Below are 231,391 nucleotides of genomic sequence, written 5' to 3'. Positions count from 1 at the left end.
GGTTGTCAATGTTCTGTAGCCAGTAGACTCCTGAAGATCTGCTTTGATTAAATTGGTACAGGAAAAAGCAACAGAATGGAGTCTGGATTGATGGCTCAGGGGCTAAGAGCAATGGCTGTTCTTCCAGGAGTCTCATTGTTGATTCTCAGCACCTTCAAGGTCTGCTCAAAACCATTTGTAATGCTGGTTCCAGAGAATCCTATGTGCCCTCTTCTGGTCCCCACTGGCATTGCACACATGTGATCTGAAAGCATACTTATCAAATAAACCAACACATCTAACAGCTTGACACCCACCAGAAGAACTAAAATATTTCCAGTGAGCTGTTCATCACTTTGTAAATGGTCCCAATCCAATACTGTTTTCTTCACCTTAGTAGTAACTCCCATCATGAATTTGCATTTACACAGCTACTACATTGCTTTCATTTCTCTTTGCATGTTATTAGTAAGCAACACATTTTTATTAATTGTACGTATATTTCCTGGGACTTTTATTTTCAGAAACTTGTTAAGTTCATCTCTTATGATGCAACTTGAGTAAATTGCATATTGTACAATTTCACTGCTAGAGAATAACTCATTATGTATGTTAATTTATGCATCCCTTCTCTAACTATTTAAACATAATTTCACTCTTCTATTTCCAGGTGTGATTATAATTATTATCTAATGGTGCCACTGTATAAAATTTTCTTGGGTATTTTTATCTAGATGCAAGGCTGATGGGTCTTTGGTATGGTAATGGTCCATTTTGTAGCATAGCATTGTTTTTTTTAATGGAAAGTGTTTATATCATAATGTGTAGCAATTTTGTCCTCTTATAAAGACTCAGGGAGTAAACCCAGTGTGGTGAGGTGCATCTTTAAACTGGGCACTCAGAAGGCAGAGGCAGGAAGATCTCTGAGTTCAAGGCTATCTTGGTCTATAGAGTGAGTCCCAGGAAAGCCAGGGCTACACAAAGAAACCCTGTCTCAGAAAAAAAAATGGGAAAAAAAGGACTCAGGTAAGGCTCAAGAAGCTCCTGAAACTTACAAGATTCATAAGGCCCTTCCTACAGTTACATAGGTAGTAAAAGATTGCTTAGGAAAAAGGAGAGACACAACTAGCTGCTCTGATTTGTTGCCTGTGCTGGATGAGCTTTTGAGTGACTTGTTACTCCTATAAGTAACCCCAGCAAAGTCACTGGTTTGTCAAGTTGGACTTTGGTAGAGTCATTACTTTAGCCTGCCACTTACCCCCTATCTGGAGTGAGTAGATTTTTGTTTAAGTCTCCATTAAAAACCATCACAGAACACATGCCAACTGCTGTTTGTGTCTTCTCTAATATCTCAGATCTTAACTTTTGTTAGTGAAATAGTAAGGTGGTGGAGAACATCTCCCATTTCCAACCAGGTTATTTTCACATCCTCCTCCAAAAATGCAGTGGACAGATAGGAGGTACTTTACTGTTGATTTGGGATCAACAACCTTAAGAGGAATAAAAGAGCTTTAACATTGCCACATGGACTTGACAAGTAAAATGAAAATGTTTAGCCTCTCAGACCAGTGGGGTTCTGGTAGAGAATCATTATAGCCCCAAGAAGGCTATCAGAGGGCTTTACGGTCCCAACCAAGAGCTGTGCCTTGTAGAACAAGTGTTCAGATCACCAATAGGAGAACTGGAACAGCAGGCACAGCTCCTGTCTCAAGCAGCAGTGGCAAACTCCCCCATTTGGAGCTGAAGTGCAGAGTGTTGCAGTCTGAGGCAGGAATGAATGAGGCTGGCTTAAGCAAGCACCCAGCTTGAAGTGGAAGGCCCAGGTGGCAGAAGCCGTCTGCACATGGAGTCTCTAGCAAGTCCCTCCCGGGAGTCTTTTAGTCTTCCTTCTCTGATACCCTGAAGTCTTTGCCCTCTGAAAAGAGCAAGAGTACCTGGGGCCAGCCTGCAGCCTGAGCCAGAAGCTGGACCCTGAACCCTCCCTTGCCTTCTTCCTTCAACAAGTCTGTGTCGGTTCTGGCTGTGCATGTAATTTATAAGGTGCCAACGGAGCCCTGATCAATTGAGTGTGGGTATGCAAATAAAGTAAAAAAAAGGGGGACCAACCAAGGAAGCACTGTCAACCATGGTGGAGAAGAATCACAAGCCTGCTGAGAGATGCCAAAAGTTAACAGGAATGTGGGCAGACCTCTACCTCTATAGCTGTGTGAAGACTCTTATAAGAAAGCGTTCCTTTTCCTGGTTGCTATGGTGACCGTGCAGGTTATCTATCACCCGCTTTTCTTTTGCATCCACTTCAACAGCTGCTGGCATTGCCGGCTGTCAGAAAATTTCATGATGGGGTTCAGGGAGAGCACCCATAGGTGTTGGTTGGAACCCCATCCTGACCTTACTGGTCTTCCCTTAACTATCTTTTCCACCTAGGGTAGGTCGCTGGCAATCTTCTTCTGTGAAGTGGATTCCAGGGCTGAGCAAGAAGATAGGATGAGATGGCTATAGCACAGAAAGCTTTATTTGGGCCAATTTTGCATGTAGAGGAGGCCCCTTCCTCCCAACATGAGATCCAGACAGAAGAGAACCATCTAAAAGTTAAGGAAATCAGAAAAACTTCCAGAAGAGAGAGACATTACCTTCATAGTATTCAGCAATCTATGGGTGAAGTGTTTTGGTTTTTTTGTTTTTGTTTTTGTTTTTTTGTTTGTTTTTTTTTGTTTTTTTTTTGAGGCAGGTAAAAGATTAATTGGAAGAGTTATTAATGTTGTGGAGATCTGATGAGAGTTCGGGATCCCATGGCAGAGTTGGGGATTGCTTCCTGTAGGTCTCAAAGGAAGGCAGAAGTATGTTTTATAGTGTGAAGCTGTCTCTGATGCCTGGGCATCAGGAGGAAGGGAGGAACTTCCTGGGTAGTGTACCACCCTGAGGGTATAGGGTAGGGGCATATTTAGTTAAGACATACCCATTATACAGGTAGAATATATGTTTCCACTAGCTGCCCTCTGATGTCCTAGAAGTCTGAAAAAAAAAAAGTTTTCTCCTGGAATCCAGACACCCGGAGGGTCAGATTATAGACTCAGATAGGCTCTCTGCAGGGTGTCTGTCTCTCCCTGGAGCAGCAGGGATCCTGGAGTCAGCCAGGAGGTTGGAGAGGGCTGCATATGAGCACAACTTGAGCAGCGTCTGGCCTGGGATTTAGCTTTTCTTTCCTTGAGTCCTGGTACTGGGGAGCAGGTTACAGGTTCTGAGAGACTCCAGCAGATAGCTTGACTTGCTGTGAAGCCTGACAGAGGGAGAGTGGGTGTGGCTCGATCAGTCAGTAGCCCAGAATCTAGTAGTGGAGAGTTAGTCAGCCAGGAATTGCACAGCTGCAGGACTTACGAGTTCTATAAGTAGCAGGCTTTGTGGCGAGTTCATAAGCTCCAGACAAACCCGGCTAAGTGGCTAAAGATCTGCTTACTTGAGTAACATTTAAAACACTGGGGCTGGAGGTAGGGCTCCGTGTTGCAGAAGCAAGGAGCTCCCTTTAACCTAGGAACTCCCCATCTCCATCTGTAGCAAAACAAAACCCTTCTTGAATATGCAAACGTTTGGGCCTAGTGCCTCTAACAGACTTGTGAGTTGATCTCTTCTGGTCTACTGTGATGAGATAAGCAACTGAGGGGCCAATCCGCTAGTTCATGCTTGTTCCGGTTATACAGTGGCTGGCTAGTCTTTGTAGCTTTGTGTTTTGCCCATTGTTTTAGTGAGTTGTCAGTCAGTCTTCTTATGTAATGTGCACGTGTTCTTTGTTGATTTTATTGCAATTTTTTACTTCCATTTGTGTCTTTTCACTTTCTCCTTAAAAACTGGTATTCCTTTAATCTTTGGCCTTTTTTGAGGCTTCTTTTTGGGCTCATAGCTTATTTAAACAATATGCTCAGGAATAGGGGTGTCATTCAGTGCAACCCAGGTATACACAAGGCTTTGACTTCAGTTTCCAATACCACACATTAAAAAAAAAAAAGAAAGCAGATTTATTTTAACTGTGGAGATTTAAAATTAACCTTTCCTGTAATGTCTTGTTATCACAGAATACTTTTTATAATTACTTTTCATTTAAATGTGTTATTCGCTTGATAAAATTTCGTATATCCTCATGGGATGCAAAATTGTTATCTGTCCATTATTGAAAATGTGGTGATTTTGATGTTCAAAATATCCTGTATCCTTAATGATTTATGCTTCGTCAATCAACAGTCACAGAGAAAGGCATGTGAAAAAAAATCTGTCAAAATCATAGTAGATTTGTCAGCCTTAGATATGTGTTTGTTTATTTATTAGGGGCAGAATGTTATGTATCTCAGGCTGGCTTCCTGTAGCCAAGGATAACCTTGTACTTTGATCCTTCTGCCTCCACCTCCAGAGACTAGGAATACAGGCGTGTGGCAATAGGCCTGACTATGTCTGTAGTCTGAATATGGTTAGAACTGTGTTACTATTTTTAGAAAATTAAAAAATATTTTAAACATAGTTCTAGGGGTTGGACCTCAGGTCTTGTGCTTTCTTTCTTTCTTTTTAAATTTTCTTTTTCTTTATTTTATTTTTATTGGATATTTAATGTATTTATATTTTAAATGTTCTCCTCTTCCCCCCTCTCCCATATCACCTCCCCCTGCTTCTATGAGGATGCTCCCACACACACCCACCCACTTACACCTCAACACCCTGGCATTACCTTACACTGGGGAAATGAGCCTTCACAGGACCAAGGGCTTTACCTCCTATCAATGCTAGACAATGCCATCCTCTGCTACATATGCTGCTGGAGTCATGGGTCTCTCCATGTGTACTCATTGGTGGGTGAGACCCTGGGAACTCTGGGAGGAGGTTTCTGGTTGGTTGATATTGTTGTTCTTCTCATGGGGTTGCAAGCCCCTTCAGCTCCTTCAGTCTTTTCTCTAACACCTTCATTGGGTCCCCATGCTCAGTCTGATGGTTAGCTGCAAGCATCCTCATCTTTATCAGTAAGGTTCTGGCAGAGCCTCTGAGGAGACATCCATATCAGGCTTCTGTCAGCAAGTCCTTCTTGGCATCAGCAATAGTGACTGGGTTTGGTGGCTGCATATGGGATAGATTCCCAGATGGAGCAGTCTCTGGATGACATTTGCTTCAGCCCCTGCTCCTGGTACTATTTGCTTGGAATTTTTTTTTCTAGCCTTTTACTCTTGGGTAGTGTCTGTCTTTGTCACTGAGGTGAGTTTCCTGTATGCAGCAAAATGCTGGGTCCTGTTTACGTATCCAGTCTGTTAGTCTATGTCTTTTTATTAGGGAATTGAGTTCATTGATGTTAAAAGATATTAAGGAATAGTGATTGTTGTTTCCTGTTATTTTTGTTGTTAGAGGTGGAGTTATGCTTGTGTGGCTATCTTCTTTTGGGTTTGTTGAAAGATTATTATCTTGCTTTTTCTAGAGTGTAATTTTCCTCCTTGTGTTGGAGTTTTCCATTTATTATCCTTTGTAGGGCTGGATTTGTGGAAAGATATTGTGTAAATTTGGTTTTGTTTGAAATATTTTGGTTTCTCTGTCTGTGGTAATTTAGAATTTTTCTGGGCTGGCATTTGTGTTCTCTTAGGGTCTGTATGACATCTGCCCAGGAACTTCTGGCTTTCATAGTCTCTGGTGAGAAGTCTGGTGTAATTCTGATAGGTCTGCCTTTATATGTTACTCGACCTTTTTCCCTTACTGTTTTTAATATTCTTTCTTTGTTTTGTGCATTTGGTGTTTTGACTATTATGTGACAGGAGGAATTTCTTTTCTGGTCCAATCTATTTGGAGTTCTGTAGGCTTTCTGTATGTTTATGGGCATCTTTTTCTTTAGGTTAGGGAAGTTTTCTTCTAATGATTTTGTTGAAGATATTTACTGGCCCTTTAAGTTGGGAGTCTTCAATCTCTTCTATACCTTTATCCTTAGATTTAGTCTTCTCACTGTGTCCTGGATTTCCTGGATGTTTTGGGCTAGGAGCTTTTTGCATTTTCTATGACTATTGTGTCAGTGTTTTCTATGGTATCTTCTGCCTGAGATTCTCTCTTCAATCTCTTGTATTCTGTTCGTGATTCTTGCTTCATCTATGACTTCTGACTTCTTTCCCAGGTTTTCTATTCCCAGGGTTGTCTCACATTGTGATTTCTTTATTGTTTCTATTTCCATTTTTAGATCCTGGATGGTTTTGTTCAATTCCATCACCTGTTTGGTTGTGTTTTCCTGTAACTCTTTAAGGGATTTTTGTGTTTCCTCTTTAAGGACTTCTACTTGTTTTGCTGTGTTGTCCTGAATTTCTTTAAGGGAGTTATTTATGTCCTTCTTAAAATCCTCTAGCATCATCATGAGATGTGATTTTTAAATCCGAATCTTGCTTTTCCAGTGTGTTGGGGTATCTAGTATTAGCTGTGGTGGGAGAACTGGACTCTGATGATGCCAAGTAGTCTCGGTTTCTGTTGCTTAGGTTCTTGCCTCTCACCATGTGGTTATCTCTGATGTTAGTGGGCCTTGCCCTCTCTGACTGGAGCTTGTCCCTCCTATGGACCTGTGAGCCTGTGATCTTAGGAGTGAGAGTGCTCCTGGGAGACCAGCTCTCTCCAGGCAGGTTTTGGATCTGGAGGGCTGTAGGACAGACAGCCTTAGCTTAGCTCTGGGCACAAATGGAGACTGGAAGGGTCCTGTCCCAGGCTGTCCCCTTGGCTCCCGAAGCTCCTGTGCTCCTTGAACAGTCAGTGGAGCAAAAGTGGGGTCCTACCTGTAGGCGTAGGTGTAGGATGATGTCATCATGCAGGTGAAGGCAGGTACAAGATAGAATGAGGCCTGTCATTGGACGAGAAGGCAGGATGGGCAGGAGAAAAGTTTTAGAGGAAGGAGGAGACTGGAACATGAGACAAGAGAAGCAGCAGGGAGAACATGGAGGCAGATGTTAAGATTCCTCTCTGCACATTTACAGGTTGTTATGAATATTCTTTTTTTTTTTTTTCGGAGCTGGGGACTGAACCCAGGGCCTTGCACTTGCTAGGCAAGCGCTCTACCACTGAGCTAAATCCCCAACCTGTTATGAATATTCTTAAGGTATGGATATGTACCGGACTTTGTATGTCTAGGTGGGCAATTATATCTTATCAATTGGATCAGAGGTTATTGTTTTGTGTGTTCTTTCTTGTGTTGATTTAATTGAATTAAGAGAATTTGTGGTGGTGGAGACACTAGGCCGCCACGGAATTGAGATGTGTGTGTTTGACATGGTGGCAACCTGCCTTGGGAACTAGATGGGTAGAGAGATTGTTGCCAGGCTCAGAGAGAAGCCATCAGCAGTGTGTTATGGGAGGGAGCAAAGCGGGTAAGAGGCTTTGCTGACTGAGATGAAGATATCTACCAGATATCTTGGGGCACTAGGGTGCCTGACTTAGTGGGGGTTAAAAGACAGCATTTTTTATAATTTTACAGCAACACTTAGGAGTGAGAGCGCTCCTGGGTGACTAGCTCTCTGTGGGCAGGTTTTGGGTCTGGAGGGCTGTGGCATAGGGCACAGATGGAGACTGAAAGGGTCCTGTCCCAGGCTGCTCCTCAGTTCCTGTGCCCTGTACACTCTGACGAGTCTCTCTTAGGACAGTCAGTGGAGAGAAAGTGGGGTCCCACCTGTGGACTTAGGAGGGAGAGCACTCCTGGTGACCAGCTCTCTGTGGGCAAGTTTTGGGTGAGGAGGGCTGTGGGACAGCCTTAGCTCTGGGAGCAGATGGAGACTGGAAAGCAAATTTTATTTTTCAAGACAGGCTTTTTCTGTGTAGCCCTGGCTGTCCTGGAACTCAATCTCAGATGAGACAGAACTGGGAGAGATTCACCTGCCTCTGCTCCCTAGTGCCTGATCAAAGACATCACCACCACCACCACCACCACCACACCACCACCACCACCACCACCACACCACCACCACCACCACCACCACCACCACCACCAACACCACCACCACCACCACACCACCACAAACACCACCACCACCACCACCACCACCACCACCACCACCACCACACCACCACCACCACCACCACCACCACCACCACCAACACCACCAACACCACCAACACCACCACCAACACCACCACCAACACCACCACCAACACCACACCACCACCAACACCACACCACCACCACCACCAACACCAACACCACCAACAACAACAACACCACCACCAACACCACCAACACCACCAACACCACCACCAACACCACCACCAACACCAACACCAACACCACACCACCACCACCACCAACACCACACCACCACCACCACCACCACCACCACCGTACTCAACTGCTGGACTATGACCCAGCTCAGTTTTTACGTTGTATTTCTAGTCAGGTTCTGTCTTAGTTGCCCAGACTGCCCTTGACCTCACTCTTTAGTCCCAGCAGGCCTTAAACTTTTGATCTTCCTGCCTCAGCTTCTGCGGAGTAGCTGGGATTCCAGGCCTAGATCAGTGAATTAATTTTATATCCCAATAACTATTTTTTAATTAAAACTTATCCCTTTCTGTCTCTATAGTGCCTTTTGCCTTAGTCTGTTTTGTCCTTATTAACATAGCCAAAGCATCTTTTTAAAGTTAGATTTTGCTTGTAATTCCCACCTTTTGGAGGTCTTTTCTGTATATACACTCATGCATGCAGCTGATTAAAAACCCTCACTGCCTGAAAGGGGACATCCACATTGTGGGAACTGAGCAGGGGAAGAGAGCTGAGGGGTCTTAATAGGTAAATATTCCTTTTGTGTGTTTGTTTGTTTGTTTCAGAACAATTGCTTTTAGCCTCAGCAGTCTCTGATGACCCTAGACATCTTTGGTGTTGCTCGGTACGATAGCCCAAGCCTGTAATCTCAACCCTAGGTAGCTTGAGGTAGCTTGAGGTAGCTTGAGGTAGCTTGAGGTAGCTTGAGGTAGCTTGAGGTAGCTTGAGGTAGGCTGAGGTAGGCTGAGGTAGGCTGAGGTAGGCTGAGGTAGACTGAGGTAGGCTGAGGTAGGCTGAGGTAGGCAGGTTGGTCCAAGTTGCAGGCCAGCCTAGATTTCAGGCCAGCCAGAGCTGCATAGCAAACAGGCTAACAGCAAACACCTTCAGTCCCAGCTCTAGGGAGGCAGAAGTGCTTTAATCTCAGTGATTTCTAGGTCAGTCAGGTCTATAGTGGGGGTTCCCAGCTACCTGGAACTATGGAGTAAGACCCTATCTCAAAAGCAGACAAATAACAGAAAGTAAAATGAACTGGGAGTGATGCGTGCTTTTGACTGTAGCAGTCAGGAAGCAGATCTCTGTGAGGTCCAGGCCAGCCAGGGCCACACTGTGAGACTCTGTCTCAGAACAAACAAACAAGCAAGCAATAACATGGAAGAATGGTCAAGAAAGGTTCCTGTTGTCACTTTCAAGTCCCCACATATTCTCTCTCTCTCTCTCTCTCTCTCTCTCTCTCTCTCTCTCTCACACACACACACACACACACACACACACACACACACGGATCCATACTTGAATATGAACATGCGTGCACTCATACCCCATGTACACACCCCAAACTCCAAAATAAAATATAAGAACAAAGGTGGTGAGGTGGTGCACGTCTGTAATCCTAGCACTTGGGAGAGGAAAGAGGGAAGACTAGGAATTAAAAGTCATCCTAGACTACAGAGTAAGTTCAGGACTAGCCTAGGACATATGAGACCTTGTCTTTAAACGAATATGAGTGCTGGAGAGATTACTCAGCTCTCAAGAACAATAGCTGCTCCTTCAGAGGACCAGGGTTTGATTCCCAGCACTCACATGGTAGCTTACAAACATCTGAAACTTCAGGGAATCTGGCTTCCTCTTATGGCCCCCGTGGGCACTGCATGCATATGATACAGAGATACACATGTAGGAAGCTACTCATACACATAAAGTAAACATAAAAGAGAGGATTGCTAGATAAATAGGTGAGCAGACAGACAGCAAGCTACGTTTGCTCCCCCCACCCCATAAAATAGAGCTGAGGTATTCTCTGCAGTGGGAGAGGAGGCACAGTGTGGAGATAGGCCCAGGCCTTCGCCGTTTTACACTGACTTTTAATTGATCTTCCCATTTCTACCTCTGACTTTATCTTCACTCTGGAGTCATGAGGTGTCAAGACATTGAACTTGGAGCTCCTTCAATCAGTTTGCTTCTCCCATGGGAATGTCCCCACTTCTCCTGTGATGTCACTGATCGCTCAGTTTCTGATGAAAATGAGATCAAGCCTTCAGTCTTTTCTTTCTCTTTTGGGATGTCCCAATCTCAGCTTTTTGAATGAGTCATCGTTTTTCTCATGCATTACAATGGTCGCATTTAACTGCCATAACAAATAACCATTATAAACTAAACTAAATGCCCATTTGTAAGTGGTGCTCTTCCTGGATTTCATTAGATATCATTGTTCATTTACTTAGGGCTGAGCATTCAACAGTCTGTTCGTCTCAGAATCTATATATCTTCTTTGGTGAGATCTCTGTTCAAGACTTTGATCTTTTTTTTCTTCTTCCCAATTTAGAAGTTGAGGTGGAAACTTCTGGTTTCTTTGAAAGTTAAGTCAAATGATGTTTTGCTGGGGCAGACAGGTGAAAGAATGTTTTGGTGAATCAGACTGTCTTAGTTAGGGTTTTACTGCTGTGAGCAGACACCCTGACCAAGGCAACTCTTAGAAGGACAACATTTCATTGGGGCTGACTTACAGGATCAGAGGTTCAGTCCGTCATCATCAAGGTGAGAGCATGGCAATGGTGCAGACAGAGCTGAGAGTTCTACATCTTCATCTGAAGGCTTAGCGGAAGACTGACTTCCAGGCAGCTAGGAGGGTCTTAAACCCCACGCCCACAGTAACACGCCTATTCCGACAAGGCCACACCTACTCTAAAAAGGCTACACCTCCAAATAGTGCCTCTCTCTGGGCCAAACATTTTCAAACCATCACACAGACACAGGTGAAAGACAGCAGACGTGAGAAAGGATGCATGATGTAGAAGGAATATAAATGGTTCCACAGACAGTGGGAGCTGGAACTGATGGCACATATGTATTGGTTCGCCTTACATCATTGCTGAGCTTCTCTTGTGGTGACTTTATAGAGAGAAACTCACCAAAGAATTTCTCAGGAGGTTCCTGTGACTTCTTGCCACTTTTGTGGACTTGGGCCCATTGGCGAGCCTTTCTTTCAGTTTCTTCTGTATTGAACTGCCCTTGATGATTTGCATGTGGTGTCCCCCGTGTGGACTGGGCTGCAGTTGCTGCTTCATGTTTGGTGTTTGCTAGTGGACTGGGCTGAGGACAGTGAAGATTGGAATCACCCCAAAGAACTATTTCTAAACAGATTCACTTTTCCAGTACCTCTGGTGGGTGGTGGGCTGGGGAGGGGGGAGGTTGAACCCTTATTAAAGTAGGCTGCAAAAACATATACTTACAAATTTTATTTTACTGTGTGTATGAATATTTTGCTTCCATGTAAGTTTCCCTACTACATGCATGCCTGTTGCCTGTGGAGACCAGAAGAGGGCACAGATCCTCTGGAACTATAGTTACAGACAGTTGTGAGCCACCATGTGGGTGCTGGGAATTGAACCCAGGTCCTCTGGAAGAGTAGGGAGTGCTCTTAACCACTGAGCCATCTCTCCAGCCCTTGTTAGCTTTCTTATTGCTGCTTAAAATTCCTGTGTATGTTTTTGATGATGTTTTTTCACCAGTCATATCTTTACAAATATTGTCTCTATTACATTTTAAAAGATTCTCACAACAATGGCTTTCACAATTCTAATGATAATAATGTCCATCTTATCAATTCTACCTTTCACTGGTCTCACATCTAAAATGTCATCATCAGACCCTATCATATCTGAATCTTAACCTGTATTATCTTCTATGGGTTTTGTGGCTTTTTTCATTATACAGTTTTTGAAACAAGGTCTAGCCCAGGCTAGGCTTACAATAGCAAACTGTAGTATCCGTATCCTAGTTATAGTTACTACTGCTGTGATGAAACACCATAGCCAAAGCAAGTGGGGAGGAAAGGGTTTATTTGGCTTTTACTCCACATTGCTGTTTGTTGCGGTAAATATTAAAGAAGATTGTTTGCTATCAGTTCCCGCAGGCCGGATCCGCTCACTCAGGGGGCTACTCTGCCATGTAGTCGGCAAGCTGCCCTCTCCCGGCTGTCTCCCTTTTAGCCACCCTTTCCACGTGGTCCCCTAGGTGGTGGTTACCACGCCTGGCGCGCGCGCGTGCACACACACACACACACACACACACACACACACACACACACACAGAACCAGATCTGCACACTCTGCTTCTCTGCCATTTCTTTCACACACTGTCCTCTTTAGCCTGGTAATATCAAAGTTCTAGAAACTTGTAATTTAACAATTAGATTTATGCGTTAAATTCTCAATCCACAATTCATCCACACAATAAATTCACTGCCAACTGACAAAGATAAACCTCGCACCTAGACAAGATAAAATCGCTCTAGCTCACCTAAATCTGAACCATGCTCCTCCATAGTCTCCATCTTGATCTCACTCCTCCACCTCCCTCCTTCCTAGACTTTTCCCTCCTCATCCAATGAGAGGCTACCCCTTATCCTGGACCCGCCTTGCTGCATAATAACAACATCCTACAGCTGTTCCATCCCTGAAGAGAGTCAAGACATGAACTCAAACAAGGCACGAACCTGGAGGTGGGAGCTGATGCGGAGGCCGTGGAGGGTGCTGCTTACTGGCTTGCTCAGCCGGCTTTCCTATAGAACCCAGGACCACCAGCCTAGGGACAGCCTCACTCACAATGGACTGAGATGTCTGCCATCAATCACTAAGAAACAAGCTTCAGGCTTGCCTGCAGCCCTTTCTCAATTGAGGATTCCTCCGCTTAGATGATTCCAGCTGTGTCAAGCTGACATTAAAACTAGCCGAGACAGTTAAATAGTCTAATGAATTGAGCTTCGTGGCAAGGGCTCCTGGGGAATCTGAGGGAGAAGTGTTCAAAGATGGACTGAGCTACAGAGGCACCAGAGGAAGCACCATGAAGGAAAATAAAGAAGAGGAAATGTGTCTATCAGCTTAAAAAACAAAAAACAAAACAAAACAACAACAACCCAAGCCAAACAGCATCTTATGGGCGTGATGGACATGCCTGTCATCCCAGCACCTGGGAGCTGGGGAAGAAGTGTCAGAATCTCAAGGTCATATTAATGAGTATGAATACTCTATGTCCACTGTACTAATACATAGCAACTAACACATGCCAACGTGTACTTTCTGAGGACAGCTTAGGCTGCAGGAAATCCTGCCAAAAACAAACAACAAAACAAACAAAACCAACCCAAATAAAGTGAAATAGATAACCCAAACAAACCCCCGACTTGATTTTTCCATGCTAACATCCATTAGTTTAACATCTACAGTTCAGGGATTACCTTATGCATGTACACAGATGTGCAGCCAGCACCCACAATCTGATTCCAGATCATTTTTTGTCAAAACAAACTCCAGATTCACCATCCCCCCAAGCCAACCTTCCTCGGTCTTTTTAAAGAATCAACTATAGCTGTCTTTTTTAGAAAGCAGAGCCTTATTATGTAGATATGAGTGTTTTAGCCATATGTGTGTCTGTGCACTGTGTTTGCCTGGTGCTCAAGCTGGCCAGAAGACGATGTTGGGAGTTGAACTCTGGACCTTTGGAAGAGCAACCAGTGCTCTTAACCACTGAGCCATGTCCTTAACCCCCTCCTCAGTCTTATGCCACCACTAATATAGTTTCTATTTCTATAGATTTGCCTATTCTAGCTCTTTTAAATTAGTGGAATCGTATGTGTTTCGCTTTTTGGACTTATCAGTCTTGCTAAGTGCCCAGGATAGCCTGAAACTAGCCATCCTCCTGCCTTAGCATCCTCAGTGTTGGGGTTATAGTTATAGACTGCCACACCTGGGGTCAATACAAGATCTTTTATTATGGTTTCTTTGCCATAACAGGGCATTTTTGAGGGTCACCTATGCTGATTTCTTCCCAGAGTTCCACACGCTAATGCAGCCAATTTGTTTGTCTGTTTCTAAAGTGCTTTATCATCTCTCAGGGATTCCAGATAGCACCACTATGAATGTTTGTGTGTTTTTGCACGGAAATGCTTTTGTACTGTTGTGTGCATATTTTCATCTTTCTTGGGAGAGGGAACTAGGGGGAGAATTTCCGAGTTAGATGATAATCCTATGTTTAACATTTTGAGGGGCTGCCAAAGTATTTCCCGAGTGTTGGGAACACTACCTCTCCCATCTGCAGTGTGTATGGGGACTAGTTTCTCCACATCCCTTCCAACACTTGTTAATGTCTTTTTTAAGATAACCACCTGGTCCAGGCAAAGCCACTGCAGATGGGTGATAACTGATCATAAGATACTGTGACACCAAAGGGGCAGACTGATCCAGGACCACGCTGAGCACGATTGGACTAGACACTTGATCACAACACCCTGTGATTTGGGCCAGAGAGACGAATACCGAGGCCAGAGCGAAAGCAACTTTTGCTCACACTAGAATGTGCCTGGCTTATTTTGATCTCATATGAAAGGCATCAGGCAAGTTCCTGACCTTCACAGTACCAGAGTCTGGTCTGAAAAACTCGACTGGCTGTGGTTTCAGTTCCTCCTGGGTCCCTGCACTGTTGTAGTGAGTGCGTTCTGTGATTTCAGTCTGCCTTTGACTGGCTCTTAACCTCCCTAAGAAGGGTTGTGTAGCTGTTCACTACAAATTGACAAACTCCCTCCTGGACGGAGGGAAGACTCGGGTAAGGGTAACCAAGCCAATTTACCTCACAAGGCTTGAGTTGCTTAGGAAGTCACACTGTTCACAGAGCTCCTCCCCAAGGCTACGTAGCTGTGAGCTTGGACTGTGGAGACTCCTCTGTGGAGCTGCTTGTTGCTCAGAGCTCCAGGGAACAGCTTTTGTCAGTCATTGCTGTGCTGACCTGGGCTTTTACTCTCCGGTGCTCTGGTAAGCAACCCTAGTAAACTCACCAGTGCATCGTGCTGCCCTTTGGTGGGACTGCTATTTTTAAGGCTCCCATTGGGTGCTCTGTCTGAGTGAACAGAAACCTGTCCATAGTTCCTCAGAAAAAGTCACGCCACTACCGAGAGGCGTTTGTGCATCTCCTTGAGGGGAATCTTCAAACCTCTGTCCATAGTGTAAATGGCTGGTGATTTCCTTATTAAACATGAGTTTTTAAATATTACATGTATACTTGCCGGACACAGGATTTGCAAATGTTTCCTCCAGCGTAAGTTCCACCCCCCCCACTTCCTTTCTAGATGGAGTCTTCCTAAGTAGCACAGGCTAGTCTCAGACACGTGGGAATCCTCCTGCCTCAGCTTGTAGGGATGAATAGACTCAGCTCTCCACTTTCGTAAGGTTCACTAGAGTGTGAGCATGCCGCACAGCGCTCTAACACTCAGCTGTCCTCCAAGCCCCCAGATGCATTCGTCCTGCCCTTTTATTTTGGGCATGGGTGCATGGTGTGAGTACTCTAGTGTGCATACAGGTGAAGGCCAGGTAAGACATTTGGCATCTTCCTCTCTCGCTGCCTGCACAGTGACATGAAGTAGGGTCTCTTGGTAAACTAGGGGCTTGTCTTTATGACTAAGTTGGCAGGCCAGCGATCACTCAAGAGCCACCTGTCTCCCATCCCTTCTTCAGTGCTGGGCTTGCAGGCATGTGAAGCCATGGGGGTCGGGGGTCTTCATGTGGGTGCTGGGTCCTCATACTTACAGAGTAGGGGGTCTGATCCAGTGTTTTGTGAGACAAAGTCCAGACTGACCTGGAAGTCACTTGAACTTGCTAGAAGACCTTGTACTTGCTGGAATCCTCCTGCTTCAGCCTCCAGAGTACTGGGATCATAGCACCTACACCATCAGGAATAACTAGCCAAAGACTTCTTGGCTCTATAATTTATTCTATGTTTTCTTTCTTTTCTTTTCAATATAGTTAACTCTTCTGTTGGGCCTGTGATAGTTTCTGCACTGGGTATGAAAAAACAGATCTAACTTCATTGCTTTGCATGTTGTTATCCAGTTGAGTCAGCACCATGTGTTGAAATGTTATTTCTTTATTCACTTCTATTGGACCCCTTGTCAAAAACCAGCCATAAATGTAAAGGGTTGTTAGTGGACTCACAGTTATTTTCTATTGACCATTCTTATGCCAGCACCACATTTAATTGTAATATTTCCATTTTAAAAAAAAAATAAGAAGTGGGAAGTGGGGTTTACCAAAATTATTTTTAGATGCTTTGGGTCCCTTGGATTTTCACAGGAATTTTACAGTTAACTTGATAATTCCTACCAAGAATGTATAGGCCAATTTAGGATGTCTTGCTATTTTAATATTGTCTTTTATTTATAAACATGAGGCATATTTCCATTCATGTTGACATTCTTTAATTTCCTAAAATTATTTTTCAGTCTTCAGTTATGTTTTATATAGTTTTGTTAACCTGCCCCCTGAGCTTGTTTCCTTTTGAGTGTGTGGTGGTTTGAACATGCTTGGCCCAGGGAGCGGCACTATTAGGTGTGGCCCTGTTGGTGGACCTGTGTCACTATGGAGATGGGCAATAAGACCCTCCTCCTAACCATATAGGAGTCTCAGTCTTCTCCTGTCTGCCTTTGGATGAAGGTGTAGAACTCTCAGCTCCTCCTGCACCATGCCTGCCTGGATGCTGCCATGTTCCCACCTTGATGATGATGGACTGAACCTCTGAACCTGTAAGCCAGCCCCAGTTAAATGTTGTCCTTTTAAGAGTTGCCTTGGTCATGGTGTCTGTTCACCCTGACCTAAAACCCTAACCAAGACAGAGTGCAACTGTAAATGCTATGTGCTCTCTTCTTTTCCCACGTATGTATTTATTGGAGTACACATGTCATGGAGCACGTGCAGGGTCAGAGGACGACTTGCAGGTGGGTCCTGGGGACCCAGTTCAGGTCATCAGCTGGGGCAGCAAGTGCCCTTGCTCACTGGGCCTTCTTGTGCTCTTTATTTCCTTGCTCACTCCTTTTTCTTTTTCTTTTTTCTTTCTTTCGGAGCTGGGAACCGAACCCAGGGCTTGCGCTTGCTAGGCAAGCGCTCTACCACTGAGCTAAATCCCCAACCCCGCTCACTCCTTTTTTTTTTTTTTTTTTTTTTTTTGCAATCAGCAAGAGGGTTTATTGGAAAACACAGGTACCTGCGGGCACACAGTCTCTTCGGAGGACTTGCGCGCCCAGCAGCTCCAGCATGGGCCTTTTATAGGGTTTGGGGAAGCAGAAGCAGGCGTACAGAAGCAGATGCATAGTTACGGGGATTGGTGGATTTAAACGAGGCATATAGACATGTTCACATATGATTGGTTATTTCACATGATGAGGTAATAAGGTATAGCTACACACATTGGCAGGTTTGAATCGTAACATGGTAAAAGAGTATGTGCGGGCTGGGACGTCCTGAATGTCGGGGGCTAGGGGCTTATCCCTTCCTGCCAGATCCGGTACTCCTAGTCTGTTCTGTATTCCTTTCCTTTTATGGTCTGTTAGTTTTAACGGTGACTCGGCCCTAGGTATCTGGGCGTGCCTGGGCTCGTTCAAGCCTGTTGCAGCTCTGAGTTAAGACTCATGGGGTGGTCTTTCATTTTCCCCCATTTTCTTTTAGACTTGAGTAAAATCCTTTACTCAAATCGAATTCTAAGGAATCTCTTCCTGTTGTCTTACCCTCTGGTATTGTTGGGTGAGAACAAGCGTCTGAATGACTGAGAGTCTGTTCTTTATGAACTGCATCAATCTGTTTAGAATGCAGGGGCCAAAGAGGAGGATTAGGAGGAGGATGATTAAGGGTCCCATCAAGGTGGACACCAGGGTAGCAAACCAAAGGGATCAGTTAAACCACCTCTCGAACCAGCCTTGTTGGGAATCAAACAGCTTCTGTCTCTGGGCCAAGCAATCTCGGAGCTTAGCCATGTTATCTCTCACTAATCCTGTATGGTCTGCATAGAAACAACATTCTTCTTTTAGAGCAGCACATAGCCCTCCTTTGCGAAGGAACAGCATGTCTAGCCCTCTCCTAATTTGTAAGACTACTTCAGACAAAGATGTTAAGGACTTTTCTAATGCACTCACGGATTCCTCGATAGCTTTTAGATCTGCATTCATGGCTGCTTGTAGCTGACGAAAGTGACCCGTCTCCATGAGGGCGGTGGTCCCCGTCCCTATACCTGCAGCCATTCCTCCTAAGCGCTCACTCCTTTTTAAAAACTCATTTATTTTTATTTTTTGTGCACCAGTGTTTTACCTACATGGGTGTCTGTGTGAAGGTGTCAGATCTTGGAGTTACAGACATCTATGAGCTACCATGTGGGTGCTGGGAATCGAACTTGCGTCCTTTGGAAGAGCAGTCTGTGCTCTTAACCGCTGAGCCATCTCCAGCCCTCTTGTTCGCTCTTTGAGTGCAGGAGAAGAATTATTTTTGTAGGTGATCTTACACTCTGTGTCCTTAGGGAAGCTGTTAGTTCTAATAGTTTTAAAGGATTCCTTAAGACCATTTGCGGGTGAGACCGTCCTAACATGTTGCTCTCCCTGCTCTCGGCTGAACTCGTTCACTTTCCTTTCCTTGCCTAATTATCCGGACAGGGAGTTCCATTACAGTGTTGACTAGTGGCAGGAGCAGAGATCCTATGTGGCCCTTGATTTTAGGGGGCTGAGGATGAGGGTGGCCGTGAATTTTTCACAGATTACCTTTGGTAGGCAGAGGAAAGTCATTGCCATAACCAGGCTTGAGACTTGTTATCACGAAGGAGTTTAGATTCTTCAGGTTACTTTCCTTCCTTTCTGTTGACATGAACCCGTGTTCTATCTTCATTCTACGGGAGCTAGGGCTGGGGCTCAGTGGTGGCTCACACCTTTTCTCGGTCTTTTGGCCAAGGTCAAACACATGCAGGGTGCTTGGCTGGCATGTGCGGGCCTGTGTTTGCTGCCCAGCTCTGGAAAGGGCATCTCTATCGGTGAGGTACATCATACTTTTTTGTTTTCTTTTCTTTTTCTTCTTGAGTCAAGGTTTTGAAAACCTAACTTAGCCTTGAGCTCACAGACTGGCCTTTGAATCCACAAACTGACCTTAAACTTTTGACGATTCTCCTACCCCTGCTGCTTCAATTCTGGGGTTACAGGTGGGCTACCTTGCCTAACTTTGATTTTTTTTTATAGTGCGAAAGCAGTTACTATTGGAGACCCCATATCTGCCTATCTCTCTTTCAGTCATTTTCCCACTGCTCTCATTTATAATTTTTGCTTCAAATGTTTTGATAACCAATCAATAGATACATAAGTGCTTATAATCTATTTTGTTGTGTTTTAAAACTTTTGCCAGCATGTAATATATATATATATGTATATATATATATATATATATATATATATACACACACACACTTTAAATCAAGTTGGGACAGGCAGGATGGCTCAGTGGGTAAAGGCACTCACCACCCAGGTTGATGATCCCAGTTCCGTTCCCAGGACCCACATGGTGGAAGGAGAGAGGTGACTCCTGCAGACTGTGCTCTGATCGCCATGTGTGTGCCTACATGAGCGGAGAGATGTACTGGAGATTTGTTTTATGGATATGTGTTTTGCCTGCTTGTATATCAGTGTACTACATGCCTACCATGTTCACAGAGGCCAAAAGAGCATTGGAATTTCAAGACTGGAGTTACAGACAGGTGTGAGCTGCCCTGTGGGTGCCAGGAACCAAATCTGAGCGCTCTAGAAGGGAAGTCAATGCTCTTAATGCTGAGCCATCTCTCCATCCCTGAAAAAGATATTTTTTCTCTAGACAGGGTCTCTCTATGTAGTCCTGCTGTCCTGGAACTCGATCTGTAGACCAGGCTAGCCTTGATCTCAGAGATCCACCTTCCTCTGCCTCCTGAGTGCTGGGATTAAAGGCCAGCACTACCACTACCCAGCTTAAATATTTATTTTTATTTTCTGTGTGTTTGCCTGAATGTATATATGTGTAACACGTGAGTACCTGGTACTCAGGAAGGCAGAAGAATGCATCTCATGCCCTAGATCTAGAGCTATACACAGTTGCGAATCACCATTAGGTGCTGGGAACTGAACCTAGGTCCTCTAGCAAGAGCAGCCAGTAGGCTTATCTGCTGAGCCATCTCTCCAGCACTGAAAAAAAATTAAAATGTAAAGCCCGTTTTGTTTTTTTTTTACATGATGTTTCTGTAACCATTCTTTGTTTTAGTTGGAGTTCGTATGAGATACTGTTTCCTGAAATACTTGTTTCTCAGGTGTCTGGATCTGCAGCACTACAGTCATGGCTACAGAATAACATTTGGCTGCATATTTGGTGGTGAGCTCCTAATGGAGCTGGAGAATTCCCGTTGCACAGTGACACTGTTGCCCTTGTCACATTGTCATGAAATCCTCCTCTGTGTTTGCGGTGATGCTAATAAAAGCAAACCTGTAGCATTTGTATAAAGGCCCCAACATCTCCCAGTGTGTTTAGCATCTAACACTCAGTAGTGTTAGTAAACAGCTCTGCTGCTGGCTTATGCACTTACTGCACCATACTGCCATTGCTGTTTGAGCCGTACTCCTATGACTATGGAGAAGTCTGCTGTAAACAGCGAGCCGTGCTTGCGCAGGCAGCAGCCTCATGCACAGGATGCTTTCACTGTGTTCAGAGACGCATCATCTGGGTTTGTTTAAGTACATTCTGTGTGTTTCAGACATCACGGAAGTGCCTAAAGATGCTCTTCTCAGAATGCGTCCCCAGCATTAGTGACGCACGCCTGTGTTTGACTCTTGTGTCTTTAACTGCTGCGAAGTCTCTGTCCTTCACACAAAGGGTTTAATCCATTTATATCTAAAGAAATCACTAACATAAAGGGACTTATTACTTCTATCCTAGCTATTTGTTCTCTATTTGTCTTACAACTTGTTTGTTCCTCATTTCCTATGTCGGTGTCTTTTAAAACACATATTCTTTTGTTCATTTTATTTTTTTGGAGTGAGATGTCTGAACTCTGTCCTCACTTGGTATTCCATCCTTTAACTAATCTACTTTTTATGTGCGTGTGTGCTCTGCCTGCATCTGTGTCTGTCCAGCTATGTGTGCATGGTGTTAGAAGAAGGAGTTGCGTTCCCTGGAACTGGAGTTATAGACATTGTGAGTCACCATGTGGGGATCAAACCTGTGTCCACTGGAAGAGCAGTCAGTGATCTTGACCATTGATGCATCTCTGTTTAGAACTTTCTATTATCAAGGTAATCTTTATACTGTTTTTCCTTCTCATGTTTGTCTTTTAGAAAAATGATGCATATCAGATGCTCCAGCAGTACACTTGGTCAGCCTGTGGTACATATCTGTCACACACACACACACACACACACACACACACACACACACACACACACACACACACCCCGAGACAGAGTCTCGGGTATCCCAGGCGAGGCAGGAAATTCTAAGGCTAGCTTAGCGGCCTGGAACTCTACTTGGTTTAGCTTGTGCATACACTGCTCTCCTAACAGGAACCAGGAACCCTTACCTTAATCTAGCTGCACATACACCAAACTTTAAACAATGGAGATCTCTCTTCCTCTAGCAACCTTTAGCAAGTCCTCTTTGTGGTAAGTTTCCACTCAAGTGTTATTGGGTTCATACCTGGGTGCAAGAAGCAGGAAGCTAACTCACCTGAACTAGTGTTGGGTGTAAGTGTAATAAGGCAAAATATGTCCTCAAACTAAACTTTTAGGGGGAAGCTTGTATTTACCTTCTTACGCCCTAGATAGGCACATGCATGGTTAAATCGGTTACACTGTAGGAAAGGATGCCCACACTAAACAAAGGCTTACATAACCCAGCCTGTCATTCAAAACAAAACCCACCCATGCCTTGCCTGTTACCAAGCAACGCCTTTCCCTGAACCCCATGAGGGCTCCAGGTCGTGCTCTAACTCAAGACCCCTGGCTGCTTGCTGCATGTGTTTAATCTGTATGATCTCTTTGCTTTAATGTTCCCCCACCATTTATCAATCTATATGCACACTCTCAATTATTTTGTGCTGTAGTGGTTTGAATAGGAATGGCCTCCGTAGACTCAAGTGTTTGAATGCTTGTCCTGTGGGGAGTGGCACTGTTAGGAGGTGTAGTCTTTTAGAATAGGTGTGGCCTTGTTAGAGGAAGTGTGTCCATGTGGGGGTGGCTTTGCAGTCTCCTATGCTCATGCTACACCCAGAGTGGCACACAGTCTCCTTCTGCTACCTGTGGATCTAGATGTAGGACTCTCAGTTCTTCCAGCACCATGGCTGCCTGCATGCTGCCATGCTTCCTTCCATGATGGTAATGGACTAAACCTCTGAAACTGTCAGCCAGCCCCCAGTTAAATGTTTTCCTTTGCAAGAGTCGCCTTGGTTATGGTGTCTCTTCACAGCAATAAAACCCCATCTGAGACATATGCCAAAAGAACCTGGAAATACCCTATCCAGACAGCAATCATTGGAAACAGGCTGTCTTCAACTCCCTGGGTAGCAGAGGGTGCCCTTGAACTCCACATCTTCCTTCCTCCCTCCTGGGATTACAATAGCAGGCATGCACTGACACACCCAGTGTATGGGGTGCTGGAATTTGGAGCTCCATGCATGCCCTAAGCACACCACATCCACAGTCCTTACAGTGTCAGTTTGGTGTGGAATTTTTTGTGAATCTGGTTTTGCTTCTTTCTCTCTCTGTCTGTTTCCCCACCTTCCCTTGTAGTCCAGGCTGGCCTTGAACTCCACCATCTTCCTTCCTCCATCCCAAAGTGCTGGAATTAGATGGGCAACACTGCATCTAGCTTCTTTTTTACATCCTGACATTTTTATTGTGGTAGCGTGTTTGTCGGCACTGTCCTTGTAAGTCCTGAAGCTACAGTGAAGGTCTGATCTTTTAGAAAAAACGCATATCCACCCGAAGAAAATGAAAGTAGATCTGTTCCTTCTTACTCTACACACACACACACACACACACACACACACACACACACACCCCACACACACACACACACCACACACACACACCACACACACACACACCACACACACACACACGCACACACACCACACACACACACCACACAGACACACACACACCACACACACACGCACACACACCACACACACACACACCACACACACACACCACACACACACACCACACAGACACACACACCACACACACACACACACCACACACACACACCACACACACACATACCACACACACACACCACACACACACCACACACACACCACACACACACACACACACCACACACACACACCACACAGACACACACACACACCACACACACCACACACACACACACACCACACACACACCACACACACACACACACACACACACACAACTCAAAGCACATCTTAATTTAAAACCTGAAACATCTAACAGCAAACACTTCAGAATAAATGAGTAGGCAAGAACTTTCTGAAGAGAACCCCAGAAGCACAGGAGGTAGCCCAAGAAATGACAAAAGCAGTTACAGAAATTTTTTTCCGGAGATGGGGGGAGGGGGTTCTCTCTGTGTATCCCTGTCTGCCCTGGAACTCTCTCTGTAGACTAGGCTGGTCTTGAACTCAGAGATCTGCCTGCCTCTGCCTCTCAAGTGCTGGGATTAAAAGCATGCACTGCCAGTGCCAGCCCAGCTGCACTTAAGGGAAATTATGGAGTGCACAGCAGAGAAACTGAGCAGAGTGAGTGGACCGCCCACAGAAGGGCAGAGAACTTTTGCTGGCTATGCTTTACACAGGGCTAACATGCAGAATATATAAATAACTGTGAAAATTGAACACCAAACCCAAGATTCTCAATGTGGTAAATGGGTCAATGAACTGAACGGACCTTAAGAGAAGAAGCACAAATGGTCAATAAATATTTTAAAAGGTGCTCCACAGCCATATCCACCAGGAAAATATAAGTGAAAATTAGCCTGACCTTCCATGTCCAAACCTCAGGCAGAGCTGCTCTCATCAATAAACGAATGATAACGAATGCTGGAGGCCGTGCGGAGGAGGGGTGGGTGCTCGCTGATGATGATGGGGTGCTCACCGATACAATCATATGGGTTCTACCATATGATTCAGCCGCACCGCTAGCTCCCTGGACCTGTACTCAAAGGACTCTAAGTCATTCAAGCCACCGAGACACCTGCACACCCATGTTTCGCTTCTCTGTTGAAACAGCCAGGAGAAAGAACCACCATAGATATCCTTCAACAGGAGGATGTATGTATGTATGTATGTATGTATGTATGTATGTATGTATGTATGTACAGATGGATGGATGGAAGGAAGGAAGGAAGGAAGGAAAGATGTATGGAGAAAAAGTAGCACATACACCCCCCTGCAATTTTATTTAGACATAAAGAAAGAATTGATTTTTAGTGCATCAGGATACTTCAAGCTCAAAATCACTTTGTTGGGTGTGGTGGTACATACCTGTAATCCCAGCACCTAAGAGACTGAGGCAGGAGGAAAATGACTTTGAGGCTAGCTGCAAGTTCTAGACTAGTCTGAGCCACAGAGGGAGGGAAGCCTTGTCTCAAATGCTAAAACAAAACCAAAAATTTAACCAACCAAGTCAAAGCTCAAGGCTACTCTACGTTCTTGACTTTAGTTTTTTGGACCACACAGCAGGTGGGAGTCTCAGCACCGGTGCCTCGAGAGGCCGACTTGCCGGGGGGGGGGGGGGGGCTGTTTCAAGAAGTTTTATCCCATTTTTCAAAGCTACGTTCCTCTTTCACGAGACAGCTTTTCTCTCTAGTTCATTCTTTCACCAAGCCCAGGGCAGGGGTCAAGGCTAATGGATGGCTGAATAGCCACTTCTGCAGCTGAAAGGGGCTAAGCCTGGCCTCAGTGTTGGTCTGACAAGAAAGCTAAGAAAGCCACAGGGTTCACCTGCTACGTCTGTACTTTCCCCCTTTAAATTGTGTGTGTGTGTATTTGTGTTTGTGCATATTATGTTAGTGTGTGTGTTTGCTTATGTTGTGTGTTTGTGTCTGTGTTTTGTGTTTACTTGTGTGTATGGGTATTTGTATGGGTGTGTGTGTGTGTGTGTGTGTGTGTGTGTGTGTGTGTGTGTGTTTGGGGGAGGTGGTGTTGCTGTATGTGTGTGGAGGTTCGAGGACAGCCTTGGTCTTTGCCTGGCACCTTGCTTGAGTCAGGGTCTCATTATTAGTAAGTACTGTGTACACCAGCCTAGCTGACCTGAAAACTTCCTACAACTTTCCTGTCTCCACCTCCCACTTCCTCACAGGAGCACTGAGATTGCAAATACACACTGTGTGGGGACCTGAGGTTGGCTCATGACACCCCAAGACCAATTTCTTAGCACAAAGAGATTTATTTGCTGCAGAAGGACAGAAGCAGGAATAAGAGACAAAGACAGGAGATGGAGGACTAAGGAGAAGAGGGAGGGAACTGGGGAGAGGGGAAAGGATACTTGTCCAGCAGGGACGGGCTGGGGACAAAGGACTGTCCCTGGATAGAGAGGAGACAGACAGGACGCATAGGAAAATGGTGGTTTGTAAAATTACAAAGGGAAAGCCAGTGTTAGGATGAGGAGTTTAATTTTGATTGGACAGATTCATTGGATGAGCCAAATGGGGATTTTCATTGCTGGACCTTGGTAGTCAGCCTCAGGAGGAGGAAGTGGCCAGATAAGGGAATGGACCTTGGTGACTAGCTTTAGGAATATAATCTAACAGTTTTCAACACAGCAAAGGGAAGAGGGGAAGGGCAAGGACTTCCAGAGCCCTTTTTCGAGCTAGCTAGAGTTCCTAACCACTGCAGTGTCCAATTTTTCCATGGGTTCTGGGGATTTGAACTAAGATCCTCACACTTGCCCAACCAGTGCTCTTCCCACACTCATCCCCCCACACTCTGAATTTGTGGCTTTGGTTTATTTTTGGCCTTGGAGAAATGTCCTTTCTTTCTTGGCAGGTCAACTATTATTCAGTAATTAAAGAAATTTCTTACTGCTAGTTTTTTTATTATGTTTTGCTATCTTTTATTGATAATTTATGTGGCCTGTTGCCAGAACGAAGCCCCATTCATTCTTCGACCCCGGCCAGTTTCTACCTCTAAGGCGGCAGTAGCCAGAGCTTGCTCCGTGGCTTCCACTGCAGAGGGTCACTCAGCCTGCTGTACTCTGCACGCCTTACCTGGGCCCTTCCCTGAAACGGTCAAACAGAAGACTCACGCCGAGCCTCACCTGCAACCCCAGCTAGGGAGGCACAAGAATGAGGCTCCTGTCTCCTACCCGAGGAAGCCCGAGGGCTTGAGACCAAAACCTGTTTGATTCAGAACCCGTGCTTCTAAACTTTCTCCCTGGGTGGCAAAAGAAGCAACGAATTAAAAATAATCTCGGCATTTGTGGAATTTCCAACTAAAACATGTATGGTTTTTATACAGGAGAAATGGCCATTAATGTCATTTTCCTCTTTGCAGAAGACATTTGACATACTTAGAGTTCTGTGAACTTAGAAAAGGTTCGTCCCAACTCGAGTGTCGTTCCCGGCTTTGGAAGGCAAGCCTTGCTCAGTGAATACTTAGACGATCAGAAATGAGGTGAGGAAACCTTCCCCCTGCCCACTCAACTAGGGAGACTGGCTATTCTGAGAACCTGCCCTGTCATTTGTTCCAGTGGATAAAACACTTGTTCTACAAACATAAACATGATTGTTACATGTCTGCTTGTCTTTGGCTTGGTTCTTATCCTCCCCTAATTTGTCCTACCCTGACAATTATACCCAATCTTTTTCTGATGCAGGGTCCCATGTTGACCGGGTTGGCCTTGGTACATATCAGACATTGGTCTTGAACTGCCTCCGTATCCCCAGTCCTGGGGTTACAGGTGTGTGCACCACAACATCCCGCTTCACATTTAGTTTGTGGGCTGACAAGAGACCAGGAAGCATTGAGAACAGATGTCTAAAATGGTGAGCAAACCAAAAGGAGCAGCATGGTGCTGCCGAGGGCGGGGTGGCTCCTGGGTGGCAGCTCCACGATCTTCCTTCAACAAGTTCCTAAAGCATGCAAGCATCAACTTCTACATTTATAAAACTACACCAATAGTATCTCCTTGCTCACTTCATAGAACATTGAATGACCAAAAGAAACTGAGGCAGGTTAGAAAGACAGGAAAATTATGGGGGCATAGTGTTATCACTGATCGATGTCTGGGCCAAGTATTTTCAGATCCTTAGCATCTTATTCAAGAATGAAATAAAGGCTTACGTAGATGTAAGAGCAGCAAGGCAGCTTCAGTCAAAGCAAAGCGATAGCGCTGATCACAAAGAAAAGAGCTGTCAGGGGAGACTGTGGGCCACATGAGTGGGAACGAGCCTGGGCTTCTTTTATGTGGTCTGAAGGAAGAAGGGGCTGGTTACTAAGGGGCGTACTGTGGGCAGTTCACGGTTTTGATTGACAGGTTTAAGTTACAAAGCCTTTTCTCTACTGCGCATGCTCCTTCCCATAATGCATCTGACTTTAATCATACGTACTCTCAAATTACATGGTTATAAGAAGGCAAGCGTGGGTTTCTTTCTAACACATAGAAGAAACTACTCTTTTTTTTCTTTTCTTTTTTTTTTTTTTTTTTTTTTTTTTTTTTTTTTTGCAGGTCCTATAAACTATCTGAGGCTAGATCAACTCCCTTTCCCTTGGACCTGTGTATAACAGGTGTGATTGAGTGAAAGCTATCCAAACTTGATAGTTATTAGGAGAGGAGAAAATTACTCCATTGTTTGGAGTATGGGAAGGGTGCGGCTCAATGTAGGTGGAGTTCTACTCTGCTCACGGGTTGCTAGGGTTATTATTTGGAGAGGGGTCTGTGTTCATAATATGTGCAGGTGAGACGCTTGAGGTGCCAGATGGTTTATTAGAAACGGAGTTTGCACACAGCCCAGACTCAGTAGAGTCGCAGGCTGCTAAAATATCCCCTATGTTTTCCTGCTCCGATAATAAAGGATAGAAGTCTGGAATCTGCCTGGGAATCAAATATTTTCTATCTCTGGATCTAAACAGTGCACTATCTGGCTTTACCAGATGGTAAAGACGGCGGTTACTGAAGGGGACTCTTCAGGATACTAGCGGCAACGCTGGGCAGTACTGCCCCTCCGATAACGACAAGGCAGATAGGAAAGACTGTAATTGGAGAGTTTAGGGAGAAAGTCTGGGTCCTGGTAACCCTAACCTGTGACGCTCAGCTACCCCTATCCAATGTACTAATTAAAGAGATAGGAGCGAGTGGGCAGCGGGAGAAAGGAGAGGTCTTCAATGTAGCCATATTGGGAAGGGGTGGGAACAAAATAAAGTGGCCCAGTGAGCCTCAACCCAATGTTGGGGCACTGGCATGGGGTTTAGGTTTAAATAGCGGGTCATTAATATGAATAATTAAACACCAACATGTGGTGTTTGCTGTTGTCTCAACATCATTATTTACACTCAAGCCTGTACAGTGCTTTTCTAAGCTAATGAGTGTCCTTCCTGGGTCAGAAGGGTGCAAAGGCAGAGCCTTCCCGAAGGTTGCTGCAGACCTCCCAGGCTTGTTTTCCCCTCCTCAGTCAGCCTTGGAAGGTGTGATCGGGGCTCCCCCTGCAGTCAGTCACAACTCTCACAACTTTGGGACTCCAGTGGCCCTGTCTTTGAAGAAAGGCACCCCTGCTGGGTTAGTTTGCTGTTCACACATTTACATAGTCAACTGCTGCCCTGAATGGTAAGCTTTAAAAAAAAATCTCTGGAGCATTTGGGTCAAGGATAAAATGGCATCTTGCTAATAGCTGTCTTTTAGCCCAACAGCTCTGGGAGGAAAATCAACACTTTAAGATGCCAAGGCTTTAAGATGATGGTAAATCATTATTACCTGTATACAGGAATAAATAAACCTCAGCCCTCTTCAAAGAACATTAGGAAACTTTATTGGGTGACAAAAACAAAAAAGAACAAACAACAACAACAACAACAACAAAAACAAAAATCAAACAAACCAAAAACAAAAAAGAACGAAGAACTAGCAAATCAAAAACAAAAAACTAGACCGAACAAAGGAAAAATGGTCTGTTCACAGATGGGACACTAACTCCCAAGTCAGTTGTCACTCCAGTAAAAGTCCTTCTCCCTCTCTGTGGTGGTTAATCTTGATTTCAACTTGACTAAATCACATCACATGGCCTGCCTCTGAGTGGGAGGTATCTGAGAGGTCCTCTCCAGCAAGGATGATGAAGAGACCTTCCTCCAGGGTGGGCTGCACCTTTCGATGGTTGTCTCAGACATACAGAGGTCTGAGGAAATGGAGTGTGGCTTGCCTGTCTACCTTTACTTCTTGCAGGTAAGTGCATCTGCTGTTGCTGCTGGTGCTTCATTTACCACCACAGATGCCAATACCAACGCTGTGGCTGCCAACATCCTTCACCAACAGGCTCAAGAGTTTTCAACCTGAATGGATAAGCAGAGGCTTCCGAGAATCTCTTAAGGCTTCAGGACAAGGCCAGGATTGTAGAGACATCCATTCTGAGGACTGAGGCAAGTTCTCGGCCTCTTCAGGGAGTAGAGGACCACTATTGAAGTACATGGACTCTATTGCATAAGTCAGTCTCGTAAGCTCCCTTACACACACACACACACACACACACACACACGCACGCACGCACATATGCACACGCACACTATCACATGTATTTATACATGTCCCATTAGTTCTGTTCATCTAGATAATCCTGCTTGACCCCTGTGGTAGTTTAAATGACAATGACTCTCATGGGCTCATATGTTTGAATGCTTGGTCCCTAGTTGGTGGAACTGTTTGGGAAGGATTAGGAGGTGTGGCTTTGTTGGAGAAGTATGTTGCTGGGGGTGAGCTCTGATGTTTCAAAAGTCCATGCCATTCCCAGTTAACTAGTCCCCTTCTCCCCCTCCCTCTCCCTATCCCTCTCCCTCTCTCTCCCTGGTTGTTGTATTTCAAGGTGTTAGTCCTCTGCTACTGCTCCAGTGCCATGCTTGTCTGCCTGCTGCCATGCTCTCCACCATGATGGTCAGGGACTCACCCTCTAGAACTGTAAGCCCCAATAAACTCTTTCTTCCATATGTTGCCTCCATCATGGTGTCTTCACAGCAATAGAGAAGTAACTGACAGAGCCCTGTACTTCCTATTTGAGCCCTAGGTTTTGCTTTGTCTTTTCCCAATTAACAAATGGATGTTTACTCCTTAAGGCAGGCTTCAAAACCCTAACCTCCCTGTATCTACATCCTAAACTACATACTATATTATAATTTGTTTTTTTCCAGACGGGGGTTTGCAATGTAGCCCTGGCTAGCCTCGAATTTATGTCAATCCTCCTGGCAGTCCCTCAAGTGGTAGAATTACAAGCATGTCTGGTCTCAGCAGATATTTGGCACAATCCTAATCCCCAGATGGCTACATCAAAAACCCAACCTAAAACAGACTTTCAAGACCTTGTTCATGTCCTCGAGACCTTGACACATGACTACAACTTTGAAAACAAGGCTTTCAAAGTGGCAGTCTTCCTTCCCATCCCCTAGGGTGATCCTAATTCCAAAGAGAGCCTTGGAATAGTTTCTGTCTGGAGTGTTCTATTCTTTAATAACCATCTTTGATCCACAGAGTTGTTGCTATGCGCCACCTGACCTTCTTCATAGAAGGGGGAGTGGAGAAGTGGCTTTACGGTCCGAGTACTGACTGTTCTTGCAGAAGACCCAGGTTTGGTTCCCAGCATCTACATGGTGGCTCACAACCACCTATAATTCCAGTTCCAAAGGATCACACACTTGTGGCTCATGCACACACATGGTGCACAGAAACTCTTGCAGACGCATACATACAAACACATAAATAAGAATAAATCTTTCCAGGTAGTGGTGGTGTTTGCCTTTAATGTAAACACTTGGAAGGCAGAGGCAGGTGGATCTCAGAGTTTGAGGCCACTCTGGTCTACAAAGCGAGTTCTAGAACATACAGGACTATATAGAGAAACCCAATCTTGAAAAATAAGACAAAACAAAAAATATTTAAAGTTAAAAAGGAATAAATGCAATCATTTTCAAAGGGAGAATACTATCCTGGGTGATATTGGGCTCGTGAGTGGTCATACGCCCGTGACTTTTTTCTCTCCTTTGATATTTTAGCGTATACCTCTCTTATTTAATCTGTTGATGGTCAGTTGATTTCAGCAAACCTTCAGTGGATAGATGGAAAATTCACTTTGTCCTATGCTACCATATGTACAGATTTGCACAGAGAAATCGAACAAACAGCCCAAGACTACACAACTACTCTTAGGATGTTCTTTAAGGGAAGGCACTGGGTTCTAATCCAAGGGTGATACTTGTGTGTGGTGCTAGGGAGCAGGCCTAGGGCTTTTCACATCTGAGGCAAGCAAGCTGCCAAGGAGCTGTGGCCTTCATGCTTCCTCAGTCTCAGGATGCAGATGTAAGATCAATGGGGACATACATGTCTTGATGGCATGCTCTGAGTTGCCTGGACTCACAGGCCATCCCTTCCCCATCAAGACCCCAGCCTTGGACACCAGAGATCTTATCTCTAGGATGTGGCTCCTGAGAAGGGGGCTGCAGACAGGTACTTGCTATTCACCTGCTCCCATCCAAGCTGTGTTATAGCTTCTCTGGGAAGCCACCTGTGCCATGCACCTTTGCCTTCCCTGGGAACTGAGGGCTTGGTGACCTTCATGCAGCAGCCAGAGCTCTGGGGGTTGGGGGAAAGCACCTTCCACACAGCATCTTTGTGTCAGCCTCTCTGAAACCTTGTGGGTGAGTGTTAGCCAACTACCTCATGGGTGGGGAGCCTGAGGCTAAAAGTGCCATTGTGCCAGGAGTGAGTGGCATCTCACGGGAGCCAGTGATCTTGCACAGTCACACCATGCTAGAAAACACAGACCCTCAACAATGTTCTGGAAGGTAACTTGCGAGGTTACAAGGGCACTGTGGCCTAAACATTATGACTTGGTCTTCTGGGTGAGATACCTGGGACAATAACCAGCTTTTCTTGGCTCACACAGGGGCAAGAGCTGCAGATAATGGTGACTTCATATACTGTGGTGGCAAAAGTTTCTTTGGAAATACCCCGGATGCTGGCAGGATGGAGTTTTGTCAGCCCCTCCTCTGCTGTTTGTTTCCTGTGCTCCTCTGGGGTCTGTACCTAGCACCTGACCAACCAGGCTAGAGCCTCTCCAACCAGGTTCTGCTCAAGGCCTTGAGCTAGACATGAAATATGAGCCCTCATTGTCTCTTGGTGCTTTCTTCCAGATTTCACCAGGATAGGAGACTCCTGCCACACAGTTCGAGTGTCTGAGGTCAAGGGTGGGAAATGTGAGCAAGTTCCTCCTTCCCACTCCTCCTCCTACTTGCAGCTTGAGTTTGTGTCTCCATTATAGCAAAGCAGGTAGCCGAATTTCTGGCCTCCCAAGCTTACACTTTTGGTGCCAAGCAAATAAAACACAAGTGATTCTGTTAACCAAGTAGCTGATGCAAAGAAGACTTTATCAGTCAGGGTTGCCCAGCTGGAGGCTTGGGCATCACAGTCAAAGCAGGCATCAGGAATGGTCATCAAGCAGAGGCGTCTAACCATGGTCACCAGAGAGTGAAAGTAAAGTAGTTCCTGCCAGGTTAACTAGGAGAGAAGGCCTAAAAGAAGCCTCTATGCCCTGTGGGAGACATACCCTATAGGTCAGACAGGCAGCATGTGACAGTAGGCTCTGCCTATCCAAACACACACACACACACACACACACACACACACACACATACACCCTATTGTGAGAGTCTCCTGGAAAGTCTCCACTCATCATTGATGTATACTATTCCCCTCTCCTCCCCTTTCTCCCTCCTCTTTTACATCCCTCCTCCCCATTCTTGTTTCTGGCTTTGTGGCTCACGCTGTCCTAACACTGTGATCATCTGGCCCCAGTTCTTCAAATGTTGGAGTACTAGTATCCCCTACCAAACAACATTGTTGTCCTTTTCTTTAAAAAAAATTAGTGTGTGTGTGTGTGTGTGTTTGTGTGTGTGTGTGTGTGTGTGTGTGTAGATAGATGTGCATATCCAGACCAGAAGAGAACATTGGATCTCCTGGAGCTGGAATTAGGGGTGCTTGTAAGCTGCTTAATGTGGGTCCTCTGCAAGAACGTTAAATACTGAGAACCTCTCAGAGCCATCTCTCCAACATGGACTGTCTTTTTTCACATTCATGGGGTGTGTGTGTGTTTATGCCCACTGTACTCTAATCTTTTTCCCTCATGGTAGAGTGCTTGCTTATCATGCATAAAGTCCTAGGTTTTATCTCCAACACTGTATAGTCTGGGTGTGGTGGCACTCACCTATACCTACCACTCTGAAAATGAAAGCAAGAAAGAAGGTCAACGTTCAGGGCCAGGTCCAAAGGACAGCTCAGTGGACAAAGAGGTTTGCCACCAAGCTCGATGACCTGAATTCAATCCCTGAGACCCATAGGAGCGCACTGATTCTTACTGCATGTGTGAGCACTGATAATTTAAATGAGAATGGCCCCCATAGGCCACTTAGTTCTCAGTTAATGAAACTGTTTGGAAAGGATTAGGAGGTGTGGCCTTATTAGAGAAATTGCATCCCTGGAGGTGGCTTTAAGGTTCCCAGTACTCTTAGTAGATCAAGATGTGAGCTCTCAGCTGCTCCTTGTTCTGCTCTCAGGGACTTTAACCTTCTGAAGTTGCAAGCCAAACTAAAGAGTTCCTTTATAAGTTGCCTTGGTCATGATGTTTTATCACAGCAATAGAAAAGTAACCAAGACACACACACATGCAAAGTACATACATTGAAAACAGCAACAGGCATATGCCAGCATGCCCAGCTATGTATTTATTGTGTCTATGTGCAGTGTGTGTGTGTGTGTGTGTGTGTGTGTGTGTGTGTGTGTAGGTAAATGTCACACGTGTAGACAGGCATGCTCACATGTAATGTCCAGAGGTTGACATATGGATATTTTCTCCAAACACTTCTGGCCCCTTTTATTTATTTCGGGGCAGTCTCTCACGGAGCTTTGCCATTTCGGATAGAATGGCTTGCTATCAGATCCCCAGGATCTGCCTATCTCTAACTCCCAGCTCTACATTACAGGCTTGGCTTTTATTTGGATGCCGGGGATTTGAACTCAAGCTTGTACAACAAGCACTTTATCCGTTGAGCCGTCTCCATGACTCCTGAAGAATATTCTGTTCTTCATCAAGATTTCTATTTGATCTGCATCCATTTAGATTCACATTCCTTACTTTATCCAGTGAGTTTTATTATGCTACTGCATTATTTGCTTTGATGTTTTAATCAAAGATTTGGCCCTGAGAAAGCCTCCACACCAGTCTCTCTCTCTCTCTCTCTCTCTCTCTCTCTCTCTCTCTCTCTCTCTCTCTCTCTCACACACACACACACACACACACACACACACACACACACACCCCTTCAGTTCTACAAAAGGATATTTTATTCTGCAAGCTAGGAGCATTCCCTATATCTTTCTGACATGCTCCACTTATTAGCCAATGTCTAAAATCCTTTATGAAAGACTGAATTAGCTGTATATAGAATTTGGCTAATTGCATTTGCTCAGAGTGGTGTTTTCTGTTAAGGTGAAGTATCCCGATAGAATGTTAAATTACACGGCAGGAAAGGATATAAAGGAAAACGCTGATTTATCAATGGGAGCTCTTGGAGTGTCTGGTCTACCAGGAGAAATGAAGCCATCTCATGTTTTCTCCTCTAGGAGATTATAATTAGAAGCTGAGCCTTTGCACAGCATTTTAAAGTTACTCTTAATCTTCAGCTTCTCATTAAAATGTATATTTGTTGTCTGGAAAGACTTATTAATAGTTCTGCAAATTCTCTGCCGCTTGTTAGGAACAGATTGTATATGTAGATAGGCTTTTCAGGCGCTTGAGAGCAAGCCCCACCCTCCTTGGGGCTGTACACTTGAGAATACTAACCAGGGGGCATCGTGCAACGCTGGTTGCTCCAGTTCCTTGCCAGCACCTGGAGGCAGCACCTTCAGCAGCAGCACCTCTGAATCAGCCTGCACCCATCAGGGGACTATGGCTCCTAGAAATCCAGGAACTGCTAGCTTGGGTGGAGTCCGTGGTCGCTCAGGCACCTCCCTTCTGTCCACAGGATGGCAGCATTGAGTCAGAGCTGCAGCCTGGTAGGGCCTGGCTCTGGGAACCAGAAAGACCAGGTTTCTTCCTGAGAAGGAATGGTTCCTGTCTTCTCCCAGGCAAGCCTCTAAAGCCATGCTGAGTGCAGTCTGCCCACCCCACCTTCACTGCACCCAGTGAACAATGACAACATTGTGGTGTATTCCGTGACGTTTTGCTTTGAGAATACGAGGATACATCTTGGATAGGCCTTCAAAGTCCAGACTTGGAAGGTGCGATTGAGCAAGCAGGCTGAGCTCCCCAGCTCGGTTCAGTGTAAAGGATTATGGGTGTTATTTAATGAGAGGCCAGGGTGCTTCTCAGGTAGAGAGGGCTTGCCAAGCATTGCAAAAACAAGACATACCTTACAAACATGTAAAGAGAAACAGAAGGAAAAACTGGTGTCTGTTTTGCCTTCACCTTAGCATCAGAACTTCATGGAGGGACTCGTTAAAGCACAGATTGCTGGCTCCTTCCCCAAAGCTCTTCGCTCAGTAGACTTAGGCTAGGGTCAGCTTATTAGCATTTTAACAAGTTTTCTGGGGATGTTGATGCAGCTGGACCAGGGAATTGGTGCTTTAAACACATTTAATCCTTAGCAGCCCTTTGATATGAGCATTGTCCTCCTTTTGCAGATAAGAAAACCTGGGTTCAGAAACATAAATACTTGAGGCTAGGGATGTAGTCTAATGGAAGAGCTTAGGCAAATTCCCTAGCAGGCTGTGGTATGTGCTTTGTTGGTCTGACTCCCTCTGTGCACTGTACCTGTACTTTGGTGGTTCCTCTGAGTGCCATGGCTTCCAAACACATGAACATGGGACTGATGTGGGTATGACATTTGGAGACACTAAGAGCTTAGCACTTCATCTTTGCAGTTACTCAGGGTGAAAGCTAAGAAGGAGCTGAGATGGCACGGCAGGGGAGCTTCTGTGTGCAGGACGAGGCTGTTTGCACTGTCTGTTGAAATGTCTTTGGAAATGAAGTGTTGATGCTATTAGGTATTTCAAGCCCCAAACCTTAACCATGGATCTGGAAGACAGTGTGAAAACCAGGCAGAAGGGAGGAACTACAGAATCTGTGAACTTGCCCATGGAGGGGAAACAGTTTGTCTATGGAAATGAGCAACTGAAATTGGGTGGCCTTTCCCCAGCCATGACTTGACACAATAATGACTCTTCCACAGATCCCCGTGTCACTTGGGCCGGACTGAGCAGAGGCTCTGTTTGGGGTTTACTCTTCAGGTGACTGATGCTTCCCTCCGACTCTAGATCCATGTTCAAACCTGAGCTCTCAGAGGCAGTAAGGATTTGGAGGAAGCATTTGTAAAGAAGGGGGAGAAGACAAGGAAAAGAGAATGGAGGGGGAGGTGGAAAGAGGGATGGAGGGAAGGAGGAAAGGAAAGAAGGAAGGAGAGAGGACAGAGAAGGAGGAAAGGAGGGAAGGCAGGCAGGCAAAGGCAACTCAAAGAAGGGCTTATTTTGGCTCAAGGTTCCAAGAGGACACAGTCCATTGTGGAAGGAGAGTGTAGCAGAAGGAGCATGAGACAGTGGTCACATTGCATCCATAGCCAGTAGGATTCAGGGATGCCTGTTCACCCCAGGGTGAACTTGTTCTTCCTTGGTCAGGGTAAGCATGCTCAGCTCAATTTGTCCTTCTTTGGGACCCTACCCATGGGATGACGCCACCCACATTTAAGGCGAGACTTCCCACCTCAGTGAACCGGAATCTAAATATTCCCTCGCAGACACACCCAGGGATCGGTTTTCGTGGTGGTCCTAAATCCTACCAAGTTGACAAGACTGACACCACATTGTCCAAACACCTGAAAGAGAGAAGCGTCTACCTGGCAGGGGCTGAGAAAAAAGCTGGTGGAGACTGAGCTCCCGGGAGCCTGGACCTGAGGGGCAGCACTTAGCCCCGCCTCCTCCAGCCCCGCCCCAATCCTGCTCCATCTCATTCGGAGGTCGAGGCCAAAGACTGGGATTTCTAGTCCCTTTACCCTCATACTGTGTACTTGCTACTTCATTGCGGCCAGAGCTTGCAGGAGGGAAGGGGGTAGGACTTTTGAGGGGAAAATATAATAAGAGAAGGATGAGAATCTGTAAAGATTGCATCAGGTGTGTGTGGCTGGTTTCGCTTTAACCTTCAGAATAGCGGAGATGACTCAGACAATGCGAAGAGTTGTTGGCTCGCAGTCTCAGAGGTTTCCCTTCAGACTGCTTGCTCCTGGTGTTCCTGTCTTGCTGTGTGGAAGGTCTGCTCACCTCAGGGGAGCCGGGGAAACAAAGAAAGACAGCCAGGGCTGGGGTCCCAGTGTTTGTTTTGATGGCCTGCCTATGGTTTTACTTTCTATTACTAGACCACATGTTCGGAAGATCCCACTGCCTCTCCTCAGTGCCACAGGTGCAGACAGGGCCTTCAAACTTACGGATCTTTGGGGGACACTCCAGAACGTCTAGACCCAAAGTAGTACACTAGAAAGCAAAACCAACACTTAGAGATGAGACTGATCTAGAGGCTGGGCCAGTGCGCCTACGTTGTCATTCTTCCCAGCAGCTCAGCTCATACCAGGTCTCTGAAGTAGAGCACACTGGGGCTGCTTGGGACAAGGTTTTAGGGCTCCAGTTCCAGTCCAGGGGAGGCCAGCCCTATTCTCACAGTTAGAGGAGCTTCCTTCTGCCCCCCCCCCCAGAGAGCGTGTCCCCTTCATTAATTCCATTCTCCTGATGTTGGTGCTTAACCTCCTCTAGTCACCCACATCCACAAAGTAAGCATTCAAACGTCTCTCAAAGGCAGACTCCAGAGACACAGTATAACCCTTGATCAAGTAGAAAGCCCCGGGCAGGAATTCCAATGTCCACTAAAGAGGGACCTGCAAATAAAACATCAACAATGGCACTTTCTTGACTGATCTCTGTTTACTGTCTGCTACATACTAAGTGTCTCCCGGCTCCTGTGTTGGTGCTCCAATCCTGTTTGATGGCGTTTGGAGATGGGCTGTCTCTTGGACCTCCCAGACTCCCGAGCTCTGAGAAAAGAAATGTCTGTTAAGTCACCCAGTCTACAGTATGTCTGTTTTAGCACCATTTCATAGCTACTTAGGAAGTAAATACTATATTAAAACACATGTGGTGTGTGTGTGTGTGTGTGTGTGTGTGTGTGTGTGTGTGTGTGTGTGCATGTGTGTGTGTGTGTGTGTGTGTGTGTGTGTGTATGAATCTAGAGAATGAGTGCCTAGCCATCTTATTCTTCTTAATGAGGATAGTAAGGGGCTGCAGAGCTGGCTCAGTGGTTAAGAGTGCACACTACTCTTGCAGAGGATCCAAGCTCAGTTCCCAGCACCCACAGGGTGGCTCACAACTGACTCTGACTCCAGCTGCAGGGATCCAACACCTCTGGCCTCCGAAGGCACCTGGCACATGCGTACGCATTCTAAGACACAGCACAAATAATAATTAAAAAAGGTGTAAAAGAATAAGTTTGCCAATAGTCTCTTCATAGGACTCTCTGGGAGCAGGGGCATTAGTGTGGTTCATGGGACAGGTGTAGGCCTCAGGAATAAGAAACAAGAGAAGAAAGGCAGAGGACTCATCAAGTAACAGCCAAGGTTCTGTAAGCTGGTCCCAGTTCAGCCAATGTCTACCAAGGGCCTACTAGAGCATGCTTATTGGTGTCTAGGGTACAAAGACATGGGTCCTACCTTCCACGGGGTACTAACTGGCTCACCCAAAAGATCAGTTTATTATGACTCAACACGGGTGGAAATGGCATGGTTTATTAGAATGGGCATAGGCTGAGGGGTTGGGTTACCATCAACCCCAGTTTGCTATGTTCCTTGTGTGAAATATGATTAATTGTGACATGCTTATGCCACATGCTTATACTGTCTGCTGCTCGGGAGGTGAGAGAGGACATTTGCTTTAGCCCAGGAATTCAAAGCCAGCCTGACCAGAATAGTAAGACCCTGGCTCAAATAATAAAGGAACTATTAGGGTTATAAAGCCTCCTGATCCCTCTGTGTGTGTGTGTGTGTGTGTGTGTGTGTGTGTGTGTGTGTGTTATCTGTGTGTGTGTGTATGTATCTGTGTGTATGGTGTGCGTGCGTGTGTGTGTGTGTGTGTGTGTATCTATCTGTGTGTGTGTGTGTCTGTGTGTGTGTGTTACTATGGATTGAACCTGGGACCTCACACATGATAGCCAAGTACTATACCACATTCCCAGTCCTTTGTAACTTAAATTTTTGAGTTAGGGCCTTACTAGTCCAGGCTAGCCTTGAACTAGTTCTCTCTCTCTCTCTCTCTCTCTCTCTCTCTCTCTCTCTCTCTCTCTGTGTGTGTGTGTGTGTGTGTGTGTGTGTGTGTCTGTGTCTGTGTCTGTGTGTATGTCTGTGGAGGCATGTGTGCTTGGGTGTGTGTACATATTCACGAGAGTGTGAAAGCCAAGATCACTTCAGATGCTGTTTCTAGGAGAGATGTCTACCTGGTTTTTTGAAACAGGGTTTCACTGGCTAAGCCAGGCTGCCCGGACACTGAGCCAGGGATCCTCCTGTCTCTACTTCCCCTGTGCTGGGATTATAGACTAACAGCACCATAGCCTGCTTTACGTGATTACTGAGGCTTGAACTGTAGTCCGAAGGCTTGCGTGACATGTACCTTACCAACTGAGGCAGCTCCCCAGCCCTGTTCTGTTCCCAAACAGCTGGGGTTACAGACCTGTACCCCAGGTCTAGGCAGTACATTTGAAAAGGATATTGGGCTGGAGAGATGGCTCAGCGGTTAAGAGCACTGACTGCTCTTCCAGAGATCCTCATCTCATGATGGCTCACAATCTGTAATGGGATCTGATGCCCTCTTCTGGTGTGTCTGAAGACAGCTACAGTGTGTTCATATACATAAAATAAATAAATCTTAAAGAGAAAAGGAGACTTAATACACAGTAATGGCGTTATTGGTCACTTATTTTACCTATACTAACTCACATACCCAGCAGCCCTAGGATATCAACGTGCTCGATTCTTCCTCTTCCTCATTGTTTTTTAGGTCAGACCAGCAGGCTGTGGGTAGTAGAGCTGGGTTTCAGACCCAAGCTGTCTAGACCCAATGCTTGTGGTCTCAGTGCCAAGCCCAGCATAGCCCCTCAGCTGCAGCCATGTGTAAGAGTCACCTACGAGTCTTTGGAATTAATTAATTGTTCCCCCTTGTCCTGGGAGGCTCCGAAGACTTGGGCAGGACTCTCTAGACTTGGGTTTTGAAAGACAAAGTAGAACTTTCTAGGCAAATGTGGATAGATAAATGTTTTCTAGATAAAAGTGGAAGAGCGAACGCACTCACAAACTGTAGCTCAATAGTTCTTAACCCTCCTAGCCCTGCGGCCCTTTAATGCAGTTCCTCATGGTGTGGTGACACCACCCCCCAGCCATAAAATTATTTTCATTTTTATTTCGTAACTCTAATTTTGCTACTGTTATGAGCTGTAGTGTAAATATCTGAAATGCAACCACTGTGAAAGGGGTCGTGACCCACATGCTGAGAATCTCTGCCTTATTAAAAGCACAGGAAACAGGTTTAGAAAATCCAGTTGATTGTGCACCTGTGGCTCCAGGATGGCGCAAGGGTAGGGGTGGGGAGTGGGGGGCAGGATGAGGGGAGCAGGCATAAGAACAGGAAAATTGGAAGGAAGACCCGTTGGAGCCCGGGCTGGTGGTTTGGGACCACACCCTGTGTTGGGCTTAGACCCCCAACAGGGTAGCCTCTGAAGAATTCAAGGTTAAATAGTCAGGTCGTTTTCTTTATTCTAAGACTGTAGACATGTTGAAGGAAAATTAACATAAGCAGGAAAACAGGAAGATGACAATTTATAATTAATCTAGCCAGAAGCACTGTACAGACAAGGGCTGACTGCTGGAAATTGGATGTATTGTGAAGTGGTTCTTATGCCTCCCACTTACCTTGGGCTAATTGAGAAGAAAGGCATTTAAGTCCCAGCCATGGATGGAAAAGACCCACTGGGAGAGTAGGTCTTTGTGCTGCCCGACAGCCTGGTCACCGGTTGACCGAGGAATCCAGCTGCAAGAGCTGAGCGGCTGCCTAGGGGGAGGATGCCCGCAGTTCCCGGAGACGCCACCCCTCAGGCCGCCTTCTCTGTTGGTGGCAGGGGCCCTTCCGGCTAAGGTTTCCCCAGTGCCCCGCCTTCCCTTTTAAATGTTCTTTGAGGAACTCAGATCTCTGTGAAATTAGATGAGGAGAAAACATTTGTCAGTCCTAACGACTTTTTGATTACTGGGAAGATTGTCAGGACGGAGCTCTGGAGGCTGGGAAGCCTTTTTAATCAGCTCGCGATGTGCTAGACCCCTGGGGCGCAGTGTGAGCCTAGCCAGCCGCCAGCTTGCTGCGCAGCCCCTGGGATGCCATGGGGACTTCCGGCTTCCTGACAATCTATGCTGACAATCAGTAGCAGCAGGTGTGGCAAGTACTAGACACACCAGTAAAAGCAAAAGAGGCAGGTGTTGAGAAAGCAAGCTCTCTTTGGATATAATATGAATACCAACAGGCACAAGCCAGGGGACCCTGGGGACATGACCTCAGCTGCTGCGTTTAATCTTCATAGCCGTCCCTCCGGCAAAAGAGCCAAGATTATTTTTTGTTTTGCAGGTGGGGAGACTGAGTTTGGAGATGGTGTCAGCTATTGCCTACCCATGTCAGATCAAGCAAATTTAACATTGTTTCGACCCGGTACACTTAACAGGAGGACGCCCTTTCTGTGTGCCATTTTCTCCCGAGTCCCCTGTGACCAGTTTCCAGGACTTTGCAAAATACTCAAGGTCAAGGTTCTCAGGGATAAAACTCTGCACTTACCTCAAAATGCTTGGCTGTCATTTAGGGAGATGTTTTGTTTGTTTGTCTGTTTGTTTCTAAGGCCCAAATGGCATCAAGGGACCCCCAAGAGTGGTCTTTCACCCTGGTTCCCTGCTTCTTGTCCCGACTCCCTGCCCTTCAGATGTCCCATGTCCTCTGATGCCTTGCTGCACTAGACCTAAGGTCGTTAAAACACTAAATATAGCAGACATAGAAAAGAGTGCCAAAGAACAGCCTATGGTTGGATGTGAAGTGCTCCCTGAACGCTCATGAGTTGAAGGCTTCATTTCCAGTCCTGCGGCATTCAGAGACCAGTGGATTATGGGAGGCTTGACCTAGTCAAGGAAGTCACCGATTGCTGGACTTGGTGGGGTGCACCGACAGGCACAGTAGATTGCAGGGATCCAGGAAGTGAGATGCAGGCAGGCCTATACTCAAAGTGTAGTTTCCTTTTGGTTTTATTTTGCTTGTTTTAGCTTTTTAAAGCCAGAGTTTCATTTATGTCAAACTGGTCCCAAGGTTACTGTAGCCAAGGCTGACAGTGAACTCCTGATCTTCCTTTCTCAGCCTCCCAAGTGCTGAGAAGATAGGCGTGAGCCAGCACACCTGGCCTGAAGGATACTTTGTTCCCAGAACCCTTCCCCCATTCTATACTCGATTTTTTTCTTGTTCAAATCTGCCAGAGGTCTTTCGAAAGAATCAACATCAGGGTTTAAAATATAATATACAACATATAATACTATATATAGTATATACTATATATATACTACATACATATAAATGATATAATCTTATACAGTATATATAACATTATACATTATATTCTTATAGTTATATATTATAGTTTAATATTAATTATTAAATTTAATATGATTATTTAATTATCTATAAGATAGAAAATATCTTGTATATACAAGTATTTGAAATATATTACTATAAAACTAAATATTAACATTTAATATTTTAATAATATATTATATTATTTTTTAAAAATTAACTATCTTTGCACTGTCTCTGTTTGTTCGTTTTGCTTTTTGCCCACATTGGCCTTGAGCTTGTTTTGTAACCCAGGTTGTTTTCAAAATCACAGGATAGCTGCGAGCCATCTGTTTAGCTCCACTCACGTATTTGGAGTTATTATGTTATTCTTTTAATTCCTTAAGTTGTACTAAACTCATTTTGAAATACAGTGTCTCATTAATGTTTTGTTTTTCATGTTTAAAAATCTCCATTATGGTCTATTCTTTGATCCCAGAATCATTTATAGTTCTTAATTCTGGAGAGAATTCTTTTAGTTGTAATTTTTGTTTTACTCAGCTTGAGTATCTGTCACATTGTGATCAGAAATGTTTGTTTGCCTGGTCCCATTCCTTTAAGATGGACTGAACTCTCTTTAGGACTCACTCATTGGTTGGTCTCCATTGATAGCCCATGTAGGACAGAGTGGACTACAGATTTGGTGATTATTGCACACTTGGGTGTCCTATCCTTTCACAGTTTTTGTGTGTTTGATCTACTACATACTCAGAGATGTTAACATTTCATGCTGCGGTCGTAGGGTCATCTGGGCTTTGTAATGATTCTACACCTTTGTCCTGCAGGCTTTGCGTTCATTATTAAATGCTCGTATACTTGGTGGCTGAGGATTTATTTAGATCGGTAAATTACAGGCATGCAGACCTCAGTCTGATACCCATGTCAGATCAAGCAAATTTAACATTGTTTTGACCTGGTACACTTAACAGGAGGACGCCCTTTCTGTGTGCCATTTTTTCCCGGTCCCCTGTGACCAGTTTCCAGGACTTTGCAAAATGCTCAAGGTCAAAGTTGTTGTGGTAATATCAGCCCTCCGAGAAGCAGAAACAAATGATCCTTGGAGCCTGTTTGGTGAGTTCCTATGAGAGACCCTGTCCCAAAACCAAGCAGGTCAGCACGAGAGGAATAACAGCCACATTTGTCTTTTGGCCTCACCAGCTTGTGCACGTGCGCACGCACGCGCATGCACACACACGCACACACACACACACACCCTACCACATACACTACTCATAGACATACATATAACACACACACACACACACACACACACACACCACACCACACCACACACCACACCACACACCACACCACACACACATTAGATCATAAAGCAGACCCCAAAATGGTGGAGCTGCTGACAGTGTCCTATGTGGCCTATGTGCAGCCTGGCCCAACCCAGACCAGATTATTGGGTAAATAGAAACCTAATTTACTATTCCTCAGAAAACTCATAATGTGGGTTTTTGTTTATCAGGAAACCTACTTCTTCCCTTCTTTACCCCTAATGGTCCACTGCCATGGGCAAAGTGTATCTTGCTCCCTTAACCCAAACAGCCTGCATAGCTCAAAGACCCCTTCCTGCTATCTTATGAAACCCACTGGCTTTCCCACAGAGCTGTTATGCTCTCTCCCCTCTTGTGGGAGTCTGGCAGTGTGTCCCCCTAATAAACTGTTTTTCTACTGAGGTCTAATTTGATGGTTTTACTGTGCTTACTTACAATGTGTGCATGGACACACACACTCACACAACTGCACAGACACAAACACTCACACATATATGTGTACACACAGTGCATTTAGAATCGTTATATTTTGGTTGTGAACCCAGTGCTTTTTACATTAATATTAATATTTTCCCCACCTGCTATTTATGTAACTGTGCTCACTTTCTTTGGATTAACATATTATTAGCATCTTTTAAAAGTACTTTACGGGGCTAGAGAGATGGCTCAGCAATTAAGAGAACTGGTTTCTCTTCCTGAGGACCTGGGTCTCCCAAAACCCAAATGGCAGCTCACAACCACCCATAACCTCAGTCACATGTGACCTGATGCTCTCTTCTGGCCTCTGATGACCTATATATCTGATGACCTAGGTGTACAGGCCATGTATAGACATGCATGCAGGCAAAACACACACATAAAATAAAAACAAAAATTACAGTGCTTCCTCATTCTGTGTTTTAGAAACACCCCCTTCTTCCCTCCCTCTCTCCTCTCTCCCTTCCTTCCTTCTTTCCTTCCTCCTTCCCTCCTTCCTTCCTTCCTCCTTCCCTTCCTTCCCTTTTGAGACATCAACAGTGTAGCCAAGGCTTCCCTAGAGTGTGAGAAGCTCCTAGCTCAGCCCCTCCTGTACCTATAATGTTGTAATTATAGACACACACCACCACACCCACCTTATTCTCATTCATTCCTTTTTCTCTTCCTTCTTCCTCCTTCCTCCCTTCCTCCTCAGTCTCTCTCTCCTTCCTCTTCTCCTTCCTCCCTCTCCTTTCCCTTGCTCTCTACTTTCTCATCTCATTTCATATACAGGCTGGCTTCGACCCCTCCATCCTGCTCAGCCTCCTGAGTGCTGGGATTGCAGATATGCTGCTCCATGGTTAGCTGTGCTGTCCACACTCATCTTCAGTTTCTCTGGTCATGGAAGCCACCATGGCTCAGCCTGCTGAATAGCCCGGGCACAGTACCACTCCTGGCTGTAAGTATGCTTCCAGAATAGCTTGGGTTTATTGTGAGGGATACCATGGAGGATGCATGTGGATATATAGGTGCATACACTTAAGCCCTGGGTTGTTCTGAGTGAGGGGCTTTCTATCTACCAGGCTAGAGTACAATACATTCCCAGCATGTGGGGGCTTTCGCCAGTCAGGAAGCTTCCCACAGAAGGTTCATCATGTAGGCACGATGAGTTACTAATGCAGTCTCCAGAGTGGGAGTAGGTTGCTAATTAAGGCCTGGCCTTTCTGAAGCTATCCAGGTGCTCAGCAAGACACACCTTGTTGAGAGTGAAGGACGCTCTTGCTGTCCTGGAAACTCTGGAATTTAGGGGCCTTGAGTCAGGAAGCAGAGTCAAAAACAAAATAGCAGAAAAGAAGGCTGCTAAGGGGAGAGTGCAGCATTGAGGAACTAGAGACAGGGGCCCAACAGGTATTTCTTCTTGTGCTACCTAGGGTCCCCTTGTACCCTGCACTCCTTTGGTCTATGATGGTTTAAGCTTCTTCCTCATGTTCCACAGAGCACCTCTTCCTCATGTCAGGTCTTCCTGAGTCCAAGGGACTTTTCTAAAAGTTCCAGTGTAAGCCTTGGGTCTGGGATTGGTTCACTTGGCTAGTTGATGAGGTGCCCTCATGGTCTTAAGTTGGCCGTGCCCACCACAGATCAGGGAGCACCGTATAGTGGGAGAAGGGAGGGAGGTGACTTCACCAAAGAAATCAGTGTAGATTGCCACCCAGAGGGTTTGGGGTATGGGCTGTGGTGGCAACATGTAAGTGTCCTCTAACGTTCTCATCCATACGCTCGAAACAAAACTAAAGATGCGGATCCCTCTTTTCTTTGTTCTGATCATGGGTGGTGAGTGTTTTCTTATTTGGACCGAAACCAAACAGAGTCTTCTGGTGTCAAATTTGTGAGCCAAGTAAACATTGCATTAGTATTCTTAGGAAACAATCACTAAGAAATCAATTAAGAGCCAATCTGCTGGGACTTCTAAACGTTGAAGTTCAGACCATGCTGTGGACGTACCTTCTCATTCCAAAAGGTGGGAGTGAGGAGAGTGTCTTTAGAAGGGACACTAGAACCACAGCTCGCAGGCACCTACCATGGACTGCAGATGAGTGACTGGGGCGTGGGTACCCCAGTGTTCTCTAATATAAACTTGACTGCTTTTAGGTGATACCTGGGTCCTGGAAGCTGGAGGCAGCTTTAACTCAGTAAGAAGGAAACTGCCTGTCACCATGATAACATCTCGTGTGCAGCTTTTCCTTTTCATCTTCGGGCTTCTGGGAGACAGAGCTGCATTTTAAGAGATGTGAATACGTGTAAATTGTTTCTAGAAAAAAAAATAAAGTGTAAATTTCAAATTCAAGCTGCAAAAAGATGAAGCCAATTTGTGCTAATTTTCTCATGCTCTTCGCAGCAGTAGTGGCTACAATGAGGGCTAATAACCTTGTCTACCATTAGCCTAATCCACTGTGCTGCTGAATATAAATTTGCATCATTTTGGTAATCTAATTTGGTATATCCTAACTGGTAGGGGTTCTTTTAGCTTTGTGAGTATTAATTCTAAATTCCTTTAATGATCTAAACTCCGAAAGTGATGAACACCTTTGGAATACAAAATACATGGCAAATGGATCGAATACGCACACTGAAGTGCTCTGAGGGAGATCGAGTGCTTGAACTTGCATATGTGTGTTGGGAAGTAGGTCCTCTTCCATTTAACAATATCAATAGCCAACTACTGAATGAGGGCGAAGTGAAAGAGAACTTGGTAAGGCTGTAGTGGGGTCTGGGTTTACTGTAGCGGCACAGAAAGCATCCTCAGAGCCAGATGAGCTCTCTCTCTCTCTCTCTCTCTCTCTCTCTCTCTCTCTCTCTCACACACACACACACACACACACACACACACACACACACTCCTATAATCCCAGAATTCTCAAAGTAGAGGCAGGTGAATCGTGAACTAAGGCCAAAGCCTGCTATGTGGCCAAGCCTCACTCCCCTCAGTCTCAGGATGATAAGACACGGCTTCTGTCTTGTTTTTTCAATGTCTCAATGATTCTAGGAAAGTTGTTCCTCCTGAACTTTCACTTCCTATGTGAGAGGTGATGTGATGTGAATTTTTATTGTCAGTTTGATGGGATTCAGAATTACACAGGCCATACACTTATGTCTATTGATGGGGGTCTTAAAGAGGCATCACGGAGTGGTGGGGTTGGGGAGAGACATCCCAAATGTCCATCATCCCATGGGCTGGGCTTCTGGACTGCAGAGAAGGAAGGGGGAACATGAACTGAGCACCAGCATTCATTGCTCTCTGCTTCCTGACTGTGGGTGCAGTGCGACCAGATGCCTCAAGGCCCTGCCTTTCCTACCTTGATGGGCTGTGCTCCCAAACCATGAGCCAAAACAAACCTTTTCGTCATAGCAAAAAACCAAGAAACTAATATAGGCCGCAGGGGCTGTGAGCTAGATGGATGGAGAGCCTGCTCTTCTCACCAGCACCTGGGTTTCAGGGCCAGCGCCTCGTTACTTATTTTAGTTATGAGTATAAATGGTTTGCTGTGTCTGTGTATGTGCGTCATGTGTGCACCTGGTACCCATGGAGCAGAGAAGGGTGTCAGATGCCCTGGAACCGGAGTTACAGGTGGATGGTTATGAGCTGCCATGTGGATCCTGGTACCTGACGCGGGGTCTTCTGCAAGAGCAGCCAGTGCTCTCTGCAGCTGAGCCACCTCTCCAGCCCGCGCTCCCTCTGTTGACAGACATGAGCAACATGACACGAGCCTTTTCCTGGAAACGGAAGCCATGCGTGGTGGTTTTAATATGCTTGGCCCGTGGGAAGTGGCACTATTAGGAGGTGTGACCTTGTTAGAGGAAGGGTGTCACTGTGGAGGTGGGACTTTGAGGTCTCAAGTCTGGCCAGTGGAATCAGAGCTTCAGCCTGGCTGCCTCTGGAAGACAGTCTCCTGCTACATGTAGAACCCTTGGCTCTTCCACCACCATGTCTGGCTGGATGCTGCCATGCTTCCAGCCATGATGATAATGGACTGAACCTCTGAAACTGTAAGCCAGCCCCAATTAAATGTTGTCCTTTGTAAGAGTTACCTTGATCATATTGTCCCCTGACAGCAATGAAAGCCTAACTAAGATACCATGGTTCTCCTCTCTGAACTATTCTATTCCCATTGACCTGCAGGAGTCATTTTACCTACGACCCCTTGTGTTCTGCCGTTAGTCAAATGGTCCATTTTGAAGAACTGGGGCCACCTTTGCACCCTAATGCTCTGTTTTCTACACTCAATCATGTGTAATGTAATAACGGTTCCATTTTTTTTTAACATAAGAGACAGAATTTTATTCTGATTGGGTGTAATTTTGAAAAGATAAATGGGTTTAACAGCCGATCACTTTTTCTGTTAAATTCAGTGACATACCTGCTAGCAAGGATAGTGTGTTATTTTAAATTTTAACTTTTTTTCCCCTAATAAAAGATGCCAGGCTGGGTAATTTTGGAGCATGCCTTTAGTCCCAGCACTTGGGATCTCTATGAGTTCAAGGCCAGTTTGGTCTATAGAGTGAGTTCTGGGACAGCCAGGGCTACACAGAGAAATCCTGTCCTCAAAAAAGAAAAAGGAAAGGAAAAAAAAAAGATGATCCTCCCCCATCATCTTTTTGGGGTAAGGCCAAAGAAAGACATGATGTCCAGACTGGCAGTGCCTACAGAAGCTGGAGGAGCTAGACAGAGAGGGCTGAGCCAGGGTACTGGGTGGCTTTGTTTGCTTTTATAAACAGCATTTGAATGCAAATTAGTTCAGGTTCATGGACCTAGGATTGAAAAGAAAGGGATCAGGCGTGATCACCCCCAACACTGTCTTCTTCCATAACTTTCTTCTTCCAGCCTCTCAGCTGGATGAAAGCCAAGTTCCCCGGAACCTGGGGCCAGGCATGGCCTTCACTAGCATCCATTCTCACACAGACAACCCTGCTAACCCTTAGAAGTACCCTCAGGACCCAAGCACCATCCTAGACATCTTGTTGACTCGACAGGACTAAGTGGACCAGTGAGAGTGTTTTCTAAAGCTCCCCAGGGAGTTGTACTGTGCAGCAAAGCCATTAGTATGGGCTCAGGTGGTTGGAGTCGTTGCCTAGGGTGTCAGAATAGGGGGTGGGTTTGTCTCTGGCTGGCCTAAAACTCACAGAGATCCACCTGCCTCTGCCTCCTAAATGCTAAGATTAAAGGCCTGAGACACCATTGCTCGGCTAAAAACTCCTCCTTTTGAAAGTGCCTGTTTAAGAAGCTGAGGAGATTGTTCAGTGGTTAGAGTGCTTGCCACACAAGCTGACTAGCAGACTTTAGATGCCCAGCACATACACAAATGCTGGACGGGCTTGGCAACCACCAATAATTCCAGTTCTCTCGGAAGGTGCCAACCGAGGATCCCTTAAGGAAGCTGGCTAGTCAGAGAAGGAAACAGAAAGTTCTGGGTTCAGCGGAGACTCTGCCTCAGTGAGAAGACAGTGTGGAGAGAGAGACTAAGTAAGTCTGTAGACATCACTCTCAACCTCCATGCCCACATGCACACGTGTGCCCAAACACTTATCAACATGTATGTGTACGTGCACATACATCACACACACACATGTAAAATGATTTTAAAATATCCTGTTTAATGCTGAACATGTAACTCCACACTCTGGAGGCTGAGGAGCTTAAGTTTGGATGATCTATCTCCAAAAAAAAAAAAAAAAAGAGTAGGAAAGGAAAGAGATGGGAGGAAACAGTTGCTTGCTTTTTCGTGGGTTGCGTGTGTTCTCCTCTTGTTTATTTAATGCTCTCATATCATATCAGCATATGCTACAGCACGTGTACACACCCGTTCCTTAGTATCCATTCAGGAGTGAAGAAGGCCACAGACTGAGACCTTTCCATGCCACACTCCCGTCTTTAGCACAGAGGAAAAAAATGTAGTCTCTCTCAGATCTTTCAACCTACTAACTACCCCCCACCCCGCCCCCAACACACATACATATACTCTGATGCCCTAGGCCAGTTAATTGACTGACTTCACCCTGGGAGAGAGGACGTCAAATAGTGCACCCATTCTCCCAGTGGAAAAAATGAGACCACAGAAAATTGGGCAGCAAGTGTTTCATGGAGGCGAGGAGTTAAATGGAATGGGGAACTTGGGGGTTCACAGATGAGAAGCTGAGTGATGGGTCGGGTGGGCCCCAGGATTCCTGATAACCAGGAAATGTCACTGATTAGAAGAAACATAAGTAATGATTGGTTTGTAATTGTGGAGTCAGAAAATACATTTGTTTTTGGAGACTTTTCAGGACAGACCTCTCAGGAATGAGCAGCAATAGAAATGGAGAGAGATGAGCTTTTGAGAAAAAAAAATTTGGTCTAAAACCTAGAAAAATTTCCAAATATTAAGTCCTCTACAGGAAAGCACCTCAGTCATGTGATAGCGACAAGTTTCTGTCCAGAGCTCTGAAAATTTCATGGAAAGAAAAATAAGGGTCCAGGGTATCAGGTCAGGAGCTCTGTTTCCTATGTATCTCCTGTTCTCCTGCATTCAGACCTATCAAGTGACAATCCTCCATATGTGCCTGCAGCCTGAGCGGCCGGACCTGGTTGTCTTTCTGGTTCCCGGACGCACACAGGGTCTCCTGTTCACACCATGCACACATGACGGCCTGTGACCACAGATGGCATTTCAAAGAGGCATTTTACCCTTGTGCGTACAGGATCTGGCCTCCGACTTGATCCCGGCTGTCGCCCGACTGTCACCTTAGGCTGCTAGACAGAGTTAACCGGTTTGAAGAAGTACATGATGAATCCTCAGCTGCTGAGCAGGGCCCTGGGAACCAGAAAACCCCTCTGGAGCTCTTGATCCTAGCATTTAAGTTGGAGGGTGGGGGTGGGGGTCTGCGACTCAGGCAGAGGGGCTGGGCGCATCACTATAGAAAGGCAGGGCCCAGAGAGCTCCAGGGCTGTGCTAGAGGCCTTTTATCACCTGCTCAAATCAGAGGTGTCTACCCGGGCCAGGAGGAGGGGCTTCCCCATTGAACTTCCAGCGGCAATGTCAGAACTATATCCGTAGGTCTGAGCTCCGCCCCCTATAAAAGAGTCTGCCTTTTCTCAGTACCGGACACAAAAAAGTCCTCTGCCAAACTATGCTGCCTCGCAAGTACGATGCCCAACACTAGCCAAACCATGCTGCCACGCGAGGATGAGGTCCTTCTGACGCAGATGTGTGCAAAGGTAGGCACCCAACTGAATAAAGATCTTAGAGTTATCTTGTGGAGACAACAGATATGGATTCTAATGGACGGCACAAAGTCACTTCGCTCGTTCTTATTTGTGCACTTCTCTCACAGAAAACGAAGTCACAGGAACAGAAAAATATTTCTCAAGTGGAAATTAGTTTCTTCTTTGGTGACTTGTGAAAGTTTATCACAACCCCATTCAAAACTTTCAGGCACTTTGCTTTTTTTTTTTTATCTTTTAATATCCTTTACCTTTTTAATAAAAAGTAAAAAACAAACAAAAAATACATCCATGTCCTGAATAGAACCTTTCTATGTAAAGATCTCACTAAACAAATAAACATAGAACCAAACAAAATAAGAAGCTGTGATTAGCAATATGATATATTATGAAGCATTTATATATGTATGTATATATTATATATGAATGTGCAGGTATATGTGTATGCACCTGTGTATGTATATATGTAAATATTTGCCTACATACACATCACACACACATACATATTTATACTGACCTCTTTAGATTGAAGTCCAAGGCACTTTTTACAATGAACAGGTTAAAGCCATTAATTTAGAACATAACTGTTTCTGGGTACATATCAATTTAGGGTGCCAATATCAGAATTCACATCTCTCCTTGTCCACCTTGCTTGACACAACAAAAAGGAGAACCCTCAGGAGATTAGGAATGTGTCGGAATGGCTGAACTGAGTTTTTTTTTTTCTAGTCCCCAAGAGGAGAGTCCTCACTGGGAGATGCTGGCTTTCTCCTGGAGGGACAGAGGACCAGAAATGTCCCATTTCTGCAGTATGCTAAGGAGGAACTTCTATCCAGGGACTTGTCATGGCTCCACCTTATAGTCTGAAGGCTTCGAGGTGGCTCAAAGCTGTGACTTGAGCAGTTTTTCACATCAGACTAGAGAAAGGCCACCTCCAATTGACATTCTAGTTCATGTATATCATGTAAACTGTGCAATACCACGTGGAATTTTATGATACACCCATCTTTATCCTTGAAATCCTGTCAGAGCTGTCTATCATCCAACAGTTTGGTAACTTGAGATTGGAGGAAGAAATAGCTGAATTATTGGTTACCACTGCAGTGTGGTGAGGTCAGCGTGTCTCAGTATTGGTTGCTTACAGATCACCAGGAGCTCTAGTTAAAATGCCAATTGTGATTGAGTGGGCTTGGCACGGAGCCTGCTTCTAACAGGTGTGTGGGGGATGTGAATGCTGCCGGCTTTTGGCTCTCACCTGGAGTAGCAAGGATTAGCATATGGCTACACACCACACATGAATTATTGCCCAGAGCTTGCTTCCGCCAAATCAGGGATCTGGCTCAGTTTCTTTGATTGTGGATGAGTTACATTTTAAATGGGAAAGGCCAGAATATATGTCTTCTCTATACCTGTAAACATCTTAGCCAGTCTATAGATCACTAGAAGAAACAGCCAAAATAGCTCCATTTGGAGTAGGAGATGTATAAAGAAACAAATCAATGTCTCTCAGTCAATTACCAAATTGAGAGTTAGCTCATTTCCATTGCTCAGTGAGTAAGTAATGTGTTAAAAACAGGTGCCCTGGAGTTCTGATGGCTTTAATGGAGCTCAGCCTAGCACATAACTGAGGAGTAATTCAGATGCTGAGAGAAGCAGACGCGATTTGTTCACACAGACAGCCCTGGATACTCCAGCTGATTGAATGTTTAGAAACGTTGTCTGTCATTGGTATGACTAACAGGCATTATGGGCTGAAGTTTAGGGAACTTAGAGGCTTCTAGTCTCTTTCCCAGAGCAGCACCTACGGTTTTGCATGGTCTGTGGATCTGTGTGCATCTCCAGGGTTTGTGAAGGGAAGAGGCAGGCAGGTAACTCTCCCCTGATGCTACTTGGTCTGCGCCTGTCCTGTGCTGTGCAGAAGTGATGCCGGGAAGTAAGGTCCTCATCGGAGATGCGCAGATTTAGGGAAGACATCCTTCATCCACTTTAATATAGAATAGGACCCTGGCAATTCAGAGGAAGGAACTCTGTAACTCTACACGTATATCTCAGGTACTGTAGCGAGAAGGAGGGAGTGGGTTTCATGAGCTGTTTATTCTTGCCATAAGAGGAAATGTGATATTCAGAACCATCTTCCCCTCGCTACAGTGAATAGCAAACAAGGAAACTGGCTCTTTACTGAGTCTTGCTGTGCACATCCTGCCTCCTCCTCCAGCACCAATGACAAACTGGAGAAGCCTTGATCTTCCCCTTCCTGAACCATGCCCCCCTCCAAGAGATCGCCAACTCAGAGAAGCACACCTCCACCTCCACCTCCAGTTCTCACTGGGCCCGGAGAGAACTCTAATCTTGGTTGCCCTCTTATATAGAGAAACTTGATGCTTAGAATTTTGAGTATTTTGAGGCAAAGTAAACAAGACTCTTTTTAATGCCCAATTCTGATATTGCCAGAGGAGAGCTGGTCGGCTATGCCTGAGGCTAACTTACAGAATGGGCCGTTTGCATTTAGATAGAAAGAGTCTAGCATTTACTAAACTGTCAGCGGCTACTCAAGGAGGGACAGCTTTACAAATCGCTTCTGAAATGGCTTGATAGAATTTAGGGTGGAATTATTCTTCCATGCTCACCTCAGGGCTATTTTTGTCCCTACTGCTCAGACTTAGGGAATGAGAATATGGCCGTCTGGCGTGCTGCAGAACCAGGACCCTGGGTTTGGGGATCAGGCAACCGCTAACAATGATGTGTACTCAGAAACAGTCATTAGGAAGGCAGGCTGTCACCCAACCTGCTAAAGACTAGCTCAATACAAAATGTTAATCGAAAGTTACAATATATTTTATAATATAGCAATATATTTCATATTTAAAATAAACTGTTATGCTTTCTCCTATCATTAAAAAATAGCAAGCAGTACAGAGGCAAGATGCAAATTCATACTGAAGCCCATCTGGTTTGGAATATAAACACCTCCATTTCTGAGTTTGCTATGAAAACGGTTCCTCCATCAACATCCTATCTCTCAGGTTTCTTGTTCTCTTGTGGCCAGCACAGAATGGAGAGTCTGGGACTAAATTGATTGCACTCTTGCGCCATTAAACACCATGTATGACGAAGGTGGATCAGCTCTGGTTGGGATCCGAAAAGTAACACAGCTGGAGAATGTCACTTAGCCCCGTCCTCCCTCTGGGAAGCTGGATGTCAGCTGTTCCAATCAGATTCACTTTTTTATTTGTCACTGTTCCTATTTATATATTATTTATTATTTATTTATTTATTTATTTATTTTTGCCAGAAATGTCAGCATCTCTTTGGGATCTTAACTAGAGGTTGGTATTGAATTTGTGCTTTTCCTCCACCAGCTTGATTGGTTACAGGTCTCTTGTCAGTCCAGGCCCAAGGTTGCAGCTTCCAGAATATGGTTCTCAGTGTGTAAACAGCTGTTGCAGGGCTCGTGGCACCTGGTTCGGAGGTCGTCTGTTGAAGATTTGACAATGTTGTTCCGAGGGAACTCCAGTTCATGTGTGGGCGTTTCCAGTAATGGTGTAAGACAAAAAGATCACAGTTACATCCCCCTCTGTGGTTGTCTACAGACCACTGCACAGAACACATGTTTATAAGCTGTGGCCTATTTCAACGGAAGTCTACACATTCCTTGTCTGGCAGAAGTTTACCGTTGGTGACTATTCATACAGCCTGGTGCAAGTTTCCTATTACTATAGGCAGACACTATCACTACCCTCCATCCCCCCTGCCCCCGTCTTAGGGCTAGCTATAATCCCATTCCCCAAATGTTTGCTTTGGCAGTAGTGGAGAAGGAAGAGATACTGTCCAAGGCGTGAACAAGCCAGCTGGCTACAGGGGAGAGAACGAACTGTTCATGTCTGCCAGGAAGCCTCCAGATAGCCATCTAAAGGACTGAAACCAAAGACCATGAAGTCAACGGGGACAGCGAAATGACCACTAATGGATCCTTAATCTGCTTCTAGTAGCTTTGGGGGAAGTAGAGTGACTGGATGAAGTGGGAACCTATTTGAGCATTTAAAAGCAGTAGTTTGGAAAGTTCTGACCTGCTGGCAGTACAATGGTATCACAGTGTCTCAGCGGGGGTTTCTCTAGCAGTAGCCAGGGTGTCTATTTGGAGATGAAACACTGACTCTTAATTTGAGATACACTGTTTATCATCCTCCGGAGGAGGGGGGCTTCCTGAACTGTGCACAGACCCCATGGTTCTCCCTGCAAATCGCTACCTATCCCCTGTGCAGTAATTACCTTTTGGTAACTATCACTACATTCAAATGTAACATCTAAGTGCGGGTTAGCTAGTCAGTCAAGCAATAGCGTCTCCTTTTGTCTTCTACTGAATACTTTGAACTTAATATTAACTCATCTTCACTTTTAAATACAGGCAAACTGAGACATATTGGTGGGATATGTGACTCCAGTCTCAGGCTTTTACCTATTCTGATTTTTGTGTCACTAGTTTTCTTCTTTCCATGACTTCTTTGCAAGGAAGTTACTGCAAAGCGAAGGGGAAACTCTGGATACATTGAAATCATTATTTGTCAAGGCTGTGCTGTCCCCTCTTGGCCTTTAATAACTTTCCCAGCACTTGGGGGCTAACTTTCACGTACAGTTTCTACATCTTCTAATTTACAAGGTTGCTGTCTCAGTGTAGGACCCTGCCGGGGTCACAGTCCCTGCTGATGCATGGCTATAGCCCCTCTCATTCATTCGGGTCATATCTCGAGGCATGATGTCATGGAGTTCTACATTATGCAGGTGGTAAGAATGGCTCACAAACACTTCATGATGGTTTATTGATGGTGATCACACACGTGGCCTTTGAGCCAAAGGTGCAGATTCTTATTTGGATGTCAATCTAAGGAGAAATGAGCTTCTAGTCAGGCGTAAATTACCAACTGATGCTATGTCCTGAAATCCCACTGAGCTCAGTGGCCTTGGAGTATCACAGTGCATCCCTGACTCCACAGTACCTGAAGCAGTAATATGGCTTAAGCAATGACACGGTGGCTCTACAGTTTTCATTCAAGTGTCCAGATATTTGGGGATATGTTGGAGTGCTTCTGTCTGCTACTGCATTCCTGGGAAGATGCCAGGAGGGCCTCTGTCACTGGTCAGCCTTCTAGGAGTGAGCAGAACTGGACCAGTTCAGGCCTAGAGCGAAATTACAGTAATTCATGGTTTTAAATTGCAGCCCAGTCCTGAGACTCAGCCCTCTCCCACTACCACATAGCCTGAGCACCCACTAGCCTCCTTCCTAGCTCAACTGAGATGCTTAGGTGACATGGGATCATCTAAAAGATGCAAGGATACATCTGGGCGAGCTAGCCAGGGTCCTCAATACCTAGGTCATCAAGGGTCAATATATTTGCAAGAGAATTATCACTTCCCTCATATTAGGGAAATAGTAGGGCGAAGAAGCAGCACTTCATTTACCCTCACAGAGCCAGCCTTCTGATCCTGTCACGTTTCTCGAGGTAGATTCTTTTGCTAACAATAAGACCACCCAGACCTATTGCAATACCAGTGGGCCAAGCCACCCTACAAAGGCCCATGTGTCTCTCTAATGCTAGTGGTACCCTCCTGAAACAGTTCTAGCCATCCTCTTGAAGCATCGCTAGCTTGGCCTTCAGGGTTTACTAAGCAAGAATAACAACAAAAGGACAGATTTTAGACTATGTCCGGGATTGATACATGGCAGGAGAAGTGGTGGGATCTTGCCTGTCACTTGTGTGAAATGGGAACTAAATCCTAGAGGTGCCATGCTATGGCCACACAGCACAGGATCAGAGCAAGCGGCAACAGAGAGCAGAGGAAACACTTGAGGGCTGTAGGTCAAATGACGAGGAGGTGGGCCCATCAGCAGCCCTCATTTTGTCAAATGCAAACAGTGACACAAAGAAGGTACATGCCTATTTCCTCTGTCTGCACGTCTGCCTGTAGGTACGGTCAAACTGAAAACAGGGATACCATTCTCGGGATAAAAATAATCTTTCAGATAATTAATAATTAAAAGAACAAGTAAAAAGAATTAAATGCTAACGACAAATGTGGCCTCTCTGGTGTGCAAAACAGCTAATGAAAATGCTCGAGGGAGCGATCAGGATAGACCATTAAGAGGATAGGCCATTAAGACAACAGCAGTAGGCTGGGGTGTGGTTGAGTGGAACAGCACTTGTCTAACATGCAGGAAGCCGCGAGCCTGCTCTCCAGCACTGCAGAAACAAGGTACAGACAGCAGCAGCAAGGCGGAAAGACAAACAAGAGACTTAGCAACAAACAAACAAAAAACCAAGGCATGTCCTCCAGGCCACAGTTGTCTGCCTTGATGTCCAGCAATTTCCCTGTCCTGAAAGGACCAGGCCCAGCAGTGCACAAGAGAAACGCACAGAGTAAGGCGATACCTCCAGGGGGCTGTGGTAACCTGCCACAGGACTACTCTCCGGACAGCAACTATACACAGACAACGTCCTTTGGGCCTACCAAAAGATAGATGAAATGTTCCACATATAATTTCTTATAAGCAGAAATCGAAGACCTCTGGATGGAGAAATGAGAGGTGACTCAATAGCTCTCCCGCACGGCTGTGTGTGCGGTCAGATCACGGAGCAATGGGGGGTGGGGGTGGGGAGTGCCTGTCCTTATACTGGGTCTGCTTCTCTCTGGAGTCTCTTGGAGTCTGAGATTCAGTGGAGTAGGTTTTACCCCAAGATGAATGTGGCACAATAGGACAGGCTTCTAACAAATGTGTCCTCTCACTTTACACACAAGTGTCCCTAGGGCGCCTTGTGTTCTCACAGTGTTTCATTTTTGAGATGATGTCAGGTAAGGTAGAAGGGGCCACAGGAGCCACTCCCCACCCTTCTCCTCCCAACCTAGCAGGGTTAGGCACTGATCCTTCCGTACTCTTACATGTCTGGCCGGAGCCTGCTGCCGGGTGAAGATGCTTTGACAGCGCCCCAGACATCAGTCCTGTTCACTATGGGGGCACTGAGCATACTTGTCTCCTCCTCTCCTACACACAGACACCTGGGAACGTGGGTTCCAAGGGCACACAGATTATCTGGCTGGGAGAAAATTCTTCAAAAGCTGTCTTTTTTTTGTTTTTGTTTGTTTTTAGAAGGCTGCTTATCTCTCCACAATGCCAACAGTGCGGGCTTGGCCTACACTTGAATCAGGCAGCATGGGTAACCAGGACACTGTCAGGGAGGGACCTGCATCTTCAGTGAAGCTCAGAATATGGCCAATCCCCGCTAACTTCCTCAACAAAACACACCCCACACATCATCTCAATGCGGAATTAGAGCTTGCTTACTGTGTGCAAGGCGAAGTACCAGGTCCCTTTCATTTGGGCTCAATTCAAACAGAAAAGGACCTGGATTGAACATCTGTGTGTATATATGTTGGATCGTATCATTGGATGGAAATTCTGGCTTTTTATTTGTCTCCATCACCCTCCTCCCCAGTCTAATTTGGGTATGTCCATTTTGGAAAGTTCTGGGTAGCTCTGTTTTATTTTTACCACCCAGAGGCTTCCTTAGACAAAAGGATAGGTGTGCTGTGGTCCCAAGGCAACCAGGAACCCATTCCCCAAACCTCATACCACCCTTGCCCAGCACACCCCTCTTTGGCTGGCTTCCCTCTCCTCTGCTTCAGAGTGGCTGCCCCTCCCCCACCTCCCTGTGAAAACCTGAGATTGAGCAGGGATTTCTGTTCTCCGCCAACTCTGCAGCAAGGGCCCTGACAGAGGCGTTGCTTCCCGTCACCTCCTCTTCCAGCTCCCAAGTAGAGGCACCTAAACAGAGATTAGATTTCTGGTTTCAAGGCATATCGAACAAAGCACGCTGAAAGAACATGAGTCGGCTCATCGCTCCATCTCTCTTCGTTCTGTTCCCTGGTCTGAAACTTCCTTGACAGCAAAGCGACCAGGAGAGAGTTGATTTGCATCTTAAGACCTATGGGTAATGCTTCTGGAGTGGGGAGTTTTATTTAGCAACTGCTTGAACTTGTGTATGGGGTTGGGAAAGAGGTGGAGCTGATCCCGATAGGGCTGTCAGAGGGAGGGGCGTGGCTAGTTCCCACAGCCACACTGATGCCCCGGGCCTCCACGAAGGCAGTGAGCAGCTGCTGCTGCTGTTGGCGCAGGGTGTCTGCGATGAGCAGGGGCAGGGAATTGAAGCTGGCTGTGAGGTGCTCCAGCTTGGATTCCAGGCTGCCAATCTGCTTTTCCAGGTCTTCACTCCGGTCGTTGAGCTCCGTGATCAAGTCATACATGACGTTCTGCATCTGGGAGAGACAGAGGGAAGACAGGAAGACCATCACCCCAGAGGAACCCATCATGAGAAGGTGAAATGCCCTCCACCTTGCAGCAGGAGTCACCTCCACCCAGCTGCCTCTCATGTCACCAAAGGAGAATTCCAGAACCTTCCAGGTGATAGACAGGCTGGGGTGGGCACTTTTTTCTTTTTCTAAAAGGAATGGATATCAATCATCAATTTTATAATTTGTTTTGTTCTTTTCCTACAGGGTTTTACTATGTACTCCTGGGTGTCCTAGAACTCAGTATGTAGACCCAGATAGCCTTGAACTCACAGTGATCTGCCTGTTTCTGCTTCCTGAGTGCTGGGATTAAAGATATGCACCACCACGGCCAACTTAGTTATCAATTTAAATAGCAAATATGCATGGAAGAAAAGAAACATTTCTCCTTTCTTAAATTGAATATGTCTCTAAATGGATCTCAGATTCATACAGAGTGCTGCCATCTAATGAATCAGGAGGAGACTCGGAGGTGAGGCTGGCCAATGCTGTAGACTCATAATTAACAAGTCAAGGTTCAAGTGCAAGTCTTCAACTCACTGGCAGGCCACTTAACCTCTCCTACCCCGGCTCCTTCTACAGTTGGAGTTAATAACTACACAGTTATGAGATCGCATCCTCACCCCACTCCCTTTCTATCCAGCAGCCAGGATATAAAATGCAATTAATGCCTCAGGCCTGATCCTGGACCACAAAGGGCTGCCCTGCTGAGGAGCCACCTGTCTGTTCCTTGGCTCAAGAGGAGGTAGAAAGACCTGGAAGAGGTTGCTTCTTCTAAGGGCTGTCTGACCTGGCTGAGGTCTTGGTTGAGTAGATGACACTTGCCTCCTCAGAGCAGGGATGCCTCCCATGCTGCCTGGCAAAGGCTGCACGGAGGGTACTTCTGATGGCCTCCTGCTCCCAACACAGTCACACAACGTTCTTGGGTCCTACTTGTCATCAGCACTCCCTGCACAGACACCCCATGATCCCTGTGGCAGTTGCAGAACTCTAGACTATATACAACAGCCAATCAGCACAGGGAATGCTGGCTTGCAAGTCTCATACCCAGAGAGAGGAAAAGGGGTTCGGATGCCTGTGCCCCTGTGAGGTATGGGGTGTGTGTGTGTGTGTGTGTGTGTGTGTGTGTGTCTCATTCTACCTGCCATTTTTCTAGGACAGGGGTTCTCAACCTATGGGTCAAGACCCCTTTGGGGATGGCATATCAGATACCCTGCGTATCAGATATTTACATTGTGATTCATAACAGCAAAATTACAGCTTCTAGGTTGCAATGAAGTAATTTTGTGGTTGGGGGTCACTGCAACATGAGGAACTGGGTTCAGGGGTCGCAGCATTAAGAAGGTTGAGAACCACTTCCCTAGGAGGAAGATGTGGAAGCCACAGTGACCAGAGGAGCAGGAAACAGGATGGGAGAGAAACAGGAGAAGGGGAGAGGGGAGGCGAGCAGAACACAAGGTAGCAGCAGAGGGAAGGGCCGTGGTGAGATTACAAGAGAGCCCCCTGCAGTTGGAATTTCAGAGAAGCAGGTCTGAAGATAGCTCCTCTCTGGTCAGCTCTGCCCTCCCACTGAGAGGGCAACTTGGTGGTGGAGATGGGCATGGGGGGGGTCAAGTGTCTCCTCACAGGGCACGGTCCTTCCTGAAAGGACGAACCACGGATTGCATGCTGGGCCACAAGTGCACTCTGAGGAACTCCAGTATGGAGTGTGGGTGACAGTTGTCTTATTTCTTTGGGTTCTGGTTTCTTATCTGTGCTCATAATCAGAACTGCCATTTTGAAACCTCTATAGCTCACAAAGCAGGCTCACAGCTCCTATCTTACCTGACCACCCAAGCTTCAGATGGCAGGAAATGTTTTTATATCCCAGTTGAAGAGACTGAAGGAATTGGGTTAGGGGTCCAAGCCCTCCCAGTTCTGACACCATACCCAACATGGGGCCTGTCTGACACAGAAAATCTCAATCTAGGGAGGAGCAAAGAGCAGAGGTGGGGAGGTGAGGAGTCAGGAGGTGACTCAGGAAGGAAAGGAGCAAGCGTGGCATCACGATGCGTTCTTTCCCTTGGCAGTGCTGCAAACAGGATGCTAAGGGAATGGAGACCAGCACGAAGCATACGTGACTGCAGCTCGAACCCGGGCTGGTCTCCTGGGAGGAAAACACAAAGATGGATGGATGGATGGATGGACGGATGGACGGATGGATGGATGGATGGATGGACAGACGGACAGATGGACGGATGGATGGACGGATGGACAGATGGACAGACGGATGGATGGATGGATGGATGGATGGATGGATGGATGGATGGACAGATGGACGGACGGACAGACGGATGGACGGATGGACGGATGGACGGATGGACAGATGGATGGACGGACAGACGGATGGACGGATGGATGGATGGATGGACGGATGGACAGACAGACGGATGGATGGACGGATGGACGGACAGACGGACGGACGGATGGATGGCAGGGGCTGCCTCCGTCTCTGGTTTCATGCTGTTCTTTACAATGGCTCTGCACACTCTTTCTTCCACAGACTTCATTCCTCGGTGATATATGGCTTTATTTCCCAACCCAATGCAGGAGAGTATTTTCTAACTCCCTCCCCCTCCTCCTCTCCCCTTCCCCTCCCCTTCCCCCCTCTGTGTGTGTGTGTGTGTGTGTGTGTGTGTGTGTGTGTGTACGCACGTGTGTGTTTTGCATGCATGTGAGTCTCTGGGTGCCAGTTCATAGGTACAAGCATGTGAAAGCCCAGAGAATATGGAGTCACTTTCTCTATGACTCTCTGCCTTATTCATTTGAAGCGGGGCCTCTCACTGAGCTAGAAACTGCTGTCTTGGTCAAGCTCACTGGCCATCAAACTTCATTTTTTCTGCCCACCAAGGCTGAAGGCACACACAGCTCCTCCCGGCTCTCAGTGTGGCTGGTGGGCATTCAAACTCAGATCCTCGTTCTCTCCCAGCAAGTCTACCAAGCCAGCTCTTTCACCCCATCACTGAGAGACTGTGGACAGCCCTACAGGAAGATGAACTCAAAACCTGGATTAACCTGATAGGGCTGGGGAGCCTCAGCCACAGTGTCCTGATGGTGAGCAGCGAGATGGGAAACATTGCTTGGGGCGTCTCATTGAGCCCCTGCTGAGACTTACAGAGTCAGTCCTAGCAGTTTCCTTCTTCCTAGTCATAAGTGATTTGCCTAAAGGCAGACACGTGACTAAAACTGGCCAATCAAATCACCTCTCTCTCGAATTTAGCATTAAGAAAAAAAGAAAGTCAGCTAAGCCCCAAGGTGACCTGGACTGGGTTGGGGGTTTGGGTGGGGGAACAAGCACCTGAGCAGGAGAGAGGAGGTGGTATGGAAGTGTCTTTGGACACCCCCACTTCTCCTGGGAATAAGTGGCCCCAACATATGGGGAATACTTCCAGTTTTGATACTGGAACTCTAGTGTATTAACCAACATGCCAAGACTCCGAGGGTCCTTTCACCCACCCCCACACTGGGCTCTGGGAAACCCCACATTCCACCTGAATGCCCCTTCCAATGGCACCTGTGTCTGTGGGTGTCTCCCCAGCTGTGACCGAGGACCTCACTGGCATAGGAGGCTCTTTCTTTGCCTTGATCCCTCTATTGAACGAGGAGCCTGCACACGGCCCAGCAACCAGTAATTTCTGCTTGCAGGCTCTTTTCAAAGGGGGCCTAATTGGCCCGAGGGAGTTTCCTTTGCTTTCCCAGGGAATAAGGTTCTGTTGCAATTGACATCTGCCGGAATGTTCTGCCAGCCCAGCCCTGGGCTATGCATTTGCTATATAATTTCTATCAAAAGGTAGTAGGGGGCAGGGAGCCCTCCTGGTCTGAATGCCCACGCTCAGTTCTGCCTGTGGTGCTGATTTTCAAGAAGAGAGACTGTTTATGACGTTTATGGCAGTAAAGGCAAGAAACACTGAATGGCAATGTCATACTGGGCCTTAAGATCTTAGGCTCTCGGGAACTCCATGTTCACTGTCAGCTGTCTGCCTACTATTACACACACACACACACACACACACACACACACACACACACACACCACTAACAGCATGTATTTGAGGTCGGGAAATCCTGGGCTGTAAAGATTAGAAGACACAGGTAAATGGGCTTCCTAGTATACCAACAAATTGTAAGAACTGTGTCATGTACAACCCAAGTCGTCGGCATGGCCCTCGCCCCATTTGGTCCTCACTACGATACTTCCTTGTGTGACTTCCGCTCATCTTTAGAAGCCCCTCCATACACAGATAATGACACACCAACAAGAACCGGTTAGCTAATTAGTTATGAGCAAAGACAAATCTGAGCTATTTCACTTTAGAAACAAATGCCAAGTATTAAAAGACGGGACACACTGGTAGATTACAAATGTCAAAAAAAAAAAAAAAAACCCGCAAACCTAGACGTTTAACTAAAGGCTGCCTTTGTCCTCCTGGTCCTACACCGTGTCTGTGAATGTGGGCCAGGCCTGCCCTGGATGACACTCACCTTGGAAAGGTCCACCAGGGTGTTGGCTTGGTCACTCAGCTTCCTTTGTTCCATCTTGACACCCCTCAGTCTGTGGGGAAGAGTTGGAACAGGGAGTTCAAGTTCACACTAAAGTGTCAGCCCGTCAGTGCACCTGAGCTTGGAACTCAGCATTCGGACCGTGAACGCAGGGGTGGCTGGCAGAATTAGACTTGCCAGGACCCCAAGAAAGCAAACCGTTGTCTCCGTGCACACTTCCCTTGTTCTTTTCGGTGCCTGGCTAGCCTCAAGTCACTCCACTGCTGCCCTGCCTTCGCTTGAGATGTCCTCTCTCCTCAATTGTCTGCTTCCTGACTGTCCAGGCTCCTCGAACCTTTGGGTCAAAACAACTGTCTTTCCTTTGTTTCTCTGTCCTATTTATTTATTTATTTGCTTATGTATTTATTTCAGGGTGGGCAGGGTCTCACCTACCCTCAACCTGAGTTTGTAGTCCAGGGTGGCTTTCAGCTCAGTGATGCTCTTGCTTCAGCCTCTTGAATTTGAGGGTTTCAATAATGAACCACCATACCCAGCTCTGTACTACACTTAAAAAATCATATTCCTCTATCACAGAAAGGAACTAGTGATATTACATATGTGTGCACACACACATGTGTGAAGGCATGTGGGTCTGTATGTATGCGTTTGTTTCTATGAATATAAATGTGTTTATGCATGGGCATATGTGTCTGTATATGTGTGTCTGTGTCTTTAAGTATGTGTTCTATGTATGTCTATGTGTTTGTCTATGCATCTCTCTGTGTGTCTGTGTGTGTATGTGTCTGTGCATGAGTCTGTGTCTCTCTGTGTGTCCATGCATGTGTGTATTTCTGTGTATGTGTCCATGTATATCTGTGCATGTATCTGTGTCTCTGTGTGTCATTGTGTGTATGTGCATATGTGTGTCTCTGTGTATATCCATGCGTGTCTCTGCCTGTTGTGCATATGTGTGTATGTGACACTCTGCGTGTCCCTGTGTGTCTGTGCACATGTGTGTGTATGTGCAACTGGGTTGCATGAATGCCTTTAGGTCTTTGCTGTGCTCTCTCCCTCCCACAGCAGCCTGCCCGCTGCCTCACAGGGAGTCCAAGGCTAGCCCAGACTGGGTACTTTTTGAGTAGAGCAGAGTGGATTTCTCCTGTGTCTCCCTGGTCTGAGAAGACGCAACGGAACCATTGTATCCTGCCTTGGGCTTGGTCACATGGTCCGCTGCTGTGGTGCTCTGGTACTCACTGGTGAATAGCTTGGAGGAACTTCCTCTGGTGTTTCCTGACTTTGGCGTGGTCAATCTTCTTTAGCAGCTTTGTGTGTTTGTAGATCAGCCATGTTTCCCGGAGGACATTGGCGGCAGCGTTCTTGATCTGAAGAAAAGGTAACAAGTTGCTGTCCGGTTAATTCCTAGGTTCAGGCAATATTTTTTTTTTCTTACATGTGTGGCTGCCATCTACCTCCTGAGAAAATGGCTCTTCAGAGACATACTTTCTTAATCAAGATCATGAAACTCTTAGAAAAGATGATTAAAACACATCTTTTATTAATCTTGTATCTGAGGCCTAGACTGGAGCTTAGAGCCAAGAGGCATGTCTCCTCCTTAATGGCTTCATCGCTGCCTCTCGGCTGCCGTTGCTGATGCTATATTTAGACGGGCTGCTTAGCAAGCCCTTGAAGTCTGGGGTACAGTTTGGATCAGTAAATACATGCCATAAATGCCCTCATAGTCAGGGTACCACACCCCACTTGGAAGTAGCAGGCTCCATACCGAGTGGAGATGTTAAAAGGTGTCTTTGAGAAAAGGCCTTTCTTACAAACTGCAATGACAGGTACCAACAAGGCCACTGTTCCTTTCCTAACTGGCTAAAGATTATGCATTGTGATTTCACTTGTAAATGTAATTGGCACAAAACTGAAATCATTTCTGTGTTATCTGAGAATCAGGAGAGATGTTTAGGTGCGACAGCACAGCTGCCTCCTTCCTGGGGCCAGCTTCCCCAGGCACTGCAGTCACACGGTTCCATATACAACTCTGTCTTCTGTTGACATGGAAACCACTGATATCATCCAGCTCATGACTGAGCTGAGACATATCAATGGCATCCAGATGGCAGGGGACAAAGTTTTAATCCAAACACAGACATCTCCAGCAATTACTAGCAAGAACAAGAGAAAACACTCCTTATTAAGCACAAGCTAAGCATATTTTTGATTAACGATCTCCATTTCTGTCAGCTATGCACACTGGCACAGGCCCACAGGCCCAGGGCCTGGAAGTGAGGAGACCAGCCTAGATGAGATCAGGTGACTTGCCAGATAGGATTTGGATAAAATCAGAGCATACAGACCGGCTTCTGAGATTGACACCAACAGATGGGGCATTGCTAACATGCTGAGACATGTGGGAAGGCCTAGAAAACATTGCTTCGCAGGCTGGTAACTTGTATATGTTTCAAAAATCTATTACTAAAGCTGGGCCGTATTCTTCATTGGTGTCAATGTGATGTTTTTAAAAGAACATCTAAGTATTTTCAGAAATGTCTAAGTGACATAAATATTACTTTTTTTGGTTGTTCAGGAAAAACCTACTGTGAAATGGTTTTAAATGGTTACATTGGCTACTCTGCCACTTTCTTGTTTGACAGGGAGCAGGTGGTAGTAAGACAAGGCTGGAGGTGGCCAGTGTCTGGCTACCAAGGCAGGGCAAGCAGATGATGGCTCTGGGCCTTGGCTCTGGTTGGCTAAATAGGTGGTGGGGAAGGGAGAGCTTTTGTCCCAGCACAGAAGATGCTACTGTTGTCCCTTCAAGGAATGGGCAGTTTATATAGGATATCTTCAGTTTCTGTGATGCTTAGCCTCCAAGGAAAGCCTTACAGATAAGGGGGAGAGGAAAAATCTGCCCAAGATGTAACAAGGATGGGCAGGACCCTAGTTATACAGTGTCTTCTTAGAAATGTGGATAGAACCACAGAATAGCAGAACTGATAGCCTTTGACAATGGTGTCTCGGTGTCTTGCTAACAAACATTTGAAATGAGAAAACCTATAGGCTGTATGCGTCATTAAGCAGTTAAGAAGCAAATGCTTAATTCTCTATAACAGGAAGGGAAGACATCTTAGGCTAACACACGCACACACACATATGCAAACACACACATGTATGCACACACATATGCAAACACACACATGTATGCACACACAGATATACACATGCTCAGGCATACAAACATACACATACACATACATGCTCAGGAACACACACGCGCACACACTCAGGTACACACTCAGGCACACACATACATACATGCTCAGGCATGCACACATGCACGTGCACACATGCACACACACATACTCCCACACACATACACACAAATACATACATGGACACACACTCAGGCACACACACACACAAGTATACACATGCATATGGGCATACTCAGGTACACTCATACACGCATACACATGCTCGGGTACACACACATACACACATACACACATGTACATGTTTGGGCACACACACATAGACACACACATTTGTGAGGCACTGCTGATGTGTGGAGGGAATAGCTGGCTTTAGCAAGGCTCCCCCATCCAGGTCTGGCTGACATCCTCAAAAAGCCCACTATCACATAGGGCTAACAAACACCTTGATTTTACATAGCCTCAGCCCATCAGCTTGCCAATGGCAAACAGTGTGGATTTGAGCACTATATAAATTTTAAAGTATCAGACAGATATCGGTTATTATTATCCCCGCTTAAAATAGAAGGAAACAGTTTTAGAGATGGGATGAAAGGCCAGACTCACACAGGGAGCTAATGGCTAAGCCTGAGCAATAGTCAAGTCCAAGAGGTGCACACAATTCCCACATGGTCTGAAGGAAGACAGGTCTGGATCGTATCTGAATTCAAACAGAACCCTTTCCCCTTTCCCAGGATCAAGGAATTGAGAAGGACATCGTTTGGTTTTTGTCTTTCTTTCTTTCTTTCTTTCTTTCTTTCTTTCTTTCTTTCTTTCTTTCTTTCTTTCTTTTTTTTAAGGCATCTGGCCCTCTTTCGGCAACATGACAGAACACAGATTTCAAGTCTTGCCTCCAACTCCAGCCTAAATGAAAGATCCTGAAGTCATGGTGTGGCCGGGCGGCAGAGGACTCATGTCATCTTTATGGGTTTGAGAGGGAGCCCCCTGAGCATTCGGGAAAGTAATGGTAAGCATTACTTTCAGCCCCTGCTCTGACTGAAATTAATTGCTAGCAAACAGCCTTGCACAAAGCTAAGTAGATCGATATCTGTGACAGAAAAAGCAATAGACTTTTAACAGCACTTGGCTCTCCCGAGCCTCCCTCCATTACACCTGGTGCCTGGCTCTGAGACAGCACCATTTCAGCCCCTCTTGGGGCCTGCCCAGCCTCCACGGTGTGAGACACCTTCCCCTGACGAAGGCTTAGGTACTTTCTGAGCTCTCCTGAGGAACAAGGGTACCACACCTAGAAGATATTCCCAGGATGCAGAGTTGGGAGGGTCAGGGCTTGAGAGGGAAGCAGTGAACTAGAAAGGACTGTTCAAGCTTGGCTCTGATTGGGTTGAGGTGCCACTGAAGATGGCTGGGTGGGATCCTTTATGTGTAAATGGTTAGCACTCCAGCTTCCAGACGCATAAGCACACAGGCTGATTGTGTTCACTGAGTCTATAAACCCTCTAACACTACACTGCTCTTTTCATTCTGATTAAGTTCTAAGTACCATATACCATATACCATATACCATACCATATGCCATATACCATATACCATACCATATACCATATACCATATACCATACCATATACCATATTCTATGGGACTGTTTTGTTTTGAGACAGACTCTTACCACACAGTCATGAAAGTCCTGGAACTTGCTATGTAGACTAGGCTGACCTCAAACTCACAGAGATCCACCTGCCTCTGCCTTCTGAGTGCCGGGATTAAACAAGCCACTACCATTCCTGGCTAGGAAGGACAGATTCTTCACATTAGTGGGACTGGGGAAGAAACCGCTCCATGAAAATCTCCCAAACAACTGAGTTAATTTCTGTGCCGGGCCTTGCAGAGCACCGCGGTCGGCATTATTTCGTGTGTTAACCTCCAGATAAATGTGGTAAGTGGATGGGTTGTTTGCTCCGCCGCGGATCTATTGCTGAGCTCTCTGACACTCACTTTCTCTAACCATTTGAAGGACGGTTAACAAATATTAGCGAGAGCCTGTGATGAACCAAACCAGACACTGTTCTAGAAAAGGAGAGGATAAAGGTCAACAAGTCAATAGCATTCTCTCTCTCTCTCTCTCTCCCTCCCTCCCTCCCTCTCTCTCTCTCTCTCTCTCTCCCTCTCTCTCTCCCTCTCCCCCCCCCTCTCTCTCTTTTAAACTGGGTCTCACTCTGTAGCCTAAACCAACCTTGAACTCATTATTAGCCCAGACTGACTTCAAACTCAAAGTCTTCTGCCTCAGCTTCCTAGAACTGCAGTGTGTACTACCACTCCTGGTGAACCGACAGCATTCTTGCTGTCGTGGAATTTATAATCTTTGGGTGAAGCAGTTAAAAACCCATAGTATCAGATCCTGAGTGCTTCAAAGAGAATTAAAGCATGGCTGAGGGCTAGAGTTTCATGAGTGTCCTTCATCTTTGAGATGGCCTTCTGTGTGGCTCAGCCGAGAACACGGGTAGAATACTCAGCAGAAAGCCTGCCCGTGGTGTTTCAAGTCACAGTTCCTTTGGTGTTGCTTTTTAAAATGTATGTTTCTCATTACATTTATCTGTTTATTATGGGGTGGTATATGCATCCCTGTGTATGTGTAGAGGTCAGAGGACAACTTCCTTCTACCGTGTGGGTCCCAGGGATCAACCTTAGGTCAACAGGCTTGGCAGAAAGTGTCTTTTCCCACTGAGCCATCTTATAGACCTGCTGTCCCGTAATTGATATCACTTTCCCAATACGTGTCAGCTTCTTCTCATGGCCCTAGCCCCCAAGGGAAGAAAATATACAAGAGGACACGTGTCTATTCCCTGCAGTCTTGATCACGGCATCCCACGTGACAGGCTGCTCTGGCCAGCTCTCTGCCAAGGGAGCAGTGTCCCTCTTGTTTGGAGAGGGCAGAGGGGGATCCAGAGCAGCCTGGCAGCCACGAGCTACCATCTCAGCAGTCAGGTTGGAGTCTGACTAGCAGAGCTGAGGAACAGCATGTTGAGAGACTGGGAGCCAGCCTGTCTCCAGAGCTTGATTGGAGAAGCCTATTATAAACAGCACTGCTCCCTTCCCTCCTGCCCACCCCAGACGCTTTCCTCATCTCCCTCCAGTGACGACTGAACCTCTCTCTCATCACCCTGCTTTACTTCCTCTTCCTCTTCTCCTTCCTTCCTCCATTGTTTTCCACAGTGGCTTCCTCACCTGGAAGGGGCTTCATCAACATTTTTGTCAGGACTTTGGAATGGGGAGAGAAGCAGAGAGCAGATGTATTCTGTGGCTCCGTGTTGGAGTTTGAGCTCTACCCATAGCAACTTAGCAATGAATGGCGGGTTACTCGAAGTGCTGTTAATGTGACACTGGGCTAGTGGAGTCAAGCTGGCCCCTTCATCTCACAGGCCTGGAACCTTAACCACCCTGCAAAGCTCAAGGGACCAACCACGTTATGTTGGGTAGTGGCTGGAGGGCTACTGCTTCCTGTGGGCAAACCAGATCCTTGGCAGGTAACAACTAGCTGCACGCTGGGCACCCACCCCCCACCTCTCTGGACCTCAGTATTCACATCTGGTTTGAACCAGCTCATCTCCCCCAATCTTTCCTATTTTAGCACCCCAAGTTTCTATTGTTGCTAGGAAAGAAACGCCATGCCCAGTCTCCCTGGGTCACAGCCTTTGTGGGAATGTCATTTTCAATCTTCTTCCAGGAGGATTAGCATTTCTGGTAATGGTATGATTGATTACCTAATGAATTGCTTCTGCTGGGCACCTGCTCATGAGCCATGCCAGCCATGGCCATACACCTAGAGGTCCTTAGCCAGCCTTCCATGTCAGTATAACAGTGACAGCCATTATGTTCCCCTACAAAACACCCCTGCTAAGAGTAAGTCTTTGAATAAGCCTGCTGGAAACATTTTCCTCCCCAAGCCTTTGCCATTTTCTCAGAGTTCAAGTTTTATTTAGGACCGATCAGTAGGTTCTGGGGCTGCCAGAGGTTTTTTGAGTGTTTTAGTGATTTGCTCAGGGTGAAATCAGGTCTAAGGGGATGCAAGGTGAAGCACAGTGCAGAATGACTGGGAAGACCATGATCTGATGCAAGATAATTAGGTCTTGTGGCAAGAAAAACCAGGAAGAGAGTGCTTTATGGATGGGACAAGGGGAGCCTTGGGGATCATCACCTGTAAACAGCTAAGATAAGTGAGGGGCAGGGCCCTGAGGGGGTACAAAGTACAGACCAGCCTGAACTGGTCTGACAGTGGAGGGACCCATCCAGAGCTTGATTGGAGATGTCTATTATAAACAGCTGGACAGTGATGTTTGTAAGCAGACCTGGGGAGTCAGGAACCGGAAGTAGTTCAGAGCTGCTGGGTTTGACTTTATGCACTGATCTCATGGGAAATGTAGTTTGATGAGACTTTGGGGCCAAGGAATTCTTCTGCAAGAAGAAGGAGTCCACCCTAAGCCAGCAACACACACTTATCAAGTCGATTGGAGAGCCTACCACAGGTCTGACTGGAGAGTTGGCGAGGTCCACGGGTCATCTCCCAACCACACACAGCGTGTTATGTGTCACTTCCTTGGACATTGTTGAGTAGCCCGGGGCTGGCAATAAGTTACAGTTATAGGTTAACAGTGGCCGTGACTGTGAAGTCAGTGTGGGAAGCTGTGATCCCACTAAGTACAGACGTGACGTTGCCACCAAAGTTGACAAGTTATTCAGGTGAATAACGCCACAGGGTTTGGGAAGTCAGAGGCGAGTCCCTCTTCTATGCCTCCATTCCCCATGAGTAAACTCATGCCAACAGCCAGGTGCTACCTAGAAGGGCTGAGTGGAAGCTAGACCAGCTGAACTAACATTAGAATGACTCCCATTGGTATGAGTCACGGGCTACAATTCATGTTTGCTTTCTGCTTAGATATTCAAGGGATTAACATTGCATGTACTTGCAGGGTTTTATCAGGGAAGCCACTAATTTTCCAACAGCAGCTCCTTCCACACTGGACCTTGCTCAGAGAATTCACTGGAGCCTTGGGAACAGACTGGAGTTGTTACATCTCTTTGACCCGTGAGTCACTCTAAGTGGTCACACGGGCTGTTTGGAAAGGGCAGCGTTCAGGTCAGGGACGCTCTAGGCTTCTGTAGTGGTCCGAGGTCAGGGCCAGCTTCAGTTCAGACAAGGCTGTGTATCAGGGCCTTTGTAATGCCGTGCCAGCTTTCAGTCTCCCTCTGAGAATTGTCCCTTTTGTGTTCATTTCTCTGGGAAAAGATCTAGGATATTAAAGGGACATTTCAGCAGATTTAAGTGTTCTGGGAAAAGTGAGATGTTATTGAATTAGGAAGGCACCTTGCACTCACTGGCAAGCAATAAATATCTGCGGGTTTGATTTTCAGCCCTATTTCTCCAAAAGTAAGTGGACTCGAAGAGGATTTTAGTGAATTATTTTTGAAAGATTGAAATTAGCAGCCATAACCTCATCTCCCTCTACAATTATAGTGCGGGGGGGGGGGATGTGCTTATTCTCCCAGCCCATGAGAGAGCTGGGAGTCGGCTTTCCTTGGCTTTATTTCCCTCCAGTGTCTGATTTACTGGGTGAAAAAGGGAAAAGACAAAGGAATAGAAAGAAAACACAGAGTATACGCTAGGCTTTAAAAAGCCACCAGAGCAAACAGGGAATGTTAATGCTTCTGTTCTTGGCAAACAGCCTCGGAGAAGATCTGGGAGACAAAACTCCTCTCCCCTCGCCTGCCTGCGGGGTTTCAAAGCAGGGAGTTGAGTTGACTGGGGATGACACTTGTGTTTTAGACCACCCATACCCCCAGCCTTCCCCTTGGTGCTGAGCCTGGCTGGGGCACACTTGGAGAGGAGGCTGAGGATTGGGGTCCTCATAGCACTCAGTGTGACTGCTTCAGGGTGACAGTGTCACATAATGTCATGCTGGAGCTCCCTGTTTTCTTTTGTCTGGTTGGGGGCTGGGGGCCACGATGCTCCTTGTGGTCTGTATGCCCATGGTATGTCAAGATTTGCTTGCACAGGTTCCTTTCTCATATCTGTGGCAGCTCTTTAAAGAAACCCCCAATCAAAGACCCAACAATCAAACGCCATAAATAATTCTGCTGAGAAGCTGAAAGGCCTTGGCAACCGCATACTCTGTTCCGGCTTCCCTGAGGGCCCGCCTGCTCCTTCCCAGTCTCTTTTTGTTCTGTCTTCCCGCCTGTCTCTATTTCTAACACATTTTTATGGCTTTGAAACGTTAATCACAGAAGAGTTTCTCTAGTACTCAAATCCCCCAACTAAGACTGTGGGTTTGCCAGTAGATTCCTGCCGCCTGGAAGCCTTTTCCCTGGGGATCAGTGCCTGCACAGGGCCCAGCTTCCAGGTTTTTCCTCCAGAGAAGAGGAGCCATTCAGGTCATACACCTGACCTTCCTCCCTTCAGGCTTCTGTTTGTTTACAGGGTCTTGCTTGAAAGCTTTCCTTAAAGAAATAGCTCCTACCCAGTTTGCTGGGCCTGTTGTTGTCCCGAAAGCCTTATCCTTTTCTGTTCTAAAGACGCCTTATTAATCTTTGCTTGTGTTTTTATTTTGCTTTAAGACAGGGGTTGCTTAATGGCCCAGGCTGGCTTCGTACTTGTGGCAGGCCTCCTGCCTTAGCCTTTTGTGTTCTGGGATCACTGTGCCTGGCTTAAATGAGCTTCCTTTTCTCCGACAATTCAGTGGGGGGATCTGAGCCGCAGCAAATCACCCCATCCCTGCACTTTCGGTTTATCCTCTCCATAAGCTGAGTTCATAAGGAAGCCAGTGAGAGCCATCATCCAGACAGCCCAGAAGGGGGAAACGGAAGATGACATTTTGATGAGCAACACTGTTTGGGAATGTGGGCTCCACTGGAATCATCCCTTTAAATGACTTTTTAAAGGGATTGGATTTAGGTACATCTCCAGTATAATTTTAAGGTTCTCTACTGGCCTTAATGAGAATCATGAAAATGTCTAGCATAGTCAAAAATATAGCATCATCCTGTGTGATCGATTTGACACCATCAGGCAGGGAGGCAAAGCAGCTTCTTATCACTGTGTGCTATTGATCTAATTATCAATTAGGAAAATTATTTGGTTGCCTGATGCATGTGGTGACTTAATGGTGGGCTCACCTGGTTTTTGGGATTCGTGCACTGAGTAGGGGCTGTGTGCCTGAGCTGGGTGCTCTTAACCTTGTACTCAATGGAGCCTTGCTAGGCCAGGCCTGGTGTCTGATCTCTCTCTCTAACCAGCTCCCACTTCAGCTGTGGACCTACATAAAGGCATGGGCATGAGGCGGCTTACCCGTTTGGTGAGCTGAGTGTCCATCATGAAGTTGTGCACATGCTTCTCTGCTTTGGTGAGTTCGAGCTTTCGGGCAACCACAGCTACCACGAGGGCAGTGCAGCCTGCACCCTGCCAAAGGACGTCAGAGGGTCCCCAGGAGAGAAAACACACAGTTAGGAGGTACAACACAAGGCTCAGTGTTGGCATTCCAAGGGAATGGTATAAGACTTGGAGTCTCCGATCAGTCAAGACCCGCCATAAAGCTTGTCAAAACCTGCTTGGTCCCTGATAGCCCTGTCAAAGAGGGGGGTCTGCAATGCTTCCTGCCCTGTGACCCTGGATGACCTGTGGGAGATGACTCTTCCCAGTGCTGGCCAGTTCTCACTGCTTTGTGGTAAAAGTGAGTCTTGGGGAGGTAAACCCTTGGGCAATCAGGCCCCTTGCAGTGTGGCAGGTGACAGCGTCCAGCGCATGAAGGCCTTGTCTGCTTTGACTCATTTGTCCCCAGCTCACATCAGCAGGCTCAGGGGGAAGACCCTTGTGCAGACCGTAGTGTGCAAGACACAGCTGGCATTTGAGAGAGTCCTGAGAATGGCCAAATGAAGAGCTGACACCTTTTCGCCAAAGATGACAGTGGCCTCCCAGAGGGACACTTTGATAGTCACTGGCTACAGTGCTTGTCCCAATGTGGGTCTTTCTTCTTGAGGCTCTAGGCTCTAGACAGCACAGGGATCAGCTTTCAGAAGGAGCCACACGTGCATTTTCAAGGGGACAATACTTCTGCCTACAGCTAGGATTTAAGTGACCCAGTAGAATACTCTCTGCCTTTCCAGGATCATGTTCTCAGTCTGTTCATCAGTCTCCCATCTCCCAACTCCCACAGGAGAACGCAGAGAGGAGGAGCAAAGCAGCAGGCCTGAGAGAGCCACAGAATACCAGGCCGTCTTTCCTGCCCAGTCCATTAGCTATCCACCTGACTGTTGGTGCAAGGAGCAGGCCAGGACAGCAGTATGTCCCTGTGCTTAGAAACACCCTCCTCAGTGCTGCCTGGTGGCCTGCGAGTCGTGAGGAAGGGAGACAGAATCCCTTCACCTGGTTCTCTAGTGGCCCATGGAAGCCATCCCTAGCCTCTCCTCACAGACCACTGCTCTCTCTCTCTCTGAACACGGTGCCATCACCTATGGGAGAGGTGGAGGTCTTCAGAATTCCAGCGGTGATCCCCCATGCTACAAAGCAGAGCATGGAGCCCACATTAGCAGTTTGAGATGCTGGGGTGAAGGAATCTACCAGCAACACATTTGATTTCATAGGTTTTATACTACGTGTGAGAAACAAGGAGAGTATTTCTCAGAAATGCTACATTCTATAGCCAACTTGGGACAAGTGTATTTCACACCTTCCCCCCGTCCCTCTGATGAAGGCCATCCTGTGTGAGGTGCTAGTGTTGAAGGTGGCAACCCCTTCTCCTAGCTTTCCACACGATCCCATTAACACAGAGAAGTGACGCTCTGCCCATTTGACCACCCAGCCCAAGCACAGAGCCCAGCCTGTGAACGTCTCTGGCCTCCTTTCCCCTGCCCATTGGGGGATGGCTGCATTTTCTTGGCATCTGGGACTTACTGGAGACTTTGTGCCCAATTTTTAGAGGATATGGGCAACTGGACAGCTCAGTCTATAGCTGTAATCAATTTAGCCAGTCTGTCAAAAGCAAAAAATAGCTTAAAAGAAACTGTCCTGGAGGGAGGATACACCCCCCCCCCCAAGCAAAGCCAGAAACATCCATCTCCTCTGTATGGAACATCCAAAAAGAAGGATGTGTCCTAGCATTAAAAATGGAACATCAGAGGGAGAGGGTTCTCCCCAGGCTCTCCTGGGTCCAGAAATAATTCCACTTAAATCACCCCAGAAAGCCGGGCGTGATATCTAAAGAGCGAGTCTCCCTTTTGCTACATGGATCTTGGGAACATCATCAAAACAATTGGTCATGCACCAATTGCCGGGGTCTAGACAGGAGCTCTGCAGCTTCAGTCCTGGCCCTCAGCCTCGCTGGCTGACAATCTGACTACAGTGGACTGCTAACGGGAAGGGCAGTGCTTCACTCAGGAAATACCCATCTCACATGAGAAAGAGACTTTGGAGGGCAGAATGAGGCAACCAAGTGCACTAAACCCCAGTACCTGATTTCTTTCAACCTAAAAATGTAAACATTCCCTCACAGATATTCTTCTTAGGATGCTACCTTCTTCACACCATTCCCACTTCAGTGGGTTCGTATAATTTTAATGGGGAATTTACTAAATTTAATGACCTCTGTGTGTGTGTGTGTGTGTGTGTGTGTGTGTGTGTGTATACAGGTGCAGCACGGAGGTCAGAGAACAACAGAGAAGAAGCCAGTTCTCTCCTTGTACCTATGAGTCCTAGGGGTTGAACTCAGGGTATCAGGCTTGGCCTTTAGCCGATGTGCCATCTTGCCAGCCTGCACTCTTTGTTTTCTTTTAGATAATTCATTGACTGGATGTAATTGGGGAGATCGCAGACAATTATACCGGGGCTATTAATGTGTATTAAGAGACAACCCTGTGAATGTGGTACCAAACATCAACACCCCCAGAGAATGGTGTGAGAAGCACTGTGCCCCAGGCTGCTGGTCCTCTCCAGGATGACTGAGAAGAGAAAAGGGAGGGGGGAGAGATGGAGAATGAGATAGAAAACACTTGGCCCTATTCTAATCAGCATTAATCAGAAAACAGAAGGAGAAAGCCAGGGATAAGAAAACAAACAGACAAACAAACAACAGTTGGGCACGAGAAGGAAGAATGAAGAACCAGGGTCAGAGGTGAATGCTCAGTCTGAGGTTTTTAGAGGACACCCAGGAAGTGCCATGAGGCCCCCGTCCCAGTGGCCAGTCTATCGATCCCTATGGGTTTGATGTTCACTACTCTGTGTTCCCTTGGAAATGTCTTGCTTCCAAGAGTGACCTCGGTTCTCTTGGCTACCTGGGTGTGTTTGTGAGACTCAGTCATTGTGCAGCTCGCTGTGATATATGGACTGTCAGGAACCTGCTTAAGTGCAGTGTGGGAGTTCATACTGTTCCAGTGTGGAATCTCAGTGGAGGTGGTGGGTAGACAAAGGGGGACAAAGAGGCATTGAGGAGAGGGCAGGATGGGATAGGAAAGATGGCAGCTGCTGTAGTGACTTCTCTGGGGAGAAATGGGGAGAAAATCTGTGAGCAAATCAGCCTCTTGCCTTCAGATGCTAAGACTCGACTCCCCTGACGTTGATGGGAATCTTCAGTTCATTCCACCCAAGTCCTCTTTCAACAGAGTAGGACAGGACCTGCCTCCAACAAGACCAGACTGCCCAAGGTATACAGGTAAGCAGAGTATTCAGACTGACCAGAGAAGGGGTGTCTAGAGGGGTGAACATATCTAAGTCATCAGCAGATTTGGGCTCAAATCTGGACCCCAACCGCTCCACACCAGGCCTCCCACTTCCTGTTTCCAAGAGATGTCCAGCTGGAAAATCTTAGATGTTGGAAAAACAAGTGTCCTGAGGGGGAAAAGTATGAGGTGTTCTTAACTAAAGAGGCATAAAAGGAGATAAAACATAAATGAATGTGACACATGGAAGAGGGCGGCCAGGAACATTTACGGTCAACTCAGGGCTGCAGTAGATCCTGTGGGACAGCCAAAATACCATCAGCAGCTTGGAAACCAAGGCGTTTGAGGAGAGCTGCATGGGGCAGGACACTAAGCAGATGTCTTCCTAAGCCATCTGCGCTGCCCCCAGTGTCATTCTGTTTGTGTCACCTCTTCTTCATCAGTTCAAGGGGCATCTCTCAAGACACTGCTGGGGAAAGCTCACTGTCCCATTGGACAGCTACAAGGCCCATTTGTTTGCAACCCGCATTGGGGAGACAGAGTGCATCCATATCTGGGACACAGAGCTGACATGAAATTACCACCAGGAAGACTCTGGGGACGCTGTGGCTCTCCCAGATACCCACAGAAGCTAAGCCAGAGCTTTGTTTTGCTTCTGGGTGCTGAATAGTAACTACATTGTAAAGTATTCTGGAAAATTCCTCATGGGAAGATGCCGGAGCTCTAGGTAGATTTGTGTTAATGAGTGAGCGCTCAAGTGCTCCAGGCCTAAGCCAACAGTGTCAAGTTGTCCAGACAGCTATAGGCTCTGCCTAATGGTGGATAATTATGCAGTTGCTGGATTACCAAAGGAAAACAATGATTAAGGGCATTTGCAGCAGGCACACAAAATCCTTCCCTCCCCTTCCCTTCCTGCGAAGCCCTTGCCTTGGCCTCGGTGGTGTCCATGGTAACCAAACAGGAAGCCCTACCTTTAGTCAAGGCCCTTGGAATAATAAGCAGGAGATATACATCATGTTGAGGGAGGGTGGCCTTAGCAATGTGAGCCCCTAGAAAGGAATGACTCAGCTGGAGAGTCGTGTTGAATAGGGAAAAAAAAGCCACCAGGCTTCCAGAGCGAGTGGCATTTAATATGGGTGAAGACATTGACAATGAACAAAGGGACTGTGCCATGCTGGAGCCTTTGTGGGAAGAGGCTTATATTCCTCGAGCCAGGCTGTGTTCCTGCGCTCCCAGGAAAAGCCCATGCTGGAATTTTAATACAGGAGGGCAGTGTGGGGTCCCTTGCCTGCTGCTCTTCCCGCTTGAGTCTCACCACAAACTACAAGCAACACCGTGTGGCCCAGCAGCCATAGAGGTTGCTGGGGAGGCAAAGGCAGACCACCGCCTACGCCTACAGAGAAGCAGTGTCTCAGGTCAGTGTCTCACGACCTTTTACTTGCTTTAGAGCCCAAAGCCAGGAGATGTGAAACCCAGGAGCCAGAGAAACTGTGGGCCCAGGCAGCTTCCTGGATGGGGCACAGCTCCATGCTGAGAGGGAGAATGGCTGGTATTTAAAAATAACAGAGGCTCTTGCACCTCTTGGCGGAGAGGCTCCTAGTACCCTGCCTGAGAACTAGGGTGGGGCCGAAGCTCATCCAGGAGTCTCAGAAGGAGAGCCACAGCCTTCGGGTGGCATTTAACTCCTTTCTGGTAGGGAGACTCTTTGCCTGGTTTCCTGGTGACAGTTGGAGTTGTGCCAGACAGACTCCTACTGAACCATGGGAGGTGTTTGTTCTATAGCCTTACACTTACCATGATTTATCCCAGCCTGGCACTATGCCTCTGTCACTATGGCTGTTCCAAGGATGCTCGCTCACATGGGCCTGCCCTGCTTGGGAGTTGGAAAGAACAGGAGGTTGTGGTCAGCCAGCCCAGCCAGCCACCGCCCTGGGGTCTCCTTTGCTCCTAGTAGCCGGCTGGCTCCTGTCTCCCTTCCCTGGGTGGAGGTGGGCTGGTACCTTCCCTTTTGCAGACACAGGTTACTGCCTCACAGGAAGGCTGTCCTGCTTCCTGGGAGCAGTGAGAATGGAGCCCTGACAGGAGGACAACTGGGTGGAGGACAGAGCAAGACAGCGCTGAGAGATCTGAGGGTCAACCTGTGGCAACCTAGAACCTCTCTGAATTGAAACCCCGTTTTTAGCTTCGATGCCCCCCACCCCCGGCAGAGCTGTGTGCTCCTCTCTTTAGGGTTTTTTCTCTTCTAAGAGGAGGGTCTCCCTGTGCTGAAAGAAGGAAGGCTGGCATTCATTCTGAGATTCCATGTAGGACATCAAAGTGGACACCCCCATCCCACCCCTAAAGTATCCCCCAATCCCGATTGCTTCAAAAGTGGGGAGATAGCCTGGATACAGCTCTCACTGTTTACCCAAAATGTTCACATCAATTACTTCCTGGGGTCCACAAGCCAGTGAGGAGGCCAGCCAGGTGTCCAGTTACACTTTACCCAAGAGATTGCAGGCGCCACAGGTGACAGTCGAGCGCCTGGCCCAGAGGCCACTGTGAGGGGATAGTGAAAATTCTGGTCCTGTGTCTAACCTGTGCACCACATCCCTCCCACAGGCTGCACACAGCACAGCAAAAGGCAAAAAGAAAGAGCCCCCTGGAGCCTGAGGCATTTGGTTGAGGGTAGGAAGAAGTAGACCTTGGTGCTGGTTGCCGGTCAGGAGACCTGCTGGTTTTATCAGATACCTATTCTGAAAGCATTTGACACTCACAGCCTGCGCTCCAATGTTCAAGAGGGGAAGACAAAGCCTGGGAAAGTCAAGAGTTGGCCCAGAGCCATGTGGACGCACCAGAACTCAAGCCAGTAGCCAACCCCATCCAGGACCCAGGTCCCTTCAGGCTGGCTCAATGTTCTATTTCTGAGCTCTAGCTAAACTCGATCAGGACTGATACCAAGGAGCATGGCAAACTATAAGCTTGACGTTCCCTGGTAGAGAGCAGAGCGTCAGAGCAGCAACCAACTCCAGCTCATGCTTGCCCCATGACTTGCAGGGGATAGGTATGAGTGCCTTGTGACTAGCACCCCTCCCTCTCCCCAAGAAGGCCCTTCTGTGCTCTTGCATGGTCCTTGAGGACAGGGCCACGAGCAGAGGCGGTACTCACCATGATGCCAGTGAGAAGACAGACACCTTTCCCACAGTATGTGTGGGGCACCATGTCCCCATAGCCAATGGAAAGGAACGTGATGGAGATGAGCCACATGGCACCCAGAAAGTTACTAGTTACGTCCTGCTGGTCATGGTACCTGCCAAGGGAAGACAGGAGTTAGTCCGTGAGACCCCCGTTCCCGGGAGCAGAGGCTGTGGGCGACAGTCTAAGGTGGTGTGGGAAGCCACAGCAGTGACGGCGGGCCACCTCTCTTTAGGCTCCTGAAGTTGCTGCATCAGAGCCTACCCAGGCCCTGCCTGCCGACAGCCGCTGAGTCCCAAAGGTAAAAATGTTTCGTCATGATCTGCGACGCATTGTAGATTTCCTTTTACTGTTGGTAGGACAGCTTCGGCTGAGATCATGCATGAATAATATTCAAATTTTCCTTCTAAATAGACCTTCTATATGACTATATGATTAATCAGAAATCACAGGCTCCTGGACAGGAGATCTCCCCCCCTCCCTCACACACACACTGAACACAATGACTTAGACTGGTATCTCCTGTGTGTGTAGAGGGAGGCCCTTGTGGCTTGGGTCTCTTTTGGAACTGACTTCACAGGCTGGGGCTCTGGCATGTTCACAAAGGCTCAGCCTCCTTCTGACTCAAATATTTGTGGCAGGACACAGCTAGAAATATCACGTCCCCTGCCTGGAGGCCATTCTAGCCATGTTCCCTCCCTTTCCTCCAGAGAACCTGGCCCCGGGGCTCTGCTCTGTGGGTATACAGACATGGGCAGAGGGCTCCGTAGGAGAGACACTGGCAGGTACCTCCCTTGTTTTCTGGAAGGGGTCTCCCTATGTAGCTCTGGCTGGCCTGGAAATTGCTATAGAGACCAGGCTGACCTCGAATTCACAGGGATCCTTCTGCCTCTGTCTCCTTGAGTGCTGGAATGAAAGGCAAGAACCACCACATTCGGCTTGAAGGTGCCTGCTATTGTTCAAATGTATTCCCTCCTCCAATGCAGATGTTCCCCAGATGATGGGAGATGGATATTTAGAGATAATTTGTACTATGTAGTTCAAGTTAGCCTTGAACTTCTGGCCTTCCTCCACAAATGACAGGATTGCAGACCTGTGCCCTTTTACCTGACTTAAAAAAGTTTTTGTGCATCAGTCTGCTTGCTTTGCTCCTGTGCCTTCTAGATTCGAGGACATAACTTCCTTCCCTCTGGAAGATGTGTCAACCAGGTGCCTTCCCAAACACTAAACTTACTGGCATTTGTATAATGCCGTGGTCTAACGGGCATCCTAGTATCCAAAACCATGGGGGCTAGCCTTTTCTTCTTTGTAACTTATCCTGTCTGTGGTGCTCTGTGACAGTAGCACTATGGACTGAGGTGGGAGCAGGGCACAGTTCTGCAGGCAGGCAGGGGAAAAGGGGCCCAAACTCAGCATGCAGGGGTGGGGGATGGCAAGGGAGGAAGGCCCTTCCTCAAAGGGTCATTTTACTGGACCAGCATGAGTGGCACCCAGGACAATCTTACTCCTGATAAATCTCCCAGCTAGCTACTTAGAACCCACTGGGTGGGGAACATAGCGAGGGGCAGAGAGATCAAACCAGCCTTTTTGAGGAGAGGGGGCAACTCTCTGGGAATGTTGATAGCATACAGATTCAAGGGCTGGTAAGGGCTGAGCCCTAGCTACACTGAGCTGCAATCTCCATGCCCTGAGACTGGTACCTGTGAGTGATCACCCAGCACTGCTTCCCCCGATCCACCCTCCCTGTGCTTCCCTTCCTTCCATGTGCAGGGGTATCTGCAAGCACAAGTGTATCTGGAGATGCCCCTGGAGAAAGCGGAAAGGCTGCTAGCCACAGAGAAGCGTCTAGTTGAGGAACACCGAGGCAGTACAAAGGATTACATCTACTGAGCCCTGCTGAATAGCTGCTGCTCTGAACCCACTCTATTTCTTATGGCGCCCTTCGAAGTCCTGATGGGCAAGCAGCGAGAAGCACAGAGACGCTGAGTGATGCATAGGAAGTAACTGATGCAAAGCCCATGACCTCTGCTGCCCCACTGGACAGCAGAGAAACGGAAGTGACTGGGACGTGTCCTAGAGAGAATATGTCCATGGAAGGCGGGCACCTGGGCTTCTGCAGTAGACAGATGGCTTGGGAGACCAGTGCTCAGAAGAGGCTGGAGGGCCTGGACAAGTGTTTGTATTTGGCATTAGAGGGCTTGGAGGAAATTCTGGGTCCCTGGTAGAGGAAGTATGAGCAGGATGCTTAAAAAGATGATACACAATAGCAAGGAAGCCAGGTCTGCATAGTGCAGAACTGGAAGCAAGATGGCTGCCGCTCCGTACTGCCCTCAAGTCCAGTTCCAAATCAACAATGGGTGGCAGTGGCTTTCACTGTTGCCTGTACACGGGCCTGGGCACCTGGAACCTCTGGGGACAGTTGAAGATAGCTTCAATCGCCCCATCATCCCTGTTTTAAAATAGGCTCCCTCCAATTCCCAGCCATGCTCTGCTTCTCCTAGGAGCCTGACTGGCTGCTTCTTCCCAGCTCATGTGCTCAGGCTGACCTGTTGTAATCCCCTGGCCATCCTGGAGAGGCTCAGATTTAGCATCCCACTCTTCCCTCCGGGATCGAGCCTGCCACTGCCCCACTGTGCCACCCTCTCCTCTCACCCCAGCTGACAGGTATCTGTCCACTGTCCCGCTGGCTTGTCCTTGGTCTGCAACCCCTTTCTGGTTGTCTGGTGTGACAGGCTCTGGCTCCCAGGCTCTAGGCTACAAAACTAGACCTGTGATTGGTGGCCTAGCAAGACTCAGTGGTAGTGGGAAGGACAGACAGACTGACAGAGCCTGCACAATGAACCAGCAGCACAGAAGCAAACGTTGCAAGGGCACAGCCAGTAGCACACAGTGTGACTAGCCAGAAAGAGAATTTTCTGGAGAAGAAGCTCCGGTCAGGTCTGAGGACACTGAGATTCAGTCAGGGTGGATGAGCAACATCTGGGTGTGGTCCAGTGCCAGCTGCACTGTACTCCATGGCTGTGGATAAGTAGTGTAAAAAAAATTCCTCTGTGACTGACTCAGTTTCCCTATCTGCTAATGGGAAGATTTAAAAGAAAAAACCCGCAGGCAACGCCTGCACGGTGCAAGTCTGTAGCCCCGAGTGGGTTCTTGGCACATATCAGCAGCGACTGTCTGTATGGGAAGGGCAGAAACGGAAAAGGTAGGATTTATGACACCAGAGGAAAGTCCTGACAGGGGTATTCACAGGACTGTCCCAGATGAATCTGCTGTGAGGCCACTGACAAGAGACTTGGCATGTGAGCATGAGGCTGTCCACAGTCTACAGAAGTCAGGCCCCAGGCAGGAAGCGTTTGCTGCTGCACCTGAGGCAGTAGTGGGAGCCTTGAATGACAACCAGCTGACCGAGATTAGCATGCGGCAGTGCGGTAGTGTGTGACTGGTGCGTCCCTGTGCCTGCAGCACCTCACAGGTCTTTTCTGGCAAACCCTGCAGCATTGGTGTTCTTGAGCAGCTGCCTGGCCTCAGTGTCACAACACCCAACTTTCACATGCGTGAATTCTGGGGTGCAGAGATCAGAGATAAAGGGCAGTTACATACAGGGCAAGTCAGGTATGGTGGCTCGTGGCTTTAATCTCAGCACTTGGAATGCAGAGGCAGACAGATCTCTGTGAGTTGGAGGCTAGCCTGGTCTACATGGTGACTTGTAGGACAGCCAGGGCTAGATACAGAGACTTCATCTCAAAAGCAAAACAAAACAAAGCAAGCAAGCAAACAAACAAACAAAAACACTTAAAGATGACAAGTAACTGCTTTTTCTATGATTTTTCAAAAATACTCTTGTGGGTTACTTTTATCTATCTATCTATCTATCTATCTATCTATCTATTATGTATCTATGTATCATCTATCTATCTATTATCTATCTACCATCTATCTATCTACCTATCTATCTATATGTGCCTTAAAACAAAATAACATTTTTTAAAAATCAAAATTTTCCTTAAATATACATACATATACAAACAAAAACACCCTCTGCTGTGTGATAAGGAGAGGAAAAATAGAACCTAAGAAAGCCACCCACTCACTAACTGCCCAACAGCTGCCCTTGTTCTTGCAGGGTGACGGAGAGGCCAGCGTTAATTGACCTGGCCCTGCTGCTGGGAGCCACTGCTGAGCTGCGGCAGGAGAGCTGTGATGGAGATGAGACCCACTTGCAACTCACCAACAGGAAGTGATGAGCGACAGTCAGCTGGTGATTCAGACTGTGGGAGGGAGAGCAGCTCGAAGCCTATTCACAGTTTTAAGTGGTTTACACATCTCACACATCCACGTACTAATCTCATGCTATTTTTTGCAATAGAGAAATTTGGGGAGGAAGTAGTTTCATGTTTTTCTTTAAGGGCTGAGGAAGAAAAGATGAAGTTTTTCTTTCAATTCAAGAATAATTATTATAATTTTCCCTTCAGGGTGGACCATGGCCTGCCTCTCTCTCTCTCTCTCTCTCTCTCTCTCTCTCTCTCTCTCTCTCTCTCTCCTATATAATATTACAAAATAAATAAGAGCTATGGAAGAGTATGACTGGAGAGCTATCTCATTAAACACACATGCCTACCTTTGTTCTACAAATCTCTTACAACTAAGTTTGTAGTCCCTTCTAAAAATAAGCAAACAACCGGGAACCTCTAGACATCTGGCGAAGGCCTCTAACATACAGAGACAAACTAAATTAGTCACTTAAAGCAAAGGAAAAGGAATAAGGATTGATCAAACAGATCATTCACAGATAACTATTGGGCAGGGCTAGTCAGGCGTGGGGAGGAACCTATAATTAACATTGCAAGGGAGATAACATAAGACATTGCACCTATTAAGCAAGAGTGGAGGGAGGGGAACCTGTAGCCAGGATGTATCATTTGACAGAAGAGCCTGTTTTCAATAAAGGAAAAAGAACGGGTGCTCTGTGCCGGGAAAGTCAGTCGGATGGAGCAGGTAGAGAAATCGAGCAGGTCTCCCAAATGGAAGAAAACCGAAAGAATGAAAAGGAACATAAAGCATGAGAAAACGGATAAATCTGTCTACTGATGCAGGTAACAGTTCCTGAGAGACAGAACTCATGGGGTGGGGCTGGGAAGATCATCACTGAAGAAGTCATCCCAAAAATTCCCCAGAACGGAAGAGCTGAGCCTCTACGAAAGCCCGTGGTACAATGGACAGCGACAGGCTCCAGGCCAGGCATATTACTGTGAACGTTCTCACCTAGGAGGAGGGAGATCTTCACAGATCCATGATAACAGGAGAGGAAGGGGTGAAAGTCACATAGAGAAATCACTGATTACGACTTTTGACTTCTCCCAGAAACCATGGAACTTAGAAAGTCATGGGATGCATCTGTCAAAAGTCTAAAAGAAAATGAGGCTGGAGAGATGGTGGAGTGGTTAGACACACTTGTTGCTCGTGCACAGAACCCAGGTTCAGTTCCCAAAACCCATATGGTGGCTCACAGCCATTTGTAACTCCAGTTCCAGGGGATCCAATCAGTGACCTTCTTCTGGCTTTCACAGGCATCACGTGATGCAGATACTGGCACACAACACAAGTAAAACATTCATACACATAAAGTCTAAAAGGAAGTCTAAAGGAAAATAATTTCCAAATCAGAATTCTGGTCAAGAGAGACAATCTGTGATGGTTTGAGTGACAGTGTTCCCCCATGGGCTCAGACATGTGAAGATTTGTCCATAGTTAGTGGGACTGTTTGGGAAAGATTGGGGAGTGTCCTGGATGGTTTTCTGTCCATTTGATACAAGGTAGAGTCATCAGATAGGAGGAAGATTCAAATGAGGGAATGCTTTCATGGGATTGAACTGTAATCAAGCCTGTGGGACATTTTTATAATTAGTAATTAATATGGAAGGATCCAGCCCACTGTGGGTGTGGCCATCCCCAGGCTGGTGGTCCTGGGTCAATAAGAAAGTAGACTGAGCAAGCCATGTGGAGCAAACCAATAAGCAGCATCCCTCAAAGCCTCTGCACCAGCTCCTGCCTCCAGGGCCCGGCCTTGTTTGAGTTCCTCTCCTGGCTTCCTTCAGTGATGAACAGTGATATGGAAGTGTAACCTAAATAAATCCTTTGTTTCCCAAGTTGCTTTGGTCATGGTATTTCAGCACAGCAATAGTAACCCTAACCAAGTCAAGAAGTGTGGCCTTGTTGGAGGTGTGCCACTGGAGGCGAGTTTAAGGTTTCAAAGGTTCTTTTCCAGTTAGCACTCTCTACCATGTGATTGTGTCTCAAGGCGTGAGCTCTCAATGGCAGCCCCAGTGTTATGACTGCCTGCCTGCTGCTGTTCTTCCTTTAATGATCATAGAGCCTCTGAAACTGTAAGTCCCAATAAACTCTTTCTTCTAGAAGTTCCCTGCCTCATGGTATCTTATTACAGCAACAGAAACCTAACAAAGACAACACCAAAGCATCAGCCGAGTCTGAGAGAGACAGAGTAAAGGGCGTTTCCCTATTTCCAAGGTTCTAGAACAGCGGCTCTCAACCTGTGGGTAGAGACCCTTCTAGAGGTCTCATATCAAATATCTTCATATCAGATATTTATATCACAGCTCATAACAGTAGCAAAATTACAGTTATGAAGTAGCAGCAAAATAGTTTTATGGTTGGGGGTCACCACAGCATAAGGACCCATATTAAAGGGTCACAGCATTAGGAAGGTTGAGAACCTCTGGTCTGGAAGCTTTGTTTTCACCAGGGTGCCATACTGAGTGTCTTATTAGGGTTACTATTGCTGTGATGAAACACCATGACCCAAAGCAACTTGGGAGTGAAAGGGTTTGTTTCACTCACAGTTCATCATCAGAAGCAGTGAGGGCAGAAACTCATGAAGGCTGGAACCTGGAGGCAGGAGCTGATGCAGAGGCCATGGAGGGATGCTGTTTACTGGCTTGCTCCACGTGGCTTGCTCAGCCTGCTCTCTTATAGAGCCCAGGACCAGCAGCCCAGAGGTAGAAGCACCCACAGGCTGGGCTCCCCGATCAATCACTAATTAAGAAAATGCTCTATAGCCAGATCTTATGGAGGTGTTTTCTAAATTAAGATTCCCTCCTCTCAGATGACTTTAACTTGTGTCAAATTGACATAAAACTGGCCAGCCCTGTGGGGTTAGGTTCTCCAAAGCCCAGGAGAAAGAAGACCAGGGCTAGAGAAATATGTCCTACAAAAGAGAAAAGACCAGGACACCAGTCTGAAGGCAGGAGGCTCTGGTGCCAGCCTCAGAAGACGACTTTTTTTTGTTGTTCTTTTTTTCGGAGCTGGGGACCGAACCCAGGGCCTTGCGCTTCCTAGGCAAGCGCTCTACCACTGAGCTAAATCCCCAACCCCAGAAGACGACTTTTTAAAAAGGCATCAGAGGCCTGAACTTACGACAAGTGGCTCAGACAAACAGCAACGGTGGAGTTAACAGGTGATTAGTACACAGAAACCTAAGCAAATGAAGAAAAGTGATAATTAGCAACTCTAGAGAAGATGAAAGGCTCTGGAGAAGAAGGAAAACGATGGAGTTTTACTATGGGATCCAACTATGAATAGACTCAAATTAGCCTTGATTAAGTAATGTAAACATTGATTTTTGATTTAGCCAAAGTAATATAGTTATTATTTACCAAAAAAAAAAACAAAAAAACAACTGGGGACAGGAAGAGCTGAGGGGGAGGAGAGAGCTAGAGTTCACCTTTCAACAGGAAGTGAACAGACATTACTTGACACCAAAGCTGCCAGAGCGCACAGTCTGAGCATAACTGTTAGAGATCTGGAGGAAACGCTGAGTTCATCAGCAGAACCTTGGAAGTCAGATGCCTCCGGAAACAGATAAGTAGGGAGAGCTAGGCTCTCGCAGACTTTAGAGTCTCTGCAGGAAGCCTGCAGGAAGATCTGAGACACATATCTGCAATCTCAGCATACAAGGGTCTGAGGCAGAAGGATTGTAGTGAGTTCAGAGGCTACACAGCAAGATAGTGTCAAAAAAAAAAACCTAAAATAAAATAATCAGTAACTATTAAAACATTTTGCAGCCATGCATATCAAACATAAAAGCAAACCAAAGGTCAAGTACTCAGTTGGTAGAGTGCTTGCTTAATGTTATGGCTTCAATGAGAATGGCCCCCAAGGCTCATAGATTTGAGTGCTTGGTTCTTAGTTGGTCGAACTGTTTGGGGAAGGATTAAGAGGTGTGATTTCATTGGAGAAGATGTGTTACTGGGGTGGGCTTTAAGGTTTCAAAAGCCCACATCAGGCAGTCATCCTCTCTCTGTCTTTCGGATAAGACATAAGCTGTCTGTAACTTCTCCAGTGCCATGACTACCTGCCTGCTGCCATGTTCCCTGCTGTGATAAGCATGGTCTAGCCTTCTGAAACTCTAAGCAAGCCCCTAATTAAATAGTATCTTTTATAAGTTGCCTTGGTCATGGTGTCTCTTCACAGCAATAAAACATTAACCAAGATACCTAACACACATAGAGCCATGGCCTTGAAACCCAGCACTGACATAACTGAATTGTGGCATACACCCATAGATCCCAGCCCTCGGGAGTTGGAACAGGAGGATCAAGAGAACTACTTAGCAAGTTCAAGGTCAGTCTGGGATAGAGGCCTCAACTCAAACACAAGCAAACCATAGCAATGACAAAACTTAACAGGGCTTAGAATCAGCAAGGAGCCACCTCTGTGTGTGTTTATGAGTTCTGAGAAGTTTAATTAACAAGGAAGACCATCCTGAACATGAGAGCGCTGCCTCATGGACTGGGGTCCTAAAGAGGATCGGGTGGAGGTGAGCTGAGTGCCAGCATCCTTGTCTCTGCATCCCGCCTGTGGACACAGTGTGATCAGTGGCCTCATATCTGACCCCTATGCTTTCCCGGCCACAGTGGACTACATTCCCAGACCACAAGCCAGAATAAAGTCTTCCCTCTTTAAGTTGTTTTTGCTAGACATTTTATTGCAGGGATAATTTAAAAAAAAAAGTAACCAACACACAAAACATAAAAAGAAAATAATAAGCATCCAGAAAGGCTGTCCAGCCCCAAGCCCCCGCCCCCTCCAGCGTGCTCCCACAGTGCCCCATCACAACCTCACAGCAAGATCAGTACCCTGGATTTTTGGTTTCTCTCTCTTCGTTTTCTTCACGGTGAACTTTACCTCACAGTGTGCTCTGTAGCCTTCGGAATGGCTGCTCCTCATCCTTCCATTCCGAGGTAGTCACAACCTTTGCAACCCCATTCTCTGCATATGAAATGAACTAGTAATTTGCTTCTTATGCATACAATGTAGCAGAGGCGACCGAAGTTCTCCTCAGAAGTTAGACTGTGGCAAGGCTGCGCTTTGTCTTGGTAATTTTTCGCCTACTGTCTCTGGCACTGCTCTTCCTGAGAGGATTCATTGTCATATCTTGAAGCAAGCCAATGGAGAGGCCCCTACAGTGAGGGTCTTTCCCTCGCCACCAAGCACAGGAGTGAGCTTGGACACCTAAACACTGGAAGAAAAAAAGGCCCTAACTTCATGAGACATCTTGAGCCATAGGTACCCACTGGAGATGCCTTGGAATGCCTGGTCCTTGGAGATCATAATCATGTTTGTTTACTAAGGGGGCTCATGATATGATATGATGTGATATATGAAAGTCAGAGGAAAATATGTAGAAGAATATTCTCTCCCTTTATCATGTGGATCAGAGATGGAACTCAGATCATTTGGTTTGGTGACAAGGGCCTGTGTCTACTGAGCCACCTTGCTGGCCCTCAAGTGTTGTTGATGGACTTTCAGACTCCGTTGGAGCTGTATTTCTCCATAGTCATTACACTTACTGCTTCGTGTTTAGGAAACCCCTCCATCCCTAAGATGAGACTTTCTGCAGTTCCTCTGGAACTGGTGTCCTCCCCCTGACTCTCAGTGCGTCCCCCGTGTGGAAGTGGTTCTATTTCTGAGTTCTTCATACTGTTCCATTGGCCTATTAACCCTACAGTTACGTAACAGTTCTCTTGTAGCCTCTTCTGGGTACCACCTCCATACCTATCATGTAGTAGGTGCTCACTAAACGTCTGTGTGACGAATATGGCTCTCTCTGATGTTCCTGTGCCATCCTGAAAGCAACACCAACTGGAGTCGCTCAGGGGAGTATGCTAGGAGCCCAGCTGTTGTCTCCGGCCAAAGTGGCTGCCAAATTCCTTGAGCTTGGAGTTGATTTTCACTATTAATAAGAACTCAGCTTCTTGACACTGGCTGTGACCAGTTCCAGAACAGGGTGATGGGAGTGAAGCCCAAGGGAAGAAGAGCATATGCTTCTTCCTTTGTCTCCAAACGAGTTGGGACACTTGTGTGAAGTAGACTCTCTTCAGGAGTCTTTCCATATGGATCTCAGTGATGTGATGGCTCCAGCCATTTGTCCCGGGCTGGTTTGTTTGTTGGAATGTCGGACAGCTCAAGCCAACCCTTCTGTAGAACTCCTTCCAAATGATGATTGCTCTCAACTTAGAGTTCACGCTCAGATTCCCATAGTCAAACACTGTACTGAGCCTGGAGCTCTCTGCCCAGGTCACCAATGAAGAACTCACAGCCTGCATCTGGCTCGGTGGGAGCCTGGATCCCACTGCACCGCTCTCCTCGGGTCATCCTGCCCCTTGGCATCTTCAGTAGCTTGCTGTCCTCCCCCAACTCCCTTTGACCTTGCTTTCTAAGCCTCTTGCCCTGGTTCCCTTGGTGTCTGTCCCAAGCTTACCTTGTGCACACACCTCTCCATCCCACCATGTCTGCCTTTATTTTCACTGATGCCCTCTAATTGATCCTATAAGACGCAGCGCAAACCCCTCTGGTGGCTGGAGCTCTCCTGACTCCCACACCATACAGCACCCCCACAATCCAGCTGTTGCTCTGGCCCAACCATACAGCATCCTCATTACCCAGCTGTTGCCCTGGCTCTGTGCTGCTGTTTGGCGTCAATGTGAAACACAGGCTCTGGGACCAGACCACAAACAATACATGCAGTACATTGTCTCCGGCTTTCCAGTAAAAGGAGACACCGGCTCACAGAGTTCAGATTCAGTGAATGGGAACAGAGCCTGGCACAGGGCTAACTGAGCACTGTTAGCTGTCCTGCCATGACAGCCTTTCGGGTGAGACTTGTTTCAACAGACCTGGAGAAACACCCAAAGGCTGTCCTTCATACCTTAATGGCTTTGTGACCTTGAACAAATCCTGTCCCCATCCTGTCTTCAGGGAATCAGGTCTAATCACTCCAGACCCATCTTACCAGAGTGTGGAAGAGCTGTCAGCCTTCTGTGCGTGACACAGATAGAGGCATGTGATTGCCTCCGGAAGAGCCTCCCACCTGGGGCTCTGCCCTAGTGGCAAGGACAGCAGCACAGACGTGGGGAAAGCGGGCATCAGAGAGTGCTGCTTGGGAAAAGCCCAGCTTCTCTGCAGCGCCTTTTGTCTGCCGAGCCACCCTGCCTTCTGGGTGGACCACTGCCCCTTCCCTGGCTCCACCAAACCTTGTCAGCTTTGCCTTAAAGAGAGTTCCAAAGTGTGAGCACTCAGGCTTCCCTTGTCCTGTCACAAGGCCCATGAAGGTGCCGGCTAATTTGGCCTCTCTGTTTCTGCTTGCACAGCCACGCCTTGGGCCACCATAGTGTCACTGCAGCAAGTGAATGGCCTATCAAAGAGCACAACAGACATCCCTGGATCCTTCAGAGCAAAAGCCAGCACTTCCAAGTGCCTAAAGACCCATGGGGCCTCTGTGAGGTCCTTTGCCATAAACCTCCCCTTCCTCCTCTGACATCTACTCAGCACCTCAGCGGCCTGAACTCTTCCCATCCCCTAGCTTTCCTACTCGCTACCCATGCTCAGAAGTCCCTTCCCTAGACTACAGTAGTCCTTGGCTCACATCAGCGTCTTGGTAAGACTCTGGGTCACCCTGATCCCACCTGCACTCCTGCTGCTCTTACCAGGCCCCGGCTTCCTGTCCTGGGACACCCCCTCCCCACCACCCCTTCATTGCAGCACCCAGCATGATGCATGTTTGATTTTGTCATTGCTGTTCCTATTTGCCACACCCCTTTACTGATGCGTCCCTGCTACTCAGTGAATGGTTGCTAAGCAAATGCATGGAAGAAGACAGAGGACAGCCCACTTAGTCAGAGCCCTGGCACAAACAGGCAGGACAAAGTTAACAGAGCTAGAGGGCTGTTGCCTTAATCTCACATATAGACGACAACAACAACAACAACAACAACAACAACGACAAATGATAACTGACCAAACTGGCTTCCCCTAGCAAGAGAAAGGAGAAGGCTGGAACCTGACCTCCTCCCAGCCCAGGCACAGAACCCACAGAATGCAGGACAAGGCATGGGGGCAGCCTCTGCCTCTGGCTGCATCATCGCTGGCCTAGCAGTGCCTCTGCCTCCGGCTAATGGCAAGGCTGTGTGTGACTCCTCAGAAGGAGCCTGACAAGTTAGTGCTGAAGGGGAGACTGGTCATGGAGTCCTTACTTCTGCCTTTGTCCAGGCCCCTACTTGGCTCTAAAAATCAAATATCCTTAGCATACCAGGGCCTGCCATCACTGGGATTTCTCAAGGGCTTTGTGGGTTCTAGGGAAATGTGGGGTGTGTGTGAAGAAGTCACTGAAACTCAGAGTTATCTGAAAAGTAAATGTCTTCAGGGACATCAGAACTATTCCTGCTTATCCCACCCAAAAGACAGTTCCTATAAAGGTCTTCAAAGGTGAAACAAAAGTCAGAGCACAAGTCCTAGAGACCACTTGTCACGACGCGGTCAGAAAGCCACGTCTGACGTGGTACACTGTTTATCAAGAGCTGACTTCGAGTTTAGGGATGTGAGGTGTTCCCTTTTGACAGCTGCATCTTTCCAAGGCACATCTAAATCCAGCCGTTTGTTTCCAGGCTTAGGAACTAACAGCATGCACCCAGAGGTGAGGAAGCAGAGCCACCAGAGTTCAGGGACATCTAGATGACACCAGCTGAGCTTCCCCGCATCTCTGGTTGTTTCCACTCCCCCCACCCTGCCGCAACCTCGCGAGGAAGCAGTGTTTGAGGGGAGCCAGCTGCTCGTCCCTCCACAATTCATCTTCTTCTCGGAGGGAGTGCTGTCCACCTCTTTGGATGGTTATTAAATCAAAAACCAGATGGCTCACCTGGCAAAGCGTTCTCAATTTGCAGTGTTTCTTTCTTCTTATTAAAAAATATTTCTATGTTTTCTGATTGGGAAATGTTTAACAAGATGTGTGGAAGTGGAGAAGAGTGACTGGCTGGAAGGAGAACTATTCCTGGGGAGGTGTCTTCCAGGGCCGTAGGCTGTGTGTGGTGAAGAGGGCGTGGGCAGGGAGGTTTCCCATGCTAGCCCTGCAGTGTCTAGCCGTGGTAAGTGCTTGCCTCTCCACGTTTTAGGCATTCTCTCTGACAGGAAGCATGCTGCAGCTTTCCTGGGTTCACGGAACCATCACAGGAGAGATCAAACATGACTCCCACCGAACTTAGCTCTTCACACACATCGTGTCCGAGGTTAGCCTCTTTATTCAGTCAACAAGGAAGAGTGAGCCGGGCTTGGTATCTACTTCACGAAGCTAGACTCCAAACAACCCCACCGTGGCAAAAGCCATGTTTAACTGAGACAAGTGTATTGGCATGGGCCTAGACATACGGGACAAGGGACCTTCTGTGAAAGCAGTGTGTTTATAAGGAGCCACCAGAAGGACTGACATGGTAGGGCCCAGCCTAGGAGGTGGTTGAGAGTTGGATGAGGTAAGCGGAGGGTCAAGGAATGTGTAAGTCAAGACACATTCTCCTCAAATCACCAGTTCAGCATGTTAGTATGTGAGAGGCACGGGGGCCTGTGCTGACTGGTGCCTGCTCTCCATAACCATGCGTCTTCCGCCCCTACCCTTCCATTGTCTTCCCCTTTTTCCTGTTTGTGTTTTCTATCATTCTTCCCTCCTCTTTTCTCTCCCCTCTCCTCTGTTTTTCTTTCACTTACACAACCTCCTGGGAGGACTTAAGAGTGGGAGCCCCACGCTCAGATAAAGGTCACCCGTCCCTCCACAAGGGACCATTTCAGGGGGATACCAACCAGTCTTTGCTCATGGCTGCCAGGTTATCAGATCAGGGGGCAGAAAATGAGTCAGGACAAGGTCCCTACTGTGGGGAGACCCGAGGAGTAAGGGCAGGGAAAGTGAGTGGGAAGGTGTACCAGGAGGAGAGCCATTGTCTGCTGGCAAGTGATCTAGGGGTGAGGATGGGGCAGCAGGTAAATCAACTGATCTCTGACCCTACTCTTAGCCCTTTCTTTGCTGCCCAGGTCCTCTCCATACCCATCTCCCCTTCTTCTCGTGGGCAGTACCAGCTCCCACCCTCTAGGACCCAGGTGCTGTTCTCAAGCCTGTTCTATCATCACCATGCGTCCAGTGAGCTGTCCTGCAGATCTAGGCTCCACATTCCTGCAGCACATCACTCCAGCAGTGCCCCCACCAGGCACCTTGCCTCACAGTTAGCCTGTGCCTTCTTAGCTCCCTCTAAACTGCAGCTAAGGAACACTACCAAAACACAGGGACCTCTCATGCTCCAGTACAACAGTGGCTTCCACTGGAAGGCAAGAAGGAAGAAGAGCTGTCCTCCAGAGACACCTGGAGGCTCGCACACCAGCTATGGCTAAGGCCCCTGCCCCTGGACCCCTCCAGCCCTGTGGAGACCTCCCTTGTTCTGGGTTCTGACTTGCTTTCTCCCATAGGAAGAAGGCTCAGAGCAACTGTAGTGGAGATGACTTAACCTGAAGCACAGGGGGAACAGAAGCCAGGGAACTCTCCAGCAGCATTCCTTTGTCACCAGGAAAAACAGGAAGGAAGGAAGGGAGGGAGGGAGGGAGGGAGAGAGAGGGAGGGAGGGAGGGAGAGAGAGAGAGAAAGGAAGGAGGGAAGGAAGAAAGGAAGGAAGGAAAGAAAGAAGAAAGAGAGAGAAAGAAAGAAAGAAAGAAAGAAAGAAAGAAAGAAAGAAAGAAAGAAAGAAAGGGAAGGAAGAAAGAGGGAGGGAGGGAGGGAGGGAGGGAGGGAGGGAGGGAGGGAGGGAGGGAGGGAGGGAGGGAAAAAGTAAGTCAGTCTGGGAATTGTTAGCTTTGACTAAGGAGCCAAGGACTGTGCCCTTAAACTGGGACTCCCGCCTCCCTCTCTGGCACTAAGGGAGGCCTGACCCTCAGCCAACAGCTATTTCTTTTTCTTCCCCATGACCTGTTCTCACACTCCTGGATGCTGCTCACACTGGCCCTCCTGTCTGGAGACCCCTGTGGGCAGAGGACATCACCTCCTTTAGACTTTCTTCCTAAGTGCCCTCTGAGCTTGTCAGCTCCCTGTAACTTCTCAGCACAGGCCTTGCCCCGCTGGTCCTTGGCCCAGTCCCTCAGCCAGGTTAGTGGCACCAGGCAAACTATTGAAAGAGGCAGACGCAAATAGGGGCTTTGGGAGAAGTGGCATTTCAAGTTTGTCTCATTTCTTTCCTCTATGGGCCTCTGCTGTCTTTGATTTTTAGTCAACTCCACTTGCCCAGGGCCTCTATCCGTGTCTGGGAGCCTTCTCTCTCCTGGTTGAGCCTTTCTTACCTGCTGTCTGTCGCAGAGTGTTACTTGTAGGCAAAAATAAGAGTAGTTGGGAGTCTTGCAACAAATATTTTCTCTGTAATCCTGGTAATGTTCTATTTCCCACTTTATTTCTGGAGCTATCTCCATGAGGCAGGTAGGGCCGGGTGGTAGCTTTATTTTAAGGAAGGATGACCATTGTTATCTATTGAGTCCAGCACTGAGTCGTGTGCCAACTGCATGCACTCCCAGATGTGAGAGAGGAGTTCTCATCATTTCTTACTTACTGATTGGAAACTCAGTTCAACCTAATATTTACAAAATAAAACATTCGCTTGAGAATACAGGTGCACGCTATAATCCCAACACTCGGGAAGCTGAGACAGGAGGATCAAGAATTTGAGCATAGTCTGGGCCACGTAGTAAGCAAGTTCAAGGCCAGTTTGAGCTACACAGCAAGACTTGGTCTAAAATAGAAAACAAAGGGTTGGGGATTTAGCTCAGTGGTAGAGCGCTTGCCTAGGAAGCTCAAGGCCCTGGGTTCGGTCCTCAGCTCCGAAAAAAACAAAACAAAACAAAAAAACAAAAAAAATACACGTAAAATAGAAAACAATAACAAAAACCTTGGATGGAGATAACCAGAGGCAGAGCACTTGCCTAGCACATGCAAGGTCCTGAGCTCAACCTTTGGCACCTCCAAAAAGTAAGTCAATAAAGCATCAACTGAGTGGTTGAACCGAGAATAAGCTTGCTTTGCCCAAGTCCCCAGCCCTGTGTTTAGCCTTATTATGCCTCCAAGAAAGCAAAGGCCCAGGGAATTAGGATGGAGAGGTTTTTGGGGACTTCCTCCTTTCTGGCTTCTGAGCCTGAATCTATGAAAAGGACCCTTGTAACTTAGAGCTAGGGTTGTCCTGTTCAGCTGTGTGGGTTCTGTAGAACCCCAGGAACTGACATTCACAAAGGCTTCAATGGCACCCCCTGGAGGGAACTCCTGCAGAGACACTGGTCCTGGATAGAGCCCCAAAGGAAAGAAGGGAGGTTTCTTCTCAGAGAATGAAAAGCAGGCAGGCAAACAAATGTCTCACCTAGACAGGGTTCGTGTGGGAGGGAGGTGGAGATCACTCTGTGGCCAAGAACAGACAGAAACAGAAGGAGGGATGCCCTGGAAAGGGTTTCCTTGTTCTTTTACCCAAGGGCAAGGCATGAGAGCTTTGGATGGGAGACCTCTGCCATTGAGAAGTAGAATGCTAAAGGGGAACCCTGGAGGCCAGAGGTTGTGGGTGGGAGAATTCTAGGGGACTAAGTTTGCAGTTATTAGAAAACCATGGAGAGAGAAAGGGGTTGTTGTAGAAGCGTCTGGGCCAGGCAAAAGACAGAGCTAGCCTTTGCCCTCAGGGACGAGGTGTGGGGTTCCCTGCCTATGCTATCTCCTTCTAAAATGTTCCCACAGGCCTGGCCATCATGTATTTTCAAGCAAAGGGTGTCTAAGTGTTGGGGGTTGTAGGTTCTTAGGAGCTAGCTCAGGTCTGCCATTCCCATTGCCAGTTCCCTGAACCTTTACTTGGCGTGATTAGCTGGAAGGTTCTGGAACACTTCTCAGATGCTGAAACTCAGCACTTGTGAAGGAAAGGATGGTGAGAGCCAATCACACCCAACTTCGCCCCTCAGGAGGAGTTTTCTTGCTGGACAGGCTTTTAAGTCTTCAAAGATGGCATGCCCCACCACCCGTGGGAGCAGCCCCTAGAAACAGGGCTCCTGGCTGGGACTTAGGCCACAACCTTGGGCCCCTCTATCACCACATAGGGTGCTGCTGTTAGAACTCCTTTTTCCTGCCTCTTGAACTGAGAGGTGCTTGCTGACAGAAAATGAGGCTAAGACAAGATGACCCACAGAGATTTCTGTCAAGTGCAGGGCATGGAGGAAGGTGATGCCACAGGTCTCCTGGCTTCTGCTTGTATAGCCAGCTCAGGGATAGTTGCCTTGAGAGTGGGAGGGGAAGATAGGGCAGGAGATAGAGTGGGATTTTAAAATGAAACAGGGACCAGAGAAATGGCTCAGTGGGTAAAGGCATCTGGCACCAAGCCCGAGTGTGATCACGAGCTGATTCGAGACAAGCCGCTTATGAGTCTGTCTTCTCAAAGAGGGCCATTATGGGAAGTAGAATGCTACTTCCTGCTTGGGACCTATCACTCAGTCTGCTGTCCTCGTGTAGATGAAGGACAGGGTCTGTGAGTGCTGGCCCCTCCATCTCCGGGTGGCTGTGATCTTTGGAGCACTGTCTTGCTTCCACCCCGCAGGGCAGATCAGGCAGAACTAGCATCTACTTAGCCCTTAGCCTGTAAAGGCCATCTTTGAGAAGACAGACTCATAAGCAGCTTGTCTCGAATCAGCTCGTGATCACACTCGGGCTTGGTGCCAGATGCCTTTACCCACGGAGCCATTTCTCTGGTCCCTGTTTCATTTTAAAATCCCACTCTATCTCCTGCCCTATCTTCCCCTCCCACTCTCAAGGCAACTATCCCTGGGCTGGCTACACAAGCAGAAGCCAGGAGGCCTGTGGCATCTCAGGAAACAAGACAACACCACCACCAGAGGTCAGCTCAGATGAGAGCTTTCAGGCTGACCTTGCCTTAGGCAGCCACTGCAAGTGCCTCCCAAGCCAGTAAGTGATTCCAAAAGTCTCTGATGGCTCCCAAGTCAGTACTTTGACCATTGGTCATCCACAAGGATCCATGACAGGACAGTAGAACAAGCTCTGGCAGCAACACCACTGAAGAGTAGGAATGACTACAATCAGAGTTATGCAAACAAGTCTGCCAGTCTGTCTGTCTGCCTGTCTATCTGCCCTTCCTTGGTCTCCCCATTATTACTCGAGAGAGGCCTCAGAATTCCTTGGTCCCAGTGTCCCTGGCCCCAGCTGTTTTAGAGGGAGCGGCCACACAGAACAAGGTGCTTATAGCATGTTGCTAGGAAACAAAGATGTTGCCTGAAAACTACAGCCCACCTCTGACACTTCACAGGACTAGAAACCTTCAGATGAGAGCAACAAGGCCTGGAACAAAGGAGATGCAGAGGGGGGGAGAGAGGAAGGGAGGGGGGAGCTGGAGCTGGGGAACCCCAGGGAGGAGGGTGTGAGCTCGACAGGTGTGCAGAGCCCAGCGCATGCAGATGGAGGAAACAGTGACTCAACACACTGAGGGAGTCCAACCGGGAGCCCAGCCCGGAAGCTGTTGGGTTGGTAGCTCCCTGCAAGGCCTCCTCTCTTTTGTCTACCAGGGAGGAGGTTTCATTAAAGAAGATGATGGTGGTGACTGACAAGTGGTTTTTATTAGTGACTGACAAGTGCTTTTATTGAACAATGGCCTGATTCTCCACTGACTTTCAAAGAATCAGAGTTCTATTCCAACACAAAGATGACCCCAGCCAGCATCCACACGAGGCATCTATTTGCTTGTTGGCCTAGGCACCCTGGCTGCCCAGGGTACCCCAGCCAGGTCAGACCCTGCCTTATACACCTCCCCAAGCCTCTGTGTGTCTAAGTGGGAGGATGACTCCTGTCTTACTCCCTTCACAGAGTGCTGGGGAGTGACAAAGAAGACGGGGGACCAGGTACAGAGCAGCACTTTGTCTATTGCAGAGCAAGCCCTGCTGCTGAGAGGGCAGTGCTCTGGGAGGCCTTGTGAGATGGGTTTGTCAAGAGCTGTCAGAGCCAACCCTACAGCAGCTTCAGCCATGGTGGGAGAGGCCCCAACTCAGGCCTTAGGGTTTCCATCACTGACGTGGAGGTGAGCTGCAGTATCGGTGAGATCACTGGTCGTGTGAGAAGTCAACCTCCTGACAGAGACTGCAGCAAGCACCAGCAAGCAAGGGCTTGCTCTTTCTCTCAGACCTCCGAGTCTGGCTGGGTCCCAGCGCTCTCCCTGCGGTGTACTTTGACAAGCTAGTCCCATGGTGGCGGGCTAATTGTCACAGGAGGCAACAGTCTAACTTCTGAAGTAATGGACAGCTCAAGATATGTCTATTCCCCGCAAAAAAAAAAATCTATAACTGAAAATGTAAACAAGGGCAAAACTCATTAAGAAGGCTGCTAAGGAGAACAATGGTATCTGACAAAACAACTAATTAAAAGCCACTGACCAGGCAACCACAGCACTCATCTGACTCTGTAGTGTGACAATATAGGTGTCGACTGTACTGGTTTGGTTATGAATTGCCCAGGAAAAGCCTATCCAATCACACTTCCTAAAGAACAACAGGCCATTTCCATCCTCGCTCCCTTATGAAAATCACTATTGTGTTGTTTTTTTTTTTTTTCAAATCACACCAATCACAAAAGCTTCCGAGAGAGCGGACAGCATGCCCTCAAGAAGTTGTAAAATAAGGTCTTGGCTGGAACCGAAAGACAGAGTTAATTCATTCTTCCCCTCTTTCCCTTCCTCCCCCTCTTCCCCAATTCGGCACCCTAGGCCTCAGGCCTCCACTGCCAGAGCCCTGCATCTTTATCCACAGAGGGGGTTCCCCTGCTCTCATCTTGCCTACTCGCTGTGTGGGTCAGCAGTAGCAGGAAAGCGTGTGAGGTGTGTTTTGGGGTCCCCAGCATCTGGCTCTTCCATTTCTTGAACCCACCTAGGGTGTAAGCAGGGCAGGCTCCCATCTGTAAACCAGGAACATGGGCCCTGCAAGGGAAGGGTCGGTGGACTGGTGGAGAGCCAGCCACAGTCACAGGCTCAGAACTGAGGGTTCATGCTCTTTGAGGCAATGGGCTGGGCTTGCTTTCTTCCCCCTTTCCTTGTCTCCTTACCCTTCTCTTCCCTATCCCACCTCTGCTCCTGTCCCTTCTCTTCTCTCCTCTTCTCTTTTCTCTTCCCCCCTCCCTGCCCTCTTGTGTGTGTGTGTGTGTGTGTGTTTGTATGTGCACATAGACTACACACATGCATGTTCACCCATGCACGTTCATACCCACACATGCATATGTACTATACATCTCTCTGTGTATACATACATGCCATGTGTGTATGTGTGCATACAAATAGATGTGTATGTGTACATATGAGTTCATGTGTGTTTGTGAATGTACATGTGTGTATATGCATGTGTTTAAACACATGGATGTGTATGTGTACATATGTGTATACTATGTGTGTGTGTGCATGTGTATACACATCACGGCACATTTGAAGGATGGTTAGAGGACAGCTCACTGGATTTGGTTCTCAGTTCTTTACCTTCTGCCATGGAGGTTGGCAGGCTTGAATGTAAACCCTTTTCCCACTGAGCCATAATCAGCAGGCCCTTTCCTGTTTGGTGTGTTTTTAAAGACAGATCTTATTATGTAGTCCTGGCTGGCTGAGCATTCAGTCTCCCTGCCTCTGCCTCCTAGCCCTCATGGACGCTGTAACACTGGCAGGCCCCACTATGGCAGCTTGGGCCCAGGCAGGCTCACTCCGGTGCAATGTTCACTATCAACAATAAAGCTCCCATGAAGAGATCTGTGGTGTTACTGCCGTCGCTGCTAGAACTCAGCCAGTTAATCGTGGGTCACTGGCCTTGGGCAGTGGAAGCTGGCAGACTCTAACCAAAGAGTATGAATTAGCCTTCTGGTGGGAACATGGGAAGCTTCTGAAGGGTAGAAGAGTGTAGCAGAACCCAAAGCTTCTATGGACAAGGAGGCAACAGGGGTCAGCAGGTGCAGAGGAAGGTGAATTTGAGAGGAATTACAGACAAGAAACACAGAGCTTGAAACCCCTCATGAAGGGTTGGATTGGTTTGGCACAGACACAGGATAATGTTGCCTTTGGAGACAGTTGTGTCCCAGGAGTCCATTTTTGCAAACCTGGAAGTAAGCTATTAACATAAGTGATAAAGACACCATTTCCCCAGCTCCAGGAATGAGCAGTGTGAGTGGTGCACCTCCATAAAGACTGAGCAGAGAGCCATTCTTCCTCCTGAAGGCTAGCAGGTGGTGTGGTCACAGGGGCTCCAGCAGCCCTTGTGGATCAGTGTGAAGTAAAGCCATGCCTCAAGCTCAGCAGGCCAACAAGGGAGGAGCCTCTGTCCCTGACATTTTCAGAAGCCATTCTTGCTTACACTGACCCTTTTCCCATCTCCTTTTGCCCCTCCAAAACTTTACTATTTTGCTTAAAGTTTTGTAACTTCTTTGCCAGAGTCAAAACTCTAATACGATGGACAAACACAGATAAGGCTCCTGCGGGGGGGGGGGGTGTTGGGGGGGGCGGGGAACCAAGAGTTAAAAGCAGTGAAGCAGGGCTGGAGAGATGACTCAGCGGTTAAGAGCACTGACTGCTCTTCCAGAGGTCCTGAGTTCAATTCCCAGCAACCACATGGTGGCTCACAACCATCTATAATGGGATCTGATGCCCTCTTCTGGTGTGACTGAGGACAGCTATAGAATACTCATATAAATAAAATAAATAAATCTTTAAAAAACAAAAAACCAGTGAAACAGAGAGTGTAGGGCTGTGTGAGGGTCCGAGCACAGACCCAGTGCCTGGGGCACCAGTGCATAAGACACACAGGCATCGCTCCTCACCAGGCACAAGGGTGTATTCGGGATGTAAGGCTCTAAGTCACTGTGTCCCTTGTTTGGCCTGCTGTGGTGGTTGCTTTCTGAGAGATTTCCTCGCCCATGAGGCACCGGTGAAGGTGCCAGTCACCTCAGTGGCTCGGCCGGCTCTCTCATTTGAAACTATTGAAAGGTTTCTGTAGCACTTAACGTCAACCCTCAACACAGTGCTCTGTCCCTCTGGGGCTGAGATGGTCATTCCCTGCTACAGGGTTTCTCTTATGGAGATGAAAGACACAGTGGGGTCTCAAGGACCAAACAAAGCAGCCAACAGTTGAACATGGGAAGCTTGGCAGAAGACAGAGTCTATGTCTGGAGTAACATCAGCTGGGAGATAGACGTGGATTTTTTTTCCTCATGGAACCTCACCCCTTCTTCCACCGCCATCTAAAGAGCCCTGGCCTGGCAAACTTTGAGCACCGCCCAGAGCCCAGCCCTTCAGGTAGCAAGAGTCCTTAGCATCCACTGTAAGAAAAAAAGCAACTTTTGCTCCTGTGACTGGATATGTTGTGGCTGGAAAAGAGCTGTACAATGCCGCAGTCCTGTGGGTATCTCCAAAGCAGACATCAGGAGCAGAAAGATGTCTGCCAAAGAGAGGAGGGAAATCCCACAGTTGGTAGCGCAGGCTGGTGTGTTGAGAGAAGCAGAGCTTCCCAGGACACGGACGCTCCTGCAGGGCTCACCCCTCAGCTGCCCCTGTACCCAGAGCTCCGCAGTGCCCTTGTTAAGAGGCTTTCCTGATTCCCGTCTAGGCTCTTCTAAGAGATACAACTGATAATTAGTGTACATTTAACATAAATAAAAGTCTGAAGACAATAGTAACAAATATTCAGTTTCCCTCTTTAAATGTCAAAGAGCAGGAATATACTGCAAAGGAAAAAGAAAACCAAATGTGAATGAGAAATAACAGAAAGAGAAACTCAGCTGTGGGGGGAAAAGTGACGACAAGGAGATTCAAAGTAGAGACTTGGGTCTAGTGCCCTTGGGACTGGTGCCCAGCACTGAAGTCACCCCAGCTGCAGCTGGCTCAACCTGGGCGTGGCAGCACACTGCAAGGGTCACTCTGCTCTGGGCTCAAGGGAAATTTGGGTGCCGCTTCCCCTGTGGCCAGGAGGGTACAGAACGAAAGGTTTCTCACCCAGGCCCTGCAGCTCAGTAGCAGGGGCGGAGGAGTCTTCAGGAGTCAAGGGAATGACAGTCTTGCATTCCCTCACCTTCTTTTGTAAGAAAGACCACAGCCTCTTTTTCTGTGCTTTCTGAATGCATCCTAACTCTCAATGTTACCTATCTTCCCACCAAGCAAGCTGGCATCTGCGAGCCCCACCCACCCACTCTGTGGTGTCACAAGCCCAGGACACAATCGCTTCCAGAGAAGCCCCCAGAAAGATGACCCGTAAGGCTCTGCCCTGTCACCCTCCCCTGTTTCTAAGGCCATTGGCTGCTAGATAGGAAGGGGAATCCTCTGACAGGAACTCTTTGGTATTCTTCCAGGGAAATTAAATGTGGAAACTGCACCACTCGACCTTACTTCCCAAGCCCTGTTGACATAACACAAGGGTTATGAATGCAGGGCAGCCCTGCTGTGCGTGTGACGGGCTGATGTCCTGTACGTGCTCCTCTCTGGATCTTACAGAAGACCCTTTTCCCACATCAATGTAATCATCAAAAGACTGACCTGTAAACATTGTTGCCTGGGAACTCCCTGTAAGCATGAACGATGTCTTATTGAAACATGCTTTAAAAGACTATTTTTAGTTTATGTGCATGGGTGTTTTACCTGCCTGCATGTAAGCGCATGCAGTGCCCAGAGAAGCCAGAAAAGAGCATCAGATCCCCTGAATGGAGTTACAGGTTTGTCAGTGGCCGTGTGCTGTGGGTGCTGGGAACCAAACCCAGAACCTCTGGGAAGCAGCCAGTGCTCTTAACTGCTGAACCGCTCTCTCTCTCCAGCCCCTTTATTTAAGCATTTAAATCCTACATGTTCACTTCATTTCTGATTCTTTGATATTATAGACAAACATCACATTGAAGACTCTTGACTATCAACTGATTCTTCCAAAGAATTTTCTAGAAAGAGACTTACTGGGTTAAAGACATAAATCTCGAAGGGCTTCCCAACAATGTTGTTTCCAGAAAGATGGTGCTAAACTCCCTGTTTGCTCTAGTGTGAGACACCACCCCACCCCACTACCCACAGGAAGACCTTAACAGCAACAAGTTTAACTTGTGGAAAACTCTTGGTTAGCAGTGGACGCACTGCATTTTATGTCTTCTCTGTGTATGTTCTCCGTTGTGCCTGCCTTCAGCAGGGAGGTGAACCGTGGCTGATTTCCACCATTGCTTTGGACAATGAGACATTTCTCTCTTGTCACTTTTGTTGCAATTATCTTTCTTAAGTAACATTTGCTTTTAAATAAATTTTTTTTTCTTGAGGCATGTAACCCAGTCTGATCTTAAATTCACTCCTGATCCTCCTACCTCTACCTCCCTAGCTCTGGCATTACAGAAAAGGATGACCATATCTAGTTTATTACATAGAATTATTATTTAATTAATTAATATTAACATGCATGCTGTATAATATAAATAAAATAATTAATAATTTATACTGTGTGTACAGGTACTTTGCCTGCATGTATGCCTGTACACCATTGGTATGCCTAATGTTTGTAGAGGTCAAAAGAGGGTGTCAGATGCCTTGGAACTGGAGTTACAAATGGCTATGAGCCGCCATGTGGGTACTAGAAATTGGACTCAGGTCCTCTGCAAGTGCAGCCAGCACTCTTATAAGCCATCTCTCCAGCCCCAGTTTCGATATTTTAAAGGACAGAAATCTAAATTTGTGTTATGGTATAATCAAACATGCCTGCTTCCTTTCACAGTTCTTCTCTTCTGAGATGCTCTGCCTAACATTTCTCTTCACCCCAGGATTGATTAAATATTCACTTTGATTTCTGGCTCCTGCTCATGGTTCTTCTCTTATATCTACCGACTCTTTAATCTACCTGGAATTTATTTTGCTGGCTGATGAGAGGTAGCGTGCCAATTTGATATTTCATCCAAGCTTCCAATTTCCCCACGAATGTTTATTGAGTAATCTATTGCTTCCTAATTGGTTTTCTTTCTCTGTGATTGGGTTTCCACACTAGGATCTATCTCAGGTTTTTCCATTGTGTTTCATCGATCTGACATTCCTGGGCTCTTTAGTAATGAGTAATGCCCGAGGGACTTAATTATTCTTTGTTTTATAATACATTTTAATGTCCATAGGGAAAGTCCCCTCCCGGGCTTCTCTTGTACGAGCCAAGCTGCTCTCACTTACTGATTAAAGTGCCCTAGGAATCACTCATTGTTTTCCCTTAAAATTTCTAATTTTGTTTTCCAATACAGCAGAAATTGTTTAAATTTATTAAACTTGTCAACTTTCAGATTTATAAATCCTATTTTAAAAATTTATTAGTTCCTGTTTCTTCACTGTAAATTCAGTCTGCTCCCATGTAAGGTTTACTTCATCCTTCTAAAAAACATAATTTCTTTTCCTTCTTCTCCTTTTCTCAGCTTTTTGAGACAGAATCTTGGTATAAAGCCCAGGTACTCAATGTGTAACCCATATTGGCCTAAAGATAATCCTCCTGCCTCAGGCTTCTGACACACATGCACAGACATGTGCCACAATATCTTCCTTTTTCACTTTTAAAACAAAATATGTATTTATTTTTGTTTTATGTATAGGGGTGTTTTGCCTGCATGGACGTCAGTGTACCACATCTGTGCAGGGCACAGAAAGGCCAGAAGAGGGAGTCAGATCCCTTAAAACTGGAACTGAGGGCGTTTGTAAGCTGCCATGTGGGTGTTGGGATTTGAACCTGTGTCCTGTAGAAGAGCAGCCAGTTCTCTTAACTACTGAGCCATTTCTCCATTATCATTTACTTTTTAATAATGAAAACTGTGAGAATACTTTCCATCTGAGTACATCTTTGATCAGGTCATTAGTCTTGAGATAATTCTCCATGAAAACTTTTAGTATTTCGGGTTTTCTTTTTTCTTTTTTGTACATGTGGTGTATGTGCGCTCGCGAGTGCACACATGATCGCTGAGGTGCATGTGTGTATATGGAGGTCCCAAGCTAAGGTGGGATGTCTTCCCCAATCCACCTCTACCTTATACACTGAGCCAGGGTCTCTCAGTAAAGCTGAAGCTTTTCCTTTTGGCTAGGTTGGCTCTCCAGCTTGCAGGGAGATCCCCATCTCTGACGATCCAAAAGCCACACCCACCTGGCTTTGATGTGGATCCTGGGATCCAAACCTGATCCTCTGCTTACGCGACAAGGACTTTATCACCAAGCCATCTCTCCAGCCCCCGGATTTTCAATCTCATTTTTCTGGACAAAAGTTAACCCTGTGTTATGATACTGCTATCAGTATTATTTTATTTCATGTATATGAGTGTTTTACCTGCACGCATGTCTGTGTGTCCCTTGTAGGTGTAGTGCCTGCAGAGGCCAGAAGAGGGGCTCAGATATCCTGGAACCCGAGAGCTGGGAGTTAAACCCTGGTTCTCTGAAAGAGCAGCCAGAGCTCTTACTTGATCAGCCGTCTCTCTGCACCCCCTCGATCCGAAATGTTAAATGATTCCTATGAACCACAGAATAATCTACGCTGTGAAGCCAGCCTGTCTCCACTGCCCTCTGCCTTAAATTTACATAACTCCTCTCTCTTACTTTTTCAGGGTCCCTTCTGCTTTCGGTTCCTCTTTTTTAAAATAGCACGAAAATAACTTCTGCTTTGAAATCTCATCAAAGCAGGGGGCACTGTGTCTTAATTGAGGAGGTAAAGTCTTTTACACTGGTTTTCTCTCATCTGGTTTAATGTTTCGGTTTCGTCTTTAGGTTTGGCCGCCCGAGTCACTGCTTCTTCTGCCTTAGCTTGGTGGAGCCGATGTTTGCACCATGCGAGTTGCTTCACCTCCTCAGGTCTCGGCTTCATCCTATGTGGATGGGATGTCACAGCTCCCAGGCCGCACATAGGCGAGGTACCATTTGGGGGTTGACACTCTGAGGTGATGCTGTTTCTATCCTAACTGTATGATTTTGTAAGTCCTGCTTGTGGGAGCTGGAGCAGCGGCTCAGTGGTTAGGAGCACTGGCTGTTCTTCCCGAGAACCAGGTTTGATTCCCAGCACCCAACTGTCTCTGTCTAGTTCCAGCGGGGATTTGATGCCATCTTCTGGCCTCCGTGGACACTGCACATCTCTGGTGCACAGACACATACCAGCAAATGCCTACACGTAAAAAATAAATAGATAAAGGGGTTGGGGATTTAGCTCAGTGGTAGAGCGCTTGCCTAGCAAACACAAGGCCCTGGGTTTGGTCCCCAGCTCCGAAAAAAAGAAAAAGAAAAATAGATATCTAGATAGATAGATAGACAGATAGATATATAAATCCTATTTTAAATCCTAACTTGAGGTCACCTTAGGACTTAAACTATGATTCCAACAATATTTTTCTAGTTACTGAATTTGACTCTTAAGGATTACTCTAACATCAGATGATGAATTCAAATGCTTTTTATTAAACCCTTCGAGCCCTCGTCTTTTAAACATTTAACCTAAAGATTTGTAATCCCTAATTATTGTTCAATTATTTTTTTTTTGTTTTGTGCACCTCATCTGTAGCATCTACTTTTCCTTTGACATTAAAATTTAGTTTGACAATCATGTGCAGCTCTGTCCATGAAAAGCTCTCTGGCTTTCACATCAGTCTATTATTAAGATCTTTTTACATTTTAGTTTTATTTTATGTGCATTGGTGTTTTGCCTGCATATATTTCAGAATGAGTGCGATGGATTCCTGCAACTGGAGTTACACATGTGAGCTGCCATGTGGGTGCTAGGAATTGAACCCAGGTCCTCTGGAAGAGCAGACAGTGGTCTGAATCACTGAGCCATCTCTCCAGCCCCTATTATTAAGATCTTAATAGTGAGTCTTTTGTTGTTTCATTCAAATGACAGAGTGGGTCACAGACTGCAAACTCTGTCAAGATGTCCTACTGACTCTTAAGATTTAGCAGATCTGAGGAAAACAGTTTCGTTGCTCATGTGACTCTAGGTTGGCTAATCTTATGATTTAATACAATTCCAGAAACAGTAGTGGATATGTTTAGGGGTGATCCCTACTGCTCTGCTGACAGAAAGAAGATAATGTCTTAGTTTGACCTTTCTGAGTCTACCAACTCCTTGCCTATCTGTCGGTCATTCTGGAAAAGTTTTCTTCATGTATGTCTTTGGCTATATTTCTGTCCAAATCTTGACTTCATAGCCTCCATCTGTGTTAATCACATTTTACTCATCTCTTAGATTCTAAAATAGCTTTTTAGATATTCATCATTCATTCATTTATATTTCTGGAAGAAGGCAGGTGCCACAGTCCATGAAGGTCAGAGGACAACTGCAGAAGCTGGTTCTCATCCCACCACACGAGCTCCCAAGCTCTGACTCAGATCAGGAAGGAAACACCCTTACCCATGAGTGCTCTCTTTGGCCCTCTGGGGAAGCTTCCAAGTTGGTCCTCTACTTTCTACATTTTAAGAAGATCAACATCACTAATGTGGGTTTTCTTTTTCACAAAACCAGTTTTGACTTTCCAGTGCTCTGAGCATGTGCAAGTGTGCTTTCCTTCCTCCACTGCTGTCTTCTTCATAACAGAGACTGCTTGTTACTTTCTCGTGCTTCAAGGCCTAGCTAATCTTTCAAGGCTGCTTCAGGTATCCCACAATTAACGTTCTTTGGCATCTTCGGGGTAATTTTTCTCTTCCTTACTGGGGAGCAGGACCACCTTGACTGGTTTCTTCTCATTTCTCCAGCTAGAGGTAGGACTAGAGGTGAGCTCCCCGCAAGGCGTAGGCTCCTTCCTGATCCATCATCCGATTCTCTCAGTCAGTCATTCACAAACGTTTACAAGCACAGACTTCCAAGAGTAAAAAAAAATTTTAGCATATATCACCCTCCTGTGTGTGTGTGTGTGTGTGTGTGTGTGTGTGTGTGTGTGTTGAACACCTGTATATTAAATACAGGCTTAACTCAAATTATCTTAGATAAAATAGCTATGTCTAGAAGCGCTTACCATTTTCACATAGTTTCCACCTATCTTTGTGGAAGGTCCACAGTGGAGTTTGTGCCTCACCAAAGGTCCCCACAACCACAGTCCCAAGCCCCATTCCTCAAGCCCTTTTCGGCTAAGCTCTCTTCAGCTCAGCATGGGGGCTTCCTCTGTGAGCCGCATCCTGTAGACAAGCTCCACACTGCTTTCTTTAAGTCACAGCCATGGCCACGGCCCTCTGTTTCTTCCTGCTTCTGCCTCAGAGCTTCACCAATCACCAACAGAGAACAATAATATGGGTTAGAGCTGGGCATTGGTGCCTTATGCCTTTAATCCCAGCACTTGGGAGGCAGAGGCAGGGGGATCTCTAAGTTTGAGACCAGTCTGGTCTACAGAGTGAGTTCCAGGACAGTCAGGGCTACACAAAGAAACTCTGCCTTGAAAAACAAAAGCCAACCAACAAGCCAGACAAACAAAAACCTACAACAACAAAAAAGAATGTAATTTGGTCCTTCTTTCTCCTCTTCTTCCTCCTCTTCCTCATCCCCCTCCTGCTTTCCAGCCACAGTTCTGAGAATCAACCCAGGGTCTCCTTCTTGCTAGTCAAGTATTCTCCCCTGAGCTATAACCCCAACCCGAGAATGTCCTGGTTCTCTCTGGTTCTACAGGCAAGATCTTTAAATTTAAATTCCTCATTAAAATACCTGCATAAAAAAATTAAAATTCACACAGTCAAAACCAAACACCTGCTGACAAGGCCTGAGACCCTAAGACAGGCAGCCTGTGTACAGCCTGTGGAGCCCTGGTGGGGAAGAATTCAAAAGGGCCCAGCCGGATAAGAGGTTGGAGAAGGTTTGCTTGCAAAGCAAGACTCAGCCCATGTTTGTCAGTGCTGTGGAGGCCTCTCTGCCTCTTCTGAGGAGATAAAGACTTGTAAGTAGGCAGCGAGAACTTCGTTCACAGAGTGCAGGGAAAGCTACCTTCCCAGGCCTGGCACACTGGGACCTGGGGCCTCCACTGTTCCCCTTCCACTGCAGCTTGGCATTTGACAGTGTTTAATGAGGAGGTTCCTGGGGTGGCCCTGGGAGGCCTGTGGGAGGTGGGCACGCAGCCAAGAGAATCCTGGAGAATGCTGAGTGCGGCAACTGTCAGGCTCCGTCCGGAGGCAGTGATGTAATGCATCTCTGGGGTCCCAGCAAAACAAGCTGCCGATGTTGCTGCTGCCCTCCTGGCAACCAGGGGTTGCTCTCCCAACATAGGGCTCCTCTGTGCCATTATTAACTCCCGTCTGTCCTTGGCAGGAGGAGATGTAAAAACATTTATTGTCCCATAAAAGCCAACCCCAGATAGAAGAAATGACTTCTAAAGCACATCTTGCTAAAGAGAATTTCCATAGCAACCTCAGAAGTGTGTGCATACAGCTAGAGACAGGTCCAGCTGATGGAGGCCACCTGAGCCATGTGTAAACCCTGACCAGGGCAACAGCAGCCAGAGCAGGTTCTAGAACCTGTCATGGTGTGTAATGCCATTGACAAGCCACCTCCTCTAACACCAAAGGTGACAGAGCCATCATCCGATCAAACTGAGAGAGATCGAGGTCATCTTGTCATATCCTCCTCCCACCCTGGCTCAACCCTTCAGTCCCCCAGTACAACCCTTGTCTCAGTGTCTCTGCCAGTCATGCCTATTTGACCTTGGAAAGCACAGGGTCACCTTCAGATCTAAAAGAAACTAGCTGGCCACGGCAAGGGAAGAGCTTTGCCTGCGTGCCTGAGTTCTGTACATATCTCACAGTCCTATAGGTCAGATTCTGGGCCAGAGTCAAAGACCAAGAGATCGGAGGACAGAAATGTTGCATGTGGGGAGGCTCTCATGATCAGCATAGGAAGCGGGGCACAGGCTAGGTGTGGCACAGTGGTAACCGAAACCTCCGGTGACTTCTTAGGGACCCCTGGAGTCTGATGACCCTAGACCGGTATCCCTTAGGACAGTGCTTCTCCGCCTTCCTAATGCTGTGACCTTTTAACAGAGTTCCTCATGTCGTGGTGACCCCCCCAACCACAAAACTATTCCACTGCTGCTTCATAACTATAATTTTGGTACTGTTATGAATTGAAACATAAATATCTGATATGCAGATGTCTTGGGCAAACCTCTGTGAACGGGTCGTTCAAACCCACTACTGTAGGTGAAAACTACTGCTCTAGCAGGAAAAGGGGCCTTTAAACTCTATCAGTGGGTTCCTGCCACCTCTGAGTAAGGGGCGTGGCCCTGAGTCAGGCAGCTCCCTTGAGAGGTGGCCTTTTCACAGCCAGCACAATACCAAGTGGAGACGATTGGTGTTCCAGTCAACAGGGCAGAGTAAGTGCACGTAACATCCACTGTACACACACATGCACACACAAATGTGCATGTGCACCCACACAGGTACACAGGAGCATACACACGTGAGCAAACATACATGTATGTATACACATGTATGCACACGAATAAAGACTTCATTGAACATAAACTCAGCCCTGGAAACAGCATGGCAAAGCGATCGAAGACATGGACATCAGAGGAGACCAAACGACAAGTCTGGCATTCTTATGTCACCACAGTAGCCCTCAGACCTCAGACTGGGGACATGGCTATGGCAGTCTAGAGCACAATTTCCTGTCCCTGCAGGATCCAGCCTGGGTTAACAAGAGAAATTTGAAGTTTGGTATTGAACTCATGCTTATATTCTGACTGCTCACTTAGGAGCCCTGTGACCTCAAACTACTTACTTTCCAGCAGCCAGCTCTTACGTGAGGGCAGTCGGCTTCCTTGAGTCTGCTGTTGGGTTAGACTGGGATAGCATGAAACATGAGATATGAACCAGAACAGAGTGAGAAGCGGGAGCCAGGCCATGTTCCTGTGCTCAGCACCACGTGTGCCTAAGCCGTGCCTGAGCCTGTGGTCACAAAGCCTTTTCCCTAGAAGGCAGACTGTGGGCGGCTCTGGCTTTCTTTGTTTCCTGATGTTCAGCGGAAGCTCATAAGTCATGTTTGCAAAGAGAACAGCTGGGGATTCTGTAGCAACACAGGCAAACCAGGGCTAATCTTGTCTAACCTGGGCTAACACAGCCTAATGCAGCTTAGTGCACACTAACTTAATGCAAATCTAACCAGATAAGTCCAGCCTGGACTTGGAAGTTTTAAAGGGTGTTCAGTATCAACTAAGATCCGAAGACTTCTGAAAACAAGGACCTTCAAAATGTGGTATTCTTCAGAAATGAATTAATAAGTCACCATACTTAGGACAGTTTCAATAAACAATGAAGCTCACTTGCAGGCCTCTGGTTGTATGTTTAGCCAGCTTGTCCATTTGAAATGCATGCCCGACAAGTATTCATTAAATACATGTATTTCAAACAGACAAGCTCAAGTGCCCCAAAGGGCTACACAAATTCAATCGCCACTGTTGGAAACGTTGGCTTCTGATGGTTAGACATAAAACAGGGTGAGTATCAGTGGACATTTGGTAAGAGTCTGTCTACTCTGGTTATTAAAAAAGGCGACCACAAAGATCTGTGTCTGGGGATTGCACAATGCATGGCAAGGTACAGTTTGCAAGGATGGCTTTGCTCTAATGGCGAATCCTGCAAAGCACTTATCATTATCCTTCATTCACTATTGAAGCCCAGGAAGGCGGACTGACGGGTACTCCTCAGCAGAGAGTCTCACAAGGCAGCCAGCATGGTGGTGCACACCGCCATCCCGGCATGGTGAGGCAGGAGGAGGGAAAGTGGAAACAGGACAGAGGGATCGCAAGTTCACAACCAGCCTGGACTACCCTGCCTCAGACAAACAGCAGAACAGTTCCATGAGGAGTTGGGGATTGGAAGTAAAGCACCACTTTCTCTGTCACAGGAAAGTATTCGCCTGAGAAGGTTTGTGAAGAGCTGTTTGGTGTGGATCCCTGCTTGGAAAAGAAACTTAGCTGCTGAGCTGTGGTGAGGCTCTAAATGGCCAGGTGGTGTGACTTTGGGCTCGCCATCCCCTATTAGGGAATGACAGTCACAGCTTGGCTCTCAGAGGCTGCTACTCTCATGTAAGGGCCATGTTCTGGCAGCATGATGCCTGTGTGTGAAATCAGAAAGCCATACGTACTGGCTGACTACCCCAAAGCCATCGGGGAAATCTCACTTATGGCTCCCCTGTGCTAACTATTAAGCCAGCTCTCTGCTCGAATTCTCTCTGCCTTGTTTTATCTCCGCCCAGAGATGGGTATATGGGGGATCTGACAGTCAAATCGTAAGTGCTGATGTATTAAGAACAGCTACCAGGATCTGCATAAGCAGCATGGCTTTTTCTCTGTGCCATCCCACACCGAGGCTCTCTACCTCAAGACTGTGGCTTTTTTTTTTCTTTTTATTTCAGGTGACGCTTACTTTAAAAAGAGGAAACCACAGCTTCTCAGGCTGGCTCTACACATGAAATCTGACTAGAATGAGACACAGTCAACTTGAAAAGGACAAGTGTCACCAACAGGACACCAGGGGTAAAGTGGGGAGATAGTATCATACTAAAGGGGAACCGAGAGTGTGAATGCTCTGAGAGAGGTCATGGCAGAGCCCTCGGTCTCTGGGAGGCCATCAGTGGTCCTCTGAGTCACCGCCCAGCCCCCTAAAGTCTCAGTCTGTCTCACCAGCACAGTGAGCCTCCAACTTTAAAGTGCACATGAATCACAGCGAGACGTTGCTGAAATGCCACTGCTGCTTCAGTAATTCTGGGGTTAAGCCCTGCGCTCTAACAAGTCTCCCATTGATGCTGATACTGTTAGTCAGTGGACCAAAACTTGCACAGAGACATATTACCAGAGGCGTGTGATTTTCAAAAAAAAAAAAAAAACAATGTGTGGGCAAAATAATTACATGAGGAAATTTGAACAAAGCAAAAACAAATAGGCTTCATTACTGCAGGGCTTATCAGAGCCCTTTAAACGTTTGCCAGCAACATTAATCTCCAGGAGGAGGACATACAGAATCTTGTAAATAAATACTGAGCAGGGGTTAAGGATGTAACCAGAAGGCTAAAAAGATAGCTCAGTGGTTAAGAGCACTGACTGCTCTTCCAGAGGTCCCGAGTTCAATTCCCAGCAACCACATGGTGACTCAAGACCATGTGTAATGGGATCTGATGCCCTCTTCCAGTGTGTCTGAAGAGAGCTAGAGTGTACTCACACACATTAAATAAATAAATAAATAAATATTTTTAAAGGGGAGGGGATGTAACAAGAAGGCTTTGACACTTTGGTCTAAAGAAACACAAGTTAGTTACGTATATTTTTTCCCAGCTTACCTGGGTTCCAGTGTTTCGATATTCCACACCAGTTCCGCCCTCTTCTTCTTGCTCCCATTTTCTCCCTTGGGGTAGCTGAGAGCATTCCAGCCTCCTCCATCAGACCTTAGACCTGGACATCCCTACTCCTCCTCCCTTCCCCATCCCACGCTCAGGGTCTCCCTGCAATACCTTTCACAGACTCTCACAGTCCAGGCAGCGATGATCCACAGAGAGATGCTGAACACCAGCAGCACCGTGCCCGGGCAGATGGTCATGAGCGTCTTCATGACGAATCGGGTGTTGAAGTTGATCTTGTTGAGGGCCCCGATGCTTCGGGATGAGGCATCCGTGAAGAGCTTGCTATGTAGCAGCATGACTCGGGCGATCAGGTATAGGCGCAAGAACATGGGGATGGACAGAATAATGTCCACGTCAGCCTCTGCCCGAGAGGGGGTGTAGGAGAAGGCCAGGCGTGCCGTCCAGAAGAACTTGTACTCTCCAGGAATGGGGTGGATGGCGCACACCAGCATCTCCAGGCTGATGTAGAGGATGCGCTCATAGGTCATGGCTATCCGCCAGTCATCTGCACCATTGTCGATCACAAAGAGCTGGAGGAGAAAGAGCACATTAGTGTGGCCAGGACAGGTGCGCAGGAATCACAGAAGAGGCAGGGGAGGGGAGGAGCACCTCGGGGATAGGCTAGGAGTCTGCCCGTGGGAGGGCTCCTGTGGAGAGTCAGAAGGCATGCTTGGGTCCAGCTGGACATCTTAGCTAAGACGCCCAACTCTCTGAATCTCACTTCCTCCTCTGGAAGTTGCTGCCTAGGATATTGTCATGATTGTTTGTGACAAGGTCTCACTCTGTAACCAGCTAGCCTCAAACTCATGGAAATCCACCTGCCTCAACTTTCCCAGTTTTGGGATTACAAGAATAAGACAGCACCAGCATATCAAACTAGATATTGAGATTTATAATAAGAAAGAATACATTTGGTCCTCACCTTGGCTGAGGCATGCAACTATTAAAACCCCAGGCGAGGGCTGGGTTATAGCAGAGCATGCACAAGACATGGGGTTTGACCCCCAGCAATACACACACATATACACATGTGCACATGCACATACACACATCATACATACATACCCACACCCATACACAAACACACACATATGTACATACATGCATACACAGAGAGAGAAAGAGAGGGGGGGAGGAAGGGGGAGAGGGAAGGGGAGGGAGGGGGAGGGAGGGGAAGAGAGTGAGAGAGAGAGAGAGAGAGAGAGAGAGAGAGAGAGAGAGAGAGCGCTTCAAAAATGATGAGTCTTTGGGGCTTGTTTTGTTTGAGACAGGGTTTTACTATGTACTCCTGGTAGACGTGTGTTTTGTAGACTAAACTAGCCTTGAACTTACAGAGATCCATTTCCTGCTGCCTCCTAAGTGCTGGGGTTAAAGGTATGCACTTTGTTGCTGTTAGGTGCTAGGGTTTAAGCCTAGGGTCTCCTACAAGCCAGGCTGGTGTTTTTGCTGCTGAGCCACATCTCCAGCACAGTCAGAGTCAGAGTCTTCCAAAGGCCCGTGTCCTGACTGGCCAGCCTCTGGGTGGAAGCAAGGAGGAGAATGATTACCAGCCCCACCCTCCCTAGCGGCTGACCATCAGTGGCAAGTGACGTCATCAAGTGTGCTACACAAAGAAACTTCTGCCGAGCCCAAGGACAAGGTTTGGAGACTTCTGCATAGCTGGCCACATGGAGGCACCCGGAAGCCCCAGAAGCCCCAGCAGCTTCGCACCTTTCCCATACTCCTGCCCTGGGAACCCATTCCAGCCTGATGCTCAGCAGGCTTCTCTGAAACACCCAGAAGGATAACCGTGCAAACGTGTCCCTGAGCTGTGCACCTGATTCCAGCAGGTCATGGGAGCCCCAACCCTCAGCTCAGTCAGCCCCATGTGGACTTTTGAAGTGTGACAGAGCTGAAGGGCCAGGCCAGTAAGTAGCCGGTGTCATTTAATGTAACTTCAAATAGAATGGCAAGGCTGGGTTAAACTGCGGGGCACCCCTTTGGTGTTCGTGTTTGGCGTGTGGACAAAACTCTCACAAATTGGAGCTGGAGAGATGGCTCAGCCATTGAGGACGCTGACTGCTCTTCCAGAGGACCCAGGTTCAAATCCCAGCAACCACCTATAATTCCAAGATCTGACACCTTCACACAGACATGCAGGCAGGCAAAACACCATTGCACATAAAGTGAAAATAAATAAATTATTTAAACTCCCCCAAATCCAATGAGCAGAGGGAAGACAGCCCGAGGAGAGCGCTGGGTCTCTTTCTGCCATCCACTGCCAAGTCCCTTCCAGCATGAAGGATCCAGCCTCCTCCTGATACTCTGTGCTATGAAGGATTAAGAGTGTTTTGTATTTAAAGGGGAAACATGAGCAAGCAAAGTCCATGTCTGAGTCTTGGCACTGGTGGAGATGGTTCCTGTAGCACTGAGCTTACAGGGCAGCCAGGTCCTGACCCCATCTCTGAAGGGCAGCAAGTGTCTGCAGTCCACTCAGGGTAATGCATCGAGCGTTCATTGCATGGCTCCTGAGCCTGCTGTTAACCGGCTCTGGAACCCTGGGTGAGTCGCTGAACCTCTCTGCCTCTCCATCCTCCTGCCTGGGGATGTGTCATCTGCCGGAGAGGCTACACCGGGTGCGTCGCACACCTCACATACAATAGTAGATCTGAAGTGCAGCAGACCTGCTGTGATCCCATCCCGCTGTTAGTGACCATGAGCAGAGCAGTGACCGTTAGCTATTGTTAGTATCAGCCATGCTGTCTTTTCAGCCTTACTAAGGTTAGCATCTTGGTCTTTCCATACAATGAGGGCTGGGTTCAGCCATGTCTCCATCCTTCCCAGCACCAGTCTTCCTCAGAGCTCTGAATCCTGGGGCCATGTCATGAGGACCCACTCCGGCAGGCTTTCCCTGGGTACCTACTGCTGCCTTACACATACTCAGGTGATAGTCACATCTGGGGAAGGCCTAGGCTTTGTCCCCGAGGGAGCCCCACCATGGGGTCCCACTGTGTTTGATGGCTGTTCAGGAGCTCCACTTTGGTCTTTCAGCAAACTTGGTCTCCTCTGGTCACAGCAACTCTCTCCCAAGCAACTGGGGCCTGCATAAGGTTGGAGCTATAACCAGGACAATGGAGGTACCCACCACACCCTCTATGTCCCTGGCTGCCACCTGCTGCCATGCACCCCACATGTTCTGCCCAGATCCCCAAGAGCTGCTGTCCTCCAGCATGGCTTCTACTGGCCTTTAGGGAAGGCTTAGGGTGGAGGTCTTGTGGCCTAATGGCTGGCGTTTTGAGGCAGTGAGCCATGGAGGACAAGCATCCCCACTTGCACACCCTGAAAGGACAGTGACCCCTGAATCCTGCCTGGGACCGGTTCTGAGAGGCTGGTGAATAGTCAGGATGGAAGAGAAAGAAGCTAATGAAGCAGTGGAGGCTGGAGAAAGATGAGCTTAGCCTCAAATCCAGCATTCACGAAGGAGAAAAGGACAGCTGCGTGAGGAGTTGAGGTCTGGTCCGAGGTTAAATGAACTAAGGCTCCTGCCCTGCCTACTTCTGCCTGCAGCAGGTGCCTCTGCCTCCTCCAAGGTCTGGGCCCCACCCTTCTGCTTTGAAGGCAATCACTAAGCATCCCCCCAACCCCTTTCCACAGCCTTCCCACGAGTCCCTTCCTCCAAGGAGAAGTCTCATGCTGCCTGAGGCCTCCAAGAACAAAGCCTGAGAGTCAGAGTCCCTGGCACACCAGATACAAGTAGAATGCAAAGGTGAGTCACACGAGGTAGACAGTGTGTGTGCGTGTGGAGGGCTGTGTGGAGATGTGCTTTCAAGTTCCAGACATCCTAGCAGCCCACTGGGAGGTAAAAGGGGTGGCTGTGAAGTGGGCCACACTCCCACCTCCCTGAGCCTCAGCTTCCCCCTCTTCCTGTCCTGTGACCGTACAGGGCCATAACAAATGTGAAACTCAATAAGGCCATAAACCAGTGTTCAACAAGCATATTAAAGGCCCACTTGCCTGTTGGGAGAGGGTAAAGCAAAACCTCCATGCAAGGCCCCTGGGTGAAGCTCAGTAGGGGAAGCAGAGGCCACGCTGGGAATGCCTGGCTCAGGGGCCTCTCGTCATGAGTCATCTGTGAAGGGAGAAGGCACCAGCACAGTGTCAGGGGAGACCTCTCTCTCAGTGCATTGCAACCTGGGTTTTCCCAGACACAGATCCATCAATTAGAAAGACAGATCTATGGCCATTCCAAGGTGTCTGTCTGCTCCTAACTGCTATCCAACAGCCCGAGTCATGGCAACATGACTCTCTGGCCAAACTCTTTAAATACAAAATTAAAGCCTTCCATCCCAGTAATAAAGAAGCACATTCAGTTGCTATAGTAACTGGGTTCACGCAGTAGGAACTGAAGCAATGAGTAACAGATTCCTTTGATTGCTAGGTGGAGACCGAGCTGGTACATCATCTAAATTGAAGGACAGGGTCTCCACTGAGCTACCCAGCTCAACAGGAAGGAGCTGGCTTGGGGTGCTGTCCTCACCAGCCTCTCAGTTTCTTGATGCCAGGAAGATGGGTGCAGGAAGGCAGAGACTGAGAAGCTGGCTGGACCTCCTACAGCCGCGTGTTGGACCTCAGAGTCGGCTTGACTGCCTCCATTAAGGGACACCTGTTCCTCAGCGCTCACTGACTGTTCTCTAGGTGGATCACAGAGGCGGCTGCTGGGGCATTTACAAGCAGTGTGGATTTGGGGAGGTTGTTTGGAGTAGAGGAACAAGGAGAACTATTTCAAGCTGTAGACTGAGAGTACCTGCTAGACAGGCATCATGGCAGGGTTTGATGGCCCTGCAGAGCCGGGCATCTCCCAGAACATCCGTGGCTCTCCCACACAGGACAGCCTTGTGCCTTCTACTCCTGGAATCACAGCTCTGCAGTGTGACCTCACTTCCTGCAGATGCACCTTACAGCTCCTCAGCCTCCTGCCCATTCCCTGCCAATCACAAATTTCATTTACTTATTGGTCTTTACTGTATTCCTGTCTGTCCTGTCACTTAGAGCAGTGGCTGTCAAAGCCGCTGCACTTCAGAGCCACTTTGGAGGCCTGATAAAATCCCCTTTGCCTTTCTTGCACAGCAGCAGTTTAGCAGAAGAAAGGGGAGGGAGGGAAAAGAAGGGAAAGAAAAGCATCTCTCTGCCAAGGTCCATCCTCAGACCAAGACTGGATAGGTGGGAGGGGAGGGCTAATGGCTGAACCTGTGGGAGGTGTTGGGGGAGGGATGAGCTGACACTGGATTGTTCATACTTATTTTCTGATATAGCACCTGTTGTATAGCCCAGGCTGCCCTTGAACTTACAATCCCCCTGCCTCAGCCTCCTGGGTGCTAGTACCGTTCTTAAAGCTCCAAAAGATCACCAGGGACAGGACCCGATGACTTCAGTGGGAGCTTCTTTGATCTTTACTCTTGCCAATGCCTAAGCTCACTCTTAACATGTAGTAGAGGCTTATTGAATGCTGCCACGTATGTGACCTTGGGCAGCTAATCTTTCCTCTCTGAGCAGTTTGCTCCTCTGAAGATAAAGATTTCATGATGGTCCCCAATGTGCGTTGTTCTTAGGTCTCAGACTCTGTGATAAAGCACAGGACCAGGAGCGCCCTTGAGAGAAAAGGGCTCTTATTTGGCTTCCAGGTTACAGTCTCTCATTAGGAGAAGCCAAAGCAGGAACTGAAGCAGAGGCCATGGAGGGATGCTGCTTACCGGCTCGCTCCCATGGCTCACTCAGCAAGTGAGGACCACCGGCCCAGAGGTGGCTCCACCCACCGTGTCATGTCAGCCATTAATCAAAGAATGGAGACACTTCTACAACTGAGGCTCCCTGTTCCCAGATGACTCTAGCTTATGTCAAGTTGGGGATAGGGAACCTAACAGGCACATGCATTCTGCTCTAAGGAGCCACAATTCTGTGGCACTTTCCTGCTGGTGCCTCCTACCTAGCATGTGTTCCCCTCAGTTCTGTGAGCTCCATAGAGCAGAGCCCATGCTGGTTCACTTGGCTTACAATGTTCCTGGCACATTGTGGCATTAAGTCAATTTCTGGTGAATGAGTGAGAACTCCTACAGGAAATTCATTCCTGGGCCTATGACTACCAAAGGGCCTGACATTTCGAGCCGTGGAGGATGCTGCCCCTTTCCCAGAGGATGGCCCCATCTGTAATAAACTGCCCCAGGTGATCTTCAATGTCGGAAAGTTCTAGAGCTAACCTGGAACAGCATCTGTTGTTATTTTTCAAAGTGGCGTCTCCTATTACGTTTATTACGTTCATTTGTTCATTTATGGAGATGCTCACTTGCATGTGTAGAGAGACGGAGGACAACCTGCTGGAACTCGTTCTCCCATCCCACCATGTGAGCTCTGGGGATTGAATGCACGACATCAGCCTTGGTGCTGAGTACCTTTACCTGTTGAGCATCTTGCTGAGCCTGGAATCAGGATCTCAGGTAGTGCTGGGTCACAGTGATCTGGGGGAATGGGCAACTGTCTCCACAAGGAACCAGTCACCCCAGGGCTTGATCTCAATGACCCAGCCTGACTCCCTCTGGTGGGTTTTGGAAAGGCCCTGGGTGATGTTGATGGCAGAGGCAAGGCTGCAGACAGCCCTGGAAGGGAGGGGTGTCAAAGACCCTGGGCAGACAAGGAAGTTTTCTCCTGACCCTGCCTGGGCTGGTCTGCTGCCCACTGACTCCTTGGGTAGTAAAAAGAAATCCCATCTCTAAATTACTGAATCTTGCTGCCTCACATTGGAAAAAGGGTGCTCTTCATGCAGAGAGGGGTCAGTCTGCAGAAGGGACATGTGGTGTCACAGCCTGTGGACTTCCCAAAATACCACTCCTTCCTCATGGTGAGAGGTTGCTCAAGGCTGGATCCTTCTACTACTTCAGTTACTCTTGTGAGCGGGAGTTACTACAGTGCCAAGAGCATCTGGAGGCAGGTTGACACAACAGAGTGATTCCTAGTGTGCAGTCATTAAAGAAAAGCCAGAAGTAATTCAGCTCAACTCAGCTCAATTCAGTGGAACAAGCAACTAGCTAAGGACATTGTAGGGATATAAACGCACGTCAGACACAGGTCCCAGGAGCCAGTTTGCAGTCTCAAGTGGCTCTAGCATCGGAGAGGCACATGAGGACCCTCACAGGAGAACTTGGAGACAAGTACCAGATGTGGATTGCAGAAAATGTCCACAGAGCCACTTGCTTCTGTGAGTGTGACATCGCCTCTCCATCCCACAAGAGTTTAACCTGACCACATGCCTTCCTTTGAGAAATGGGATGTTAGAAAATACAATGCATCTGACGTTTAAAAGATCAGTTCTATGGGGCTTGCTGCAGACACATGGCCTCGTTTTCTCTGTCACTCAACTTGCCAGGGGCTACAGCAAGGACTTCCTAGACCAGCCTATGTCCAAAGCTCTGCAGAGGACCACCACACTGAGCCCAGACACACAGATATAGTCTTAAGCTATTGTCTTTCAGTATCAACATACAGTGATACTGACGTGTACCTATAGATATTAAGGTGGCTAGGTGACAGTCGTTCTACGCCCGACACTTCCCTTTTCAGTTCTCCTGTAGCAAGATCTAGAAAGAGCCCAAAACACCTATTGACACCCTCTCATCCCTATAGTTATAGGCTTGCCAGTCCAGGGGAGGGTGGGTCATGGTCAATATAAATCAAAGTATTAAAGAGTTAATGGTCAATATGAATCAAAGTATTAAAGAGCTATTTTTCTGAACTGTTTAGCTATTTTAAAGTGTTTTCTGGAAGTGCTTAAGGAAGTTCACTGGTGAACTAAATCAGGTAACAGGGAGGAAATAGAATTTATGGAGTGCTGGAACAGCTAGTCTCCTTAGCAGATCTAGGGAGTTTCGTGATTAGCTGGCAGGGACGAAGAGATCATTGTGAGCATCCTAACTCTGAGTAAACACTGATGGCACCAAAGAAAATGATCTCAGAGAGCACAAGGTGTGCCAGAGAGCATTGAGCTTGCCCCCAAAGCCTGGTCTCCACAGCCTAAGCTCAGAGGAGCCCTCTGACCCCTCCAGCTCACTGGGGTGGGACTTTCTTCCTCCACATGGTGTCTCTCAGAGGAGCTCTATCATCACTAGCTCGTGACAGCCAGCTCTGAAGGGCCATCTGGTCACCTCAGAACAGGTCAGTTCAACCAGACACCCTGGAGCCTCCTTCGGGACAGCTGCAGGCTGGGGAGTGGCTACCCTGGCAGGGAACCGAGGAGAGGCCTTAACTGTCCTGTTTGTCACAGTGAGTTTGAATTGTCTCATTAGATCAGTAGTCTCCTTCCATTCGAGATTGAAAGACTTGGGCCCTTCTGCTCTTTATCTGAGCAAAATTGTCTCATAAAATGCTCTCAGCCATCAAGGGAGACAATGTGTAGACAGATTCCAGCCAAATGAAAAGTGTTCATTCTTACTCAACTATAAAGTTTTCTAAATTAACGAGAGAAAATGAAGAGATGGAGGAGGGGAACTTTATGTTCCTTCTGTGAGGGAAAAACCTCAGGGAACTTTTCCATTGTTAAAAAAATGCAGAAGAGGGCTGGAGAGATGGCTCAGTGGTTAAGAACACTAACTGCTCTTCTAGAAGTCCTGAGTTCAAATCCCAGCAACTACATGGTGGCTCACAACCATCTGTAATGGGATCTGATGCCCTCTTCTGGTGTGTCTGAAGACAGCCACGGTGTACTCACATAAATAAAAATAAATAAATCTTTTTTAAAAATACAGGAGAAGGGCTGGAGAGATGACTCAGCAATTAAGAAAGCACTGACTGCTCTTCCAGAGGACTGGGGTTCAATTCCCAGCAACCACCTGATGGTTCACAACTGTCTGTAACTCCAGTTCCAGGGGATCCAAAATCCTCCCAAGGACACACTCAGGCAAAACACCAGTGCACATAAAGTTAAAAATGAATGAATTATTTTTTTAACGCAGAAGATAACATTTCAGATTTTAAAAATCCAAGTTTTCTTAAACTGTGTTATTAATACATAGTTTGTAGATAAATAAACTTAAACTCCTTAGACTACAATTATGTATGTGCACCATTACTGTGGGGTTGCCGTGGAAACAACATCAAAAAGTCCTGTGATCCCTAATTGGGTTTCCCTGAGGACAAGAGCTGATTGTCGGTGAGGAGATGAACTTCAGGTCTATGGCATCAGTGAACATAAAATTTCCAGTAAGCAGAAGCTGCATGGAGCTAGATGAAGAAAAGCAAGAAAAAAAATTGAAATTTAAAAGCAACACTCGGGCTAGGGAAATGGCTCAGAGGTTAAGAGGACTGGCCGCTCTTCCAGAGGACCCAGGTCCAACTCCCAGCACTCATATCAAGTCCCAAGGGATCCAACACCCTCACACAGACAACATGCAGACAAAACACCAATGCCCACGAAATAAAAATAACTAAATCAAAAACAATGAAAAAGAAATTTTTTTTCAAAGAAAAAAAAAATCAAAACCAAAAACCCTAGTTGGTGTTCTTGTCAGAAAGGCCATGGTATGGCCCCAGCAAGGCCAGAGCATGGTGAGTGGTGTTCTCCTACCCTGCATCTTTCTAAGAAGAAATCATTCCCACCTGAAACTAACTTCCTGCAGCTGGTGGCACTGGGCCATGTGTAATGTCCCATGGTGGCTTTGGGCCCAGCCAGACCAACGTTTTCTAAGTAGCCCTGGCAGGCGCCACCTCAAGTCTATCACCTTAGACATAAGAACCCTCTGGGACTTTGGAGTCTGAAGTTCATGTGGGGCTAAGGGAGGCCAGCGATGACCATAAATCATTGTGCCCATCCCCAGTTCTTGGAACACGAAAGCCTAGCAACAGCATATGAGAAGTTGCCTGCTTCTTAGTCACTCAGCAAGAGGCTATCCCTGAGCAGGACTAACAGGGACAGAGTACTCTGTCGCTGGCAAGTGTTTCTCGGTTCCCTGCCCTCAGACTCCTCATTGGGAACATAAGGGTTGGATCCAATTGCTTTCCGCTTCCTGCTAATGAATTGGTTTTTTAATGTGAGTTCAATATGAGAAGGAAGCTCAGCTTTCTAGGCTAAAGGATGGAGAACATTGCTCATTGCCAACTCACTGCCCTCCACCTACACAGATCTCTGTGCCTCCTCTGTGCCCCACTGGCTTAGCACGGAAACCATTGCTCTCCTCCAGCTATGGTGAAAGATGGTTTGATGCTAGACTGAGGGGCCAAGTTCAAAAGCTCCCGGATGCACGGCTGGGGAGATGCTCAGAGATGCTGTGCTTACATGGGACTCAGACTTGATTCCCAGCACCCCTGTGGTGGCCCACAACCTTCTATAGCTTCAGTTCCAGGGAATCCAATGCCCTCTTCAGGCTTTTGCAGGCACTACATCCACTTCCAGCACAGATGTACATGCTGGCAAAACAGCCAGGTCCATTAAAAAATTAAAAGTGAAAAAAGATGCTACGTTGCTGTATGCACAGGCATGAAGCTATAGTCTAAGGGCTCATCGGTCCACCCATCTATCTGTGACGGGTTCTGACTACAGACTCTTGTACTAAACTCCAAGAACCCAGAAAACGAGTGGATAAGGAGCCTGGGCCCCAGAGCACGCACTGTGGGGAATCAAGTAAACAGACACCTGCTCCCATGAAAATCAAACAGGGGGAGGAACTAGAGAAGTCTGAGAGCAGACAATGGGATCCTACCGGGCATCCAGGACAACACAGCCTATGGAGAGGAGGTAGGAGGAGAATGGAGCCGACCTGGTGCTTGATAGGGATGAAACAAGAGACTGGCTCTGGAAGTTACCAAGAAGCCTCCCTCCCTGAGACTTCTGGACTCACTGGGACTCTTCCTCATGTAGGTTTGGAGTTTGTCCAGGTCTACCTAATGCAATAAGGCCACAGAGACTTAGCCAGCCCTCAGTAACAGTGGCCACGCCCTGGACTTAGCAAGTGCCACCATTCCATCCACCCTCCAGCCAAGTGAATGTCCCCAAACAGAACCAAGCCACATAACTCCCCTCACCGGAGCCTGCCAGTTGTCCCCCAGGTTGGTCTAGGTCAAGTTCATCCTCCTAGCTCACTTGGTAAAAGAGCCCTTCTCGTCTGCTCTCAGCTGAACCTCCCTCCTCACCACCTGCCACAGCACACCCAGCACCTCATGCCCACCCAGGCACTCAGATGGCAAGCTGTGTCCTGTGGGGGTGTTAGCAACCACGGTGCCACTCCCCAGCTTCTCCCTGGGGCCCTGATGGGCTGATCCTTCTCTCCAGCTTCACTCATCTCCACATAGGATGAGCTGCCCTTCTTGGTGTCTTCCCCATCCCTCCCCTCCTAGAAACTGGGGAAGGATGGCCAGAAGTTAGCAGTGCCAGCCCCAATTCCAGGCTGCTTCACCTCAGCAGCAGCAGTGCTCTCTCAGTGCCACGCCTTATAAACTGTGTACAGTATAGCACCATCTCACTCAGTCCTGAACAGGGTTCCAAAAGTATCGTTAGTCCCATTGTACAGATGAAAACTTGAGGCTCAGGAAAATGTGGGGACTTACTAATGGCCATATAGTTAAGGAAGGGCAGTTTAGACTCTTAAAATCCACCCTCCTGTACTTACTTGTTCCTGACCACTGTAGCCCAGCCTGGACTATGCTGGGGGGTTGGTGATCTGATGTTTGCCTGTCTTGGACCAAGCTGGTGTGTGTTTCCAGTTCTTTCTGCCTTGACAGTGGCAGCTTCTGGCACCCATGATGTCTAGGGTAAGAAGAATGGTTTTCCAAACAGGAAGTTTCTAAGGTTTCATTTTGGCTTGACATAGGAAAGTATCTTTGGGAAGATTGGGATGGGGAGTGGGTTAACCATTTGAGCACCAGCTGCCAAGCCAATAAACCAACCTATTTACTGTTTGGAGATTCTTCAACCATGGCTTAAAGGGTGTTTTCAACAACTCAAATCAAGAGGTTTGGAATCGTTGAGCACCCTTGGGATCTGAGAGCAGGACCTCAGGGGAGTCATGGGCCCACTAAAGGGCCCTTCAACTCACTGCCTAGGACCAGCTGTGGAGGCCTTGGCTTGTGATGCCAGCACTGGGCAACTGCTTCAAGGCCATCCTGAACTACAGAAAAGATTTTGTCTCAAACAAACAAACAAACAAACAAAAAAGAAACCATATGTGGGAGGACCACCTACGATTTCAGCCCTTGGAAAGTAGACACAAGAGGATCGGGAGTTCAAGACCAGCATGGACTACATGAGAGCCTGCCTAAGTTAAATAAAGACATGAGGCAGTACAGGGCCAGCTTAGGCCACATGAGACCCCGAAATAGATAGAAGATAGATAGATAGATAGATAGATAGATAGATAGATAGATAGATAGATAGACAGACAGACAGACAGCAAGAGACAGTGAGGTAGCTCAGTGGGTAAAGATGTCTGTCTGACAGGTGACCTAGATACAATCCCCAGAACTCACCGGTGGAAGGGGAGAGCCAACCCATGGGAGCTGCTCTATGATTTCCACACATTCACTGTGGTATGTACTTGCCCATATGCACATGCAAATAAATAGCTAAATAAACTCATTTCTATAATTCTTACATATCAAAAATAAACAAACAAAAATGACTCTCTGAAGCACTAGCCCTCAGGGAGCACTTGCTGGTCTCCCAGGGAGCACCTGACCACTTGTTTACTCCATTCACACAGTTCTGAGACCCTTTCTTTGTCTCTCTTCCTAGTTACTGTGCATTTATGGAGTGACACTTTAGTACACGTGTACTAGGCCAATAGAAGGGCTTAGCCTTTATCTCTACCAATTTTTTAAGATTTATTTATTTGTATATGGGTGTTTTGACTGCATGTCCAGAAAAGAGCATCAGATCCCATGGGACTGCAGTTATAAACGGTTGTGAGCTGCCACGTGGGTACTGGGACTCAAACTCAGGGCCCCTGGAAAGTGACCAGTACACCTAATGCTGAGCCATCTCCCCATCCCTCCGCCATTTCTTTCCCCACTCCAATGCCTAGAGCTTTGTAGGATCCATAACAGGTTATTGTGAACTCTGGTCACTCTGCTGCACTCTAGATCACTTGAGTCTACTCTTGTTGTTCTACAGAGTTTGGGGTATAGTCACTCACTCTTTCCTCACAATGGCCCCACAGGAAGAACACTGTTGGGTCTCTAGCCCACAGCTGAGGTAGGTCTCCCAAGACCTCAGCTCAAGCAGGTTGGAGAAATGGAGTCCACACCCCTATTAATAAACACCAGTTTTCAGTCACAAACCTCCTTTCGGTCGTGCTCCTGAGCAGCTCCTGTCTGAACCAAGAATAGCTGACCTCCTGACTGCCAGCCCCTCACTGACACTGGGCCCTTGAGGACTGGTTTCCACATGGCCACAGTGCCAAGCACAAGCTCGGGAAGCATGGGTTTCCCAGATGGATCAGGTTCAGTAAGTTCTGTCGATGTGAATGAAAAGAAAAGGACGTAATTCACCAGCCCACCAGCTCTCTGATTTTCCCAAGGCAAGAGAATAAAGAAATGCACAAAATAAAGAAATAAATTACACTCATTAAAGAACTGCTTGTTTAACTTTTTTTAAGACCTGCAAAATGACCTGAATACACATCCTTGGGGAACCGGTTAAACCACGGTGTTCACACTATGGAACATTATGCAGCTGTTTAAAAGGAAGCCGTTCTCTAAGTACTGACTTAGGAAAGGTTCTCAATGCACTGCTAAGCAAACAGAGAAAATGACTGTGCGCAGTGTGAGGCCCCCTTTAAATGTCAGCAACACGCAGACAAGCATCTCCCGATACATTTACACGGTGGCCTGGTTTCCTGTAAGTGTGAACAGACTTGCACATGGGTGCGCAGACCACCTCTGGCTAACGTCACATAGTCAACATATCGCACCTCTGGGGAGGTAAGAACGGGAATCGAGGGAGATATTGATTTTTTTTTACCCTTTAATAATTAGAACACACCAATGCCGTAAAACAAGCCAATATTGTTTCTGTAATTTTAAAAAGTTAATAAAATGGGGTGTTGTTTTTAGCAGAAATCTCCTAGGGAAAGCCGCTCATGGAGCCTGCTGGAGATATTTTAAGCCTGGCCATTCTTGCAGGGAAATTGATCCTCCGGGTGCTCCCCTGCCCTGCTATTCTCTCTGCAGAAGTTCCAGCCTCCCACACTGCTGGACAACGCCTCTCCCAGAGGTCCCCAAAGTGTTCTGCTCCAAGGACAGCTCCACAGCTCCCCCGGACTAAGCCACCCCACGAAAAAAGATTTCTTATGCACAAGAATTAAACAATGGCCCTTGTTTCCAAGCCCACCCCATTACATGTTCTGCACCGGAGGAAAGCTACCCCAGGCTGCTTTCCCTGCCCAGCCCCATGGAAGCTGGATCCCTATTCCAAAGAAGGTCTTCTCCCCACCACTGGGCACTTTCCACTGCCCCTTCCCTCCAGGGAGAGTCTGGAGAAAGCCAGAGAGGTGAAATCACCAAGGAGACAGTGCTGCTGGGCCTCTCTGGGCCAACTCCAAAGCCAGACTCGGTAGAGCACTGTTGAGTTAGAGCGAACCCCTGCTGAGACAGGTTTAGAACTGTCTCTGGAAGCCTGTGCTGAAGTGGGGCTCAGGCTAAGGTGGCTGGGATGGTGAAGGGCCAAGGATAGAGCACTGCTAGCTGCCATCCAGCGCCCGGTCCACGGCACTGATAACTACTACTGCGCTGGACCCATACACCAGGACTCCTGCTCTACAACCCACATGAGGATTCGGCCCCGCCCCACCTCACAGAGCTGGAAACCCTGGGCCATGCTGCTGCATAAGTTTATCTCCAGATATCCAGTTTATCCCAGAATTCCCTATCCAAAGAGCCAAGCCTGCTCCCACATGGTACCTTCCCCTTGTTTGCCCTCCTCAGAGGAATGCTCCCCATACCTGGGGGCAGAGAGCCAGAGGGAGCTTGGATGTGATGAGTGAAGTGTCCCACAAACATGTTAGGTGCTGTCATGTGAGGCTGACCTTTAAGCCCTGAAGATGTCAGGAATGGATCTGTCACAACTGCTTCTGACCATCTAAGCGATGGATTACAGCAGCAGTAGAAGCCACAACCATGTTTTCTAGCTCCTTCCAAGGTCAGGTACGTGGGGATGATGCCTCCTCATGGCCTGTCCTGCCTTCTTTTGCCCTCTGCAGCAGCCCAGGGCTTGCAGACCTGCTCTGAGAACTCTAGCCTTCAGAGAAGCCCAGGAGCCAGGGGCCAGTCCCGGATGTTTGAAGCACTTCCCCAGGATTCACTGGTCTCATTTGTGTATTATGATTCCGTGGTTTCCAAAGGAAAGAAGACTGGTCAGCAGTGGAATGCAGCCTCACAGATGTACTTGGCCCTGATGTGGAGTGACAAGGAGTAGAGGGGTCATCCCTTTGAGCATCTATGCTCCGATTTAATGAAACCACCAGCAGGCTTCTAAGACCTGCCATCCTCCCCAGCCTGCTCCAGCTCCCTGTTGACCAGACTCAAGTCACTGACTCAGTCATGAGATCATCACACTGAGACCTACAAGCCAGTCCTGGCTGGGCCCTTTGGGCTTTATTTATCTGACAAATGTACACTTGCCGGTTCCAGGCATTCGGTGACTTACAAATATTAACTCCATACCCTTAACAAACCTCTGTGGGAGCCCAGTTATTTAAAGAGAGGAAGCTGAGGCATGAAGAGACTAAATCGCACAGCTGCTTGGTGACTTAGCCTGGATCGACCCCTCCTCCGTCTCTCCAGCACGTCCGTGTGTCAGATTCCTATTGCGGCTTCGACACACCACAGCGTCACAGATGTCCATCTCAGAGTTCGGGAGATCAGACGATGACTCCATCTCTGGACTAAGTCAAGGCAATGAGTAGGGAGGCTGAGGAGTTGTCCTTCCAGGCCTTCTCCATCCTCTGGAAGGTGCCCACTCTCCTTCCCTCTCAGTCTTTTGGATCATTTACAACTCTGGCTTCACATCTTCCTCTGGGGTCAGGCCTCTCTGCCTCCTTGTTTACAAGAACCTTTGTGGTCACCAGAGCCCTTGGATAACTCAGGGCTGGCTCCCATCTCGGGTCCTTGATTTAACCACACTTAATCTAGGGATTAAGGGTTGTTGGGGGAAAGGATTGGCTAAACCCACCAAGAGAGCTCTTTTATAATTACATCACTTCCTCCTTTGCCTTCCTCCCTCCAACCTTCCCTTCACGCCTCACAGACTGAGGGCGCTTCAGAACGGTGAGGTGGAGTATGTGGAGCACAGTTGGTAGAATGCTTGTCTAGCACCCACAAGTCCTGGCTTTACACACAGAATGGCACAAACCTGGCACAGAGGTGTACGCCTGTATTCCTAGCACTGGGAAGGGGGAGGCAGGAAGATCAGGAGTTCAAGCTCATCCCAGGCAACCTACAGAGTTTGGGGCCAGCCTGGGATACAAGAGACCTTGTCTCAGGAAAAAAAAAATTGTAAATGTGGTAAATTTTATGTCCTGTGTATTTTTCCATGATTTGAGAAAGAAAGACTTCATTCTCTATGCTGACAGTTTTAGCAGGGCAGGAGCCATAGTCAGTCGTTCTGTCTGTTCTACAGCTGGTACATAGTAGGGCTCAACAAGGTCTGCCTTTGACAACTGAGTGGGTCAAGAGCATGTCTGTGAACATGTGTGTTTTAAAAGCCCTTGAGGGGATTGGGGATTTAGCTCAGTGGTAGAGCGCTTGCCTAGTAAGCGCAAGGCCCTGGGTTCGTCCTCAGCTCCAAAAAAAAAAAAAAAAAAAAAAAAAAAAGCCCTTGAGACTGGCGATTAAGTAGCGGTGCAAGTTTGGTTACAGCCATGTAACAGCACTGAGTGCTCGGGGGAAGGGGAGGAGACAGGCAGGGACAGGGCGTCCGAGCTGCCACTATGGTAAAGCCCAGGGAGAAGAAGGGGCGCTCAGACATTTTTCAAAAACTTCTCAAGTGTAGCTTGAATCAATGGGTCCACTGTGTATTTTACAGATAACCTAGAGCTCTCTTCAATGTGAAAGACGTCGTACTTAAAGCACATGGACACTAATTATTGTGCTCTCTTGTCGTCGATTGAATGAGGTTATAGTTTTCCAGAGAATTCTTGAAACCTCTTAATTGTCTGAATTTGGAAGGGGAAGACACCTGCCCCAAGAACTAACTCTCGTTCCATGCATGGTTCCAACCCTCAGAAATCTCATCTTTTTCCATCATTCCATTTAAAAAAACAAAACAACAACAACAACAAAAAACACCCTTCTAGCTAGCCTGGAAAACCTTGGAAGAAACAAACAAACAACCCAAGCCATCAGCCACCATGACTGGTGCTATCTGCTTCATGACCATGGAGGGTTCAGCATCTCCAGGAGAGAGAAGCATCAATGCCACTGGAAATGAACAGGTGGCTTTAGCAGTGGATCATGATGGGGGACAAAGGGCCCGGATGTGGCTGATGGGCCTCCCTTCCTGAGATCAGGTGACTCATGCAGCACCCAGGTGGCTTGTTCCCTCAATTCCCCTCTCTGCCAGGTTCTAACAGCCGTGCCAAGTTCTCTCCCTTTTCACTGGGACCATGCTAAATAGCCTTTCAACCAGCAGCATGGAGGAGATGAGCTGTTAGTGGATCTCAGTGGAGAAATGCAGAATAACAAAAGGAACCAAAATGTTCCACAGGAAGCTGGCAGGGTTCCCCCTCCCCCACCACCTGGAGGAGAGAGGGTTTCAAAGGAATTCTGCTGCGCTCTACATCATCATAATCCCGGGATGGTGAGTACAATCTGATGAGCTAATTCAGGTGACATCTAGGGGACATATGTCCCTGAAATAGGAAAGGGAATTTGCATGCTTTGTTGTAAGCATCCTGTACTCCGGCTTAACTATCCCTGAGGGGCTCTAAGTATGGTAAAAAGGATTTGCCTAGAAAGACTTGCCAAGCCCCGAGGAAGGAAGGGAAAGAGAGAGAAACCCAGGAAAATAACTCCCTGGAAAGTGTTTTCCTAACAAAGCGTAGACCTAGAGGTAAAGCCCGCCACAAAGGCAGGGGAATGGCTAGAATGGATTCTGAAGCCCTCTCCAGGCTGATCATAAGACCGCCTTCCCTTGCCTGGGATGTTCTGTGTCTGAAACATAGACAAAAAGAAACAAAAGGCTCTCCACATCCGTGTCCTCCTTCACCCAGGTGGCAGGCAAATGTCTGCTTGTCTCCTGGATCCCAGCCAGACGCAGGGAGCACTCTGCTCTGTGAGTATCAGCTACACTAAAAACTCCAAACGATTGTACTCAAAACCCATTTGCACTAGCAACACCACGAGCCAGAGCTCTCCACTCCAAATGGATATGGACAGTTCAATCCAGAGAGAAAGGGCTATTTAAAACTGTAATAAATCATGTGCCAAGTGAGGTGTCAGACATGCAAACCAGGAATGCTAAGTCAGAGTCTTCAAGCAGCAGGGCGGTGCTGGTGGCCTCCTTCCTTCCGTCCCAGGAGAAAGTCAGACAGGAAGTACCCACCTTGCCTTTTGGCCAGGCTGGTGCTCAAATGCCTGTAAGAGGCAGACCCAGAAGTTCACCCCAGCTGCACCTTATAGCAGACAGAAGAGATGGGACGGTATACAGGTGAGACAGGGGAGCAACTAGGAAGGGCTGGAGACCCCAGTGCAGCCCAAGAGCAAGGTCACCAGGCTGGAAGATGGACAGACCTCAGCTGAAAGTAATAAACCATGTTAATAGTTACCAGGAATGAGCATAATTAATGAACTCTTCAAATGATCAATGAATCATTAATAATTTTAATAATGGAAAAATATTGAATCCTGTAACTTATTTAAGATGCTGAAGGCTACTGCCTGCTCCCACTGTTGTGGGGCAGAAACACAGCACCAAATGGCTGCAATGTAATAGCTCCAAGAATGGCCAGAACCACTAAGTTAGGGGATGGAAATGAAGAAATACCGAAGACCATAGTCATGACCTGGACAGAGCCTCAAGGGACGGGGATCAAAGATGATTTGCAGGCACTCCAGACTGGGCACCTTGCACTGAAGTGGCCCATAAGCTCACTGAGAAAGGATGGTGGGATAGATTAGTCATGTCTGCTGTGAGTGCAGCATAGGAACCCTATGACCAGTTGCTGTGAAGATGTAGAGAAGCTCATTGTTCATTGACCTGTGGAGAGCAATTTCTCAGCCAGTCTGGGAACAGGGGCTCTATGTAATAAAGGAGGCCACTTTGTCATACACGAGACTTCGAACAACTGGGTGGGTCCGTTTTGAGTCTGTACTGGAGTTACTGAAGCATGCAGGCATCCTGTCAGGTATTTTGTATTTTCATAGAACATTATCTGAAATGCCACTGGTGGAGCCCTGGAAGAGGTGGCACCTCCCCCCCCCCCCCCAGCTCTCAGGAGGCAAAGCCAAGTGGATCTTTGTGAATTTGAGGCCATTCTGTTTACATAGTGAACTCCACATAGTGAGACCATGTCACAATATCAACAACAACAGCAACAACAACAACAACGATGACAACAAAAACTGCTGTCTTGCTCAGGGTAACAAATGGACCACAGTACCTAAGTCCTAAAGTCTCAGTCTCTGTGCTTTTGTGACACTCATATTTTTATCAGCCAAGAAAAAAACAACAAAACCAAACATCTGAGAATATGTTCCTTTTTGTATCATGGGAAGCTGGGTACCTTCTCTGATTAGATATTGTGCAAAGAATCTAGTCACCCAGTCAGACATGTTCTTTGTGGACATATGAGAGAACATGAGGTCATATCTCAAAGCCACCTCTACATGGCTGGAATCCCTACAGATAGAAAGGAGCTTCTTTAAGAGTGTTGGCTCTGTTCAGAGATGTACTGAAATCCTGCCTAACAGTGTGGGTGCAAGTTGTGGGAATCCATTCATTTACCAAGCGCTGAGCCCCTACTCTGTCTGATGCCATATGTGATTGGAGCTCCAGAGGCATGAGCCATGGCTGCCCTTGAAGGACTCAAAGAAGGGAAAAGGTTTTTGCATTGCAGACAAGGCCACAGGAGATGTCTATGTGCACAAGGCAGAGAGCAGTTGGGGAGATCATAGATGCTTTACATTAAGGGGATAGCATTTGAAACAAGAATACCTGGCATGTGCAAAAGTCCAGAGATGTGGAACCGAGGCTATACAGAACCTCACAGTGACTGAAGAGTGTTTAAGGAGAAGGTGACATAAATGTGGCTTCTGAGCAGGGCAGCTAGCTCCAAGACATGCTGTCCCAGGGAGTCTAAACTATATTGTAAGGACTCGTGATGAGCAAGTGGCTGCAGAGAGCTTTCAGGCAAGGTCAGGGTCAAGGTCACAGGTGTGAGTCTGTCCATTGCCTAGTCAACTGTGAAGGAAGGAGGAAAGGGCACAGAAGGGAAGGAAGCAGGAGCACCAGGAAGAGGATACCACTGTCACAGCACTGTGAGAGCCAGTGAGGGCGATGCATGGGATAGAGAATGTGATGATAAAAAATGCTTAGTCTCTGGAGAAGTAACTGGCAGAGTGCTTGCCTAGCTGCATAGGTCCTAGGTTCAATCCCCAGCACTGACAAAAGGAAAAAGAAAGACAACTTCATAAAGGTGCCCGTGTCCCTTAGGAAACGCTTTAGATTCACAATGAGCAGCAACCTCAAAGAGCCTCACCGCCAGGTCCACGGCTCTCACAGAGCCCAGCCTGGGCCCCTTTTCCTGGCCTCAACTCCAGGTCTGAATTGTTCCCCTTCCCTGGTCTCCAGGGCTCTTCAGCCGCTACCCAGAATTATAGTTCATGGAGTACATCCCCTGTCCCCAGCAGAAACAAGCTGACGGTTGAATGGACGCTCCACACATTTCCACCGTGAGCACATGCACGTGAACACACAATGCACTTGCACCCATCCACAGACATTTATTTATAAGAATGTTCAGCTGGTTGAAAATTTGAGGTACACAGGATGCAACGGTTCACACTGATCAGGTTAAAAATTTGTGGCTGGGGAGACAAGTCATGACTGAAGAACCAACTCTGTCCATAAAGCAGTCTAAATGGTGCCTGCAGCCTGGGGCCTCAGGGAAGACCAAGACCCTGCAACTGTCTTCATGTCAACCTCACAAGCCACACGAACAGCAAACCCTCTCTAAGGTGTGCAGAGTGCTCCAGCGGCCCTTGTCAATCTCAGGCAGGAAATGAGGCAGTGCCCAGAGGACAGGATGTGTCTTTCCTATCGCATGCCTTGCTTTGGTGATGAATGAAATGAAGCTGGTAGATTCAAAACAACCGTGGAACCGGAAATGAGAAAAACACTTGGGAGGAGGCACGCCAGTATACTAACCTGGCAGGCCCGTGGAAATGGGGGCGCTCTACTCAGCTGCATGAGTACCCTAGGGAAGAGAGATTGTGGCCTAAATAAGGGGCCCTGGGACACTGACACCTCATTCCTAACTAGGCCAGTTCCAGAAGGAAGGGAGATACTCCCCTGGGTTATCCTTTCCTACAACAGGGGGTGTCAGAGCAGTGGCAGTAGACTCACAGAACCGTCCTCCTAGTGACATAGTCACCTCATTTCTACAAAAATTCAGAACTCGGTTATCCGAACTGGAAGCAGCCAAGGAAGACGGCTAAGAACCTGGATTTAGTAGTCTGGCAAAATAGAGTTCAAATCCTGGCCCTTCTGTCAGCCAGCTGTGTGACTGAGGAGGTTAATTAGTCTCTCTAAGTCTCACTTTCCTGCAGAGATAATGCCTCAGTACACAGGAAAAGGAAATAATATTAACAGAAGTAAATCTTGCGATACCCAAATTACCATCAAAGAGATCTGCCTCTCTTGAAACCCTAGCCCTATTCAATCTCTCCTTCCATCATTTTCCACTATTGCCCTGGTTTCTTCACTGTCCTTAACCGAATTTACAGAAAACTGTTCTTGAGAGACAGGGTCTCAGGTAGCCCAGGATGGTCTTGAGCCCATCGTGTAGCTGATGGCTCCTTGAACATCTGATCCAGCCTCCCTCTCCTTAGCACTAAAGACGACAGGTGTGCAGCACCATGACTCAGTTCCCTGACCTCTTTGAGACTTCTGTCACCATGGCCTCCCCCTTCCCCTCCCACTGGAACAAGAGCAGGATCAGATCTCTCCTGCCTGTGACTGCATCCCCAGTACCTGCAATTGGGAAAGTGACTGATTCTGACTGGTGAGTGTGGAGCAGAGCCTCCCTCGTGGCACGTGCTAAAGGCTTAGCTGGAGTGCTGGAGGCTGGACAGGGCAAGTCTTCATGCCAGGCTGTCTGGACTGTAGTGGATCTCCCACCGCTCCGGGCCTCAGCTCCCTCATCAGCTCAATCAGCAGACAGTCTAGAGATGGCTGCTGAGACGTGTGGTATCCTTGGGCTCTGTCTCTAATTCTCTCATGGAGCTGACTAAACATACCCAAGTCTAAAGCTTGTGTCCATCAGTGAGGCCTATGCAAGTAATGTTCTGCTCCATAAGTGCCACACAAAACCAACTGCAGGAGCTTATGGCAAGAGGGTAGCCCTGCAGATCTCAGAGCTTCTGGGGCACTAAGATAGGACTGTCTCTTCTGTCAGGGGACCTTACTAACAGAGCATGTGTCCTCCCAACCTGTATGACCCTGTTGGCAAAAGCTATCTTGCTGGGCTACCCTCTCACTACAGGAGCTGGGTGCAAGCCCTAAGAGGAGGTGGGCTGGTATGTACCCGCCCTGCCTTTTGCTGTATACTATAGGCTCATCCCTGTACACTATAGGCTCATCCCTGTATACTATAGGCTCATCCCTGAGCTGCAGGAACTTCCTAGCAGTCTACCCACATGCTTGACAATGAACTTGAAGGGCAGCAGAGTCCCGGACAAACGTTAGACTCTCTGGGTTCACCACTTAGAGCTCTGTGTCCCCCAAAGGTTCATGCTTCACTTGGATGGTGTCTCCCAAAGGTTCATGTATTAGAAGAGTAAATCCACGGGTCTGTAGAGATGGCTCAGTGGTTAAAAGCACTGGCCGCTCTTCTAGAGGATCCAGGTTCAATTCCACATGGCAGCTTGCAATTGTCTCTAACTCCAAGATCTGACACCTTCACACAGACATACGTGCAGGCAAAACACCAATGCAAATAAAAATAAAAGAAATTATTTTTTTAAAAAGGAAAATAACTCCTGTGCCAAGGTTGCAGTTCGGCTGGAAAAGTGTATGCCTACTGTGCACAAAGCCCAGGGTTTGTTTGATCCCCAATGCTGCTTAAAACCAGGTCGAGGTGATGCAGCATTTAAAATGCCTATAAGCCCAGCACTTGGGAGGGGAAGCAGAAAGAGCAAGGTCATTCTCAACTACATAGTAAGGTTAAGGCTAACATGGACTATAGAATCACTGCCATCAAAAAAAGGGTGGGGAGGCTGGGGAGATGGCTCAGCAGTGAAGAGCACTGACTGCTCTTCCAGAGGTCCTGAGTTCAATTCCCAGCAACCACATGGGGCTCACAACCATCTGTAATAGGATCTGATGCCCTCTTCTGGTGTGTCTGAAGAGAGCAACAGTGTACTCATATAAAATAAATTTCAAAACCAAAATAACAACAACAACAAAAATAGAAACAATTTTTAAAATCCTTTATTTCTTAATTTGTGTTAATAGTATCTAGAAGTGGGTGATTTAGGGCAGGAGGTCATGAGAGTGAAACCCCAGGTGGTTTTATTGGCTTTATAAAAAGAGGAAGCCAGACTAAGCTATCAGACTTGAAGCAAGAAACCCTCCCAGTTAAAGAGCATACACCAGCGCTGTGCTCTTATACTTTGTAGCCTAAAGAAATGTAAGCTAGAACTGCTCTCTAGAACATACTTATCTGTGATATTCAGTAGTAGTAACAAAAATGCACTTAAGACAGGTTCCAGAACCACTGCTGTCATCGTACTGATTCTGGTGGTCTTAAAGAATAAAGCACAAAAACTTCTTACCCCAAAACAAGGGGGGGGGACTTTGTTATCCCTGATTCCCTGCCTCAGCTCTTGGCAGATCTCAGCCCCAGCCTGAAATCATAAAGAGCACCTATGCACCTGGAGAAGCCATGAGGCTTCCCTGCATCCACCTATTCAAGCACAGGGACATCGTCTCGGATTCCCGAGGCCCAGTTTCTCTGTGCTGATGACCCTGGGCTCAATCAATACTGATGCCAAGTGCTGTCAGTCAGTCTGGACTTACGAGCCCTGCCACACGCTGGGTTAGTGAGCAGCCCTGCAGGGCAGCCACGTACCTTGCTCTGACCTTCTCTAGCACAGGACTCAAAACCATTCAAGGGATTTTTCTAACCCAAACTCTTACCAGAGAAATGAATACTGGGGGCCAGTGTTTTCCCATTCCAGCACTAAGCTCTGGAGTCAGCTGGTTAACCTGGTCGGGTGAAGGAGCCTCATGTGAATAAGCATCACCCCACCCTAGCAGACCATACAGACCTTCTCCAGAGCAGCAGCCCAGAGACAGGTCTCCAAGGCCCGCTGAGCAAAAGCCCTCCCTGGATTCCCAGGAACACTAGGAAACATTTGTCCCAAACAACAATAAGGACTCCACACTGAGCCCCTGAGCTGTAGCTGGCCCAGGCACCGGCCTTGTTTCTCTGAGAGAAAAAGGGAGAGACCATCACGCAACCCAAGAAAGGCCCCTCCATGCTGTGCGCTATTAAGTAGAGGGCTCTGCCTCTTTCCTGGCTGCCCCTGACTGGAGGACCATTTATTCTACAAAACAGAAGCAGGCCCTTCACATCCGAAATGAAGTGTCAGCACACAGTGACAGCTAAGGTCCCAAGATACCCCTAAAGTCACTTTTTATTCTTTTCTATCCTGATCATTAGGGGAAAAAAATCTCTCTCTATTTCTGTTAAGCCCAATTCACTAGAGAGAAATAGATCAATGAGAAAGCCACAGGCCGAGAGCCTGTGCGGGGCCTCTGAAGAGCACTTTCATTCTCCCCACAGCCAACACCAGGACAGAGAATGCTCCTCCCACGCCCTGGAAGAAAAGCTAGCCCCAAAAGTTCTTTAACTAGATAGCTCTTTCTTATCTATTATACAGCACAAATGCTCTATCCAAGAGTGACATACCTTACGCTTCAAACAGGCACAGCTCTTGCCACTTATTTTTAAGCGCACTTGCCTGCTAACGTGACAGCAGAAACCCAGGGGGAGGCAGAGGGAAGAAGACAGAGGTACAGCTGTTTCTGCAGCTGGCAGCAACAACCAGCAGCAGCGGGACCGGGAACGTCTTATGAGAAGACCTTGAAGCTCTGACACCCCAAAAGGATATGGGGTCCAAGTAGCAGGTCCTGACGAGGACCATATGACACCCATACCCACAGCTCTCACTACGTTTCTTCATTTAATGGCCGAGGCAACCTGTTAAGGAAGATACTAGAACCGCTCTGCTTTACTGACGAGGGAACTGAAGTAGAAAGGTCTAAACCACTAGCCTGGGGTTATATCGCCAGTGAAAGGCAGAGCTGAAATTTATATCCAGATCCATTGGACTCTGAGCCAGAGGAAGGCAAATGTCATGTGTACTTATTGAGCTTGTCAGCAGGGACAAAGAGACTGTGACTCAGGAAACCAGCACAGAGAGGCAGGAGACACCTCCCTGCCACCCAGAAGCTCTCCCCAGAGCAAAGAGGTAGGAAATCTCAAAACATGCAGGAAAGGGTCCAGGAAGATGTAGAATCCCCTGTCTGGTGACTGTAAGGCAGGCGGGGACACTCAGGACAGAGAACAGCTCAGTCAGGCATGGAACCCTGAGGTCTAAGTGCAAGGGTGGGTACGGAGAGCATGGACCACCACGTTTTAGAAAGGCAACCTCACAACCCACAAATACAACACACACAAAAAAATAACATCTAGAATGTTACAGGAAAAAGTTAGATGACCCAGTCATCCTAATCCTCCAGCCAGCAACATATATATTCATATTCGCCAGGAAGCCAGAATGTCTCTGTATCACCCCTGCTGTCACCAGCATGCATGGAGCTCCCAACAGCAGGCAGAACCCTGCAAATCCAGAGGTTTCCTTCTGGTTGTGTTGTGTCAAGACCTACTTCTTTCCTGGCCTTATAACTAGATGCTTGATTTTGACTTATTCTGATTGTTTGGAAGGGACAGGCTGCTTTGAAAGGGTCTTCTTATGTTGTGCCCTGACAAGCCAAGGCTCTGGCACCATTCACTGGGGATGGAGCCACTATTTCCATGTCAGCCACATGCCCTGGGCTTCGGTCTTGACGGGACCTTGGGAACAGCTCCGAAATCCTCTCTGACTCTGCTCACCCAGGAGCTCCAGGCTTTTTTCTATTCGTAGACTCTTATAGACTCCAGCAGCCCAGGAATAAGGGCCATCTCTTACTCCGGGTGAGCCAAACTAGTGGATTTGTGAACACTTGGGCAAACTCCTGGCTACTGTAAACAATTTCTAGAAGTCCTGTTTGGGGCTTCAGCTGAGGGTCAGCACACAGGCTGCACCAACAGAGGTGGGTCCTGTGAGATAGCAGTCAGAATCGACAACTGCCATTCAGTAATGATCTGGTGTTGTCATTAGCCCTTACTGCACCATGTTCCTACACACTCATCAACACCCGTCTGCTTCGGACAGAGATTATCTTCAAAACAAGAACAGCCTACACGTCTATCTGACATTTGTCTCACTGTCCTGCCCAGGCAGACATACTCTTTTCCTCTGAGCAACATTATTTTACTGCTAGAACCAGGGAGTGTGGGATCCTGTTTTTAAGTGTATTCAACCATGCAGGGATGGGACATGAGCCAGGGTATGGAAGAGCCCAGGGTTGGTGCACAGCTGTTCACACAGCTGGCAGAGACGCCCACAGCTGCCAGCAGCATCAGCCAACACTGATCAAGCCGGTGCTCCCTGTGAGAGATGAGCGAATGGAGCCACTGGCAGTTTGGCCAGGGGGAACAGGAAGGACATGTTCTACCTTGCAAGCAACCCTTCCCTCTAAAGCTGCCCCCATCACCTGATTTCCCTCTGGCTGTCGTGATAAGACCTACTCTTCCCTGCCCTCACCCCACAGCTGGGTAACCTTCCTACTTATTCTGACTATTTGCAACCTGCACCCTGTCCGTTTTTAAGGCCCTCTCACCCTGTGCGTCCATGTAGTTTTCTCTCACACCCCTTCATCATTGCTGCTATGACCCCTTTGTCTGCACAACATGTCCACCTCTGCAATGATTCCCGATGCTCTCCAGGGGATACCTGAGGAGGAGACAGGGTCCACCCTGTTGAGGATCTTGTACCTGTCCTCTCACAGAGAGCACCTAAATTCACAGGGAGACCTTGGAGCACCACTCACACCTTTGATTTTAGAGTAAATGCTGTTGCAACTTGCCTGGATTCACAATACTGGTCTAAGGGGCTTGATAGGGTATTATAATCTGCAAGTTCAAATGTGCAGACCCAGACAAAATTCACTAAGATTTTATTATGGCTGAGAATTAATGATGTGCCTTCACATCCATGACCCTCAAAATCCCTGCACTGTGGTTTCCCTGCCTTTATTTCTCACCGCCATCTGCTTCCGACATTGAATGCCGTACTGTAATTAGCTGTCTGATCTGACTGATTTACCTTTTCCTCCACTGCAAGCTACCTCAGAGCAGGGAAGACACTTTACCCTTTCCTAACCTCACACTAAGTAAAGAACCAATGTTTTGTTTTGTTTTTTAAATCGACCGGCCCCACAGGGCTGGGTGAGAATACTGGTAACACGAGCAAACACTTCACTGTAATCTCCTCCATCTGCGAAGCCGTTAATCTTCACGCCAACCAGGTGAGCATTATTAGTATCCTGAGTGTATAGGAGAGGGAACTGAGGCACAGAGAGGGGGAAACAACTTGTTCCAAGCTAAATCAGAACCTGGCAGGGCTGAGGTTTGAACCTCCGAGGTGTGTTTCCAATCTGTTCTATCTGGGAGAATGGATTTAAACTCAAGGGGAGTTTAACATGAACAAAGGATAAATTGATACAGTTGTGAAGCCAGCCCTTCAGGAGAGATAAGAGAGACCCGGAACCGAACCTACTCATCACCAAAGGCTCTTCTGGGTACATGCGAAGCCCGGGAGCCTGCAGCCCTGGCTACAAGGAAGCAGAGTAGGGCAGAGAGGCTTGCTGCTCGGGGTCCTTGGTAGAATGGGAGAGGGGCTCCAGACAATGTATGTAGTTACTAGGGTAACTGGCTGGAGCTGTGGAATAGTTGAAAGTGATAGTTCTGTTACACTCCAGAATCAGCTTGAGAGCCTGGGAAATCCCTCAGCTCAGGACCTCCCCAGAGCAATTAAGCCTGACTCTCCAGGGGTGAAGCACTGGTATCATTTGGAAGCTCCCAGGGTGATTGCAGTGTACAGCCAAATTGAAGAACCACTGTGTCTCCTGCAGTGTCTCGGGAGGCCAGTTTGTGCTCCCCATTCTAGACTAAGATGTGTCAGGATTCAAACTAGGGTGCCTTCCATCTCCTCTCCCCATTGGCGGTGGGCTACCCTGCACTAGGGCTTCTCTCAGACTCTCCTGGGTCTACCACCTCTAGCCCTACTTCCAGTCTGCCGCTTAGCAGCCACATAAGCCTGGCCATGGGATCTAATACCCCATGAGGAAACTAAGCCTTGGTCTCCTCGACTGCAAGAAGGGGGCTGTGCTAAGCAGAACAACACCCTTCAAACACTCATGTCTAGTTCTCAAAGCACAACAAGGAAAAATAGCGGATGCAGACCCAATAAGATGCTCGGTCTAGAAGGTGGGGAGCCCTTCCTACATTATCAGATGGGCACATACTGTCACAAGGGCCCTTGAAATACAGCGCAGGAGGGCAGAGAGTCAGCGGCAGTGTGACACAGCATGAGAAAACTCGACCGGCCACTAATGGCCTGGAAGACGGAAAGCAAGCCACTTCCAGAAGCTGGAAATGCCAAGCAAATGGATTATCCGGAGCAGTCCTGCCAACACTTGGGTTTTTGCTGGCGCCATTTTGAACTTCTGACCTCATCCCCCAAATGTAAGATAATAAATGTGTGGCGGTTCAAGCTACAGCAGCAAATACAAAGTGGATAGGAATAAATTGGGGAGAATATGAAGATTAAATAGGATCCTGTTTGTGCAGCACATGGCCCTGAGCTCAAGGCGTCCTTGCTTTCACTGCCACTGGCCAGGCCACTCTAAGGAGAACCAGTTCCAAGTGCGGGGATGGAGGGGCTCCATGCCCCGTGTGTTGACAATAAGCCTGTATCTGGGACCTGAGTCTGGCATTTAGGACTGGCCAATCTTTAACAGGAAGGATAAGAAGCTCTAGTCAGCCCTAGGCTGGCTATCAACGTTGGGAAGAAGGATAATAAAGAGAAGTGTGCTGACCACAGCTAAGAAAAGACCCTGAGTGTGACCAGCAAGGGCTCCAGAGACCTCATCAAAGGGCTGGATCCATTAAATGCTTCAGCAGATACCAACATCAGGCAAGAATTGGCCCCCATGTCCCGAGCAAAGGCAGTCTTGTCAAGGAAGAGGCAATCAGAGAATACTCACCCTGGTTGTGGCAGGCTTGGTAGTAACCTAAGCTGATACACATAACATGGGTGTGTGCCCCGTCTAGTATACACAGAAAGAAACAGACTCAGAGAAAGCTAGCAATTCAGCAGAGAGCAAATCTCAGCAGCAGGGTTGACAGTCAAACTCATGATCCTAAATCTAGAATATTCCATGCCATGCCGTATTTCATTCTCTCTTCATAAAAGCCCAGTTAATATTTCAGATCTTACTGATTTAGACCCGGGAACATGAGACCACGGCAGTACGTGCCATTGATCTGCATTTCCTCTTTGAGATATGCCAGCCATAAAAACCGAAGCGCTCCAAAAACCACCAGCACCTAGAAAGGGGCCTGGAGAAATCTAGTGCTGGGTATCCATCTTTGTCAGCGCAGGGCCGCCGTCATTGCAGCTCTGCATAACATTTAGAAGCCTGGGGTTTCCTGCGGTCCTTGAAGTTGAGCCAGCAGGTGAGGGATGACATGGCCACCCCCCTCTGTGGTGCCCAAGGACTCCTGCTCAGTTAGACATGCAGCCACCTTGAGAACTAAATTTATCCCCCAAAGCACATCTAGATCAGAATGTTCTCTACTTCAGAGTTCCTGTCCCTCACCGTCTTCCTCTCTCTTTTTCCAGAGCCAGGAAGTCAGATCCACCTCTGTCAGTCCAGCCTTAACCACACTCACACACAAGCATGTGCAGACACAGAATCAATCCCCATCGACAAACACCGCATGTTTCAATACAAAAAAAAAAAGGAAAGGAAAGTATGGAAGCAATAAAAGGGAGAGAAAGAATGACAGAGAACACGTAAAGAAGGAGGGAAGAGGGCAGGCAATACTAGCAAAAGGGCTGGAGAAGCTGAGAAACAGGAACAAACTCTGAGTAGGCCCCTTGCTCTGTGGTCCAGACACAGCCAAGCCCCTGAGTACCTGCCCAGGTCACACCTCCTCCTATGGGACCCCAGCATGGGCACCTTCCCAGCCCACTACACCCAAGCTGTTCCGTGCTACCTTTGGGTGACTCACAGCTGCACAGCAGCCCATGCCGCTGCTGCTCTGGGATAGTGGCAGTTCCCAGCTACCTGGTCAGACTGTCAAGTTTGAATCTGGAAGGCAAGAAACCATTCAAAACCTCGCCTTTAAGTCCCCAAGGCTGCTGGGGAGGGATGTAGTTTGGGGTGGAAGTAATTGAAAACGCTAAGAGAACAGCAAGCCTGTGAAATCCTGTAAAGCTGATGGACGGACTCTGGTCAAGCATCCAAAAGGATCTGACAGTGCAAGACAAACTGGGGCTCCGAAGGCCCCGCCCCAGGGGCGTGTTCTGTTGAGATGCGGAATCTCAGGATTCCAAGGTTGAGATGGAACTTTTCATTCCTGATTCTCAACCAAGTGCATATGGTAGCTGTCATTTTTTTTGGTCTTGGAGGTCTCCAGCGAGGGAGAGTTTTCAATCAGCACAGACCTGAACTTGGAATTCCAGGCCGATGCCTGTGACCCGGAAACTAATTCTCCCACGCATCTATCTGTCTCCCTACCTCATTGCCAACCATTGGTCTTTGATAAGCTAAGAAAGAACTTTCATTCTTTCCTAAAATCTCTGCCACAGTAGCTTGAAGACATTCTCTAACACACATACACACACAGGCACAGGCACACACACACACACACACACACACACACACGCACTCACGCATGCACACCCTTGCCCTACTCCTAAGCAGTCTGTGACTGCCACCATTTTAGACTCAGCAGGATGACCCAACCCCACCCACCCTCACTTCTCTTCAGTCCCTTTACACCTGTGTCTGTGTCTTTCCCATCCCTAAAAGCACTATGAAGTTTGTCACCATCGTAGCTGCTGACACATGGCTGACAGCCATCTTTGCTAGGTTAGAAAGAATAAATTTTACCTGTGTGACTTTACTCCAGTCTTGATTAAAAGTGACCATATGGTATAAGTCAACCAAGAAAAAACAAACAAAACAAACAAACCAACAACCCTCGTCCTAGCTACCTCTCCCAGCTGCCCAGCAGGCTCCCTCTCCTACTGGTCCTCCCCTGCCCTTGCTAGAGCTCCTCCAGCTTTCTCTCACCTCCTCCTCAGCACCAGTGTGAGCTCCCTATTCCCACCTCAGTGAGAAGGCTCCCCATGCTGTTCACTGTGCCTACAAGTCAAGATGTCTAGCTCAGGTTAGATCACAAGTCTGTTTAGGGCCAGAGCCTTCGGTCCCTGTGGTTCTTGGCTCTGAACCTTCAATAGCTCCCTTACTGAGGGGACTAATCACCTTTTGTCCAGACCTCAGGCAACGTAGAGAACAGTTGCTATTCCTAACAACAGCAGGAAGGTAAACATGGCCTAGCCTGCCCCTTGCCCCCTCCACACGTAGCCTAGGCTTGGCTCTCAAAGGACTACAGTTTCTAGTAGATTCTAACAAGTGGTATCACAGAGAACTGACAGGGATCTTAGAGAGCGTTTAGCTTTCTGCCCCAGTGGCACCAGGGAAGAAACTGGAAGAAGCAAGGGGTGGGGTCTGTGAGCAGGAAGGAGTCCGGGACATTGGTTGTCATGCCTTCGCTCATGCGATGCTGCCTTGCGGTCTGAATTCGGAGGCTGTGGCTGCTCTGCACCTGGCAGATGGCTCCACAGAGGCTGGCTACTGATCCCTGCTTTGTGGCTGTAGCAAGCTTAGTCACAGGTCAGCAGCAAGGGGCAAGCCCAGCTGCTGTGGTGGAGCAATCAGGAATATTAGAGCCACGGGGCATGTGACTCTGTGTCAACACTCTCCTTTAACACTCAGGCTGTTGGAGCAACATTGTTACAACACCGTCTTACCAAATGGTCAAGTGTCATGCCTTACCCAATTTCAGAGCCCAGGCCCAGTGTGCTCTCCCAGCACTAAGTATTGTAGCTCAGTAAGCATGAGTCACATAAAATGAGTGCTTCCCAGATGCTCGAAGTGTATAGGGAAAGGTAGGGTGGGCAGAGCATGATTTTGCAGCCTAAGGGAGACCACTGATTTTTAGAATAAAAGACTTGCAAATATTTGGGCTTCTTTTTTATCTGAATTCCCTCTGTTTAGTCCAACAAAAGAAAACGACTGTCCCAGATTCAATTTCTTGTTCCACATCTATCTCAGTGATTTAGACAAGGCTTTTACATCGAGAACAAGAAGCTGAGACTGCCCCAAATACCATACTGCTGAATGAGATAAAAGGAACTCAGGGGGAAATCTCACAGGGGCAACCAAAGGGATAGCTTTCCCTCGCCCCCTCCCCAAAATATGCCCCTACAACAAAGATGACAGAAAGGGGGACTGGGTGAAGAGCTGAAGGATCATCAGCTCAATGAAGACAGCACGCTTTGAATGAACCAATGAGCTGCTGTGGAAGCCATCTTTGCTCCAGTCAAGAGAATGAGAAGCCAGGAGGTGGCCCCCTACTGTCCAGGTCAGAGTAGTGCATGGACCCAGTGTGGTACTATGCCTGGATCTGTTCAGAGCAGCAGAGTTGGGCAGGACCCCTAGCCCTAGCTGGAAAAACAAGGGAAAAAAATTTAAATGACAAAATTCAACCTGAACCCAGGTCAAGTGCCCATGGGTAGCCCTCCTCTCTGACAGGGGGAGGGGGCAGAGTGATGGAATTTCTTCTAACTTGCACTAAGTCTTTTAAACCAGAGAGAAATGAAGGACAGGTCCCACCTCTTCCTGTGTTAGAAGGATTTGAGCAGGGCTGATTTTGCCATCTCTCCTAGAAATGGTAAAATGTCACTTTACTAGATTCTTGCCCAACAGGAAACTAGAATTTCCAGAATTTTCTTGGCAGCATAACGCAATGACAATTGTATAGAAGTCTCCCGTCGGTAAAAATTCTACAGTGTCTTCCAATCTTACAAAACCTCAGAGTCAGTTACTGCTAGCCCAGTTTAGAGTGGAGCTCCCGCTGAGCACAGCACCTTGATTAGGCATTGAAGGAGCAACTACCGAGATGGCTACTGCTCCTCTGAGTGGGCACAGAACCTCGGTGGCTGGCGCTGTCATAGCACATGCCCCTTGGGAAGTGGGGTCCCATAGCATGTGGGAGAGCAGACACAGTAGAGCAGGTCTAAGACACATTGCTGATGGGGGATTGTCACCATTATGGGGAGAGATCACCATTTAAAAATGGTAGCTATACCCTGCGTAGTCAGACTTGTCGGGCATGGATTATTAAATAAAAATCTCAGCGCCAAGTGTAGGATACTTCCCTATGGGGTCAGGAAGATCACAAAGGCTCTTAAAACAATATGAGCTATTGCCACGGTTCTTGGTTCCTCCTCCCAAAACTAAATGGTAAGACCCAAGTGCAGGAGATACAACACGCTTTCATTGAAGGACGTAGAGAAATTGGGCAAACTTGAAAACTGTCCTCCAGCTGACTAGCTTCCGTCATGCCAGAAGGTGGAATCCAGGCCAAGCCTGCATGCTACCGAACTGATCTGCCAGAGGAGATGGGCCCACAAGTGCAACGTTGGCACAGAGCTTATGGCTGTAACCAAGTACTCTGGGATTGGGTTTGAGACTTAGTTCACAGGAAAGAATCTGGACCTGCTGCTCTAAACTGGTCCAAAGTCCATGACTCCTGAGGCCACAGGTCCTAGGGGACAACCTATTACTGTTGTTTCACTAAATGGCATGCTGTTAAACTGTCTTCCAAATAGTTATGCTTATATCCATAGAGTAGGGCTCAGCTTAACATTAGCCACAGAATCCTCTCTCGGCAGTGGTCATAGTGAATGCAGATATTAATAACTAGTCATAATACTAAGAATCAATCTATACTGAGTGCTCAGTCCTAAATAGGACCCCTATATTTGCACCCCCAAAACAATAGGGAGGAAGGTAAATGGGTATGGGTGGCATACTTCTGAAAATTAGGTCAGCTCTTAGGAGACTGAGGCAGGAAAAGCCACAAGTTCCAGGCCAGACTGAACTTCCAGGTGAGCCCTTACCTGAGACGAAGAAACAAACAAATATGCACAACATAACAACACGAACAGTGGATGGGTTAACTCCGACAAAGTCTTAGGTGTTCGAGTCACAGAGTCAGAGATGGCTTTTTCACAGCTCGAGCTTGCCACCCTGGGACTTTGGAGGAGGAGGCTGGAACGGAGAGGTGAAGAAGCCTTATCTTAAAGGCTTTGAGTAAAGGCTGGCCAGTTTGTGTTTGTAAAAGACTGGAGAGAGGTCTCCTTTAAACCACAAGACGCCAGAGCAAAACAGCCTGCCATTTTGATGGCTTTCTACTGCAACTTTGAGGCTGTTAGCTAGCTGTCCAATTCTGCTTCTGAGAAAGAGGCAAGGCTGTTAAGAGAACGACAAGGTTGTTCAAATAGGCCCCACCAGGAGCCTAGTGACCATGCACTGTCTGTCACTGTCCTCTGAAGCTCTCAGCCACTTTTCTTCTGTTTTTATCTCCCAGTCACCAAGTGTCCCTCAGCTATGGTACCTTCACAGAATCAGAAGCCCAAAGATCATTTGGCCTGACCTATCTACTTTACAACCACAAAAAAGGAAAGAAAAGAAAGTTGAGCTGTTGGTAACCTATCTGGCTATAGTGACCAACACTCCAGACATCCTGGACACAGCTCCTTTCCCATGTAATAGCACAGAGCTCACTGGAGCCAGAGCCCTGGGGGTGGGGGAGCAGATAGGAAACCCTTCTCACTCGCTCAGTCCCCCTGTGGGTATGGTGATACTCTGCACTGCTGAAACCTCCTGAACAACACATCCTATGCTCACTCCCCTCACATAGCCCAGGGTGAAGACAAGTGTGTGGTTTCCAAGGCAACCTATATTCAGGTGGATTCAGCAGTCAGCTGCTGGGGCCTGTCTCAAGCCAGTGAGAGGAGAAGAAAAGAGAGAAGTCACCTTCCATTTGCAAACATAATTCCTCCCAAATTAATTTGCCCTGGATCTCTGTCAGGATCTAGGACAGAGGCCTACCACCCTGGACTCCTGGAGCCCAGGAAGCTTTGGGAAAAGTTGGCAAGAGGAATTTGCACGGCTCCAGAGATGATTCTGTGAGGACAGTGCATGCTGTGCAAGCGTCGAGCATAAGCACCTGAATTCAGATCCCCAGCCCCCACATCAAAGCTGGGTGTGGCAGCCTTATACACCCGTAACTCCACAACACGGGCGGATCCTGGAGATTTGCTGGCCAGCGTCCTAGCTGAAACTATGAGAGACCCTGGTTCAAAAGAATAAGAGAGAGAATGATAGAGAAAGGTCGACCTCCAGTCTCCTTGTGTATACACGTAAGTGAGAGAGCAAACACACACACACACACACACACACACACACACACACACACCTCTTCCACAGTTAAAGAGGCATAGTCAATGGCACACAGCAAGTGGACTTGGGAAGTCTGGACGTGTCTCTCCTGGCTGGGACAAGTCTCAGCATGCCCAGGATGTGGGTTTTCATGCCTTTAATGAACACAGCGCACACTGCAGGAAACAGCATGACCCAGGATGCCCATTTTCCAGACACAAACGTGAACATCAGTGCAGACAGCCGAGATGAAGCCTGGCCCTCCCCTCATCCCAACTTCCATGGCAGAGCAGGGATCTCGGTACCTATGAGTGGAACAGAGGCAAGAAGTCCTCTGTGAGGCAAAAGGGTTAAACTCAAGTGTTTAAATAATAAATAAAGGCACCGTGTCACATAGAAATTGATCATCAGGGCTGATGTAATCATGGCAATTCATGGCCAGGGGCAGATCTAAGTGAGACATCCTAGGACTGAGGTAGGCTAACCAGAGAGCAGCGGTGGGCAAGACCAGCTCACAAGAGTAACCTACTGAGACCTTTGGGATACAAAACTCACAGGCTAGAACCCAGCACTGTGGGCTTAGACCAACCCAGCCTTTTGGAGAGGGGTTTTCTCCACAGAAAGAAGAAAGACTATGCATTCACCCGAGTTCAGTTCACTCCCTCACTGTTCCGCCTGCTCTTGCTGAGTCTTGCTATGAGCTAGACAGACATCCCTTAGCTCCAGGACAATCTCTGTCATCCTGGAGCCTACATCTAGGGAAGTGGGGCTGACAAAAGCCAGCAGTTACCATCTACCATTCGGGCATGCGGCAGAGGGCAAAGTGCTAGTGCTAAGTCCCAGACTGGACAGGCACCTTGCTTGGAGACTGGAGGTGGCCAGAGAGGAGGGATTAGCAGGCTAAAAGTAAAGATGGGGAAGGGGCAGGTCTGTGAGAACACGTCCAGATTACAGAGTACAAGCTAGGTGCAATGCAACCATCACCACCCCGGCAACATGCCAGCTGCTGACTCTCCAACCTTCAAAGAAGGTAAACTGGTCTCCTGCTGAAGCCCAAGCATCTGTATTCTTGCCGCTCTCTCTCTCTCTCTCTCTTGCTTTCTCGCTCTCTGGCCTTCTCACTCTCACTCTGTCCTTTCTTCTTTTACTGAGACATGGCCTCATGCTGTGGCCCAGGCCTCCAACCCCTGCTCTCCCTGCCTCCTCCTGAATGCTGGGAGTACAGGCATGGGTGGGTGTCTTCATGGCTGGCTCTCCTCCCTTGCCTCCTTCTCTCCAGCCCTAGCAAGTACAGGCTGATCCCAGGATCAGTAGCCCTGCGGTGAGTCCCTGGAACATGCTCCCCCATTTTCTGTTTCTCATGTGTGCTGTGTTCTATCCATGCAGTGTTAATGAAAGTGGAACAGGAGCGGGCGTACACTTGGCAGAAGAGGCTGCCACACGGCGCGTCCTTGTCGGGCTGGATTCCTCTTCAGTGCTAGAACCACCTGAGCCCTGGTCTCCTCGGTGCTGACCAGGATTGAGCTGATGCCCTCAGACCAAGCCAGGATGAGAAACCAGGCTCTGCATATGCCAGGAACTCAGAGCTGGGAGTTCATTTCTTGTGTGTGTGTGTGTGTGTGTGTGTGTGTGTGTGTGTGTGTGTGTGTGTGTGTGTGTGTGTGTGTGTGTTTTCACATGCATGTGAAGGTCAACATTAGATTTTGTACTTTTTGTGTCAACTTGACGCAAGTTAGAGTCATTTTGGAAGAGGGAATCTCAACTGAAAATATTCCCCCACAAGTCTGGCCCATAGGCAAGCCTGTGGTGCATTTTTCTTGATTAATGATTGATGTGGGTAGCCCCATCCCCCAGAGGGTGGTGCCTGGGTGGGATAGGAAATCAGGCTGAGCAGACCAGTCAATGATATTCTTCCATGGCATCTGCATTGGCTCTTGTGCCCAGGTTCCTACCTTGAGTTCCTGCCCTGACATCCCTGGAAGATGAACTACAAGCTGTAAGACAAAAATCAATCCTTCCCTCTCCAAGGTGCTGTTGATCGTGGCGTCTTATCACCACGGTAGAAACCCTGACTAAGACTGCCATCTTTCTTAGTCCCTCCCTGCCTTATTCTTTGAAACAATGTCTCTCACTAAAACTGGAGCTTTTAAATTTGCCCAACTTGGCTGGCCAGTGAACTCTAGAGATCTACCTTTCTACACACAGACACAAAGATACACGGACACATACCAACACACACAGAAACGCACACATATACATACACATATGCTCCCTTCAGAAGTTACAAATAGATCAAGCCCAGTTTTTTTTTTTTTTTTTTTTGGTTCTTTTTTTCGGAGCTGGGGACCGAACCCAGGGCCTTGCGCTTCCTAGGTAAGTGCTCTACCACTGAGCTAAATCCCCAACCCTCAAGCCCAGTTTTTACATGGGTGCTGGGGATCTAAAATGAGGCCCACATGGTTGTCTGGCAAATACTTTACTAACAGACATCTCCTCAGCCCCAGAACTAGTACTCCAAATGCATCAATCAAGCAGCCAGGAATTCCACCCTCAGGACTGTCTATGGTGCATCTGCAGAAAATAGAGACAGCCTCTAGCTCCCATGGAAGAAAGGTGTAACTTCTTCCTCCTCTTCTTGTAACCCTCTGAATAGCTCCAGGCCAACTCGGTCTCCAACATATAAGGTCCCTGCTCCAGGTGATTACAGCACCAGATTCACCTCCCTAGGAAACCAACCTAGCCCCTCTGGAAGATGTGCCCCACTGCTTCCTCCTTCCTGCCACATGGACTCATACCTCCCCTTATGGTGCTTAAGACCCTGGGTCAGCTGGCTCAAGGTGGGGATCAACACATCCCAGAGGCAGGAGTTTATAACTTGCTCCGAGCGTTAGGTAAGTAGATGGGCTCAGTGTTATAAATCACAAGTGGGTAAACTCACTAATTTAGAGACATCAGCACAGAATGCAGGTGTCACACCCTTCCTCTTAAGGCCAGGTCACCTCCTAAGTTCAGAATGTGATTTGAGTTCTCTTTTCTCTAGGAAGAGGGAGGCAACAAGCAAGACCGGACTGTCTGTCTGTCCCCTGATGGGAAGACGCCACTAACCTATTTAGCAAAAGGACCCCAAAGAGTCTGCCCCTGCAACGCCTCCTGTATCACACACATCATGTCTTCGTGACCACCCAGGAGGCCGCTTGGATCTCCTGGACAATTGCACCACAGTGGGTGAGCTGTTTACAATGTAAGCTGTCTCTTGACTATAATTTATGTCCTATCATTTTAAACAAGTTCCCTGACTTCTGAAAAGCCTATTGGTATTTAATAAAGATATCCACTTTTATATACCTAATAAATGAAAATCCTCAGTTTGTGTCCCTTGGGTTCCAAACTCATAAAGTGGAAGGCTCGTCGTATCTTATCACTGCCATTATGTTTCTGTCACATTAGAGGAAACTAAAGAACTGTGTGGCAGCTTCCGTTAGGACCCGATGAGGAGTAGATAAACCCTGTCCCCCTGAGTCAGCTAATGAAACAACACAAGCTGTAACTGGTGGTGCTTACCGCTTCTACTCAGGGGCTTCGTGATGTGAATTCCCACTGCTGTCCACATCCCAAGTCTAAGCCAGCACCTCCTCCATGGGGCACTCCTCCCTCCCTCTCTGTGGGATCCTGGGTCAGAGTTAACCCCCTAGTTATTCCCTCTCCCTTTCAGCGGGCTCCTTGCTGGTAGCCCACAAACACACATCTCCAGTCCGCAAAGGCAGACAGACTACCTGTGTTCCCTGCCGCCACCTGTTCGCTCTACCCTCCCCACCTACACTGCCATTCCCAGTGACTGTCCTGACAGGGAACAAGTTAAAGCGAGGAGAGGACAGTGTGTTCTTCAGCCCTGCCCTCTACACAGCAGAAGCAACAGCTCCTTCCTGTCCTCCCTCCTTGTAATCTTTAACAGTCTTCTAGCAGCTCCTCCCCCACCTACTTATCACCTGTCAAGGTTCCTCTGGGGACTCTGCCCTGCTCCCTTCTTTTATCTCTCTGGCCCTGCACATCCATCCCTAACTACTCGACATCATTAGCTCCCGTTCCCACGCTGAAGGCAGCCAGAGGCCCCCTCCTATGCCAGAGTCCAACCCAACACCAGACCTACCTTGACCTCCTTCTGTGTTTTCAGTTTTAATGAATGGTGCTCTCCAGCACTGAGTTCTCCGAGCAATTGGGAGACTCCTTTCTCCCTGCCGAGAATGTAACCACCCTAATTGGTAACCAAGTCTTGTCATTTCTGTTCGCTCAGCATCTCTAACACATGTTCCCTCCTCCGTCCCCATTCCTGCATTCATCCTGGTCAGACATCACTATCCGTCACCTGGATGTAGTAATCACCTTCTAACTGTCTTCCTGCCTCTGAAATCCACTCTTCTAACACTTGCAGGCAACTGCAGAGTATGTCTAAAATGTAAATATCCTCAGCTTGACAGCTTTCTGTGGTTCCTGCTGCTGACTTTCAAAACCCCTTAGCAAGACAAACAAGTGCCACTGGGCCTGCCCACCTTCCACAATGGAGACACCCCCCCCCAACCCACACACTGCCCAAGACCTTAGCCTTGAGACATTCTGAATGGACACTGAAGTTTTCACTCCTGGGCTTTTATATATTCTATGACTTCTGTTTGGGATACTGTGGCAGTTTGAGTGAGAATGTTCCCCACAGGCTCATATATTTGAATGCTTAGTCATCAGGAAAAAGCACTTAATTTAAGAATTAAGAGGTGTGGCCCTGTTGGAGTAGGCGTGGCCCTGTTGGAGTAGGCGTGGCCCTGTTGGAGTAGGTGTGGCCCTGTTGGAGTAGGTGTGGCCCTGTTGGAGTAGGTGTGGCCCTGTTGGAGTAGGCGTGGCCCTGTTGGAGTAGGTGTGGCCCTGTTGGAGTAGGCGTGGCCCTGTTGGAGTAGGTGTGGCCCTGTTGGAGTAGGCGTGGCCCTGTTGGAGTAGGTGTGGCCCTGTTGGAGTAGGCGTGGCCCTGTTGGAGTAGGTGTGGCCCTGTTGGAGTAGGCGTGGCCCTGTTGGAGTAGGTGTGGCCCTGTTGGAGTAGGTGTGGCCCTGTTGGAGTAGGTGTGGCCCTATTGGAGGAAATTTGTCCTCGAGCATGGGCTTTGAGTTTTCAAAAGCCCATGCCCAGGCCTCTCTCTGTCTCTGTCTCTCCCCCCTCCCTCCCCTCCCCCCCATCTCTGTTCTACCCTCAGATCAGGATGTGGCTCTCAGCTACTGCTCCAGTGCCTTGTGAGCTGCCATGCTCCCCACCCTGATGATAATGGACTATAAGCCTCTGAAACAGTAAGCAAGCCTCCATTTAAGTGCTTTCTTTTATGAGCTGCCCTGGTCTTGCTGTCTCTTCACAGCAATGGAACAGTGTCTGAGACAGACAGCCTTCCCACCGTGTGGGCAAGTCATCCAGGGCCTCATCTGAGCTGAAATTTTGTAATGTCCAAATGTCCTGCACAACGGTCTGCCACTAGTCTGACTTTTCGGAAGGAAATACAGTAAAAGAGAGTTTAAAAAAACACTTCTAAAGGTCACCTACCCTAACCACCCTAACCACCCTAACCCTAAAAGGTGACAGAGCCTGGCCTGAACCCAAGCTGGGCTGCTCTGACATCCAGGTTATCAGAAAGCTGGTAGCCTGCTTTCAAGGATAGCACCAGACACAGTCGAGGCTGGCAACCCCGGGAGGAGTGACGATGATATCAGGGTTTCTAGGGATAAGAGCTCCTCACTGGCTGTGCCCAGGGTGGCCTCACAAAGCCCTGCTGAATAACGGAGCTGGCTGGGCTACGGAGAACAGGGCAGGCTGGCTCCCAGGAGAGTCGCCAAGTCCAGTGCCTTCTGCATAAAGCAGGGGCACACCAAGGGCACCTCAGGCGCAGACACAGGAGTGCCATGTCTGTGGACAAGCGTGGCTGCCAGTTCCACTTTAGCGAGCGTCCAAATTGCACAGCTTTTGCCTTTCCTTTCTTCTCAGAATACACTGGCCTGGGGGATAAAAGGTACCTGAGTCTTTCAAAGCTCCATTCCGAAAAAATGCCACAAAAGATGAAAGCTGGGGCAAGGCAGGGTGAGCATCTTCAACAACGGAAGTGACCCATGGCAACCTGGCTCTGTCCTTGATGCTCTAAGGACAGAAGGGGGGATGCTGAGAGCAAGCTCCTCTCAGCAGAACAGGGTGCATTCTGGATGCACGCTGTCACTGGTAGGTGCTCCTCCCCGAGCCATTACCGTAGCTGTCAGCTCCATTACTGTAGCACTCAGCCAGCCCAGCAGGCCGTGTGCTAGGTTGGTGGCCACAGGAGATGAGACAGCCACAGCCTTCCCACCCTGCTCACAGCAGCAGCAGCAGCTGGCCTGCCCCAGGAAAACATTCCCATTGTTTCCCCTGGAAACTGTCAGTCACAGGGGACAGCTCCTCCCCACACACTGAGAAACCAGGGCCTTGAAGGATGAGAAACCACGCTTAGACTGGGCCATTTAAAACCAGGGGTCTGAGGCCCTGATAACTGGACGAGGAAACTGAGGTCCAAGACCACAAGCAAAACAGTAATAAAACTGGTTTTAGAAACTAGAGTTCTTCAGTCCAGAACAGTCTTTTCCAGCTCTCTCAGGCATTGAATATTTTGCGAAATGCAAACATTAATGACATCTATGTCTCGGAAGTGATCAAGAAAGCCGTTGTGCAGAAAACGGTGGCCAGGTGAGCACGGATGGGAAGACCTCTCTTGCTGACTCTCGGCCCAAACCATTCACATTCCCTTCAGGAAGGAGACAAGAGATAGCACAGACAGCTGTAGGGAGCATGTGAGTTGTTAAGGTGAAGATGCCACCATAACATCCCTGGGGAGTCAGTGGGGACAGTATGATGAGGGTCTGGGTCAGGGAAACAGGAGGAGAGCCAGGGAAACATGGGCAGCAGTGCTAGTGACCACGAGGCTGGCTCCCCTGGCGTATTCCAAAATGCAGCCAGAAGTTAGAGGACAGCCGTGTGTGGAATGAGAACGGGAGTAGTTTCCAATTCTAGAAACTGCACTCTTCTCTGTACCATCCCCACACCGCTTAGATTCAGCAGGGTGGGTGATGGGACTCCCGTTCTTTGGGTGGGAAACTGAGGATTTATTATCATCCCAAGGTCATCCAACCTGCAGTATCTGAGGCAGGAGTCAAAGTCACTCTTCAGTCTGAGCGTAGCTCAGAATTGGAGCACTGGCCAGACAAGCACAGAGCCTGTGGTCCATCCCAGAACAACACATAAGAGTATTATATATAATCCATGAGAAAGACCAGCCACCCATTTCACCTCGTTTCTGTAAAAGCGTGAGTGTTGACCCAGTGTAAGTATGGTTAAGGCTGGAACAGAATGGTCCGAAAGCTGAGAGTGGGCTACACAGTCTGCCAGCAGCCTGGCCCTGGCCCCCAAGACCAGAGTCTCACTGCGGTTGAACTATGTCAGGTCTGCGAACCTGAAGCAGGGAAGAGGACTGAACCAGAGACCTTACTCCTTCCTCACAATGCCTGGAGCGGAAATAGAAAGGGAAGGTGTCTGGGAGGACCTCCGTGTGCTTAGAAACTGCCTGCTGCCCCTCCTCCCAACCCCGGGTGCAGCTGAATTTTGATTCTTCTTTTTCAATCTGGCCTGACGACTTCCCACCCAGCCTCTCTACAGATGAAACCATGAGGACGCCCAAGGGTTGAAGAGTCTCAGAACTCCACCCCAATGCCACCCCAGGCAGGGCAGAACATGGGCTGAAGCTGATGACATGGCCCTTTGGTCATCTTTACTTATGCTACTGGATCCTTTCAGAGATTTGCTGGACAAAGTTCAGAAGCTTTGCCCAGTTAGAACTCTATGAAGAAATTTGCCTAGTAACCTCTGTACTTGGCCTCAAAGTAGAGCCCAATCTAAGTACACAAGACTGTACAAAAGCTAGAGTCCAGCCTCTAAATGGGTGTCCTCATGTCACTGGTGTATTGAGAGTCCTATAGTCAGGCCTACAGAAGACCTTCAGTTAAAACCACTGCATACATCTAGCCACAGTAACTCCAGAACTTGGCTAGAAGCTGGGTCCCTCTCAGGGACCAGAAGGCTACCCATGATGCCTCTGTGTCAGGACAACAAGAACAGAAGGACCTAAGCTTACCAGCATGTCAGCTAGCATTTACACATACACACAACCTTTTTACTCTACCCTCACAGGAGCCCAGCAAAGTTGGAATAAAGTTTCCTTGTTCCAGGTGAGAAGGCTGAGACCCAGAAACACCCAGCAAGAAGAAGTCTTGACCAAAACTTGACCCCAGTCTTTCTGACTCTTCGGTTCTGGTCTTCGTCAGTCTCTTCCTGCTGCCCAGATGTGACTCTGTCTATGCTCCTCTGACCAGAGGACAGAGGGAGTATCCAGATTCACACGCACATGATCAGAAACATCTGGATATCTTGGATGACCTGGGTCAGCAGTGAGCAGATCAGTCTGCAGGCCGGGTGGGGGTATGACAACTCACTGCCACAGAGGATGCTGGGGTCCACTCAATCTTACACTAGGCTCATAGTCCACGTTGAGCCAATCTCCCTACATATCAGCCAAGTTGGAAGAATACCCAGATGTTCAGGAAATATTTCCCAGAGTACTGAATCAATCCTAGGCAGCCAGAAAGAGAGGCCCCACCACAACCACATCACACAACTCTAGCTAGAAAATGGCAGATCCCAGCCTGGTGTCTTCAGAGGAAGAGTCTCCACATTCAAAACTGCAGGCTCCCTGCTGGTGTTTGAGGCAGTGTGTGTGTGTATGTGTCTGTGTCTCTGTGTGTGTGTGTGTGTGTGTGTGTGTGTGTGTATTGTGTGTGCACATGCATGCTCCTGTACATGTGTATACACACACACACAAACCCCAGTCATGAAGATGTATGCCCATTCATGAGGCCGCCTCAGAGGAAATAATGTCTAGTTGTTCTAGGGTCACAGGATAGCCTCAAGACACCCTCTGTGAAGATCCAAAGAGAAGATTTCAGACACCATCTTGTCTGATGGTTGGTCTCTCAGGTTGGGCTGAGGGTGGGTGGGTTCAGCCCAGACCAAGGCAGAAGGGTGGGCTACTACCTGAAGTCGGGGGAGGACATACCTGTACTTCCCTTGTGTGGTAGGCGATGATCAAACCAAGCAGGATGATGGTGGATAAACTGATAAGGCATTTCAGGGCCAACGAAAACATGGAATCCTGCAGGAAAGAGGGAGAGAGAGTTAGGGGGCTGGGCAGAAAGCATCACTTGAAAGGGGTGTAGCAGGAAACAGCAGGGCTGAGGACAGACCATCCCCAGTTCCTCCTAGGAGCCGGGTGGGGCAGGTAGCCTGAGCCTAGGCTGCCCGTTCTGAGCCTTTGCTCTCAAGGAGAAAACATCCTTGCTTTCCCAGAATGACCCCACTGGGGCACAGTGTTTTATGTATGTGATACCTGACTAGATCCTAGTTACTGGTGTGTAGAATATTTGCCTCCACACTCATAAGTCATTTGGGTGTAGTTCTTTTTTGGGCCACTGTTATATGGTTTGGGTGTCCATGACAGCTTGTGTTTCTAGCTTAAAACAAACCAGAAGATTCTTAGGCCCCTCTTGTCCCTGGCTATGAAGAGCTCTATCAGGAATAAATCAGAATGTCCTGGCACCTTCTCTGTGTCCTAGCTCAAGGAGAGGGCAGGAGAGGGGGACAAGAACAGCAGAAGAGTCGCTGGATAGAGGGCCAGCAAAGGAGCAGGAAGAGGTCCAGGGCAGGGGAAGGTTGTGGTGGCCTCCTGGTCAGGGCAGAGGGTGCTCCCTGTGACTTCAGCCCAGGTGGCTTAGGGGGGCTGTAGTCTGTGCATACACTCCTTGGCTGTCTGCTGAGTCCAGAACTTGCCCCAGCTACTCAGAGCTGTGCAACCATCATGGTACTGGCAGCAGCTCGGCTCAGTGAGTGCCGGCTGCCAGCACTTTTCGCCCTCGTCAATCAGAGTGTCTAGTCAGGACTTGCCATACTCCTGAGTGGTGTGAGTCTGGAAGAGCTACCCCCAGTCATAAAGGAACAAAGGAAGAGCCCTGAGCAAAGGCAGCTGATAGGTCAGGCAGAATTTCCAGCACCACCGTGTGGGCTCTCTACATGGTCTGAGGAAGACTACAGAAACAGTGCTATCTTTCGAGGTAATCAATAATGCACAATTTCTGCACACCCCATCCACATAGCATGCCCATGGGGGGTGAATGTCTTATGCCAGAGTTCAGAGTCAGAGCCCCAGAGCCCAGGCCAGAGCACAGCTCATTTCCCTAGACCAACTCTCCACCAGGAAACAGGAATTCTCTTGAAAATGTTCCTTATGCAGACCCAAATGGCAGACCAGGACAAGAGACCAAAACCCAATCAGGCAAGCAAGACTCACTGTAGTTTTCTATATAGAGCAGTTATGGTTCTGCGCAACTACGGTGCATTGCAAAAATAACTAGAAAAGGACTAAGGCTCTTACTACATAGAACTGCACAATGTTTGAGGTGACGGGGGTGCTTAGCAAGGTGATATGATAATTACACACCAATACACAGTCCCAGACTCTAACAGAACTCCCATGACGCTGTACATATACTATGTCTCAGTTAAAACAACTAAAATAACAATGGGAGATGTTTCGACAGTGAGAGATGATTAATTGCCAGAGGATACTATGGGAGAATTGAAAGGGCTTAGGGGAGGGAGACGTCCATCACGGGCAGAGATGAAAGGTATTTGGGAGCGCAAGGCAAGGTTCTATGGTCCAACATGGCAGCTACAGTTAAGAGGACAGCTTGATGCTTGGATCCAGGACTTGCAGGTGCCAGTGCTGACCCTCTCCCCTGCTGGCTGTGGACTGAGATAGAGCGGGAGCTGCTCTCTCTCATGCGTTTAGCCATTCCACAACTCATCTCTTCAATATGGCTATTGAGACCAATTTTAAGTCAGGCACAAATTAGCCCTGAAGTGACGAGGGAGGACCAGGGAGATAACTCATGTGTTCATTTACTCGCGCTTTGGTTCCCTGTGTGTTTGGCTGCTGTAGTATCTGTGGGTGTGCACAGGTAATAGCAGGTGTGTGCATGCACTCCAGCCCTCGCATGGAAGCCAGAGGACAACCTTTGGAAGTCGGTTCTTTCCTCCCACCTCCACGTGAGGTCCAGGGATTGAACTCAGATCATCACAACTGCTTTTACCTGTGACCCCATCTCCCCAAGACCCCATTGTGTTGTTTTCTCAGACAAGGTCTGGTTATGCAAGCTCGCCATCTTCCAACCTCAGCATCCCAAGTTCTAATTCACTTAATTTTGGCAACAATTTTCAACCAGTTCTTGCCTGAATACCTGTTGGATACACCACCGTGTGGTCCATGCTGGGGGATAGAGAGAGAGGGCCCTGCCCAAAAGAAGTTTTCAAGTTTGTCTTCTTGCACAAACTCTCACTTGCTTGCACTACGTGGTCTAGCTGTGGAGAAGCGTGTACATTCTGTACTACCCAAAAGCAGACAAAGCGGTGTAGCTCAGTGGTCGTATAGCTCAGTGGTCGTATAGCTCAGTGGTCGTATAGCTCAGTGGTTGTATAGCTCAGTGGTCGTATAGCTCAGTGGAAGAGGAGCACCAGGCACACAGGTCCCAGGTTCCATCCCCAGCACTGAGACTCTTTATCATCTGCCATGATCTTCAGAATTCTGAGGACCCTGGAGTACCTCTTTGAGCTCACATATATAGGGGTTCCTTGGGGAGTCCTGGTATTTTGCTGATGCAATGTGGGCACCAAGGAAAAGCGAGCATAGGTCTGACCCTCCAGAAGTTTCCAACCTTTGAAAGCTTACTTGATGCTGATCCCAGACCTAGCTGGGGCTGAAAAAGAAGAGGGAAAAAAAAAGGCTGGAAGCTCTGGGACACTCGGGTTGATGTGGGACCAGATGAATTTCCCCACCGGAAAGAGCTGGGATAGCTCATAGTGCTTTCCAGCCAGACGTGACCATAAGGGCCTTGTCAGTGGGGTCCAAAGGCATGTGGGGAGCGTCACGCCCACCCCAGGAAGCCTTGTGACCAGTGGCACACTTCCACCTTCATTCCATTTTCTTGGCAGAAATTAGCTAAAATCAGCCTCTAAGTATGTATCCATCATTTTTGGGGGAAGAGGTAAAAGGCCGGGGGCCAGATGCTGTCTCCTCTCCTTCAAGCCTCTTCCGTTTCTTCCCAAAGTTGATGCTTTTCCATTAAAAGGCAGCTCCCAGCTGCTCGGCGGTTTTGCCTGGTGCAGCCTGCTGGGCCAGCAGCGGCCTGCAGAGAGACAGAGCTGTGCACTGGACTAATGGAGAGTTACGTACAGCCTTGAGATCTCATCACCTGGAAAAATATGTCGAGGAAGTCTAACTGGACCTGGACCGTTTTCCATTTGCTAAAATGTCGAATTATCCTCTTTTCCACCTGAACTCCACTGACATGACCCTTCGGGTGACACCAATGACATAGACTGACTAATTAGTCACCAAACACCACATGGTGGGGCATCTGCCATACCCGCTGTGCCCCAACACACAACACACTCCATCTGGGACCTTAAAATTGACTCACTGCCTGGGAGGAGTCCCATAGCCAACTGGTCAACCCTTCTCCCCTATGTTTTTAAAAACAAGGAAATAATCCTCAGCATGCAGAATACATAGGACACACCCCATTGATAAAGGATCGTATTTATATACAAAGACTCTACTTTTAGTTTTTAAATGTGAATGTAAAAGGGGTGCGTGTGAATGGTGAACGCAGCGCCCAGAGTCTGGAAGAGGGAGTCAGATTCCCAGCCAGATTACAGGCAGTGTTAACCTCCCAGTGTGGCTGCTGGGAGCCACATTCTGGTCCTCTGCAAAAGCAGGGTGCACTCTTAATGGCTGGGCCGTCTCTCCAGCACTCTATGGGGGTGCAGGGGCGTCTTTAAGTCCATCTAGTCCTACAGGCTCATGGATGTACAAGTGGCTTAGACCATCTGAGGCCTGCCAGTGATGGACACCAATACAGCCCTGAAGATGGAGAGTATTTGAAGACCTGGAGAAATTGTGGTAGAATATTAACTGGGAAGCTTTGAGCTTCAAACCATGTATGTAGCATGGTTTTGATTGTTTTTTTTTAATTTCCCATGTAGAAAAGATTGCGAAAATATTAATATTCTGCATTATAGGTCGTTTTCTTACCATGTTTTTTTCTCTCCTCAAATTATGAATGAGGATATAGCATTTTCTAATTGGAAAGTTTATTTTTCAAAATCTGAGCTATGGACTGCCAGGAAGAGGCTTTGTGCAGTGGTGAGATCCAGCTTTTCCTGTCATGTACATCAATGCTGGGGTGGCTGCAGCCTCAGGTCCATCCCTGTGACAGGGTGAACCATCGAAGCTCCTCTGGGCTTTGAAAACTCCATTTCACTCACTTCTGCCCATTTCCTAGTGTGAGCTGGAACTGTAACTATTCTCAGACTGAGCAGGAAAATGCACACCAAGGTCACGTGGGGCATCAACCTCTTAGTCCCTGAGCTGGGCTTGGGGCCTCACACCGGCTTCAGAACAGTCCTATTGCTCCACAGATTCACAATCTACCTAAACTCACATGATAGCACGCTTATACTATATGGTCCCATCATATATTGATGCCCTGAATCTAAGAGGAACTTAGTAAGTACTTTATAGCTAGTCTTCGTTGAGCCCTGGTCACATCCTACCTCCAGCACACATCTATCACACAGTTTATCTCACCTCTGATAGAATCTGGTTTCCATTTTACTGGAAACATCAGAAGTAAAATACTACTAGTTGGAGAGTTGTTGAAGGGACTGTTCCAAGGTCATGTGATTTTAGCTATGTGCTACATTGTACTTACCCTGCCCTTCAGTGTCCTGGGTACTGTGTGAGACTGTGTGTCTTGTCTCAGTGGAGCCTTGGGCTGCATAAGAGACTTCTGGCTGGGTAGGAGACCAAGACTCATTCCTGGAGCTGTTCCTACAATGGTCCCTGTCCCACTCCTGGACACAGTCAGAGCTTCACAGGTCTTGATTACCCATTGATAATAATCTAGACCAAAGCACTACTACTACTGCTCCCACTACTACTACCACTACCACTACTACTACTATTACTACTACTGCTACTGCTACTACTACCTTTACTACTCCTACCCCCACCAACACTACTACCACCACCACCACTACCACCTCTACTACTACAACTAGAACTACTACTACTACTGCTACTACTATCTTTACTACTCCTACCACCACCACCACCACTATTACTACCACTACTACTACAACTACCACGACTACCACTACTACTATTACTACTACTACTACTACTGCTACTACTGCTGCTACTACTACCTTTACTACTCCTACCACCACCACCACCACCACCACCACCACCACCACCACCACCACCACTACAACTACTACTACTACTACTGCTACTACTATCTTTACTATTCCTACCACCACCACCACTATTACTACCACTACTACTACAACTACCACGACTACCACTACTACTACTGGCACCTACCATGCAAGGGAGGCATCACGAACTCTCTTTCAGGGACAGGGAAACTGAGATTCCAAGGAGCCTAACGTGTCGAAGGACATAGGCAACAAATAGCAAAGTCAGGTTTGAGGGAGCCATGTTGTCACCTAGACCTGTCTTTCCCTCAAGCTCTGAGCCAGCAGCCCTGAGGTCGGGCTCCACTGGCCTCCAGACTCAAAAAGAAGCTGCTCAGGGCTGCTGGGTCCCTTCCTGGGGCTGTGCACAGGGTGATGGAGTGGTTCCCTGGCCCCTGAGCCAGCAGTATAAATTGCTTTCCTGGCTGCCCTGTAGCTTCCAGAGACAAGCCAGAATTGTAATGATTACAGTAGATCTTCCTAGAGACTTTGAAGTTTCTAATGTGTTTTATTGTTTGGAACATTTGGGCGGGGGCAGAAAATAATGCAGACGGAGTCATGTAGGGGCAGCAACCAAAGTGAAACGTAAGCTTCGTCAACACAGGGACGCACAGGCTCCTTCCCCAGTCAGAGAAATCAGCTCCAAGGCTGTGCATGTGAGCACGCAGCGCACGCACATGGCCCATTCATGACTTCTGTCACTGGTTAGAAGCCCTCAAGGGAGAAAGGTGACAGCATCCAGAACCTGTATTTCCCGAATTAAGGTCTGATGTGCCTTCCTGACTTCACCTCGGTTTGTGCATTCGACTTGGGAAATAATTGAGTTAGAAATCTTTTCTGTTTAATAAGGTCAACCTTTGCTTCAATTTCACGGAGCGGCTCCAAGACTGATTGATATTCAGCACTGGCTTCATACTGTAGCTCTGTAATGGTTGTCCTAATTAGACACTCTTGCTAATTAATGCTATGCAGATTAAGCCAGGCCTTCCTTCCCTGATTCCCCACCCCAGGCCCTTGGCAGGGAAGTCAGCATTCCTGGCTGCTGATCTCCAGAGAGACCCCACTTCTCTTCTCTCCCTGGGCCTTTCCTTCTGCACCTAGCCTAGCCTCCCATTTCCCTGGCTTCCATGCTGCCACTTTCTCCTGACTTTGACTTTGACTTACTGAACCTTCAGCATCTTGCCTCATTAGACCTTGGCTGGTCTTCCTCCCAGGTGTAGCTGCCTGAGGTCATCAGGGTCATGAGGTCACCTGAGGTCACGCTGAGCCCACCAGCATCCTTAGCATGATGTCTCAACCCATTGTAGGTATTCATGGTCCAGAACAGAATCATAGGAGGGTGAAGCCTACTCAATCCTGCCCTCCTGAGAGCAGGGGAATCTGATGTTGTCATCACAGTGGGAAGGGATGGTTGCTGGGCATTACAAAGGTCTGAGAAACAGTACCAAGAGCCCAGGGACTTCATTAGGAAGAGGGCTTGGAGGTCAACTCTAGCGTAGCTGTAGAGTGACCAGTAGCCAGGGTTAAGTCTAGACAAATGCCTGGCCTTGTGCACTCTTCACACCTCAGACCTCCAAGAAAAGAAGGTTCTGGAATTCAAACAACCCTGACATTTAGCTATGTGTGTTTGATAGCCTATAGCATCAGGCATACACTGGCCATGACACATAAGGGTCAGAGGAACTCCTTTTGCAAATATTTCTTTTGTAGGGAATAAAATTGTGGGTATGAAATAGCCAGCTGCAGAACCCATTCATTCTGTCTTCTCAATAGAGCAAGGAATGGTTTCTATTGTTCGTGTGGGCACTAATAAGAACATTTTTACTGTCTCTTTCTATAACATAGAACTTGGCAACAAAGGACTAGGATTCGAGTCATGTCTTTGACACTCATCCACTGTAACATTGGGCTTCCAGCTCCTTCTTTGGACCTTAACCTCTTTTTTTTTAATATTTATTTATTATATATACACCATACAGCTTTCTGTCTGCATGGATGCCTGCAGGCCAGAAGAGGGCATCGGATCTTGTGAGCCTCCATGTGGTTGCTGGGAATTGAACTCGGGACCTCTGGAAGAGCAGACAGTGCTCTTAACCGCTCAGCCATCTCACCAGCCTGAATCTTAACCTCTTAACAGGGATTCCAGTTCCTCTGTTCCCACTTCGCATATATAAGATACAAATGAAAAAAGAAAAATGATATTTTTTCCACATTTTTTGAAGTCAAACACCCTTTGTCTTGCTAACCAGAGCAGAGAAACCTGAACTGGTCTCAGTGTCAAGCTTCGTTATCAGCACCCTGTGTCCTCAGTACCTCAGAGATGCCTTGGGATGTCGTTAGGCTACATACATGCTCCTACACTCAACCAGACAGGTTACAGAGCAGTCGCTCTGCCCAGACTCTGGGCTGAGCCCTGAGGTAAGCCTTGTCATCACAGTGTACTGGGACTGAATCCTGCCCACAAACTGAGTCCTCTTCCATTGTGCTCAGCATTTGTTCCACCCAGAGCCAAATGTCAGAAGGGACAGAGAGACAATGGGCAGGGGCGTCTGGAAGGCAAACAAGGCAGAGACAGTCAAAATGGGGAGGAAGCTCCAACTGAGAGAAGACCTGGTTCTTTTGGGCCTTAGTCATCAGGGAGTAACCCGGACCAAGAGAGGTGACACTAACAGTCGTCTGAACAGCCTCTGCCTGCATCCCCAGGAAATGAGACTTTAGAGAGCATCCACCAGGGTACAACCTCTGATGTGCAAGGTAGCCTGAATTAGGCTCTAAGCCTCAGACGCCTTTCCTGAGACCCTTTGTGTAAGAATCTAGTGGCCACAGAGGGGCTTCAACCTCACAGTGACCCGTGCATGTGACTCTTTTCCTTTTGTGTGGCACATCTGTTCTGAGCTTTCCCCAGCCCTGGAGTGCATCTGAGACACCATGCCCTGATGGAAGGCCTCAGATGGGACACTCTCCTCTCAGGCCTAGGCTCAGCAGGGCACTTACGTGTAGTCTTCACAGCTTAGGAAGGGGTCGACCTTAATCATGGGCAGAGAGCTTCTTGGAGCCCTCCCTGCTGTGCTCTCTTCAACCACCTTCTGTGCCTCCTGGTCACCCATCATCTCAGCTGGGAGCATTACCTGCCTAGGATAATCCCACGGACCTGATCTGGTCCCACACTCTCCCGGGGCTGCACATGCAGGTGTCTCTTCCCCGTCAGTACTACCCAAGCTGGGGTCACTTAACAAGGTCCAACCTGTTCCTCACCACCGCTCGTCCCAGCCAGAGTATAGGCCACAGAGAGTAGCGTCTTTTAATAAATAAATTCATTCCTATGTCATTATATGTGAAATACTGTCCAGTATTTAGTAGGTCAATAAATATCAGCTGAATGCTCAATACTGACCATTTAAAGGAAGGGAACAAAATTCAGAGATGTGCCTATAGGTAAGACACTTCCATCCTGGATTTTCAAATCCATGAAGCAGGGGGTGGTGATCAAAAGGACAGGTTATGTGTGTTCACTTGCCTTATGTCCCACACTGGCTTACTGTATGGTGCCACACTACAGAGGAGGTTCTGAAGCTGAGAAAAAGCTTGTTGCTTATGCACAGTCCCTGGACAAGGAAGGAGTAGAGGTAAGATTTAAACCTGGGCAGGCCTGACTCTAAGACTTGTTCTCTCATCTCACAGCCAGGCCCCAGTTGTGTCCCTTAAACCTCAGTGACTTTGAGGCATATCAACAATGACAGCCTGAGGTCAGGGTTCGGGGTCTGGGTTGTTCCTGGGTCTAGACTAGGCCCAGGCTGACAGGGGGAGGGTAGGCAAGAAATATGAGTGAGTTAAGGAAGCCAGCCTCTTGGACTAAAACACATTAAATCAGTTTGGCCTAGGGCATTTCTCTGTGGCCTTCCACTTTGTCACTTCCAGAAGGACATGGAACCTGATGTCTGAGGGACATCATGTAGTGAAAATAGAAAGGACATTCAACTCTGAACAGAGGGTGGCCAGGCATTGTCTGGTGAAGCCAGCATGATGACCAGAACACCAATTAAGAGGCAATGATCCTCCCCGGGGCCTGGCTCTCCCACTGTGGTGCCCCCAAGGAAAGCAAGAAAAGGTCACTTTGGAGACCAAGCTCTCCAAATATCAATTCTCACGAGTTGCCCCTTCAGCCACAAACACAATCCTGACTTCCTTTACAAGATCTGGGCAGAAAGGAGCTGGCAAACCAGAAAATCTCTGTGGCATGCTGCTTGTATTTCCTGCCACACTTACAACACTGGGGATTAGTCAGTATTGCAGTGAGCACTACATGCTTGCCCTGTGCCAGGCACTGTGTTGTGGGAGGCAGACACAACAGAATAGAGCTTTCCTAAAGCTGGATTGCTACTGCAAAGGGAGCTATCAAGGCCCCTTCCAGACACGAAATAGGCACAAGCAAATGAGATTTAGAGTGCTAAGGAAGGGTATCAACTGCAGACCTATCAGTATCTCTCAGAAGCAGAGTGAGCCGAGGGGAGCATGTCTCTTCATCCCTACGATGCGTGTGGATGTGGGCTGCAACTCCACGATCACCCAAGTCCTAGGATTAAGTGCCCTTGGCCCCAACCAAAACAATGAACTCAGAATCTCTGCCAACCTTTTAAAAAGTTCTCCAATTATGATATACAAGCTAGAGGTGAAAGCTTCTATCCTGGGGTTCAAGAAAGAACTCCGGGAGGCAGGAATCACCATCATCACTGAGACACTACCAGACACATGATCATACCCATAAATAACCGAGTCCCTGAATCTTGACATTGGTGGCAACTTAAAAGCCACACAGCCAAATACCCCCTGCTCCCCGTGTGAGAGTTGCTGCAGTTGGTCCAGGCTTTGTCTGACTGATGGTTTCAGAGATGGAGGCCTCACTTCCTCTCCAGACAGCCTATGAGAAACGCCTTGGCAAGGCCCCGACTTTCTCAGAAATCTGATCTGTCTTCCTAGGTGTAGCACAGAGCTGATGCCCATGTGAGTCCTGCTCCAACCCTTACCTCATAGGTATCTATGACAGTTCCCTTTCTCAGGACACATTCATGCCAGGTCTGAGGTATCCTTAGAATTCTACACAAGGACACAGAGGACAGGGTGGCTGGTTTGTCTCCCCCAGAAATCAGCCTGTGTTAGGGCAACCTTCGCATCCAGGCCTGAGGTCCCAGACTCACCTGGAGGTCCATCCGGCCATTCTTAAATTCATCTGTTCTGCAAAAGCCTGGATTCCTGTCCGAGAAGCCACCCCCAGACCTAGCACCTAGTCGTCTACTTTCTCCAACAGTCAGTCTGTTCCTCCTTGTCTTTCTCTTTCCTCTGCTGTGGCCAGTGAGTGTCCTCAGCCAGTCAGAAATTTAATGAGTCTTACAGTGTCCAAAAGCACTGTAGAACACACACCTGCCATCAGTCCCTGGCCTCAGACCACCTAAGCCAACCTCCCTATTTTACAGATGAGGAAACCGAGGCCCAGAAAGAGCTCCCTCCCATCCAAAGTCACATTCAAAACAGGAAGGGACAAGGGTTCCATTCTCCCAATGCTTGGGCTGCCATTTCTCCCGGCCTGCCCTCCCTGCAACTACCTTGAGCACTCCCCCAACGGCCGGGGTCCTGTCTGTCTCCTCCTTGGCATCTGAGTGTTCTTGTCGCAAGGTTGGAAAAGGACCATTTCTCTGATGGCTCATTCAAGGGCAAATCAAGAGAAATAACAATTACCTACTCCAGGTTCTCCATCTTCCTTTCACTTAAAAACACAACCGCTTAAACATAAATAAAGGGAAATGGTCTGGAAAAATAACCAGTTGGCATGGAACAATTGGCATTTCAGTCTGCATAAGAAGTGGAAATTCTGTTTTCAGAAACTCAGCCCAGCCATGAGTTGTTAACTCCTAACCATTTGGCACAGGCTCTTCAATTGTTTGAGTGTGATGGATGATGTTGACAGAGTGGTGGAGACCAAACACGGGCTATTAATAGGCTTGAGCATGGTACCTTTATAAACTCTCTTTCTCTAGTCCTCTGGCACCAAACTGTTGCCAGCCTGCCTACCTTTTGCTTTGCATGGCATCAATGCCAGCAATGGGGCACTGCATGAACCATGTCACCCACCCAGACCAAGAAAGCTTATCTGAGGGCCCAGAAGGCTAGCTACAGGTCACATGACCACCTGCCTCCATGGAGATCAAGCAGTTGCAGGCAGTGGATTTCCTTCCTACAATCCCAGCATGCTTCTTTTCCAGCTGGGACCTCAAAATATGGCTCTCCCAAAGAATAGTCACATAAGATTCTTCAGTCAACAAGGTGAAGGCCCAAGAAGACATCACCCACATTCATGAGTGCATCCATGATCAGCTTCAAGAAGCATTCCTCAGACACCCAAGGGACAGGCTCAGAGACATTCAAGAATCTGCCATGAAGGGAACTAGGACCCCACATTTACACAGTGAAACAAGGCGCAACAAAGCTGTCCAGGCTGAAGGAACAGGGGCTTTCTCCATCCCGTGGTCCAGAAATACAATGAGGGTGAGGAGTTGTGGAGACAGCACTGTGCTTTGGAAGCCTGAGTCCCTGCTGCCCCCTCCATAGCTACATGTCAGTGTGCATGTGCACTAACCATGGAGTGCCGGATGGTTCTGAAACGACCCTAAAATGAACCACAAGGCCAGAACATGTCCCTGTCTGGCAACAGTAGGTTGTCCACAGCTTTGGGGCCCCATAAATCTTACTCCTGGGAACCCTCTGATCTTACACACTCAAGGATCTTCTGAGGAGCTGCTTCCAGTAGGTCCTGGGGCTAGCGATTTTGTTTCTTGGGGTTTTGTTGGGGGATTTGCTTATTCAGTTGGCTGGTTGGTTTGAGCTTTGGTTTTTGGAGGTAGGGTTTCTCTGTGTAGCCCTGGTTATCCTAGAACTCTATAGACCAGACTGACCTCAAACTCACAGAGATACACTTGCCTCTGCCTCCTTAAAGGTGTCTGCCCCTACCACCCAGAGAAGCGAGCTGTCTTTTTAAAAAAGTCCCTTGACAATGGAGAAGACAAGTATAGAGTGCTTGCCCATAAGCGTTCCCAAGGTTACTGAAGAGGTGAAGGGGCTAGACGCTAACCTCAAACTCCTCTCTCCTCTCTCCTCTCCCCTCTTCCCCTCTCCCCTCTCCCCTCTCCCCTCTCCCCTCTCTCCTCTCCCCACTCCACTCTGTCCTCTCTCCTCTTTCCTCTCTTCTCCTCCCCCCTCTCCTAACCCCCTGGCCTCAGGATCTCTCTCTGGCTGGCCTGTAACTCACTGTGTAGCCTGGCCTCAGACTCACAGGGTCTGTGTACCCTGAGTGTCAGATCAGAGGCCCAGCTAACCTCAAGCTTTCTAATCCCACGTTCAAGATTGTAGGAGTCCCAGACAGAAGCCCTGCTAAGGCCACTCTGCCTTTGCTAACACCTGCTCCCCTTCTGCAGAAGCCAGGTTGACTGATCCCTCCCTCTGTGCTCCATCTGTTTCCATGGCCACAGAGCATCCTGATCCCAGCCAGCTGCCTCCACCTTCATGAGGCCAGCCACCTAGGAAGCCAGTCCAGAAATTGCAGGTGGACCATTTGGCCCTGTTACCATCTTTAATATCTATTAAGTGACAGCAAATCTTCCTTCCAGGATTGAAGAAGACCAGACTTCCTATGAGCTCACAGTACAGCCCATACACATAGTGTCCATCCTCCCTTGCTAGCCCAGAAAGTCCAGTTTGTGTCTGGCATAATTATTAATGTGAATAGTAACAGTATATGATACTCAGTGGTGAGTCAGATTCCTTCTTGTCCACACTGTGTTTGCTGCCAGAGGGCCTGAGAGATGTGCTCACTTTCCCTGCCCCTCTACCCTGAAGTCTCTCACCTTGCAGAAGAGAGGAGTGGAGTTCTCTACTGCACTGGCAGACCCTCCGCCCGCCCATCCTGCCCCAGCCAGCCTAGCAGACAGGCATCATTTGCTAGATCAAAGTAATTATTAGTAGACACTATTTTTAGCAAGGCGGTGTCAGTGTGCCTGGATTAATTGCACTTATATGTCACTCCTTTAAGGGTTATCACATCAATTATGGGCAGCCATAGTCATGAGCCTTGCTTGCTTTAACCCTTGCTGGCTTGAGTTTATCAGCACAGACGGAGATGGGAACCTGTCAAAGGCTAACTATCAGAATGTACTTGTTAATAAATCATTGAGTCCTGGACATTGGCTTAGAATTTTCCAATTTATGAGTTTCATTTGGTTTTATTTCTCTCACTTTCCTATTTTATTCTTAGGAAATAGAGCAAATTAGCTCCCATCTCATGGACAGAAAACCTGAGGCCCAGCCTATTTAAGCAATTAGAGCCACACGATGAGAAGTCCAGATCTTCCAATGCAGCATTGCCAAAACATTGTCAAGTCTTCCCTGTAGATCCATGAACATGAACTGTACTGAGGGCTTTCTGTGCTTTGAAGTTGCCCCATGGCTGGGCACATGGCCCACAGGTACCTGGAATCAGGCCTGACAGGAAGATAGGCAAATGCATCAGAGGGGATGTGTGCCAGACTCAGGAGCCCTTTGCCCTGAAAGTTTCAAGGAGCCTCACTGACAAAAAGAAAACAATTTCAAAAACTCTAAGAAGAGTATGTCCAAATCGGAAAAATGTGCAAACATAGAGACCCAGAACCTTCCATCTTCCAGCCGTGTGGCTGGAAAACAAGTCTTGCAAGTGAGGAGGTAATGCGGCTCCCATTGACCCCACCAGATGTCTCCTGGTGTCAAAATGGGAGAAGCCAAGGAAGGCCAGTTTACACTTGAGTAGCTTCTGTTTGAGTCCCAGTTCCGAGTTCAGCAGCCCCATACCACTCTCACAAGTGTAGATCTAAGCAGGCCTCTGTGCCATCTCATCAAAGCCTGTCTTTACAGATGACGAAACTAGCCAACCATGGTGGTGCACGCCTTTAATCCCAGCACTAGGAAGACAGGCAGGTAGGTAACTCACCGTAAGCATGATCTCGAAGCCAGCCTGATCTACATAGTGAGCTCCAGGACAGTCAGAGCTACTTAGACAAACCCCATCTCAGAAAACAAGGATGATAAAACCGAGGCACCATGCAGAACCGAGCAGGACAGAGCTGAGAAAGAAGGGAGACCTGACCTCCCTTAGCCTCCTGCTGCCCAAGGCCCTGTTCTCAGCAAGGAACTGAGGCACTGCTGGCAGAACACTCCCTCATGGGAAAGTTTGCTTCCGCTCTCCCATCTCTCTCCAGCTTCTCATGCTCCTCACCCACACTTCTTTCCTTTTACACTATTTCTGTTTTCCAGGAACAAGCTTTAAGACTACCAGCTAAAGAGTAAAGTCTTGAGGAATCAGCTAGAGTCCGGAAAGCCCAAAGGCCCTGGACTTATCTGGCTAGCAGAGGTAGGAGGGAGGGAGGCTCATCTCTCCTTCTGTCCCCTTGCCTTACACAAGACATAGCACTTGTGAAATAAATGGTAGATGGAGAATGAATGGATTCCCAAGGAGAGAGTCCATCTTTCAGGTAGTAACACTTAGGCATTTAGAATCTGAGTCACCCTAATATCCTCATCCCGCTGACTAAACAGATACTTATTTGTTTACCATCCATTATTTAAGCTTTTTAACTCTAACAGCTGTGATCAAAGACCAAGGAAAACAGAGAGCCTTGCCAAGCCCTCCCGGGGCTCCTTGCCCTGGAGGAGCACTTAGATGGGATAGGGAGCACGGGGCCAATGAGCCTTTCAGAAGTAATTCCCTGGGCAGGAAGAGGTGACACTGGAGTTCCCAGACAACCGCTGTAGATGACAACAGCTGAGCTTTTAAACCAAGGCAGCAAAGGAAAATGACAGTACAGGCCAAATGCACTGTCATTCCTCCACAAAGACGTCACTGGCTACCAAGCAGCTGTCCCTCGTCACTTGCAGACCAGGTGGAGTGTTGTAAGCACGGGAAGTGGTTAATTCACTGAAGCAGCCCAGCTGGGCTCAGGGTGTGAAGGGTGGGAGCCCTGTGTGCTGGGGTCAGAGGGAGGAAGCCAATAGTCGGCAGAGTCAGGAGGGTACATTCCTCCTAGAGGACCCATCCCTCTGGCTCCCGCCTCCTCCAGCTGCTGGTTATAGCAAAGGCAGGGGATAGAGCCAGATGGCAAGAGGTGGAAGGACAAATACAAAACAAAGAGATGCCGCCCAAGAGGGAGATCCTGGGAATCCTAGGGCAGGGCCAGGCCTTAGGCGCCTCACATCTTACAGGCCAGGACACTGAGGTCCAGGTCACAGTCACACACACATTCTTGAGACTTTGGCCACTTTCCCAGCTTCTGAGACAGAGCTAGGCACTGCAGGGTGCAAGTCCTGCCTACCTCCACAGCCCCACAGCTCACACTCACATCCTGGGATCCAGACAATCAGACCTCCCACCATAACACACACACACACACACACACACACACACACACACACACACACGAGCGTCAGTTATCTTCCAGTCTCTCTATTTCCTCCAGAAACCCAGCATTCTGCCTGAGATATGAGGAAAAAATATCACTGATATTGATAGACTCTGTTGTCAGGTGAACTCACACCTCGTTGGCCTCAGGAAGCTGCTTCACCTACAGAAAGGCCAGACTGCCTTGGACATGCTGTAACCCCTAATTTTCTCTCTGCCCTCCCCACATGGGAGAGGAAAGGGGTTTCAGGCACAACTGAACTGTGCGAGGAGTCACAGGGAAATGGTGGTGGAAATCCAAGTGGCCCGAAGATCAGCTCCCACTGACGCTGACATGGGTCATCAAACAGTGATGGCCAAGAAGTCAGGCTGGTGACTGAGCTCGCTTATCCATGAAATGAACCCATAAACACATGACCATGACCATAGAGCCAACTGCAATTAGCAGCCCTTAGGAAGCAGAGCACAGTGTTCCCTACCCCCAACCAAGACATGCACTGACCCACAGGAGCACTAAATGACCAGGACCCTCCAAGGGTTCCCATTGATGTGATGGTTTTATAGATCACTGCCTTCCAAATGACTTTCCCTACATGAAACACCAAGAAGATGTCACTGCTCCACCCCTGTACATCAGCAGTCAACATGCAGCAGAATCGTAGCAGAGGCTATACCTGGGGGTACAAATGACAGTCTACGCACCATCATACTCAAGTGACCAGGGATACGGCCTAGGCACAGAGTATCTCCACATCAGGAAAGTCACCCAGCTCGCACCACAGTCCAGCTCATGTTTGGCAAGTCCAAGGACTCCCTGCCATTGCCTAGAGAAGCACCCTGGGGACTCTGACATGAGTGAAAGTGTTTCTGAATGTTAGAGCACAGAGACAAACAGACCGGACATGGCACTGCAAGCCACACGAGCCACGCACCAGAACCGTTTCTCAGAGCTGCACCACGCCATCAGCTCTTTGCCAGGAGCGAAACAGCAAGCAGGCCTGCAAGGTACAGAGCAGCTCTCTAGGCTTGCATGGGGTAGTGAGTTTGGGGGTCGGGATTTCAAAGACCCAGGCTAAGAGCCCACCAGGAAAGGCACTTGCTAGAAATGGTGCTCAGTCCGTTTAGTTCGTCTATTTATCACTTGCAATTTATCTAGTATTTCCCGAAAGGTCACTGGGTGGTGATTTCAATATTGTAAAATTTGTAGAGATGCTCCAGAAGAAATGTACAAATTTCACAGGTTTATGCTGGCTTAAATGTGATATATTTTATTAAAAGCATCTATTCTGGGTGTACTTTGGATAGGATTTGGCAACTGATTGGTTAGAGATCCAAAAGGCCTATGCTATTAAAAGATTCGCTGTGGGGTTTGGGGGCTGGTAAAAAAGAAGTAGAAATCAAAGGCGTCTGCAAAGGTATGGTTGGTAGACAGCAAAAAGCATTCGAGATCACAAAATGCTTAGTCATCTTGCCGTCCCCCAAGGCTGGGAGAAATGGCACTGACAGAAGGGAGGGCAGCTTGCCACCGAGCTTCCCACCTGGCGCACCTGCACAGGTTCCCCCTCACTCTCCCCTCATGGCTTCTCATTAGCTAAACCCAATCTTTGTCATTGAAAGGAAAATAAACGGGGAAATTGCCTGAGGAAAAAGAGGCCTCGTTGTGGACCAGAAGATTCTACATTTTCCCTCAGCCCCCATCAGATCCTCCCAGCAGCAGAGCCATTTTCTTCCTGTCAGCCCATTGATGCACAACTTCCTGTCAGGACAGCAGAGGAGTCTGGGGAAATGTGTCTTCCTTCACAGCTTCAGCTGGTGCCAGGCAACAGCGGAGAGCATTTCAAAGATACAGCAAGCATCTTGAGCTTCTGATTCCATTAGCCATCCGGAGGACTCAAAGCCACCAGGAGGAGACTCGGGAGAAGCCTGACCATTTTTCTTTGGGTCCAGCACATCCTAGCTCCCCTCTGGGCACCCAACCTAATCATAACCATGATGGCTATTAGGAAGGCTAAAACTGGCCCTAGAGTGACAGAAATAGTGTTAGAAATGAGGGACAATTCTTCTAGGAAAAGACTGGCCACTGAGGACAAACTCGTAGCGGAATAAAATCAAAACCCTTCCTCCCTCTCCTATCAGAGCCCACATTAAATGCAATGAGGAAAATCCTAATTACCACCATTTATTGAGTTCTCCCCAGGAACCTGCATCATCTCCTTTAATCCCCAACAAATGCATAGTGTGGTTCCCAAGCTTTGCAGCACATTAGAGTAACCCATGGAGCCTGGGTAATTTCCTAGTACCCAGGCTGCACTCGCAACCAATGAGGTCAGAAGGCAGGAAGCTGGGACAGGCATGGGATGATGTTGTTGTTGTTGTTATTGCTGCTGCTGCTGCTGTTGTTTCTTTTCTTTACATCAGGTTTTTAAAAAGATCCCAAGATAATTCCAAAATATAACAGGGGCCAAACAAGATAGCAAATGCCTTTAATCCCAGCACTTGGCAGGCAGAGGCAGGAGGATCTTTGTGAATGCATGGCCAGCCTGGTCTACATAGAGAGTTTGAAGCCAGCCAAGACTGCAAAGACCCTGTCTCAGAAAAACTAAAATGTAACAGGGCTGCTGTACCCCCAAAGAATGTGTTACTATCCTCTATTTATCCATGAGAAAATGAACAGGCTAAATTGCCCACCTAAAGTCCCACAGTCTATAAACGGTCATCACTTTCAGCCTCTCAGATCTGCACCACAGGCACTGCTCCCCACTGTCTACCACCCACATTAACCAGAGCCCCTCCAAGGTCAGAAGCCTGAACACCGAGGGTGAACACAAGGGTCTGTGCAGAGCTGAGAGAGCAGACTGTGTGCATGTGCACAGCCCCACTAGGCAGTTGTAAGATTAGTAGATTCTGTCCCATTAGCTGGCGATACCATGTGAGCGCTTTCCAGAACAAAGTCCCGCCTAACCCAAGAGGATGACCAGGTGTAAAGAAAATACACCCAAGAGCACACGTTTTCCCAGCAGGCAATGATGCAAGCCCAACATGGAGCAAGTGAGGAGAGACTCCTGTAACCTGTGAACTAGAATTGTTGCTCCATTGGCTACAGACACAAAGACAGTCACTTTCCCCTCTCTGGGCCTCAAATTCCCCTTCGGCCCATGAGATTCCTTCCGGCACCGTCTTCCACCGCTCTTATGGGTTCTGTGCTTGGGTGTGAGAGAGTATGGAAAGAGCTGTAGCCTCATTCCAGAGTGAAAGGGTTCAGATGTGCCCAACCCCAGGCAGGAGATGCCGGTGCACCAGCTGAACAAACAGGCCAATGGGAGGAGTCTCATTGCCCCAGCCATGGCCCTGTGAGCAGGACAAGGGCCAATATACCAGGTTTACCTCTCCTGGAAGAAAGGGTCTGTCCATCTCTGGAATTATCCTGCTCAAAGTCCCTACCCACTTTCCCTCGCCCTCTGGTACCAGCCCACCTCACCCTCACCAGTAACTGCTTCCATTTCCCCAAGACTAGGCCAACTCAAACTCCTGACATGGCTCATTCAGGGCCCTCTCTGTGTCCTTCATGTTCCTGACTCTTCTGTTTCTGGTTTTAGTCCCTCTCTTTGTTTCTATCACACTACACAGATCCTCTGTTCATACCTCAGTCACCAGAGGTCCGGGTCAGACTCCAGTCTCAAGAGAGTAGGCCTTGGGGGTTGGGGGGTGTCACAAGATCTCTCTTAGATCTCCACAAGATCTCCTGGGCCCCCACTGGCCATGAGACCAAGCCTCACCATACTCTGCTATGAAATGGGGACCATAAGCTTAGTGACTTCATGAAATACCAGGACTCTCAGTAGGAACTCAGCCAGGAAAGCTGGAAGTTCTTTTTTATCTTCAGGGTCTTAGGGCCTCGAATGAGCCCTAATACTGGGAAGTTTGAGCAGGTTTGACCACACTAAGCTCTAGACTGTTTGCAGACAGCCCCCTCCGCTAGAGGGGGCAGGGCTCTAATCTCAATCTACGGCACAGAACACACCCACTGCACCATCCAGAGAAGCCAGCTGCCCAGCTGCTCCCCATACCTGTTTGACTTACATAGATGGTTCCCAGCACCCCTTAAACCTGAACCCTCCAAATCCCTAGGCCTCCGGGGTGTAGCCATTGGGTTCTGACCTCAAATACCCTTGATCTCAATTTCAGCTCTTGTCAAATTCAGGGGGAAGGTGGGTGCTAATGTTGGGGCTCAGTTTGCCTAGCACACAGAAGACCCTGGGTTTGAGTCTCAGTCCCTAAGAGTATAGGACAGAGGAGAACTTAAAAAGGTTTGGGAAGTAGGGTAGAGAAACAGAACTTTGAAAACCCCCATAGCCAGAGCATAAAAACCTTTCAAAACAACTGTCAGATATGTCCAGGGAGAATGCAGATGAATCAGGAGGTATGTTCCCCCAAGATACCTTCCCACCTCTGCTTCATAGAGTCCAAGAGTCACCTAGTGGCAAGACTTACATAAAATTCGAGATGTCACTTAACAAAGTCCAGTGCCTCAGGCAGGCTCAAGAAGCAAGCACAAGGCTCTCTGTGCCTACCTGGGTGACTGGCAGGTAAGAGTAACCACAGAACAGGCAGGTGGCTAGCAGGGAAATACAGATAGTAACCTCAGGGCCAAGTAGGAGCATGGGAAGAGGGAAACTCACCCTGTGGGGTGAATGGGGAACACTAATATACACAGATCTGGGCAAGTACCCTCACTCCTTCCCTTTCCCCTTCCCAGGCCTCCTTCAGCCCATCTATTATGCAAATTAGCAACTACGCCCAGATTTGCATAGTGTATGCATTGTTAATACTTGATCCTGTCAGGCTCTCAGACTTTATAAAGCAATTTTGCTACCTTTAATGGAGAATCAAAGACAAAAGTTCTAGAGAGAGATTTCTGGCCTTTTCTCATTATACACAGAAACAGTGTTTAAATCTTCATTTGGGGAATCATTGACAGAAATGAAGTGACTACCAGTCAGCAAACACTTCTTTGACACTTCAGTCAAGAATGTATCATGGTCCCAGATGCCTGGCACAGGCCTGGTCAAAGGTCATGCCAGTCAACTGTCTTACACACTGGCCTGTAGTTCCCCCAGCGAGCAGAAAAAGGAGAGCCTGCACTACAGCTATGAAGTCACTTTGAGCTCCTGAGTGAGTCCAAAACAATGACATCCACACTCCGTGCCTTTCCCTTGCATAAAATGTTTAATTCCGTTATCTTACTCAATACACAATAACCTTTTAAAACTCCCATTTTAGGGACAAGGAAACTGGGATGCAAAGACATATGAGTTATTCACCAGCACTCAGTCTAGGATCTCTGTATTCCTTCTACAATACCCGTGAGAGAAAATTCCCTCTTCCTTCCATCACTGCTTGCCATGACAGACATCATCAATCAATCATAGCACTTTTCTCACTGAGCTCAGATAGCACCTCACCATCCTTCTCATCACAGCTCTTCTGGCAACTGGTTCCAACCATTCAGAATTAACGCCCAGATAAACGGTCTTTGCTGTGCCTACTCTACATCCTGTCAACTCTTCAGTACCCAGCCAACATGGTGCCAAATGCCATACATTTCTGAGGAGAACTTAGAGGCTATGCCCAGCCTGGTTCTCATCATCAGAAGTCCCATACACATCTTTGTCTGCTGACCAGTTCCAAATGGGTTCTGAAGGAATGGGACATACCTGCCTTTGGATCACATGAACCAAGAAAATCTTTGCTGTCACTGCAGGGGCCCTACCACACGGGACCAGGAGCCCCCTTAACCAATTCAGTTGCAACAGAGACACATTTCCAAAATGGATTCTGGCCTGAGTATTCTGGAACAAGGCCCTCCAAAGGGTTCATCCAGAAGAGGAGCAAACACTATCCCCAACACACACACACACACACACACAGCCTTGTCCTCTAAGAGACCTTGTTTGAATAACTGCAGGACGACCCTAAAGTGCTCACAGTGGTCCTCAAGGACACCCGTGTTATTCAGGGCAGGAAAATTTAGACCTTGCCTTTCCCCAGTGCTCTACAATCCCTCAAGCCCAGAAGAAAGTCTTGGCTCCTTTTCTTCCTAGTTGGAAGACAAAGCTGTCCACTAGCTCTAGAAAGTCTTCTGGAATCCATCAGCGCTGGCTTTTAACCAGTCCCCATGACATAGATAAGACGTGCTCCGTCTGCCTAACCCAAAGGTGCAGCCAGTGCCTCTCCTGGCTTGAGCCTCTGGCTGCAGTCTGCACTTCCTTCCTCTGCTCACCCATTCCTCTACCTTTATCTCACGGAGACCTTGTACCCTCTCTTGGTCACCTGGCTCCCACATCTAAGCCGTCCTGGGAGGGTTCATCTTTCAAGTCACCCAGAACCTCCTGGACCACAACTCAAGAATAGTCTTGATTGCAGCCATATTGACCCTGGGCTGGAAGGTCAGGCACGTTCTAGTCTGGGGGAGCATCTACACCCCACCACCACCAAAGAAGAGAAGGGTATCACCAACCTTGTTCACAAGTGCAAAGTAAACCAACTTTCTGTTGGCTTTATTCATGTCTCGTATCTCAGCAGACAACATGACCCCTCATGGACCCTGGAATAGACAAATCTGTCACACTCCTCAGTCCACCATTGCTCTTAGGTGACTATGACTAGTTTCCTCAAGGTTAGATCAAATCCAGGAGAAGCAGCCATAGTCATGTGGGAAATAAATACAGCAGCCAATAGAGCCCTACTTCCCTTGTCACTGTTGGAGGTAACCCGGGCACTGGGGACTGCCCTGTGGGGACTACTGTACCCACTGAAGGAGGAATGGACGCTGATTAGTCTGCAAGTCACTGGGGCTGTCGACACAAGTACACCTTATCGCTGGCTGTGATGGAGGCATTGGAGCATCCCCAGGCCCAGCACCTGTCACCTCCACTGCACATTCGGGTGGCCAGTTAAGACACCGGAGACCAGTCTTTCTGCTCTCACGTGGCTGGTCCAGGTCTGCCCAGCCCCTCTTCAGATTCTCTACCGTGGGCCTCCCCTTAGGCCTGCCTCATACTCACCCACCTCTGCTATCCCATGCCTACCTCAGCTTGTTCCCTTACACCTGCGAGCAGCCTCTGTGTGTTGGTGTCAGCACATCGTTGATCTCCTGGAATCTTCTTGGGGGCTCCAGAAAGCAGCATCACCATCCTGCACTATGCAGGGCCCTGCCCCTCAGGGATCTTTCATGTCTGTCCAGCTCACACACACAGAGGGCAGAGGACAGTGAACATCAGTACACACATCCCGGTCCAGGCAGGACTCCTTCCTGGAGCCTGAACTGGGCCAGGCCCCAACTACAGCCCTGGAAAGAGACCTATCTAGCCTCTGAGGGACATCATGATGGAGGAAGGAACTGTGGGCCCAGGAAAATCTCCAGTAACACAGACAAGACCAGAGGCTAAGCTGATTGGCTGACCACACTGACCTCCTCTCTGGTCACCGCACCGAGGTGACCGGTAGGGACGCTGATGTTTTGAAAAGATGGTCCTGAGTTAGATAATAGAAATCATCTGTGAGTCACGAGGTGGGATGACCCCAGGCTTCCACAGCCTCCTGCGTTCCTCCAGCCCAGCAGAGCCACGGCCTATAAGGACTGCCAATCCCACTTTGCCTAGTTTATCTCCTTCAGTGGTAACCATCACTCACCGCTCCTTCCCACCCCGTTCAGTCCATCACCACTTCCTGTCAATAAAGAGAGGGACTGCTGCTGAGCTAAGACCCTTCCGAAGGCTGTGTTCTTGAATCCTCTCTTACAATCACTGCATGGGTTAAGCACCAATACACTCACTGAAAATTCCCAGAAACTGAGGCCCAGAGCACCCTGACAGTTACCCACTTCTCCTCTGCACAATACCCCGGCTGCTACATGAAGCCTACAGGGGCTGGCTCTGCATGCTGTCCCTACCCCAACCATATCTTTGAAAACATGCAGGAAGAGGGTGTATCCAACTCTATCAGGTCTGGCTGGAGGCCAGGGCTGATGGGTTCCAGAAGGAAAGCCCCCAGCCAGGGTGTTGGTGCCAGTTGGTGCTGGCTGGTATGGGCACTCTGCCATTACACTCTCGGGGACAGCAGGCTGCCTGGCTGCTCACTGCTGTCTATCCTCCGAAGAAGGGTTGAATTTTAATCAAAGGAGGGAGGTACTCAGGCCTCGGTATTTGTATCAACCCTCACATGCAGCTTCCGTAATCCCAGGCCGGAAGGAGGACACCCTGCCTGTGCTTTCTTGTCGGTTCCCACCTTTTCCTTCCACTGTCTCTAGCTTGGTTCAAGCCCTCACTTCATGCTGCCAGCTTCTTCCTACTACTCTTCTCTGTGCCAAAGCTCAATCACACCACTGCCATGTTTCCCTTGCCTTTCAACAATCATGCAAAGCCCTCGTCTGGTATACAAAGACCCAGTGAATGGGGAACTCCTGTCCCGTTCTAGTCTGTTCTTTATCTCTCCCAGGGAAACCTGCCTTTTTTTTCCTCCCTAAGAACACCTGCCACTCTCTTTTTTGGAGCCCACCAACCCCACCCGACTCCACCCCACCACTGTCACTTTGAGCTCAGAACACTCTCCCAATTCTGCCTCATGAGCCCTGAAAGCCAGACTCAAAGCCCCACATATCTGAGAAGTCAGACACTCAGATTCACAGCACACCCTTGAGGAGGAGGGGCCAGTGTGGTACCCACAGCAGTCTGCATGCCTCCAAGCTACTGAAGCCTGCACACCCCTTAACCAGATGCTATCCATCTCGGTGTTCCCTAACAGCACCAGAGTCAGCACCAAGCAAAGAGCAAGCAAGCATCAGCGAGAGTCCTCCCGGTAGGAAGTCCACACACAGATCCTCAATCTGTCTTCCCCAGGGGCTGGGCTGCAACTCAGCACAAGTACTTGCTTCCCAAGGTAGACCTAGAGAGCAGTGACCCATACAACCTCAAATGGCTTCTAGCTTGACCCAGCCTGGTACACCAACTGTTTCTCCCCATGCTGGGAAATCTGCCACTAAACCAGCTGAGTCTCTCACTCACAGAGAAGTAAGCCCTGAAAAGTCCATCTTTCTTAAAAGTGGAGACTTCACCTCTACTCGTTCTCAGAACAACAACAAAGACTAAGATGAGGGGCTGCGGAGATGGCTCGGGGCTTAAGAGCATTGGCTGCTCTTCCAGAAGACCTGGGTTCAATTCCCAGCACCTACATGGCAGCTCCCAACTGTGACTCCAGTTCCAGGAGATTTGACAACCTCACACAGGCACATATGCAAGCAAAACACCAATACACATTTAAATAAAAAGACCCAGATAGAGTGGTCCCTTGGAGGCCTCTGGAAAAGCCCCTAAGTCTCTCCTTCTCCAGGCTCACAGACTCTGATGTGACTCACACCTCGGCCCTGTCTACAGACAAAGCCTCCAAGGTTAAGGATGTGAAGACACAGAGATTGAAACAAAGAAAGAACTCTGGAGGGGCGTGAACTTGAACATGAAGTTAAATGTGATCTTGATTTTAAATTCGAGATCCTTGAATCCCAGCACTCAAGAGGCAGAGGCAAGTGGATCTCTGTGGGTTTGAGGTCAGCCTGGTTTATCTAACAAATTCTAGACCAGCAGGGGCCTACATAGTGAGACCCTCAAAATAAAATTGAAGTTTTGAGTCCCACCTAGTCCAGCCTCCCAGAGAAGAGTAGTGTCATGCTGCAGTTAGGATGACAGCTCCATCCTTCCGTTTGTCCTTGTAACGAGCCATTTATTCAGGCTTCTTCAACCTCTGCCGTTTGGAGCCAGACAATGCCTCCTCGCTTTGGTATTCCTGGCCCCTGCCCATTAGGTGTCTGTCAAATCCTCCCCTTGGTTGTGATGACCAAGTGTGTCTCCAGGCCCTGCTACATGTCTTCTGAGAGCAGAAGCAGCTCGGGTGGAAAGCCTTGGCTCACAGGCCAGATAGATGCCATCACTGTCTCCTCCATCACTGCCTTCTCCTGCCTTGTGTTCCTCATCAACATCCAGGCCCCAGACAACCAAAGGCCAGAGAAGCTTGTGTGAGGTACACCTGAGATCGCCATCATCCACTCACATCACCCTCGCCTGCACCACTGATGGGCAAATACAGCCGAAGATTGAGTTACTAAAGTCATATGGTCAGCTAGTCGCAGGGTCCGACCCTGAATGGATCAGAAGGCCCACACCCAGCATATCTGACTGACCAGTGAGGGGAGCTGGCCCACAGGTCCCAAAGCCTCAGACCCTCACCCTCTGAGCCAAAGGCCAACCATCAGATACCAAGAGATCTCAAGAAGACATCTAAATCCATCCCTGCTCTTTCCCCACTCACAAAGTCATAGTGGCATGGCTTAGTGGTCCCAGAGAGCCCTGGGAGAGCCAATAGGCTTTGAACATGGCAGTTTGGCTGGTGAGCAGGAGACTGGCCTTCCAACACCTAGGCCTCACCTCTGAGCTATCTTTTCAAGCTCACACACACACACACACACACACACACACACACACACACACACTCACTCACACACACTGTCTACAGAGCTGAAAGTGTTAGAACACTAGGAATCCATGGGGTGCATCTTATTTCTGTCATATCTAGACATACCAAGGGAATCTCTGGTCACTTCTGACCCACCCATCAAAGCGTTCTGGGGTCAGCCCAGAACAGGGAGATTTGAACTTCAAATGGGGACTGACCCAGAAAGACCCTATTAGCTTCCTGTGACCTTTGGGAACTAAACATCAATCACACTTTAAGGACAATTTACTTGACTTGGGTTCTGTGCGTGTCATTTTGTCTTGGATGGGGGATGGGGGCACGGCATGGGTGTGGTCCTTGGGCGTGGCCCTTCCCCGCTGCTCTTCACCTTCCACCTTTGAACAGAATCTCTTTGCAACTGCATATGCCAGGCTAGTTGGCCTGTGCGTGTCCAGGGAGTCTCTGCCTCTCACCTCACTCAGAAGCCCACACACCTCTGTGCGCCCATTTTCATATGGGTTCAAAGTTTTGGGGGGATTCAAACTTGAGTCCTCTCACATGTACTACAAGAGCTTTCCCCATTCACCTCTCTCCCCAGCCCCTTCTTAAATCCCTTCTCCCCTCCCACCATGTGGGTTCCAGGGAGTGGGTTCCAGTTGACAGGCTTAGCCACAAGAACCCTTACCCTGCTCAGCTGTCTTGCCCACCCCTTGGTTTTGTTTTAAAGGATGCCAACCTTGTCCCAAACTGTCCTCATGGAAAGAGGCTGGCAGGAACCTTCTATAGCCCAAGTATGGGTCTCACAAATCTCCCAATTTCTTGGGCACCTCACACCCAGTCTCTAGGGCTGCCCTAGGCCCCTTGCCCGACACACCCCCACCTCACGAGCCTCACCAGAAGCCTACCTATCCTTCCAAACACTGCAAGGACCAACCACTTTCATCATCTGGCTGCGACTTCTGAGTCTCCATCACTATCGGCCTCACCTGAAGTGTCCCCAAACCTCACATGGGGCTTCCCTGTCTGGGCCTAACTCTAAAACTAAAGCCATCCTGTAGGCCTCTGCTCAGAGCCCTCACCTAATGCCACCTCACCAGGGTAAAGGGCAAATTCTTCACAGCGTGCTCCAAGTCCTGCCTCCTGGCTGGGTTCAGCCCCCTCCTGTCACCCATGTTCCCTACTGCTCAGCCAGGCAGAGGGGCTCCCCACTCACAAGTTCCACCAAGCCTCACTGACGTGGTCAGTGTGAAGAACTTACATGTACATGTACATGTTGTTATTAATTATTCATCTGAATAATGACATACCCGGGAGTGGGAGACATAGCTCAGTAGTATAGCATGTTCCTAGCACATGTGAAGCCCAAGGCTCAACCCCTACTACCAAAATAAATAACCATAAATTCTAAAATGGTTCACCATTAATTTATTAGAAAACTCTAAAGTATGCCTGCAACGACGTGGGTGTTTATTTAACTATAAATTTTATGGACTCTAAAACAGGGTAAGTGTTTCCAGTGAAGATTTAGATCTGGTTGAGATGAGCCATCAGACAGACCCCAGACAAAGCACAGCAGACAGGATGGAAAATTTCTCATGGCAAAGGTTTACATTGCTTACGCATTGAAATTGTAATATCTTGCTTCATCACGTGAAACGACAATGTTAACACATTTCATATGTCCTACTTTTAAAAATATATGACTACTGGGAAGCATGAAAGGACCATGTGTTCTACGTGTACTGGGCAGAACTATCCAGACCATGGCACACATAAACCTGATCCAGGCCTTCAAGTGGCAAGTCCCCACCTCCATCACCAAAGACACCTGGCTTGCTCACCAACCTCAGACCTTCACCAAATGTCACCTTCTCAGCAAGGCCTCCTCTGAACACTTATTTAAGATGACTAGCTTCCCCTTGGAATGCCGTGCCCTCCTATCCCAGCTTTCTTTTCCTTCATAGTACTTCAAACATAATATATAATTAGCTGGTATCCTTTACTGTTGGGTTCAGCTATGGAAATGTGCGTCCCCAAGGGCAAAACTCTGGCCTACCGTGGTTTTTCCTACTGTGTTGTGAGTAGAATAATTGACTGGCCCCTCACAGGTGGCCACTAGCCATCTGTTAGCTGGGTAAAAGTACCTGCTTTCCTACCTAGACAGGCAGTTTCTCAAGGCCTATATCTTGCACATAGTAGGTACTTGATGGTACTGTTGCCCAGTCACAGGGGAAACATGGCAGCTTAGCTGAATTATTCACAGAAGGCAAAATTGAGTAGCAAAGGCTCTGAATTGAACCGGGTATCCTGTACCTGCCCCGCCCCACTGCAACCTACCCCTCTCTCCTTATCCCCAAAAAGCTCCCCATCAGCTCAACAGCCTTCAAAACTCTGAGGGGTTGGGGGCAGTCATTTTTCTCCCTGCCCGTCAGTTTTTATTCTCCCAGTGAGAAGACAAATCTGCTTCCCCTCTGCCAGAAGGCCTCGGGCCACAGCTCCTTACATTATAGTAATTAAATCCCTGCTGCTCAGAGGGTTCAGGAGACAAACAGGCCTCATGCCAAGGGCTGGCCTGCAGGGAGGAGGCAGCCAGGAGGGCAGCTGGCCAAAGGGCCTGTCTCTCAGCCATCTCCTGACAGTGAGGAAATCCACTTAGTTGTATTACCTTCACACGTGGGACCTGAAGATAACCCTCCAGCCCACCCTTCAGTAGACCCTGCACACACCGACGGGCAGTACCCTGTCACCAGAGCACCGCCATTTTCTCCTGTTCACTCCCTAGTTCCATGTGGTCACCAGCCCAAGTTGGTCACTCCTCCAGCTCCCTGCTCCATTCTCCAGATGACGAAGAAAACAGCCAGCCACCAAGTTTGCCCAAGCCAGAGAGGTTCCCACCAGCTGCCCGCAATCTCAGCTGACCCTCACTGAGTGTCCAGTGTATGGCAAAAGCCATGTCACAAGCTTACTGACAGCACCCCGACATTTCCCACAGAAGCCTGACCTCCAGGTTGCCGTGAATCACCGAGGACATTGCGAATCGATATGTTAGAGCAACTTCCTAAAGCTAGCAAGTGACAGAGTGGGGCTGAGACCTGGACAGTCTGCAGGAGACCAGTGGCAGGATAGCAGGATAGGCACCTAGGGCCCAGATGACTCTGCCCGGAGGAGGCAAGGAGTGGAACCCATTCTAGCCCTCAGGTGAGGGAACAAGGAAGCCAGATTTGGACGTTGATTTGGTGAAAACATTATCGATGTAATATTTAACACTCATCAAGCTCTTCCCAAAGCCTTCTCTTCATCTTGTCTCCAGCACAACACACACTCTCCAGGGAGGAAACATCATTGTCTCCATTTGCAAACCTAGAGACTGAGGCTCACAGAGCCACAGAGCCAGGACAGAAACTCAAAGGGTATGCAGGCCCATCCTTCCCTGTGGCTGGCTCCTGGAGCTCCCGCAAGTCTGTACATTAAACTGACAGCACCCTGCCATCCCTCCGCACATCCCAAGGCATTGGGCCAGGTGACTGGGCCAGGATGAAGTAAAATAAGGGGACAGGGAGCAAGGTGAGGCTCTGGAAGACTGAAGAGGGCTTTCGGTGTAAAAGAGCACACCCTTGGGTCGTACTGCAGTACTCGGGAGGCCGAGGCAGACAGATCCGAGTTTAAGGCCAGCCTAGTCTGCAGAGCAAGTTCCAGGACAACTATGGCTACACAAAGAAACTCTGTCTAAAGTAAAAACAGCTAAGGAAGGGTTGGGGATTTAGCTCAGTGGTAGAGCGCTTACCTAACAAGCACAAGGCCCTGGGTTCGGTCCCCAGCTCTGAAAAAAAAAAAAAAAAAAAAAAAAAACCAGCTAAGGAAGGAAAGAAGGAAAGGAAAGGCAAGGCAAGGCAAGGAAAGAAAACCCAAGAGCCATCCTGCTGCTGCCTTACTGCTGTGCAGGAAAAGAAAAGAAAAAAGAAAAGAAAACCCAGGAGCCAGCCTGCTGCCGCCTGTCTGCTGCGCAGGAAGGTGTCAGCCACTCTGCCCTGGGCTCAGGTCCCAGCTCTGATGCTCCTAGCTGGGCAGTACACATATCCCTTCTCTGAGGCTCCAGACCAGCATCTCTAAAATGGGGCTATTGATGTCCACCGCATATGCTGTAGCAAGGCGTTAATGAGGAATTTCATCACTGAATTAGATACCCATATCCACTTGGCCACTTAGTCATTACATTTACTTATTTGGGGACGAGCAGGTGGAGGTCAGAGGACACCTTACAGAAGCTAGTCCTCTCTCTCTCCACCCCCTGGGGTTTGAACTCAGACAGTCAGACTTGGCAGAGAGCAGCCTTACCCTCTGAGCCTGCTTTATCCTGCTGGCTCTGCTGTTGTTTTCAAGGAAGGGAAAGGAAGCATCTGCTTTAAGACTGTGGCATACTCTCCCAAGCTGCTGGGACAGACATATTGTCTATGATGTCATCTGCCTGTGATGAAACCCTCCAGACTCAGCCTACATCTAAGTCTGGCTCCCCACTCCATCCGTTTCACCCTAGGGGATCTCAGGATCCTTGACAACAGTCTGGACCAAGGAGGAGTGGGAACCATGGGCCAACAAAAGTCACGGGCTTTCAGGACAGACATCGAAGTCACCAGTGCCATGAACAAGAGCCCATAAAAGGCCATGCCTGTCCAGCTTGCTTGCCACTTTCTCCCTGCCATCCTGGACAGGAAACCCAGTGCCTTGAATATGTTAGGTAAACAACAGACCACTGATTTACACTCTCAGCTTAACCCACTTCTAGTCCCCACCACTACCCTCAACAAGAAGAATGAAAGCTCCCACCTTCCATGGCTGGAGAGATGGCTCAGTGGTTGGAAGCAGTGGCTGCTCTTCTAGAGAATAGGGGCTCAATTCCCAGTACCCACATGGCAGCTCACAACTGTCTGTGACTCCAGTCCCAATGGATCTGACACCCTCACACAGATATACATGCAGGCAAAACACCATTGCATACAAAATAAAATAAAAATAAATCATAAAATAAGCATTAAAAAATAAATTTTAGGGGCTGGGGATTTAGCTCAGTGGTAGAGCGCTTGCCTAGCAAGCTGTCCACAGCTCCGAAAAATAGAAAAGGAAAAAAATAATAAATTTTAAAAAATCCCACCTTCCGCTGTGCAAAACCAGCCAGCTCAACAGTCAGTCCCTGCTCCCAGGCTGCAGTGATAGCATAAACACTTTTAAGAAGAAATGGGGGCACTAGAGATGGCTTAGCAGTTAAGGGCACTGGCTGCTCTTCCAGAGGTCCTGAGTTCAATTCCCCCCACTAATTCATTCATTCAATTCCAAGATGGATGAATGGACGGGTGGGTCGGTGGGTGGATAGATAGATAGATAGATAGATAGATAGATAGATAGATAGATAGATAGATAGATAGATAGATGAGATGGCAGAGAGCAGTCTGCTGGGTGCTGAGTAAGGAGAGACCCCAGAGCTGGCTCTAGTCCTCAGGGACACAGATCCTTCCACTCCAGGAACCTAGAGTGCTTGAAGAAGTGTGAGAGAAAGGTAAGAAGGAAAGGACAGAAGCCCAGAAGCCCTGGATTCCTGCTGCATCCCTGCTTCTTACAATGCCAGGCCTCTTGAAAAACAACCTCTCTGGACCTTGGAGTCCTGAACTGGTCTCCAGGTCTCTGCCCTGTCTTCCTCACCGAAGTGGGCCCTGTGCAGGAGTCACGTCCACCCAGGTTGTTTGAGCTTGGCCATTCCAGGCAGGTATGAGGCTACCTAAGGCAGAAATGCCCCCAGCTGCCCCCCAGAGAAGGCCTGTTAGGGTCCTCTTCCCAATGGCCTCCAGGACTGAGCCCCTGCAAACACAGTGGCCCGAACCATGACAGCACTGTTACACTCTCAACCTGAGAAGGTTCAGCACCTTTGTCAGCGGCTCCAGATGGCTCCATGTGCAGGAGCTGTGTGAAAAGCTAACATCTCACACACTGGAAGTCAGAAGAGGAAAAAAAAATGGCTAAGCCCCAATCTGTTAACATCAGAAACCTCACAAAGGAGAGAAGGCCCAGGAAAAAAAAAAAAAAAAAAAAAAAACCAACCCTGGTAGAACCTCACTGGAATGTGGGCAGGTGGCAGCTCAGGCAAAGGTGTGAGGAGGAACCGCCAGCCTGGGAGAGGTGTCAGCCAGCCACTGTGCTGGCCACTTACTCAACTGTTACCACGTGTGAGTCTCTCTGGGCCAACGAATGTCAATATTCCCGCTTACAAATGGGAAAACTGAAGCTCAGAGAGGTTGAGTCATGGCTCTTAGGGTGACTCAGCAGGAAGGGTAGGCCATGGTTAGGACCCAGAGCAGTCCTGGCTCTGCCGAACTCCCCCACAGCCTTCTCCAGTTCCAAGCCCCCCCCCCCACTAGAAAGGGGCTCTGGAGATCAGCTGATCTTACAGCCTCCTCCCTCTTTGCTGGGTGACCCTCTGTGCAAGGTGCTCATTGTTACCGACTGCTCCAGGCCAAACACCAAATACCTAGCCTTCAACATGCTGGATGGGAATCTCAGAACTCAGAACCCACAGCTCCAAGGTGCAAGCACCAGCCCACTCAGCAACAAGCTTGCCACAAGCTTCATTTAAGCCAATGTTCATGCTCAGTAGACACTGAGAGACCTTCTTGTCCTTTAAGAAAAATGCCCAGCGAGCCAGCTCCACACTAACAGATGCTAATTTGCATATTGTTTCACACATCATCTGCCCGAATCACCAAGGTGCTGTTCAGAATACAATTCGAGCAGCATGTAATTGGGCCTTGGGATGGGAGGAATGGCTTCCTCACGGGCAAGCCCAGGTTCCCTGGCATAGCTTCCTCTACCCAATTACTATTGGTGCCCCCTGGTGCCTGGCTGGGAACATGGCCTTAGTGTTAAGCAGGGTAAAAGAGGCAGAAGTTATACAAAGTATCCCTGTCTCAGGTCTTGAAGCGAAACTGTGTGCTCTTGATGGAACCTTCGGCAAGATGTAGCAGTCTGTACTTGCCTGGATCTGTCTCAGGCCAGTCTCTGGGCTGGTTCCTTCCCTACAGCCCCAAGCTCTCAGTCTCATTCTGCTTGATCATCATGTGTCCCCCTGACCTTCCTCTCAGCCTCTGGCCTGGCCCCATGGGTCTATTTTTGTGCTCTCTCCACCTGTCCAATTTGAATGCCTACACCCAATTAGCTATGCCCAAGCCACAGACTGCCAACCCTGAGTATACTCATGATACGAGACTCCAGAAGACCAGGCCAAGCCACCATGACAGTCCCGCCCTCCCAAGAATGGCCCTCCCTCTCATTACGCACTGAGACCTATCAGCTTTAATACTGGGTGGCCTGCCCATTTTTTCTCGAGAATGAGGGCAAGGTCATATGTTCAACTCTTCTAGAGTCCTTTCTCCTAACCTGAAGCCCACCTTCTCTTCTCCACAACCACCTGGAAAACATGCATGGGGACACGTGTACTTGTGGCCCTCCAGGCTTGGTCCTCCAAGTGGCATCCTCTAATAAAAGCAACATCTGGTAGCTGCTGAGGTTCAATGCATGCCCAGGTCTGTGCTGTACTACAGGACACTAGGCTAGAGGGAGAGAAAGTGCTGGGTGCTACAGTACAGACAGACGTCTTGAGTGCTGTATTCTGTGCTTCAAAGAGGGCTGCTGCATGCTACGGTACAGGGAAGGATTCTGGGTGTTATATTGCAGGAAAGGCATCGAGTCCCATGATCTAAGGAGGGTTTGGAGATCCCTATTCCCATCTGCAAAAACAGGCTTCATCAAATTCACTGGTATGTCAGACTTAAGATATAGACTTAGATGCCGATCCCTTAGCTACCATACCAGGCCGTCCATAACTGGTAAGATCATATTTGAGGGGAAAAGAGCACTGGATCTTTAGAGTTCCTGGCAACTCACTATTAAGTCAGTAATTGTGCCCACATCCCGGGCAGGAGTGTTTTGATCCCTGCTCAGAACCTCTCAGGATGAAGCACAGCCCCCAATAAACTCTCACAATCCTCTTTCTCCCATCTGCCCGTGCGTGCACATCCCGGGGGCATCTTCAAGATACCTGCATAGATTATATTTCCCACACACTTTATCCCCCATCCCCTGATCCTACAGTTCTCACACTCAAAAATGTGTCTCTCTTTCCACAATGGTTCATCTGATCCTTCAATAACTACCCCACCTTCTACAGAGAGCCTCCAGCACATCCAGCCCAGGTTCCTCTCCCTCGTAGTGTTTCTAAGCACCAATACCATAAACCGCCCAACCTGGATCGATGTTGTCTGGCTGGCTGACTGCTCGCAGGATACCCCTAGAGAACATGGCTTTGAGGACAGTGGCTCAGCCAGTCCTTGTGGGGGACATGCTCTGGAGGCAGAGGAGGAGTTCAGCTCTTAGGTTAAAGTGAGTTAAGAACAATCCCAAGAAGTACCAAGAACCAGCACCTCCTTGGGGCTCCTGACAGGCAGAGGCAAACCCTCTTCAGCACCAGCTCTGCTGATAGTTCTAAACAAAGGCACAGAGTAGGGAGACTCAAGAAAGCAGGAGTCTAGAACAGCAATGGAGAAACCCCTCAGAGATTTCCTCACTCAGTTCCCAACTTTCTGGTTTGGAGAGAAAGAAAGAAAGAAAGAAAGAAAGAAAGAAAGAAAGAAAGAAAGAAAGAAAGAAAGAAAGAACTAGTAATGCACCTCAGCTCTGCGCTTCATTCTAGAGCCATCTAAGAAGGGGGTCTGATGTCTCGATTTTCTCAGCTGGAAAGTGTGGTTGGTTATAATGGTCCTGAGCCACTGTGGGGACCGTGTGGAGCAGCAGTTAAGCTGTGCCTGTGAGATACACGATGCAGAGCCCCAACTCCCCGTTACCACCTCAGCAGCTAGCATTGGAAAGAAAGGAGAAAACTAAAAGAAGATCCAGGCAGGCGGGAACATGGTAAGCCAGCTAGTTCATGGGGGGAAGGGGGTGCAGTCGCTTGGGGTGGGGCGATGGTGCTGTGGTAGGTACCTGCATCAAGCCTGTACAAAGCAAGCTCACTTTCCCTGTAATCTCCACAACTACTTCTTCACAATTTATCCAGGGTTATCCTGCTAGCGGATGTCCACACCCCCATAGAGAAAACATCTCAAGGACCCACCATGAGCCTACCCACAACCTCACTGAACAGGCTGCCTACCGCTGGGGAGCTGGTTGCCCTACAGAACCTTTAGTCCGGGTTCGTGCACCAACAGCTCCCATTCCAATCAAGTTCTGCCTATGTCTTGGCCAAGCTTCTTCGGTCCCAGCCTTTTGCATCTCTGGCCTTGGTCTGTTTCTTCTAAGAATATATCAGGGGCTAAGGGTGCTGGGGGCCAGGAGGATGGTTCAGTCAGCAAAACACCATCCGTGGAAGCATAAGGGTCAATCCCTAGTATCCATATAAAAACTAGGATACAGGGGTAGATGGGATAGGGTGAGAGCAGAGACGGGAGCCCTTGAGCTCATAAGTCAGCTACGCTAGCTCAGTCAGTGAGCTCTGGGTTCAGTGAGAGACCCTGTCACAAAAATTAAGGACACCAGACACTGACCTCTGACTTCCACAGGTACACATGTTATATGCACATGAACACATAATACAACAAACACATACGGAGAGAATGTAAGTGATCTAAAAGGACAAAACCAAAACAGAATATAAACAATCTGGGCTGGGGAGATAGCTCAGAGGACTGTTTACCTAATAGATGCAAGGTTCTGCATTGAAACTCCAAAATGGAAACACACACACACACACACACACACACACACACACACACACACACACACACACACTAAATCTAAGCAAGCATCCAGCAGCAGGCACAGAAACTTAGAGTCAAAAGGGCAGGATTCTTATCTCAGTACCACGCCCACCGGCAGAGTTCGCTTAGTGAGTGATTTCATCTGCATAGGTGCATGCCTCCAGCACCACCCACCTCTGGGACTCGGGTGTAAAGTCATCCAGTTCTTAAGAAAAAGGTCCTTGCCTTCCCTCACCTGTCACTCAGCAGCACTTCCCGCAGGAGCAGTGTGGGGCAGAAAGAAACAGTGTGGTCCCTGCCCCCAGCCTCTCCCCTGCCTCCTGAGCACCTGGGGGTGGAATGACAAGGGGAGGGGCCTTGAAAACCCATTAGCCTCCTCCGGACTTTCCACACAAGAAAAGGCACTCGAGTTTTCCTCCCCACGGCTCCTGAGAGCAAGCAGTCTTAGAATTACCAACCCTCGTTATTTAAAGAGGAACTGGTGGCTTTCTTCTTTCTCGCTCTCCCTTTGGGGTTTTGAGAGAAAAACAACTACCATTGAATGCTCTAGTGGTCCTGTCATGGCCCAAAGGAAAGAGATAGTGTGTCAGTACAGTACCACCGCCGACCCTCACAACACACACACACACACACACACACACACACACACACACACACACACACACACACACACACACACCCCGGTGTGCTTCATAAGTAACTGGCATGGAACTGGAGCTCTCTGCTCTGATTTTACATTTGCATCAGAGCCTGAGTCACAACACAGGTTACTCCAATTTTGTTCTGTTTTTCTCTGCCTAATTTTTCTTAAGGGGATCTTTTGAGGATGACCTCATACATCCTCCTTCCTGGAAGCTAAATAAGGGAATCAAAGGCCATGGAGTAGCTTTCTAATTAGCTTATTCAGAAGACAAATGCCCAGCCATTGTCCCAGTGCCCAGCACTGCCTGTGGGGAAGGGAAGTCTGGAAGCCCTGTGGAGTCTGTCCCCAGGATAGTTATAAACAGTGGGTGACGTGGGAAGGAAAGTAGGTGACAAGTTACTGGTAATCCTATAGGTTACGAAGATCTGACTCATTTGCTCACTGTCCACACAGAATATAAATAAATGGTCACCATGGGGGCAGGGTTGTGGCTGTTTCACAGTCAGATCTGCTCGTCTTCCTCTGGGCGGGCATGGTCAGTCTGACAATGAAAACGCAGACCTGAGGCCCTTGACTGCTGGCTCTCATGGTCCTGCAGCAAAGTGCTTTATGGACTCTTCTATCTTCATATCCCCAAAGGGCATCCTGCAGGGGGTCCACACAAGAGTCCGACCTATTTCTACCTCCCCAGCATACCTGAAATCACAGTTACTGGTGCCCCCCAAAATCCTCCAGAAATACATGCTCTGGCAATCAATAACCTGGCCTCAGGAGGCACTTGGGCCCAAAGAGGACAAGAAGGGTCCTTCATCCTATGTACCCTGGCTACCACTATGTCCTTCTGCAACTAGGGCCTCCGTCCCAGGAAGGCAGAGGATCAGGAAGGACTGAGGTGCGTCTTGGGTGCGGGAGACACGCTCGGAATGTTTACCTACGGTATGAAGCTGTGGCTACCACCTCCCCACACACACCCTACAAAGACCAATAAAAGCCTAGAATACTACCTGTCATTCCTGCCGAAGACTAGAGGGGCTTTCTGATATCTCTGAGGCCAGCAAAGAGATAAGCAAGAAATCGGGCCAGGCCTAGAAGCCACCATTCTCTGAAGAGCATGCAGTAGTTACCTCCTTTAGCTGCTCAGTAGAACCAGCTCAGGGTGTCAGCCCACTCGGTGGTCTGAAGAAGGAATAGTAACAGGACGAGAGTAGAATGTGCCCGGGTGAGCAGAGAGGGACCTTGTATCTTTGACTGCTTCATTCTAGACACAGGCCAAGCTGGGGTATCAGAAAGGAACAGGACAAAAAGTCTGATTGGGTAGACAGGAGGGACCAGGGGCCAGAGGTAAGGCTGAGGCAGGTCTCTGAGCCAGCAGTGGAGAAGCTATGGAGACTGTACAAAATCTGTGAAAGCAGGCAGCTACCCTGCTGCCCAGCCTGGGGAAGCAGCCACAGGCCGAGGAGGCCTGATGTCCTGTCAGGGTGTTAAAGAGGAGCAAGCAGGTCAGGTTACCTGTAACTCTTCTGGATCTAGGAGAGAATTACTAACAGCTTAAGGTAAAGGGTCTACATGGGGCAAACCAGCTCCATAAGAAAGTAAACAGTAAGCAAAAACAAACAAAACCTAAATTCCCGTGGCCGTAATCCTGTTAGACTCTAACAATTAGAGGGAGTCTCATTGGCAGAGACGGGATCCGCAAGACTTCCAAACAGGATCTTGAGACTCAGCCCTCTCCTGTTGTCTAAGTTTCCAAAGAGGAAACCCACCTACTAAAGATGATGAAGGTGGGGGAGGATGAGTAGGAGAAGGAAGAACGGGAGGAGCAAGAGAGGGAGAAAGGGAGAGGGAACAAACTAGGACCCCCCATTCAGCTCAGAGACAGCCTAGCACTTTTAGGGGTCCAAAACGCCCCCACCCCCCCGCCAGGCTTCCACCACCTTTCTCAGTGGAACTTCCTCCCTTCCAGTATCATCCCCTACAGCCTGTGAGGGTGGGAGGGGAGAAGCACTTTGTCCCCATTTCTCAACCCCTCTCACTGGCTCCCTTTTGCAACAACTTTGAGCATGCTTTGGGTATCTGCCATGTTGCTTTTCTCCCATGATGATTGACTCCCCCCGCCAAGGGTAGGTGGACAGACAGGGTACAGCCTCCTGAGATAAAGCAGAGAACTTCATTCAGAGTTAGCTAAGGCCCAGGGTTGCAGGCCATCAATCACTCAGAGCAAAAGGAACATGTCCTCACAGAGCCCATTTCTCTGCACCCCCAAGGCTGGGGAGCTGACACCTTTCCCTAACTGGTGCCTGGTGTTTAAAGACAGTCTCCAATCAGACACAGATTCCTTGTGGAACTTTCCTCTTCCATCCCTAAGCCTCCCTTTCCATCCATTTCAGAGCCAATGTTAGAATACAGAGGAAGAAGATCTCCCTCCTCTGTCATTACAAACAGCCACAGCAGACCCCTCTTAAATGAGCAGGCACTCTAGAGGGCCTTGACCTCATCTGACTTAGTCTCCCCACCTGAACGCTGGAGACAGCTTTGCAGAGTATCACAACATCCAAGAATCACACAGTCAACCGTGGCAGAGCTGAAACTCCAGATTTGGTCCTATTCTTTGACATGATCCTGTTTGCCTCCATGGTAGATAGGGACATTTGTCTCACTAAACATTTTGTTGTTCCAATCCCATCCCCAAGGTACACCGGAAGTGGTCACCTCACAAACTGAGGCAAGCGGGAGCTTCCTGGCCACTGTCCCTTAGTACCATCACCACCAGAGAATCAACGGCTTGGGAGAAGAGAAAGCACACACCTTGGGTGATCTCACCCAGTCACACTTACAGCCTCCCTTCCGGGGAAAGCCTCTTCCCATGAGTACTCCATCAGAGGAGATAGTCATCCCTGCCCGGTGATCCCCCTCCCCCAGCACATTCAGAGAAATGATCAAGGATCCCACATTCAGAGCTGGACAGAGCCACTGAGTGCTAGAAAAGCCAGTTCCTTAAGAGCGACCACAGGGACCACTGAAGAGACCATGCTAGTGCCATGCCACACCTCCGGGATGAGGGCTTCCACGGATTTCCCCTAACGAGGATTCCTAATTCCCAGGGGGTGGTTGCCAGCCCATCTCCTAAGCAAAGCACACAGCAAGAGAGGCAGCTTGAGGGAGGCAGAGAACAGAGGGACCTGCAGCCTCCCGGGCTCTCATTACAGGGAATGACTAAGTGAGCTGGGCTTCCAGGGGAAACCCCACTCTGCTCCTGGAGAGGTCTGTTCATCCAGGAGCTATTTAGACTGAGGCAGTTTCCAAGTGCTCTGGCTTGGGCAGTCCCTGCAAAGCAGCAGGTCCCTGGACTCTCTGCTGGGAAGTCTGGGCTCTGTCCATGCAGGTTGCCTGCCGAGAAGCACTGCCCATGTCAGGTTAAAGGAAGACTCTGGGAATGGGGGAAATCTGATCAGCACCTCCCAGGTTTTTGTGACTAGATCTCCACAAGGAATGTGACAGTCTCCAGCAGCTGTGCACTGCCTGAAACAGGCTCTATTTGAAACCTCCAACAGCTGAGCCCCTCCCAGCTACCCGCCAGCCAGCCCAGCCACCCCTTGTCCAAAATGAACAAGAAGACACTCACACAAGTACACATATACACATGCAAACACCAACAAACTGGGACCAAAGGGTATATAGTAGGGGAAATCGCTTGTCCAACGATTCCCTACATCTCCAAACCTTCCAGCATCCAGCTTCCTGGCAAGTACAGCACTGACAAAAATCCACCTTTCTCAAGCTCCTTCCCCTCTGGGAAGGAAGCCCTCTCCTCCGACTGAAAGGACAGAGCAAATGGAGCTCCCCTCACCCCCCAAGACAGTGCCTGGTGCCCGCCGTTCTCCATCCAGCGTGCACACATGTACACTCATCTTTATTTATCCCAAGAAGGAGTTGGGGTGGGAGGAAAGAACCAAGGCTGAGCTGGGGTGCCGACTCCCGCGACCCGCTGGGGAAGCCCTGTCATCCCATCCTAAGGAGAAGCGCTCCCCGTGCGATGCCAAGGCGGTGCCCATCTGCTCTGCCTGGGTAACACCTGTAGCCATTTTTATCAGGCCATGTTTACAAGACAGCAGCAGGTTTATTCTGAGTCCTCTTTCCTGAGGGAAAGCACTGCTGACTCCCTCCACCTATATTTTTAACCCGGTGCCCTTGGGAGAGACCTGGGAGCATCTGTATTTTACCCTGGAGTCTCTCTGGGAAGAAAAGGGAAATAGAAACTTGAGGGGGGGCTGGAGAATGGTACAGGATCCCCACCCCCAACCAGACATTTATTTCTTTTTTATCCTGGGGAAAATGGAGTGGAGCAGGGAGGGGAGACGAGGAGGGAAGTAGCAGGAACTGGCAAACACATCAAGGCAGAGTGTAATTAATTGGTGCGTTAAGCTGCTGGGTTATGCTTTAGTACGAGTGAGCCTGGAGGAAAAGAGCGATTTCTCAGAAGGGATTCTTTAATCCTCCCTAACGCAGAGTCTGCAAATTAGACACAGTGCATGGGGATGTCCCCACAAAGGGAAGCAAGAAAGGAATTCTCACAGGACCAAGGAAGAAAACCATGAGAAGTTAGGATGTTCCATGTAACTAAGCAAAGGAAATACATATCTCTCTCTCTCTCTCTCTCTCTCTCTCTCTCTCTCTCTCTCTCTCTCTCTCTTTCTCCTCTACATACTCCTTTTGTTGAATGTATAAAGAGAAACCACAGTCGTCCCTACCTTTGAGTACAAACCCCAAGACAGTTCGGTCTCTATCACCATAACAACAATTCCAAACATCCCAAAAATCAGAGCATAGTCACTCAGTCGCTTTCTCTTTTCAAACAGGGCCCTCCTGTGCCCCAGCTTATAGCCAATGTTTTGGTTTTTCCGCTTGTTGGCTTTGGGGAAGGTGGTGCTGCCAGCAGTGGTGCCGGCATGCTGGTGGTTGTGGGTAGCGTTGGGGTGATGGAGCAGAGTCTGGTGGGCATGGTTATCCTCCCTGGAGGAGATGATAATCTCTGGGGGGTTGCTGGGACTGAAGAGCTGGAGGGGTTGGCCCTCAGGCTCGGCCTCGATAAGGTTTCTCCGAGAGGCGCTGAGGCGGCTGAGGGGCTTCATGACCCCACCGCTGTATTTGCAGGAGCTCATAGCTATCTCCGTGAAGGGATTGCTGTCCCGCCGGTGCACCAGGGGGCTGGCCTGCCGGTGCCGGCTGCCTCCACCAGGCCCACTTGTGGCTGTGGAACTTGGAGAGTGGCCAAGCAAGTGGTCATTGAGATTTAGCTGGCTGCCTTGCCTGGAGGAAGGGTGGAGGATGGCGGTGGAGTTGGCTGAATTGGGAGCCCTGAAAGCCGTGGGAGAAGAGTGCAACAGACCAGGATGGACAAGCTGGCTCTGGAGTTGGGCAAGCTGAGGCAGGGGGTGCAGTGGAGCCTGCTGCTGCTGCTGCTGCTGCTGCTGCTGCTGCTGCTGCTGCTGCTGCTGAAGCTGCGGAGGCTGAGGCTGCAGCAAGGGTCCCGGAGGCTGCTGGGGGACTGCTGGTGGCGCTGACGGTGGTGGCGGTTGCTGTTGCTGCTGTTGCTCGTCCCCAGAAGATGGACAGGGACACTTGGGGTCTTCATCCAGATCCCCCACCCCCGAGTCATGGAAGTGCCCAGAAGTGTCCATCTTGGGGCCTGGCTGGGTTCCCTGCAGCACGACCCTCCACCCCAAAGCCACCCTCGTTCCAAAGATGACCTCAAAGAAAGCCAGGCATCCAAGCTTCCCCACCAGAAGTGTCTTGGCTCCAGTCCTCTCTCTTTGGTTTGCTTCAGTTCTCTGGGGCTGCCACTCGAGTGTGCATTGTATTGGGCGGATAGAAAAGCCAGGAGAGGAGCTGGGAGAAGGAGGAAGGGGCGAAAAGAACTCTATTCTGAAGGCGGTCCTCTAGGAGTGTATGAGGCAGACTCAGCTTCACTCCTCGCTGGCTCAATCGCTTCGCTCTCCTCCTCCTGACACTGTTATATGGCAAGCCAAGCCCACTTATTAGCCAGCAGTTTCATTGGCTTAGCTTAACTCTCCAACCCCCTCCTAACTCCGCCTCCCAATCAGGCTCCGCCTCAAAGAAGGGGCCTGCCATCCTTCGCTCCTCGCCGGGAGGCAGCGCAACGAGGACTGGGAACTGTAGTTTTTGCTCCAAGACCACTACCACTCCGACCCTTCCACACTCCGCCCCCGAGCTGAGCAGCTGCCTTCTTTCCTCTTGGAGGTATGGTCAGGATAACTGATGCCCACAGCAATCCGGGATGAACGTTGGCGCTGGGGCGGTGGAAGGAAGGGATTGAGAGCATCCTGAAGGGGAAGCTGTCACCATGCTGGGGGAACCGGGAACGGAGGACAAACGTTGATTAATGGCCAGTGTCTGTGCAGGTTGTTTCACGCATTGCATTCCAGGTACACCTTCCAAAGCCCAAGGGAATAGGGACTGAGCTCGCATTTTACAAAGAAAATTCACACCGGGAAATGTTGAATGTGGACCGCCAGAAGCGGAAGGGATCTACTCCTCCTGCCAGGGAGAAGCTCACCTACCACTGTCAGAGCACCTGCGCTGTGTACAGGAGCCTCTGTTATTTCCAATCGTCACATCAACTCTTTGAATGACGTCATCGTCCTAAAAAAGAAATAAAAGGAGGAAAGAGAAAAGAAAAGAAGCCCACTCACAGGCAGATGAGAAATATAGCTCTTGCCACTCCACTTATAATTAAAGGCACTGGGATTTGAACAGAGACCAATCAGAGCCCACTGCTCCTCTGCCGCTGCCCAGATGCTTTCCCCCCATTCTGATCAACACACAGTGGTCCTTCAGTAGCTAGTATTCACATGATGGATGGGAAAGAGCCAAAGAGAATCCGTCAAGGAAGAGCTAACTTCCCCAAAGCAGGATGTGTGAAGTAACCTGGATCCAGCCTCTTCCGGAACAGCTGGGCCTGGAGTCACCTCAGGCTCTGTAAGGAAGACTGGAGATCCCAGTGACTCCATGTCTGACCTGCCCCATGGGTCTCTGAGAGTCAGAGCTGAAAACAGCTGCTGGCTTCCCTGGTTCAGACTCTCCTCATAAAGTATTTATTAGGCTCTCACTGTGTGCAGAAGAAGCTCCAAGGGGACAAGGCCAGAGATGAATTCATTTCCATTTTTAATTGTGACAGCCTATAGAGAGTGTTATGAAATTCCTCTAAGCATACCTGGGGTCTTAAGGGGGAGACGTCGACTGTCGACTTCCCAGTTCCCACCATCCTCAGGCTTCTGTCTAGTGTCTTCCCTAGGTGAGTATGGAAATGCTAGGAGATCCAGGCACACACAGAGATGCATATGTGTGGCCACGCATGTGTACAGGTATGAGCATACACTACCCCGTGCACACCAAGCGTGCTTCCAAAGCACTTCTCCTGAACAGTGAGCACCAAATCTCCATGCCAGAGAGCATGACAGAGTTCCCACCAAATGAGCTCAGAGCCCTCCCCTCTGCAGGCTGCTGTGACAACTGAGAGGTGAACTACAAACCACACCCTCATCTACCTGATGATAACATTCACTCTTGCACAAGATTGCTATGGAGGATGATGGAGCAATGAATGAATACACACACACACACACACACACACACACACACACATACACACACACACTAGTGCAAGCCTAGTTTCTCGGGCATGTTTCCATGATCGGACAGGCTCCCAAGCCCCTACCTTATCTTCTAGGAAGCCTAGCAGGACCAGTCCATGTTCTCACCTGCCTCCTTCCTCCCCACCCCACCCTCACCCCCCCCCCATCAATCCTGAGTCAACGGTCTGACTCAAGGCTCTGGATCACATGATTAGGTTTAATGATCGTTAATAAATTATTGCTAATACATTGTTAGGAGCAAAAATGAGCTGCTAGCACTGGAATTTCGTGACAGATATAGATTCTGCTCAGTGGAAAATTAATTTCCAGGCCTGGAAGTTTCTTTGCCCTTTCTACCACACAGGTTGACTTCTGGATCCACTAACCTTTCTGGGTCAGTTATTCTAACTGTGACAGCAGGATCCAAATAGGGAAGAAATGCCACCATCATGAATACAGCTGCTCTACAGCCAGAGCCCATCTGGAAATGGTCTAAACTTGAGAAGGATGCTCTCCCACCATGGGTGCAAAAATTGTGTCCTGAGAAAAGTTGTACTTAAAGCTGGAGCACACTCCCCATGGGGGAGTCCTGACTACCATGGATGGTCACCCAACACAATAAGATGCCCTTCTGGTCCTCAGCTTCCTACACTATAAAATAAAAGAAAAGAGGGTCCCTGGCTTCTGTGAGCAGACCAATATAAGGATCCTATCCCACCCCCACCCTCAAACCTCCCACATCACTGGACATAGCAACTTTGCCCCTCCACAGTGTGCTGGGCAGTACTGGTTGGTTGGGTGGGTGGGTGGTTGGGTGCTTGGTTGGTTGGGTGGTTGAGTGCTTGGTGGGTTGATTGGTTGTTTGGGTGGGTGGGTGCTTGGGTGCTTGGTTGGTTGGTTGGTTGGGTGCTTGGGTGCATGGGTGCATGGATGCTTGGTTGGTTGGTTGGGTGCTTGGGTGCTTGGTTGGTTGGGTGGGTGGGTGGGTGGGTGGATGCTTGGTTGGTTGGTTGGGTGCTTGGGTGCTTGGTTGGTTGGTTGGGTGGGTGGGTGGATGAGTGCTTGTTTGCTTGCTTGCTTACTTACTTGCTTGTGTGGGTGGGTGGGTTGGTTGGTTTGAGACAGGGTCTCTTTATGTAACCCTGACTGTCCTGGGCCTCGATATGTAAACCAAGCTGGATTCAGACTCACAAAGATCCACCTGCCTCTGCCTCCCAAGTGCTGGGATCAAAGGTGTGTGCCACCACACCCAGCAGGTGGTTTTTAAAAGTCCACTGTGACAGGTCTTCTGAACTCCAGTTCACCAGCATCACAGTGGCAACTTGAAATCATTTGTGGTAGGAATGTCTACCCCACAGAAAGAACACACACGTCCTTCAGGGCTTGTTTCTTCCTGCCAGTGGCTACCAAGTTTTTACTGGCTAGTAAGCATCGACCAGCACATGGATACCTCCTGTTCCAGCTTCCACTCTAGCCCATGGGCTGTTCACTTCCAAAGACTCTGTTCCTAGCACAGAGCACACATCTGGCTTTCAGAGAAGCCCTGGGTCAATTGCTAACACTCTCACATCCCCATTGATAGCCTCAAGGGAGTGCCAGCCACAGCTTTGTGACTTTAAAGTGTGTGCAGATGAGTGAATCAGCCAGGATCTCTGCATCCACAGAGGCTGAGGGGAACAGCCTTTCCATCTGCCCTGAGCTGCACTGCACCCAGTATCTTCCCACCACTGTTACATGTCCAAGTGTACCACAATCATGTCTATACACAACAACCCATGAGTTGGGAGCATCATGAAACAATTGAGACACTAGACATATTTTTAAGACTTCTTATAAATACTAATGAGTAATGAGTGGCAGAGCCAGGGTGAAGCACAGGTCTGTCCACATCCAATAGGCAACCCTTGGGAGCTTACGTGCTTTCTATAGAGAAGTCATAGCTGCATGGGTGACAAACAGCAGCAACACAAATCCCAATGAGCAGGCAAGACACTAGAGTTCATTAAGACAAAAGAGACTTCATGGGAGAGCCTAGAGAGATGGCTCAGAGGTTAAGCGCACATGTTGCTTTTGAAGAGGACCTGAGTTCAGTTCAGAGCACACATATACAGTAATAACGGTAACAAACAATAATAACCCCAGTTCCAGGAGATTGATGTCCTCTTCTGACCTCTGAGAGCAGTAAACACACCTGGGTGCACACACAAACACACAGGTGAAACTCACAAAAAGAGTAAAATGAAGACATCTAATAAATAAAATATTTTTAAGAGGGAGGCATCCCAGCAGCTGGAGAAGTGTCTCGGTGGTTAAAAGCACTAGCTGCTCTTCTTGAAGACCACTGAGCACAGGCTGCCCTTCTAGGAGGCCAGGATTGATTCCTAGCACCCACATAGCAGCACACACAACCGGCTGCAACTCCAGTTCCTTTGTATCTGATGCCCTCTTCTGGCCTCCAAAGGAACTGCATGCAATTGGTACACAGCCATAAATTCAGGCAAAACACTATCTACATAAAATAAAATAAAAATTAAAAACTTGTAGAGAGACTTTGTGGAGGTGGTAGGACTGGAGCCATTAAGTCTTTACACTGCTTAAAGCGAAAGGGTGGAACATGGACCTCTTCTGGCTGTAAAGATGAGGGGTTGGGGTGGAGTGAAGTTTCTTGCTTCAAGAAGTAGTGGAGAGTGGATAAGGTCAGGGTTCACAGACTGGGGAAGGGTGACCACAGGCCAAGCCGGCTCCACTACAGGCTTTCAGTCTGCTCCAACCTCTGTCTCAGTTCACTCCTTACCACCTCCAGCCTGGGCCTCAGTATCACCAGAGTTGTGCCAACACAGACCTCCATGTCTTAACTAACCCAGACCCTCTGCCTCTCATGCTGCTCCCCACACCTCATCCACCACATTTCTCCTTAACCTTCGAGGCGTAGTTTAAGGGGGTTGTTTTTTTTGGGGGGGGGTAGGGATTTTGGTTTTTTGTTTGTTTTGGTGGTGTTGTTGTCTTTTTGTTTTGTTTTGTTTTGTTTTGTTTCAGAAAATCCTTCCTCTCCTGAAATCCCCAATGCAAACCAGGGCCCTTCCTTCCCCTCTGTCTTTGGCCCCCTTGCTAACATTGTCACCATCAAGCAGTGCAACTCTCATGACTTCATCTGCTGCGCTGTGCCTTTCTTAGAGGCAGAACTGATGTCTCTGCATCACACAGCAGAGGCCTGAGAGTGAAACCAGGAAGAGAAGGGAAGAGGAAGTCACAGCCTTTCCCTAACAAACAAGCAGTTTTCCATGTGTTAAAATGGGTGTGGCAAAAAGGTGTTTCCGGGGTGTTCCAGCTCTACGAGTCCCTCCTGTCATTCTTCAGGACTCATTGCCTAATCAGAGCTGACTAGAAGTAGTGGCCTGTGTTGTCAGCACCAAGCAGGGGATCTGATTGTGCCTGTATGACAGATGGGTGGGTGGATAATAAACACCATGACAAATAATAATGGGGGACCCCTTAGGCATCTAGGGGGGTGTAGATCAGAGGCAGCTCTGGACCACAGACCTAGCTCATCAATCTACCCAGATTCGGTCGGCATCGTGTTCAAATCTAGAAGCTTCGTCGTTAAATTAATTGGTGCTATAATGATCAAAACAACTGTGCTTGCATAGTCCCTCAGAGCTTTTACATAAATTACTTTATTTGCACTTCCTGGAAGCCCACAGACTGAGGCACTCTTGCTCCCATTCCCATAAGCTAATGTTAGAAAGGTCTCCACGCCTCTCAAGGTCACCAGCGAGCTATAGAACCTCCTCCCTTCTGCTTCTGATGCCTTCCTGCCTTAGGTTGCCCTGAGATCAGTCATCCTGGGATGTAAGGAACAGGGACCTCCTCAGCCTCCTCTATGTGCACACACACACACACACACACACACACACACACACACACACACTTGGATATCTTCTCTCCCTTCTGAATATTCTTGCCATTTCTTTTGTGTGATTTTTCTCTCCTGCTTTTAATTTGTACCATAAGTCCCTTGATGACAGGAGCTTAGGGTACAAACTGTACAACATACACACATAAACACACATAGACACATGAACACACGTGAACACATACATACATGAATATATATATACATGTGAACATACATCCACACATGAACACACAGGTACACGTACAAACTCCCACATATACACATGAACACACACACAAACACATATGCATACCCACACACCACCGGAACAACAACTCGCCCTGAATGCAGAGGGCATGTTGAATAAGTGAGTCTGAGTACATTTGTGAGGGTTTGGGGCACCTTGACTTTAGGGTCCTTGCCCCTGTCCTGTATCCCTAGCCCTAGGAATGCCAGTTGATAAGTATAAATCCCCTATAATGTTTCTTTTCTCTGATTTCCTCTATGCTCAGACTCTGAGGTGAGGTGTGTGAAAACTTAACTATAACCCATCTATCACATAAAGACTAAGGTATGACTACAGTGCCTTCCCCTGGCCACCAAGCCACACACTAACACCTCTTAGCTACCTATGCATGCCAACTCCCTGCTTTGCTAAGCAAAAATGAAATTGTTAGTTTAGACATCAATGTGATGGGGACAAAGGAGACCTATGGCCTGTCCATGCTTGGGGCACTTTCTGGGACTTGTTCTGTGCATACGTGGTGCCAACAGCCAAGGGTCAGATCAGCATACCCATTCTACAGTTGGAAAAATGGAGTCACGACATCAAACAGCTAGCTCTCGTGAACCAAAACAGTCATATCTGTTGACTCCACCCTACCACTGGGCTCTTTCCTCTGCCAAGAAGGTATCCCCTCTGCTTGTCACTCGTATCCAGGCCGCTCAGAAGCTTCTATGATGACAGGAGAGCTCTAAGGAGCCCTCTCTGGGGGAAACACTGAGTGTGCCCTTGGCCATGCGGGTCAGCTGGTCCCTCCCTGGTGAAAAGGTGGGAAGGGTACCTGGCAGAGCACTGGGAGGAGCCATGGGCTGGGATCCCACCCCTGTGGCTCCCAGCTGCCATTCTTCTGCCAGGGACCATGAGGCGCACATCTCCCCACTCACCTTACAAAGCCAGACCCTTATGTCTTCTGCCAGAGCTGGCTGTGAAGACCAAGACACGTTATTAAATGCTTCTCACGAACCTTCTCTGGCGCTTCGGTGTGAGGACTTACTGTTCTGGACAGATGAATCACTCCAGATGGGAGCAGTTGTCTGCGGGGTCAAGGTCAAATGAAAGGTATTGGCTCTGTGACAGGAAAGACGTGTGTCTAGGAAAAGGCTGGGGAAATGGGCACAGAGTGCCAACATTGTCACCGTGGTGGCTTGTTGGGTTCCCAGTGGTAGCACAGGCACTCTGTAAACAGGGTCACCCATCTGGACCGAGAAAGCCAGTAGCTGAGGGAGGCTCACATAGACCCCAGATTAGAGAGGGCTTCACCCCAGAGCCTGGAACTACCCAAAATGGTGTCTTTGCAAGACCAAATCAAGGAGAGATCCCTTCACCTGCCAGACTGACTGTCTTGTGAATAGTGAGGACGTCCTCCAAGGGAAGGGCTTCTTCACCTGGGTGGCAATCGTGCCTGCTGTATTCTTAGCATTTGTAACAGTGCCCACCACTTATTAAAATATACTGAGGAAATTGGCTTCTTAGCTCCTGCCCCAAAAGGATTAAAGAAGAAAGTCTCTAACCGTTTCCCAGACACAAAGGAGGCCCCAAGGAAATAGATGCAGGTAGACAGGGACTGATAGGGAAATTCACTCTGGGCCTGGGGAGCAACTCTCCTGCAGAGAGAATGAGAAGCAACTGTGGGACCTGACTGGGGTTTGCCCTGAGCCTGCTGAGCCCAGCACAGCAGACCTGTCAGCTAAAGAGGAAGGGTCTGGGGGTCCTACACTAGATACAACTCTGAGATCAGACCCTACAGGCTCCAATTTGCTCTGGTCACCCACCTAGGGTAGAGCGACCTGTGGAGGGTTTGTGAGGAGTGTGATGCCCTCTGCTGGTGGCACAAGCACATAGACTTGCACTCAAGGCAGCTTTACACACACACACACACACACGTACACACGCGCACACATGTACACGCACAATCACACACTTGCACGCACCCCTTAAACCCAATCTGAACTTGCCAACAATCAGCCTCCTTCCACAAAAACCCAGGAACTGAAGTGAATGCCATGAACCCTTGTGATATTCTGAAAAGATAGCTTTCTTTTTGGGCAGGTCGGGGGAGATCTCACTATGCAGCTCTAGCTGACTAGAAACACACTGTGTAGACCATGTTGGCCTCAAATAGCACAAAGGTAACTCCTAACTGTAGAAACTCTCCAAAGTCTCGACATATGGCAGAGAAGCTGTAAGCCCTGACATCCTGTGAGGACAGCACAGTGACTTTGAGTGGAATGGCTGGACAGGTTCACAGAGCTGCCTCAGGCCCACACTTACTTACAAGAAAAGTAAGCTGGGAGAGGACTTCATAGACTCACACACCTTAAGACAAGCTGGGAGCCACAAGTCTCTGTGGCATGCCCTCTTTCCCTGACCTTCATCTTGGTTTCAACTAGACGTGTAGCAGCCGCCCACCTCAGTATTTGTCACCCTTACAACCCCAGCCTCATATTATCACTGTCCCGTGAGGAAGGAAGCCCGTTTCCCCTCACTACACACAAGACCCAGAACCAAGGTCCCAGATCCAGTGCGTTGCTGAGGTGCTGAGGTGTGGGGCCAGAAAACCCTTGCCTATCCCTTCCCTTGCCTCCTTTCGCTCCGGTAAAGGTGAAAGCCAGAGGGTTGCTATGGACACGCGGCTGCGCTCTCCCTCCTCAGCAATAATCCGAAGCTGTCCTCCCTGCTGGAGACCAGGTCTCTAATTGCCAAGCCTAGGAGGCAGCCCGGATGCCTCACGGGAGGAACTGGGCAGCTGAGAGCCCGCCCGATTAGGTGGGCTGTGGAAGGAAGGAGAGTGACAAGCCGGAAATCACCTGAAATTGGAAGCAACAAGCTTGACCCATGTCGGGAGACTGACAAAACCAATGTCGATTTAGCCGGAATTAGAAAAGCAATAAGTGTTTAAACAGGTTCCCTGTCAAATCGGACACTTAATCACCCTGACCAGTGTCTCTCAACAGGACACTGGGAGGAAGAGAGGGCTGAGAAGCCAAGAGCTAGGGACAGAGCTAGTCTGTGGGAAGACTTTCATGACCTTTTCGCTCATACAAAACAGCCATGGTCCAAGTGTTTCTGGGCTGGATTCCTAGCCACTGTGCCACCCTGTGGGCAGAAGTGCCCAAGATCGCCACATGTCCCCTCACTCGTACAACCAAAATCCAGCTCATCATCACCAGTGTTAGCCACTCTCTAACCAGCCATGGACTCAGAATATTCCCTGCAGCGGGCTCCCACTATATGACTGTCGCTTTTAATCTCACCACCATCATGAGGTCAGAGAACATCACCGTTCTAACACCTCCTCTAGGACACCAGGGCACGGCCATTCTATCCTGCTCCCAGCCATAAGATCAGAAGTTCTTCTCCACAGTTAAGTCACCACAACTGCCACCTACGCTCCAGACTGGGACGAGACCTTGCTGCAGACTCGAGTCCCATGTTAAGGATCCTAACCAGAGACACCTGCTGCTGGACAAGACCAGGTGGCTTCACATTTCAGAACCTTTCAGAAGAGGGCATGGGAGAAATCATGTCGGTCCTGAAAGTCACTGTGCATGAATTCCAAGGTGGCCTTCTGGGAGCCATGTTGTCTCATCCAATCTGTATAAGTGACTTGGCACAGATGTAAAGAGGACAAGGCCAGCTGTGATGGTCACAACCCCTCCCCCATCACTTCTTGGAAGACCCGAATTTGAACAGACTAGGGAGTCGTGGGAGGGACAGATAGAGACAGAAGAGGAACAAGATGTATGTATGCATGCAGGTACATATATGTGCGTATGAATAAAACCGTGTGTAAAGAGGCTGGAGATGACATAGGGGAGGGGACCTACGACTTTTCTAACTGAACCATTTGCCAGGAGCTCTCTGCATGAAGTTGTCCCCATTATAGTGACATTGGTACACAGACCTGGGGACCTGCCCCTGACCTAACACTGAGTCCAGACAGGGGCCACCCAGCTTCACTCCTTCCCATCTGGTATTCCAAAATCACACGTCAGAGGGGGGATAGGTAGGGCTGTGTGTCTCAGACAGAACGTGTGCCAAGTAAAAGCCATTATTCTAGGGGGGGAGGTTTTTTCCTATCATTAGGAAACCTTGCCTACTCTGATTGTTTCCGAAACTCTGTTCCCAGGGCCATTTTTATGACAAATGGCTGCTCCCACAATCCTGTGGCCCCATTCTAGGAGCTCCTGGGTAGCCTGCTGAGCGCTAATCCTCTTTTCTTAGTGCAGAGTTTTCTCCCTTCTACAAGTGATTAAGCCCCACAAACTGGCAAATGGGAGCCCCTGGAACAAGAAAGGCCAGCAGCTTGATGCATTTTGCCTTTTCATTTGAGCTGAGGGGGGCAGAGAAGGGGCAAGGAAAAAAAACCAGGGCAAACATGGGTCCGCAGCTCCCAACATCCACCATCAGTTGTCATCTCCAGCCAGGGGTCCTTGACTCTGGCCAGGGCGGCACTTCAGCATCTCCCAACAAGGGTCAGACTGACCATCAACTTCCCCACACCCATGGAGAGGCTTGGGATGTCCCATGCTGATCAAAACTACTGTGGAGAAGTAGCCAACAAGAGGCCCTGTGTTTGGATTTCGGAAGTTGATTTGGGTGCTGCGGGCAGCAGAAACAAGGGAAGAGAAAAAATCTCTTAGTCTGGCCAGTCAGTCCCTACAGAAGAAACTGAGTCAAAAAAAAAAAAAAAAAAAAAAAGGATGAGGCATGGCTAAGGACCTAGTAAGATTTAGGGGATTTTTGGGTTGGGTTGTTTCAGCTCGTTTGTTTGTTTGTTTGTTTGTTTGTTTGTTTGTTTGTTTGTTTTTCAAAATATTTATTTCATATGAGTGTTCTATCTTCAGACACACCAGAAGAGGGCATCAGATTCCATTACAGATAGTTGTGAGCCACCATGTGGTTGCTGGGAATTGAACTCGGGACCTCAGGAAGAGCAGTCAGTGCTCTTAACCGCTGAGCCATCTCTCCAGCCCCGAGGTTTTTTTCTTAAAGGTTTATTTCTATATGTATTTGAGTGCCCTGTCTTCCTGTACATCTGTCAACAGAAAAGAGGGCATCAGATCCTGTTATAGGTGGTTCTAAGCCACCATGTGGTTGCTGAGAATTGAACCTGGGACTTCTGGAAGAGCAATCAGTGTTCTTGACCACTGAGCCATCCCTCTAGCCCCAGATTTGGGTTATCTCCTCACTCTTCCTCTCATGCCCTTAGAGATGGAGCCCAGAGCCTTGCTCACACTAGGCAAGCATCTCCCACTGAGTTACGTTCCCACCCCTTATCGTTTTCCTCTCTAAGTTGCCCAGACTAGTCTCAAACTCAGGATCCTTCTGCCTTTATAACTCCTGAGTAAGTATGATCATATCCCTAGCCCTGGCTTCTCAGTCCCCCTTTCTGAAGGGGGAGGTATTTCACCAACTCAAACCAAGACTCCAAAGCTCCTCCAGTGAGCACACTCATTTGGGCCATGTTCCTGTGTAAGAGAAGGGTAGGGAAAGAGGCGATCCCTGTTTCCAAGGAATGGGAGCTCATGCCAGAGTCCCACAACATCGATGCAGCTGGCTCTGCCCACCTGAAGAGAAAGGCCAGGCACTGCCAAGCTCCTGTCCACCTGAGGGTCCTTAAACCTTCCCACCCGACACCCCCCCCCCCCAGAGCAATGGTTCTCAATCTTTTGAAGTCCAAAGATGCTTTCACAGGGTTTGCATCACTTCATAACAGCAAAACTACAGTTATGAAGTAGCAATAAAAATAATTCTAGGAGCGGGGGTCATCACACCATGAGGAGCTGTATTAAAGGGTTGTAGTGTTAGGAAGGTTGAGAGCTTGGAGATGTCTCAGCCACACTAGCCCAACTCCAGGCAGGGCCATGAAGCTTCCCGGCCTCCTCGTTTCTCCTCTGTCACCTCACCCTGGGCCATTTTAAAGCAAGTCGGTAGCTTTGCCAAGTAACACACAGGGAAATAGAAAAGGAGAAACGTGAGTCTGTGTGGCAGTTTGTCAGCTGCACCACAAAAAAAAAAAAACGACACTGGGGGAGGTGATGGCCGCCAATGACTCAAAGCAGGTTCAGAGATTATCTGCTGTTTTCCATTATCCACACCCCTCATCACCATAGAGAATCGAGGATCGGGTGTATCTTCCTCCCCCTCAACTCTGTTGCTGGCATTAGAGATGTGATTTGTACTTTGAACAACTATGGGTAAAGGACTCAGAATGGTTTCTGTGTAAAATTTCCCCAGCGCTGAAATGTCATGAAATAGCTCCCTGCACCTGGCACCTCTTGGTCCTTTAAAAATAGCTAGAAGATAAACACATCTAAGGAGAGGAGAACTGACGCTTTCTGAGCATTTGTGTGTACTCAGTACTCGCTCTGAGCAAAGGAAGCATCAACTCAGAGAAGGGCACTGCTCTCCCGTGATCTGTCACTGTGTGGGACCACAAACCTGGAGCTCCAACATGGAGACCATCTGACTCCAAGGTTACATCCTCACCTCATCTCTGTGTCCCTTATAAGTCATGGTAGGGGAGGCTCTCTGTGCCCACTCAAATGATGCTAATTGCCAGGGAAGAAACAACATCTCAAGTACACATCCATTATTTCCTACCCTGGGAACTAGGTAGCACTTGTGAGCAGTTCTTTGGGAGTTTGTGCTCCCCCATCCCCAGCATGCTGACCACAACATGTGCAGACATCCCATCGGGGCTGCAATAGCCCAGGAAATCCAACCCTGTGCTACTTAATAACAAAGGGAACTGCCCTAGAAGCCCCTAGACTTTCTCCCTCACATACTCAGACTCAGACCTTTCATTGGCAAAGGTGTTGCTGCTTTGCGAGGGGCTGACTTCAATAGCTGATGTTGCCCCAGGAGTTGGGATGTAGAACACAATAGTTATCTCTGGCTCCTGGGAAGGCAGGTGCTGGGTCACCAGGGGCCCCAGGCTGGTGAGAGAGAGAGAGAGAGCAGCTCCCCCCAGTCTAGACCCAGAAGACACGCACCAGCTCAGTGCCCTTGCAGCTTAGACAGGAAGGAGTGAGGCCAGCAGCTGCACCCAAATGACAACCCGCTGGCCCTGTGAAAAATATGGGGGACACACATGGCTGACTTTATTAGAGAGATTTGGGGAAGAAACCTCATTAAAGATTTGTTCTATCACATACCAGGGAAACAAAGCCTTTTGTGGAACTTATGAGCAAATGATATAACATCTGGGTCTTCAATATCCTGAAGGAGGCTTGGTGGTTATCTGCCTAGATAGGTTTCAGCCCAGTAGACATGTAGGAGCAGGGGGAGGGAGCCCTCTGAGTTCCTGCCTACGAATCCAGACTCTAAAATGCCACGCAGAAGGACAGCAGCCTGTTCAGTATACCCTGACTCTGCCCTTTCCAAATGCCCTTAAAGCTGAGCTGAAGGGGCCCTGAGGATGTGACCCCAAGGTGAGCAGGAGGCGTGAGGAGGAAAGCCAGGGGAGGTGAGTCAGACAGATGGAGGTGAGACAGAAGCAATGGGAAAAAGGAGGGAAGGACAAGGAAGGAGGGAGGTGATGGACGGCTGTGGGAAGCCAGACGGAAGGAAGAAACCAGAGAGAGGGGAGGGCAGCAGGAACAGAAGGTGCACAGCAAGCCCTGCTGTCACATGGACTCTTAACGGTCCCCAGCCCTAGGCCCCTCTGGGAGAATCCTTTGCTCCTGCATGCGGACGGACGGAAATCCGGGACTCACTCACGGTCTCCAAGCGCAGCAGGATCCAGACATTTCCAGTTCCTGCATCTAGTGGCCCTGCTGGGTGGAGGGGTCACAATTCAGACAACTTGCTCATCATAAGTCTTCATTTAAAGGCAGAATTAGGAAAGAGCCAGGTCTCAAAGGAGTTTTGTCACTGTAAGCTGAGACCTTTGAACCCTGTTCCTCACCCTGATTTCCTGGCTGGGAAGAAGACAACAGTCTATAAATAATCTATGTATGCCTTATAGCACACATGTCTCCAAAGCCAATTCCCAAAGCCTCCATTCCCCCACCCCCCCCCCTCTCTTCCTTCTGGCTAGAGAACTCTTATTCATCCTTCAAAACCCTATTGAAACGATGCTTCCAAATGAGGGTTTTTCTTGACCTCCACATCCCCAAACAGGGTTAATTAATCCCACACCACATTGTTAACACAGTATTTGTGTTCCCCAGTATCTCAGGCAGTGCCAGGAGCATCCTGGGAACTCCATAAATGTTTGTTAAAGGGGTGGAGATCAGTAAATCAATAAGTCTGCCTTCCTGTCATGATTGAGAAACTGCTTTATTTTTATGAACCTAAACTGACTTACAGAACTTCTGAGTAAAGGAACATTAAGTACCGCCTTGTAAGTTTAATTACAAAAGGACCTAGTCATTAGACTCTATTTCACTTGAAATACTTCCCTGGCCTATATCAATTTATAGATGTAAAGGGAGGGTTGGTTTGGTTTAGTCCTGGATGTATATAGAGCATATGCACGTCTCTCTCCCTCTCCCTCTCCCTCTCCCTCTCCCTCTCCCTCTCCCTCTCCCTCTCCCTCTCCCTCTCCCTCTCCCTCTCCCTCTCTCTCTCTCTCTCTCTCTCTCTCTCTCTCTCTGTGAGTGTGTGTGTGTGTGAGTGTGTGTGTGTGAGTGTGTGTGTGAGTGTGTGTGTGTCTGTGAGTATGTGTGTGGGGGTGTGTGTATGTGGGTGTGTGTGTATGTGGGTGTGTGGGGGTGTGAGTGTGTGTGTGTCTGTGAGTGTGTGTGTCTGTGAGTGTGTGTCTGTGAGTGTGTGTGAGTGTGTGTGAGTGTGTGTGTGAGTGTGTGTCTGTGAGTGTGTGTGAGTGTGTGTGTGTGTATGTGTGTGTGTGTGTGTGTTGAGAACAGAGGAGGCAGGTGTTGAGACAGTCTTGCTTTATAGCCCAAGATAGTCTGGAACTCACAATGTAGCCCAGGATGGTTTAAACCCAAGCTGTTCCTGCAGCTGCCTCTTGGATGCTAGCAGCTCTTATGCCCAGCATACAGGGTTCTAATAAACGTGCTTCTCTGAGTCTTCATAGTAAATACTTTCTCATAAAAATTTCAAAAAGAGAAATACTCAAGTTAATAAAAAAATTTTTTTTCAAAAAGAGAACTGGGCATGGTGTCTGGTGCCCATAGGCCTAGCTCAGGAAAGAGGAGATTTTGACAAGTTCAACTCAAGTTTTGACAAGTTAGCCTGGGCTACTCATTAAGTTCCAGGTTAGCAAGACTGGTATCTCAAAAGGGAAAGGAAGAGTATGGGGACCAGCAGGTTGCTCTGTAGTGAAGCGTCTGCTGCAAAAGCCCCATGGTGAGTCTGACCCCGAGATCCTACTCTGCAACAGTGTCCTCCAACCTCCTCATTAACAATATTTTTTTAATTAGTAAAAAAAAATAGAAAGTAAGAGAAAGAGAAATAAAAAGAAACTCTCTGGAAGCAGCAAGATCAAGTACAAGACAAGCCTTGCATCCCAGACAGCATCGCCAAGGGGCTGTGTAGCTCAGCGGCTTGCTTTGCACGACACCTCTAGGCCTGGGTAGACATAGAGCCCATGAGACTGAAAGGCCTGGGCACCTGTCCTGTTCTTCACTCAGAGCCAGCACAGGGCCTGAGATGGGACCCGTGCTCAGACACCTCGACACCTGACTGCAGCCTCCTTCTTACGTGTGTTGAACTCCCTGGCTGCAGAGCAGTGGGGCAATCTGGGAACTCCATGTTAGGTTTGGACAAATAGCCCAAGTCCTTGGAACAAAAGTACATGTGTGGTTGGGGATTTAGCTCAGTGGTAGAGCGCTTGCCTAGCAAGCACAAGGCCCTGGGTTCGGTCCCCAGCTCCGAAAAAAAGAAAAAAAAAAAAAAAGTACGTGTGTGTGTGTGTGTGTGTGTGTGCATGTGTGTGCATGTGTGTGTTTGTGAGCCCACCTGTGTTCCTCTGCGGCTGGGACAGGCAGCGCCATCAGTAGAACCAACTGTAAACACCTCAAAAGCTGCTTCCCTCTATCACAGAGGCACAACCCATGTGCTGGCTGTCCAAACTGTAGAACACCTCAGAAAGCCCGAATGTTCCCCTCGCTCTCTTTGCAGACATTTCCAGGGCCCCTGCTGTATTCACCCAGTAGTTACAGCTGAATAATCTGGGAGACCCCATGAGGATTCACATTCATGTCTACCTTGGTCTGCCTCTCCAAACCATCCAGGGCCCCCACCCAGGCAGTCCTGTGTGGTGGGTGACTCCAAAATGCTCTTGGCTGCCACCCTCCCTCCTATCTGTATCACTTCTCCATATCACACTACACAGTGCTCCTCTAACCCTCAGATTTATGCTCCATGTGTCAGCAAAGAATCTTCTGGAAATGAAAATATAGACCCATTACTCCTCTGCTAAATAACCCCACGGTGGCTTTTCAGAGCTGTCAGGATAAAACACAGCCCTCCTTCTCGAGACTACTCTCTCCTAAGGTATCATTTCCCATTCCCCACATACACTGCACACTGCCACCCCTCCCCCACTCCTTCCAGTGCCTCAGAGTCAAGTCTGCTCAGCTCATAGTACCACAGAGGCCTGCAATGCTACCAACCCCTCTCACTTCTTTGCTTGGTCACCTGCTAATTAATTCTCAACCCTAGAGTCCCCCCCCCCCAATAAACCTGGCCTCCTGGAAAAGGCATCCCAACTCCTCAGCTAACACAGCGCCCATGTTACTTCACCATTGGCACCTGTCTCAAGCAGCACATGGAGGTCCATGAAGGATGAGGACTCCAGAACTGACTGTGGTTTGCACTCTAGGCAGAGCAGAGGCTCTGGAAGCTGTACCAGAGAAATCGGAAGCTTGGTTCACAAAAGAAAGAGAGCAGGATAAGAGATGGCTAATAGCGCCATACACGGTGCCTCAGGAAACCAGGGTAGAACTGCTGTGAGTTCAAGGCCAGCCTTGCCCACAGAATGAGTCTCAGGCCAGTCTGGGCTACAGAGTAAAACCCTGTCTCAGACTTTAAAAATAAAAATAAAGAAGTGGCTGAGAAATTCTGGAGAAATCTGACCAGAAGTGGCTGGCAACCCAGAGAAAGTTGTCTAGAGAACAAAGGACAGGTCCAGGCTGGACAGAGCATCCTCAAAAAGCACATGGGCTACCCTGCTGAGAAAGGATGCACAGGCCGGAGTCCGGGCGTGGGAGGGGAGGGCATTGACTTGGAGTCATCCACACAATGTAGATGCCCAACATAAGGCAGTATAGAGAGGAAGGTGAGAAACTGTGAAGACATTTGAAAATAGGGTTGGTACACTGGGAGATAAAATGGGTTAAATGAGACAAGCGTTCTTGTCTCAAGCAGCACATGGAGGTACATCTCCACACTAGGGAATCAGGAAGAAGCAAAGACCAGACAGAAGAGCACCCCCTCACAGCACAGGGAGCTCTGCAGGCCTGCAGTCTCAGGATAGGTCAGCAGGGAGCACCTCAGGTCAATGGAGTTAGTGAGAAATGCCAGGTACACAGAGGACTGAGAAGAGGGTGAATGGATGGGGTGCGGGGGTACTGTTGGGGTACAGAGAGAGGCACTTGGATCACGAGGAAGCTTCCTGAAGAGAACAATGCCTTTCTGAGAATGGACAGTAATATTGTGGCGTGGTATGTCAAGGGTAGGAAACAGGACACTTGGGGCCAATGGGAATGGAAAAACAAAAGTAGAGTGAAGGTGGAGAAAAGGCCGCATGGTGCCTAAAGCCAGGCCCTGCAAGCCTGAAGCACCATTCATGCAGCTCAGAATTCAGGCGAGAGTTAGCAAGTCACCACTGAAGGGTTTAGTCAAAGCCATGATGTGGTCAGACATCAGACCATGTGTGGAGATGTGGTCAGATGGTGAGAGACAGACACAGACTCCTTCCTGGTGGCCACAAAACCATCCTTCCTTGCAACAAAACCCAAGATTTGTTCAAGTACCTCATCCTCATGTGGTCACAGGTCTTGAAGAAAGTCTGTATATCATAGTAATTAGTCTAAGGCTACCATGGCAGTCCCATTCTCCTAATGGCCAGGGAATGAGAGAGGCATCGATAAAACTTCTGGGGAAGTCTTCCTTCCTTTCTTCCCCCAGTATGGAGCATTGAAACCAGGGCCTTGCATCACATGCTAGGCAAGTGCTCTACCACTGGCCCAGATCCCCAAACCTCTTGTTTACTTCTGATTTTCATGCAGAGTCTCACTGAGTTTCTTAGGCTGACCTTGAACTTGTAATCTTCCTGCCTCAGCCTCCCAAGTAGTTAGGATTACACGCCTGTGCCACCAAGCCCACATTGCCTTCATTCTCGATGTTGCTGGGTCTGTGTGATGCCTGAACCTACAGTAGCTATCTTGGGTGTGTGAGTGGAGTTCGCCTGTGAGAGCTCAATGAGGACAGCAGAGTCAGAAGACTGAGTGGGGTGCTGGACCACAACTCGGAGTTACACACTCAGCCAGCTCTGATGAGTCCGTCCTTTAGGCGTCTTAAGAAGCTTGTGCTCAGGGTTGGGGATTTAGCTCAGCGGTAGAGCACTTGCCTAGCAAGCGCAAGGCCCTGGGTTCGGTCCCCAGCTCCGAAAAAAAAAAAAAAAAAAGAAGCTGTGCTCACACTGCGGCCCCTTCTGTTGAAGTCAGCTTGGGCTGAGTTTCTCATTATTTGCATCTTAAATCATCAACTCAGAAAACAGGAACAGATTCTGTATTAGTTTCTTGTGTACTGCTGTGGTAAAGCACCATGCTCACCAAACAATGGTGATGCGCACCTTTGATCTCAGCCCTTGGGAGACAGGTGCACAGGTCTCTGTGAGTTTGAGACCAACCTGGGCTACAAAGTGAGTTTCAGGACGGCCAGAGCTACACACAGAAACTCTGGCTCAAAAAGAAAAGGAGGAGGAGGGGGAGGAGGAGGAGGAGGAGGAGGAGGAGGAGGAGGAGGAGGAGGAGGAGGAGGAGGAGGAGGAGGAGGAGGAGGAGGAGAAGGAGAAGAAGAAGAAGAAGAAGAAGAAGAAGAAGAAGAAGAAGAAGAAGAAGAAGAAGAAGAAGAAGAAGAAGAAGAAGAAGAAGAAGAAGAAGAAGAAGAAGAAGAAGAAGAAGAAGAAGCTGGAGAGATGGCTCAGGAGTTGAGAGCACTTGTTTTTTTGCAGAAAACCCAGGTTCCATTCCCAGGACCCACAACCATCCTAACTGTAGTTCCAGGGAAACTGTTGCCCTCTTCTGACCTCCTCCAGCACTGCACGTAAATACATGCAGACAAGACACTCACATAAAATTAAATTAAATTAATCAATAGAATTTGCCATACTAGCAAACTAAAATACCAGGATATATATAGCATATAGAGATATAGAAGGATACTAAATAAATTCAAAACATCATATTTCTGGCTTTAAAACCCTCACACTAAAACTAGAACAAAAACTTGATAAAGGGCAACTATTAAAAACAAACTATGGTTGCCCTTTAATCCCAGCACCAGGAAGCAGAGGCAGCTGGATCTTTGAGTTCAAGGCCAGCAGGATCTACAGAGTGAGTTGCAGAACTACACAGAGAACCCCTGTCCAGCTGCATGTCTGCCTTTGCGGCTAGGGTGCTCCAGAGCTGCAGACAAGCTCCTGGGTAAGAAACAGCGAGCTCTGGGACATGTGCTGTGGTTCTCAGTCTCCTGTGTACCCAGATGCCGCTGGGGACCATGGGAGTTGAGAACTGGGGTCCCCAAGTGGGCACTTTGCCTACACACCAGGCAGGAAGGGGATATCGGAGCCCAGGATGGGGTAGAATCCGATTTGGTTCCGAGTGAGTGCTGAGTGCAGAGGGGCTGGGAGAGAGAAGGCCTTCCCCAGGAGATTTAGGTGGGGCTTGGCTCTTTACAACAACACAGCCCCCCACCCCACTCCCCCAGGTGATCCTTGATGAAGGAGACAGTCCTTGCTTGTCCAAACTGCTTTATTTGATGGCAGATGTGAACACACACATCTTATTCGGGGTGAAGCAGGATTAAATATCTTTTGCAGGAAGGCTATCTTGATACCTCATTAACATGGAGAACTCCAGGTCTGTATGCTATGTGACGGATTGTCGTGGTCCTCAGTTGGGTGTCATGGTTGCGTGTTGCAGATCAGGTAGGTTAGCAGAGAGCTGGCCCATGCCTGCCTTTCTCTTTCTCAGTGTTGAGATTTCCCAGGGTTTGGGAAGGCTCAACCTTACCAGTTCGTCTTACAGTTCCACTTGCCCCACAAAACCCTGTCTCAAAAAAAATCAGAAAAGAAAGGAAAAACGGTAACTAACAACACATTTGTATAAATCGCCCTTCATCACTGTAACCAGACACCTGAGAGGAAGGCCTGATCCTGGCCGTGGTTTCAGTCCACCGTTCCCGGGGCCTGTGGAAAAGGAAATCTACAGAGGTAGAGGGGGAACCTGGAGGAGACCAGGGACAAAATGTAGTCTTCAAAAACACAAGGCCTGGAGAGACGGCTCAGCAGTTAAGAGCACTGGCTGCTCTTCTAGATCCAAGTTCGATTCTCAACACCCACATGGCCGCTCACAACTGTCTGCAACGTCAGGCTCAGGGGGATCCGATTCCCTCTTCTGGCCTCAAGGAGCATCAGACACATGATACACAGACACATGTGTAGGCAAAACACCCATGCACATTTAGAAATAATAAATAAGTAAAGCATGCCTGTAGTCTTTAAAATCAATCCACAGTGACCCATTTCCTCCAGCTAGGCCACACCTCCTAATATCCCTGTCAGCCATGAGGACCACATGTCCTGAGGACTTCTTGCTGTTATGGCTCTTCTTGCTGCCCTCACATCCTTTGTTTTGTATATAATTTTTTTAAAGATTTATTTATTTTATGTATATGAGTACACTATAGCTGTCTTCAGACACACCAGAAGAGAGCATCAGATCCCATTACAGATGGTTGTGAGCCACCATGTGGTTGCTGGGAATTGAACTCAGGACCTCTGGAAGAGCAGTCAGTGCTCTTAACCACTGAACCATCTCTCCACCCCTCTCCCCCCATCCCTCTTAATCTAAGAATTATATGAAAACTTTAAGGAGGCTTCCAGTCCCTCACTGGACAGTACCTCTGGGAATCACAATAATAATGTTTGATCTCTTTCAGGCATTGCTGCTGGAGCAGATTAATGATTCTCTCACCACCCTTGAGAACGTAGAGACATAGATTGTCGACAATGACTTTCGCCTTTAGAAAACATTTGGAAAAATAAAGTTGTTATTGAAGCTAGGTTGAGATGTTTATAATACTGGCTCTGATGTAAAAAATCTTAGGGAACAATATGAAGGTCAGAAGGCACACTCTTCTTAGTTACGCTATGGATGTTTTATGGTCAGGGAACAAGAAAAATGGCAGCGCTGGCTGACGTGACTCTCACTGAGGCTGGGCTCGTGGTGATGATTTCTTACACCCATGTTTGCCCTCAGCTTCCTGATATGGTTTATTAAGAGTTGCTGGTGAGTAGATAAGCATTCTGAGGATTTAAGGTAGATATGACTGATTTTTATATAAAAGTTTAGATTTGTGATTCTTTTAGGATTTTTACAAAATTAGTTTTAAGGATAAATAATAAAATAATTACTCCTTTCTTTGTAACTGCAACCTGCCAGCAAAACTGGCTGAGAAAACTATCTTGCCTGCTTACACCTTGTTAATCTATAACAAGTTGCTTGGTTATGAATGTACGTGGGTTTTTGAGAATCTTTTTTTTTCTTTACCTGTACTATATAATGTTATTTCTTGTATAGGTATTGGAAGACACATTGGTTTTTTTATACTCATTTATTAGAAGAAAACTAAAATGTAATCGTATTATAATTGTATACTGCTTAAAAAAAACTGCTGGGATATATAAGCAAGGGAAGAAGGAATAAAATATGGTGTTGTGTAGCTGGAACATTGTTTCTCCCATCCATCAACTCTGTGTGTGTGTGTGTGTGTGTGTGTGTGTGTGTGTGTGTGTGTGTGTGTGTGTGTGTACACATGTAAATTTTCTCTCTCTCCTTCTTCTCACCAGCCCCAAGGAATTCAGAAAGTTCACAGTTTTTCTGCTGGCCACAGAGAGTGCCAGCCCCAGTAAACTAGCTTTGTTCTCTCAGAAAAAAAAAAGTAAATCTGCTGAGTGACTTCTCCAATCTCCGGCTGCCTTTGTCAGCTGCCCCTGTAGGTATCTGGATCTACCCCAGGCAGTGGTTCTAAGCACACACACACACACACACACACACACACACACACACTCACACACACTTGGCTGTCCCTCCCTGCCCAGTGCCAGCCTCAGTTTACCCACTGTGGATGCCAAAGCCAGCCATTGGCACATGAGTCCTTTGGGCTAAGAGAACACGTCGGACTGAACCAGTGCAATAGTTCTTCCTCCTAAAACTGAGAAACCAAGAACAAGTCATGCTGTCCACCCAATGAACTGATGGTTACAGACACACGGCCGGGAAGAGAAGGCAGCTGGGGACAGAGGCAGACAGCCACCACCAGAGAGAGGGTAGGGGGGAGACAGGAGTGGGGAGAGGTAAGTGGGAGGGGGAGGACAAAAGGAGAAGGAAGAAGAAATGAGGGGAGGAAGGAAAGCAAAATGTCCCTAAAATTCATGGGTGACGTGACTATCTATTAAAAATGTTCATGGGGGGCTGGGGATTTAGCTCAGTGGTAGAGTGCTTACCTAGGAAGCGCAAGGCCCTGGGTTCGGTCCCCAGCTCCGGAAAAAAGAACAGAAAAAAAAAATGTTCATGGAACTGTACAAAAGACACGAGAACTGATATGTTAAGTTAAACATGGTTTGAGAATACAATGTCAATATACAAAAACTAAAGGAAGGCCAGGAGGGTGACACCGCACCTTCAATCCCAGCACTCGGCAGGCAGAGGTAGGTGGCTCTCTGAGTTCAAGGCCAGCCTGATCTATAGATGGAGTTCCAGGCCAGCTTCAGCTGTACAGCCAGACCCTGCCTCAAAAAAAGTTGAAATAATGTCACAGGCAACAATATCAAAAATATAAAATAGGTAAATTTGATTTTTTTCAAAGATGGACGGACGGACAATGTTCCCTACAGGCTTGTGTGTTTCGGCACTTGCTCTCCTGATGGTGGCAGTGTTTGGAAAGGTTTCGAAACCTTGATGTTTCTCTTCGTTATAGTTTCTATTGCTGTGATAAAACACCACGGCCAAAAGCAACTTGGGCAGGAAAGGGTTCATTTCTTCTTACAGTTTATAGTCACCTAGGGCAGTCAGGGCAGGAACTCAGTCAGGAAGCTGGAGCTGATGCAGAGGGATGCTGCCTACTGTCTGATTCCTCACAGTTTGCTCTGTCTGCTTTGTTTCTTTCTTTTAATTCCATTTGTTTGTTTGTTTGTTTGTTTGTTTAATTTCATGTGCATTGGTGTTTTGCCTGAATAAATGTCTGTATGAGGATGTTGGATCCCCTACAACTGGAGCTACAGAAAGATGTGAGCTGCCATGTGGGTGCTGGGACTTGAACTCAGGACCTCTGGAAGAGCAGCCAGTGTTCTCATCTGCTGAGCCATCTCTCCAGCCAGTTTGTTTTCTTATAGCACCCAAGACCACTGGCCTAGGTGTGGCACCACCCGCACTGAACCGGGCCCTCCCACAGCCATCATCAATGAAGAAAATGCACCAAAGGCTTGCCCACAGGGTGATCTGGTCGAAGTGTTTGCCAGTTGAGATTCCCTTTTGCCCAAGGACCCCAGCTGGTGTCACACTGACATGAAACTGGGCAGCGCAGGTTTTATAGCCTGACTTCATTGCTGTTTGCTCTCTGCTTCCAGACTATTGATTTAATGTTCCAGTCGGCCTTGTGCTCCTGCAGTCATGCCCTGGGTACCATGATGGACTGTATCACTCTGGAACTGTGAGCCAAGATGACCCCTCCTCCCTAAAGTTGCATTTGCCATAGTGGAAGCTAAACTGCAACACAGCCCACGTTGGTCCGTAGACTCGGTGCAATTCTAGCTGAAATCACAGCAGCCTTTTGTAGAAATACACAAGGTGACTCTGAAGACTGTATAGAAATCACAGGATCTAACAATACATTATTGTCTTAGTTAGGGTTTTTTGCTGTAAAGAGATACCATGACCACAGCAACTCTTATAAAGGGAAGTATTTCATTGGGGCTGGCTTACAGGTTCAGAGATTCAGTCCATTATCATCATGGTAGGAAGCATGGCAGCATCCAGGCAGGCCTGGTGCTGGAGAAGTTCTACATCTTGATCCTAAGACAGCAGAAGAAGATTATGTACCACACTGGGTGTAGCTTGAACCTCAAAGCCCTCCTCCACAGTGACACACTTCCTCCAATAAGACCACACCTCCCAATAGTGCCACTCCCTATGACCAAGCACTCAAACTCGTGAATAATCTATGGGAGCCATTCCTATCAAACCACTACAACTGGACAGAGTGACACATGCCTGTAATCCCTGAACTCCGGGAGGAAGAGGCAGAAGTATTAGCATGAGTTCAAGGCCAGCATGAGCTACATAACAAGACCTTGTCTCAAAAACAATAACAACAAAAAAGAAAACCACTGGGCTTGGAGAGATGGATCCATGGTTAATAGCACTTGCTGCCCTATCAAAAGTCCTCCCACGTGGTGGTCCACATCTGTAACTCCAATTGCAGGAGATCTGATGCCCTCTTCTGAACTCGAAAGGTACTGCACACACAGAGGGTACACAGACAGACATGCAGGGGAAACTGCTGCATGTAAATAAATCTTGAAGAAGGGGGAGGAGAAGATACACAGAGTGGTGGAATAGAATAGTCCAGAAATAAACCCACACAGGTCAACAACTCATTTTCAACCAAGTTGAATATGAAGGTAATTCAGCAGAGAATGGATGCTTTTCCTTCCATCAAACGAGACTACAATAGTCACTCATGCATCTGCAAAGACACTAACTTTGCTCCATACCTCACACCATAATTAGTTAATGAAGTGTCCGTCACTTAATCTATAAAACCTCTAAAGGAGAACACAGGAGAAAACCTTAGTGACCTCATGTCGGCCAGAGACACCTCAGAGGCTTACAAGAGCACAATCCCAGAAAGAAATCGTGAAAATCAAACTGGGAAACTGCAGAAACAGACAGGAGTGCTGTGACGTCACTGCACCAAGGGCCAAGGAAGTCCACTAGGCTCTCGATGATACACATCAGTTTCCCATCTCTTCTTCTGCATTAAAGAATCCCCTGGGGCAGGAGAACAGTCTCAGTACTTACAGTAGGGACTCCTCTTGCTGAGGACCCAAGTTTGGCTCCAGCACCCACATCCAATGGCTCACTCACAATTGCATGTAACTCCAGCTCCAGGGATCCGGTGCCTTCTGCCTTCTGAGAACACTGGCGCACACGTTCCCACACGCACACACTACGCATAAATAGGAATAAAGAAACGATTTCCTGGTAGGGGAGGGGGAGGGACTTCCCTTTGGAGCCGTGCATGGTAGTCCGCCCCTGCAATCCCAGCTCTTGAGAGGCTGAAGCAGGGGGATCACAGCAAGTTCTAGGCTTGCCTGGTCTACACGTTGAGTTCCCAGGCCAGTCAGGTCATACACTTGTCTCTAAATAACTAATTAATTGCTTATTAGTTAATTAATTAATTACCCTTTCACGCCCACCTTATTTGCGCATGTAGCAGGCATTCGTTTGAATGAGAACGGATCCTACCTCAGTTCTGAGGCAACATTATGCTCCATAGAACCTCGGTTTTTTTGTTCCCACAGTAGCTGATTCAGGAAGGAAAGATAACACTAGCCTAAGCCAGTTAGCACATGGACTCCCTCAGGCAGGGTAGAAAGCTTCAGACTTCTGGCCTCTGCTCTTTCTGTCCATTATCTGCAGAGGTGAGCGAAGTCCCTGTGGCTGTGGTACTCATCTTGTCTCCTCCACAGAAGCCAGCCCAAGGACAAAGTCAACACAGCAGAGAACAGATGAGCTCACAGAAGGAACAAGAAACAGCCAGAGCCTGGTCAAACCACGTCTGAGCTAACGGTAGTTCTGAAACCGTCGGTTATCTATGGCATAAATTCCCTTTATTGTTTAAATCCACTTGAATCGATTTCCTCTGTTCTTTGCAACCAAAACTAAACTATTAACGTAGGAACACGGTGCCCCAGACGAGATGACTCAGCAGGTAAAGGCGCTTGCCACTAAGTCTGACAACCTGAGTTCAAGTCTCAGTACCTGCACAGACCTGGCATGTGAATGGGCCGGCATGCACACACAATAAATACATAATGAAAAATGATCTTAATGTGGGAGCTCAAAGGACAGCTGGTTCATTTGACCTTGTAAGGGTCTTCAGCAGGGAAACCACTTGAGCTTTGATTGATAGGAGAGAAGAAGGAATGATTAGGGTTAAGCCTCTCAGGCAGGTGGAGAGGCCTTCCGTAACCCTAAAGTGACCTTAAGGCAGTGGGACTCCTAGGCTGGCTACGTCGCTTCCTTCCCTTCCCCACACATCTGCCCTTTCACTTCTCCTTTACCTGGTGCTGTGGAGATATTAAGAACAACTTGTTCTGCCCAGGAACTGGAAAGGGCCATGGGGAATTCACCAGAGGAAACCTGTTAGGCAACAAAGCGTACCCAGCTGTCCAGTCAGCGTTTTGGCATTTAAATCACACAGTGCCTCCCTCCGGAGTGGCTTTCCCAGCCTGTGAAGAAGGTGTTCCACTCTACTGGAACCCCCCTCCCCCACAATACCAGCAGGCTTGGAATTTTACCAGCTGAGCAACACCTCATCCCTCTCTCAGGATCCTGCAGACTTCAATAACAAAGTCTTCATCTTCTAGAAATCCCTTCCGAAGCAATTCTTTGCTCTCGGGCTCAGATAGGATCAGGCCCTTGATGTGACCTGGTTAGCTGCCTTCCTCCACAGCTCTCTGCTCGCTTGTGCAGCTCCAGCAGGTTACATGGCTTGTTCTAAGCTATGAGGCAAGCATCTAAGAAGGGGCAAGACTCAAGCACAGACCTTCGAGACCCATTTCCAGACCCCTGCACCTACCTCTACTCTCATTCAAAATCTAAGAAAAACCATCTTCACCCATCCTTCCCAGCTGCCGTGTGAACAGCTTCCTT

The 231,391-nt window shown here is 48.1% G+C and overlaps 1 protein-coding gene across 2 annotated transcripts; it reads right to left on the bottom strand.

Moving 5' to 3' along the window:
- Window positions 1-59,954: 59,954 nt before the first annotated feature.
- Window positions 59,955-204,397, bottom strand: Kcnn3 (potassium calcium-activated channel subfamily N member 3). Of its 2 annotated transcripts, none has more exon segments than NM_019315.3 (8): window positions 59,955-60,278; window positions 64,833-64,902; window positions 66,084-66,211; window positions 75,378-75,488; window positions 81,887-82,028; window positions 116,726-117,144; window positions 161,693-161,788; window positions 203,173-204,397. In NM_019315.3, coding segments are annotated over 8 exon segments (2,193 nt in total). In that variant the 5' UTR covers window positions 204,103-204,397; the 3' UTR covers window positions 59,955-59,981.
- Between the last annotated feature and the right edge of the window lie 26,994 nt (window positions 204,398-231,391).

Source organism: Rattus norvegicus, chromosome 2 (assembly GCF_021556685.1).
Source record: "Rattus norvegicus strain SHRSP/BbbUtx chromosome 2, alternate assembly SHRSP_T2T, whole genome shotgun sequence".
Taxonomy (NCBI): Eukaryota; Metazoa; Chordata; class Mammalia; order Rodentia; family Muridae; genus Rattus; species Rattus norvegicus.
Note: the sequence above shows the minus strand (reverse complement) of the source record. Positions and strands in the feature narration are given on the sequence as shown.

What these genes read in the sequence shown, in the direction of transcription:
- Kcnn3 (XM_087631660.1), bottom strand. Translation starts at nt 195,071, where the DNA reads ATGAGACTGAGAGCTTGGGGCTGTAGGGAAGGAACCAGCCCAGAGACT. An exon ending in ACCACACAAGGGAAGTACAG is followed by an intron (nt 117,145 to 161,692) that starts GTATGTCCTCCC and finishes TTTCTCCTCCAG; the next exon opens with CTCTTTGTGATCGACAATGG. An exon ending in ACACTCAGCTCACCAAACGG is followed by an intron (nt 66,212 to 75,377) that starts GTAAGCCGCCTC and finishes CCTTTTCTTCAG; the next exon opens with ATCAAGAACGCTGCCGCCAA.